The 284,907-nt window shown below is 49.7% G+C and overlaps 7 protein-coding genes and 1 non-coding gene across 13 annotated transcripts; 3 read left to right on the top strand and 5 right to left on the bottom strand.

The window, feature by feature from the left end:
- Positions 1-10,733: 10,733 nt before the first annotated feature.
- PLPPR3 (phospholipid phosphatase related 3) lies at positions 10,734-20,559 on the top strand. 3 transcript variants are annotated; one of them, XM_074939340.1, is made up of 8 exons: positions 10,734-10,859; positions 13,835-13,954; positions 14,609-14,794; positions 15,366-15,495; positions 16,066-16,261; positions 16,481-16,538; positions 17,126-17,299; positions 17,499-20,559. In XM_074939340.1, exons 2-8 carry the CDS (start codon positions 13,880-13,882, stop codon positions 18,798-18,800), a joined length of 2,121 nt encoding a protein of 706 aa, XP_074795441.1. In that variant the 5' UTR covers positions 10,734-10,859; positions 13,835-13,879; the 3' UTR covers positions 18,801-20,559. The 3 variants fall into 3 exon arrangements, with proteins under 3 accessions (XP_074795441.1, XP_074795440.1, XP_074795442.1); XM_074939339.1 differs by lacking the exon at positions 10,734-10,859 and adding an exon at positions 11,062-11,529; XM_074939341.1 differs by lacking the exon at positions 10,734-10,859 and adding an exon at positions 12,551-12,569.
- A 25,460-nt stretch (positions 20,560-46,019) lies between these two features.
- Positions 46,020-99,703, bottom strand: PTBP1 (polypyrimidine tract binding protein 1). 2 transcript variants are annotated; one of them, XM_074939789.1, is made up of 15 exons: positions 99,577-99,703; positions 93,957-93,987; positions 76,217-76,292; positions 75,017-75,189; positions 73,263-73,409; positions 63,440-63,610; positions 61,399-61,509; positions 60,818-60,992; positions 59,653-59,727; positions 57,793-57,941; positions 54,973-55,006; positions 54,376-54,468; positions 53,701-53,917; positions 49,911-49,988; positions 46,020-49,448 (listed from the first exon to the last, which is right to left on the bottom strand). In XM_074939789.1, the coding sequence occupies exons 1-15, from the start codon at positions 99,582-99,584 to the stop codon at positions 49,316-49,318; spliced, it is 1,671 nt and encodes a 556-aa protein (XP_074795890.1). In that variant the 5' UTR covers positions 99,585-99,703; the 3' UTR covers positions 46,020-49,315. The 2 variants fall into 2 exon arrangements, with proteins under 2 accessions (XP_074795890.1, XP_074795891.1); XM_074939790.1 differs by lacking the exon at positions 76,217-76,292 and having other exon boundaries at positions 99,577-99,665.
- LOC141978029 (U6 spliceosomal RNA) lies at positions 86,038-86,144 on the bottom strand. The gene has a single exon (XR_012636324.1). It is a non-coding gene; the product is annotated as a U6 spliceosomal RNA (small nuclear RNA).
- A 21,845-nt stretch (positions 99,704-121,548) lies between the features above and the next one.
- Positions 121,549-130,884, top strand: LOC141977981 (uncharacterized protein KIAA1958-like). The gene is made up of 3 exons (XM_074939816.1): positions 121,549-121,776; positions 124,483-125,707; positions 129,859-130,884. Exons 1-3 carry the CDS (start codon positions 121,549-121,551, stop codon positions 130,704-130,706), a joined length of 2,301 nt encoding a protein of 766 aa, XP_074795917.1. The 3' UTR covers positions 130,707-130,884.
- A 6,400-nt stretch (positions 130,885-137,284) lies between these two features.
- Positions 137,285-168,341, bottom strand: MISP (mitotic spindle positioning). Of its 2 annotated transcripts, XM_074939617.1 has the most exons (6): positions 167,820-168,341; positions 155,878-156,107; positions 142,998-145,242; positions 141,408-141,625; positions 140,386-140,424; positions 137,285-137,948 (listed from the first exon to the last, which is right to left on the bottom strand). In XM_074939617.1, exons 2-6 carry the CDS (start codon positions 155,935-155,937, stop codon positions 137,859-137,861), a joined length of 2,652 nt encoding a protein of 883 aa, XP_074795718.1. In that variant the 5' UTR covers positions 155,938-156,107; positions 167,820-168,341; the 3' UTR covers positions 137,285-137,858. The 2 variants fall into 2 exon arrangements, with proteins under 2 accessions (XP_074795718.1, XP_074795719.1); XM_074939618.1 differs by lacking the exon at positions 155,878-156,107.
- A 995-nt stretch (positions 168,342-169,336) lies between these two features.
- On the bottom strand, positions 169,337-231,771 carry PALM (paralemmin). 2 transcript variants are annotated; one of them, XM_074939619.1, is made up of 9 exons: positions 231,472-231,771; positions 200,900-200,948; positions 195,007-195,087; positions 192,287-192,417; positions 181,143-181,260; positions 179,573-179,594; positions 178,661-178,723; positions 173,383-173,514; positions 169,337-170,095 (listed from the first exon to the last, which is right to left on the bottom strand). In XM_074939619.1, the coding sequence occupies exons 1-9, from the start codon at positions 231,474-231,476 to the stop codon at positions 169,476-169,478; spliced, it is 1,221 nt and encodes a 406-aa protein (XP_074795720.1). In that variant the 5' UTR covers positions 231,477-231,771; the 3' UTR covers positions 169,337-169,475. The 2 variants fall into 2 exon arrangements, with proteins under 2 accessions (XP_074795720.1, XP_074795721.1); XM_074939620.1 differs by lacking the exon at positions 173,383-173,514 and having other exon boundaries at positions 231,472-231,770.
- Positions 231,772-240,057: 8,286 nt separating this feature from the next.
- PRSS57 (serine protease 57) lies at positions 240,058-244,050 on the top strand. The gene is made up of 5 exons (XM_074939609.1): positions 240,058-240,113; positions 240,960-241,113; positions 241,490-241,634; positions 242,963-243,223; positions 243,898-244,050. Exons 1-5 carry the CDS (start codon positions 240,071-240,073, stop codon positions 244,048-244,050), a joined length of 756 nt encoding a protein of 251 aa, XP_074795710.1. The 5' UTR covers positions 240,058-240,070.
- A 16,375-nt stretch (positions 244,051-260,425) lies between these two features.
- On the bottom strand, positions 260,426-284,682 carry FSTL3 (follistatin like 3). The gene is made up of 5 exons (XM_074939342.1): positions 284,405-284,682; positions 275,107-275,292; positions 268,633-268,848; positions 263,736-263,963; positions 260,426-262,819 (listed from the first exon to the last, which is right to left on the bottom strand). Exons 1-5 carry the CDS (start codon positions 284,478-284,480, stop codon positions 262,767-262,769), a joined length of 759 nt encoding a protein of 252 aa, XP_074795443.1. The 5' UTR covers positions 284,481-284,682; the 3' UTR covers positions 260,426-262,766.
- Positions 284,683-284,907: the final 225 nt, after the last annotated feature.

Here is a 284,907-nt window from a genome sequence, read left to right as displayed (position 1 = left end):
AAGTGGAACCACAAGGACCCAAGTCAGCCAAGAAGAGCGAAGTGGCTTAGAGCTGGTCAGTCCACCCCAGTGAGTAGGGGGCTCGTCTGGGACTGGAGAGACCCAGGGGCAAGTCCCGTCTCTGTCCTCAGACTTCCTAGGTGACCTTGGGCAAGTCACTTAGTCTTTCTGTGCCACAGTTCCCCAAATATAAACCATGGGAGGCTAGCCCTGCTCTACCACACACGGATGTTGTGAGGGCCGGAGAAATACTCCAGAGCCCAAGGTCTCATCCACGGCCCCCATGTGCCACAATAGCTGGTTTTCTGCATATAAAAGCCAGGGCCGGTGTTAGGGGGTAGCAAGCAGGGCCACTACCTGGTGCCCCATGCCAAACCTGCTCGCGGCCCCCCAGGAGGCCCTGCCCGCACCCCTGCGAACCACTGCTCTAGAGAGAGGGGAAAGGGGAAAGGGAGGGAGCCTAGTGGTTTTATATCATGCCCATGACCGTAGTATCGGAGCGCCTTCCAGTGGTGCAGTAAGCACTGTGTCGAACGCCTGTCACCTGGTGTGTGTTCTCTCCTCCTCTCTCCAGGCCGGTTGCTGTGCGGTGCCAAGGACCGTGATGATTTTGGGGGGGCCTACGTTTATCACGGCGGCAGGGATCCGTGGTACATGGCAAGCCCATGAGATCCACCTGAAGCATGGAAGAGAGCATGCGGAGGGGCAGAGAGCGTGGTAAAGAAATGAGCTGGGTTAGGGGAATCTTATTCTCCTGCCATTCTCATCTGTACCACTAGGTGGGGCTAACACCTCGGTTCCCGTGCCAGGCTTGATTCATAGCATATCAGGGTTGGAAGGGACCTCAGGAGGTCATCTAGTCCAACCCCCTGCTCAAAGCAGGGCCAATCCCCAATTTTTGCCCCACATCCCTAAATGGCCCCCTCAAGTCTTGAACTCACAACCCTGGGTTTAGCAGGCCAATGCTCAAACCACTCAGCTATCCTTCCCTCCAAAACTAGGTTCGACTAATGCTTCAGAAGGGGCGCAGAGTCACTCCCCAAAGGGGGGACACATTCCGCGCATCCCTGCTGTGTTTTCATCCCCTTTATCCTGGGGGGAGGGATGGCTGGCAACTTGGCCACAGTTCTGAAATTCCGGGGCTTGCGCCAGAATCCTGTCAAAGAGGCCAACAGCCCCACATTTTAGACTTTGCCTGGATGAGCTTGGAGAGAGAGAGAGAAACCACCAGCCCGGTGGTTTCAGTGACAAGAAAATTAATTCAAACACAATCCAGTAGAAACAATTGTTTGTAAACGAACAGAAAGAGCTTGCAACCCAAATATTGGAGCTGGGTCGGCTTCCGTCTCAGCCTGGCCTCACCTGAGAGCAGACCAGTGAAACCTGCTTCACACTTGGATGTAAGACGCTCTCGTTACTATATTACATTTCTAGAGTACCTTTCATGTAAGGATTTCAAAGTACTCTGCAGAGGAGGGTGAGTGTTATTATTACCTTCTTTATAGGGAGGGAAACTGAGGCAGGGAGAGGTGAATGAAGTACCTTGCCCAACATCACACAGCAACTGAAAGGCAGAGACAGGAAGAGAAGAGAACCCAGGCATCCTGACTTGCAGTCCAACACCTTATCTTCCTGTCCATCTGCCTTCTATGAAGAGTTTGGCAGATGTTTGTAAGCGGTCCACCTCCTTGGTATCTACATACAGTACCAGACGTGGTTCTGATCTCGGATCAATTTTAGACAACCTTCCCCAGCCTGTTTAAATAAGACATCAGAGCCTTTATAGTGAGGTCAGGAGCTCCTAAACAGCCAATTTAAGCCAAGGACAGTCATTGTTCCTCTTATGAGACTGTTTAAAGCCCTGGAGACAAACATGTGGCCAAACCTGAGCTTGCGGCTCTCACTAGCACTTCACCCAGTGAGAGCCCTTTGTAGATTTCATGGGGGTAATTTAGTGCACGTTTTTGACATAGGGATTCATTAGGAAATGTATCACATTTCCTCTCCTTCCACAGCTGCCACCCGCATTGGCCTTCTCGTTCAAATAAAGTGCACGTGGGAAGGTGAGGGGGACGTATGGTAAGTTTCACTCCCAGAGACTGAGGATGAAAGAGAGCTACGGGACTTTAATAAAAGCCTCCCACCGGCTCTGATGTGTATCTGTGTGAGAGAGAGATTCCCAGAACTGGGCTGTTCAAAGAGGAAGGATGGAATTGTTCTATTGTTCCCCAAGGGTGAATATAAAGGGAACCTGGCCCTTTGCTCATTGATGGTTGTGTAATACAGGAGGAAATCTGCTGAAGTCAGTTTCAGTGCAAGTTTAGGATCACGCCTGCTCTGTGCACTGAAGTTCCTATAAAGGTTATGAGCCAGATCCTGATAGTATAAAGTAGCTGTGAAGCTATGGGATCTGGCCTCCTGAGGATTCCCCCTCGCCATGATGGTCCTTCTGGGGTGCAGAGCCCCCATACATTATTCTCCCTTGCAGCTCCTCCTTCCCACCCCCCCAGCATAGGGGGAGTTCCCAGGAGACAGGGGGCATGGCTGGGGCAATCCCTATGCTGCCAAAACAGCCCCTTGAGATTATGAGTGTAAATTGGAGCAGCTCTGAACTTGCTTTAATATATGCTGGCAATTAGACAGGCCCCAAATCAGGGAGCCCAAAGCTGGCTTAAAGCCGCCTTTACCCATCCGGCTTTGGGTTGTGTACAGCTCAGCCTGGCCAAAAGACTGGGGGTGGGAGAGAGACTGTGGCTCAGATTAGCTTTGAGGATCTAGGCCTGTCTGTTTGCTATCCCGCGATAAAGCTGAGGGTGGAGTGCTGGGTTTGTTCCTTACATAAGCCGAGGTGACAGCAGTGTTCTTTAGAAACCTTCCCTATATACAGAAAGCCTCTCTGGTTTGCCTGGTTTACTTGGGTGAGTATTGTGCTAATTTGCCTAGGGTGGAGGCTGTGATGCCAATGCTGGATCAAGGGAAAGAGCTTAATAATAATAATAATAAAAAGAAAAGGAGTACTTGTGGCACCTTAGAGACTAACCAATTTATTTGAGCATAAGCTTTCGTGAGCTACAGTTCACTTCATCGGATGCATACTGTGGAAAATACAGAAGATCTTTTTATACACACAAACCATGAAAAAATGGGTGTTTACCACTACAAAAGGTTTTCTCTCCCCCCACCCCACTCTCCTGCTGGTAATAGCTTATCTAAAGTGATCACTCTCCTTACAATGTGTATGATAATCAAGTTGGGCCATTTCCAGCACAAATTCAGGTTTTCTCCCCACCCACCCCCCCCCACAAACCCACTCTCCTGTTGGTAATAGCTTATCCAAAGTGATCACTCTCCTTACAATGTGTATGATAATCAAGGTGGGCCATTTCCAGCACAAATCCAGGGTTTAACAAGAACGTCTGAGGAATGGGGGGTGGGGGGCAGTGTAGGTAGGAAAAAACAAGGGGAAATAGGTTACCTTGCATAATGACTTAGCCACTGCCAGTCTCTATTCAAGCCTAAGTTAATTGTATCCAATTTGCAAATGAATTCCAATTCAACAGTCTCTCACTGGAGTCTGGTTTTGAAGTTTTTCTGTTGTAATATCGCAACTTTCATGTCTGTAATCGCGACCAGAGAGATTGAAGTGTTCTCCGACTGGTTTATGAATGTTATAATTCTTGACATCACCCTCCCCCCCCCCGTTCCTCAGATGTTCTTGTTAAACCCTGGATTTGTGCTGGAAATGGCCCACCTTGATTATCATACACATTGTAAGGAGAGTGATCACTTTAGATAAGCTATTACCAGCAGGAGAGTGGGGTGGGGGGAGAGAAAACCTTTTGTAGTGGTAAACACCCATTTTTTCATGGTTTGTCTGTATAAGAACATCTTCTGTATTTTTCACAGTGTGCATCCGATGAAATGAGCTGTAGCTCATGAAAGCTTATGCTCAAATAAATTGGTTAGTATCTAAGGTGCCACAAGTACTCCTTTTCTTTTTGCGAATACAGACTAACACGGCTGTTACTCTGAAACCTATAATAATAATAGTAATTAATCCTAGCTCTTCTCATCTGTAGATCTCAAAGCACTTTACAAAGAAGGCCAGTATCATTATCCCCATTTTACAGATGGGGAAACTGAGGCACAGAGCAGGGCAGTCATTTGCCCAAGGCCAGCGAGTGGCAGAGCCAGGAACAGAACCAGGTCCCCTGAGTCCCAGTCCAGCCTGTTTGTTTAACTTGGCTCCCAAGTGACTAAGTCTGAAACATTTTGATGAGAAGCGTGATCTTTCCTACCAAACTAGCTCACACATTGTTTAGCAGCAAATGTAGTTCTGTGTCTGTACAGCACCTAGCACAATGGGGCCATGGTCCACAACTGGGGCTCACAGGTTCTTTGGGAAGCCAAAGAATAACAATAATATATCCCAAGGCAGAAGAGTCAGGACTCCTCTCCCCTCCCGCTTCCTCCCCATGTAACAAACTAAATTCTAGTTTTACAACACATGAAATCCAGACGGTGCCAGGTCAGGCTCCAACCCACTGCAAGCCTGTAGCTTGGCCCAGCCCACCAATGTTCCGATTACAGAGCACGTCACATCCCACTCTGTCAGTTACAGAAACAACAGGCTTAGCTTTGGCAAAGGTTCTTATTGCATCACTCAAGTCAGCTGCTCACGCTTAAAAGTTGCTCAACAATCAGAGAGGGGGCAAAGGGATAGAAGGGGGGTGCTCCGCATGGGGAGTTACTGAGACATGGTGAGGAGCAGGGAGCTGTCTTCAGGCGGAAAAGGGATTGAGGGGTGGAGGCCAGCAGCTTGCGGGTCCCTTGCCAGCCGCCAGGGGTAGCTGTTCCAGGATCTGGCCTGACCACCCCGGTTCCTACCTGCTGCCCAGCCTAATCCTGGGTGTCGCAGCGGTCAATCCCGCCCCTCTACGTCCCACTTTCATCTCCACCCCTCCCCCAGTGCGTGCGCCCAGTTTACAGGGCACATTGGTTCCCAGCAGTGGAACAAGACACAGAGGCAGAACCATAGATCTACTCCTACAGTATTTCCATGGCCGGGCACTTGGCTCCCCCCCCTTCCCCCCCCCCCCATATTTCCATTGCCCCTATTAACCATTATTCTGTCCGGAGAAGCTCTCCTGGTGGCATCTTCACTAAACATGACAGCTGTCCAAGGGTGGCTGGATACATAGGATGCTTCTCTAGTCTGGCTTGATTTGGTGTGTCCCCCCCCCATCCCATGCTTGGGTCTCAGATACTGGCTGCATGTCTTTCCCCCTCTAGATTCAGTTCTTGGACTCCACAGGAACTGTTAGAAATCCTCGGATGCCATAAATAACTCCCCTATGGTACAAAGATTCCTGTCTCTGAGCTAGGGTTAATTCTGCTGCTCACTAAAGTACTGAGTTGTCAGTCCTCAACTCATGCTGAACAAAATCTGAGAAGAACCGTTAGCTGCTAGCATTGGCTTTCTCCCTGAATATTCTTTGATATTTATAGTCTGGTTGCTAGATTTCCACCCGTTGTTGTCATGTTCACACTTCTATCTCCTGCTCCCTTCTTGCACTGTGCACCGCTCAGACACGCCTGAGACTGTGTGTGTGTGTGTGAAAGGAGAGAGAGTGTGTGTACATGACAGAGAAGTGTGACGCAAAATACCAGCATGTGGGCCAAATTCAGCCTGAGAATAACTCTAGTGACGTTCTGGAGTTACACCCAGGATTGTTATGCCCTGTGTGCATATAGAAGCATTCAGGTTGCGTACAAGCCATGTGGGCGTTTGTGCAGAGCATACGGATGTGCGTGCTTAGTGCATGATGCATTTATGTGCAGGAAGGACATGGTTACAGGATGGGGAGGCAAAGAAACTGTACCCCCAGAGTGCAGGCAGTGGGGGGCCTTCATGGGCAGCTTAGGGGAACACCCAAAGCTGATGACTGTGAGGATCGAGTGCCGTTCTCCACTGGAGGGACTGCACATGACAGGGCCTGGATCTCCTTTCATTCTCAGCAGTGTAAAGCAGGAGTGAGTCCCTTTAACCTGATGGAGTTTGGCCAGCATAAAGGAGAAGCAGGCCCAGGACTGGGGACACCAGGACTGAAAAACTGGGAGCCCAAATTCTCTTCTCTCCCTTAGTCACTCAGGGCCCAGAATATCCAGGGGACCTGCAGCTGCATCCCCAGCCATGAGGCTATCAGGGGGAGATGTCTGCAGTAGTGGAGGGGAGAACCGGCACAAGTGGAGAAATGGTTGGGGTCACCTGTTACTTCCCACGGAGCTCACCCCAGTGGAGTGGGACTGGAGCATCCTCTGAGGTTCCTGGTTCTTTTTGTGGCACTCTTAGCACAATTGGTTCCCTCCCAGCCCTAATCCCCAAGTACCCATCAGTGGTGATGGGGCAAAGGGGTCGTCAGCGTGTTTCTGGGGTGGTACTGTTGGGATTCTCACTGCTTTGCCCCATCATAGGGGATGAACCATATCTCCCAGGGAATCACCACCCGGAAGGCAAGGCATCTCCTGCCAGCTGCACCCTTGCTTGGGAGAGCAGGGGCAAGGCAGCAAGGAGGAGTGCTGATCGGGGCATGGGCGTCAGGCGCAGGCAGGGCCACATCTGGGAGGGATAGCTCAGTGGTTTGAGCATTGGCCTGCTAAACCCAGGGTTGTGAGTTCAATCCTTGAGGGGGCCATTTAGGGATCTGGGGCAAAAATTGGGGATTGGTCCTGCTTTGAGCAGGGGGTTGGACTAGATGACCTCCTGAGGTCCCTTCCAACCTTGATATTCTATGATTCTATGATCTGCTGCAATTGTTAGCAGGAGCAATGGAGCAGAGCGGCCTCCAACGAGGGTGGGAGACCATCAGCAGAGCAGAGTGGCTGGGCTAACAGACTCCTTTCTCCTCCCATAGTATGAAACTGAGTGTGTGTGTGTGTGTGTGTGTCGGGGGTGGGGGGAGGATGCAGTGTGTCTGTCACTGATCCAGTCAGATCCTACAGAGCGGAGAGGCCAAAAGCAGCTGGAAACACAGCAAGCTGGCCCAGCTGAACTTCATCTTCCATGATGCACTGCAGTCATGGACTCCCATGATGCACTGCTTCCAAGAGAGGAGACCATGGTGCATCATGGGAGATGAAGCCTGGATGAGGAGCCTGGCCTATAGAGGAGACTGGGAGCATGAGGCACTGCGGGGGCATTGCAGAAACAAAATACTTAAGAGGTTTTTTATTTTTTGCCAAAACCACCAAATTTGTCGTAGAAAAACACCCCAATTTCCAACCAGCTCTACAGGGAACCTTCCACCACCATGCAATGGCAGGAGAGGGCACTGGTTGTCTAGTGTGGTGGGGACTTTTCTCCATTCTTTCTAAGCAGCATTGTGGGAGCACCAGTGACTAGCACAGAGAGCACATTAGCGTAGGAAGGTGTTGAAGAACAGGGCAATGCCCCCTTCACTCCATGCTGGGGCACTGGCAGATGGGACTCACTCAGATTTTGGAGCAAGATGTCCTCACAGCAAGTACTGACATGCTGGTGTGTAAAGAAGCAATTTTTAAAAAAAATCTATAATGTAGAACTCCAGGGCAGTGAGCTTTTATCATCCACTTGCAGCTCAAACGGCGACATACCCAAACCATAGCCACCTCCGTCTCCATCTGTTCCTGGCGGTATGTGGGGGGCTGATCCAAGGACATCTTATAAAGAAGGAGTTGATGTGCAGCTGGAGGGTTGAAAAGGCTCAGAGACATTCCACAGAGCTAGAGGCAGGGAATCCACCACCTCAAGCCTGATCCCTTTTGAATCCAGAATGCCTTTTGCCAGAAGCTGGGAATGGACGACAGGGGATGGATCACTGGATGATTCCCTGTTCTGTTCATTCCCACCTGGCATTGGCCACTGTCAGAAGACAGGACACTGGGCTAGATGGACCTTTGGTCTGACCCAGTATGGCCATTTTTATGAATCCTGCCCCTGGGGTGGAGACAAAGCTGGAAGGAGGGCTGTACGTTTCTGGTTCTGCAATGGCTTGTGAGAACGGCTGATTTCTGTCAAAAATGCTAATGAGGTTTCAGTGAATTGGGTTCTAACAGGAATCTAATGGGATTTCAGTGATTTGGGATTTTTTAAAAAAAAATGGGGCCGGAAATGGAATGAAGATGGCTGATGGGGTCTTGGTGCCACTGAATCCTAACCCTGAGGTGGCTCGGGTTGGAGTCTAGGTTCCAAAACCCACCCCTAGGCCTAAACTGAGCTGCATTCAAACAGCATCCATCCACGGGCTGGCAGAGCGGTGTAGAGTGAATCTTAGGCTGACTTGGCAGGATCCTTTTGTTCAGACCCTTTTCCCGGGTTCCAGCTGAGACATGTTTTGTCTGGATACATGCCTACGGGCCCCAGTGCAACTGCTGGCAGATAAGGAAGGGAATCCAGGAGGCTAGGAGCAGCCTGAGCACAGTGAGAAGAAAAGGAGTACTTGTGGCACCTTAGAGACTAACCAATTTATTTGAGCATAAGCTTTCGTGAACTACAGCTCACTTCGTCGGATGCATCCGACGAAGTGAGCTGTAGCTCACGAAAGCTTATGCTCAAATAAATTGGTTAGTCTCTAAGGTGCCACAAGTCCTCCTGTTCTTTTTGCGAATACAGACTAACACGGCTGCTACTCTGAGCACAGTGAGAGTAATTGCTCCAGGGGGAGCAGGGGAGATTTGCAGCTTGGTTACGTGACAGGCAAAGAGCCTGCAGTGATGGAAGGAGGGAGGAGGGAAGATTAGGAACTGAGCCCATCAGATCAGCAAGGAAAGCAAGAGGGGTGCAGTGTTCAAATCACACACAGCTTCTGATGGTGAAAGGCCAGGGCCCGGGGGAGGCAGCTGCTAGCAAGGGCAAACCGGCCTTCCTCGGAGATCAATGCCGGGCTGCTCCCTCTGATTACCGCATGGAGGGGCAGCTAAAGTGAGCCAGTTGGCTCCAGGTAGAGGTGTGGCAGGTCAACCCTAGGACCGGAGTGGGTTACCCTTGGTGCAGCCTTCCCACCTGGGGCTGCCCTTGAGGCAGGGTCTCAGAGCTGAAATCTCCCCATTCCATGCTGGGATGGGAACTTTATGAACCTCAGAGTTATGGGGTTTCCACTTCTCGGTCCCCAGTACTTAGAGAGGGGATTGGGATTCATGATACCTTGGTTCTATTCCCAGCTGTGGGAGGAGCCTTTGATCTACTGGTTGGGCTGGGGAGCTGGGCAACAGGACTCCTGGATTCTATTCCATCACTGACTCACTGTGTGGCCTTGTGTGTGGATCACTTCATTGCTCTGTGCCTCAGTTTCCCCATCTATAAAATAGGGATGATAATACCAACCCACCACACAGGTGGCTTGCAAGGCCAAAAAAGCCAATATTTATAAAGCTCTTTGAGATCCTTGGAAGAAAACAGTCTTCACTCTTAGGTTGGTTGTAACAAATCAGAGACCATGTATTTTCAGCAATTTAAAGAGGGGAACTACACACCGGGGCAGGGAATCTCCCTCACTCCAGGTAGGGCTCCATAGATAAACAATTGAGGCAAGCCTTTATACCTTTTTGCTACGGGCAATAATGATCACAGCTGCAGTTTGTTTATACATATTCCTACCTGCTATCTTATTTTTCTCAACAAATTCTGCAACAGTCTACATTCCAATTTTATCAAAGCAAGGTCAAAAAACAGCATCTCAGACAATTTTCCGAACCGCCTAGCACAAGCCCCGCTTCTACAAATCTCGCGCTATTAACAGTAAGGTTAGCCTGTCTTCTGCAGGGCTCTTGCCTAGCACAAAATGATTACTACACTTCCACAGGGAGAAGCCTTTGATCTACTGGTTGGGGTAGGAAGCTGGGCAATAGGACTCCTGGATTCTATTTCATCACTGGCTCACTGTGTGGCCTTGTGTGTGGATCACTTCATGCTCTGTGCCTCAGTTTCTTCATCTATAAAATAGGGATGATAATACCAACCCACCACACGGGTGGCTTGCAAGGCCAAAAAACCCAATATTTATAAAGCTCTTTGAGATCCCTGGATGAGAGATGCTCTAGAAGGGCAGGAGAGTGGGGTGGGGGGAGGTATTTTTTCATGCTTTGTGTGTATAAAAAGATCTTCTACACTTTCCCCAGTATGCATCCGATGAAGTGAGCTGTAGCTCACGAAAGCTCATGCTCAAATAAATTGGTTAGTCTCTAAGGTGCCACAAGTACTCCTTTTCTTTTTGCGAATACAGACTAACACGGCTGTTACTCTGAAAAAAGAGGGAGAAATCCTGCCTTCAGTCTCGGGAAGGCAGAGCTGGGTTCAGCACCAGCCCACAGATCCCCGTGGGCAGACGATGATCCTTAGTAGAGTTCCCATAACCGAGTTCTTCCACAGCTCAAGGGAGGGTCCGAATATGGGGCCTGAGATTTTAGAGAGAACAGGGTCAGAACCAGGCCTTCAACCCCAGCGCCCCTGAACTTGGTGACGTTCTGGATCTGGATCCAGATCCTAACTCCAGTCCCTTCCTAGATGCCCGTCCCCCGGGCTGCGGAGGCCCCGCTGAGCTATAGTAAGGAAGAGGGGCTGGGATGGAGGTGTGCCTGCCCCATAGTCTCTCTGCCAGGCTGAACAGGCCCTAGGGAAGCTGCAGTTTTGCCCCGCCCAGCGAGGGAGCTAGGATGCGAGCATCCCCAGACACAGACTCAGGCAGCCTCCGTGTTGCTAGGTAACCGGGCCAGAGGATTTTGCGATGCCAGTCACGCTGCTGAAGTTCCCACCCCTCCCTCAGGGCTGCGGCGCTTCCTGCAAAGGGGTCTCCTCGTTCAGCGCTCTCCTCCGGGATGGTCAGGCAGGTACCAGGGCCAGCCGCCAAGAGGGAGTCCCAGTTTGGGGCCTGCCAGCTCAGAGCCCAGAGTGGTGTGAGGAGGGGCTCAGACCCAGACCTGGCATCTTCCTTGCTGGGTGCTGCTGATCTGTGGGGAGGGTCCCCGAGGGGGGAGGGGGCAGCTGTGGGTGGATTGGGGCAAGAACAGGCTTTGGCTCACCGTTGCGCTGCTCCCACCAGGTGCCCTGCTTGTGCCCCCGCTACCTCCGGGGGTCATGTGCCGTGAGCGGCTTCCTGAGCCACCCTGCAGTCATCTGCACCAGCAGGTGCTTTGAAGATGGCACCTTGGCAGCCAGTGCCAAGGATTCCGGGGCCCCTGTCTGGGAACGACCGGTACCCAGTAAACATGGCACTGCCAGGCCTTGTTGGCGGGGACAGCGGGGGGGCTGAAATGCCGCAGGTAGAGAAGCTGGGCGTGGGATGGGCTGATGGATGAGTGGACATGGAGCCGGCTGAGAACGGACAAGCTCACTCCAGGCGCAGACTCGTTGGTGGGGGTCTGAGCTGGGATTTGACATGGAAACGGCAATCTGGCTGGTGTCTGTGGTCACGAAGAGACCGTGTGGGCCCGCGGTTCTTGTTTCCACGTGAGAGCTGGGGACGGTGGCCTCTGAAACCTTCGGATCCAGCCCAGGTGGGGACAGTGACTGTATAGGAATGGTGCAGCCTGCCTTTAAATAGCTTGTGAACCCTCAAGTGGTGCCCACCATGTTCGGTATCTGAGTGTGCGTGCCACCAGGCCAGGCATGCTTGTGTCCAGTGAACGTGGCGACCTGGGCAAAGCTCTGCCCGTCTGGTTTCTCCATACTATCCTTGTTGTGTAAAGACACAACCGTGGCCCAGGGCTGATCCCAGCTGAGGGCCACCCAGGGGTTCTTATGTGAAGTGAGTTTGGCGGGGGGTCTCCACACGTGCCCAGCTGGCTCTGGGCACTGACACGCTCCGCGGGCAGAGGGACAAAGATCCAGTGCCCAGGAGTGGGTCCTGGCAGCTGGGGAACGTGTGCCGGGAAGCCAGCTCCGCTGGTTGCTTCCCGGGCCAGCTGTGGGTGTGACTGTCCCTCTGTCTCCGCAGGGCTGGGATTTCCAACCCCGGGTGGGGGCAGGCAGGGGAGGCCGATGCGTGCCAGGCAGCCAGCAAAGCCTGCCGCAAGCCCCCCGCATGGCTTCCCCCCACCACGCCCGGCCAGGAGAGGGCTGCCCCCCTGAGTCCCCCTATCTCCAGCTGCGAGAGGCGGGGGGGGGAGGGGCACAAGCAGGTGCTGGGGGGGGGACTGAGCCTCCCTGCGCTTCCTCTCCCTTTAAGGGGGGGCAGGTACCAGGACCCCCCCCAAAGCTGTATCCGAGGGGGCGCTGATTGCAACCCCCCCTCCCCAGCTCCTATTCCTGGGCGCCCCCCCCCAGTTCCTTTGTTTCGCTGCCCCGGGCTCGCCATGGAAACCGGGACAGGAGCCGAGCCGCGCGCACACGCTCCCCCCGCCCCAATTCAGCCCGACCCCCCCCCCCCGCCCGCAGCCCCAGGCTTTGTGCGCGCTCGCAGCCGCAGCAGGATCGGCAGCCGCCCTGCCCGGGCGCCCGAGCGGCTCCAGCGCCCGCGGGGGATCGCGGCGGCCGCCGGAGGGGCGCGCTGGGGGAGAAGCAGCCCCGAGCCCCGCGGCCCCCTTTGTCCGGCGAGGTGAGTGGCCGGGGCGGGGCGGGCGCCGGGCTCTTCCCCGCCCCAGCGGCCGGACAAAGGGCTGGAGCCCGGCGTCGGAGGTGGGGGGGGGCTCCGAGTGGCACAGACCCCCCCCCATCCCCAGGCCAGCGGGTCCCACGGCTCAGACCGCTGGGCGCCCGGGTGGGGCTGGCTTGGCCCCCTCCCCAACCCCCCCAGAGCCGGGGGGGGCGCCCCCCTGCCCAGCCCCACGGGTGGGCTCCGGCGGTCCCGGCACCGGGTCCGCTTCCCTCGGGCAGGACTTGGGGAAAGTTTCCGGGGGCGTGGATCGCTGGGGGGGGGGCAGCTTGGCAGGGTCAAACCCCCCCCCCCCGCCGCCGCTGGCTCCGATGCGAAGGTGCAGCCCGATTCCCTGAGCCTGTCACCCGCATGGGGCGGGGGGGGAAGGGACACGCCCCCCCGCACTCCCCACGGAGCCTGGCCCCTGTCGCGATCCCCCGCCGCGGCAGCTGGGCGTTTTGTCCTTTGGTATCCGAGGCTGGAGCTGGCACGACGGGGGGGGCCCGCTAGGGGGCGCCCCTCCCGCGTATAGCCCGCGGGCTGCAATACAAGCGGGGACCCTTCCACGGGCTGCAGCTAGGAGCCTCAGCCCTGCCCCGGCGGGGCTCTGGCAGGGTTGGGAAGCAAAGGGAGGGGACTCAGACCCCACCTGTAACCACCCCCCTTGGCCCCACCTGCTGGCATTTTTAATACAATAGCCTAGCCAAGCTGCAACCTGCTGCAGCCTCAGTGTCTTGCAGGGATCCGGAGAACGGGCAAAGCCGGACACCCTGCAAACAGGTCCCGCAAGCTGCGACCCCAGCCAGGCCCTGGGCTCCCCCCCAGCTTCCCAGGATGATGGATTCAAGGCACCCCTTGTTTTGCCCTTCTCTCTCGTAATCGCCCCTCCCTGCCCGCGTGCCGCCCTGCTTTTTACCCCTCCCACCCCCACCCTCCTTTTCCAGCCTCCCCAGAGCAATGCAGGTGAGGTGGCTGGATCCTTCCATGCAGCCAGCACTCATGCACCATTCCCTACAGTGCCTACAGTGCCTCCTGCTGGGAGAGGCTGGGACTGGAGTTCCTGGGAGTCCCCCCCCCGACCTGCAGTCAGCGCTCCTGCCCTCCTCGCTCCAGTGCTGGGTTGGTCCTGGAGTAACTATGATCTTCCCCCACGGACAGCACTCCTGCCCCCCCACTTCCCCTTGAGTGCCACTAAACTAACGCTTGCCGTGTGTCTCGTTGCCTAGGCTGACCCAGGCGAGTCCCCATCGCTTGCCCCCTGAGCTGACACCATGATCTCCCCAAAAGAGAAGTCCAAGGCCCCCAAGGATAGCATGACGCTCCTTCCATGCTTCTACTTTGTGGAGGTGAGCAGAGGCTTTTCAAGGGGGCCCAGAGCACAGCAGGGTGGGGGCGGGTGCTGCCTTTCGAGCCCCATCCCTGCAGCGAGGCGGAAGCCAAGTGTGTCGGGGGAATGTGAGATGCTTTCTCAGGAGCCAGCTGAGCCCTGCAGGGGCTGAGGCCGGGGGAACAAATGGAAGATGATTCCATTTCTGGGGCTGATTCTCAGTTACTCCTTTCCTGTCCCTGGGGCCCGGATGGAGGAGTGTTAAGGTGGCTTTAATCTGCCTTTGTCCTTCCTTTACTTTGAGGCTGTGGATGGGTCTGCTCAACCCCTGGTGTGGATGGGCAGAGACGCTAGGCCTCAGGGGAGGAATTAACGAGGCAGAGTGTCTGCTTAACATTTCTATTGCAGCAGCCACTAGAGACTGGAGCCTGGTTGTGACAGGTGCTGTACAGACACATAGGAAAGAGACTGTCCAGTGGTTAGAGCAGATGTGACTGGGAGTCAGGACTCCTGGGTTCTATTCCCAGCTAGAGGAGGGGAGTGTGGTCTTGGAAGTGACTGGGAGCCTTGAGGCCGGTGAAGGCAGGTCTGTAGGGTGGCAGGGGGATGAAACTGAGCCCACTGGACCATGCTCCTGACCCACCTCTTTGCTTCCTTCCTGCTCCTCGCCCAGCTCCCGATCGTGGCTTCGTCCATCGTGACGCTGTATTTCCTGGAGTTGACCGACCTCTTCAAGCCAGCCAAGGTGGGGTTCCAGTGCTATGACCGGGCCCTGTCCATGCCGTATGTGGAGACCAACGAGGAGATGATCCCCCTGCTGATGCTTCTCAGCCTGGCCTTCGCTGCTCCTGCTGCCTCGGTACGTAGCTGGGGCCAAGCCTGGGGGGGCTTCTCTTTCCGCCTGGGCCAGGAGGGCTGAAAACAAGGGGGCGAGAGAAGGGAGAGACCTGGAGGGACCTTCTGGAGAGGGGGGTGGGCAGATTCCACCTGGCCTTGAATTCACCTCACTTCTTCAGAGACCGCAGGGGCCCGTACAGCTCCAGGCACAGGCTACGGCAGCCCAAACTTGTGCCCCTTCTTCATAGGCCCCTCCGACCCGATGGCCCCAGCCCCAGCACCTGGGGCTCTTGCAGAAACAATGCAAAGCTGGGCCAGGTTTCGGGGCCCCTGCGCACCAGCCACCTGGTATGATAAGGCAATGGTAGAGTGTGCTGGAGGGGGATGTGTGTTGTGTTGGGAACGGAGTAGCTGGGAGCTCCCTCCACAGCCAGCACTCCTGCCCCGCTCCCTACCGCGTCCCCTGCTGGGAGAGGGTAGGACCTGCCCCTGTGCCAAAACCTCTACATTTATACCCCTTGCTCTGACTTGCCAACACACCCTCCTGCCTGCAAGCCTGTGTGTCCCACACTGAGTTCTGCTCTTCCCCCCAGATCATGGTCGGGGAAGGCATCATCTACTGCCTGCAGTCCAAGCTGAAGGGGCGCAGCGGGTCGGAGGGGAGCATCAACGCCGGCGGTTGCAACTTCAACTCCTTCCTGCGCAGGACTGTAAGGTTTGTGGGTAGGTTTTGCCGCAGTCCTGGCCTGGAGCCTTTCAGTTCTTCGTACCTGGGGGGATCCTCCTTCTGAAGCTGCCCGGGGCCTGGATGAAGAGGGGGCGGCCATGGAGGAGCCTGCATGGGAAGCATGTGCAGCTCGGAGCACGACATCCAGCAGCACGGAGATCAGTGTGGGCTCCAAAGCCCACGTTCATCCTCTGCATTAGTGTCTCTCTGGTTGCCCCTGCCACGTGGATGCCCTTGGCCTCTCTCCCCATCATGGGCCCGTTCTACTGCCCTCGTGCTGTAGGCTTTGTGGCCACCACCCCAGAGGTGGCTGCATTTCACTGGGATTTGAGTCTGCGCCGCGCTTGGGGAGGGAAAGTGCTGTGGAAATGGAAAATGTTTATTGCCCTGTGGCGCTTCCACACCTGGCCTTGGCCCAAACCTGGGAGGGGCGAGGCAGGTGGGAGGGGGATTGGGAAGATGGACAGAGGGGCTGGGGGGAGAGGCAGGTGGGAGGGGGCAGAGGAACATCGGTGACTTCCCGGTGGCTGAGGCTCTAATCCGTGACCCGCTCATGGTTTCCCCAGGGGTCCACGTGTTCGGACTCTGTGCCACCGCCCTGGTGACTGACGTGATCCAGCTGGCCACCGGCTACCACGCCCCCTTTTTCCTGACGGTCTGCAAGCCCAACTACACGCTGCTGGGGATCTCCTGTGACTCCAACCCTTACATCACCCAGGACATCTGCTCGGGCCAGGACCAGAATGCGATTCTCTCTGCCAGGTACGTTCCGTGCAGTCCAGAGCCAAAGGACTCGGCTTGAGGGACCCTGCCCCCGATGGCCACAAAGGAAGGGAGTACAAGGCTGTCTCTTCTCACCCACACCCCGCCGGGCCCCGCTGCATGTATCATGCTGGGATCTGGCCACCCACCGTGCCGCAGCCAGGTCCCTGCCAGCACTAGCCCAGGCTGCTCGAGCTGTCCTTTGCTTCCCTTTTCCAGGAAGACTTTCCCGTCCCAGCATGCCACGCTGTCAGCTTTCGCCGCTGTCTACGTGTCGGTGAGTTCACCCACCTCTCTCCTTATCTCCCTGACTTGCAACCACAGGCTGATGCAAGCAAGTATGTGAAGCCCACAGACACGCGCCTGCCTCCATGCTTACAGTTCGGTCCCTCACCATGCCCCTGTACAGCTCCTTCCCCAGGCAAGCCCCCTCACTGTACACCCCCCCCTGAACACACACGTCCTGCTCCACACACATGCAAGCAGCTTTTGGTGCACCCCCCATGGATACATGCACACAGTGCCCTGCCTTATGCAAATGCAAACACACCTACGGTGCCCCCCGACACAATCAAATGCCCCCTCAACACGCACCCATGTGTGCAAACACACAGAGTGCTTTGCTCTCTCTCTTTCTCACACACACACGCAAAACAGCATACAGCTAACATAACCCTCACCCTCCTGGGACTAGCCGAGGTGCCCCCGTGAACCAGAAAGGCCTGGGCAGTCCATGCAGGGAGGGGGGTCACCCACCAACACAGGAGGTCGCATCCTTGGCTGCCCAGCCAGCCCCGTGCATTTGCTGGGCCAGCGCTCAACCCGTGGCTCTGACAGGCCCCCGCTCTCCTCTCCTCTGGCCAGATGTATTTCAACTCCATCATCTCGGACAGCACCAAGCTCCTGAAGCCCATCCTGGTCTTCGCCTTTGCCATCGCTGCCGGCGTCTGCGGTTTGACCCAGATCACCCAGTACCGCAGCCACCCTATCGACGTCTACGTGGGCTTCCTCATCGGCTCGGGGATCGCCGCCTACCTGGTGAGTTCACGCCCTCAGGGAGCTGAGCTTAGAGCCCCTGCTGAGAGGAAGGGCCTTTGCGTCTCCCTCCAGGGGTTGGTGTCAGTCACTGGCATTAGGAGTGATGGAAGTGCCCTAAAAGTGGGGAGCCCGCGGGCGCCCGAACTGTGATTGGATGGCTGCCGTGTGGTCTGACCCCTGAGCTTTCTCTCCCCCTCAGGCGTACCACGCAGTGGGCAACTTCCAAGCGCCAACCGAGAGGGCCCCGGCCAACCCCCCCACCAAGGACGCCTTGCGGGCCCTGACCCAGCGCGGCCATGACTCGGTGTACCACCAGAATAAGTCGGTCAGCACTGACGAGCTCAACCCCCAGACCCGGCTGGACGGGGTGAACCGCCAGGTCCAGCGGGAGAAGAACTCCCTGGGCAGCCTGAAACGGGCCAGCGTGGACGTGGACCTGCTGGCCCCCCGCAGCCCCATGGGCAAGGAGAACATGGTCACCTTCAGCAACACCCTGCCGCGGGTCAACACCCCCTCCATGGACGACCCCGCCCGGCGCCACATGACCATCCACGTGCCAGTAGACGCCTGCCGCTCCAAGCAGCTCATCACCGAGTGGAAGCAGAAATCCCTGGAGGGCCGGAGTATGACGCTGGCCGAGGAGGCCAGCAGGCACGCGAGGGCTGGCTCAGACTCGGTCGGCGCGGATGAAGAGGAGCACGTCCCCTCCTCACTCTACCCGACAGTGCAGGCCCGCACGGCCGAGCGGGCCGCCATGGGGCCCCGGGTTCTCATCCAGCCCCGGCCAGGGGCGTCCCAGCTGGTTCACATCCCCGAGGAGAGCCAAGGCACCGCCAACATCTCACCCACCAGCAGCTCGGCCGTGCGGGCCAAGTGGATGATGATGGCAGAGAAGGGGGCGGGCCAGCGGGTGGCCAACCCGCCTCGGCTCATGCAGGTCATTGCCATGTCCAAGCAGCAGGGCCTGGTGTCGGTCACGCCCAAGCACTCGGAGACCTCCTCGTCCTCCACCAGCTCCGACTCTTCCCAGTACCGCTCGCCGTCAGAGCGGGACAGCTCCAGCATCGTCACCATCGACGCCCACGCCCCGCACCACCCTGTGGTGCACCTCTCCTCCGGCAACGGGCCCTGGGAGTGGAAGGTGGCCCCGAAAGGCTCGGATGGGCAAGAAGCCTACGAGCTGAACGAGATGGGCAAGGATTACCGGGGCTTCCGGCCCACCAGGAGCGCCGGCGTCTCCCCGGGCTCCTCCGTCAGCGACATCGAGCAAGACGAGCCGCGCTACGGCAGCGTGGCCACCATCAACGTGGTGACGGGAGGGGGTGGGGCGGCAGAGCGGGGGGAGGGCATGCCGGAGAACGTGCTAGGCCCCACCAGCCGAGAGTCCACCCTGCGGAGGAAGCCCGCCAGCCTCACGGTCAGCGAGAAGGACGGCCACACAGACAACGAGGCAGAAAACTACTACAAGAAAATCCAAGCCAACCGGAGATTTAAGGAGTAATTCCCTCCCCGGCTTCCACCCCACCTGCCCCAACCCAGGGCAGCTGTCCAGAGCGGGGTACCTGCCTCCGTGGGCGTCTCCACTGTTGAACTACCCAATCAGCGCACTCCATGTGCTGCGGCTTTGGGACAAGGCCGGGACCGGGGGGGTGTGAGCATCCCGTCTTCGGGGGGCCTCCAGGGATTTCTATACAGTACCCTCAAAGCGGAGCAGCACATGGAGAAGATGTTGCGAGCGCCGGATGGGAGGGGTGGACTAGAAGATGCAGGGACTGCAGAATTCTTCTCCAAGGCGTTAAAACAACAAGCCCTCCGTGGGACTCCAAATGTCCAACCAGGGGAAGAATTTTCTGTGTTTATTTATTTGTTAACCAGGTGCTGACGGGCCCCGGGAGGGTTTTAGTTTATTCGGATGTTGCGATGGTGGGGTGGGAGCAAATGAATGACCTTGACATTCAGGACCCAGGAGTCCTGGCTACCAATTGAGGGAACTGTCTCCAGCCTTGCATGTGGATTTGTTTGCCTTGCTCGTTGGGAGCTGGTAGCCAACGGATCCAGTCGCCAGCGGCTACCTGGATGGCGTCCTGTGTCACGTCCTCCTCCCTCTGTTTTATTTGCAGGGGGGCATGTCCGGCCACCGACTGAACTCCTGGCCGCTGTCGGACTCTGTAAATAGCTCCCTGGCTGCGTACGCAGTGAGGAAGGGGTATTAGCCAGGGCTTAGAGGCTTTTCACTGGCTGCCCGGAGATTTTTCAGGGGCCTTTTGTTCAGGTGTCAGTGCCGGCCAGTCCACTCCTTGCCCTCTGTGCTGAGCCACACAGAGATGCCGAGGGACAATTGACCCTCACCCCTTGTACTCCCTATGGCGGTCAGAGGAGGCTGACAGACTAAGCTTTCCAGGGGGGCACTTGGCTTAGCCGCCTATTAGCCAAGGACACCTGGATAAATAACCCTCCGTGCTTTGCTGCGGCTACCAGGCTGCTCAGTCCTGCTGCCGCTTTACCACCCCCTCCTGGCATAAGTGTGGTACAGGGCATAGGCGTCCCAGGCCGGATCCTGACTTTGGAAGAGCAGCCCTGTTCAATTAACAGATGGCATCCGGGCTGGGGATGGGGGCAACCTGATTGCGCTGACTGAATTGTCTCTCTTCTCGCCGTCCCTTGGGCGAGACAGCGACCAGAGCTGCCAACGCGGGGGGTGGAGGGGAAGCTTGCACACCAGCTTTGTGATTTGAGCTGGTGGGATTTTATTTATTTATTTTTTAAATAGCGCGGGAAAGTTTGATGGCATCTTCGTGATGCTTTTGTCGTCGTCATTCGCCCCCTCCCATGAAAAACGGCTCCCGTTTCCCCTGGTTCCCCACCGAACCCAATCCACAGCCAAGCTGGCCACCCCTTAGTCGCCATGTGGGCCTGATCCCAAGCCTAGTGACATCTTCCAGCCATTGACTTCAGTGGGCTTTTCAGCAGGGCCCCTGTGTGGCCCAGGCAGGAGACGGCGATGGGACAGGGGAAGGCAGAGGGACAGGAAATGGGTGTTGTGTCCCCCCTGGCTCTAGCCAGCAGCTCTGTGAGACCCCGTGGCCTTTGCGTGGCCTCCAGGCATCTGTCTCTGTAGCCACAACGGCTAACTGGTCAGGAGCGGTGGGAGAGCTGTGAGCTGGAAGGCCGGTGGGTGAATGGGAGGCATGCGTACAGGGGTGGAGGGTGAGTGTTTGCATAAGGGGATAAATACACTCTAGAGAGATGGGGGGGGTCCTAGCTGGGATCTGTGCCACTGGGGAGGAGGTTGCGGGGAGCTAACACTGGGGGGTCGGGGGAGGGGAATTACACAGTGGAATAACAGGCCTAGATCCCTTACATTGCCAAATGCTACCGGTGCTATCAGCCAAGCTCATCAAGACAGGGCATGTGTAGATCCCTTCAGCCCAGGCACTCCTTCGTCCCTCGCCAATCCGCTTGGAGCGGGTGCAATTAGAAGGGTTCCTCTGATCCTGCAGCGCTCTTCCATTTCTCATGGGCAGCCACGTTTCTGGCTCACCGGGGAACTTCTCAGGAGAGCGGTGAGGATGGAGCCCTGCTTGGTCCCCCGGCAGCGGGCGAGACAGGGCGCGTCCCCCCCCTTTGAGGGAGCTTCGTGGCTGCTGGAGCTTGGGGCAGGGAGTTACTGGCGTCATGGTAGGAAACTGACCCAGAGATGCAACCTCTGCCATTCCTTACCCGGCTCTGCAGGGGTGGGAGCACCGGGGCTCCAGGAGGGCTGGATCAGGTTGGAGGGGGAGGGAACACCCCGCCACTAAAGCAATCCCCAAACTGTAAATGCATCTGTCAGGCGATGTCTGAACCTGCTGTGTTTGTAAGGAAATAAATGGATGAACCTGTGTCTCTCTCCACATCAGCCTGGCTGGGGCAGGAGGGCAGAGTCTGTTGTCCGGCAGATCAGTGACTGGAAACCTTGTTAAAATTCCCTTGCCCCAGTGTGGGAATTTCCTGCCTGCGATGGAGTCGTCTCCTGCCCCACATCGCTCTGCCTGCTGCTCCTTGCCCTTGTGCAAAGTCGCGACTTGCCCCTGGTTCGCATGAAAATGTTTCTCAACAGGGACATTTTTGCACCGGGAATCGGAACCGACTGTGCCCTGCGACCTGTGCTCAGAAGAGAGGCAGCCCCTGCATGAGTCCCCCCATCTCACCTGGCCTCACCTCACGGTCTAGGCCGCCACGCTGGGCTGGGCTGGCCATATACTCAATGGGCATCATTCTGGGCACTGCTGGGGCATCTCCCATGGTGCAAAGCAACTATAAAGCTGGGCAAACTGGCCCGCAGGAAATTCCACTAGCACGGAGAGAATCTGTGAGTGGCACAAGGAGGAAAAGAGCCCTGAGTCCCCAGCTCTACTTTAACCACAAGCCACTCCTCCCGCAGAGCTGCAAATAGGCCCCAAGCGTCTTGATGCCCACTCCCCTTTTCTTTAACCCCATTAGCCCCCACCCATTTTCTTCCTAGTCCCCCCCCATCCTTGAGAAAGCATCCACTGCCCCTATCTGGCAGGAACGCCCCTTTCTGACTGTGGCTGGGGCTGCCCCATGAGCGTTACTGGCTTGCCAGCAGCTCGGCGGTAGGCTGGGGGCTGGGTGCCTATGCAGGATTCCCAGCGCATGGGCTGCCAGGCCTACAGTTCTCCCAGCGCCATCAGGCTCTTCAGTCCAACCTGCCGTTGCCTTGAATCCTGTTAAAAATCAATTCTGGCCAATGCTTGAGCCAGCTGCTGGGCACAGCGCCGGGTAGGACCCCCCTCTGCCCCCAATTGCCTGATCACGCTGATGTCTCTAGCAGCCCCCGCCCCTCGCCGAGCCCTGGGCCCCCATCCCCTTTTCCTCTCCCCGGCTCCATTTCGTCCTGACCAACGCTGGTGGCATCCGCCCTGCAGCTCATTGCACGTTGCACTCGGTGGTCGCTCACCCCGCTGCTGTGGGTCGGGGCGGCTGGAGCCTGAGTTACGCTCCCTCAGAGCCACCCAGCCTTTCGTAGCTGCTGCTAAATGCTCCCCTTTCCCAGCGTGGGCATCTTCGCTCAGGAGCCCCACGAAGAACTAATTCCACCCCCGCAGAAGGGGAGATGGGCTCCGTTAGCAGGCAGGCGGCCAGCAGCTGTGGCTGGGCCAGACTTCAGCGCCTCCCTCTCCCACCGCACACGCCTTCACTCGCTCTGCCTTTAGGAGGCCTGCCCTGTTCCCTCCCACCCCCCTGTAATTATCAGTTGCTCTTTTAGCTTTTTTGGTCCTAATTTTAACTCCTAGCACATCTGCCACCAAACCCCCCCGGTGTCACACATGTAATTTACACGTCAGCGCTGTTATGGGTCCTGTTAGCAGCTTTCAGCAGAGGCGTGTGCAAGTGCTTGTCAAAGCCGGAGCAGTCTTAGCATCTGGAGAAACTGAGGCACAGAGACGTGACGTGACTCCCCCAAAGGCCAAATAAAGAATAGAAACCACGGTGGCTTGACTGCCGGGTCTGTTCCCCCTCCCCAACCAGTAGGCACCACTCCCCTCCCAGAGCTGGGACTCGAACCCAGGAATCCTGGCTTTGTCACCTGCTCTAACCACTAGCCCCAACCCTCCCAGAGTCAGGGGTAGACCCCTGATGCCCCTTCCTGCTCTAACCCACTAGAAACCTGCACCTCTCCTGAGCCTCAGGGATCTAAGAACCCAGGAGTCCTGCCTGCCAGGCCCCTGCTCTGACTCCTAGCGAGAGAGAGCGCGAGAGACCAATGCCTGACTCATAACACTGACACTACGAATCGATGAAGCGGGCTGCCTTGTGTGAGCTAATGCTGTTCTCCTGGGCCTCCTAGGGTCCCACCCACACACACAGCAGGGGAGGGGGCGGGCGAGCTGGTCTTATGAACCAGCTAAACCGCCCTAACCCCAGAGCCAGCTGCTCAGCTGTTTATGGGCCAGGGCCGCGTGGGTGGAGCTGTGGGGTGGATGGCAGTGAGTGCGTGTGTCTTTGCAAGGCCAGCCAGGTGCTGCATGCCCCCAGCAGGGCCTGAGGCGCATGCAGGGTTGAAGTAAAAGTGCGGGGTGGGGGAGAATGGTGCAGGGATTTATGGGGCGGGGGGGGGAGAGGAAGCCCTTACATCCCACCCCCAGCACTTACAAGAGCAAGCGGATCAATGTGTATGTTTAATGCAAACAGCTGTGGCGGGGGGGATTTACTGAGCCCAGAGCTGGGGCCAAGGGCGGGTGCCAACAGCAGTCACCTTCCTGACCTCGCTGCGTGGCCCGGCCTGGCTCTCCCGCCCACTCAGGCGGCCGGACGGAGGCATGCGGCTTTGCCGGCATGCAGCCGGCAACGTGCAGAACCGTGTAGCGACATTCCCGCGCTCTGGAAAAGCCCCCAGCATCCTCGCCCGCCCACGCGCCTGGCTCGCTGGCTGGGAGCTGCAGGGGGGGCGTGGAGTTCCTGAGTGCAGAGAGCAAGGGGGCCAATGGGCGGGGGGAGCCACCCCACCCTGAGTTTCATACAGGGGGTGCAAGCGCCCAGGTGGAGCTGTTAACTAGAGCCCTGCATTAGTGTGACATGTAAGTTCTGCAGAGAAGTGGTGCCCCTGGGGCAGGGGGTCAATATTTTGTTTACAAACAGAGGCAGGATGATGACGCTAAGGACAGGCTGGTGATTAGATTCAGGATCTGGAAGTTTAGAGGAATCCCGCTGTGGAGGGGGGGGGGAGGGAGGAGGGGCTGTTTTAGAGCGAACACGGGGGCGGGCCTCAGAAAATATACAGCCAAGCACTGAGCCTAGGTTGCCCCTCGGTGAGGTCGAGCAGCAGTTTTATCCCCGTTGTACAGATGGGGCACTGAGGCACACACAGACTAAAGGCCAGATTTTCAAAGGTATTTAGCCACCTCGTGAGATTTTTCAAATGCACTTAGAAGGCTCGGTGCTTTGTAAACCCCATTAGATGCCTCGCTGCAGCTTTGGGTGCCTAAAAACCTTTGAAAATCAGTCCTTAAAGCACTGGCCTGGGGTCAGCGAGGAAGTCCATGAGGGGAGGAGAACCCAGGTCTTGCTCCCGACCCAGTAGACCAGCCTCTGCATGCTGCAAAAAAAAAAAAGGATTCTGATAGATGGGAGCAAAAACAAGGCAGCCAGTTCTCTGAGATGCCAGCGAACGGTCCCAGGATGGAGGCCATGGCTGACAGCATGAAAAGCAGCGCAGAGATCAGGAAGGCTGGAGAATGAGAGTCAGATGAGAAGAGACGACTTAACTCCCAAGGGGTGGCAGGTTCTGCCCCAGGCTGGGTTGTACAGCAATGGCTGCTGGGCAATTTTACATTTTAACTGAAAACTATTTTGTTCCGTCATTTTCTGTTCTGAGTTTGACAAAAGGAAGGAAGGCGAAAGTGCTGTGTGAGTATCCGGTGTGTGTACGCCCGCCATTCTTAAGGTTTCAGCTGCATTCAGGCCAATTCCAGAACAAAGAACAGAAACTGCATCCACAGGGTCCATAAAGTCGACACTTCTTGTCGTGATTTGCATTATTCACTGGGCACCGTCTGTGTGCTCAGCACTGTTCAGAATATGCCAGAAAAGCCAGTCCCTGAGCCAAGGCATATAAACTGTGTAAGTCTGGAGAAGATGGCTCATATATTTAAGTATGAAGTGTATAGTTACCGACCACACATGTCAGCACATGGTCGCTGTGCTATTTATAGCTATGAGTGGACGCACTGACGGCAATAGAAGGTTTAGTTGATTAAGGACTAGAAGATTTGACCCTCCAACTTTCTCTCTAAAGGAAGAGCTGCCCAGAGCTCCTGTGCCTATTTGTGTTCCTTTCCTGCCTTCAGTGGCCCTAAGATACCTCAGACGTCTCCATTTTTTTCTCAACTTTAAAATATAGAATTTTCTTCGTGTTTGATTTAAATATTCTCCTGTGAGAACTGCAACTCACTCGCTGTCGTGTTGGGTTTAAGAGCCTTCTGGAAAGTAACTAGCCTTTCAACAGAAGTAAAAGCCGTGTTGCCAACTCTCATCGTTTTGTCCTGAGTCTCATGATTATTGTTTCCATAAAGCCCCGGCTCCTGGGGTCAGGTGGATCTGTGATGATTTCAGCCTTCGTTCTTAAAGAAAAATGAAGTTTCTAGTCCTCGTGGCTGTGGAGAAAGCTTCAGAATGTGACCCCGGTGCACCTTAAAGGCTCAAAAAGCAGAAGGTAAATAAAAAGATCCCCAAATCCATCATTTTTAAAGCTAATCTCATGAGTTTTTGAACATTTGAGACAGGCAACACTGTGACAGTGACTTGAAAGTGTCAGTTTCACTCCTGTTGAAGGTCAGTTTCTAGTCTATTATTTGTCGTGAGGTAACACCCCTCAAGCCCCAGGCAGGTGCTGTATAAACTCACGGGGCCTTGCCCTGGTAGGATGTTTCCAAAGTTAAATGATCTATTCCAAGCTTGATGACCTGCAAAAAAGTGATAGAAAGTCATCTAGCTTTTTCTACAATTCTTTTAATTGTTGTATTCAAGAGTTAGTCACAACGAACGTACATTACAATTTTAAACCTAACCAGGGTTCCCTAAGTGACTTGACACAAGACGTGAGATCATGTTAGTATTAGAGTTGAGTGGGTCTAATAGGTATTAAATCCTCTATTTTTATATAGGAATTAGATACAGAGCTCCTGTTAGCTAATTTCTAACAGGTGGCCAGATATGGAGCTGTTGGACAGACAGACGTGCAGGGGGATAGGCAAAGACGATGCAGACGCTCCCATAGCATGTGAGCGAAAAGCAAGCCTGACGGGGCTATGCAGCCTCTCAAGCACTTAGCCCAGACCCTGGCTTTCGGGAGGTGGCGGGGGCATTGCACCGGCATACCCCCCGCATGCCACGTCAGGGGCCCCCCTACCAGCTGCTGAGAGCACATGTGCTACACGTGAACCAAGCCCTTCCCCAGGGGCGCTGCTCAAACAGGGCCACCTTACCCGTGGACTGGGCTCATTTGCAACAGCCGCCTTTGCACTCCTGTCCTGCAAGGAGCTGCCAGACAACCCCACCCAGGTAGGACGTGCGCTCTGGGCTGGGAGGGGAGGCGCTGGTGGTGGGGGGGTTCACAGAGTTCTCAGGGGCTGGGGGGGAGCTGGGTCTATTTTTATTATTATTAGCTATAGTTTTTTGGTCGCTAGAGGGGAGATTTTGCTCATTTGCTCCATCTGGCCCGTTGTTTATTTTTAACCCAGCTGACGGAGCCCTGCACCTGGCACATCACGGGGGCGGGGAGGGGAGCCTGGCGCTCAATGCATTAGCAGCAGCAGATTGAGGCTTTATCCTTAGCAGTTTTTATACAGATTCCCAAAGCACTTTAGGAACACAGGCGCTGCCAGACTGAAGTCCATCTAGCCCTGTCTACTGTCTCCAACTGTGCCCGGTGCCGGCAATCTCAGCAGACAAGTGGGTCAGTGTCATCGTTTCCGTTTTACAGATGGGGAAACTGAGGCACAGAGCAGGAACAACACAGTCAGAGGCAGAACCCAGGAGTCCTGCCTCCCAGTTCCCACTTCTAGCCCCCGACCACACTGCCTCCCTCTGCACCAAGATGGCTCCAGGGTTGCGGGTTCTCTGTTTTAGGTCCTGCTGTTCGGGGTGTGTCGGGTATTTGCAAAGGGGCACAGGAGCTGCTCGTCCAGCTGGAGAGGAATGGGGCCAGTAGTGCCTGGTTGCTACTGGACGGGGTGGTGGGGCAGGAATGGCCACGAACCTCTGAGGGGTAGCGGCTGCTGGCAGTGCAAGACGCCTCATGGCTGCAGCCCTTCCCATGCTGTTTGAAGGGCCCCAGCTATGAAATGGGGCTGACTCAAGCCCTGCGATGCCAGGTGCTCAGCGCAGAGCAAGCCAGAAGCCCCGGGCAGAGCTGGTTAGGCTGCAGGGGGACAGAGCAGACAGGAGAGTTGCTGCCTTATGCTGCTGGCAAAGTGTAACCCCCCCTTTGCTGCCCTGTAATTCACAGAGGGCTGGAGGGGTGTGGAGGACACACATACACCCCCACCCACCCACCACTCCAGGGTCTCCCGTGTTACAGTGCCTGGAAGAGGCAGGACTAGGCTGAAATGCCGATAAAAGGGGGATTTACCAGCAGGGCTGCTGGACAGCCTGATCCTGTGGTTCTCCGGGGTTCTCTAGCTCTCAGCCAGGCTGCCTTATGTCATCATGTGGGACCTTCTTAAACCGGGGCCTGGATCCAGCAGTCGTGGAGGGACCAGCTTGCGGCACCGTGGGGATTTTGGCTTGTTTCTTGCCATGTTGCCACGACAACTGCAGGGGAGCTGTGGGCTGGAGCTCGGCTCCTGGAGTATTGTGTTGCGGGGGGGGGGTGAAAAGGCAGCCTTCGCGTCCTCCCTCCGCGCAGACATTGATTGCTCGCGTGGGAGGACGTTTTGCTGAACTCAGCATCTATTGCCCAATCTCCGCCACCCCCTGCAATCTCTCCGCAGGGAGTGGCGGCACCGAGTCCCATCTGGGCAAGCAGCAAGAGTCTACCGTCAGGAGTACCACCCAAATCCCCTTAGTGCAGGCATAGCCCTCCCCAGCAGGTGGCGATGGCACAAAAGCCCTCCGATTCCTTTGCCACCATTGCTCTCAGAGTGGGCTCAGGTGTAGTGATCCCACTACTGCCACCAGTTCATGGATTCATAGATACTAAGGTCAGAAGGGACCATTATGATCATCTAGTCCGACCTCCTGCACAACCCAGGCCACGGAATCTCACCCACCCACTCCTGCGAAAAACCTCTCACCTATGTCTGAGATATCGGTGCAACTGGTGGCGGGGAGATCACCCCAATGCTGCCTTAAAGGGGCTAGCCATTCTGTCTCTCTTCACTACTTGGGTGCTGCCTAAATGACCATGGGCATGAGGCAAAAGGTGCCCCGCGTTGTTCCTCTAATGGGGTACATTGCCACTGGAACATGAGCACGTGAAGGAACCCTCCGGCATTCTGGCCAGAAGGAAGACTGCCCCATAGTGGCTATGTCATGGCCATTCCCGAAGGCCTGATCCAAAGCCCATGACCACCTTTTTCATTTGGATCAGGCAGCCCAAACCTCCGACTCAGGATCGATTCACACAGATGCTCTCCTAGTCCTGGGAAATCCAAGGGGATCGCTGTTGACAGCACTGCATTTCCTGCTGATAGTGAGTCAGCCACCCTTCCGTGCCCCGATGCCTGACCGGAGAGAGGAAGGACAAACCCAGGATCCTCTCCTCGCTGCCGGGGGTGACAGGATCGTGTTCCCAGGAACAAGATCAGCAGCAAATACTCTCCCGGCATTAGCGTATGGTGGATGAATCTGGTGCAGTGCCCTCCCTGTCTCCAGCAGGGACACCGGCTGCTGCGATCCTGCCACAGGCCAGCTGCTCGGCATGGGGAACAGCAGAGTGCAGAGCCCGGGCCCTGAGGGGAAAGATGACTGAGGAGCATTGACAGACAGACTCCCAGAGCGGAGAGGTGAGTTGGCTGCAATCACCCTCACTCTGGACCAGTTTGAGAGCTTCTGTTTGTTCATGCCAGCGTGGTCTCCTTGGTTTGATACCAGAGCATGCACCTACTCAGTCAACCTAGGACAGTTAGGAGCTGAAAATCCTTTGTGGATCTGGGCCTAAGAAGTCCTATAGGGGGAAGCAACAAGAGATTCAAACCTCTGCAGACCAGCCACTAGAGGGGGACAGAGAGCACACGTACGGTGGTGTCCTTTCGACACTGCCGATGGTTTTACGTCCTGTGAGTACGGCTGTGGCTAAAAAGGCGGATGCGTGCGAGCCGGTCCTTTCCACCTGACACGCGTCGCTCGCTCGCTCCGGAGGAAGGGATTACCGCCTGCGCCCGCTGAGCCTGCTGCGGTTTACAACTCAGCCGCTGTGCCTCAAGATCCAGACGGGGATTGATCTCGCAATGGGCAACCCCGCTTCCGGCCGCCTCCTTTCCAGTTATTCTTGCCCGCTTTCCCTTGGCCATCTCTCGCCAAATGGCGTTCCGGCGTCATCCATCCTCAGTACATGACCCGCCCCATGTAACTGTGATGGGCTAAGCCTGGCTTCAGTCCCCGTGGCGTGACTACGGTCCAGAACCTCGTTAGTGGTAACTTTTTCCTGCCATCTGATGCTGAGTATGGCACCCAGATCCCGCAAATGGAACGTAGCCAGAAGCTTAGCAGGATGCCTGTAGCAGGTCCAGGTCTCACACCCATACAACCAGTTTACAGGTTTTTAGCTTGGTTTGAAGCTTAACACCACCTCGCTGCCAGGGTCTGCCTGCTAGGTGGCCGGATGATGAAGTGGCTTCGTTGATACGACTTGTCAGCCCCTTGTCTAGGGTGAGTTCCTTTGACAATATACCACAAAGGCAGCAGAAGTCTGCACCAGCATTGCGCTGGGTGTTGCTGATTGCAACGTTCGGTTTCGTTTCGGGTGTCCTGGGAGCTGGTTGATACACGACCTCTGTCTTTCCCAGATTGTCAGCCCATACTTTTCTGCAGACCCTGCAAATCTGTCCCTAATCAATTGTATCTCGTCTAGAGTATGTGCCTGGAGCATGCAGGTATCGGCATAGGGCAGCTCATGATCACTGGCTTCAAAGACCTTCGTGGAAGAGAGCAGCCTGTGCGGTTTAAATTATTTTCCAGAGGATCAGAAACATATCCTGATACCAGCATTCGGGCCTCTTGGAGCATCATGGAGCACTGCTGCTCAGGGCTAGGTAGAAGAGATTATACGAGGGTGGACCAGTTACGCAGTCCTGCTTTAGACCGTTAGTGACAGGAAACAGGTCAGACAGGACAGGCATAGCCCAAGGTCAGACAGGAAGTCTGTGGCCGAGCAGGGAAGTGAACCTGGATCCCTGGCTAGTGTCCTATCCACTGGACCAGTCTTCCTCTCTAATGATAACAATGTTCACCTACTTCCCAAGGCCTGCTGCAATGCTTAATCCATGGATGAGGTCGCGGCTTCTATGTAGGTACTATACAAGTGCAAGTGATGATTTCTCTCTCTCTCTCTCTCTCTCTCACACACACACACAACCATTCCATATGTTCACAAAAGGCATATACATCTGAAGTCCCCTCTGTTGTCTGACAGGCCAAAATATTCTTCTCTATCTGTTTAAACTCTTGTGTAGCGCTGCTAGACACTGTTAAACAGCTGCTGTGTTTTACCCCAGAGGTGGCTGCATTTCAGCAGTGAGCCAAGACGCTCATAGCACTAGGAGTTTGTAAAGCACCTGAGGATGAAAGAAATGCTGGAAATACAAGGTCACAGAGGGCAGCAAACTCCCCCAAGGTGATCTGACGCTGCGCTGTCTGGCAGTCTGCAGCCCCAGAGGCCGTGCTCCTCAAAGGCATTTTAGTTCCTAACTTCCATTTAAATCAATGAAAGTTAGGAGCCTACGTACCTTTGTGGATCTGGGCCATAGAAACCATGGCAGTGGTTCTGAGAGAGGCGTGAAGTGTCTGCTTTCGTGGGTGTTAACTCTGAAGCTTAATGATGACACAACAGCCACCTCCTCCCCCATCCTGCAGACACGTAGACAGAAACAGCACGCTAGCAGCACACTGGTAGGCACGCAGTCCATACGGGAACAAACAGCTGCATGTGGCCTATGTTTATTTGTATTATAGCAGACCCCAGCTGAGATGAGGGCCCCGTTGTGCTAGGCACTGCACAAAGTGTAAGACGCAGCCCGTAGCCATCTAACAAGGCAACAGCAAGGAAGTATCAGCACCTCCAGTGTATGAATGAAGAACTGAGCAAGAGTCTAAGTGACTTGTCCACCCCACGCGGTGCGCAGGGCAGGGCAGGGCAGGTAATTGAGCTGCAAGCTGTTGAGTCAGACCAGTGCCTTAGCTACAAGACCAGCCTTTGGCACAGTAGAGCTGTGGCTGCATGCAGTGGTCAAGTCTGCCTTGCCAGCTGCTGCGGTTACTCTCTGCTGCTCCTTCTCCTGGGCCCGCAAGCCTCCATCCCAGCCGTTTCCATTCAGTGTCCCACAGGCTGGGCTCAGCAGAAGAATTTCCCAGAGACTAATTTGAATTCCACTCAGGCTACCTCCATTTCCCCAAAGCGCCTCTCGAGACCGGGGCAGAAAAACTGAATCAGACCCCGGCCCCGACACACTGGAGCATCTGCTCCCATTTGCCGCGGTTTGTAATTCCGCCCAGGGGGCACGGGCTGTTCTGCACAATATCCAGCGTCGTCCTTGGGGCTTTGCAAACAGGGAATGAGACAAGCCAGGAAATGAAGGGAGTGGAAAACCAGCCCATGACACTGGGGAGTAGAGCCAGGTTGCGATTTATTCTGGGTCCCTCCCAGGGTGTGAAGCCAGATCTGATCAGATCCCAATTCTGGGCCAGCATTAATGTAGCCATATGTCTAACCAGCCTAGTGCTTGGCTATCAGAGAGTGAGACAGGAGTGACAGCTGGATGGGTGTATATGGGGATGTATAGAGGGTGTGTGTGTGTGTATATATGGGGATAGAGAGACAGATAGGGGGTGTATGGTAAGAGAGCGATAACACGCAGGATAGATTTTTGTCCTCAGCCAGGGTGGCCTGGATGGATACCAAAATGAGATGACAAACCCGGAGATCAAAGGGAATTCCAATCGTTCCAGAGTTATTGGCACATGTGAATTTTTTTTAATGCCAGTCAATCCATGAGCACAGCAGCCGCCCCTCCCTGGCATAGCTGCCCAAGTCCCTCGGTGCAGGCGGGAGAGGGGGAGTGGCGATAGAAATAAAACTAGCTTCAATTCCGTCTGGGGGTGAGCTCCCCAGGGCTGCCCTTGGCCCAGTGTTCTCTCCACTTAGAACACGAGCCCTCTGGCCTCCAGTGCCTGCCCCTCATGGGCCAGGCCCCACTCTGGGACCAGGGTGTTGCACCCCTACAGTGCCAGTTTCCATCAAGTCCCCTATCCTGGATGGGCGCTGATGACCCAGTCTGATTGTGGGAGGCGAGTTTGCATTTGCGTCCCACCTAGGGTCAGCCCCCGAGCCGTGTGGTGGCTGAATGACGTGGGGTGAGCATGGGGGAAGATTATTACTGGGTATCAAGCCCCAACTATTGCTCAGCATTGTAGGAAGTGTGCAGGGCTTTAGTCTCAGTTATACTAAGCCCCTTTATGCCACTCTGGCAGTGTAAAAGGACCTTACAGGGTGGAAATGGTGCCCTGAGCATCCACACTGACTGTGGTAGAAGTGGGATAAGGCCTCTCCTCCCAGGTCCTGGATCAGTGGGGATTGGATTGGAGGCACAGATAAAGTGCCCTACACCTTGTCTATTCTCTGCTTCCCAGGGCCCATAGCATAAGTCAGAGCAGCCCTGAAGCTGCTCTAATTTACACTAGGGTCTAGGCAGGCACCTACACAGCCCCAGAACGTAGGAGCACAGAGGCAGCTCAAAGCCAGTTTCACACTCCAGCTGTTGCTGCCCCAAATGTAGGGATGATGCAACTGTGAATCGGGGCCAAAAACGCAGGCGGGCCATGAGCCAAAAATACATAAAACCTAGGAGATCGACTGGAGGCAATGGGAGACATTTCTCCTGAGAACGGACCCCAGCCTGGTAGGGACTAAACTAATATCATACTAAGCTGCTCTTGCCAATTGGCTTAGCAACAAATACCCCAAAGCTTCAGGCTTGCAAACATATGGATTAACCATCACAGCCCTGACTCTCCGCACTGGAGAAGCCGCGTAAGGACTGCGGGCGGTGCCTGATGGCGTGGGTGAGCACCAACTCGCGTGGCTTTGATCTTGCCTGCTGCATGAGCCGGCTGCATGAGCCGGCTGGCTGGTTGCTAGGTGAGTTTTTTGGCGAGGGAGTGGGGTGCATAGTTATGCAATGCTTCAGCTGGTGGCTGAATTCACTGGAGGCTGGGATAGCAGGTGCCTGTTTGGTGGACTTGTTTGATTAGGTGGCGGAGAGCAAGTTCTTGGCTTTGTCACTTAATTGCTGATGAGAAGAGGTGTAGCTAATACATCAGATATCAAGGCGGCCAGGAAGCTCTCTGGCCTATAGATATGTAGGTTGAACATTTCAAAAGCAGTCACTGAATCTGGGTGCCTAATTTGAGAGCCCCGAGGCTAGTAGATGCAAGAAGCTCACCCCCTGATTGTTAAGAGGTATTTAGGCATTGCTTCGGTCAGCATTGCAAGGCCTACGTGATTTAGACACTGACTTTCAATAGGACTCAGTGCCTAAATCACTGCAGAAAATGGGGCTTAGCTTTGCAACACTGAGCAGAGCTACGTCTCACAGCTGGGCCTCAGCTCCCACGTGGGCACCCAAAGGTGCATCTACACTGGGTGCTGCCTCAGCCCGATTTTCAGCAGTGCAAGGCCCAGGGAAGCCAGCGGGAGCTCTGGGGGAGGGGCTCCGCGCTTCTGAAATATCAGGCCCCTGGTGTCTCTGATCATACAACAGCTCAGATCACCCAACTGCCAACCCGACCCCCATTCTACCACCCCCCCAACTACTGCGGGTGCAACTCTGGACAAGAGGGGAGTAACCCCCCCGCCCCCACGTCTTCATCTTTCACCTGGTCAAAGGTCAGGACCAAGACGATGGAAAAAGAAACATTTCCTAAGCGAACTGGCCAGGCCACGCAGCCGCCCGTGAACATCCTGGAACAGGGACAGGTTCTGACTCCCGCACCGCAGCTGCCCCAGGGCAGCGTGTGAAACTGACAATAGCGGCTGGGGATGGGGAGGCCCACTGCTAAGCCTAGGGGCTGGGGGGGAGTGGGTGTGGGGTGCTTTGGGGGGGTACCACACAGGGCTGGGAGCTTCCAGCTACACAGAGCGTTAGTGGCACAATCCCCTAACCCCCCAGATCCCTCCTGACGGGGAGGGTGAGACACACACAGAGGCTACTTGTTTTGAATGGACTCCGGGTGTGTGGGGTAGGTGGAGGGGGCTGGGATGCTGCTTCCCTCCCCCTCCACAGAACAGTTCTCACCCCTCGTTAAACTGATTAATGGTTTCACACACTGCTTCATGCTTCTCTGACCTCGCAGTTTCCATAGCAACAGCCATCCCCTGCTTTAATTCCTCCCCCCTCCTCCTCAGCATGCTGCATGTATCCTCCTGGCTCCCCCCAGACCCTGGGCTGCTCAGGGCGCCGGGGTCAGTGTCATGCTCCGCATAGCCATGGGGGCCAGGTCAGAGTCGTGCCTCGGGGGCCAGGGTGACAGTAATCCCCCTTCTGCAGAGGCCTCTTAGAGAGGCGAGTCAACCCACCACGGGGGCAGGTGCCTATTCTTCACATCCCCATTTTACAGATGGGGAAACTGAGACCCAGGGAGGGGACGGGCAGAGCAAGGAGTCAAAGGGAGGAATCCTGACACCCAGCTCCTTGCTCTAGCTACAAATGCCACACTGCCACCAGCCCTGGAAATAGACCCAGAAGTCCAGATATCCAGTCCCCTGCTCTGACCCCACTCCGCTCCCGGAGCTGGGAAGAGAACCAGGAGTCCCCTCCCTCCTGCTTTAACCATTAGACCCCACTCCCATCCCAGAGCTGGGAATAGAACCTGGAGTCCTGAGGCCCAGCCCCTGCTCCAGCCACCAAATCACAACCACGTAGCACTCCGAGCACACAACCCAAGCTGGGGAATCGTACACGACATTCTCATTACCCTTTGTCCTTGGGGGACACGTAACTTCTGCCTTCCGTCCCACCTAGAGCCGACTCCTTCCCCTGGCTGAGGGGAAGGGGCAGGTCATGCAATAAACCACCCGCTCTGCCCCTGGCCCGAGCTCCCTGCTGTTGCTGCTCCAGCCAGAGCTGTGGACCAGAGACCCCCCCCACCCCAGGAATTATTTTAAGGACATGCTTTGGCCTGCGGTCTACACGAGATCTCGGTGGGCAGTTCTGGCCTGGGGATGTAGGACACTCAGGGCACTACACTGCAAGCAAATGTGTGATTGTAACCTGCCTAGGGTAGCTCTAATGTAGTGCAGGTAATAGGCACAGCATACGTGTTGCAGCATCAGCTTCAGCACACGCTAGCAACCAGACTACAGACCCAGGTCCCCGGGTGAGCTGGTCCTCTGGTTTCTAGCGCATGCTGAAGGCCCTGCCACCTCACCGACACTGCTATTGTTACCGGGCGAGCTAAAACGAGAGAGAGCCAGCGATGTTACCGTCACACCTTCGCTTGCACTGCAGACATACCCACCGGGCACCAGCTCCCCGGTTAGTCAGGGTGAAACGGAGCATCAGCTGCGAGAGACACACGGTCCCTTGCAAGGAGCTCCACCCTGCGAGGGGAGTGGATCCATCTCCATTTAGTCAAAGTAGAGTTCACCTGTGAACGTGGACGCTTCCCCCTCTCTTTAGCCCCCTTTGGCTGAGGCAGGGAAGGTAATGAAGACAACCTCCTCGGGGCATTGATCAACCCGGACGTTCTTATTAATCCCGAGCGGAGGAGCGCTGCTCCGGCGGCCAGGGGGTTTGGAGCGGAGAGGGCTGGAAAGAGCCGAGTGGAGGAGCTGGCACAAGGGACTTGCTCTGTGCTCAGTAAATGGTTTCGACTGAAATGCCAAGAGCCCTTTAAGAGCATCACAGAGCGAGAACGGATTGAAGGAGACCACAATGAGGGGGTAAAAGGATGGAAGGGGCCAGATTCCTTTGGGCCTGGGCCCTGAGCCACATCCAATGTTCCTGCTTATGTGGGTAGGGAAGTCTGAGCTGGGAGCATTTCGTATCCACTTTGCCCAGGTGTAATCGCTAAAAGCAAAGCCGCAGGGAAGACAGGCCCTCAGACTTCCCCATGTGTGACAGGAATCACACCTGAGCTTTGGCACCTGTATAATCCACCGGCTTACGATCCCATCAGCACCGTAGACTGGATCGGGGCAAACATTTTAGAACAGCTGTTGCTGGCTGGACTGGGATGAGAGAGACCTCCGGGCTCTATTCCTAGCTACGGCCTGGGCCAAGTCCCTGTGTCTGCCCGTTGTGCTTGTGTCCCCTCCCACCGTTTAGCTGTCTTGCCCCCACAGATTCTACAGTCAACCCAACAAGGACCATCTCACTCTGTAGATACACACTGGGGCCCTCTTCTTGCCTTGTCTAAGTCTTATTTAGTTGGGGATTGGTCCTGCTTTGAACAGGGGTTGGGACTAGATGACCTCCTGAGGTCCCTTCCAACCCTGATATTCTATGATCGTACAAATAAATGATCAAAAAGTGCCCATAAACCCACCTGTAACCACGTGCCACTGCCGATGAAATGACCTTTTCCCCCCAGCTCCATTTGCTGGCTAGGACACATCTGCAGTAAGACCGCAAACTCCTCACAGGAGGTCTCTCTTTGGGAAGCAACCAGTATATTTTAACCCCCCCGCCAGTAGGATTCACATCAAGAAACAAATTGGTTTGTTCTTGTAGACACAAAATTTTTGTGAACACTGCAGACACATCACACCTGCCCTGTGGCTTCCTAAAGCACTTCAAAGGCTGTTGCAGCCTAACTGGGTTGTTCCATGTTGCACTAGTTTATTCTTACGGTTAGTGGCTACAGCCCCCGGAGCCAGACCCCTTTGTGACAGGCCCTGCCGGTGCAAGCAGAATAGAGCCCCTGCCACCAGAGAGCTCAATCTAGACTCCGGCTGTACTTCAACACAGCAGGTGGAGAGTCAGCCCAGGCTGGGGTGGAGAACAGGGAACAGTAAAACAAAGGTCCCAGTTCTCCTTTAACCTGACCCTCATGCACCCACTTACAGCAGGGCAAAGTGGGTAGAAAATGCAATCAGCCCAGGATGATAGCAGCATTTATACCCACTTTTCCTTGGTGAGAAACGATTACAAGGTGTAGGACAATGGAAAATCCAGCTCTGTGTCAACAAACCATGTTATGACCAAAATGAAGCCCTTGGCAGCATAGAGCGTGGATTATCCAGGCTACCTTCCAGGTAGGGGGTGGATCAACTAGCAACAGGGGATGGATCACTTGCTGATTCCCTGTTCTGTTCATTCCCTCTGGGGCACCTGGCACTGGCCACTGTGCTAGACGGACCTTTGATCTGACCCAGTCTGGCCACTCTTATGTAGGTAGTGGCTGGTCTATACCAGAAAAGTAACATGGTTGCAAACTCCCAATGCAGATGAGCTTCAATTGGTTTAAACCTCACTTCTGTTGATTTAGTTTAAAGCAAGAAGATACATCTACTGAGGTCAGCAAAATTAACGAAGTATAAACTAGTTGAAGTCTGCTTGTGTTAGGGGGTTGTTTTTCAGCCTGTTTTTAAAAGAAAAAGGGCCCTGTCTGTACTGGAAAGGAAAACAGGTCTCCCCTGGGCTTCTATTGGTAATATGGTAGCGTCCAGCAGAAATCAGGCCACTGCTGTGCTAGGAGTTGTACATATCCAAAGGGTATGTCTACACTGCAATCAGAGGTGTGACTGAAGCACCATACATATATACACACCCAAAATCGCTTTGATCTAGCTAGTGCGAACAATAGCAGCAAAGTTCCAACTGTAAACCCTGTCCATGACCCTGGAGCAGCTAGCCTGTGCCATGGCTTTGGTCCTATTGTTAGTTGTTTGAAGTCGCTAGATCAAAGCTGGCTTGCCTTTGTCCATAAGTGCTGCATTCACCCCTCTGATTGCACGGCTGACACACCCATAGTGACAGTCACAGCCGTGAAACGCTCACAATCGAAGACAGATCAAGGATGGGTGGGGAAAGAGGCACAGAGCAAGGTGATTTCCCCAAGGTGACACAGCAGGTCAGTGACAGAGCCAGGAGCAGAACTGAGGTCCCTGCTCCCAGTGCAGTACTCCAAATCCAGCTGGGTGCATTCTGCCATATACACAGTGGCTGCAGTTGCTCTGCTGTTGGGTCTGTTCAGAAGTTCACCAGGGAGGTTCCTGTCACCTGAATCCTACTGTCAGACCCTACTGTTACCAGCTGCGATTTTCAAAGGAGCCCAAGGGATGAGGCCCATCCCCTCGCATGTCTCTCTCTCCAGTGCTTAAACTCAAAATCCAGACAGCCCATAGCTACATTACAGCATTCCGCGGGAAGGGGTGAAAAGAGATAATCTGGATCTCCCACAGCTTTCTCCAACCCCCTTCCTGTCCCTCTGCCTTTAAGATTCTACAGTAGAACGGCCCTATTAATTCCTTTCTCAAATCATGGTGACTGTTCCTGGAGAACTTGAGGCACCTTAGAGACTAAAATTTATTTGAGCATAAGCTTTCATGAGCTACAGCTCATTTCATCGGATGCATTCAGCCACTGAATGCATCCGATGAAGTGAGCTGTAGCTCACGAAAGCTTATGCTCAAATAAATTTGTTAGTCTCTAAGGTGCCACAAGTCCTCCTGTTCTTCATTCCTCGAGAGAACTTTTAAAGGGTTTTGTTTTCCCGCACAGAGTCAAGGCTATTGCACATACAGTCCAGTAATTCTCAAGCATCATTGGTCCACACCTTCTTTAAAAATTGACGTTTGAAGTTCCATTTGCAAATTTCTTTTAGTACCCAATTATTTTGAGCCTTAATAGGCTTACCTTAAGCATTTCCAGATAATTGTAAAATAGATGCTGTCAAGGTTCCTTCCCCACTCTGAACTCTAGGGTGGAGATGTGGGGACCTGCAGGAAAAGTCCCCTAAGCTTATTTTTACCAGCTTAGGTTAAAACTTCCCCAAGGTACAAATTATTTTACCTTTTGCCCCCGGACTTTATTGCTGCCACCACCAAGCATCTAACAAATATATAACAGGGAAAGAGCCCGCTTGGAAATGTCTTCCCCCCCCCCCAAAAATCCTCCCAAACCCTACACCCCCTTTCCTGGGGAAGGCTTGATAAAAATCCTCACCAATTTGCATAGGTGAACGCAGACCCAAACCCTTGGATCTTAAGAACAATGAAAAAGCAATCAGGTTCTTAAACGAAGAATTTTAATAGAAGAAAAAGAATCATCTCTGTAAAATCAGGATGGTAAATACCTTACAGGGTATTCAGATTCAAAACAGAGAATCCCTCCAGGAAAAACCTTAAGTTACAAAAAGACACAAAAACAGGAATATACATTCCATTCAGCACAACTTATTTTATCAGCCATTTAAACAAAACAATCTAACGCATACTTAACTAGGTTGCTTATTAACCCTTTACAGGAGTTCCGACCTGCATTCCTGCTCTGGTCCCGGCAAAGGCATCACACAGACAGAGAGACCCTTTGTTTCTCCCCCCCTCCAGCTTTAAAAGTACCTTGTCTCCTCATTGGTCATTTCGGTCAGGTGCCAGCGAGGTTATCCTAGCTTCTTAACCCTTTACAGGTGAAAGGGTTTTTCCTCTGGCCAGGAGGGATTTAAAGGTGTTTACCCTTCCCTTTATATTTATGACAGTTGCTCAAAATCAAACATTTTAGGCTTCCTTAAGCATCTCCGGTTTCTTGTAAAAGGAACAATGAAACAGCCATTGCTACTACTTAGGTCTTTTGTTGTACACAATTGTTTCTTGTAATTTGAGTGTGCCATAAATGACGTCAGTATATTTCAGTGGGTGCGGCTGAACTACGTCAATGGCTTGACTTTTTACCTTCTTCAATTTAAATTCAGCATTGCTGCTAATTGTATCTCGCTTACTGCTGAACATGAGCCAGGATCTTGGCTAGAAGGGTGGAGACTTTACCTGGGCAGCCGGCAGCTTCAGATCCATGAGCCCTCTTGCTCCTTCGGTAGCTCTGGACCCTTGGATACTGGCCCTCCAGTGCTGGGCAAGCCACATTGGGGCTGACCCAGCTGGAAAGGGGTTTAAATTCCAGCAAGTGAGATTTCCTTAGTTTGTAGGCAGGCTTTTATCCAGCATTGCCAACTGGCCACTCCAGCATTGCCAACTGTCATGAATCTTGTGAATTTTGGTGTGTTTCTTAAAGGCCCAGCTCCTGGAATCAAGACATTTGCAGGAGGATCTCAGCTTTCATTAAGGAAGTGTGTTTCTAGCCCTCAGGGTTACAGAAAAAGCTTGAAAACGTGAATTAGGGCACATGAAAGACTCAGAAACCAAAGAAAAAAACCAATTTTAACAATCTCATGATTAATAACCAATAATGATAATTAATCATGATTTTTGGGGGCCTGATTCCTGATTTTTGAACACTCCAGGTTGGCAATACAGCAAACCTACTCCCCAACAGAGACAGGAGGGAGTTCCCTATGTCGCTCCTGGCTCCCAATCTTGCAAAGGCCAGGATTCAGCCTCTGCAGGAAAGGGAGCGGAGGGGGAGCTCCTGCTCTGCAGCAACTTCCTACATGGGTGTAAGTGTGCGCTTCATTTCAGGGCTCCCTGCAGCTGCAGGTTTTACAGCCACTCTGAACTAGCCCTGAACACACATGCCTTGGTGCTCAGGTGACGTGATACGGAACTTAGAAGCCAGCCTCAGTACTTCGAGTCACAAGGTGGCAGCAGCTCACCTTGAATGGGGTGACAGGTTTGGGGCTGGGAAAGTGCACTGAGGAGCACACTTCTGTACAATGGGCAGCAGCCCCTGCTCTGTAAGGGAAACAGCCCTCCAGTTCAACTCCCGGTATAGAATTCAATGAGACTGTTGGAAGGGTCATGGAGGAAAGTATCATTTTTGAACTAATCTGGCAAATGCATTGGAATATAATCATTTTTAAAAAGTTTTGACCTCACTATCAGAAGATTTTTATAGCCTGCACAGTAATAAGCCTGTACTGAAAGGTTAACACTAGAAATCTATCCTATGCTATCAATTAGCATCCTTAGTTCTTTAAAACCAGCAGGAAAGGAGAGACTACAGGGCCAAAAGACAACCCAATCAAAGACTGAACCAAGAGATAAGGGGCTTGTGGCAGGAAAGGCAGAGGTGGAACAGTAACAGATAATCCAGCGCCACTTCTACGCATTTAGAAATGGGGGGGGGGGTTGTAAATCATTGACACCACCTTGTGGATCTCTTAGAAGGATGAAATGCTGTAAGATAGTCTAACCTCAGCACAGCATGCTGCTCAGGCCTTTCCAAGTCCACCCGGGGCACTATGGCGGAAAGGAAAGGTTACACTTCCCCTCAAGCGCTTAGGTTTCTTCTTGCTGGTGCTGCGAAGAGTTTTGTGAACAGCAGAGAGCCTGCTGAGAAACGTGCTCATTCCTGGGTCAAGGGGCTTGTAAGCCATACAGCAGCGCTTTAGGCACATCTGCATTTAACCGCTTCCGAAGACAGAGCTCAGTGCCTCACGGAAGTTATTGATGCAGACAGGTTTATCCTTTTGTCGATATCACAGTCTGCAATAGACGCTGGTGGGAAGAAATCTTGCTGTGAGAGGCTGCAGTAGCAGCCGCCGAGGTGCCTCCATAGCCGTCACACTCCACATCGGTGTGTTAAGACAACGATACATACCACTTTTCCATCTTCAGAGAGTTTCACAAGCAAGGCCTTGGCGACAACCTGACTGTGGGGCATTTTGTCTTTGCAAACATGGGTTCGACTGCACTGGCATTAGCAACACTGGAAGTGCTAATGTAGAATAGGTGCCAATGTTTCAAACATTGGATCAGATAAACCTGCTCGAAGGAGGCTGAGGACACCATTTACAGCCCTGTTGATTGGCTGAAGTTTGCAGTTTCCTTACTGTAGGCTAGACATACATAGACGCTTTGGGAAGCTGAGTTTCTCACACTAGTGCTGGATTGTGAAGTTTATTCAGACTGCAGGGAGAGAGATGCTCACCAGAAGGAGGTCAGAGCAGATTGCACCTCTTGGATTGTGCAATTGGTTAGATCAAAGCTTTAACAAACCACACGTGTATGACAACTCTTACACACTTTCCCTCATCTCTCACAGCCTTAGTCACACCTGGTCTTATACTTCACCTGGGCAGCATATTTGTGTTGGAGTCTCAACTGGCAGGTGCAGGGGTCTTAGCGCTCTTTGACTCTGAGCAATCTAAAAGTCGCAAGAGACTAGTGGAACTTATTGCACATTGGTACAGAGGGAGTGACGGTCCAATTACGAGCATGTGAATAGGAAAAAGAGCTAATTCTAGGGCTTAGACACAAACCTGGAATAGAAACTTCCATCATATATACACATGGGTTTATGCCCAGACCAGAATGCACATCTGTTCTCAAGCAAATGCATTGTCCCCTTGGCCTCTCCTACCCTCCACCAGATCAGCATGCCTCAGCAAGCTAGTTTGAAGATAACACCCCTCCAGCTGGTGCCAGGTAACAGCTACAAGCTAGATAAACATCAGCCAAGGGCCCTTTAAAGAATCCTCCTCACCCAGCTCTCTGCATTGTGAAGCTGTGCATGCCCTGGGCCCCAGCCAAGGAGTTTCCATGGCAATGAGCCAGGCTGCTTAGCTGCATGTGCAGGGAGAGACAGGAAGTGTGTGTGTGTGGGGATGGGATGGGATGGCTGAGGGGAGCTCAGGAGCCATGCGTTCGGACAGCCGCAGCCGTCTCCATGGAGATATGGTCCCAACTGTATGCTCCTGCCTGTCCCTTCAATCGATATTTGCTTTGCCCAGAGTGGCAGATCTGGGAAGGCATAATTACTGCACCAGACAGCTGATAATTAGCAATTCATTACTGAGAGGGACAGGAATGCAGGACAAGCCCCGATTCCTCCCCTCCTAGGCAATCTGTCTGCTCTAGGAAGCTCGGTATTTCCCTTTCAGGCACCTTTTCCAAAGGGGGGAGATCCCCGAACACCACAGACCTCAGACCAACAAGCCATAGCAGAATGTGGCTGGTAGGATTACAGCACAGCAGAAGGGCCCTCCAGGAATACAGACCAACTTCTCTAACTGGAAGGAAGAACTAAATGGAAAAGGAAACAACTTTTCAAGACACAGCAGGACCCCGTGGGGCTTATATGTGCCTGCTGCGCCAGAGGTTGGTCCTGGCAGAAGTCAGAGTCTGAGACCTCCTGGATTACGACTGGGGAGACTGGCTGGATCCCCTGATGCTCGCTCAGCACATGGGGCTCTCCAGACCTCATACTCCCCTGCGCGTACTTCAGGAGGTGAGGGCCACTTTGCCGCCCGCTGCTCGGGTTTACCTCGACCAGGTCCTAAGAGGGCATGCCCCGCCCACCCCCCACCCAAGGCCCTCCAGACCTTTTCATCGGGCCCCTGCCCTGTGGAGCTGACCGACCCCCCTGCCCCTTCACTGTGAGCCAGCTACACGAGCTGCAGCCAGTCCATTTCTGGACCATGCCAAGAAAGCATCTATACACGCTCGTGCGCCACACCCTTCACATCCTCACCCTCGCGTCCTGCCCCAACACAAAGTGGCGGGACCTCCTGCCACCTCTAGAGGGTGAGGAGCCCTGGTGGGCCGGCCTATATTCCACCCTGGTCTTGAGGCTCACCGGGGATATCAATTGATGGCTCTTTCATGGAGCCATGAGCACGGGCGTGTACTTGGCACGGTTCACCCTAATCCCGGACACCTGCCCCTTTTGCGGCATGAGAGAAACCCTGGTGCACATATACCTGGAGTGCCCCAGGCTGCAGCCCCTATTCCGGATCCTCACAAATATTTTGTTAAGATTTTGGTTGCACTTTTCCCCTCACCTCCTTATCTATGCACTCTCTATCCATGGCCCCACTAAGTCACAGGACCTCCTGGTCAACCTCCTCCTGGCCCTGGCTAAAGTGGCCATCTATAAAACCAGGGTGAGGAGGTTGGCCAATGGAGTCTCCTGTGACTGTGGGGCCTATTTCTGATCCTCCATCCGTTCACGCCTCCGGGCAGAGTTCCTCTGGGCAGCGTCCACTGACGCCTTCGAGGAGCAGTGGGCGCTGTCCGGGGTTCTCTGCTTGGTGTCCCCGTCCGGTTCCCTTCGTTTGACCCTTTGACTGCACTCCTGTCCCTGTTCATTAGTTGTCCCCTGTAATTATTTGGTTTTCCAGGCCCTGTGTAGCCCCCTCTTAGGCTGGAGGTGTGTGGGAGGGATCCTTTAGCAGTGGGCAGGCTTTGCCCACCCACTTCCAGGATCCCAATAAGGCAGCACAAGTGTTGTCCAAGGGCCAAACCTATGTCTTTGTACCACAAACGCAATTTATTCAGCATGGGTGAGGATCATATGGGAATTACCTGGGCACAGTTCCTGTGCTCCATTTGCTATTCAGGAGCACTTTCCTCTTCTACAGGGAAGGTCAGGTCATAACAGACTTCCTGACAGTAATTAATGGCAAGGACAGAGGATCTACTCTGCCTAGAGTCAGACAAAACTATCCTTTTTGGTTAACTAAATCTTTTGACATTTGGCACTGGGCTACAGCCCTGGTAACCCCCTCATCAAAAACAACTTCTCTTGCACACTACTTCCATGAATAATGATTAGCTCACCGGCTCTGGTGGGTGATGCTGCTTATGGCTTGCATTACATTTCCAATGCAGCATGAGCACAGGTGGGGGAAAAGAGGCTACTGCAAATCTCATGACACCTTAGGGGGGAAAAATAATCTTTTCCTTCTATTAGAAAAATGAAAAATTTGAAAAATATCAGCTTGGCAACGCTGGAGGCTGGTCTTACTGATCTGTCTACAGAACAGACACAGGCAGAGTGATGCAAATGTGCATTAACCCACCACTAAAAAAAGGTTAAAAAACTGCAGAGACCCAAATATGTATTTTGAACCTAGTTCAATGAGCTTTTCTACCACCATGCTTCCTGCCCCTGGGGAACGACTAGTCAAACGCAACTGTGTTTTCAATCATCACTTACTAGGGTCCAGTGCACAACAATGCAACCCATTGGCCTGCACCAACCCTGCCTTCCTGTTATGGACAAACTACTGCAGTGACAAGTCTCTGGCCATTTACAGCACAACCTATGAATAAAAATGACAGTGCATGTTTTTCTCAAGCATTTCTCAGTCACTGTACGAGAGTCCAGGGATGAAAGTTTATTGTCAAAGAACTTAGGCGAGATGTATTAATGGAGCAGCCATCCTTCACACTTTCATAGAAATGAGAATACCCATTTTGCCCATGATATATCAACACAGCTTTGTTGAGTACAGTCTAGTTTTAAGTGTTTAGATTACCACAGCTTCCCTTGGGAAATTCACTAACAGATATTTTTAATGAGATGAAAAAAACATTTCTCTTTTGTTGGGTTTACACTTTACATCCTTAAGCCTCCAGATGAACTGGTTAATGTTTACCTTTAGTAAGCTGGAACTGTTAATTCACTGAGTTGGTCAAGAAACAAATTCTTATCTGTCATTATCATAATCACCAACTCAGAGACCCAGAATTGTGTGTCTGTCTGTGCAGGTGCACACTGAAATCACATGCAACGATCAAGAGCATCTCATATACTACCTCTGAAATGTGCTATAATGGTGCGACTGGAACAGGATTCTCGCTTGGTTAGAAACAAGAACATAAGCAGTGAATCACTCACTGCTTTAATATCAAGCTAACCAAAAAGTTTACAGACATCTCTAGAGCAGAATACTGCAAAGGCTATTATGTTTAACTTGAAGGTTAGGTTATTCCATGGATATTAGCTAGAGTATATGGAAAGTTTAGGAACATGAAGTAAAAAGTGTTGGAATGTGACAAAGGCAGAGCATCAGTTAAGGACCCTGTAACCTCATACCTCTGAACTTCACCCATTCAAACATGGAAGGACTGGAGTGTGAAGAGTTTGGAGTGGATTACTTAAATGTGCTATATTTTCCCTTTCTGGCTCTTAATCTGGCTCTCATCACCCTTGACTCAGCGTAGCCAAAGATGCGAATGTAAACACTCCACCAGCCCAGAGGTATGCGAAAGTCAAAGTTATATAAAATGAGGCAGCTGAAATTACATTAGAAGGAAAAATCAGAAGCAAAAACAAAAAAAGCACAATAAAAAGATAGGAAAATCAGAAGCAAAGAATACAGAAGAAATTTATTGAAAGCACAAGTACAGACTGGCCAATAACTGCTTTCTACAATCTGAACAGTAAATAATAGATCTACAGAAAGGTACAAAGTTTGTTATAAAATAGTTTTAATTTCAATTCTTTTTGCATTACAAACATTCTTTGAAAGAGGCAATGGAATTTTGATGTTGTGTGTGGTCACCCTCCCACAATACTGAACCTGTAATAGCTGTTATCAAAATATACAATACATCTGTTCACCATAAAAAACTGGGTTTTGCTGCCCCCTCATGTCTTACAACAGGTATAAAAAAATTATAAATATTTACACCCTTTTGTTACTCATTCTTTACATGCAAACATAGGGATGCAAAGGATAAACCCACAGTTGTCTGGGTTCTGGGGTCACCTCAATTCATTTGCTTGCATCTTACAAAATATATAGTCTGTTTGCTGACCGATCCATGTGAGCAGCCAGCAAACAGGTTTAATTCCAATAACCCTCTCCCCAGTTTCTTGGGTGAGGTTGATTGAATGCATTTAAAAATTAAACTGCAGCTGTTCCACTTGGGTTGCGCATGGATCTCTTCATGGCAGAATGCTGCTTGTGGCATGTTCAAGGGTGCACATTCAACAGCCAGTGTCCCCTAGCTACAAGGGAAATTGTTTTACTGTTTTTGATTTGAGGGAAGGGAGATTAAGCAAATTAACTCTGGTTGATAGCAATTACGAGAATGACAGTTAATTTGCTCTATTGAGTGCAAGATGCTGGCCAAGGAAATCTGGAGCTTTTCAGATAAGGAGATCATAAGACTTTTCTGTAACAAGCTTATAAGGATCTATGGTAATTGGAGCCTGCATCTACTTGTTAGCTGAGCCCTTTTTTCAAGCTCAAAACTGTGGGCAACACTATTGTTTCATTTAAGATGGCTTCTAACTCCTTTCAGCCACAAGCAAGGAGAAGATGAAGATAAGGCAGCCCAGTACTACCAAGCTCATGCCAGCAACCCAAGCTGAACTCTCACTCAGACATCACACACTTCTCCAGCATAGTTCACAACCACAAGAGCTCAGAGAGGAACTAAGAAAGGTTAAGACTCTGCCAACCCCTCAGTGACAGGCAAGTCAGGAGCTTCCATGCTAGGCAAGGAAAACAACTTGCAACACAAAGAGAGACAATTAAAAAACAAACTTTGGTCCACTATTTGCAGAAAAACCCTGAAAAAGTATAAGATTATTGTTATTTTTGCATCCAAACAGGTTGCATGTTAAAGGGAAATGTAAGGCAACATTGGATTATACAAAATAGAAGGCAGAACGGCACGGGAAAGAGTTGTAAGCCAGAGGAATGGTGTTTCAGTTTAACAGTGGTTTTATCATTGGGAAAAAACCAACTTGCCGCATTCTTCTACTTTTAACAAATTTCCTTCCTATAACTTAAAAAGATCTGGGCTTATAGGTTTAAAAAAAAAAAGTAAAAACTTTAGCCTGGTCCATTTACTCAATCAAAATCAGAAGTCACTGGTGCTCACTACTTTGAACACCTTTTGCTTTTTAAAAAAGCTCTGCTTAGCTTAACATGTTTTATCGGTTTCATTACATTACTCATCCTCAGTCATGACCTCAGCCTGAAACTAAATTCCTGCCCTACAGTTTCAATTACAAAAAAAGAATAAAATAAGTACAGTATACAAGGGTAATACCAACAAAAGGAGTAAATTTAGATTACGTTTATATCATCTTATTGATCTATAAAAAAGTTAAACTATTTCTTTTGCATATAAAGAGATTAGAATATTTGGTCAACTGGAAATATTGCTAGGCACAGATGACAGCAACTGCATCAAAAAGTATAATACAAGGATTAAAACAAAAGCTCAAACGCTGAAGACATGCTACAAGAATGATGGCGGAGCTACACTGGTCTTAATTGCCAAATTAGGGGCATGAAGGTGACTCAGATGAACACCTTTCTAACCATGGGATATCCAATAATTCTTCAAATCCTAGTCAAGTGTTTAGATATATGTACAATTCAGACAAGCTCTACTCATTTGTTTTCTTCACAAGTGTCCAACAGTGGTTAATTTTATAGCTTGATCAAGGCTCTTGTGAAGAGGGAGCCTGTCAGCTTGCTACCAACACTGGAATATAATGAGACCATAGGAATGTTTCCCCACGCAGACCTTTCTGCTTAGTTTGAATGAAATAATCCAAGCATTTTAATTAACTCCCACCTAGAAGAGTATACAGACGGAGATAAAACCACATGCGGACTAGAAAAGTAGCAAGAAGATACATGATACTATGCAGATTATTAGACAGTTCATGGACAGTGGGACAATCAATTGCCTAAGGAATTAAAGCCAAATATTTTCTTTATCCACTCTGCCAGCTTTACTTGTCCTTCATTACGAGTTGATCCAACAACCAGAACTCACTTGTTCTCCTCAACTCCCCCAATCTAATCCTTACAGTTCAGATGATGTTCTTTCCCAAATAAACAGAATTTAAGGCACAGGATAGCAGATGCGCAGCTTAGAAAACATTACCCTAAACCCCTTTGCACTGGGTGGGTTAGGATCTCCTGCACACCATGTACTTTGCAAGATCCTGAGTCAAAGGCGCTAATGTGAATTCACACAGTGGTTTCTGGGTCTTCCAAGGCTTGCATGGGTAAAGAAAATAAAAAAGGCATCAGTGTGAAACCTGATAAGCTTGTTAGGATCCATTTGTTTTTGTTTTTAATGGGGGGTAGGGGGAGAGACAGAGGGAGGAAGAGGAAAATTCCCAGAGCAGTTTCCAAAGTGTAAACTTTAACTTGTGATTTTTTTTGTTTGAACAGCCATCAAGATTGTTATCCCATCACCGCAAGGTTAGCAATATGAATTAGATTTAATTTTTTTAAAAACCGGTAAACTGATTTCTCTTTAAAAAAATAAAATCTCTGGTCTTTAAGGTCACTTCAGCTGCATTTTTAAAGTGGCTTTTTTTTCTGGAATGATGGAAGTTGTCTCCTAGCATTCAGCCCTTTAAGGTCAGGACTGAACCCATGAGGTTTTAGTCAGGTCCATTCTGTCTCATGCCTTCCAAAGCTTTAAATGGTAGACTTTGAGAAGGACACACGCAGGTGGTGATTCTCACCAAGGTCATGATTATGGAGCTCGATGAGTGACTGAATGGCTTCTTCCACAGAGCCCATCTGGATTAGAGCCATTTTACGGTCCTTCCTGCCAAGAAAAGTCAGTTAGTTATAGGACACGTTTGGTACTGTCTGTGTAGCCTCGCTCTTGCTGACTCAATAGAAGTTTTCTTGTCTGATGCTGAAGGCCAAACAGACATCTCAGCGGGCAAAACTGCTCATTAAAAGATTTATTCCTTTCCTCCCACAGGACTGAGTAGTCTCTACAATGAAAACATGCATCCAAGCCACCAACGCAGTCATCTTAGACTAAATTTCATCTCCAGAACTCTATGTGCACTTATTATCCTTGCTCCCATTCCCTAACCCAGATATATCAAGGAATGACCATTCCATACAACCAATAATTCAGCCAAGCTAAATTTCTGCTCTGAGACCGTCACTACCCAGCGCCTTTAGCGCCTTCAAATTTGTGGAGAACTCACTGGTAGATTTCGTTTAGCTTTACCAGTTTTCCCCCAAGAGGACAGTTTTAAAATCTTAGACTTACTGGAAGAATTTGAATCCCTTCACCATCCCACCATTGCTTGAGAACAGCATCTTAAGGTCTTCTTCAGTTATCGAAGGTCTAAAAAAAGTCAAGAAATTAGTCAGTTTTCTAGTCAGCTGGCATGAACTAGGAATTTATGCCTTAACTATACATTTTACGAGTTCCTTTTCTAAACTCTTTTCTACTGTCGTCCTTGCACTGGCATCCAAGATGTCAGACTGTAGAATGATGGATAAGCATTTCTTCTTGCTACACATGGAAGATCGCAATTCCCTTACTCCTCAGTGAGTGAGTTATTACTTTGTACTATGAGAAGCATTCTGGTAACATTACTGGAATTTAGATTGGGGATAGGTTTCAGAGAGGTAGCCGTGTTAGTCTATCAGCAAAAAGAATGAGTACTTGTGGCACCTTAGAGACTAACAAATGTATTTGAGCATAAGCTTTTGTGGGCTAAAAACCACTTCATTGGATGCATGCAGTGGAAAATACAGTAGGAAGTGTGACGGGGCAAGGCCAGATGACTATAGAAAAGTAGTGGGAGATAGATATATTAGCTCCAGGCTCCACAAATCCCTGGTACCAGGATAAGTGAAATGGCAGCTGCTCCAGGTCAATTAAGACACCTGGGGCCAATTAAGAACTTTCCAGAAGGCAGGGAGAATGCTAGGTTGATTGGGACACCTGAAGCCAATCAGGGGCTGGCTGAAACTAGTTAAAAGCCTCCCAGTTAGTCAGGTGGGTGTGCATGTCAGGAGCTGTGGGAGGAAGTTGTGCTGTTGGAGAGACTGAGCAGTACACACCATATCAGGCACAAGGAAGGAGGCCCTGAGGTAAGGGTGAAGTGGAGCTTGAGGAAGTGAGGGCTGCTGTGGGGGAAGTAGCCCAGGGAATTGTACATGTCATGTTTCTAAAAGGTCAGCTACCATAGCTGATACTATTAGGGTCCCTGGGCTGGAGCCCAGAGTAGAGGGTGGGCCCGGGCTCCCCCGCCCCCCCTCTGATTAATCACTGAGACTGGGAGACAACAGAAACTGCAAGGAAGGATAACTTCTCCTCACCTCCCTCGCTGGCTTATGATGAAAATGGCTCAGCAGACTGTGACCCTTGTCTCTACAGAGAAGGGTTACGTGGAGGGTCACAGTGAGCCTCTGAGGCTAGTGAAATCCGCCAGGAAACGCGGGACCCACGGAGGCAAGGACAGAGCTTTGTCACAGAAGATACACACACACCCCCCATGAAAACAATGGATGTTGGCATACCCACTATAAGGAGAGTGATCAGTTAAGGTGGGCTATTAGCAGGAGAAAAAAAAGCCTTTTGTAGTGATAATCAGGATGGCCCATTTCCAACAGTTGACAAGAAGGTGTGAGTAACTGCTGGAAATGGGCCATCCTGATCACCACTACAAAAGGGTTTTTTCTCCTCCTGCTAATAGCTCACCTTAACTGATCACTGTATTTTCCACTGCATGCATCCAATGAAGTGGGTTTTAGCCCACGAAAGCTTATGCTCAAATAAATTTGTTAGTTTTTAAGGTGCCACAAGTCCTCCTCGTTCTTTTAGTTGGGGATATAATCAGTCCAGACTCTTCAAAAACCTTAGTAACATGGGTTCGGAGAAAAGTAAGTGACTACCAAGAGGTTATAAAGCAGAGCTAGCAACAAGCTGCACCCTGATAACTCCACTCAGTGCTTTTAGCTGTAGGAGGCAGGGAACATGGCATTTGCTACTTGGGCACCTAAATAATCTCATTTATGGGGAGTGCCACCTGAGAAGGCCCCACAGATCCAAAGACATGAACTAATTTGAGCCCTCCTGAACTACTTTCAACTGTACATCTAGGGAGGAAGTCACCCTCTTTAAGAGGTCCTGATGAGCCCCGTAACAGTGGGGGAGGGAAAAGGGGGGGAAGAGAGAAAACACAACCTGCTATTGCCTCCTCAGACGGATGAGGCAGAACCCAAGAATGGCTGAGGTGGACCTCCAAAGAAGGATTCACTAAAGCAGACTGCTCATGTTTGGTACCGAGCTTGGGAGTGACTTCCTGCAGCTCTTGCTGCAGAGCTTAGTGATATCTACTGGAGGATGTGCAGAGGATCTGGAGGCACGAGGAAACTCCCATGGGTTCCAATATGGCCACTAATATGGTGTCAGAGCCCAATTTCTTCCCAACCATGGCTCCCTACAAGCAGACTAATAGAGAGGTTCTGCTGGATACCAGGGGTGAAAACCCTTGGGAGAGTGATGGCTTATGCAATGCAGCTGTGACACAAGATTCATCTTCCAACTTGAACTATGAACTGGAGTCATCTGAGCAAGGAGTTGTGCTGGCAGTCCGGAGAGGATGGCATTAAGGAAATCATAGGTGGCTTGCCATTCAACAGCACCGTACAAGAGGTATCAGAGTGGCCAGAGGTGCTCCTGGTACTTGGCACTGAACCCAAGGGGCTAGCAGATCTACGAGTGTCTGCTGGCACCATGCAAGAGGATTCTTGAACCGCTGGCAAAGCCAGCGCCAAGAGACTTAGACTGGGTGCCATAGTATGTGTCTCAGACATTGATGGCACTGGCAGATTCTCTTGCTGCTGCAGCAGCAAAGAGACAGACTATAGCACCACTCAACTGGAAGGTGCTCCCTTAGAGATTGGTCTCCATGGCATCAGTACCTGTGCTGGAGTTGAAGACCCTGCCGGAGGTGCACTGATATGCACCAGCGTCTCAGCACCAAGCACACACTACCCTCCTTTCCAGCTTGTTCACTGGACTCTGGTGCTGGGGACCTTGATTTCCTGGATGCCAAATACCAGGGTGCAATCTTCCAGTCCTCATTTTTCAGTACTGGAGAAGGAGACTGGCACTGAGACTCTGCCATGACTGGAGGAGTACTCCTAACTGAAACAGAGGCATTCCATGCCCACCCCAAAGGGAAAGGAAGTATAAGATGCAGATGTGGCACCTGCCCTGGTGTGTGCTTCTCCTAGACACTTCAGGCATCAGCCTCTTGCATCTTTCAAGATCTGAAGCCTGGGGACCAAAGCATACCAGGGCACGTGTGTTGGTACCTTGAACGGGCAAGAACCACGAGTGTACACTAAGTACACTAGTACAAAAAGGAAACCTACTAGTGTAGAACTACAATATGACTAAACACTATCAACTATTAATGAGTATCAATAATATACAATAGAAATGTTAAAAAAAGAGGGAAACAGAAGCAAGGTAGAATGCTCCAACAACTGTCACATGTGGTAAGAAGGAACTGAGAGGGGGTCGGGGGCAGTTCTGTCTTATATCACCAAGCAGCAATGCGAGGCAGAAGCGGGCGCATGTGGCACTCCAAGGGTACTACTAGGGGAAAAAAATCTGACTCAAGTTCACTGGACGCATGCACACCCGAAGGAGAATGGACATGTGCAAATCACTCGAAGAAGTGCCACCAATATCAAATTATTTTCTAAGTGAACAACCATAGAAGCACAAACCTACTCAAGGACTGATGACTAATGGGACCAACTTAGACAGCTGGTGTCTTCAGGTTTCTGGAAGAAATGGACCTTAGAACTAGAAATGCTGTGGGGAAATCTAGATGAGTTGACATAATGCAAGTTAGCTCTTGCATGTGCACTGACAGCCCCCAGTTTAAGATGAATGCGGCCAAACTCAGCTATACCTAGAGAATGAAGATCTTAAATTAATGCTCCACAGAACCTGGTACCCAATATCCTCTTCACTTGCAAAGTGTGTCCCTTTTTCAGAGCATATGTACATTCCTTACATGGGTACTTACGGGATATTGGAGAGGTGAAGGGTAGCAGAAGGCGGGAAGATATTCTGGAAGTTTTTGGAGCCTGGTTTCTTGAAACGATGTAGAGGAGAGTTTCCATAGTCTTTAGTCAATCCTTGGTCTTCCTGTCCCTCACGGGGAAGCTGTACTGTCTGATGCTTGGACAGGGTGATACGGATGGGTTTCCCATGAAGCTTCTGACCATTTAAGTGACTCATTGCTACAACAATTAAAATATAGCGTAAGGGAACAGAAGTTGAAAGACTAGTTCAGGCGGATGTTTAACCCAAACCTAAAATTCCAATCAAATCCACTTCCCTATACAGACTGTCCAAACACCAAGACACCTATCAGTATTACTGTTTATCCTGCTCTTTTTTATATTCTTTGCCCTCTCTCATTTTACAATTAGCATACTGTCCAGCATAAGAATATCTACTTGAATGTAACAAACCCCAGCCTACTACAGAGGAAAGCAATTCAGCGAATGGACACTTATTCTGCACCTTTTGAAGAGTAACATTAGTACTGACTATCACTCTTCCACAGAGGAGGAATTTATTGCTAACTTGACTGCCATAACAATATGATCCATAGTTGGATGTTAAACCTTTAAACAAGCAGCAGTGCTATGAAAGACTGCTATGCTACAACAGTGATGCAACAGAGCATGCTTACCAAGCTGGGCCTGGTTTCCATCAGCCATTTGAACTAAGGCATTCTCCTTCTTATTAAATAAGATCTTCACCCTTTGCACATCACCATAGACGCCTTCAGAAAGTGAGGAGACAAGGAAAAAAGTCTTTAGGCAGGAAAAGAAAAGTCTCATCTAACTTTATAACAAATCAATTCAACACCAAAATCATCCACAACCAGACTGATCTCATTCCAACCAAGTTTACTTATTCTGCTCTACTTAGGGGGAGAAACTTATATGCAGCAGAATAATAATGGAACAATACATTAAAGAAAACAGATACTGGGTTTCAGCAAAAAGAAAAAATCTAACTGCCAAAGGATTGAACTGGACAATATAGCATGCTACCACAAATTTTAAACTCCTATAAAAAAGACATGCAAAGCAATAAACCATGCATAACTGAACATAAAAAATAAAGGCAAACTAAACTAAACAGCAAACTATGTAACAATGTAAAAAAATGAAATTATGCATTCAAAAATGGCAAACTGCAAACTGTACATTTTTGAAGTATCAAAAAAGTAATCTCAAATAAATGAAAAACAAAGTAATAAAAAGTGTGAATAATAACATACCGAAAAGAATAAAGAGGCATTGGGGTGTAACTCTCTTTAGAGAACAGCAGAGCAAGGCAGCGGAGGGACAGGGAAGAGGTAAGGAATCGAAGGGGAGAGCGAGGTTGCACAAATCGTCCACAACGAGGAAGGGCAGAGTCCCCGCAGGAAATGGCGAAATTGGTTGATGGATGATGAAGTTTTCAAGATGGTTAATATTGAAGGGCAGGTTGGTTTCCGAAGAGCAGGGTTTTTTGGAGGGGGGATTTTTTTTTATTTTATTTTTTGTTTCAAGCAACAACAGGAAGCAGAAGTACCGTGCAGTCAGTTGGCAAAGAAATTCCGGATCAGGGGAAGAAAAAAAAATTCAGGGATGGGGAGAAAAGAAAAAGTAGCAAAAAACACAGGTCAGTAAATACATAAGGAATATGTAGTGTTCCATCAGTCAGATTTACAGATTTCTACATACAATACTTGTTTTACAAGAATAGTTAATAGGTTTTACCTAGTGGAACACAATGATAAAGAAAAGCATTTTTACTTAAGATATACATAGAAGGTAAGAGACAATATCACTGCGGAGTGACTTCTAGAGCGATAACATTAATATCCCAACTGTCCTTCTCAAAGCAATGGTTCAAGACTTTTTTGGCCTCTAGAAGAGGCTGAAACCTGTACTAATGGTCAAACTAAAAACAGTGTGACGACACTCTGAAGTATCTGCTTAAACACAGGAATGTTTAGTGGAGATGATGTGTTGCACACTTCACTGCAACTAAACTAAAGGAGTGCAGTCTCGACATGAATCACTGCTTTCAAAGCCAAAGATTAACTAGAATAACTTCTGAACCACTGCTAACTATATATCAGAATGAATTGCTAAAGGAGAAGTGTCTGCTGTAAGGGGACACTACCACAGGCACCGGAGGGGAACTGAGATTTCCACATACTCAACACATTAATGAAGCAAGTATCTTACTGCAGAGGTCAGTGTGCCAATACTAATCAGCGAGGGTAGTAAGCAGGAAGAGCCTGTCCTCCCAAGGCACAATGATAATTCAACATGCAGGCAAACACCAGCACACACAGTCTACAATAAACACTGAAAAACAATGCAAATGGAAGAAATCTGGACCTCTCCCTACCAATCCCACATTAGCTCTTAGGATTTAGAAAGAAATTTCACATATTACTAGAGGGAGAGAGTCACTCCAGGGAAATACAGTCTCTTAACTGTCTAGTTGTTGCATAGGTAAGTTTCTAAAATACTGATTATACAAGCAGTGAAAAAAGTTTAAGTCTGTTAGTTCACTATAGGTATCAAAGTCTCTCTAACCCAAAGACAAGCTGGATGGATAGTGAAGGGGTCATCAAAAAATGCAAGGCATGATGTAATTGCTTAATTCCTACATTCAGGCAAAAACATTTGTTCACGCTGTTCAGAAATGGTTCTTTAGAAGCCTAGTCAGCTCACAAAAAAAAAATCAGAATTCCAAATTTTAAATGCCTACACAGAAAAATGGATTATGCTGTGCCTGTCATTGACACCTGGGCATAGCACATAACATCTGGAATCAAAGTGCACCTAATTTCACAATATTGATCTGAAAATGATAATGCCAGACCTTTGCCAGTTAAGGGGTTCTCCATTTGTTTTGTTTAGGAAGTCACTGTTAACTCCTGAAGCATCACAAGAATTTCCACTCTAGGGACAAGTTCTAGCCTGTAACCAGAGCATCCTGACTGTGCCACTGGCATTATCTCATGCCCTGAAGAAAACAGTAATGATAGTCAGGTGAATAGAATAGTCTGAAATTTGATAGATTAACAAATTTAATGAATTAAATATTTTGATTCCTTATCTCATCCAGGCTTCCCTTTTGAAGCAAAAGAGGTTTTACGGTTACTTTGACACGTCTGATAAAAGTTTTATAATTACACGTAGTAGGAATTAAGTTTTATGGGCAGTCTTACCAGATACAGTAAAGCATTATTTTTCAGGCAGTAGAGACTTATCTTCTAATGCACACAAACTGAAACACAGCCTACACTTTCAATCCAACAAGCAGCCAAAAGTTGACTTAATAGAAATACATTTAATTCTTAGCAAATGATCTTTTATATTTCATCCTTTTTTTATTAGGAAGGATTATTCCAATTTTACTTGCCTTCATTTAAAAAAAACCAAAATATTTTCAACTCTGAGAAAAGTTAAATGGAATTGAAAATGTAAATTTGAGAGTTAAAAGCATAAAGAAAGAAAAACTTCAAGGAATCTTGGAAAGGAAAAAAATACATGTGCGAGCACATGGCAGAGGAAACACTGCACAGGTACAATGAAGCCAAGCTGGCGGGGGTCAAGACATTAAACAAAGAGTAGAGGGCAGAATGAACTCTCTGTAGTTCTGAATTAATGTATAAAATTAGAACATGCCAAGGAAGGAAGGGAGGAACTTTGCTATTCTGTGACCCAAATTACATGAGATCCATGGGAGTGAGTGGGAGATTGTAAAATAAATAAATAAAAACACAAGGGAGGGACACACTGTAGCTTTATGGGACAAGAGCAGACAAGCAACACCCTTGGCTATCAACCAAGGAAGAGCAAAGATTTCAATTTAAAAGATAGACCTTCCCATTTCCCTTTAGTGGCTAGAGTATTGATCTGCTTTGAGATTTAGGACTGGCACAGCACATTTCATCTGCTTTTCTAGTTTTGCCGTTTCCGTTAGGACACAGTAAGATTTCACTTTCAGTAAGTTCCACCACAATCTTAGTGTTCAGAAAGTGAAAGCAGAGGTAACTGGAAGGAGAAAAAAGTGAAATTACAACTCCACTAACCTCAGGGTTCAGATTGCTAACCAGCAGAACGGAGTTCCCTGCCCCAGTGAGGCCGGGAATGCCCATCCGTCCTGCTGCAGCCGCTGCAGCTGCTGCTGATGGGATAGCCAAAGGAGCAAGTGCTCCGTGAACATTTGGAACTGACAAGCCTGGAAATTAAAGAATATTAGCCAGTAAAGAAATTAACAGCATGTACTCTAATGTGTCTGCTGCACTAGAATGGAGTGCTTCAAACCCCACCAATCACAGTCCAAAAGCATTTACTCTAATAATGACAAGTGCCTCCAATTCTGGTACTACTAAGAAGGAAATAGTCATCGGTTCCTCTAAGAGTGTATTTCGCTCTCTTGTGGTGCCGGCTGCATGACAGATGTCTCTGGATGTGATCTGGCTGGTTTTAACGTTTCACATGTTCCACAGGCTGCAAAACTGTATGAGCACAAAGCCTCAATTCTGTGGGTTCAGGAAGGGTGCTACAAGCAGTGCATTTGTAATGCTATTCCAAACAATGCATGCTACAAGTGCTTCATTCTGTTACCATGCATGTAATGAAAACAATTATACACTCCTACCAGTTATTCACTACTAAATCTGAGAAAGGGTTAGTAGTATGTACAGGCATTTCTATGGGGCTCATTGTAGGTACGCGATGCTCACAATATCAAACATCCATCACAAAGTCTCTAAAGGTATATCTATGCTGAAAAAACCTGTGTAGGAGCAAGTCTCAGTGTCTGGGTCAACTGACTTGGGCTTGTGCTAAAAGACTAAAAATAGCAGAGATGTTCTCCCTCAGGCTGGAGCCTGAGCTCTGAGAGACACCCCCCTCACCAGATTTTGGAGCCAAGGACAGCTGACCCAGGCTCTGAGACTCTGTCGAGGTGGTTTTTTTTTTTTTTTTTTTGCAGCATAGACACCTTTCAATTTAGAGCTTTCAATCTTTAAGTACTGACAGAGCAACTGGTTAATTTCTTTCATAAATGATTCACAACATTTAAGGGGCATATGTACAACCTCCTTAGAGGGATGTGACATTAAAGAGGAATTGATGGTCAGACAGACCACCTGGCTCATGCTTAATTATCCCATAGACATCTTAAATTCTACTTAGCTAAGCAGTTTCTACAGTTTATTGGTAACTTATTCCAAAGTTTACTATAGTAAAAAGGAGCCAACCTAGTACTTAGCCTACTATTTGAAGTGAATACAAGTATTTACTACCCAAGGGTTTGAGAATGACATTTATTAAAATTGGCACTTCAGTCATATATGCATCATTTTGATATCTGCAGTGAGCCCTGAAGTTCATAGGGCTGTCTATTTACCACACTTAAGTTTAAATATTAACCTTATTCAATTAAGTAGTATTAAAACAGAATGGAAAGTGGTTTCCAGTTTCAGAAGAAGCTTCCATAAGTGCCATAAAGTTAAAATTCCAGTGCCACTAACATACCAAATGTTCTATGCTTGGTCGAGAGTTCAGAAACAGATGCAATTCTTTATTTTCAAAATACTACTCAACTATTATTTGTGTCTTGCCTTCTTTCCCCTCCCACTATGTTGATTACTTCATTTACTACAGTCACACTTGCCCGTGAAGATGGCTTCAAGGACTTCAGTATCTTCCATTTCCCCATTTTGTCTACTTATTACAAAACCATCTCATTCTATACCCTGTAGTCAGCACACAGACTTAACAGTTCAGAGGGAATAAATATTTTTTTAACCTAATGATTTTAAGACAACTTGGGCTAAAGTGGCTGTTCAGTGACGGAACGTTTAAAAAGGCACTGCTCTAGTAATGGCCAGGAACTGGAAGGCAACCTAAGGAATTCAGGTTTAATGTTTGAAATACAGTACCTGCTTGAGGAATTGCAAAGGCAGGAGGGAAGCCAGCTCCTGCATATGGAGAGGCAGAAATTATTCCTGGAGCTCCTGTGAAAGAAAAAGTAAGACAGTATGTCTATGAACCTAATTCCAATAGACAAGACAACCCCACTTCAGACAGCCAGTTTGTTTCGTCACGTCTTGAAATGCATGTAACTGAGGACAGAAGGGATATAGACTAAGCTCCTAGACACATCACAACATTAGAACAGTCTCAAACCCAACAAAGCTACTAAAAGTTTCTTTTGAAAGTGTTACCGCTGAATGCCAAGAACCAGTTTCCTATTCCAAGTTTAGCTTTGAAGACACTTTCCTGCTTTGAAGCAGCAATTAAAAACTGTTTTCTCTATCTACTTTGCACTTTTGAAAAGCCTGTTACTTTTTCCTAGGTCATGTCAGTTTCAGTATAACGCCATTCTCAAAGAGCCAGGGGTAGAACTAGTAACTCCAGCCACTCCATATCATTGGCAGAACAGCAGGTGGCACTAACAGCACAGCAAATAGACAAGCATCTGCACGTGTTCTTGGTAAAGGGAAGCGAGATGGCTTATCAAAGATGCACGTTAATTTTTTTTTTGGTACAACCATATTAGTGTTCCATGTTATTAGCTTAAGCCTTATATGCCACCAAAGAGACTAAATGGAGATTAAACTGACTGATCCAATACAGCATAATCTGTTGGTTAAGCAGTAAATCCAACTTTGGACACAAGAGGTCTTGGTTACCGCGCAAATCAAACCGGCAGAAGAGAGACTCAAATACTATCTATGGGGGTAACTTCTGAATGGAGGTAAGGAGCTGTTGCTAAAAATGCATTAATGGGTTAATGCCAACATTCCACTTTGCAAAATGCGATTTCAGAGCTAACAGTTAATTTCACGAGAGGGGGTCATTATGAAATGAAAAGGAGGAACCAGATGTACTCCACTTAAAACTGATACGTAGTATTGTTCAGGGAACAACAAAACATCTCATTCTGTACAGAAAGTGGTCTGAATCAACAGTGCAATGAGCAACTATGGTCTGTGAGGTGTCACTCAGATTTCTTCACTACTCGACTCAAGTTCTGAATGTTGAAGCCCACAATACACAGACTTTTAGGAAGACGTCAATATATTCTTAGAGGGGCTTTCTTACCAAAAGCAGCTGCCATGGTTTGATCGAGAGAGGGCTGGCTATCCCCAGAAGGTAAATCTGGCCGTGTGTAATCTCTGCTCTTATCGTTGTTGTATTTAACATTGAGGCTTGTGAGTTTGGAGAAGTCGATGCGCAATGTGCAACAGGCATTGTAGATATTCTGCCCATCTAAAGACTGCAGAAAAACAAACCAGAGCTCTTTTACCTTGTCAAAGGTACCTTTATGCTAAAGAACAAATCTGACTAACCTGGAAAGTTATTCTGACATCTTAAAGCTGTGAGAATAAGTGCAAATAGCTTGCTTAGATAACATGCTATAAAATTATTTAATATCCTGACAGACTGCATTGAAAGTGAAATTTTAACACTTATTGGTGAAATTCTCTCCCAATTACACACAGAAACCTCAGTGAAACAGTCGCACATGTGTAACTAAAGGGCAGGATTTGACCCTGTACTATTATAAACATTTCCAGCGTGACAGAAGCAAGAAACCCAGCTGTTCCTAGATCTGTTGAAACCCTTTCTTTACAAGTCATCCCTTAACAAGTTCAGGTGTGTGGATCTGCCAGTGTACTCACCAGTTTGGCATGCTGAGCACTCATAGGGTCAGCATATTGTAACAGGGCCTGGAACTGGTTGTTCTTGGTGAATGTAATTATTTTCAGCACTGTGCCAAACTTGGAAAAAATCTGCAAGATAAAGTTTGCATACCATGTCATCTCATGTTTCTAAGTTTTTTTTCTCTTTGTATCTCCACTTTTCACAGTAAGAAACTGCAAATAAAGCCACTTTCATCTTATTTTTATACAATGGAATTATAAGGACTAAATTTCAATCGTTTTCCTTTTCTAACTTTAAACCTAACCGAGTTTATAAACAGTATTAGAGGCACTCATTTTTTATAGTGCTCACACAATATCTAAAATTAAAGATCAGAATGGAAAAGTAACATAGGAAATAGGGTGTTATAACATTTCTCAACTATGTTCTGATTGTGTTTAATGAATGGCTTGTGGATCTCTGTAAAGGCTTACTGAATTTGAATTTCCAAAGCTGTATTATGCATGATTTTAGCTTTCCCGTGTAAAAAACTTTAATACGACAATGCTGAAACCCTGCTAAGAGAAATACTTTAGTAGTTTCCCTGAAGAGTTACTTACTTCCACTGGAGTTAAAGATGTTTAAGCAAAGGCACTTCCCTGTTTTGTCAGATTAAAAAACTGGTAACTTTTTAATTTGTATCTTTGTCTTGCAGTCAAGGTGACTAATACCATGTATGACAAACAGTTTAATATGGATTCTTCACAAAGAGACCTGAATGTTTCCTCCAATGAATAGAAACATCAATGGCAGTTTTAATAATGAGGAGTTCTTGTGGCACCTTAGAGACTAAAATTTATTTGTGCATAAGCTTTCATGGGTGCCACTGCACACATTCTTACCAGCATGAGAAAAATATAATGCATGCATAACTAGCTACCTGTTAAAAGATACAATTAGGTCCTTTCCCTTTCTGTCTGAAACATGACCCGCTACTATTCTGAAGCGTGCACATCTGATGGCGCTTCTCAAAATTACTTTAAACTCAACTTCTAGCTGGATAACTTGTACTGTTAAAGCATGTGTTGAAGCATTTGCACTTAGTGCATTTTGAAATGAGGGTTTGAAAGAAGAGGATGCTTCACATACAAAAATCAAACTTTGCATTTTAAACTGAAAAGACACTGAACATAACAAAATTATTGTCCCTGGTGCCCTTTGCAACTAAAGAAATTAGCCTGGTTTAGTTGCACAAGAGTAAAAATTAAAGTTTCTATTTTAAATGTATGCTTTTGTTGCACTTGTGCTAAACTAGTTTTTTTGTAATGGTTGACAGCATCTATAAGAATTTAAATGTGGCACATTTTACTAGCATTATATATAATACCCATCAACTAAAGTTTCCTGGTTTAAGCCATGACACTATTTCATTGACACAAACTCCCTAACTTCACCAGTAGTCTCACTGAGACAGTTTTGCCCAGTGTAGTCTGTCTTACTGCTGCCTACACTTCAAAGTTTTCCTAGACAGAATTTTCGACCTATTCTGTAGTCACGTTTTGCTTCACTGCCACACATCTTGAACGCCTATCACCGCAATAGGCTTCACAGAACTAGATTTCAGGTGGGGAGTGAACACTAACAAACGAATGCAATGCAGTCCAATATTGTGAATGTGACTTGGCAATTAAAAATGAGGAAATACTACAGGAAGTGTTATTAACTGAAATGCCTCTATATTTAATATCTATCAAATACTTCTTCATTGCCAGCTGTTTTTAAAGCTGAATAGTCAATGTGAAAATTTTGATGTGCCAGCCAATAGTTTATACGGATTCTCTGAGATGCTTCTGTGTTTTACATTGCTAAAACACATTTATGTATCACTGTAAAGCACCATGTACATTTACAGTCCTAAACATTCCTGGATGCAAGGACTTAACCTAAGACAAAGGAGAAAAACATTGAAGGGATGATCACATGAAGGTGGTTTTGGATAAAGCAACACTGCTCCATGCAAACTGCTGTTGCCATTTCTTCCATATTGATCTGCACGAGGCAATTTGAGCATGATCTCACCTGATGCAGGACATCCAGAGTGACAGGATAGAAGAGATTTTCCACAATGATCCTCAAGACAGGGCTCTGACCAGTCATTGCCATTCCTGCATCCACTGCAGCAGCAGAGGCTGACAGTGCCAGGTTTCCAGACTGAACAGAGTTCACTGCTTGCAGAGCTGCCTGGGCCCGCTGTGGAAACAAACATCCTCTCAGGTTAATAATACTGCAGGTAGAAGTACTCAAGGTTAATTTTTTTTGTTGTTGCAAGTTTCCCACTTGGAAACTACCACAGAACACAACACTGATCACCACCATTGGAGATTAGGAGTCTGTATAAGGAAATTTACAACTAAGAGCCTGTTCACGTAACAGTACATTTCAAAGTTTCTGGCAGTGGTTGCACACTTCAGAGCCAACAAGAGCATTGCAACATGAAAATGCGAACTGGAAGTTCACATGCATTAATTGCTTACAGGAAAAGACAGCTAGAGTTCATACGTGCTATGATCCAGTTACTAGTGATTGCTTCCCCTCCACCCACCCTCCCAAAAGCCTAAATTGAGTGATCTTGTTCAACATTTGTTGATGCAAGGTCTGTGTTATTCCATAATAAAAAACTTCAGGCAGAGCACGCCCACACCCTAGATGGAGTCTGGATTACTAGTCTCATTACTTGGATCCATGCCAAACAGGCAGCACTAGTAACATTACACATTTCATTTTATAACTGTTATTAGGGTCATGCTAGAAACATATGGAACAGGAGTGAGGAAAACAAACGGCATGGAGACAGAACTATCCTAAAAGTAACACCACGACATACTGGGGCTTCACCCTTCTAAATGTGCAAATACTCCCTCATCCCCAGGACTGAGAATTAAACTAGAATTAAGGCTCTTTAGTTATGGTGCTTGCAAGTGTCTTCTGCTGTAAAGTAATGCTGCAACTGGCAAGTCAGAGCTGAACTTCTGACAAGCCACAGAAACTGACAAAACAATGATTAATGAGCAACTTTTTAAAAAAACTATTTAGGAATTTTAAACAAGTTTACAAATCCTTGATGTTTTAAGGACAGTGAAGTTAAAACAAACTTGAAAAAAATATTTTCATAAAATGGAGACAGTCTCCCTTTGTGAGGTTCCTGTTCTGAGCCTGTTCTAAGAACACACTGGAAATTGGAAAATGCACCAACATTACTATTTATCAGATACCTGGGCTCTCAGAATCATATCTATGTTCACTTTACTTAAGAACATAAGAACGGCCATATTGAGTCAGACCAATGGTGCATCTAGCCCAATATCCTGGCTTCTGACAGTAGTCCATGCCAGATGCTTCAGAGGGAATGACCAGAACAGGGCAATTTCAAATGATCCATTCCCTGTCATCCAGTCCCAGCTTCTGGCAGTCAGAGATTTAGGGACACCTAGAAATTGGATTACATCTCTGACCATTTTGGCTAATAACCATTGATGGATTTATCCTCCAGGAATTTATCTAATTCTTTTTTTAATTAAGTGATCACTTTGGCCTTCACAACATCCCCTGGCAACGAGATTCACATTGTGCAAAGGAGTATTTCCTTATGTTTGTTTTAAACCTGCAGTCTATTACTGTCATTGGGTGACCTCTGGTTCTTGCATTACATGAAGGGGTAAATAGCACTTCCTTATTCACTTTCTCCACCCCAGTCACGATTTTACAGACCTCTCTCATATCCCCACCAATAATGTCTTTTCCATGCTGAACAGTCCTACTCTCTTAATCTCTCCTCAAATGGAAGCTGTTCCTCACCCTAAATCATTTTTGTTGCGCTTCTCTGCATTTTCCAGTTCTAATATCTTTTTTTTTTTTGAGATGGGCGACTAGAACTGCATGCAGTATTCAGGGTGCGGACATACCGTGGATTTATAGAGTGATATTATGATGCTTATTGCCTTATCTATCCCTTTCCTAACCGCTCTTAACATTGTTCGTTATTTTGACTGCAGCTGCAGCCTGAGCAGATAGGTTGAGAACTATCCACAACGACTCCAGGATCCTTCTTGAGTGATAACAGGTAACAGACTCCATCCTTTAGTATGTATAATTGGGATTATGTTTTCCAGTGTGCATTACTCTGCATTTATCAATGTGGAATTTCATCTGCCATTCTGTTACCAGGCATCCAGTTTTGTGAGATCCCTTTGTAACTCTTCATAATCAGCTTTGGATTTAACTATCTTGAGACATTTTGTATCTGTAAGCTTTGCCACCTCAGTTTACCCCTTTTTCCAGATCATGTTGAACAGCCCTGGTCCCAGTACAAATTCTTGAAGAACCCTACTATTTACCTCTCTCCATTGTGAAAACAGATCACTTATTCTTCCTCTTTGTTTCCTGTCTTTTAACCAGCTACTGATCCATGAGAGGACCTTCCCTCTTACCCCATGACTGCTTACTCTGTTTAAAAACCTTTGGTGAGGAATTTGACAAATCCAAGTACACTATGTCCACAGGATCACTCTTCTCCACATGCCTGACAATAGCCTCAAAGAACTAATAGTTTGGTGAGGCATGATTATCCTTTAAAGAAAGCAGTATTGACTCTTCCAACATACTGTGTTCATCTATGTATGATAATTCTTTACTTCAGTTTCAACCAATTTCCTGGTACTGAAAATAGGCTTACCGGCCTGTAATTGCCATGACTGCCTCTGAAGCCTTCTAAAAAAAAAATTCCATGTTACATCAGCTATCCTCTAGTCATCTGGTACAGAGGCTGATTTAAGCAACATTACATACCAGAGTTGTTAGTTCTGCTATTTCATATCTGAGTTCCTTCAGAACTCTTGGGTGAATACCATCTGGTCCTGGTGACTTTACTGTTTAATTTGCCAATTTTTTCCAAAACCTCCGACACCTGTCTAGGACACTTCCTCAGACCGGTCTCCTAAAAATTATGGCTGGGTGTGGAATCTCCCTCCCTCACATTCTCTGCAGTGAAGTTCAATGCAAATAATTCATTTGGCTTCTCCTCAAGAGCCTTGTCTTCCTCGAGTGCTCCTTTAGACCTCACTCACTCAGTGGCCCCACTGATTGTTTGGCAGGCTTCCTGCTTCTGATGTTCTTAAAAAAATTTCCTGTTAGCTTGTGTGTCTTTTGCTAAATGCTCTTCAAATTCTTTTTTGGCCGACCTAATTATAGGTTTACACTTGATTTGCCGGAGTTTATGTTCCTTTCTAACTTCCAGTTTTTTAAAGGAAGACTGTCTCTCTAACCTCCTCTTTTACTCTGTTGCTTAGCCATGGTGGCATTTGTTTGGTCCTCTTGCTTTTTTTTTTACTGGGGGGGGAGGGAATACATTTAGTTTAAGCTTCTATTATGGTGCTTAAAAAGTTTCCATGCAGCTTGCAGGCACTTCATTTGTGACTGTTCCTTTTAACTTCCATTTAACTAACTTTTCCTCATTTTTGTGTAGTTCCCCTTTTTTGAAGTTAAAAGCTTCTTTGATGTTTTCCACTCTACCAGGAAGTTTAAATTTAATTACATTATGGTTGGAATTACTGAGCAGTTCAGCTATATTCATATCTTGGGCCAGATCCTGTGTGCCACTTAGGACTAAACCAAGAATTACCTCCCCGCTTGTGGGTTCCAGGATTAGCTGCTCCAAGAAGTAGACGTTAATGTGGTCTAGAAATTGCGTGTCTGCATCCCATCCTGATGTGACATGTACCCAGTCAATATGGGGATAGCTGAACCCCCCTATTATTGTTTTTTCTCTTTTTGTAGCCTCTCTAACACCCCTGAGCATTTCACAATCACTATCACCATCCTGGTCAGGTGGTTGGTCCTCTACTCCTATTGCTATACTCTTAAATTAAATCAAGCACAGAACTTCTATCCAGAGAGTCTATGGTACAATTTGATTCATTTAAGATTTTTACTATATTTCCACTCCCCCACCAGCATGACCTACTCTGTCATTCCTATATATTTTTTACCCTGATATTACCAGGTCATGTTGATTACCATTGTTCTGAGTTTTTGTGATGTCTATTATATCAATATCCTCATTTAATATCAGGTACTCAAGTTCACCCATCTTAGTATTTAGACTTCTGTTTGTATACAAGCACTTAAATTTGTCAATATTTAGGTATCCGTCGTTATGTGATATAACTGAATAGGACTCATTTGACTGTTTCTCTTCAGTTCCTACCTGTACTCTATCAACTTCTATCATCTTCTCTTTACTAGGATACAGACTGTTCCCTTTAATAAATCCTCACCTAAGGGATGACTGCCTGAACTGTGTGCACCTCCACACCTGTGTTTCCCTGAGCCCTTAGTTTAAAGTCTCCTCTATGATTGGTGGCACATAAAATTAGAACAATCTGGTTCTGTTTTGGTTTAGCCTTGCTGTAAAGGCACCTCCTTTCCCCAAAGTTCCCCAGTTGCTAATAAACCTAAATCTCTCCTTTTAGCATCATCTCATCTATGCATTGAGGCCCTGAAGTTCTGCTTGTCTAACTGGCCCGGAATGTGGAATGGGAAGCATTTCAGAAAATGCTACCATGTTCTTCACCCCCTATCATTTCAACTGATAATTTTAGCAGTTCATCTCCCAGAGAATGCAGAAATGAACAACAAACAGCATTAGCTATCTGAGAGCTGCACCCCCAAGCTTTCTAGATTGCAAAAGTTGTTAATTTCTAGCTCTATCGGTTTAAGTTAGCCACTTAAAATTATCAGAAAGTGGAGAAAAAAGCAAGAGGGCAATCAAAAACATGTGATTCTAAGGTCCAATTTCTTGCAAAATCTACCAGGACTAGAAGTGATTATGTAAGACTACTGGAGACCTGTCCTGTTTATTCAAGTTATCATGCCTTGGAGGCTGCCATGTCAGCCTCAGTCTAGGGTCTTGTCCACAGTAGGATATAAAGGTGGGATAGCATGTTAATAGAGAAGGACTGGCAGTGCTTTAGCATTAATCCAGGACTAAATTTATCCAGCCTGAGCCTCAGACCAGCATAATTTTCAAACCCTATCCCATATAATAGTGCTTAAATAATACACAGTATAAAATTCATAAATTTAGCCCTTGCAGATCCTTGAGCCACAGCATTAGCGGCGCATCAGGACCAACAATGAAACCAAATGGATAGTTAAGAATGGCCATAGTGGGTCACACTAATGGTCCATCTAGCTTTCTACCCTGTCTCTGACAGTGGCCAATGCCTGATGATTTAAAACAGTGGTCTCCCACCTTTTTTAGGCCCAAGATCACTTTGAATTTAAGGGCAACCCAGCGTCTACCCTGCCCCTTCCCCAAAACCCCACTCACTCCATCCTCCCTCTCTCCATCGGTCGCTCTCCCCCACCCTCACTCACTTTCACTGGGCTGGGGCCGGGGTGTTGGTGGACGTTCTGGGCAGAGCCTGGGGCAAGGTGTTGGGGTGCACTATGGGGCTCTGGGCTGGGGCGCTGGCTCCAGGCAGGGGTGTGGCCCCCCGCCGGGTGGTGCTTACCGTGGGCAGGCTAATGCAGGCTTCTTGCCTGCCCCATGCTGCTCCGAGAAGGGGCCAATGTGCCCTTGTGGCCTGGGGGAAGGGGAGGACAGCATGTGGCTCTGCACAGTGGTCCTCTCTGCAGGCACTGCCCCTGCAGCTCTCATTGGCCACATATATAATACGCCCTGAATTCCTTTTTGCTACCCTCTGGGTAGAAATAACAGTGCCTTTTGATCTGTCTGCAAAAGAAACAAAGCCTATGGGATTTACTAAATGGTTTAGTCCTATATATATATATATATATATATATATATATATATACACACACACACACACACACACACACACACACACACAGAGAGAGAGAGAGAAAGATAATGGCCTTCTGATAGCTAGAGTATGGAGCACTGTCTTCATGTTGGATTTGTGAAGTTTTTGGAAAGAAAACTGGCAGGTAAATGATCTGATTCAAATGAAACTCAAGACACTTTAGGAAGGTCCCCAGGATGCAGGTAAGGACACTAGCCACGTAGAAAATTGTGAAAGGAGGGTCTGCCATGAAGGCCCCAATCTTTCTGAATCTACGGGGTGAAGGTAATAGCCACTAGGAAAGCTAGTTTAAGAAAAGGAACCTCTGCCCCTACACTGCGAAGAACCATCCACCAGTCTAGGGAACGCTTCACCAGCCGGGAAACTGACACCTGTTTCTCTAGGCTGTGTTTGTTTGGCGAATAAATTGATCCAAGCCACCCCTGGAAACAGCAAAAGGCGTAACCTCACCTGTTCTGTCTCAGTGGTATAAACTACCACGTGACTGAAGTCTGGGGACTCCCTTGAATAATTCTGACAAGGTCGGATAATGTCACAAGCCTGTCCATGGGAAGGAAGGCCCGGTCTGCTAAAGAATCCACGAATATCCCTATAAATTGTATGTTCTGAAGGGGTGTCAGTGTGGATTTTTCCACATTCAACTGCAGACCCAAGTCTAAGAACAAGAAAAGTGTTTTTGCTATGGCAGATGACACCTCTTGGTATGACCAACCCCTTGCACAGCCAGTCATCAAGGCACAAATACTATGACCACCTGATGATGCAGGTAGGCAGCCACCATGAAGAGAACCTTTCGAAACACCAATGGAGCTAAGGAGAGATTGAGCAGGAGCACCGATACCGAATATGAACCTGGCCTACGACAAGGTGAAGGAACCTTCTGTGAGACAGGTATATCACAATATGGAATTATGCATCTTGAAGATCAATGGCTGAAAATCAAACCTCTGAATTTAAAGAAGGAATTATAGCTCCCCGAGTCACCATCTTGAACTTTTTAGGTTTCACAAATTTGTTTGAGCCTTAGATTTAAGATGGGTCTCCACCCTCTGTTTTTCTTTGGTTCAAGGAAATACCATCAATAGAAGCCTTTCCCCCTGTGCTGAGCAGGGCCCTGACTATCGCTCCTAAACAAAGGAGAGAGTTTATTTCCTGTCCTAATAGGGATTTGTGAGAGGGGTCCATGAAGGACAGGAAAGGGGAATGAGGCGGCGGGCGGGAGGTAAAATGTGTGGTGCTGCCAGATATTACGTCCATCATCCATTTGTCCGAGGTGATTCCCATTTCCAACAAGCCTAGGAGTGTGAGTGTCTCCAAAGGGGGAAATGGGGAAAACACTGAAGTTGACAAGTGAATGGAAGTCTGAGGTTTGAACCCTCAGCCACCCGGTCAAAATGGATGCTTTGATGAAAAAGACTGCTGCACAAATGCATCAGATAGGTTCCAGAGAAAAAGATCTAACCTGTGTCTTTCAAGAGGTTCCCTCAGCCTCTGAAATGGAAAGAATTGCATCACAAGAACTTTGAGCCATTTGTGATCTAAACTTCCTTTTGTTTGTAGCAGTGTAGATACCTAACAAGTGTAATGTGGCCCTGGAATCCGTAAGGGTATGCAAAAACTCATCAGTATTTTCCGCAAACAGCTGCAGTCCATCAAATGGAAAGTCCACCACCATATTCTAGACTTCTCTGGGGAAGCTGTAAGCATGAAGCCTTGAGCATCACCACTGCCACAGAGCTGAAGTGGGCTACAGTATCTGCAGCACCCAGAGCTGCTTGAAGAGACATCCTGGCCAGTAATTGTCTGTCAGCAACAGTAGCCTGCAATTATTCCCTTTGGTTTGAAGGAAGGTGTTCAATAAACTATACATGTATTTGTATTTTGCCATCAGTACCCAGTAATTTGCAATATGGATCTGTAGGGTTGCTGATGAATAGGATTCTCTACCCAGCAGGGCCAGGCACTTCTGGTCTCCATCATATGGGGAGGACTTACAACAATGTTGCTTGCCCCGTTCATTAACTATATCAACCACCAAGTGTTAGGTGGAGGGTGGGAGAATAAGACCTCCAAGTCCTCTGACATGTGGGCATTACTGTAGCAGGGGTTTGCCAAATGGTTTTAGAAGGTTCCAGGAGAGCCTTGTTGAGGGGAAGGGCAACTCTGGATTGCGCTGCAAAGCACAGAATATCCAGCAGCTTGTGTTTGGATTCTCTGACCTCCTCAACGAGGTATCTAAGGATTCTGTCACCCACCTAACAAGATCCTGGAACTGCCAAAAGCTATCCAGCATAGATGGAGGAGGCATTACAGATTCATCTGGTGAAGATGGTACAAAACTATAAAGTGGCAGCTTAAGGATTGGCTTCATCTGCCCTAGTTTCTTGGGATTCATATGTTTCTTCCTCTTGCTGGAGAGAAGCTTGAGTCTCCCTTTCATTCCGATGGAGAGGGCTGGGGGCCTGGAAACTGTGATAAAGTGCCCAAGGATTCCATCACCACCACTGAGAGGAAGAATAGAGGAAGAGGTGGCACCCAGGTTTGCTCCCACCAGGAGTTGTGAGGTCCTTGAGTTCCGCTCCTACCCCTCTGAGAAAGGAGGTCCATATACGGGTACCACAAGGCAACCCTGTACAGCAATCGATGCTGAAGGGAAATAATCATCCTCTTCTTTTATTGTTAGATATTCAACTGAAAAGGGGGTGAAAGTACTGGAAATGTCTGGAGCTCTGAAGACTGAGTGACTCACAGTACCAAAAGGCACTCTAACCACCAGCAATGAGGACTCTGGTTCAGCAGTCCCTGATAAGTCCTTTGTGTATCTAAAAATCTTGCAGTTCTGAATGTTGCTACAGCATAAATAGATCAGTATGCTTGCCCATGCTAGTCAGTACCGATTGTTTAGAATGCTGATGTGGCTGGAGGCTTACAAGGTACTGAAGAACTCCATAGGGGAATGGGGAAAGGAGTTAAGTCCACCAGTTCTGTTCCTCTGTGTTTGGTCTGTGCATCTCCAGTAGATAGTACTGGGGCCTTCAGAGAACCATGACTGGACTTAAACTGGATTTCCTGCTTACCAGCACTGGAAGTTATTTTTGCCTCCACGGTACTGAGCCTCAAAGACATTGTCTCTGAGATCATCGACCTGGTGAGGGAATGAGATCTCTGAGGAGGGTTCTTTGGGAGGGAATTAGCGCTCCTCCTCTTAGGATGTTTAGAAGAGGACTCTGCGGATCTCCCCTTTCTGGAAGAGTGCTGTGCCGAAGGTGAAGGGGCGCCAGAGGCCCCCAGGGAGTGATGTACATGGGAGTTTTCTCCTGACCTGGCTCCAAATCAGGGTGAAGGGAACACTCCACTATCAGTAGTCACAGCCTCCTTTCCAAGTTCTTCCAAACCCTACATTAGAGGGCCAACCAGAAGTGACACTTCTGAGGAACACGCGACTCTCCCAGGCAGCAAATGCACTTTGATCTCCAGCACTGATCGGAACAGCTTCCCTCTACATGAGGTGTAACATTTAAATCCCAGTAAACCGGTCATGCCCCACACAGGTAGGATTTCCCAAGAGGAAAAGAAAAAAACTCCTCCCCTCCCAGCAAGAAACTACAAGTTATGATTACAAATTAAGAACTAACTAGGCTAGCTAAGCTGGGATAAACAAGCACTGCAAAAGCAAAGGCAAACATGCCAAGCTCCACCTCAGGTGAAGATGGCTGAAAAGGAATTGAGGGCAGTTCACTCGCACAGCCTGACATACCCTCAGTGCAAGACATGAGGATATTAACAGCACATGTGCAGGCTGGACAAACAATACTAATGAAAGTCTCCAATCAAAAGCACATGGGGCGCATGTGCACATGAGGCGGAGCACCCATAGGGACACTACTCAAAGATCAAGGCAATTTTGAATGATTTCTCTTGTCATCCAGACCCAGCTTCTGGCAATTGGAGGTTTAAGGGTACTCAGTGAAGTGCTAGGCAATTGTTATTGAAGGACAATGTAAAGAATTACTACTCACTGCTTGGTTTGGAGAGTTGTCTGTTTTGAGTTCCTTGTGGTTGGAGAACTGAATGTAGATGGGCTGGCTTCGAAGGACTGGAGTGACTGTGGTGTAGTAACTTACCATGGTGTTTGCTGCTTCCTCAGTGTTCATTTCTATGAAAGCCTGCATAAGATCACAAACGCGACATGTTCCGGTTATTACCAGAGCCGCTTACATTAAGGTGGCAATTTGAATGTTGGATGGTACCACGATGTGAACGATGGAAGGTCTTCTGTACAGGATATTAAGTGAGATTCAGCAAGATGTACAGCAGTAGTGTGTTCTGAGTCTCTGTTTACATGCAAAAAGAAAAGGAGTACTTGTGGCACCTTAGAGACCAACCAATTTATTTGAGCATAAGCTTTCGTGAGCTACAGCTCGCTTCGTTGGATGCATCCGACGAAGTGAGCTGTAGCTCACTGAATGCATCCGACGAAGTGAGCTGTAGCTCTCTAAAGCTTATGCTCAAATAAATTGGTTAGTCTCTAAGGTGCCACAAATCCTCTTTTTCTTTTTGCGAATACAGACTAACACGGCTGCTACTCTGAAACATGTTTACATGCACGCTTTCAAGGCCACTTGCTTGTACAACAGAATTGCAAGACGTTTTCATGTAAGTCTTGTTTTTAGAAGAGACTAACCATATTGAAAACAAGTGAGAGTTTTCACCGTGCAGTTATAAATACCAGGTTTATTTGCTTGGGTCTCATTTTTAGGACTTCAGATCGCAATTTTTGGCAACAGATCAGTTATAAAAACAGTTTGCAAAAGAATTTCAATAATCAGACTGAAGAGACCATCAATTCTGACAGTGCCAAAGTGACAGTGACACTAGCACAGACTGAAGTGTTATCCCAGATTTCAGCCTACTTTCACCTTTTGCAGATATAAATCAGGCCTTAATCTTGAATATTTTAAATTTACTAGCTAAAATCTCCCAGTTTTTTACAATAGCATTTTAAAAAACTGCAAACAATAATTGAGTGCATGAAACTACATGAACTATGTATTAACACATGTAACGTAGAACCTCACTAATTCTCTGCTAATCTTCAAATCTGCTTATTCTTATGATCTCATACTACTTCTAACAAAGATGCAAATGTGCTGCAGTGAGTCATTACTTTTAGGATACACTGCATAAATACAATTTATGTACTATGAAATATCAAATCAAAAGAGCTACTACACACTTTCATACTTGCAAAAAATCAGAGAATAAAGTATTTTATGTGATGCAGTAACTGTAAAACTGTTTGCTTCTTTGCTTTCCAATTTATAATCCACAATGGATTTCCTGGTCACCATGAATTCATGCTAACCTACTATATTGTCCAACTGGGTTTTGGCTTTGACTACTTGTTAAATTTTTAGGCATCCCTTAACTTCAAAAGTTAGAAGACCAAAGAGGCTACTAGGCCACCATGACTAAGAGCTGGCTCATCAGTCTTGTGTAAACTACTCTCCTGCTTTGTAGTTTACAATCAATTATAACAAAAAAGTGACTGCATGCAAGCAGTGTTTGAAGCCCCTGAAGTCAGAAAAGAGGGCGTTTTTGAATAGCTCTTACATTTTCTGTTGTTCAAGATGATTTTATCTGGAAGTTATTAACTACTATATGGCAGTTGTGAAAGTTATGTGAGCAACGTACATCTTATTTGCTGATGCCATGACAATGGTTTCAATCAAATCTCCCATAAAATCCCCACTTTCAATTGTTGGGACAGTACCTGATTTTTCCCTTTCAGCATTAGAAGGTTGGTGACTTTGCCAAAAGGTAATCCCAAAGAAATGACTTCTGCCTCCGTGACGTCACTGGGGAGTTTGCGGACGTGGATTACTCGCGAAGGGACCCCTGCACTTCTACTGTCACCTTTGAATTTTTTGCTGTCGTTTCCATTAGCTGAAAAGAATGAACAAGCATTGTTGGTTGTTACAGTTCCAATTGATCTGAGACAGGGCATCAGGTTACCACTTTGTCTTGCACTTTGCCTCCCACATTCAGTTTCCAACTCCCCAAATTATAGAGAAATTCCATGCTCTAAGGCAACCCAAATAAGACACATGGTTCTACTCATTTTTTCTAAGTGAGCCAAGTGACATAGTAGCAATGGAATCACAAGTTAACTCTCAAGTGGCCATTTTACCATTTATGTTTACTGTATGTCACAGCCCATATTTCTACTCAGGTTTGAGACATTTTTAGTCTGCTTTTTCCTTTTCACTTTGACTAGTATTATTGGTGGTGAAGTTGCTTTTTGAGGGGGCTCACACCTTAAATAGGCAATATCAAACAGAAAACATGGCAACTCTAGACTTCATCTTAGCTCAGCTGGATTCTGCATCATCCGATTGCTAGCCATACATTGTTGGTAGTATACTAACATACACTAGATGATATAGCTTGGCAGAAAGGCCAGAAGTTAAGGAGAACATAAGATAACTGGAGGATTGTGTTAGCTCAAAGCTGCAGAATTTGAGGCAAATAAAGCAAACCATGAAATGCAGCATTCTGCACTCAATTACTAATGAGTTTATCTAGAGCAGGATTATGAACTCACCTCCATACTGCGTAAGACTGTTTCAATAATACCCATCATGGTGACTACATATGTCCGAAATCAACCTAAGGATCAATTTATGCTTAACTGCAGAGGTTTACAGTATGAACTGTGGGGTCTAATCTCTTAAAGGGCCATTTTAGTAGTTGTCCTGTGATACCAATTTTGTTCAAGCTCCTAGGCCTTTTTAGGATGTAGGACAGCAGCTAGTCAGATATTTTGTATGGTCTTACACAAACCCTGACCAGAACAAGCAGTGAGAATGAAAGCAGAGATTTTAAACCAAGAGCAAGTGGAATAAAGTAGCCCTGCTAATTGTACCTTCAACACTCATCATGGGTTGCTATACTTTTTTGCTAGCAATTTTACCTGCAGAAGCAGAGTTGCTGCTCATGATAAAGGGTCCGTTAGTAACACAAGTAGAGAAAAGCTCGTCAGATCCCCGCTGGAAGAGAAAAAGATGGAAAAGGGTAAGTTGACAGCATTTTTCTAAATTCTGCTCAGGTACTTTGAGAACAGGAGGACAATTCAGAAATTAAGATGGTAGAGAAACTGAGCAGAAGTGTGTAAGGAAAAATACTTTGACAGTAGATCTACTTGGCCTTTCATTCACCTGTATGTAATTTTAAATCAGGCAAATGTGTAGAGCTACATAAATTTGGTGGGGGGGAGGAGAGTAAAGTGCGAAGATCATCAGGAACAAAAACCTCTGGACTGCATACCTTCCTGAACTATTAGGATAACAGGCACTGAAAATCTAGTGGCAGAATTACCTATACCAGACAAGATTTTCATCCACTCTTTAGTTTAAAAAAACAAAACAAAAAAACAATATTCCAGTCACACTGGCAGCAACATTAAACTAACCCACCCTTCCAAATATTTGCCTTAGGTTATAAAGAACAAGTCAAAAAGCTCTAAATGCTACTGCTAGTTAAACCCTTGCTTATAAGGTCTAAAACCACGCCATCTAAAAACATAGTGTGTGACTTAATGTCATACAATAATGTGAGGTGCTGCTAAACAAGACATATGATGCATGTTTTTCAGTGGCAAGGAGAAGACGCAGGTTACAAAGACAGATCAGGAACTGAAAATGCAATGCTACAAGTCTTTCCCCAGATAGGTTTATAATAGGACAATATCAAATAATTGACAAAAACTAAGGGATGTTCCACATATCTGAGTCCAAGTATTGTGGCCATTTGTCTGCCATCTTACAAATTAAAGGACTTAAAAGTATCTTAGGAGCTAGAGTCTAGAGAGTAACAAAGAGCACCCTAATTTCCATATAAAATAAGTGCCCTGGAGAACTAGACTCGAAACACTTGGATAATGTATAAGTTTATTCTAATAAAAATGCTGAACAGACTAAACTATTCTGAAATACAGACATTTATTACCAAAGCACTGAGCCAGACTGTGATACTATCACTTTGCACAGTACCTTATGCCACGAGTAGTCCCACTGAAATCAGCAGGGCTACTTGTTGAGCAAGTAACTATCCAATGAACACAAAGGTAGCACAACCTGCAGCCTCTGAGTAACTCATTGTAAAGTTACATTTCTATATGGGACAACATATAAATTTCTATAGCAGATTTTTAAAATCAGTTTGGATACAAACTATTGTTGCTTTCATTAACAGAAATTGTGTTTCTACCAGTGAGACTACATAGACAAACTTCTGATTGCTACTGTAAACTTAATAGAGACAGTTAAAAATGCCACACTTTTCACGTATCACAACTATGACCATTCTGACCCTTGACTCTAATGCAATTATAATACTGAACAGTCTGGTACTTCATCTCCCAATACCCTGCAATCCACAGTCAAAAGAACATCGCAAGAGAAACCAGACAGATCTGTGAAACAGTTGGCAGTGACTGATGTAAGTATTCAACTGATTCAACCACCTAGTTTAGTTCTCTTGATCAAGGCCAATCTTACTTAAACGGCATTAGCGGCTCACATTTTTTACTAAGAAAAAAGCAAAACTGCATATAACCTCAAACTCATTAACTATCAGCATGGCTTATATTCATATTGGTGTATGAAGTTTTAGAACAAGCTAATCATCTCCCTAATTTTAATTTAAGTTAGTGCTACACAGCAAAACAGTCTCAACGCTGAAGTCTAAAATAATTATGGAGAAGATTTGAAAACTCAGAATAAGTAAGTTGGGTATTATCAAAAAAGGGCATTTTTTAAAGCTGTAGGTCAATTATAGTTTTATCTTGATCCGCACATGAAGTTACTGCACAACAAAGACTTCCCCTGGTAACTGAGAACTTGGTTTATCTACTTCTATAGCCTCTGACAATCAAATGGGAAGTTGTTCGGTTTTCCAACATCTTGATGAAACCATACTCCTTTATCATCACACTCCAATTACTGGAAACACTATCTCTTACCATGGCAGCTATCTAGTGACAACTGAAGCAGTAACAGTATCTGTGTAAAGACAAAAGCACTCTGCTCACTGCATCTATGAGCAGGTTAAAAAAAAGTAGGTCATACAAGCAGCTCAAAATGAACTGGAGTTATATTCTAAACATATTTTATCTATTTGCATCTTGAATATCCTGTTGGGCGACTTGCTAACTACTTTCCAAAGCCAAATGCAACACTGGTGCACACCACAAGATAACTTGGGAACCTGATCTAGTTTGTGGTCTGTGGGTCACTGGTCATCTGCAAAGCATTTGCTGGGGTCTGCAGAGAGTGGACTGGGCACACAACGTTGTCTCTCCTTGTTTCCAACCAATAAACTGTATTAAGAGAACGTCACTATTAAGATGCAGTCCATCTTGCGAAAGTTTGTGAACCCCTGCACTACAGCAATTGGAACTGAAGTATTACACCATTTTAAATTTAGAGGTTTCTTTTTTAAAAAAATGAAAATAAGCTTTTGTAAAACTTAAGACAAAGTTGTTCCATGAAATTCCTCTGCTGTACCTAAACCCTGCAACATTGCTAGTGTATGAGAAACTAGGAGTCAAATTGCAACTGGTTATTAAGAAGTGCACCTAATTAGTCTCTTTTCATTGTTCAAACAGTGAAATACAAGCTAAAGCAGCATAATCTTGGTTCACATTTCACTGTTTAAGTGTCCATCTACTATGGCATTCATAAGATTTATTTATTTAAAAAGAAAGAAGAATTTTGGTTGGGATTTTCAAAATCTAAGGGAGGTTGACTGCCTCACTCCATGAGATGCTCTTGCAAATCCCAGCTTTTAACCCAAGTATCTTTAAAAAAATCACCATGATTGCTAAATTTTCTATTTAAACACCAGGCAAGGTTTTATGGAATCAGAAGTCTCCAGTATCAATCTGATGGCATGCGGAGACTGGTTCTGCTCACACAGTAAGTCCTCATGATATATCTATAGAAACACTAGAAGAATAAGCCACTTATTTGCCCTCTGTGGGAGGTAAGGTTAGGAAACTATCAACTGGAAAAACAAACATTCGTTCTATGTCAGAAAGAATTTGGCTCCTCCAAATCTGCCAGACTGAATGATGCTTTTGTAGTACTTTGAAGAGTTACACCATTTTCTTCTTACACTTAATATGTCAAGTGTATATAAGCAAGAAATGCTTACTGCTGCTAGTTTTCTACACTTCAGGGTTTCTTTAATCAACGTGTAACTTCACAAATCCACACCCCTCTTATCTTCAAGACATTCTAAATGCCTGTTGTGACAAGAGCCAGAAGGTAGAGGGGGGAGACTGTTTTACACGGAAAGAAGCAGTCTATTTGTAAGCTTCCCAGCTGGAAATGTGAGCTAATGAAGAGGGAGAATTGAAGAGACTGGAAAACCACAATTACACTGTCTTGCCTACATGGGGAATTTACAGAATTACTGTACAAGTATAACTGTGTATACACTCGTTCAGAATAATAGTGGCCTTTTTCAATTTAGCGTAAGCTATACCAGCATAAACTTCACGTTGTACTAGTAATTTTATTCCACAAAAAGCAACTTCAGGTTTGCTGCTCTTTATAGTCTCCTGCCATCAAAAGACACAAGGAAAGGTTCACCCATTTCTTAAGTTTTGGGACCAAGGAATGCAGTTTATATTTAAAGAGCAAGTATTAAGAATCACTCAATGCTGGATGTCTGAAGACTCAGAAGTCTACATGTGTTTTAAAAAACTAAAGCTTAGTAAACTGATTCCCCTTTTACTTCCTGTTAGGGGTGTCAAGAGATTTAAAAAATTGCAATTAATTGTGCAATTAATTTTTTCACACTGTTAAACAATAGAATACCATTTAAATATTTTTGGATCTTTTCTACATTTTCAAATATATTGATTTCAATGACACAGAATACCAAGTGTACAGTGCTCACTTTATATTTATTACAAATATTTGCACTGTAAAAAACAAGAAATTTTTTTCAATTCACCTCATACAAGTATTGCAGTGCAATCTCTATCATGGAAGGTGAACTTACAAATGTACAATTATGTACAAAAAAAACTGCAATCAAAAATAAAACCATGTAAAACTTTAGAGCCTAAAAGGCCAATCAGTCCTACTTGTTCAGTCAATCGCCTAGACAAACAAGTTTGTTTACACTTGCAGAAGGTAATGCTGACTGCTTGTTTACATCACCTGAAAGTGAGAAAAGGTGTTTGCATGTCACTGTTGTAGCCGCATCGTAAGATATTAAGATGTGCTAAAGATTTAGATGTCCCTTCACGCTCCAGCCACCATTCCAGAGGACATGCATCCATGCTGATGACTGGTTCTGCTCGATAACAATCCAAAGCAGTGTGAACCAACTCATGTTCATTTTCGTCATCTGAGTCAGATGCCACCAGCAGAAGGCTGATTTTCTTTTTTGGTGGTTTGGGTTCTCTAGTTTCCACATCAAAGTGTTACTCTTTTAAGACTTCTGAAAGCATGTGTGACACCTCACCCCTCTCAGATTTCAGAAGGCACTCAAGATTCTTAAATCTTGGGTTGAGTGCTGTAGCTATCTCTAGAAATCTCACAATTGGTACCTTGTGTGTTTTGTCAAATCTGCAGTGAAAGTGTTCTTAAAACGAACAACATGCTGGGTCATCCGAGACTGCTATAACATTAAATATATGGCAGAATACAGGTAACACACAGAACAGGAGACCTACAATTCTCCCCCAAGAAGTCCAGTCACAAATTTAAACAACATGTTTTTTTAAAGGAGCATCATCAGCATGGAAGCATGTCCTCTGGAACGATGGCCGAAGCATGAAGAGGCCTATGAATCTTTAGCGCATCTGGCAGGTAAATATCTTGCCATGCCAGCTACAACAGTGTCATAGGAAAGCCTGTTCTCACTTTCAGGTGACACTGTAATTAAGAAGTGGGCAGCATTATCTCCTGTAAATGTAAACAAACTTGTATCTCTTAGCGACTGGCTGAACAAGAAGTAGGACTGAGTGGACTTGCAGTTTTACATTTTGCTTTTTATTGCAGTTATGTAGCAAAAATAAACTTGTAAGTTACACTTTCATGATAAAGAGATTGCACTACAGTACTTGTAGGTGAACTGAAAAATACAAATATTTGCAGTGTAAACATGAATAAAAATATAAAGTGAGGATAGTACAGAAAAACATCCAAAAATATTTAATAAATTTCAATTGGTATTCTATTGTTTAACAGTGCGATTAATCATGATTAACTTTTTTCAGTTAACTGCGTAAGTTAACTGTGATTAAGCAACAACCCTACTTCTTGTAGATCTTATACCATAGTGCATTCTTCCCCTTCTAATTGCTGCATCATCACTTTTTACAAGAATATTGCAATTTTGTTCCCAGACTACTGTCCCAAAGGCCCAGGATTATACTCTATCTCTGCACAAATAGCTCTTCAGATACTGAAGTTAACATTTATGATGACAGGTAACACCACATTATTCATCTTCCAGTGCAATTTCTGAAAGCCATCTCCCTTACACACCTGCTATTTCAGAAAAGAGGAACCAAACTGCCAATATGAGGAATGGTGTTAATGTTCGTGTAAGAACCCTAAAAATACAAATTAATATTATAGGTACTGAAATATTACTTTTCTTTTTGTTTGCAGAAAGCAAAGCATAGCAAGTGCATTTAAATATGACGACAAGTCTTGTCCAGGGTAGCTATATACCTTGTCTTTGTAGTCCAAAAAATAAAAAATCACTGATTATAATGCTACATCATAAAATATTAACAGGTTCAATACTGACTGTGGGTGTTTCTATGGCAGCAGCCTGCTTTTTGTCTACCACACACAGCACTACCGGTTTGTTGCTCTAGCAGCATAAATCTAATAAAATGCACCTATACACCATGTAGTCTAGCTGTACAATATTAACTTCAAATAATTCCTCCCTCAAAATATTCCGAAAGGAAGGTTTATACTCCCAGAAGTGGAAGTTGCTGTGAGATTATATAAACATTCACACACGTTTTCTAAATTAAATTATAGTTTTGAATTCTCAAATGCCAGCTCCCATTTCCCCTTCTCGTAAAATAAAGACAGCCTTGTCTTCACTAAGAAAAAAGTGTGTGTTAACTCAAGGTAAAAGACAGGGCAGTTGGCATTTTTCACATAAGTTAGTGGGTCAAGTTAAACACCATCGTGGAAACCCAATCTAATTCAACCTGCTAACTCATGTGAAAATTACAGACTGCCTTGTCTTCATTAGAATTTTACTTCCAATTAGCTAGCTTGAGTTTCTGAGCAAAGAGAGTGCTTGCATGAATACAAACATCTTAGGGTAGGGCCTTGTCAGTGTCTCAAAGCACACCTATGGAACTCCATAAATTTTCAGTTGATCTGTATAATCCTTCATCTACTTAAAAACTAGTCACCCATAAAAAATAAATTAGTTGCATTCTGTCTGAGCAAATGGCTAGAAAGCAATCCAAGCTAGATAGACTGTTTAGTCATGAATAATTTAAAGACTAAACCTAGTGATGTTACATGGTGGCAGCTAATTGAAAACCTGAATTCCAATGTGCTCTGCATCAAAGCTACTAATGAGAGAAAACTAATAAAGCTTTAGCAAGCATTTAGACAGGACATGAAATTGTGGGACTCCTCCACATTTTCAAGTTATTACACAGAATTAAACCCATACTTCCAGAATACTGCATTACACGGCCTGTCAGTGGGGGCAGAGGGAACATTTAAGCTATGATAAGAATTCGAAAAAAGACTACTCTGCTGGTTTACTGGCAGTATAAAATACAGATATACAAACTCAATTTAACTCTGGGTCAAACAGTGGTAAATACTGTAAAGCAGCCGTACACCCAGCCCTTGGATATGAAGTGCCTCACACTGCTCCATCAACTCCATGTGAAGATGGAAGGAACAGCATCTGTTAACCTGCCTCTCTTTAGGATCCCAGGGGGAAAATGTTCAAAGGCACAAAAAAGCAGGTAAGTGCTTAATTCCTACTGACTTTCAATGGGAGTTGGGCACCTAACACCCCCCCCCACACACACACACAGACGAAACTGTCAGCTGGTAAAGTCAACATGTTTGACCCGATAACATTTAACAATCAGACAAGAAAATCCCTGATTAAGGCTTTTGTCCTTTACCACTGTGACCAACCACAACTTGGATATTTTCAGACTCCATTTCCCTTCCATAAATGTCTGAAGTCAAAGTTGTACACAATATGAAGAATGGTTTCAGAGTAACAGCCGTGTTAGTCTGTATTCGCAAAAAGAAAAGGAGTACTTGTGGCACCTTAGAGACTAACCAATTTGAGCATGAGCTTTCGTGAGCTACAGCTCACTTCATCCGAAAAGCTCATGCTCAAATAAATTGGTTAGTCTCTAAGGTGCCACAAGTACTCCTTTTCTTTTTGCGAATATGAAGAATGTGTCCTTTTATACAAGTATGCCGCTCTCAACCCCTATGTTGTTTATGCCAATGAGACAGTACTGACACCAATTTAAAAGGGCACAGTAAGATGGTTTGCTACTGCACCACAATGCTTTACCTTCCTATGAAAGTTACCCCAAAACTCCTGAATTGATAGAGACATCAAGGCCAGGTCTACACTATAAATTTATATCAGCATAACTACATCGCTCAGCGGTGTGAAAACTCCTCACCCCGAGTGAACAGTTATACTGACCAACTCCCTTCTCCCCCCCACCCCCAAAGGATAGACAGCACTATTCTCCCATTGACATAGCTACCACTTCACACAGAGGTGGATTAACGACACCAACGGGAAACACTATCCCATTGGCATAGTAGCATCTTTGCACAGCTGCACCAGCTTTTTAAGTGCAGACCTGCTGCAAGGCTTGCACTGAAACTGCCATCCAACTGTGGTACTGAGATCCAGAATTACTGTTGTGAGAATGAGGGAGACAGACTAAGTCAATGCCTCTCCAACAGCTTCCTCATATGTCACATATACACTAAAATGAATCACTTAGATCTTAAGCTTTCTGGGGCCATCCTTTTGTTCTCTCTCTACAGCACTTAGCACAATGGAGTTCTGGTCCACGACTAGGGCTCCTGTACACTAAGGTAGTACAAACAAAAATAGTTAAAAAAATCAGATGCCCACTGCCCAATGTAAAAAGTTTGAGCTGATAGCGCAGGCTGAAACAATGTTACAAAAACCACAACAGAGACCATGCTCCACCATCTTCCACATTCTGTAACACACTGGATATCTATGCTAGCTAAACAGCTTTCAACACTAATTGACGGGGTCCCTGGGGAGACTGTAGCGGACAGCCATTGTCAACAGGTCATTTTCCTTGCACAGATAGGAATTGTGTCTATAGGCCCTGTGAAATTAACTGATTTATCTGGTTTTTGAAGGGTTAAGTTAGACTTTCAAGATAAGAGGGATCCATGTCAGTAAAATGAGACACTAAATTTAAATTGTAATAGCTCCCATAGCTTCAGGTGATCTAGTACATAGCACACAAAACAGTGAGCTCTTCAAAACTGTTTATCACTGTGGGAACTTTCGAAGCAATCTACCAAGAACAAAAGTTGAAACACTTGCTGGATATACATGCTGTTTAATGGGTATTTTTAGAAGCTTCTTTATGAGGTAGGAAGGACAATTCAAGGGTTGTCTCAGCTAGCTAAACATTTTTCTTCCAACAGGGATGATTCACCCCCTCCTCTTTCCCCCTAAAAAAACACACCCCACCCTCAAAAAGATCACTGCTAGAGTTTTCTCATTAGACAATTCAAGCGAATGTGCATCCGAGACTTGATTTCACATATCAGATATATTAGAATGGAAGTTGACAGGACAAATGAATTCTTAATGCCACGAACATGAATTATGATGCTGTTATATGCCAATTCTCTTTTTGTGGAGTTAGATTCAAGAGTGAGTTCACCCAGAAAAAGGAAGTGTCTGAATTATTAGGGTAAATCTCATGTCTATTTTCCTCATTTCATACAGGAGATTGCCTCTGGTAAGGGACTGGCTCCTATTCCCATAGTCTTTCCCTCCTACCTCCCACTAATCTACAGGCAGGTTGATCAATGTCCCAGGAAATTAGAACAGTCTGGGTCACATTGAAGCAGCAATGTTAACTGATTTATGTGAAAATGCACCAGAAGAACAACTGGAATATAGAATTACATCCTCCCTGAGCTCAAAATTGAAAGAGAAGCAGACCTTAACATTAAGAACATCAGAATGGCCACACTGGGTCAGACTAACAGTCCACCCAGCCCAGTATCCAATCTTCCAACAGTGGCCAGATGCTTCAGAGAGAATGGGCAAAACAGGGCCACTACTGAGTGATCAACCCTGTTGGACAGTCCCAGCTTCTGACAAAGTGGTGCAAGATGATCTTGCGCCAAGCCTAAAGATTGGAATCTCAGCGTTGGATGAGTTCACCTATCAGTGTGGCATCAGATTTTACAAATGAACTGTGATGATAGTACAGGTTGAACACCTCTAATCCAGCACACCCTGATCCAGCATAGGTGCTGACTCTGTGGATGCTCTCCCCTCATAGACTCAGACTATCAGAGTTGGAAGGGACCTCAGGAGATCATCTTGTCCAACCCCCTGCTCAAAGCAGGAACAATCCCCAGTTTTTTTTGCCCCAGATCCCTAAACGGCCCCCTCAAGGACTGAACTCACAACCCTGGGTTTAGCAGCCCAATGCTCAAACCACTGAGCTATCCCTCCCCCCAAAATATGGAACGCTTCACGAATTTGCATGTCATCCTTGCGCAGGGGCCATGCTAATCTTCTCTGTATCATTCCAATTTTAGTGTATGTGCTGCCGAAGCAAGCACTACAAGAGTATCTTGGGCATCAGCAGCCTCGCTGCTTACCAACTCCTCCTCCTCCCTCCCAGTGCTTCCGGAGCACCGCAAACACAGCATTCAAGCTCCAAGAGGGAGGAGGAGGAACTGGAGCCAGCAGTTGGGACCCTGGGCGAGGGGCCGGCAGCCAGGATTCCGTTGACAGCGGGGCCCCTGGATAGTGCGCCATGCTGGGCACAAAGCCTGGGGCAGCTGCAGCACCCCCTGCATCCCTACTCCCCACGCCTATGGAGACCTGCTGGCACTCTGCATTGACCTCCTGTGGTTTGGCACAATCTCTGGTTCGGCACTGGTCAGGTCCTGGGGGTGCAGGACTAGAAAGGTTCAACCTGTACATCAAAGTTGTCTATTTAAAACTTTAGACCAGTAGTTTAAAAACTGGTTTGCTGCCATGATTGCAAAGCATGTGTCAGTCTTCAAACAGTCAAAAATCTAAACTTCAGCTCAGATGTTTCTGGAGGCTTTTCTGACCAACTGAACTCAAAACAAGCGCTTGGCACTCTCTGTAGCTGCTCCGGTGATCTTCAAATTCATCCATAACCACGTGTGTATCATAACTCAAAGCAAGCCTAAACCAACGGTGGTTGTAATGCCTCTTCACTGTTGGCTGCTCTCATGACAGATGTTATTGGCATACAAGTGGTACCACATGGACCTTATTCTTTTAGGCAAAAAAGATTTTTAAAAAAATGCTCACTAGTCCTATTTGAAACACTACTTAATACTACCCTAAGGCATATGTAGATTAGGATAAAAGGTTGGGGTTTTTTTTTTAAAAATTGTAGCTAAAACATTAACACATTTTTAAGACTTGTACCTTTGTCTAGAGAAACCCTTACTGTAGATACAGTTTAACATTAAAAATGGAGTCTAACTCTAGGCTACCTCTAGGGTCCTCTCTGATCAGGCTAGCCCAATTTTGAAGAGATTAAACCACCTATATTAGGTTTTAAGATATATAAATTTTATAAATTATTTAGCTAGTAATTTTAAATACACCCTTTTCATAGTTTAGGCACTGCTATGGTGGTTAGAGCATCAAATTTCTCTAGTGAAGGTCTTAAGAGTTCCTTGAGTTTCTACTTTAGTCACTTAAAAAATTACTTCAGATGACATCTTGCAATTGCTCAAACAAGCTGACCTGAGGTCCTGAATGCAAAACAGTATATAGTTAACAAGTAAACCAAAGCTTTAAAGGGTTTCTGCTTAAAATCTGTTACAAGATTAAGTACACACAGCAACTTGTACAGCTATTAGGGTTTTTTTGTTGGTAGTATCAAAGTATACCTTTTGTCATGCTCTTTACAGTGGTACCACGGCTACTTGCTGCTTCTGCCCCCTTTTAAAATTTAAGCCCCTATTCTATTCCTGTCTCAGTGCAGAAAGTCTTTAGCTTATCACTGAGCTAACAGGAAGTCCCTGCTCCTCAACCCTCTCATCTAGTCTGCCTCTCCCTAACCTTCATTCTCACAAAAAATAGTCTTGACACCTACTATGGAGACACCCTGTAAAACAAACCTGCCCTTTGAGCAAATAAAAGGTGTGGCCATTTTAACTGGCCCAAAATTCCTGTGCTAAAAGTAGCTATGTAAGGTAGTAATTTCTTGCTCTATAGGGTAGTACACACCCCAGCTAATAGCCTTCAGCTATTATATCATGTTCCAGACCACCTACCTAATTTAACCACTTAGTCTTTAAACATCTTGTTGGTCACAATTTGAGAGTGCTTAAAACCAAAAGGTTATGTTTTATATAGCATTAATAGTAAACGCTTAGTACAATTAGTGCTTTTCTACGTGCCAGAAAATAATTGTTAACTGAATGATTCACCTTGCTTAGCAAAAATAAGGAATCACTTGGGAGAGCTTTAACATCTTGTGACTACATGAATTACTCTATAAAATGTCACCGTGTACATACAGTTTAAGGAATGCCTACACAGTTTAGATCAAAGACTAACTTAAAAAGTGCAATTACAAAATAGTGAGAAGGTGTGTCAAAAACATGCTTTGGTAAATACTAGGCAACCGTTAGGTCAGAATTTCTATAAACAAAACATTGTTATGTTAGAGATGAAGATCAATTTCAAATCAGATTGTGATTATGAAGCTGGAAAAGAAGCTGATCACTTTGGGTATCTGTTAACTTAAAATTAGATAAAGCCCCTTTATCCTGGTCTAAGTACACTGATCACAGAACTAGGAGCCAGGAAAACTCATTACTTCTCATTCTACCACAGACACTGACTCCTTTTGTAGCCTTTGGTGAGTCACTGACTATCTCCTCTTCTGTTTCCCTACCTATTAGTGAAAATGATAAATCACAGGAGTGAGGAGAATTACTCAATGTCTGTGAAATACTGTCTCAAGTATTTCTAACTATAATCGCTAGTCTACAAAATAAAATTCAAGTTTCAGATCTGGAGAGATGTTTTCATTTCACCATTTCATCACACGGGGTTTTCTTAAGAATCCCCTTATGGAAAAATAAAGTTAAAGTAGGAACCAGAGCAGGAGCTTACGCAAGCTATGGATCAAGTCATTCTAATTAATTTCTACATAAGAATGAATGAGTAATTGAGTGTAAACTAAGGTTTAGATGGGATTCAAGGCACTTCACAATGATTCACTGGCAGATGAATATGTGCTACCTGGAATCTCTTGCTTACAACCCATAATGCAGGTTGAAGGAATATGTGCAATTGATTGTTGCAAATAAAGCAACAATGTTTGAGTTCCTATACTCTATTAGAGGGAGTTTTCCATTTGCTCATAAAGATGAATAATCTATCCATAAATTGAAGTAGCTGTACATAAAAATTGTATCAGATGACATTCGATTCCTTATGTTCCTTCCACAAAACATGTTACCATTCCTGTTACATACAGCTATTTCCCCTCAATTTCTGATCACCATGCCATTGGGATACTGCCTTTCCTGTGTCCATATTAAACACATGTGGCTTACATGTGTGATCACGCCTGTAACAGCAAGTCCACAAGAGCCAGCTTGTTGCAGCCTTTGAACTAGAGCCATAAGAGGGGACTGGAATTTCCTCACAACATTCTTGGCCTACTGCCTGAAGCCGTAATTACTTGTTCCCATGGCAAAGAGCCTGGCTTGACCACAAAACCACTTCTATGCAGTCAGCCTGTATCATACTCTAACAAAAGTTGTTCTAAAATATTTTAAGAGTTAACTTTGCAGATGCCACTTTTCTGTTTTCAAACTGTATATTTATTTCTAAGGCCACGTGTCTACACTAGGGAACTTACAGTGACAGCTGTACACTGCACCACTAAGATCGCTCGTGTAGCCAGCCACTCTATGCCAACAGGACCCGGAGACATAATAAAACCACCTCAACGACTGGCAGCAGGTATGTCAGCAGGAGCAGCTCTCCTGCTGACATAGCACTATGCACATAAGCACTTATGCCAGCGAAACTTACGCTGCTGAGAGAGGTGTTTTCTCACACCCCTGAGTGACAAATGGTAGTGAGGACATGGCCTCAGGGTCTGGTACTATGGAGTTTTGTGTTTAGGCCTATCCACTATGGAGCTTTACATTTAGGATTATCCAATAGGTAGATATTTTTAAAGCAATTCATTGTTATGAAATACAATACCATTTGTTCTCTTCCCAAAGAATGGTGCATTGGCACAAAATATTAAATCGCCATCATTAATTATTTGTATTACTGTAAGGTCTAGAAATGCCAATTGAGATCGAAGTCCCACTGCATACACTTAATAAAACAATCTAAATAGACAGAACAGAGAGGCTATATTACCCCCATTTCACAGATGGAGAACGGAAGCATGAAGAGATTAAGTGATTCACCCAACATCAAACAGGGAGCCTTTGACATGGCCAGAAAAATAATCCAGCTTGCAGTCCAAATCTAATGTCTCAACCACAATGCCATCCCCTTCCTTTCTTTCCAGATAGCGAGTCAGTTAGGTGAAAGAGGAAGTCTTAAGTAGATCACATGTTTATGGCTGCAGCACTATTTCCAGCAGGGTCTCCAATAATTGCAGGGCTTTGTGAGCAACAGAACAGTAATAAATTTCCTAAACTAGCTGTATCTGCATATTAAGATGTGAAGAAACCCAGAGTTAGGACACGTGATATGTATATTTTAAACCTCTGGACTGGCTAACTTGGACTATGATCCAGAAAATACTCAAGATTATCCAGCACTGCACTAAATCACAATAAAATTAGATTATAGGACTATTATTCTCAAGACTGAAATACTGCTTAGTGTTCTCAACAGCAAAATTACTGAAGGACAATATTTCAAAGACTTCAGAATAATGAAAAAAGAGCCCACACAAGTACCTAAAACAGATTAATTAAGGGTGAAGATGCTTATTCAATTACTGATTTCAGAGTAGCAGCCGTGTTAGTCTGTATTCGCAAAAAGAAAAGGAGTACTAGTGGCACCTTTGTCTCTAAGGTGCCACTAGTACTCCTTTTATTCAATTACTGTGTGCCTGCTGGGCTGGATGAAGTACAGCACACCAGTCTAATCAAAGCACCTGATTTAAAGAACATTAAGTGTGAACACTACAGAAGAGCTGCGTGTAAACTTCTAAAACTTTAGGACTGACAACCTAAAAGGAGTCCTTGTGGCACCTTAGAGTCTAAAATTTATTTGGGCATAAGCTTTCACGCCCAAATAAATTTGTTAGTTTCTAAGGTGTCACAAGGACTCTTTTTTGCTGCTACAGACTAACACAGCTACCACTGAAACCTAAAAGGAGACATCAGGAAAATAACTTGTAACATTTAATTCCCCTATTGTTTTTCCCTCCTTCCACATTAGTCTGCTGGGTTTGTCTTCACTTTTTTCCAGTATATTGACTAACAGTATAGTTCAAGAGATGTTTACCATTCTCTCTCTACAGTGCTGCTTAACAAAAGGACCAAGACTGTCTGGGGAAAAAAAGTCACTACAAATCTATGATCGTTCAAGCTTATAATGAACTGAAAGGAATACGGTTTCTGCCATCTCTGCTCATGCACATCCTTAACGTAATTTGGGCTGATGGGGAGGGAAATCATTTAATACTTCTGATTTAAAAGAAACATATGTATCTAACTCTAATACCCATGCCTATTTAAGAGCACAGCCAGCAAACAATCTCTCAGAACAGTTTTCAGGAATGGATGCTAGTGGTGTAGCTTCTTTCATTCCCAAGTGAATCTTATTCCTATTTTAATCTTTTACAGATTCAATAGTGGTAAATGTCTCAACTGCTGTTCAATTTTATAATTATCCAGTAACTTACAGTAATAAAGAACATCTGTTTGTGAAAGGAGGAAAAAAATGATGTTAATAAAGTGATTGCTAACAATGGATGCCCTAAGAATCACACTTAACAGCTGCAGCAAAGAACAGAGCTTAAACGTTCAAAAAGTATTTCGACAGAAATCCTGCTGAAATGCTTCCAGACTGTATAGAAAGTTTCCTCTGCACAATATTCAGTAACCCAATTACTCAAAAAAACTCACAGGAAGCTAGAATGAAGTGAGGACACTAGTAAGAGCAATTGCAAATGCTGTTGTCAGTTCTTTTAAAGGTAAGTGTGAACTTATTTTCAACTTAAACTATTCTCATACAAGGTTATATGGTTTTTGAGATCTAATGAAATGACTCATTCCTTTGGACATGCTAGTGTGGAATTAGAAGATTACCTATAATAAAGCTGGGGCAAGAGTGGCATTAGCCACAGAAGAAAAGCATTCCATTGCTCTAAAAATAAGACTTTAGAAATTAAATTTAACAGTAAATAACCAAGCACTTATTCTAAAGTCAAAGGCATATTTTGGTGTAATACTACTGAATGTATTGCATTATTTGCTGCGGAAGGTACCCTTCAGACACAACTTTAGGCATGACACTAAACTTATCCACATAGAGGGGAATTTCCAAAGATTTATGAGCAGACAACTTCTTACCCTAGTTCATGTGATTCAATCCTCTCCTCTGCTCCTGTCATCTTCTAAAACCTGAACTGGCTTTCTAAAAGTGGGGTGCCTGACTGACAAGAGGTATTATTTCTGGTGTATACATTTTCCTCTTGTTCTCATCCATCTCTCATGCCCCCTGGCACTTGCAGCATAAAAGCGACAGTAGTTCTGTCTTGTGCTAGAAGTGGAAGTGCTGACGTGTGACTTCTTCCAATCCCCATTTAGATGACAAACCATACCCTCCCCCCTCCTTAAGGAATTAAAATCATGCAACAGATAAGAACTGCATGCCCAAAATGTAACAACACATCCTGAAGTTCTTGCCATCACTGGAGCTTGAAGATCAAAAATTAACATTTCACAACCCTTCTGGGCAAAGGCTTTCCCTTGCATAACTAGAGAGCTTCCTTTGGCTGGAGCATCTTAAATACATTTTAGCACTACAGTAGAATTACGGTGACATCACTAAAAGTTCTACTACATGGAAAGATCCTCCAGGGGTAAGGTAATTGACTGATTCCAGGAAGTCTAACCTATAAGATTCTATTCATCTAATTATAAACCTATCTTGTTAATGTCAAAACTCAGTTTTTTCCTCCCTTGCCCATAAAGCAGCATGGCAACCTATTCAAAATGTGAACGCCTCTCTGTAGCAGATAGACTGAAAGCCAGGATAAATTTGGTCACAGCAGAAACCAGACACTGCCATTTTCATACTTTTTAATAATAAAGTTTTAAATACTGTAGCACAAGTAGTAACCTCTCCCGTATAGATGTTAAACCGATCTCTTCTCCACCTGTCTGCTGCTCAGTGGAATCACACAGAACTTTAACAGACTTGCCCACAGGTATGGCATTACTAGTGTTTAGTTCTGTTCTTTGAATATGAAAGACACTACGCTTTAATAGCTTCCCTGTAGTGCTTTTAGATTTTATGTAGCAAAAATGGCCCTGTGCTTAAGGCAATATATAAAATAGAAAATGAAGTAACATAAGCTACCTGTCTCACCATGAATCTTTAGCTCAGTTTAAATTCTTAGTCCTGTCCCAAATTGAATCATTTCACCGACAGTTCAACTTTTCACATTTGCCACATCTGATGAATCCTTCCAATTTAACTCTTTAAACAATTAAGATTCTGGCAATGAACTAAGATGAGGAGTTCTAGTTTATCCTGAACATTCCAGTTTAGCAGTTCTCAGGAACAAAGTTTCCTCCTTGAGCAGCAGCCTATCACCATACTCCATTGATAAGGAGGCTCCTCCTGTCAGCACTTTGAGTCTCAGGGTTAGGGCTGCACTTTCAAAACCAGACACTAGCAGGGTAAAGGTCATTTACTGTACTCCCAAGAGATAAGAATCAATGGGTAAAATGCTTTTTATTTTAGCAGTAAAAAGATTATTGCAACATCCAACTGAACAGGAGAGCCACAAAAACACGAAGTAAGTTGAGCGTTCTCAATCCAATGAACTGCCAGTTTCTCTTTCAAGATGTATTACCCATTATATGGATACAACACAAGTTTGTCTGAACACCAACATTTGTGTTTTCTGTTTTTAAACATCTCATCTGATAATTACAAGTGTCTTTCTGCCCTCCAACAGCAGAGTAAAAACAAGGCCTTGATTTGAGTAGTAAATACATATGAAAATTAAATAAGCCTTTGGTTAAAAACAATTGAGATGTAGTATAAGAAACAGACCCTTTAAAATTGAAGAGTTAACTTAGATAAGTTTACAACTAACACTAAACTAGGTCAAATACTGAGCAAGTGCAAAAAGAGAAAAAGCAAGAAGTGCCTACCTTTGTACCAACTGTTATATCTTGGACAATGCTGTGGAAAAAAGAAAGAAAAGGATTAAGTTACATAGGTTTGCCACAAATATCCAGCAGTAAGAAAAAAGCTAGTCAAAATGCACCCATCTTCACAAGTGAGCCAAAGACAGTTCATACAAGAAAAAAAAATTGAAGTTGCGGTGAAGACCCAACACCCCGAAGTGTTTATTTCTAACAGTGGAACTTTCACCTTTTTGCCAGTGAACCACAGAAAGGAGTATGCAGGTACCAAAGCCAGTATTCTTCACAGGAACGTAAGAAACAGCATACGACCAAGAGCCAAGTCACAGCAAGAGTGAAGTGTCAAAATTAATCTCCTACAGTCACTAGTATTAACCTATATAGTCCATACAATCCATATCTAGAGCATTCTTAAAACAAAACTTTATACTTAGACTATCAAGCTGGCACGAATATTCAGCAGAATAATTCAAGGGAGCTGACCCGACCCTCAGGGGGCTACCTCTACAAGGATGGGTTAGTAATGCTTCCGGAATTCGCCCAAGAATGGTGCAATACCAATGATGTAAGCAACAGTGGAACTGCTTGCACAGACTAGACAGGCTTTTATACCACTGCCTCATCTAAACCTGAATAAAACAGCCTGTGCATGGTTTACAGTAGCACTTCCACCATAGTGCAGCTCCACTGGTGACTGCAATTATTAGTCTAATAGCAGGACGACAGTTAAAAGTGCTTAGTGAAAACAAAACCTTGGTGACCCCCACATACACCCAAAACAGGATACATTTCCTACAATAACTTCCACCCAGCAAACAAAAACCAACAAAGGTGATTTCCCAGGGTTATATGGATATCAAGAATATTGAGTGTGATAACTGAGGCTATGTCTACACTGCCCACATTACGGCATGCCAGCACGACTAAAGTTTTAGCACTGAAAGTGGCAGTGTAGACAGCTTAAATTTTGTAAGGAACATTAAACTTCATGCATCAGGGCATAAGTTCTTTCAGTATGTTTGAGGTTCTCTAGCACAGGGCTTTTCAAACTTCATTGCACCGCGACCCCCTTCTGACAACAAAAATTATTACACGACCCCCGGAAGGGGGACCAAAGCCCAAGCCCTGCACTGCAGGGCCTGTAACCTGAGCCCCGCCATACAGGGCTGAAACCCTGGGGCTTGGGCCCCAGCAAATCTAACACCAGCCTTGGAGACCCCATTAAAATGGGGTAGTGACGCACTTTGGGATCCCGACACAGTTTGAGAACCGCTGCTGTAGAGTAACTAAGGTACTGAGCTGTAGGAAGTCCAAAATATGGTAAAGTAGTGATGTAAAGGTGGGTGGCACACGTCCACTGACTCTGTAGCCCCATGGTTCCCAAACTAGGGCTGTCGCTTGTTCAGTGAAAGCCCCTGGTGGGCTGGGCTGGTTTGTTTAGCTGCTGTGTCTGCAGGTTCAGCCGACAGCAGCTCCCAGTGGTCGCGGTTTGCCATTCTCGGCCACTGGGAGCTGCAGAAAGCAGCCTGGGCTGAGGGACGTACTGGCCAACGCTTCCTGCGGCCCCCATTGGCCTGGAGCAGTAAACCGCGGCCATTGGGAGCTGCCATCCGCCGAACCTGCAGACACAGCAGGTAAACAAACCAGCCTGGCCCTCTAGGGGCTTTCCCTAAACAAGCGGCACCCCTAGTTTGGGAACCACTGCTGCAGCCCTTCAGGGTACACACCATGCCATGAACCTTGAATTCTTTGTCAGCCTTCCCCAGTACAGGGTACATTGTACAAATACTTGGAATGATAGAGGATCCTGCAGACACAAGCCAATAGGTCTGCAATAACCTACTACTGAATCACAGAAAACAGCTAAAAGTTGGGTTCTACTAAGTCCTGCACAGCAATATGAAAAAACTAACCATAATTGCATTAAGAAACATTTTACCACTCAAAGGGATTTAATTCTACCACAACCTACATTTGCTACATTTTCCCTTGCATGTTAGTAATTTTTCAGGTAACTGACACTGTTCACACTTATTACAAAATCATTCAGGTTCCACCAATTTAAACAATCCCCTGTACTAGCATAAGCCAGCTCAACTTCTCATACTTCTTCCTCAGAACCAGCCTGCCATGTCACCATAACCCAACAATTTAAAGCTGGAGTCACAATCTACTCCAATGGCTGATGCCAGGAAACTACACTATGGTTTCTCTAGCTCAGACTGCTATTAAAAAAAAAGCTCTGTATGAGACTGCAGGATTTTACAATCCCACTGGTGTTCAGAGTCACCACTGAAGACAGATAGGTTTTATTTTATCTTGAGGGGGAGAGCTTTAAAGTGGAGTAATTAAACCCATCTGTACATCAGTGGAAAATCCAACTGAATGCTGTGCACGTAACCACTCCGAAATTATTTAACATACTGGTATTTCTTCAGTTTAAAAAAATACCATTTCTGCCATTCATTCAGAGTGCTTCTTGCACACCTGAATCAAAGAAAAACCGCCCAGAGAGGCAGAAAAATAGTGAGGAGCATCTAAAGTTTCCAAACCTCTCAAAGTTATCCTTGAGCAATTTCTTTTGCTTCCTGTTCCTCTTGAGGGCCTCACACACAGGAAATGTTTTACATAAAGTAGCCTTTACAGGGAATGGTATTTAAAATTATCCAGCAAGAACAGCTTTTTTATTTGCCAAAAACTGTTCCGTTCTGGAACATTTTTGTAAATCTGATAACTAAGGTCACATGATACACACAACATAACAGCTTTTAGACAATTTTTTTTTAAAAAAGAAGAAGTCAATTTTCAGTTTGAATATATGCTTAAACAGCCATTTCTGAAGCAAGTTTCACTGATCCTGGCAACCAAGCCTAAGTTACCAAGTTTTCTCCTAGTTTTTAACAGTACAGGCCACCAATTCCAGCAAAATTTAATTTCACATAGAAAGATTAACATTTCCTTTGGAATGATGGACAGAAAACTGAAAGTAGTGATCTGGGATGACATTCTTTTGGGCCATTTTCTAATATGCAATCTTTGCCATATCAATCTCCCTTGCATGTTTAACAAGACAATTTATACCAAAAACAATTTAAGAAAAAGAATGCAACTAAGCAGGATTGTAAGCATGAGAAATACTGATGAAAGGTCATGGACAGTTAGCTATGCAGAAGTGGAACAATTTCCAGAAGAAACAAACTCCCCACATCTCATCACGAACCCAGCAAACAGCAGCTAGGCTCTGAAAGGAAAGTGAACCATGTCCTGGGATCTTTAACCAACATGGAATAATTAAAATTTTAGGCTTCAGCTCATACTGCCACTTCCACTACAGGATGAAAAGCTACAACTGTCTACATAAATATTTTAGTTTAGATAACCAAGCTAGTTTTGCTACAACGTACCCTGATTAGTAGAAAGAATACTCACAAAAACAATAGCATTTTTTCAAATTAGTTACAGCTGTAAATTATTAAAGGTATAGAAAAAGTTTTATCCCAACTCAACATGTTGAGCAGTTATCTGTTAAAAGTGTAACAAGCTGAACTGAAGTTCCTGAGCAAACGAACGTAGTCTTCATATAAGGAACCAGACTGTGATGCCTTTCATATACATTGCTGTGAATGAAACTTTTTACGAAACCAGTCATTAATTTAGGCTCTCTAATTTAAGGTTTTGGGATACATAAATACTGTCTCTTTGGAAGTGCCAAATATTTTGGGTTGACTGACAGCATTCTTCTCTTTAAAAGTCAGCACACTGCTGTAGTTACTCTTCCAGACAAGGTAAATAAGGCCTCATTTCTGTTAAGTCATGTCTTCAATAAGCACCACATTTTGAAGTGCCTCTAAAATAGATGGGGTGGTCACTAGAGAGAAGCAACATTACTTGGCATTCAAAAGTTGAATCCAGCAAAACTACAGGAGCCACATCATTAGCAAGGCAAGTTTTATCTGGGAAAAGGTTGATAGTTAAACAACAGAAGGGCAAGGAAACACTACCACAAGGCTTGTTGTGTTGTTACAGCTTAACCTGACAGGTTTCAGAGTAGCAGCCGTGTTAGTCTGTATTCGCAAAAAGAAAAGGAGGACTTGTGGCACCTTAGCGACTAACCAATTTATTTGAGCATGAGCTTTCGTGAGCTACAGCTCACTTCATCGGATGCATTCAGTGGAAAATACAGTGAGGAGATTTATATACACACAGAACATGAAAAAATGAGTGTTTATCATGCACACTGTAAGGAGAGTGATCACTTAAGATGAGCTATTACGGGGGGGGGGGGAGAACCTTTTGTAGTGATGATCAAGGTGGGCCATTTCCAGCAGTTAACAAGAACGTCTGAGGAAGGGGGGGGAGGGGAGAGGGATAAACAAGGGAAAATAGTTTTACTTTGTGTAATGACTCAACCACTCCCAGTCTCTATTCAAGCCTAAGTTAATTGTATCCAATTTGCAAATTAATTCCAATTCAGCAGTCTCTCGTTGGAGTCTGTTTTTGAAGTTTTTCTGTTGAAGAATAGCCACTTTTAGGTCAGAAATCGAGTGACCAGAGAGACTGAAGTGTTCTCCGACTGGTTTATGAATGTTAAAATTCTTGACTGAGATGCCCAGGTAGCAGGGCAAGGGGAACCATACTTCCACTAAATTCCCTAACTATGCCCGAAGGCATTCAAGCTCCTCAAAGCCTAGCGTGAGCGTGTATACGCCAAATTACACTTCAAAACGCGTTTGTGAAAGGCCAGGACAATGGCAGCGCAACCCATGACTGAGGCAGCTCTGGGTGCGCCCAAAGCCACAATCTTGCCGCCTGCGAGAGTCCCCGCCCGGCACAATCTTGAGCGATTGCTACTCCTAAGGTGAGTGGGTGCATGTTGCAGCGCTTCCCAGGCACCTCCCCAAGCAGACGCTACGGCCCACACCCAGGCAATTTACAGGAAACATGGCAACCCTCCTCCCACTCCGCGACCGCACGGGGGAGTCTGGATTCTTTTGGGGAAGGGGGGAGAGAAGAGCCTTCCCGAGGGGCACGGAAAGGGGGTTCCACAAGGGGTGAGCGCGCGTGCCCGCCCCCAGGTGCGCGGACCAGGGCAGGGCCCAGCCACGCGCAGACGGGGAAGCCAGTATCATGTGCCTGTGTCTTCGGACGCACTGGGAGTTGGAGGGGAGGGGGGGAGTTAACGCCCGGGCAGCTGAGCACGAGGCGGCTGGAGACACCCGGGGGGGGGGGGGGAAGAGAGCAGGGAAGTTCCGAGCGCGCGCGGCTCCGAACGCCGGAGCGGCCGCACGAGGCCCCGCGCGCTCCCCCCGGCCTCGCCTCACTTTCGGAGCGGAGGCAGCGGGGGGGGACCGCCCCACCCCCTTACTGCGGCCCCACACGGCGACACAGGGGCCCGGGGCGGAAGTAGGAGGCGGCGGCGGCGACGGAGGGGATCCAGCCGGGCACTCCCCCCGGGCCACAACGGACCCCTCTCAGGTAACCCTCCCCCCACACGCTCGCCGCCGCCCCCGCAGGTAACGCCCGAGCCCCCTTAGGAGGTCCTGAGTTCTCTCACGGCCCAGTGAGGGCTCAAACAACTCCCCTCCTGTCTCCGCCCGTAGCAGGGCCCGGCCCAGCGGGGACTCACCCGTCCATTGCACAGAGAGGAGACCCGCAGGGAACGGAGTGGAGGCGCCGGAATAGCAGGAACGAACCCAACGGCTCCGTGTTATAGACTCACAAAATGGCGGCGCCGTCCGGCCCGCCTCACCCGCGCCAACACCCCATTGGCTGCCGCCGTTGTCGGCCTGACGACACAGGCGGGGATCACTCGCCTCAGGGGGCGGGGCCGGGGGCGGCTGCTGCGAAGTCTATTGGCTGCAAGGGAGGCAGGGGGCGGGATGAAGAGTGGGTGCGCGGCGAGATTGGATGAACGGCCGGCATTGTGAAGGGAAGCCATTTTGAGAGCGGGTAGGAAGCCCAATGGCCCCACTGAGTAGCCATCTTTAATAGGGTCAAAGAACGGAATAATCACGCTGGGCAGCCATCTTGAGTATGGGCAAGATCTCCAACGCGCCTGTTGGGTTGTCATATTAAATATGGGTACGCATGCAGTGGGTGGCCATCTTAAATATGGGGAAACAGTCCAAAGACCGCGCTAAGCAGCCATAGTGAATGTGGGCAAGGAAGCCCCAAAAGGCCTCACTCCCTGGACAGGCAGCCTGAGTGTGGACAGGAAGCTAGAAGGAACATGTGCTTGTTATAAAAGTACGTTGTAACTACTTAAATATTTAGCACATTTTGTCATTTGGGGATTTTTTTTAAAATGCAGTTCATTAACATTTACGAATACATCAAATTGTTTTACTTTTTAAAAATGATATAATAAAATCAACCTTATTTTAACTGGAGTTGGTGGTTTGGGGAGAAAATTATTCTGTGTGTCTGTGAGAGCACAATAATATTTAATGAAAGAGATAAAGAACTCTATCTGCTCTGTCCAGACATTAGGATTCTCTTCATAAGAGTCAGGATCGCACCAGCTTTCTTGACCAAAATCTCCCCTATTGTTACCCCCACCCACCCATCCATCCATCATGGGTTGCATGGATTAGTTCAGTGGTTCTCAGACTGTGGGTCAGGACCCCAAAGTGGGTCACAACCCTCTTTTAGTGGGGTCACCCGGGCTGGTGTTAGACTTGCTGGGAGCTGGGGCTAAAGCTGAATCCCAAACCTCACCGTGCAGGGCTGAAGGCCAAGGGCTTCAGTCCTGGGTGGTGGGGCTCAGATTACAGGTCCCACATCTGGGGCTGAAGCCATTGGGCTTCGCCTTTGGTGCCCCCGCTTCGATCGGTAGGGATCAGGCTCTGGCTTAGGCCCCCCTGCCCGGGGCAGCGGGGCTCGGATGGGCTAAGGCTCGGTTCCCCTCCTGGGGTCGTTTAGTAATTTATTTTTTTGTCAGAAGGGGGTTGCGGTGCAATGAAGTTTGTGAACCCCTGAATTAGTTGATGCTTTCCGCTCCAGAGGTAGCTGTCTTTCAGTCATGCTGTGTGTATTTAGGCCCCACTCCTTCAGAGAGATTCATGCAGATAGCTGCTTGTTCCCAAATGGAGTCCCACTGTAAGATTTCTAGGACAGGCATTGTATTTTTACTTTGTCCCTATGCAGCTCAAAGGGGACTCTAATCAGGTCCTCTAGTGCTTACTGTAATTCAAATAATAATAACTCCTCTTCCCCCTTACTAACCTGTTTATGGTGCACCATAGTTATTTGGTTTTCCTTTCTCTAGCTTGTTTTGCTGTACAGCAGTACGCTTCCTTAGACACAATGATAATTTTCTGCTTAAAATGGATAAGGTCTGTTCATCTGGAATTCTAGCAGCAATTCACTTTCATTGTTCTTATTTGTAATAATCCCATCTCTTAACCACTGCCACATCCTTCAATAAAGGCTGAGAGCTCACTGAAAACCCCTTTTGCAGCACTGAATGAAATGCTCCATCCACCCTGGGATCAGAGCTGCACTGGTTACAACTGTGTTTGAAAGGTTGTTGTAACTTACATGTTTCTGATCGCCATGTAGACAGGATCTTTAGTATGACATGTTTCCTTCTCTTCCTGGGCCCACCATAGAAATTTTTCTTTAAAACGTCCCACCTTTGCACTTCCACCAGCGTAGCTTCATTGGTGGTAGCAAAATGGAAGCACCTCGGTAAAAGAGTGCAGGTGACACAGTGGTAGAAACACCTAAACCCTGTCTACAGTAGCCATCCCATCATTGTTACCACTGGTGGATCTGTAATGACAGAAGATATATAGATATAGATATATAAAAATAATAGACTAGCATAGATTTGGAGGCAAATCCTTCAGGCTGCTGATTCCATGTAGCTTCAGGCAACTTGATCAGTTATACCATAAGTGCATTTCTTAGGCTAAGGCTTTACTGCTGCCAGATTGAAAGAAAGGTAAAAAAAAGTTGTGAAAGTGTTGGAACATACCATCACTTTTCCTCACACATGGATCACCGTGTTGATTGCTGCTCTTGAGGTGGGGAAAAGGTAAGTTCTTACCTTTTCATACTTATTTGTATTAAATAGTGCCTAATGGCCTCAACCAAAATCAAATCCTGTTATGCTAGGTGCTAAAAATAAGAAGCACAGACTGTGCTCCAGAGAGTTTACAATCTAACATGACAAAGGCCTGATCTACATCTAAAATGTAGGTCAATCTAGGTTACTTCACTCAGAGCTGTGAAAAATTTCACGCCCTATGCAATGTAGTTAGGTCAACCTGACCCCCACTGTCGATACAGCTACGTTGATGGAAGAATTCTTCCAACTTCCACCTCTCTAGGGTGGTGGATTTATTACAGTGACAGAAAAACCCCTTCTATCTCTGTAGTGTCTAGACTCCAACTCTGCGGCTGTGCCACTGTAGTGCTTTTAGCATAGACATATCCAAGGGATGGGGGGAAAGAAAGGATTATCATCCCCATTTCACAATATGGAAAGATGTGGAAGCAACAAATTAGCAAGTGAAATTTAATTAGCACTAAATCCACTGATTAATTATAAAAAATAAACCCAATCTACTGACAACTATTAAAATTACAAATCAATTTATACCATATGCAGATATCCCACTTATTTTGAACAAAAATAGGCACTCAACATCAAGGAACTATTGCTTGTGCAAGCCATCTTTCGTATGGTCGTGATGTGGTTTATAAAAGACAGAAAGAATGAATGAAATGTAACTGAAACTTATTATTTAATGTCATGCACACCTCTTCAGATTTCCCGTAAATATATCAGATAAACAGATTTTCAGATTGAGCAATATTTTACCAGATTTCTTCCTACAGCGCTTGATTGTGGACAACATAAAAGGACGTCTGATTTTGAAGTGTCCTAGGTTACTCAGCTACTCATTTGTTCAGTCCTGTGTGCACTGGTAAGGGTGTTGCTCAGGTAATAAAGTTACTCAGTTAATTTTTAAAAATTCTTTTTTTATCATGTCTTTTCCTTTTGACAGAGAAAATTAGTGCATTTAGTAAATATACCATCTGGCAATATACAATTTTTCTTTGGAGCGAACATGATGCATTTAAAAAAAAAATCCATTCCCTTGGAAACAATGGAAAAAGGACTTGCCTCACCTTCCTTCCACCAAAAACAAAAAACAGCCACCCAACTGAAAATGGGCTAAATTCCAGCATGATTCAGCCTCTTTTGTACAAGCTAGCAGGGAGCCCTGCCTGATTTACAGAGCCTCTCCCTGACCCCCAGCCCTGCAGCTGAAGGTTCTTTGGGAGACACACCCAGGTTTTTTTCCCCTTTTAAAACCTTTACTGTATGTGTTATCTTCTGTTGAGTTTAACACATTCTGCACAGGTTTCAGAGTAGCAGCAGTGTTAGTCTGTATCCGCAAAAAGAAAAGGAGGACTTGTGGCACCTTAGAGACTAACGAACTTATTTGAGCATAAGCTTTTGTGAGCTACAGCTCACTTCATCAGAGAAACTTTCCCTGCCTCTCTCTCTGTGTATTTTTTAAAATGGTTTTCAAGCTGAAAATGCTTTGTGCAGGTAATTTTTCCATGCAGTTCTTTTCTGTGAAAACCAGCAGCCCTCATGACCTTGCTTTCCTGACAGCCTCTTCTGCTTTTCAAGATAAATGAAAACAAACAATTTTTCTCTCTCCAAGAAGGTCGTCTGTGTTCAAATATACTGTACACAATGATAATAATGTGCTAAATAATTTTTTATTGAAAAAAACAGTCACTTTCTATTTTTCCTTGTTTATAATAGTTTCTTGGGTCCTGATCCTGCAAACATGTATTTGTATAACTTTACTGCTGTGACTAGTCTCATTGAAATCAATGGAACTAGTCACAGTAGTCAATGGGGGTGGGAGAGTGTGCACCAGTGTGGATGCGTGTTTGCAAGTGTTTGAAGGAATGAGGCCTTCGACCTTTTTTAAAATCATCCCCAAGGCACTTCTGTCCTTTTGCCAAATGGCAAAACATGGTCCCCTTCTTTTTTAAAAGTGATCTGCAATTAACATGGCTGTTTTGTTTTAAACAAAATTTGCAACTTTTGCAGCAACTTAAGATGCCAGAACATTCTCTTGTGCATTGTTCATGATATCACAGCGCAGCTCTGGAAATCCTTAGGCTAGATAGACCTAGTGGAGCGAGCACTCCCTGTTGTATAAGTATCTTTGTATTGCTGTCAGTCCTGCTAAAATTCCCCTTGTGTTTGATTTTTTTTTTTTAACATATTTCTCAGATACGGATTCAGAAGCAACCTAGGTAGTTAGAAACTGGAGGATTTTCCCCATTGGTTCAAACAGTTTGGGGATACAGAAGCATTAAAAATGAAAATAAATTCAATTAGTGGGCTTGCATTCTGTAACTGTATCTTACAAGTAGCAACAGTGTATTACTAAATAAATTGGGTTTGGAATTGAGACCTTTAAATTGATATTAAGTTTCAATGAGGAGTGAATTTTTTATAACCAGGTTAAGAACTCCCTAAAATAGACTTTTATAATGGAATTGCTTTGTTGGCACAGCCAAATGCTGGTACTTCCTGCTACTTGTCTTTCAGGGATCAGTTAATAATAGCATTGCTAAAGCCCAACTTAACTTGCAATATTGTGGAAATTGTGGATTCCGCAATATTAGGCTTCCACCGCAATTTTGACAGCAGGAGCCCCTGCCAGCTGACAGTGGGAGCCCTGGCCACCTGGAGTCTGAAAGCGGGAGCCCCTGTTGTCAACCCCAAGCCTCCACTCTCAGGCCTAGGCCCCCACTCTCAGCCCCAGGTGGCTGACAGCAGAAGTCCCCACTCAGCCCTGGCCACCCAATCTGAGCCCTGGGCAGCCAACAGCAGGATCCCTGGCTCTCAGCCCCAAGCGGCCGACAGTAGAAAATCATAGAAAAGTAATAATAGACTTTATTACCCCAAATAATAAGGTCCATTATTACTTTTCTCCAATTTTCCAAGGTTTGTCCACAACTCAGCTGTAATTTTTTGACAATCATCTCACAATTCAAGTAGGACCTTAAGTATTGTACTACCCAAGCACTATTCATGAAATGTCTGTCAGTGTTTCCATTATAAATTTTGGTTTTTGGATTTTAATGTGATAACTGTGTCAAATCAAACCTAGATATAATTTATATGCATAAAACTGAACGAATGAAAATTCCATGTTTAACTACAGAATTTAGTGATTATTTCTCTTTCCCTCTTTTTAATCTATTAGAAACTGAGAGAGTGCTATCTGTCTAAGCCAGTAGTTTTTAACCACCTCTAAGGGGGCTATGAAAGGCTGTCATTACCACAGAACAGTGGTTTGCAACCTGTGGTATTCGCAGACTTTGTCTATGATTTCCAAAGGGGTCCGGACGTACATTGATACAAAATATTTTAGGGGTCTGCAAATGAAAAAAGGTTGAAAACCACTGGTCTATGCTATTCCAGTCTTTATCAGTTCATGTTGTTTCAGCTCTTTCCTGTCTTCATTGCTCCTCTTGGATGCATTTGGGTGACTCATTTCCTTTGCAGAATGAACCAGCCATTTCCTGGTTATTGAATTCAGGAACTTCTACCACTCAGCTCTAAGTTTCTGAGTGGGTTGATCTAATGTTTGGTCAGACCCCCTCCAAGTTAGGTTGGAACTGTGAATGTTGATTTCAATGTTATGAAAGGGTAATATTGCCAGACTGTCACAATGTTGCTTTGGGATCATTAGTATGCCCTCTTCAGTCTGGGTTTCAGTATCCTTTTTTGTGTGTTGAAATTAAAATAATTCCATAGATCCAAATTTAATGGTACTATTCTTTAGTGCACTAGAACCAAAACCTTTTCTTAATTTCGTCCAATAATTTTCAATGCATGCAAATAGGACATTTAAAAAGATATGATGTGCCAAATTCATCCACAGGATAATGGCATTGAAGAAAATGAAATTACAGGAGGTATCTGGCCCAATGACTTTTTGATTATTTTAATAAATGGCAGCAAGGTTATGTGCACAGGAATTAATTTTGTTATTGACTAGTCCAGATCATAGAGATATTGGTTTTCATATTAGATATGGACCAGTATATCTCTTCTGTTTGACATTGTTCTTTTTTTTTAATTTTGTTTTCATAATTTTAACTCATCTCCATCCCCACACCCTTAATTTCCTGCAAAACTATTTCCCAGTTTTTCATCTTAGTGGAACCCTGTAACTGTGTTGTGGAAAGCTACCTTGGGCAAAAAAAATGTCTTATTCTAGAGGCTGGCCTTGCGATGGTGACCCAATTTACAGTAGTGTTCTACCCAGCCTGCAGCATCTCAACTCTTTAAAAAAATGCCTTGTTGCTACAAAGCAATTTGCTCCTATGTATCCTTCTCCCATGATTTTGTTTGAATAGTCCTGTTTACTTGCCTGTCATACATCTGTTATGTGCTGAAGGAAATTAAACAATAGGATTGTTGGGTTAGGGATACGGCCCCTTTTGAGTTTGCATATAGCACATGCTGTGTGGATTATCACTGAATAATTCATACCCTTAATGATTGATTCTTGCACAAGAGCTGGATACCTCCTCTGTGACTTTCCATTAACTGTAATAGAATATATTGTACAAGTACCCACAGCAGCCCTTGTCTTCTATTCATTAGCACTCAAAATGTGGTATATATCAAACATACTTCAGCTACTTAGAGCAGGTGTGTGTGCGCAAAACCGCTCCTTTACTATTTAGTAATATTTGTACTCGGCCATGAATGGGAGCGCATTCTGCTCCAGTGCCAGAGCTAACCAAAGTCAGGCCAAATAGAAGGAACTATAATATTTTTATATTATATACACTATATTCTAATTCCCGGTCTTTCTTCAGTAAGGAAGGTGGGTGGGTATTTCATCACGCCCTTCTCAATGGTATAACTATGAAAGGTGCGCCAGCAAGGTTAGTAGAAAATCATGAACATAAAAAAAACCTTTGGCTTCTGTGATTTTTAAATTGTGGAAATGCCTTTCAGCAGAATTAAATATTTTGTCTAAAAAAAAAAAAATTTTTAGTTTCTGCCTTTTTCCATTCCAGAGTAACAGGTCCTAACTTGGCCAATATAAACACAGCAATGTGTTGCTTCCCAGCCTTGCAGGAAATTCTCTGATCAAATAGCAACAGCATGAACTCATCCATTCCTTGCCTTGTTCAATGCAATTGGACTACTCTTAGTAGTAGTTACTATCCCAGTAGAAAGTGTTTGCAGGATTGGGCCCTAACTCCCTAGGAATCCACTATCCCTTGCACATGATTTAGACAACGCATCTGAAGTCCATTTGTCCACGAAGCATGAGATATGCAGTTGTGCTGAAGCTAGGTTTCCCATCCCACAACCAGTACAACCACCGTTAGGTTGATCTGCATTAAGTTTCTTAATTGTTTACCCTTTAGTCCCCTGAAAAAGCATGACTTTTGTTCTTGGAATAGACCCCACAGCATAATTAAAAATGTCAAAAATGCTTGAGAAACTGTTCTAAGTTGCTAAAAATGAATGTGAATGTCTTCCCTGCAATCCCTGTGTCTTTCCCTTACCCTGGCCTCAGCTTTACAAAGTGGTTTGTTTCCAACCCCGCAGCATAGTTTGCATTCCACAGTCAAGAATGAACATTTATTTATACAAACATCCATCCTTGCAAGCACATCTCAGTGTACTATCCTAAGGCAGAGCAATAAACATTTTTCTTTATGTTCTCCTTTGCATAGCTGCATTGCTAGACATTTTATCAGGAGGCAATTCTTCAATTAAAGATTAGCACAGTTCAGTCACTTCCACATGGCTGCAAATCTGTTAAAAATGAAAGAGCATTCTGGTCTATTTCCCTACACCCATTATAGTTTTAGTACCCTCTAATGATGGTGCCAGTTTTTTGTTTGTTTTTTTTAAATAAAGGAAAGTCTTGGTGCAGGTTAGGATCCCAGTGTCTCTGTGTATCTTGCAGAAACTCAAGCCCCAGAACCCTAGGCTTGTTTGTTCTCAGTCATTCTGAGAACCCAGTTTTCCCCAAACCTCTTAGCAGGCCATGGAGGTGTATTAATTATTTCAACACTTGAATGCACAAGCTGACAGTGTGAAAGTGATCAGAGTGGTAGATGAAACAGCATCTGGCCATCACTGAGAAGGATAACACAACTCAGAGTTAAAGCTCATACATTGTTTCTTTGGGTTCTCCATCTCTCACCTGTCAGATGGCAGTATCATTCACCGAAATGCTAGCTCATCACCTGTGTGCTTGTGACAGCAGGTCAGCACCCCTTGCATCTGCTGTTTAACTGGGGATTACACAGATGCTAGATGACTACAACAGGCAAATTTCAAGATCTGAATGCAGCAAATGTAAATGAAACTGGGGCCCTGTACAGAGAATTTCTTTATTTTGTGCCTTTATAGACAAACATATCTGCAAGCTACTCACTATCTTGTGTAAAGATGTCAAAACTTGCCCTAACCATGAGCCAAATTCTGCTCTTAGTTGAACTAATTAAGAGAAGAACTTGGTTCCATCTCTTTTAAATTTAAATCCTCCAACGAATTTGATCAATCATGGCTTGATTGGGAACTTTCTTATCAGCATTTCTGAAGCAGCCTTTGAAAACAGTATGTATTTTGGATTTTTTAAAATGATGTCTCAAGTATGTAGGCGGAATATTGTTAAAACGCAAGAGGTAAGTGAAATTTATTTTTAAAAATACACGCTTTCAGAAGGAGAGTACTGGCACCTTTCTTAATATGTTTCACAACCAGAGACTGATGAACTGTTCTAATGAATGAACTCTGAGGATAAGTTTTCTCTGACTGTATTCACTGAATCATTATTGGTCTTTTTATGGATGTGATTTATTAGATTTTTAATAACTACACTGTTGCAAGGCTTGCAAATGCACATTCCATTGCTGTGGTATTAGGGCTAAATCCTGCCCTTCCTTACCCTAATTACATTTTTATCATAACTCACCCATAACACGCAAGGCTGCGTACTGTGGTCTGCAGGGGTGTGGTATGCAGGAAAAGGGGTAGGCTAGGTTCTGACTAAGTAGATCATATGCTGCCATCAGCAACAACATGTGTTCGGAGACATCCTGCCCTGGTGGGGCAGAACAACTTCATGCTGAACGTGTAGCTGGCAATTCACCACTACCCCCCCTCCACCAGATTCATTCTGGGTAGGATTTAGTTCTAAGCTTGCAAGTTATAATGCACGTCCTGGAGCACACACTACATAGTTGCACAGCTGTGTGAAGAGTTCTCATATGGCTATTTAATATTTGCCATGAAATTATATCAACAAAGTTATGATCAGACACTTTAGTTCCATCAAAGGAGGTCTCCCATTTATCTAAGGTACTTATATGCTCTCTCATCACCATAGTATCTAAGCACCTCATAAGTTACTGAATTATGTAATGCAACACACTGAATCATCTTTATGTTGTGTGCAGAAACTACTCTCCATCAAAATGAAGTCGGATCGCCTTTCTCTTAGGGATAAATACTGACAGCATCTTTTGCGAGAGTAAATGGCAGGGGAGCTCTGTACCCCCCCACACTGGGGCTCTGTACTGCCCTGAGTAATCCTGAGGATGGCTAGGCAGGCATAGAAAGGGCATGGAGTAGACCCATAAATTCCTGGATGGGGTGGGGAGCTCATGCCAGTGATCTCCCATGCCCACCTGATGACTGGGATCCTGGTGCCCTCTCTCTTCCTTGTACAAGTCCTATGGAGGCTGCTCTAAGCCTGAGGCTGTAGTAACCCCTGTGGAGCTGCCATGGGAGATAAAAGGAGAAATTAAGTGGTCCCCACAGGGAGGTGTGGGTGGGGTGGTCTATGCCAGCCCCCTTCATTCTATTGTCCAGGCTACAGAGAGGTCTTTGCCCTGTTTGGAAGCAGTCAGCTGGCACTGTTGTGAGAGTTGTATAGCTCCTTTAAGCTTCCCTGCAGAGTCAGGGATGCTCAGTGCATGTGCTAATGAAACACAAAGTATTATTGTAATCATCTCTGTATTGACGTAGTAACATATCTACTCAAGTATGTCCAAAAGAGTAATAGAGTTCAGACACCAAACCCTTGTGTATACCATGCCTGCCATGAGTCCTGCATTGTCACACAGGCTAATCAAGACATCATTTTCCCAGATCTTAAGCTCTATTAAACATCAAGCTCCAAGTGATTTCCTACTTGGATCAAAGATGTGTTTGTTCCAGTGCCACTTAAGTTTAAAAGGCAAGAATACCAGGAATGAATTAAACCTCCCCAGTGGCAGCTGCTGAGGTTCAATTGGTTTGTCAGTGCCATAATTATGCAGCTGGAGTCTTCTGTTTGCCGGCCCATATGTTCCTGAAGGATGTAATGTCATGGAAAAACACAGTGGTGCTTCGTTCCCAAAGCTACGCGATGTTTCTGTTGTACCGTGAGGATTTGCTTATGTTTCAGCTGAAAAATGTTGAGAACTAATGTTCCAGTCTTGGTCTGATAATTAAACTATCATTACTCTTACTTGAACTATCTACATGGAAGTGCATTAAGAGAAATGGCTTGTGTCATAAATAAATTAAACAATGGGTCTAATGCAAGAGAGGCTGACCATATATTCACATTAAATTATTTTCACATTTCCAGCTCGTCTCTGAAAGTGAATGCTGCTGCTTGCCTCATGCCAGGAATCATTGCTGTTATTTAGTTTATGTTGAATTTTCAACTCATCCGAAGTTAGTGTAGTGCATATTTCCAATTCTGCTGCCTATTAAAAGCATTTAGAGCATTAAAAGAATATTGAGGACAAAAGGACTGATCCTGCAAGATGCTAAAGTCAGTGGGAACTGGGGGCACTCAGACTTCAAACAGCCAAAGGAATGACAAACAACATAATATCCTTTCAAATGTTTAAGATGCTTAGATACTATGGCAATGAGTATAATGCAAACATAAAGACAGATAGCACCATGCAGGAGGTACTTAATAGCTTACAGAATTGGGCCTGAGATGTCAGTCATAAGGGCTTAATCCATGTTCGCAAAACTAGGTAATTACATCACTAAATCTGGGTACGTGTATGCACAATTGTCATTTGTAAGATCAGCTTCCTAGTTTGCATACACCATTACATGCTTGTGCATGTTCTGCAGGCACAGCATAGATCAGTGAGATTAAACTTTGAAACCATAACTAACAATTTAAACCAAAAAACCAAAATGGTATCTTTAATACAGTGTATATCTGTCTTTGACTTCATATTACCCATATATTGCAGGTTTCTCAGAAAACGGTGCCCTTGCCAATGCTACAATATTGCTACAATATTTCTCCAGGAGGATGATTTAATTTTAGTTTATTTTAAATGTAGTTTAATTGAATTTCCTTTCTTTAATGACTTTAAAATCAGACCATAAGAGTTATATTTAAATAGTGCTACATTTTATAATACCACTACATTTACTTCTGTACTTGTAAGCTGGTCAGATACTTCAGCAACAATAAAAAGTCAGTCAGCAAGATTCTCTCTAGGCTTCATACGTGAGGACTTAAGTTCACAAGTGGTCATAAAAGAAACAAAAAGGTTTAGAAGAGCATCCCTCTGATTACAATCCAGCCCCTCTAACAAATAAGGCCTGTGTTTCTAAAAGCAAATAGCCTTTTCAGCAGAGTGCCCGGGTGATTTTTGAAATTGGTTTTTAGTTGTGCCATTGTTATCAGTGAGCCTGTTGGCTGAAGCAGTCCAAGTGGAGGGTTGGGTGGGTTTGTGGGCAGAAGAATGAATGGCCAAACTGTATTTTCAGAAGGGCCTGGGACACTGAAGGGCTGGTGCAGGGGCTCAAAGGCAGTCACGTCAGAGACACAACTAAGGCCTTGTCTACATTGGAAGATTGTACCTGTTTAGCTTAAATCAGAGTTTCAAAAAGTGATTTAATTAAAGTGGTGCAAATCCCTGTATGGACATTAATTTAAGTGTTTTCAAGTTTATTTAAACCTGCTCCCAATCATCTTAAGCTAAACTGAAAAAAACCAAAACCCTCCCAAAACATTAAAACCAAAATAAGAGTGCCCACACAGGAGTTTGCACTGATTTAACTCCATTAGTTTAAATTCATCTCATGATTAAACTAGTGCAACTCTCTTCTGCAGACAAGCTCTAAATCAGGAAATGCAGGTTAAGGTTCTTGAGCAATAGTCGCTCATTGGCTACTCTGCAGTCTGTGCAAAGCTGAAAACAGACATTACAGTGAGAGGACCCTCTCCTTCGCCACGCCATCCACACAAGAGGGACAGACGTGAATGGACAAAGACAGACAGACTGGATTTACTGAGGAAGTTGTAGATTAGCTCAGGGAACGAGAGGCAGAGCTGAGATTCAGATAGAGCTAGAAGAGGCAAGGGGTAGGCGGGACAGTGTCTAACCACACTGGGGCTGAGTATCATGAGACATCTCAGGGAAAGTAGATGGCAAGCAAAGGATCAGAGGTAGACGAGTTTGTACCCTCCTAAGAGGGTCTTTCAGTTTCATAGGAGATTCTTCACCCTCACTGAGGCATGGGTCATACAGATGCATAGGCTCACACGTGAAGCCATCCACCAGCACATCTGTGGTGAGCTGAAGGGGGAAGATAGAAAGGCAGATCTTCAGGAGCCTTGCTCACCACTGAAGATCTAGGCCTAATTGGCATATGTAAGGTGATTAGTTACATAAGTGAATATGCACCTTTGGTTTGAATAGAAATGCCGCCAAGCATGGAATTTCTCAGGGTACTTTTGAAAACCGCATCCAGCATTATGTACTCAGGCAATTTTGACACTAAAAAGTCTAACTAAAATTTTAATAACTAAAAATTCCTGTTAGGGCAACTCCCCTCACACTTTTGAGAATGTTGGCCAGAGTTTGGAGAAGCTGCCTTCTTTTCTGCTTCCCATTTCACTCCTGCATCATGCCAGCAGCACATGGGAAAGCTGCTGTGTCATTTTTAAATGACAGTGACCAACCCCCCCCCCCCTTCTTCCCTATTTATTTCAAGGCTTTCCTATCACTCCATGTGTTATGAGGCCATTGTACTGTTGTCCAAAGACTATGGTTGCCCTGTGAGAGGGTTGCTGAAGCATCTTGGTGATCTTGGAGCAATGCCCCTCTGCCATGTACATTGGCCAAACTGGACAGTCTCTACGCAAAAGAATAAATGGACACAAATCTGACATCAGGAATCATAACAGTCAAAAACCAGTAGGAGGACAAAAAGAAAAGGAGTACTTGTGGCACCTTAGAGACTAACAAATTTATTTGAGCATAAGCTTTCGTGAGCTACAGCTCACTTCATCGGATGCATTCAGTAGAACACTTCAACCTCTCTAGTCACTCAGAACCAATTTAAAGGTGGCAATTTTGCAACAGAAAAGCTTCAAAAACAGACTCCAACCAGAAACTGCTGAACTGGAATTAATTTTCAAACTAGATACCATTAACTTGGGCTTGAATAGAGACTGGGAGTGGCTGGGTCATTACACAAATTGAATCTAATTTCCCCATGTTAAGTATCCTCACACCTTCTTGTCAACTGTCTGAAATGGGCCATCTTGATTATCACTACAAAAGTGTTGTTTTTCCCCCCTCCTGCTGATAATAGCTCATCTTAATTAATTAGCCTCTTAGAGTTGGTATAGCAACTTCCACCTTTTCATGTTCTCTGTATGTGTATATATCTTCTTACTATATGTTCAATTCTGTGCATCTGATGAAGTGGGCTGTAGCCCATGAAAGCTTACACTCAAATACATTTGATAATCTAAGGTTCCACAAGTACTCCTGTTCTTTTTGCGGATACAGACTAACACGGCTGCTACTCTGAAAGATGTGTTTTGTATTTTACAATTTAGGTGGCAAAGTCTCACTGAAAAAACAGAGGTTTGTTACAAGGCACATCTTCCCCACTAAATAACTAACAGAACACTCTTTATTCAAAGCATCTTAAAATGGTAGGGTATCACCCACAAATTACATATAGGGAAAGTGAAGCACAGAGTGGGGTGGAGAAAAGTAAATTTGCCCAATTGCTCCCACTCTAGTCCCCTAACCACTGGAATGTGTTCTCTCCAATATAAAGCACTGTTTAATTTTTTTAATAGATTAATAGGGAAGTGGCCTGTGTTACTTCACTATTTTTAGATGAATTTTTGAAAAAAAAAATTTGCTTAGCAATACCTGGAATTCTATATAGATTAGAGAGAGAAAGAGAGAATTATATATACACACACATACTATCCCAATTCAGAAGGGATTTTTTTAAGGGACAAAATCTGCAGCCTTAGACTGAGGAAGTTTTATGCCAAGTTTCAGCCAGATTCAAAAGAACTAAGATACAAACCCATCACATACAAGGATTATAAATGGAGATGTTTCTGTATTCAGCTAAAATAACACTATTAGTCAACCTAGAATTGCACTGTAGTTTTAGCATTAAGATTGCAAGAAGCTTGCAATCTTAATGCTAAAAGTCAGCATTGCTGAGCAGCCAGGAAAGCTAAGTCTAGGACTTTATATTAATATAATGCTATTTTTGGTGTGTTTGGTACTTCATGTGTGTAGTTGGGTGGTTTTTTGCAGCTATGGAGAACAGTATTTTAGGAGGGTATTTTCACCCTTGCAAAGTTTACGTTTAGCGGAAGAGTGGACCACGGATTAGTAGTAAGATTTTCTCTGAATCAGAATCAGGACATTGCTTTCCTTGTTAGGCCTACGCCAAAGGGAGATGTGTAAACACTCTTTTAAGTCAGCCTACCCTGCACAAAGGGAATGCTTTCTGTCTGGATTGAGTGAGAGACTAAAATAGGACTGAAATCAATTGGCTCTTCCTAGCCAGGTTTCACTATTATTATTAACAATGTAGCAGCCTCTGGTGGAGATCTGTTAATTTACAGGTTTCTTCAGCTGTAAATTTCAGCAAGACTTTGCCACCTAAATTGTTAAATACAAAACACACCTTTAAGTTAAATTTAAGTCAGAAAACAATTACTACTGCAGGATTGCCAACCCCAGTATTCAAGAATAATGAGTCAAGCCCCCAAAATGCATCTTTTTTTTTAAATCGTGATTTTGGGGTTTGTTTGTTTTTTGCCTTTTGAGCTCAAGCGTTTTTCTGCAACCATAAGGACTGAAATTTATTTAAATAAATTAAAGCTGAGGACACGACTCCAGAAGCTGGTGCTTTAAGGAAGATCAAAAATATCATGAGATTTTTGAAAATTTTGAGAGTTGACAATACTGCTTTAATATCTTTGAGAAATGCACTTTGACATCCTGCATCCCTCTTCCAGTTCTTCAGTAATGGAAGATGGATTATTGCAAGTACATAAAACGTTGTTAAAAGGCTGTTACAAGGAGGAGGGAGAAAAACTGTTCTTCTTAGCCTCTGAGGATAGGACAAGAAGCAGTGGGCTTATATTGCAGCCAGGGTGGTTTAGGTTGGACATTAGGAAAAGCTTCCTAACTGTCAGAGTGGTTAAGCACTGGAATAAATTGCCTAGGGCGGTTGTGGAATCTTCACCATTTGGAATTTTTAAGAGCAGGTTGGACAAACACCTGTCAGGGATGGTCTAGACCAGTGGTTCTCAAAGCCGGTCCGCAGCTTGTTCAGGGAAAGCCCCTGGCGGGCCAGACCGGTTGTTTACTGGGAAGGGCGGCCAGCACGTCCCTTGACCTGCGCCGCTTCACGCAGCCCCCATTGGCCTGGAGCGGCGAACCGCAGCCAGTGGGAGCCAAGATCGGCTGAACCTGCGGACGCGGCAGGTAAACAAACTGGTCCGGCCCACCAGGGGCTTTCCCTGAACAAGCGGCGGACCGGCTTTGAGAACCACTGGTCTAGACAATACTTAGTCCTGCCTTGAGTGCAGGGGACTGGACTATATGACCTCTCAAGGTCCCTTCCAGTTCTATGATTCTATTTGCATATATGGGTCTGAAGAACGAAGTAAGGCCCTGATCCTGCAATGAGCTCTGCGGGGGCACACTCATGTACAGTACAGGATTGGGGCCTAACACTCCAAGAGTGATGCCCAGAGAAAATCTTATGCAAAAAAGCCCCAGTTCGGCAAATTTACATAACACAAGTTGTTCCCTTGTACAACTACTCATATCCATGGAGTTACTCACATGTGTAAGTGTTTGCAGGATCAGGACTTGAAGTTATTTTCTACATTTGAGAGTTTTTAGTAAAAGTCTTTGACGAGCTGCTCCATAATTTGTTTCCCATTAACTTCTGTTTCCCTCATGCTCTCCTCAGTGTGATAAAATATGAGACTCTGTTTATATAATTGGATATTTTGTAATTAATTTTCCCCTCCCATACATCTGTTTTTAGTGTCTGATTACATTTTGTTGGATCCAGGCACTACTCTGCCAGCTCTGTCATACTTAAAAAATAAAATAAAGTAATAATAAAAAATAATAATTGCCTCAGGGAGCTTAGTCACGGTGCAAGAATAGTGGCTCTTTGTAACAGACACCTGAGAGAGGGGATGTAATTGAGAGCAACTGTGAGGAAGATGATCTTGCATCTGAAGGAAGTAAAAACAAAATAGTGCCCGATTCTGTGAAGATGTGATACATGAAGTCACATAATGAGGTTTCTGTGGAGTAGCACTTACCAGCAGAGTGAAAAGGAGTACTTGTGGCACTTTTGAGACTAACCAATTTATTTGAGCATAAGCTTTCGTGAGCTACAGCTCACTTCATCGGATGCATACTGTGGAAAGTGTAGAAGATCTTTTTATATACACACAAAGCATGAAAAAATACCTCCTCCCACCCCACTCTCCTGCTAATAATAGCTTATCTAAAGTAATCACTCTCCTTACAATGTGTATGATAATCAAGGTGGGCCATTTCCAGCACAAATCCAGGGTTTAACAGGAACGTCTGGGGGGGGGGGGGATAGGAAAAAACAAGGGGAAATAGGTTACCTTGCAAAATGACTTAGCCACTCCCAGTCTCTATTCAAGCCTAAGTTAATTGTATCCAATTTGCAAATGAATTCCAATTCAACAGTTTCTCGCTGGAGTCTGGATTTGAAGTTTTTTTGGTTTAATATTGCGACCTTTAGGTCTGAGATCGAGTGACCAGAGAGATTGAAGTGTTCTCCGACTGGTTTATGAATGTTATAATTCTTGACATCTGATTTGTGTCCATTTATTCTTTTATGTAGAGACTGTCCAGTTTGACCAATGTACATGGCAGAGGGGCATTGCTGGCACATGATGGCATATATCACATTGGTGGATGTGCAGGTGAACGAGCCTCTGATAGTGTGGCTGATGTTATTAGGCCCTGTGATGTTATTAGGCCCCTGAATAGATATGTGGGCACAGTTGGCAACGGGCTTTGTTGCAAGGATAGGTTCCTGGGTTAGTGGTTCTGTTGTGTGGTATGTGGTTGCTGGTGAGTATTTGCTTCAGGTTGGGGGGCTGTCTGTAGGCAAGGACTGGCCTGTCTCCCAAGATTTGTGAGAGTGTATACACATTGTAAGGAGAGTGATCACTTTAGATAAGCTATTACTAGCAGGAGAGTGGGGTGGGAGGAGGTATTTTTTCATGCTTTGTGTGTATATAAAAAGATCTTCTACACTTTCCACAGTATGCATCCGATGAAGTGAGCTGTAGCTCACGAAAGCTTATGCTCAAATAAATTGGTTAGTCTCTAAGGTGCCACAAGTACTCCTTTTCTTTTTGCGACTACAAACTAACACGGCTGTTACTCTGAAACCTACCAGCAGAGTGTCTCCCACAGCTGGCACATGCAGTGAGAACCTGCTGTCCCTCATAGGACTAAGTGGACAGTGCTCTAAATCCTATTTTTTCTTACTCTGATTGTTCCAGTTTCCTGTTTTGTCCTGTCAGGAGGTGGAACTGCTCCCAGTCTGTGTATTTGCTTACCTTATTCCTACCTCTTGAACTAAACCTGTGAAATAGACAATAAAAGACCAAAGAGAAACAGAACCAAGACTATTAGGAAAGGAGGGAAAAAAGGAACTAACACCAAAACAAATGTCAACTAAGGCAGTTTCTAAGATCCGTACAAATGCAAGAAGCATAACCAAATAAAGAAAGTACAGGTCTCTGTTATAGGAGATTTCAAGGATGTATTATGAACCATTATGACTTTGCCATCTAATTATGAAAGTGGAATAAATCACATAGTTTCACATTTTCAAAAGTGATTGGTGATTTTGGGTGCCTCAGTTTTTGAGGTACCTTGCAGGAGACAGATTTTCAGAAAGCACTGAGCACCCACCCTATGAAATTCAGGCCCCTTTGAAATGTGTTGAGTTGGTCACACATGCACGCGCACACAAAATCACTAGCCATTTTTGAAAATTTAGACCAAGAAATGTTTAAGGGTGAGATTTTCAAAACTGGTACCCGAACCCTATTGAAATTCAACAGAGGCTGGGTGCCTAACTCATTTAGAATCATAGAATATTAGGGTTGGAAGAGACCTCAGGAGGTCATCCAGTCCAATCACCTGCTCAAAGCAGGACCAACACCAACTAAATCATCCCATCCAAGGCTTTGTCAAATCGGGGCTTAAAAACCTCTAAGGATGGAGATTCCACCACCTCCCTAGGTAACCCATTCCAGTGCTTCACCACCCTCCTAGTGAAAGAGTGTTTCCTAATATCCAACCTAGACATCCCCCACTGCAACTTGAGACCATTGCTCCTTGTTCTGTCATCTGCCACCACTGAGAACAGCTTAGCTCCATCCTCTTTGGAACCCCCCTTCAGGTAGTTGAAGACTGCTATCAAATCCCCCCTCACTCTTCTCTTCTGCAGACTAAATCACCCCAGTTTCCTCAGCCTCTCCTTGTAAGTCATGTGCCCCAGCCCCCTAATCATTTTTGTTGCCCTCCGCTGGACTCTCTCCAATTTGTCCACATCCCTTCTGTCGTGGGGGGACCAAAACTGGATGCAATACTCCAGGTGTGGCCTCACCAGTGCCGAATAGAGGGGAATATTCACTTCCCTCGATCACCTGGCAATGCTCCTACTAATGCAGCCCAATATGCTGTTGGCCTTCTTGGCAACAAGGGCACACTGCTGACTCATATCCAGCTTCTCATCCACTGTAATCCCCAGGTCCTTTTCTGCAGAACTGCTTTTAGGCCGCTTTGAAAATGCCAAGCCTAAATTATCTTACGTAAGAACAGTCATACTGGGTCAGACCAAAGCCAGGTGCTTCAGACGGAATCATCAAGTGATCCATCCCATGTCATCCACTCCCAGCTGCTGGTAAACAGAGGCTAGGGACATTCAGCCGTATTTAATACCGAGTGGAAAAAGTTATCAGATAAGAAACTGACATCTTGACTGTTCAATTATTCAGAGCAGGACTGTAAGAAAGCAGACTCTTATAGCCGTAAGAAGGTTCATTCTTTATGTAAATTCATTTCTTGGTGAGGGTGGGGTTTATTTAATTGTAGTTTTAACCCTTGCTCATTTCATCTGAAGAGAGCATTTACCTTAAAACTTTGGAATATCCTGTTCAGACTCAAGTCCATCATCAGATGGAAGTGCTTGCTGGAATATCATTAAAGTGCCCCAGTATTCACACTGACAGAGATACTGAAGCAGGAACTGCTATTTATAAAGATTAAAAAAAAAAAAAAAAAAAAAAAGGCATTGGGCCAGATCTGAGGTGCATTGGGGTGACTCTATTGGCTTTGATGAAGCTATGCTGATTTATACCAGGTGAGGATCTGACTCATTTAGTAAATATTTCACTGTAAAGGCAGAGCTCTCTTCTCAGTTACACTGGTGTAAATCCAGAGTAACCCCATTGACTTCTATGGAGTTACTTCAGATTGACACCAACATCAGAGCAGAACTGGACTCTGAAGGTACTATAGCTGGTCACTGGAGTTTCATTAGGAGCGAAGTATCAAAATAAAAGGACTTTTTAGGAGAGATCAGGAAAGGGAAGACATGCTTACAGATAGAGGGAGATCAAAAGGGCCAATTTCAAGAAGGACATGATAGCAATCAAGAAGTTCAGCTGCCAAGTTATAATTCCATGCTTTATGACCAGGCAAAGCTTCTGTTTCTATTACCCTTGCTCCACAGCAATTGTAAATGCCAAAGTATTGACGTGGAAGTTCCTTTTGCTCTGTCCAGATAGTGCAGCCCTTTAGGGGGGAAACTATTCACTAAAGTCAGTGTCATAACTCCCACTGACATCCATGGGAGCAGGAACAGACCCATAGGCAAGAATGGGACAAGGATCATGGTTGGCTCAGTGTAATGCCTGCCATAAATTAAGACAGGCCCTGGGTTCAAAGTACATTGGCTGAAGTGGTATAAGACTCAGTTTAAACATGGTTTCAGCTAAAATGTTTTTAGGCAGTACTTTTCAAAGGAGCCAATGAATTTTCGTGGGGATGGGCACCTAAACTCCCTCAAGCGCCTTTGAAAATCTTAGCCTTACATGTGGTTCAAATGCCCAGCATAGTTAGAAACAGCATTCCAGGCTAAAGCTATCCCGATCATCATTGGAAAGCCATAAACAGGAAAAGCTGGAGAGACACACTAGTGAGATACATTTGTGCAAAAGAGCTTTACAAGGGACCCAGTGGGGCAATGATATAGCATTGCTAACATACGGGACTTTTCACGCCTAAGCAGGAAGAGTTCTCCTGATTATTACCTATTCCCTGTTAGGTGGTAAAATAAATTTGGCAAGAGAGAGAATTTGATCCGGCACTGTCTCTTTAAATGGGACACCCTGTTACGTGACCCAGTGCTGGGGAGGTGCAGACAGGCACCAGTGGCACTTTTGTTTCCCTTCCTGTTAGAACTGTTGTTACCTTGCTGAGCTGCTGCAAATTCATTCAGTGTTCCTCTCAGGTATCTGTCATTTGGTTATTAACCCTAGTCCCCATCATCTGGAACAAGATCTCATTATTTTTGATTAATTGTTTTAGGCCATTTTTAAAGCCAGCTTCCCCCTTGTGATGATGCGCTTTCGGCACAGTATATTTAAAATTTCTCTCACTGTTTTTGATCTCTCCCTCATTTAGGCCCTGAATTCAGCAAAGCACATGCTTAATTTTTGAGTCACTGGGACTTAAGCACATGCTTAACTTTAATGTGCACTTCAGTGCCTTGCTAGTTCAGAGCCTTAGACTGCGAGAGCATCAAAACCGAGTTATCTGGAAGTTGTACATTGGTAAAGTGTGTCTCTATTACTCACTCTTTTGAGGTGCTTGGCCCCATAGGATTTGGGCAGCAATTTAAAAAAAAAAAAATTGGTTAGGAGTTTGGTAGATCTCAGTCCAGTTCCCAGCGGGCAGGTGCCCATATATCACAGAATGCTCATCCTCACCAGCACTAAAGCCCCTTGCTGGGCAGTCCCAAGGGACAGGCCAACGACTGAATAAGATGGAGCTACCCCCTCATCTTCCATGGGCTCCCTTCAGGTCATGCTTGAGGCACATTTGCAGGGTATTGTGGGGAAGCCTGCACTGCTGTCACTCGTGCTGGACCTGTTCCCACTCTCAGGAACGCGCCAAATCTCAGGCCGACAGCATGACATCCATCCCATGTGGCGGCTCCAGTGGCTCCTCCCCAGAGCTTGGTGCCAGGCTCGGCGTGCTCCCCCGCAGTTCCTCCTCCTGCCAGCCAGGGGCTGCTGTGACAGAGGAATCGCAAGCATCTGAGCTGGCCTCCTCGCCCCTGCTTCCCCGGGCTGGGGCCAGCCAAGCCAGCGTGGAGGTGCAGGAGGCTGGCAGGGCAGCGTGTGCCCCTGTGAGGGAGGTGAGGGGCAGAGGGGAGGAGGCCGGGGCCAGGCAGCGGGGAGGGAGCAGGGTGACAAGGGGGAGCAGGATCTGCCCCCGCATCCAGGGTCACTCTCCCAGTAACCCTCTCGCCTCCCCCAGATGCCCCAGACTCCCTCCAGTTGTCCCTCTGTCCCCAGCTCCTCTGTCTGTCTCTGCCAACCCCACCCCACAGAGGCCCTGGCTCTCCCAGCCCCCTCCCACTACCTGCTTTTTGTGGGTACAGGATGTCACAACTACAGGGCTAGCTGCACCTCTGAACCCTCTCTGAGGGCACACCCACAGCTGTCGGGCCTCACGCCTTTCGCTTGCGCGCGGTGGAATCATGCAATTCTGCCACTCTCAGAGCAGGCCCTGGGCTACTATACTCTGCACCTCAACCATGCTTACCCAGCAAGTCCGACTGGGTTCGGTACCCCTTCAGGAGTCTGTGAGCACTGGGGAATACAGTGACCCCGCCGCATTCTTACCCCAAAGTGTATTGTTTAATCTTCACAGGAGGAACCAAGCGTCAGAGAAAGAGGCTTTGTAAAATAGTCTATACACACACCTGACTTACCATCTCCATCCTCCAAGGTGAACGTAGGACAGCTTACCCTCTTCAGCCCCCCAGCGGGTGTGTGTCTGTGCTGGTGTGTTTCCCTGGACAGCCCCCAAAACCTTTATCCAGCCAACACTCCTTGGTGTCAGTTTTCCAGCTCTGTTTGCCCTGCTGCCCAAAATCAGGCCAGTGAGTTCAGCAAGGAACCAGAGGTAGAACATCAAAGCAAATGGCTTGTTTCCCCCCCAGGCGTTGGTAGATGGGTGGCTGTCTGAAGCCATTGTAGAGACAAGGTGGGTAAGGTAATATTGTTTATTGAACCAACTTCTGTTGGTGAGAGAGACAAGTGTACACAGAGCTCTTCTTCAGGTCTGGGAGGGCCATTGTAGGCAAGACAGAGTACATGAAGACAGGCTCTTCCTGAATAAACCCTCGTGACCAGGGGTTCTCGAACTTCATTGCACCGCAACCCCCTTCTGACAACAAAAATTACTATATGACTCCAGGAGGAGGGAGTGATGCCTGAGCTCGCCCGAGCCTCACAGCCCTGGGCAGGAGGGAGGGGCCGAAGCCCAATGACTTCAGCCCCAAGTGGGGGGCCTATAGCCTGAGCCCCGCTGCCCAGGGCTGAAACCCTTGGGCTTCCGCCCTCAGTGGTAGGGCTTGGGTTTCAGCTTTGGCTCTGAGCAGTGAGGCCAGGACTTTGGCTTTAGCCCCAGGCCCAGGCAAGTCTAACACCTGCCCTGGCGACCCCTTTATAACGGGGTCGCGACCCACTTTGGGGTCCTGACCCAGAGAGTTTGAGAACCACTGCTCTTGACTCTACAACCACATACAGACTAACAGTAACTTTGACTGATTCTCTTCTCCATCCCACCACACAGGTGTTAATTAATTAAGGCTAGGATTTTCAAAAGAGCCTATGTATAGACAGAAGAATCTTTTAAAATTTGTACCTAAGTCTATTGAGATAAATAGGAATTACACAGAAAATTGCTCACTTGTGTAGCTAGCAACTTTAAATGTTAATTATTTAACTTCTAATAAATTTGCTTTTCACTGTTTATATTTCTTTTTCTGCTTTTTCCTCAGCTTGAAGAATTAAACAAGACCCATCACAGTGCTATTATGTTCAGGTTTCCAGTAGTACAGAGGAACATTTAAATTTTAAAAATTCTGTTTTCATAATTAATATTTTGTTTCCCTTTAAACTGGCATGAAAAACTCCTCCTGTGTGTAGTCCCATTAAGCTCAATGGTACTGCTCACATAAGTGAAGTATTTGCAGCCTGGGACCATTTAGTTTGTGCTCAGTGAATATTGAAAAGTTTAGTGGAATGGAACTTGCCTCCAAAAATAAAAAAGTAAAAATCTATATGATACTTATTTTAGGTTCTGTGAAAGAAAGGAGTACTTAAATAAAAGGAGACAGTTATCCTTTGAACCCCCATTGAAAGCATATTCCAAATAAAAACAGCAGCATGGTGAGTACACTTTAAATTACATCATAGATAACTGGACATTCAACTGTGTTTGCTTAAATATATATTTATGTGAATGCAAAATGAACTCAAAACTACTCACAAGGATAAACAGCAGGGAATTTTTACGTAAGAAAATGGGCAAAGGATTTTTGTTTATTAGATACATATTATATAAAACAATTATGAAGTTATGGTACAGGGCCACTGAACACCTTGGTGCATGGGGGATGATTTATAAATTAAGTTATTTTTTAGTTTTGAATGGGTATAATTATTTTCAGAATGGCAAATTGGCTGAATGCTATCCTGAATGGTTTCACCCAATACATGCATGTTCGGAAACAGAGTCTTCCATTCATAAGATAGCAAGCTTACAGCTGAAGGTCAGATCATAGGATACACGTGCAAGCTGTATGTTGTGTCTATTGTGAAATTCATCAAATAAGTTAATAAATACATCCACAAATTCCCTTCCATCTCTTATAGCTGAGCAAAGAAACTGTTTAAACAAATCATTTGAAAAGTTTCACAAGTTTTATCAAGCTAATTATTCTAATATTTAAAAATTTAAATAGATGGGATTGAGAACAGCTCCCACTAACTGTTGCTAAAATCATCCTGTTTTTCTTACGTGTCTTAAGATAATTCTAACCCTTTTGCAGAACGAGAACATTTGTGATGACGACATGTACAACAATGTCAGCTCAGTTGCCATGGATCTGTCTAATTTAGTGACTTGGGCACATACTCATGGAACTATATGCAGTCAAATCCCAAGCTTGGAAATTATACAGAATATGGGACATCCCACCAGGGACAATTCTGTTTTGTGGATATGTGAATCTGGACATGCATATCACTGGCCCTGTGGGGCATTATACTTCAGAAGCCAGGAGGAAAGGGAGGAAGCTGCAGAACGGAAAAAGAGGTCCAGAAGCTATGACTCCTGGTCAGTGGAACATAATTTAAGTGAAAAGAGATACAGGGTAGCCTCACCTTTTGAAAAAAAGAAAGCTGACTCAGTTAACATGGGATCATGTAGCAGATCCCCCGAAATAATGCAAAAGAAAGAGGACACATTTTGTGTAATGTCTGATATAACAATGACAAAAGAAAAGCAGAGTGGAGTAGTTCCTCAGAAAGACAGCTACTCCATGAGGTCATGCTTTGCTGCAGAGCTGAGTCTTCCATCAACTGACTATCATGTCAAAACTGACCATGGTAATGAAGAGCCAGAAAGCAGGGAGGACCTGCAAGACGTCTCTGATGAAGAAGAATTTGAAACAGATACAGGAGACCAAATATGCAGAAGTAATTGTGATTCTGAAAGAGTATTCCAGAATAAAGAAGGATCTGCTGAGGAAGAACTGCAAATGCACGGAGATATTAAGGTCATTAGCAAACGAGCAGCCAACCAGACATCAGTTTCTGTCTTTAAAGAAAAGGCTGCAGTAATTCCCTGTTTACAGGAGACTTTAGAAGACAGCCATCATAGGAGCCTGGAAAGCAACTGCTTGAAGTTAACAGCTCTTCATCCTACAAAGTCCAAAAGCAAAACCTCTAAAGCAGGGAATTCCTGTGAATCAACAGCATCCAAAGAACAGTTAAAGCCCTTTCCTGCCTCCAACAGGGAAACAAAGGCCCAGTTGGAGCCATCCTCATTCCTGGCTTTCTATGACACTGCATTCGCTGGAGCTGTCCATCAGCAGCTCCAGCTGTGCCCATCTGTGTGTGCCACATCAGGAATGGGACTAGCTGGGAACCGTGCTGAAATACCTACTGAGGAGAGCAAACAGCCAGGACCACCGAATGCTGCAATTTCTTTAGCCCTGCCTACTCTGGAGAATGAAAACTCTGAGGACAATCTGCCTGTGTCTTCAAACAAAAGTAAGGATTTCTGGAGTTTTATTCCTGGGTGGTTTTTTTTTTTTAGTATGTGTCTCTTTTAGCCAGAATATTACAATTTGGGTGGCTCCATTTAGCCACCTAAATCCATATCTGAGCACCTAAATAAAAGCACCAGATTGCCAGAGATCCTGAACACCGTAATCTCCCACTGACATAATAGGAGCCTTAAGCAATCAGCGCTTCCAAAGATCAAGTCACTTATTTAGGTGCCCTATAATATACATTTGGGTGGCTAAAGCCAACTACCTAAATTGGAACATTTTAGACTTTGATTTTACCACAATAGCACCACACACTGTACCTCTTAATATGTGGTCCCTGCAATAAACTGTAACCAGGGTTATGAACTCAGGTCTCCCCAGGAAAGAGAAAGAGGAACTGATCTTTAAAACAATTTAGTGCAGTAACTGCAGGGGAATTCTGGTTCCATTGAAGTAAGTAGCAAAATTCCCATTGACTTCAATGAGCCCAGAATTTCACCCCTTTTCTTAAAAGCACTAAAGATATTAAAGCAATTTGTTAAAAAGTTTATGTCTTGTGTATCCTGTTATGATTTGGGATCTTAAAAATTTTTGGTAACTAAAAATAGGCAGACTTTTTTATTTGTAAAATAAATTCACTTCTTGCCATTCATGCCATGTGTCAGCACAGAGCACATTTTTACATGAGAATGTCATAAGATTCCTCATTAGAATATGCTCTTTGATGAATAACTAAAATGTGGCATGTGATTATAGTAGCTTTTAAAACAGTTCCTGCCTTGTGCACTGTACATCATCCATTTTCTTCTTGTATGTACTAAAGGTTAAACTATCCTTCTTGCCAAATATTGGGAACCATTAGTGACTGGATCTGCTTCATTTTAGAAGTGAGCTGGAGCACAATTATGATTTTAGCATAGGTGTGGCTAATGGATTTTTAGTGCCAGTTACCTACATACTGATTTAATTTAGTGATTAAAACCATCAAGTAAGCAGCAAAGGGCCAAGTTTTTAAAGAGGATTCAGTAGAGCAAATACATTTGCATCTGATTTTCCTTTGCTTGCAAGCGGTGCTTCATATAAATATCAGGCAGCTGGATGTCTACCTGATCTGTATGCAAAAGATTTTTATGCATGCAAAAATGCAGGTGCAAATATAGAGCCATCTTTTGAAAGTTCAGGCAAACAGTCCCAAAATTTGGGATTGTAGGTTTGATTAATTTTCCACAATTGTTTGGTGCGATGACTCCTTCTATCTGACTGATGGCTCTCCAGAGACATGTGAAAATTCAGGGTGGTGCTTACTAAATGTATATCTATATTTTGTGGCAGATCCAGGGCCCCTTAGGATTTCATGGTTGCCAGTAAACTGCACATTGTGACTGTTGAGATATCACAGTGACAGCAAGCCATGATAGAACATGGATAGTTCTTGAGTTACAGATCCCCAGCCACCTGAGCTAAAAGAAATATAGTCTTTAGCTCTGCCATTGTTAGGGCTTATGACATGACTGAATGATTCTCAGTTCATCAGTAGAGGGTAGATGTCCATACTGCTAAATTAGCTAGTACATCAAAGACAGAAAAAACCTGCTGTTAGATTCTGTGATGCAGAAGATTGGATACAATTCTTCCTTGACTGAACAGAGTACTGGAATAGTGTTTTAAGGCTTGTCTACTCCTGAGAGTGAATTTGGATTAAGGTCGGGTGTTTGTTCAGACAAGCCTTTACACAACTAAAAATCTGCAGCATGACTACACTTGGTGAATACATTGTTAGAGTACTTTTGAAATTGACTTGATAGTGTATCTCATCAAGAGCCACTGTGAATTCACCTGGGGACATTTATGCAAGAATTGTTTTTGCTGAACAATGAGTCATAAGCCATTTTATCTTAATCTCAGCCTTCGCTTGCAGTCTCAGTGTTTTTTTGATTTACAAACCATTTCTTTTTTTAAGTAGACCACGCAATATTTTCATAAAAAAGGAGCAGCCACATTTAGGTTTGTAGATCCATACTCTCTGTGCAGAAACAATAGTAATTAAACCCAAAATCATGTACCAAATGACTCAGTGCCAACAAGAGACATTCACAGCCATCAGCTCCAGAACCCCGCTCAGCACCCACATCTTCACACCTGGAAAAAACCCACAGGAGAGCACATGGACCTTTGCAGCATACCCTGAAGGCAATCAAACATAGCCTGTGGGAAGTGAAGTCATAGGAGGAGAGAGAAAGGTGGGTGGGAGCACAAACCATTTAAGGGCTGCCCAGGTTTGAAAACCCACCTTAAACTTCACCTGGAAACCACTGTGGCCAGTGTAGTCAATGGGGCTGAGGTGTAGTGTGCTACTTATGAGAAATCCCACTCAGTAGGTGGGCATATACATTCTGCACTAGCTGCTGTTCCCAAATGGTCTTAAACAAGGGGTCATCCTCAGAGCACATTACAGTAATCCAGCTTGAAGGTAGCAAAGGTGAGGATGACTGTGGTGAGGTCCACATCTGAAAGAAAAGACCTCCTTGCCAAGTGCTACCTAAGGATCCAGCAGCAGCGGAATTCCAATAAGGCCCCTAGGATGTATGCCTGTGTAACTGATGGCAGGCATTCTCTCTCCCTACTCTTCAAGCCATTTACATCCCACCTTGAGGGGTTAGGCCAGTGGTTCTCAAACTTTTGTACTGGTGACCCCTTTCACATAGCAAGACTGAGTGTGACCCCCCCCTTAAATATATAAAAAAAGTGTTTTTAATTTATAACACCATTATAAATGCTGGAAGCAAAGCGGGGTTTGGGGTTGAGGGTGACAGCTCGTAACCCCCCCATGTAATAACCTCACGACCCCCTGTTCGAGAACCCCTGGGTTAGGCAATGGGACCTTGGGATGGCCCTCTGCATAGGGGTGAATTTCACCATAAGTGATTCTCTTCCTAGGCTGCATGGAACTGTATAGATGTGACAACTCTATAACAATCTGAGAAATAAACCCCGCTGGAATCCTGGCACTCCTTTTTAAGAGATATTTTTACTTGTTCCATTTTAAACAGAGTGGGCTTTTCCTGATTCTCAGCCCCTAGAACAAACTTTCAGCTGACATTTGTGTTCCATGACTAGAGTGCTCCTTTTTAATAAAGAAGCGTCAGTGCTGGAGACCACTTTGAAGTATATTCTGTTTAATGGCTTGTGCGGCACATCAAACATGTAAAATAAATGCAGCTTAATATTGGGCCACATCCTGAGATCTGCACACAGGCCAGCTCCTGTTGATTTCCCTGGGACTGCCTGAGCATAACAGAACAAAATTTGACTCACCACTGTGCCTTATTTAACTATAAAATATACGCATGACCATAGTTGCAATCTGAGGAATTTTTATATGCACGATCCCTTTTTGGATTGCTCAAGTTTCAGAGTCCACATTTCAGGTCCAATCATGCAATCCTTAGTGACGTGACTAGTTCCATAGGGAAGAGCTGCAGATTGTGGCCTTAGATCTAAATTTTTAGATCATACAGGGTGAAATTCACCCCCTTCCCAACACACAAGTTAAAGTCCCACCTTAAGCCCTATTTTGAGGTCTTAAGTGTGGCATATAACTTAAGATGTCTCTCTGTATAGGGATGAATTTCATAATTTCAGTGAGTAGTATAAAATTTCATTAACGCCTAAGCCTGCTCCCCTTGAATCATAGAATCATAGAATATTAGGGTTGGAAGGGACCTCAGGAGGTCATCTAGTCCAACCGCCTGCTCAAAGCAGGACCAATCCCCAATCAAATCATCCCAGCCAGGGCTTTGAATTATGAGCTTTTAAATATTTGATATGTTATCACCTAAGAATGCCAGTTAAGATCAGGACCCCACTGTGCTAGGCACTGCACAGAAAAATAACAAAGATGACAGTTCCCTGCACCAGAGAACTTATAGCGTAGGCATCAGACAGGATGCAACAGGTGGAAAAACAGTGGGATGGGTGGGAGAATGCGATCACAAAAGCAAAACAAAAAACAAAGGGAGCAGGATTATAGTAGTCCCAGAATGTTTGAATGCTTTAAAAAGGAAGGTGAACATGGTTCTGCATCACCTTACATGCCTTTGATAGCCTCTGTAGTTCTTTCTATCCACAGAGTTGTCTCTTATCTTTTAGAGACATTGAAGAAGTCGGAGAGTAAGAGAATTCGTAATATTGGTGATATAAAAATGTTCAGAGACTGGTTGGCTTCACATTATCCTTCTGAAACTCGTGAGATCTTCACACTGCCACCTGCAGACCTTGATAATTACCTAGCCTCCTTCTATACTAGAGTGAGGAAGCAGAATGGCACAGAGTTTTCCGCCAACTCTTTATTCTTCTTTCAGAGCAGTATAGACAGATACCTCAAGGAACACAAGTACGAGTATAGTGTGATTAAAGGGTCTGAGTTCACAGCATCTCAGGAAGCTTTAAAAATAAAATGCCAGCATCTAGCACGGAAGGAGAGGGAGAGAGATTGGAATATTTTGGAAAACCTGACAGATAAAGATGTAGAGGATCTTCGTAAAAAGGGCATACTGAGTCGAATGCATCCCGAAGGATTTCTGCACCTAATGCTTGTAAACATCATCCGAGGCTTTGGGACAAACACACACAGTCAGACTCCAAATCTGTGGTGGGGGCAGATTGTGTTAAAAGAGAATGAGGAGGGATTAGAGTACTTGGAGTGGAAAGATGATCTGAACACACAGGCAAGCACAGAAGAGTCAGTTCTATGTATTTATGCCAAACCTGATAATCCAGGCAACTGTCCAGTCAGGGACTATAAGGAGTATGCTAAGAGAAGGCCATTGGATATGCATCATGACCGCGATCCATTTTACTTATCTCCTAAACCTTTGTGCTGCATATGGGACCAAATATGGTACTGTAGAAAATCACTGACAAAAACCAAAATGGAGAAAATGATGAAAGTCATTGTCCAGCAAGTTAAAGGATCTGAAAAAAGGTCCATGAAATAAAAGTTACCAGTTTCATTTCTGCTGTGCCTATTTTGGTATAAGTATGATTTAAATCAGTTTTGGAGTTGTTTAAAATGACAGCAGTTAGTATAGGTAGCGAGGGAACCCCTCTTTCTCAGCAGATTGCCTGAAGTACTTAAAGTTTTGTTGTTAAATTGACTACCACCTTCATTTTCAACATGGAAGACAATAAAAAGACCAAGGATAGAATTCATTCTTACATTCTATTTACTGAATTAAATCTAAATCCTGGATTTAAAACATTGTTGATGTTCTATTGAATTAGCTCAGTAATGTTAATGTTGAAAGGACCTGTGTTTGAATACCCTGGCTGAGAATTACAGGTACGTTCAGTGGGGGTGGGGAGGGGAGAAATCGATCTGGTTGTAAACCAAGCTTGTGGTCTAATGTGTAATTTATCTGTATCTTTTCATTGTAAAGAGAGAAACAGGTGGAGCTGGCTTTGGGAATAAAGAAGAATGATGAAAGATCACCAGTAGTTGCCAGCTACTAATCCATAGCTAATCAGAATGTTTTATACATAAGTGTTTAGATCAATTCTTATTTTTCTAAATGAGGAAGAAATTCTTACATTTGAGACATTCTGAATGTGTTTTAGTAAGTTACCAACTCCCCAAATGCAGTTAATAGCATTGAAAAGTTTTATAGCAGCTATTTTCCTCTGTGCGATAACCATAGTCTGTAGACGATTAGAGTCAGTAGTCAAATTCTGTAATTCAGTTCAACAGTTGTTTAACAAATGTATTTTCTTAATGTCCAGTCGTAATTGTTGACATTTCATAATAAACAAAATTTTACTTCATTACTGTCAGTCTGTTCCAAGAAGGTGAAACCAGTAACCCAGAACTGGTATCATTTCATTTCTATTGTTCAAATCGCTATGATATACTATGATTATACTATTATCAATATATAATAGTATAATCAGATATTGACTTTTCTTCAAGTGACTAACAATTATTTGTACGCTGGAGCTGATGCTGCTAACGAATCTAGCCACATGAAGTTCATCTGACTGCAGTGGGATTCCACACAGGCATGAGGATCTGTGTGGGTGAATCCCATTGTAGGACCCAGTCCTGTACATAGCAGTTTTTAATCCATAGATCTCAAAGTTGTTTACAAAGCGGAGTAAGAATTTTTCTTCCCTTTCTACAGGGGTTGAAAGAGAGGACTAAACTAACTTGCGCAAAGGTACATAACTAACCAGTGGCAGAGTTTGGGGGTATATCCCATATTTCCTGACTTTCCTACGCTATAGAGCTTAGCCTGCAGTATTGATGGGAGAGTCATTGTGGCAGAATCTCCACCCCTTTAGTTTTGAAAAAAAGAGTGTGGAGCATTTTTAGTATCATTGACATAAGTGTTTATATATAGATTCTGTAGAAGTGACAGCATAACCAGGGACCTTTGCCAAACTCCTCTGCAATCACAATGTGAAAGCCAAACTCCCCCATTTTTCAGGGGAATTTGGCTTTATTAATAAAGTAAAGCCAACAACAAGATAAAGAGCATCTCAAAACTTTTCCCCAGGCTCCATAGCCACGCCCTAGAGAGTGGAGCCACTCCTACCTCCATTATATCTAGGTGGGGCAATGAGTCATGAGAACACACTTAACCCTTTCTCAGCCAAATCAGTACTTAACAGTGTAGGCTGTTACAAGTCAAAACACTGCCAGCCTGTACAGGTAACTTAGAGTAAGGCTCTAGAAAGTGAAGATCATTCATTTTTTTTGGAGGACAATCACAAACTTCTGCTCCAAGAGCAAGATGCACTTTGACCTTTCCTTCTCCGGTATAAACACAGAGCAGGAAGTTCATATACAAAACCTCAAAACACCGCACACACAAACCTCCCCTTGGGGACGGGATGAGAGAAAGAACAAACCATATATGGCAGATGTCCGTCATGTCACTTAATGCATGGCTGGACGGCACTCAGATACAGCAGTGATGGGGGCGGTATAGGAACCTCTATGGGAATTTCATAATGTATACTTTATCTGCAAGAAAATTTGTGCAGGAAACAGCCTAAAGAGAGCCCTAGAAGTAGCAAAAAGGAGCTAGGGTTGTGAAACAGGCACTGGTTCATTTAACAAACCTTATTTCTTCTAATTCCATATGCTAGCCGTTGTATATAGATTGTCACAGATCACATCTATTCCTACCTCATGATGCTCTTAAACTAAAGATCAAGTTGAGTGCACTTCACATAGAAAGTTAGGGTTGGAAGGGACCTCAGGAGGTCATCTAATCCAACCCCCTGCTTGAAGCAGGACCAAGCCCCAATTTTTGCCCTAGATCCCTAAATGACCCCCCTCAAGGATTGAAGTCATAACCCTGGGTTTAGCAGGCCAATGCTCAAACCACTGAGCTATCCCTTCCCCCATGCCATAGTAGTATTCTGTATGGATTTGCTGAAGTAGATAGCGTGAGTTTAATTGCTACTTGTTGTAGAAGAGAAAATAAGCATATCCAGTTAAGCCACTTAGCACCTCTGCAGTCTCAGTGCTGTCAGTGAATTTACTGATTGGTACTGAGTAAGCAAGGAAGTCTGGTGGCACCTTAAAGACTAGCTGATTTATTTGGGCATAAGCTTTCGTGGGTAAAAAACCCACTCCTTCAGATGCATGGAGTCATCTGAAGTGGGTTTTTTACCCACAAAAGCTTATACCCAAATAAATCTGTTAGTCTTTAAGGTGCCACCAGACTCCTCTTTGTTTTTGTGGATACAGACTAACACGGCTACCCCTCTGATAATGAATTCCAAGTCACTCTTCTAGCTGTTTTGGCTCTGCAGGCTAAAGGGAGTAAGAAGTTAAGCAAAAGGAATGCATTTGTCTATGTAAATACATCCAATTCTGAATACACAGAGGGACCAAAATAACATCATTCCCATGTAGATTGTTGCACAGATGTTCTCAATTACTCTATCCAGAGTAAATCAAGTCAGGTACTGTATCTCATACCTAAGAAACCATTATGCTGTTCAAACCATCTCTTACCTCCAGACTTTCCACCACACTACTCTTTAGGGCATGATATTCTACCCTTAGTCCATTGACATCAAGGGGATTTCTGTGCATACAAGATAGAATGTTTACAAATGGTTACCTGCATTGGAAAGTAACATCAGTTGTCCCCATATTGGTTTCCTAAAGCTTTTGAGGGGAGGGGGGAAATATCAGACACCAGGCAGTCAAGAGAGGTAGCCTCTGAGCTATACACAATATGTGGGAAGAGCTGTCCTTATTGCAAGAATCAGAATACTTGGATAACAGGTGATTTGGGTATCCTTGTGATCCACTAACAGGATTGCTAGAGGAATTCCAGGAGGAAATTTAATTTATTACAGGGGATTTTTTTTCCTGTTTCATTGGCGGATGAAAGTTCATCTTTTTGAGGGGAACAACGAGGATGCAGGTTTAGAGGGACTCACAGGGGGTTATGAGGCCCAGAATTAAATTTACCTTCCTTATTTTCATTTAAAAAGTCTGTGTAATTGCTTCTAGTTCATGTGTGTTTAAAGAAACAAAACACAAGTCACTGAAATGCTCTCATCTAAATGACAAGAGGCAATACTGCTTGTGTGCCAAGTTGTACCCAGTTGCCAATTAAAGTGGCTGAATTACAAATGTCTCAAAAAATATTTTTAGGGCACTGACTCCCTAAATACGAATAGTAGGCCGTCCTACTAATAGTGCCAAAGAAAACCTTTGTTGTGTTGCCACTTTCTAGTATTTCCACCTCTGATCTGCAAATGAGCCAGTCATCCACATACTGGAAGGCTGTGATCTAGTCATTTCTCTCTCAGGATTCACTGTGATCCCACATGAACTGATAGGCTTACAGACAAACAAGCTGCACCTGTTAGCTGCCCACCTACTAAACAGAGAAGATTAGAGATTTGTAGTGATACACCGTTCTGAGTAATTGTCAGTACTTCCGGTCTGTATAATCACATATCGAAAAAGGAAACAAGTGCTATAATATTGGACTGTAAAGGAAATTGGGAATGTTTACAGTAAATTAGCTTTTATACGGTGCTTTGTCATACAGAGATCTCAAAGCACAGTCAGTGTCATTCTCCCCATTTTACAAATGTGGAAACTGAGGCACAGAGAGGGGAAGTGACTCGCCCAAGGTGACAGGATGTCAGTAGTAGACCTAGAACGAGAACCCAAGTCTTGTGATTCCCCAGCTAGTTCCCTAGCCACTGGACTATGCTCCTTCCCAATCACATGGCTCAAGAATGTGATGGAGAAAAGATCTGTGTCACAGAGCCTCCTGCACACATGGCAGAACAGGACTCACACGGTGCTTTCCTAGCTGCTGCGTGGAGAACAGTAGGTGGTGGCGCAAGATATAAACAAGGCTCGACACCCCCTGCTGGTCACGTATTCCTGGCTCAGAGGAGAGGCGAGCCCTGCTGAGTTTAACATTGGCAGAATGGAGACAGCAATTTCACTCTTTGCAGCAGAACACCCAGAAGTTCAGGCAAAACTCAGCTTCCCTTCCTCTTTTTGTGTGTGCAGCTTTTAATAAAACAATGCCTCCGTGGCACCACTTTTAAGTCTTGCAAAAAGAAAAGGAGTACTTGTGGCACCTTAGAGACTAACTAATTTATTTGAGCATAAGCTTTCGTGAGCTACAGCTCACTTCATCGGATGTAGCTCACGATAGCTTATGCTCAAATAAATTGGTTAGTCTCTAAGGTGCCACAAGTACTCCTTTTCTTTTTGCGAATGCAGGCTAACACGGCTGTTGCTCTGAAACCTGTCATTTTAAGACTTGAGAAGCAGAAGAGGAAGTGAAAGAAGGGAATGTTTGCCCTCAGTGGTTACACAAAATAACCCAGCTATATGAGTCTGTTCTTCCCTGTCACATTTCTGCTTGACTTTAGAGCTGAGATTGATAGCGCTGGCTTAGACCAGGGCTCGTCCAAGCAGATGGTGTGCTGGCGTCCCCCCCCATTCGTTTCTAATGTTGACCTCCAAGGAGCTCCATCCAGAGCCTGGGCTTTTCTTAAATAGAGACAGCGTCGTGCTGCATGGTGGGTTTGAGAGAATGGAGCAACATTGATTTGAATGAGAACTTCACGCTCATTTCACTTGTGATGTATGGTAAGATGAGCCTAAGTCCCATGTTCAAAAGCTGCATAGGCTCTTAGAGGGTATTAGGCAGCGACATCCCATTGACTTCAGTGGGAGTTGGTGCCACAAATACCTTTGAGGATCTGGGCCCTAGGAGCCCAAATCTCATTGAAAACCAATGGGATTTAGGCTCCTAAATCACACAGGTGCTTTTGAAACTGTTACCGCTAGTCAGAATTTGGATGTAGATCTCTAGCGGTGACAAGCCGGTGCTTCAGTAGGAGGTCTCTTGAATTCTCCTGCCTGTTCCATCCTCTCCTTTCCCTGGTGAGACAATTTGGCGGAAGCTCCACAGGCCCCATTTTCCATTACTCTCAGCCTTGCGTAGTCATTTACATCAGCTCCAAGTGCGAGATTGAGTCTGTCACTGGGCCCTCTCCACCGAGGTGAACTTCAACCTAAGGAAGGGTACTTTTGACTATTGCCCTTCAGTTCCCTATTGTGGCTGCTTCAAGAAATGTATCCTCCTTCCTGAAAATCCTGCTTTTGCTGCTGCTCTGGAGCCCCCTAGTGGAATGTGCATAACACGGACTGGACCACCAGACTCGGATCCTTCTTCTGGAAGATGGACGTGCCGGGCGGTTATGTTAGTATTAGGGCTGTCGATTAATCACGGTTTACTCATGCAATGAACGCAAAAAAATTAATCACAATTCATCGCACTGTTAAACAATAGAATACTACTTGAAATGTATTAAATATTTATGGACGTTTTTCTGCATTTCCAAATATATCGATTTCTAATACTACACAGAATACAAAGTGCATAATATTATTTTTGAGTAGAAATATTTGCACTGTAAAAATGATCAACAAAAGAAACAGTATTTTTCAATTCACCTCAGACAAGTACTGTAGTGCAATCTCTTTAACATAGTCAAAAATAAATAGAAAGTGAGCACTTACACTTTGTATTCTGTGTTGTAATTGAAATCAATACATTTGAAAATGTAGAAAACACCCACAAATATTATTGTTTAGTCGTGCGATTAATTGCGCAATTAATTTTTTTAATCGCTTGACAGCCCTAGTTAGTACCCTGAAATTTGCTTATATTTTCCCGCTCCTGTGAGCGGGGTAGCACCTCCGCTTTTTGAATGCCTGGGGCCAGACATAAAAAGACCTCCTGGGAATTCCTACTTTCCCCTTCCTCCAGGAAAGCTTGTCTCTGCAGTTCAAGGGTTCTTTCCCCTACTTTTCCCTCCCCTCCCCCCATTCTCCCTAAACACGCACACTTTCAAATCCCCAACACAACCTCACCTGAACATCTCTACTGACAAGACAGGCTGGAACGAATGAGGGAGCAGGTATGACTCTTTAATAAATTATTAGCAAAATAAACAACAGCATTAATATATATATTTTATATACCACTGCATCTCTGCAGATCATATCGACTTCTTCTGCATCCGATGAAGTGAGCTGTAGCTCACGAAAGCTTATGCTCAAATAAATTGGTTAGTCTCTAAGGTGCCACAAGTCCTCCTTTTTGCGAATACAGACTAACATGGCTGCTACTCTGAAACCTGACTTCTTCTCTGTTTCCCATTTCGATGCTTGTGAAGATCCAAAGACATCTGTATATCAAGGGAAGTTCTAATGGTGTGGCAGGTAAGCACCTAAGACAGCTTCAGAAATAACTCCTTTTGCCAGCTACAGGGACACAGCTCGGAGTTAAATTACAGTCCATGTTTCATTTTATCTAGCCATCTGCTTGCAGAGAAGATTAAAATAAAGTGATCCATTTTTCCACCTTAAAAATATTCCTTTGGCGGGTGGGGGTACAAGCACAAGCTAAAATTTTTAAACAGTCGCCTTTTGAGATTTAAACATATACAATTTGCAAAAGTCCGTGATTCTTACAGTCATCACGTGGAGAAACAATTGGATGATTTGTACTTAGCGTAGATTGAATCCAAAGCGGAGTAAATGTAAATACAAAGCAAAGTCTGCTCTTTCCTTGGCTGCTAGAGCTTTGTCAGGCATTATCTTTGTTGAAGAACTGTCCTGATTCCCAGCGTTCGGCCATGGCATTCTTGTGGCGAGTCACTCGGGTGCTTTCTAAAATCTAAAATTAAACACAAAATTATAGACAGATTCCTATGCACTGGCTTTTTATTTTTACAAGATTGTGTTTGTTCCTTGACCTTGCCTTCCTCCCGCTGTCCCCACGCTCCCCCTAAATCTTAGGCGTAAAATTTTCAGCAGCAGCCACTGATCTGAATTGTCTTAAGTTCTGAGTGCCCAATTTGACACGTTTCTGTCTTGATTTCAGAAAAATTGACCACCCGCAGCTCATGGAAAATTTGAGTTGTGGTGACTCAAGTTGGGCACCTTAGAATTAAGTTGGAGGCCACTTCTTAAAAATCAGGCCCTTACAGAGGGAGGTGGTGATAAGGTACCAGGCCTGCTCCCATTGAAATCGGTGGGAGTTTTTCTTTTGAACCAGGCACATCTGCCAGACTGACCCGCTAGTTACACATTTCTACATGCACAGGGTTAATCCCAATAATTTTCCACCCTGCTATTAACTGTCACTGCACAGGACAGATGGACTGACAGCAAGCAAGTGAAATCAGAATCACTGTGACCGTATCTATAAACCTCTGGACACAGGAAGTTCCACTGATCAGAGACAGATGTTGCAGGGAAAGTGCCTTAAACAAGCACTGAGTAGGGCCAGGCTGCTGATACACCTGTTCAGCCAAATCCTGCCCCCCTGTGCAGAACGAGAAAGCAGGATCTATCTATTATACTTACATGGCTCCCATTACTGTAATGTCTAAGCTTTTCACACTCTTTAACGTATTTATCATCCCAACACCCCCTATGAGACAGGGCAGTGCTATTATCCCTATTTTACAGATGTGGAACTGAGGCAAAGAAAGACTAAGTGACTTGCCCACAGTCATGCAGGAAGGCTGTGGCAGAGAAGGAAATTGAACCTGAGTCTCACTTAATTATTTCCCTGCCATTGTGAGGGCCTCAGGCTCCTCCTTCTCTGCCTGTGGCACATAACATCTAATCTCCTGTAAGCTCTAATAGTTTGTTCTCATTTCGATTGTTGGGTTAGTGAGTGAGTGCTGGGTGGTGTTGCCCTGTGATATACAGGAGTTCAGACCAGTTGATTTAGTGGTCCCCTCTGGCTTTAAACTCCATGACTCCCAGGTTGCAGGCTACTAACCACTAGACTGTCCTTCCTCTTCTTTTCCAGGAGCGTTCACTCTTGGAGGTGTCTCTGGCAGCCCACTCCTCTCTCCCATGAGGCTCTGCTCTCATGCTTGGAGACATCTTTGTTGCCTAAGTGCTGTGTTTAGTCAGCCCAATTCAGCTGTTTGACACTGAAGATGCTCTTTATTAATACATGAAGTTTGGAGAAGAATTTTCTATCCCCAGCAGAGACCAGCTCTCTGCAACGTTCCAGCGTATGCCAGGCCTAAGCCATTGTGTGGACGGGCACTGAACACTACAGGCCTGGTTCACTGCTGCCCATCACCTTATGCCATCTGTGCCAGATGGGTGTAATCTGCTACCATTCCGGCTGAGTAGCCTTTTACATCCCTTTGGCACTAGGGTGACCAGACAGCAAGTGTGAAAAATCGGGACAGTGGGTGGGGGGCAATAGGTGCTTGTATAAGACAAAGCCCCAAATATCAGGACTGCCCCTATAAAATCGGGACATCTGGTCACCCCTATTTGGCACAGATGTCAACGACAACACAAGGTGCAGAGTAGCAGAGAGTCAAGGCCCTGTCCGTTTCAGGTATATTTTAGTAACGTTTCTTTTCCATCGGATGACTTGAAACTTTAGGAATTTAACATGGTGCATTTGGGATGTGTGCCCAAGAGGATGAATAAATGAAGGCTCCCCACAGCCTGAGCTCACAAAACTAAACATAGAGTTGGCTTGAGACTCAAATCAGGACTTCCCAAAGTTGTTCCGAGACCCAGGCTCAGCCAAGAAGTGTCTCAGCCTCCGGGAGCTGGATTCCCCTCTGATCTTCCCCAGTGCTGGAGGGTGTTTGGATCAGGCCCATTCCTAATGAACTCACTACTAGTATTAACCCCCTGGAGTGTCCCTTCACCCCGCTGAGGCTGGCTCCTAGCACAGTCTGACCTTGGAGTGAGAGACTGTTTAGAAAAAAAACTTCTATTCCTCTCACAATGGAATAACTTCCTCCATGCAAAGCCAGACAAAGCAGTTTCACTGTGCAAGGATAGGCTTGTTATCCCTCTCCCTGCCAACCACCACGCCCTGTGCATTCCACAGCCACGCATACAGGTGCCCTCCCAGTTCTCTTTCATGAAGTGCCTGTTGGAATGGGACTTGACATTCGGAGCCCTGCTCAGTGATTGAAATCTTCCTGGCTAGAAGAGGCCATGGAAATGGGTGCCAGAGAAATGCAGACGTGGTCTGAACCCTGTGGGTATTTGCAGGGAGGGAGGTGGGTCAGAGAAGACAGAGGAAGTCCAGAGGCAGCGCTGAAGAGTCTGATGTACTTTACCTCTGTGTTGACGTCATCGCTTGCTTCAATGCTTGCATACTGCAAGAGGGGGAAATAAAAGGTCAGATGAAAGGAACCTGGCAGAGAAACAGGGTGGGCGATCAAGAGAAACCAGGCACGAGGGGCAAACCCCCTACAGAGGTGGATTGTGCTGGCTCTGCATAAAGTGTGTGTGGAGGGGAAGGTTCAAGGAGGTGAGGCACGATGGGGCTGTGGAGCACAGACCCCACACACTGCCAGCCGTCCCAGAGTGGGTGGGGAGGAAGAGGGCACAGGCATAGCTCCCGCTGCAGAGCTCGCTGGGTGCGGAGGGGAACCCACACCTCCGCAGTGGCGAAGGGTATGTCAACGCTGCCGTCGGAGGCGTGAGGGCAGCATGCGTGGCCGTGGCCAAGCTAGCACTGATCTACCTAGCTCCCAGAACAATAGCAGTGACGTGGCAGCACGGGTCCAAGCCCACCCGGCCCCTTGGGGACGCATTCAAGCGGCTAGCCCGTGCTGCCACAGCTTCACGGCTATTGCTAGCGAAATCCAGGCGTGCGTGGGGAGAGCGACATGTGCAGTCGCCCTCTGATTGCGGCACAGGCAGCCCCTCAGTCAGTGCAGCTGCTGCACCATCCGGCCAGCCTCCCTCCCTGCAGGACCTGGGCACCCGCTGATGAATGTATCCTCCCCACAGGCCCAGGAAATAGGCAGGTTTCACAGGCGGGGAGCTGAGCTGAGTCACACCCGGGGAATCTGCGGCAGAGCCCGGAATAGACCCCAGGTTGCCTAAGCCCTGGCCTGGTGCCTTAACCTACAGCTTTGCCAACCATCCAAGTGGCAGGGCTTCCAAATGACACAGGGCAGCATGGGAGGCTCAGCCTCTCCTCTCACAGCCAGCACCACCCGCAACTTCGACAACATTTCATTGCCTTTTATACCTGAGCAACTGCACGGCCATGCTTCCCACACCCCAGCCTGCTGCTAGAAAGTGACTGCGATCCAAGCCGGCCCCGAGGCTGCCAGACTGGAGCACTCACCTTCCTGTCTTCCTTCAGCTTCCGCTTCTTCTTCTCATCCCACGGGGGCCCCGTGGGACCGTCAGGGGCTGTTTCAGAGGCGTGTCTGCCTGTGTAGCCCTGATAGGGACTGGGCACATTAGGTGGAGGGGCTGACCCCAGCGTCCCTGACTGGTGCGAGGCAGGAGCAAAGACGGGTGATTCGGTCACCCAGTAGCTGTCAGCGGTGCCCGAGGTGGCTTAAAGAGAAAGATACACGTGCAAAGGGAGCCGGTACCAGGGATGTGTTTTCACAGGTCATTGGGCCCATAGGATATAAAAACAGGTGCAAGGTCTCAGGAGTTTTGCTTTGGCCTGGGCCCAGAGTTCCGACCCGCAGCTGAGCACCCCCAGAATCCAGAGGTGTCTTGGGTCTGCTGTCCCTGTTCTGACCCATCCCTAATTCTATTAAGACCATCCTCTATGCTTTCTCCACCCCAACACTGCCTCCGCCCAGGCAATCTGGACTGGATCCAAAGCCCAGGGAAATCGACGGAAAGACTCCCAGGGATGTCAGTGGGCTCTGGATCGAGCCGCTCTGTGCTACAGTAATGGAATCCCTGCCTAAGGAGGATTAAGTGTAGTAGAGACACCAGGCATTGTTTGCTAACAGATTCAGGCATCCTACTGGAGAGCTGAGCAAGTCCTTGCAGGGAGGAGTTTCTTTGCCCCCGCACCCGCACCCAGTCCTGCCTTCAGGGATGTTTGCCCCAGAGGTGTGGAGGGGATGTGGCATTTTTAACCTTTACTCTGTTTGTTTGGTTGCAGCTGGGCAGCTTGCAAGACGAGACTGGATTCCAAGGGGTGTGGGAAGCTGACACGGGAGAGGAATGAGCAAACAGGGGAAGGTGCCCTGGCGTGGCATCGGCCTGAGTCAGACCGGGAGGCGCTCCTTTGGGAGATGCTTGTTCACTGGAGATGGGGCTTGAGCCATGAACTCTGGATCTGGATTTGAATTCAAACGTGGGAAGCGGCAGGGTGGGGTAGGGGAGCACGGATTTGGGGGCCCAGCGCTTAACCCCCTTGTGAGCCCTTCTCTTAGGCTGCAGGCTCCTTGGATATCCATTGAAGGAAAAACTCCTCTCTGCTCAGAGGGCCAGCACCAACTTTGTGCACCATCTAAAGCCTAAAGGCCTAGTTCTCAATTACTCCATTCCTGGGCTTAGGACAAGCATGGGGGGAAGGTGAGGTAGGCTGGTTGTGCTCCCCCAATTCTGGGCCTGTGCAGGGACCTGCCCAATGGTTCCCATGGTCCCCTAGGGACCTTTGGAAGCACAGAATAGCTCTTGGCCATGGCTCCAACCCACCTGCTATACTGGGAACTGGGCCAGCTGGGGAGGCTGCCTGAGTGTGTTCAGGGGAGAGGGGGGCAAACATTGTCCTGGGGCTGTTTCCACTCACTCTAAGGTCCCCCTTTATGCAGCCAGGGCAGATAAAAGGGGCCCTGCTGTCACCAAGAATCCCAGGGCATAAGGACATTGGTGATGCATAGGACTCATGCTGGCCCTCTGCAGGGGGCTGAATGTCCCCCCAAGGGAGTGAAGCCCCATAGTTCTGTCTCTCTCTCCTCACCTGAACTCTGAGATGGAAGCTGAGACCGGAAGCCCTTCTCCCGGGCAGAGCTGTCATCGCTGGCTGGAGAGGAGCTGTCAGTCAGCAGCCTATGCCTCCACTGCTCCTGCAGCTCCTGTTCCCTCTGCAGAGCCCTCCGGATCTCCTCCTCGATCAGCCAAGACGTCTGGGGCTTGCCCTTCTTTAGGGTGTACTGGTCCTCCTGGGTGCCCACTGGCTCCAGCATCTTTTCCTTTCCGAGCAGGCCCTGCGTCCCCTGGTCACTCACAAAGGAGATCTTGGGTTTCCAGAACGGAGTGGCAAAGTATTCCTTGTGCACCCTGACCCTCTCCTCCGGACTTGCTGTGGAATCTGTCCTTTCTGTAGGGCTGGGGCGCCTTGCCCCAAAGGAATCCTCATCCACCGATTTGCTGCAGCTGCCGGAGGGCTGATTGCATGACAGCAGCCCATCCACTGCGCTTCTCTTACTAGTGTTTAGCGTGGAATGTGGCTGATAAGCCTGGAAGCTTATTGGATTCACGTTGTGGTTAGGGCCTCTCTTTCCATCTGTGGTGCTCTCCGTGGGACCGAAGCTGCCATCCACGGCTTGCTGTAGTGGAAATTTGCTGTTCAGGGTCCCCCTTAGATCCTCTGATTTCTTTGCAAACGCTGGTTTGTGTGGGGCCGGGAAGGCATCCTCCTGCTCAAATACTTTCTTGCGTTCACCCAGTTCCTGCTGCGTCCCCTTGTCGTACATCCCCAGTAGCCTGCCTTCCTTCTTCAAATCTTCTTCCCGCTTGGTTTCCTGCTCGATCTCCCTCTGGACATAAAAGGAAACACGGCCTTTGTCTTTCGCTTTCCTGGAGGAAGATAAAGAGAGAGAAGTGGAGAGGAGGGGCTTGGTCTGGATTTCCACCAGCTCATTGCTGCTCCTCAGTCTCTGAATCCCTCTCTCTTTCCATAGGCTTTCCTCCCTCTCCATTGCCAAGCGGATTTCCCGTTCAATGGGCGTCTCATCCCTGGCCTTCAGGTCTTTGGCAGGATCCTGGTTGCCGGCCTTCAAATCCAGCTGAGTGTCGAAGATCTCATTGGACATGCTTCCATCGCTAATGTAACCCACGCTGGACTCATTGGACATTTCACCCAAGCCGGAGTCCAGGTCATCTCTGAAAGATGCTTTGGTCAAGCTGGCCGTTCTCCCATTGGGATCTTCCCTTTCTATACCAGTCTTTTTGGGAGCATACAGCTCCTCCGCCATGGGTGTCTCGTATGCCACATCATACCCGTTGATCTCTCTCTGGCTGGGTGCGTCAGCATCGTCATAGCCCATAAACATCTTCAACACACCCTCAGCGCAGTGCCACTCTCCCTCAGAGGTGTTCTGAGCTGGTTCTGGCTTTGGAGACATAACTTTCTGCCTCGGGCTGAAGACCGTGCTTGGGTTAGTCTTTTCCAGCATGAGGAACTGTTGCCGGGCAGCAGCAAAGTTGATCTGCTCCCTGTCTATGTTTTCAGGGTCAACGGGTGTCCTCACTTGCTCTGGGGAACGGCTATAAAAGCAAAGGGCAAAGCTGGTGGCATAGCCTCCTCCCTGCTTCGCCTCACCTCTACCGGCTGAGCCCGTGCTTAGAGAATCCAGCTCCTCTATGGAGTTCCACTTCTCAGCCATGGTGGAGCTTCTCCTCACCACCTGGCTTTGGATTACCTCTTTCCTCTCCTCTTCAAGCTCTTTTGCTTTCTCGGGCGAGATGTCCAAACGGGTGAGGGGGTAATTCAGCTCTTCCTCATCATCCGAGTACAGCTTGGATGGCTTCCTCTCCTCTTTATAAGCCCTGACATCATACAACATCCCTGACGTCATGACCTCTAGCTTGGACTCTCTGTCTGGAGGTGGAGTCCAGAGATCCCTTCCAGCATCCAGGGAGTTTGTTGCAAATTCAGATCTGTCTTCTGGCAGATAACTGGGTCTCCAGTCGTGGCCATTTTCAGCCTTCCAGTTGCCCTGGCTGTAGGGAGCAAACACATCATCGCTGCTCTCGGCTCTCAGTTCTGCAGACAAGCTGCCTTGGTGAGTGTTGTATTCAGGAGTCTTGTGAGGGAGATGGAAGATCAGGTTTCTGGTGACTCTGTCCATTTCCTGGGGCGATTCCTCAGGCAGCTCTTCAGAAGCGTCTTCCTGGCCTCTGAGCTGCTGTTCAGCTGTGGGGTTAATCGCAGGTTCCTCGTACACCTGAAGGCCTTCTGCATGAAAGATGTTTTGCTGTCCCTAAAGGGGGAGAGAAGTCACATGTTAGAGAGAAACACAAGAAGCAGAAGTCACAAATGAGTCTGAGAATGCTGCTCATTCTCCTGACCTTAGTGTTTCATTCTGACCCTCTGCCAATCAGTAGCTGATGTCCAGGGCCCTGCAGGTCAGCTTCTTAGTGAAGGAAAAATCAGCGATGCAGAATATGGATATATTCTAAGTGTAACTTGTTTTATTTACACATATATACCAGTTCTGGAGCAGAGGTGGTCAAAGAGCATGCAGGGCAATCCTCCAGGAATCTCAGCCCAACACTAATGTCTGCTTCCCCGGGAGAAACTCTGCATCAAGAATTGCCTCAAATCAGAGTCCATGGCAGGCAGCAAATTCTCGTGCTGCTCTCACGGCCCCTTCTCGCCTGAAGCGGCCCCTACACAAAAACCTTGCATAAGCCACAACTAACAACAACACTGCATGTCTTCTTAAGAATCAAAACTTGTTCGCATGCTCAGAACTTGGAACAGCGCCACCTGGTGACAGCTGCCATAACCCACATAATGCTGTGGAAGCTGTGGGTGGCACCACACCTGGGTACTGTACACATTTTGGGGCAGCATATGATGAAAACATATTGAGGAAGTGGCTGCTGTGTATGTAACATCACTGTCTTCTACTGGAGAGAATCAGGACTGCTCAACTGTGTGTCATAGGCCTTATATTGCTGGCACAAGGGATTCTCCTTTAGCTCAGTGCTACACACCTGTGTGCCTGGAGCAGGAGGATCTGAGTGCTACTGCTATAAGTGGTATACGGCTTGTGAGAGACCCAGGCCAGTCGGGTTCAGCAGAGGAGCAGAAGGCAGATATACTAGCCACTGGAGAAGCAGTTTTCTGTTCCCTGACTGACCAGAGCAGGGGCTGCTCCAGGCTAATGAGAACACCTGACTCCAATTAACCTGCAGAGTCAGGTGAGGCCATTCATCTAATGTGACCACCTGACTCTAATGAAGGCCCCTCTGATAATATAAAAGGGCTCGCTCCAGTCAGGCAGAGAGGAGCGGAAGTGTGGCTGAAGGGCTGCTTAATGAAGACACCCTCAAGTCATTAGTAAGGGTGAAGAAGGGAGAAGCAGGAGAACTGCAGGGAAATGTAGCAGCTCTGGCAGTAAAAGGTTGGCTGCCAACAGCTGCTACCATTAGGGTCCCTGGGCCGGGACCCGGAGTAGAGGGCGGGCCTGGGTTCCCCCCAACCCACCACTACAGAAACACCTCCTGGGAGGGGAAAACAGGCCCCTGTCAGGACAGGAGGCTAAACTGTTTTGGCATGAGGCCGTAGGAGCAACAGAGACTGTGGGAGTTCTCTCACCAACCTCCATCGCTGGCTTATGATGAAAAGGGCTCAGTAGACTGTATCCCTGGCCTTAGAGAGAGAAGGGCTACGTGGAGGGTTGCAGTGAGCCTCTGAAGCTAGCAAAACTGCCTGGAAGCGTGGGACCCATGCGGACAAGGTCGGAGCTCTGCCACAGGCTATAAGGCTGCGGTGCTAAGCACAATGATTATGTTAGCCCATGGGTGCATTATGGAACAGGATGTTCAGAAATGAAGGGAGTGGGATCATATTTAGAGAAGGCCTAGGCAGGGAAAGACAGCCAAGCTCAGACAGAAAAGGGGAATGAAACTGTAGCTGGAAAAAGAATGTCATTTAGCAGTCACATTTTATAGCCCTTGCAGATTTCCCCCTCTCGAGCCGGGGAAAGATAAGCACCAGCAACTAGGACATATATTTGAAATGATCGAAAGGGTGTGGATCATAAACGTAGTTCCATGGCTCATAAAATGCAGCAAACTTTAACCCAAGTATCGTGCAAAACCGAAATAAATTCCAGCCCTTGACCTTGGCTTTTATGCCTTCTCATGCCAATTGTTCATTATGAAACCTGCTGAGGGTGGTGACAGCAGCAGGAGGATCTATGCTAATCCTCCGGTGACTATAAACCAGTTACCTCCTGTGTTTTTTCAGGAGCTATATTGCATCCTGGGTCGATCAGTGGAGCACACAATTCTCAGGGATGGGGTGCTCCATAGAGATCTACGCAGTGGATTCATTTATGTGTTGGGGCGTGGCTGGGATGCCGATGTACCTATGTAATAATCCTTGCCACACACGTCAGTAGGAATTGAACCTTTCAACACCAAAACCAGAGTTCTCCGTTTGAACTAAAGGGGACGCACCATCCAGGGGTCGTAAGTAGCCACGTGTTATAGTAGCTGGGGACACTAGAAGGAGACTTGATTACACATAACAAGTAAGAGCCTGATCCAAAGCCCACTGAAGTTGATAGAAAAAGCTTCAGGAGGTTTTGCATCAGGCTCAAAGTAAGTATATTGCACCTTGAACATAAGAGCGGCCAGACTGGGTCAGACCAAAGGTCCATTTAGCCCAGTATCCTGTCTTCCGACAGCAGCCAATGCCAGGTGCCCCGGAGAGAATGAACAGAACAGGGAATCATCAAGTGATCCATCCCCTGTTGCTCATTCCCAGCTTCTGGCACACAGAGACTAGGGACACCATCCCTGCCCATCCTGGCTAATAGCCACTGATGGACCTATCCTCCATGAACTTATCTAGTTCTTCTTTGAACCCCGTTATAGTCTTGGCCTTCACAACATCTCTTCACAACCTTAACTATAGGTTCACAGGCTCTTGACGCCATCAGGCTTTTGACGCCCTTACGATCATCTAGTCTGACCAGCTGTATAACTCAAGACAGAGAAACTCACCCACGATTCCTGGATCAAGCCCATAGCTTCTGTTTGAGGAGATCATTTACAAAGATACCCAGTCTCGCTGTAAAGACGTCAAGTGCTTAAGGATCCCCCAGCACCCTAGATCAGTTGTTTCAATGATTAATGCCCCTCACTTTTAAATATTTGCACTTATTTCTAGCCTGCAGCTTCAGCTGCCAACCACTGGATCTTGTAATGCCTTGTACAGCTCAATGAAAGGGCCACTCTGATGCAGCTGCATCTCTTCCAGCTGTGATGTTGCAGCGGTCAGTAACCTGGTGTCACCTGCTAAGGCTAGACATTGCATGGGGTTTAAACGCATCCGGCACGAAGAAGCGACAAGCCCCATGTTTGAGTTATGTGAGGGACAGCTCTGCCAGCCACTAGAGAACTTTGCACAGCTGTTCCTCCTTTGCAAATTCAGTTAATTCAGCCTCCCAGCTGGAGATTAGGTAAATATTATGACACCCCATTTTATAGTGGGGGAAACTGATTGACAGATTAGCGCAAGAGACTAGGGTGTAGAATGGAACTCGTCTCCCAGAGCTGAGAGTAGAGGCCAGGAGTCCCGAGTCCCGCTCCTAATCACGACCCACCATTCCCTTCCCTGAATGAGAACCCAGGAGTCCTGACTCCCCATCCCCTACTCTAACTGCAACACCCCCTCTCTGGTAATGGTATCTGCAGCCCTTCCTACTGCGTGACTGGTGCAGAACATCTGCTCCAAGCAAAAGAGTCCCCTGGAGCTATTTCAGACTCGTTCGGAAGCCAGTTCTGCAGACCTTCTGGGCAGTCACTGCCCCCAGCTGAAAGGGCCAAATTCACACCTGGAGCCAGCAGGTGCAAAGCCACTGGCACTGAAGCCATCTCTGCTCATAGCAGGTCTGAGTGGCTCCCATAGGCTTTTCACTGCACGGACACTGACCTGCTTAGAGAGAGTCACTGGGTCAGCAGGTGTAAGGCGATTGACTCCAGGGATGGATTGGGCCCGTTGCACACTGGCAACCGAAATCCAATGCAGCTGCAGTTCCCAAGGGTTTATACTCAGCTGAATTCTTATGACTCTCTCATTTCATACTGGTGGGTAATTATCCTTCCTTTATAGCTCCTGACTACACAGAGACTGGAAATTTATCACCCTCCTGCAGCTTATCTCCTGTCCAGGAGTCGAAAGTCCCTACTGGGAGTGGCTGTTGTGGAATGTGGGTGGGTGTCAGCAAGCGGTGAGCATTGCACACGTCAATGTGCCCCAATGTGCCCTCCACGTTACTCCAACGGCTCTGCCATGGAGTGAGCCGCCAGCTGGAGCAGGCTCCTGGCACTGGATTGGAGTGGAAACGTTTTCCAAAGCCCAGAGCCTCAATAGGAAGTGCGTGGGAGTCAGGCACTTCAACCCTTTTGAGGATCTGCACTTCTGGGGGTAAAGTTCTGTTGAAAGTCAACGGGACTTAGACTCCAAAGTGGGCCTTTGAAAACGTTCCCCTATGTCTGTGATGCTGCCCCCTGCACTGTTGCAATGTAGTGTCGGATGGGAAAGGACCCTAGGGACTAGCGATTTGGGTTGACTCCATTTTTGGGGTGCTCAGCATGAGACACATTAAAGGAGCCCGATTGCCAGACAGCGCTCAGCAGATCAGGCCCCTGTAAGGTGTCAGAAGCTGGGCACTCGGAGACCAGAGTCACTTTTGGAAGTCTTGGCCCGGGGGCAGCGTGGCCAAGTGGGTGAGACATGGGAGGGGCAGGCAGGAAATACGTTCTGCCCAGTTCTACCACAGACCTGCTGGCAGCGCACAAGTGACGTCCCAGCTCAGTGCCTCAGTCTCCCCATCTGTAAATTGGGGATAATGGTACTTCCCCACCTCTCCAAAGTGCTGTGAAGTCTACAAAGGGAAGCCTCAACAAAGAGCATGAGAGTTTTATGCTGCTTCTGGCTCCCTGCTTCTGGCTTTTGTGCAGTGGGGCGGGCAGGCAGGAAATATGTCCCTGGATGATCCCCCGCCCAGGATTCACGCACAACTCCCCGTACGTCACACGTGCACGGGATCCACACACGCAGCACTCTGTGCTTTGAGAGGGGACAATGTCACAATCATACTCCTGATCTGTGCCCTCTACGACCCCTGAATGAATGGTCAGGTTCCTAAACTTCCTGCCCCACTCCCAGGGAGCCTGGGGAGCGGAGCATGAGAAGAAGCCCTAACTCTTGGATGGCCATGATCCAGTACCTACATCCGAGTAAGGCCCACACCCACTTCCATTGTCTTTGGAAGCGACAGGTTCTTTGTTAGTCAATTTCATGCCAGATTTCTCAATTACAGAGGGAGGAAGGTTGTGAGGGGAGCTGATCAAGCAGAGGATCGGGGGGAGGGGGCTGAGGGAGGGATATGGGTTAGTGCTGACAGTAAGGGACAGTGGCACCAGGACTCCTGGGTTCTATTCTCGGCTCTTCCTATGAGAAAAGGGCCATGGGGAAGGGGACAGACAGCGAATGGGGCGTGTGTAAATGTGAAGGGGAGTTTGGTGATGCTGAGTGGCTCAGCGGATGGTGGGATTCCCCAAGGAAGGTCCCCCACCCTGGGGATTCCCATAGTGGTCACTGGGTCGCATTGTGGCTCCAAACAAAGCTGGAAGCCAATACTGTGGCTCTATGGGGAGCAGTAAAGCAGGTGGCCGGGGAAGGGAAGGTTTGGGGCAAGCCTCTGCCAGTTGTGGGGTTCACTGCCCTGGAGTTTGGGGGTGAGAATGAGCAGAGCACTGGCGGCCTAGGAGTGGAGGAGGGAGGGGATGAGAGACCAGGGACAGCCCCCACACTCAGCCCACAGCAACCCGCACTCTCTGTAATAATTTCCTCAGCAGTGTATTGTTGCCAGCAACATGGACAATAAAAACAAGACCTGAATTACTGCTTCCCAAGCCCGGGAGAGAAGCCAAGGAAGCAATGGGGCACCACACCAACCCTCCCCAGACCCTGCTCCCTGCTCCTTACTTCCCCCTGCCCTCCAGTTCGTGGCCGGTAGCACGACTGCAGGGAGAGGCCAGAAGTAGCCCCATCAACTCGTTACTGTGAGAGGGACGAGCAGGGAGCGACCCGGCAGGGCGCTGGCATTTCTGTAGCATTCATGGACTGCTCAGGGTCTGCACCGCGAATCTTGAAAAGGGCACCCAAGTCCCTGGGGCCATTGCCCAGAGCAAGCGCCGCACACGCTAGTACCCAGCAGCCCCTGGGGCCTTTGCCTAGACCCAACATCGCCTCCTCTATTCCCCAGAAGCCCCTGGGGCTTTCCCCAGACCAAGCACCACATCCTCTATTACCCAGCAGCCCCCGGGCCCTGCCCAGACTTGACACCACATACTCTACTCAAACACAGCGGGCTTGGTTCTTGCTCCTTTTATGTTTGAATCCTGACCACAACATACACACCGAGCACCCACAGGCAGCCGTACGCAGACACGCACTCCCACAGGTGCGCACACACACACACAAACACACACGCAGACCCATTCACACACACGTGAGCACGTTCACACTCGCGGGACTGGCGTACAGACGACGCATCCAGTGCAGGGTAAGCGTTTGAGAGTCCTGGCTACACGCGCTATAGAAGAGCTAGGCTTATTATTACTAGCAGTAGAAAGTTATACAGGAGCGGCAAAGGCTAACGAGGCCCCACCCCGATGCTGCCCTCCCACCCCACCCAGAGCACAATGCACGTACTGTCAAAGGGACCCTCCAGCGTGGGCGTTCCGGTCCCCCATGGCCATGGAGACCTCTTAGGGGGCATTCGGCTGGGCTGGTGTTGGTGAGCGAGCGGGTTTTTGAACTACGCAAGTGACGGGCTGGGGGCAGGGAGGGGTGACGCTGCCGGAGCAGCCAGGAGACCACGGGCTGCATTGCCCTGATAAGCTCCTGGCCCCAGGTCAGTGGAGGAATTCCAAGAATTCGCCTGGGCTCGCTGTTGGAGGCCAACGGTTGTTGAACCCGAGTGTAGTGCCCTGCTCCCTCCCCCAGCGTGCACCTCATGATGACCTGCCCTTTGCAGCACCCTGGAACTATCCAGCACCACCCGCAGGCCTCAGCGGAAGGGAGCCCGGGCAACAGACCTGGCCCTTCCCTGGCAGGCCTAGCACTGGCTGCATCGAGAGGTGGCTTTTATCCTTTGTCCTGCAGCCTGGAATGCACTGAGACATCTGTTGAGACACTACTCACTGCCCTGGCAGAGACATGGGCTCCATGATTTAATACATTTTACGCCATCCCTTACCATCCGTCACCTTCTCTGTCAGCATCAAACTAGACTCTCTTAGATCCCGACACGAGGGAAGCCCTAGATCTGAACCATCCTGAAATTTGAGGGAAATCTTGTGGCTAAAATACTTTTCCTACCTCTGTCACAGGTTTGCCTTGTGACTTTGGGCTTGTCACCTCCCCTCTCTGGGCCTCAGTTTCCCCATCTGTATAAAAGGGATGATCCATCGCACGAGTAGGGTTATGAGGGTGAGTTCATCAGTGCAGAGCAGCGCATTGCCCAAACCAAGCGCCACATTCTCTACTACCCAGCAGCCCCTGGGGCCTCTGCCCAGCCAAGTGCTACATCTCTCTATGTAAAGTGCTTGCCCATGTAAAATGCTTGGAACTTCTCCGACACACGGCACCGAAGGGCGATGGTTGTCTGGATCCAAAGCTGGATCTGAAATTTGCCACCTGCACCTTTGTAACTGTCACCCACGTAATATAAATTGCCCAAGGGCTGGGGAAGATCATACAAGCTCATTGCAACATCAGCTGGTGCGTGGGAGACACTGGATTAGTGACTGTCAAGTAGAGATGCTAGAACAAAGCCCCGATATCTGAGTGTGGTAGTCAGAGCTCTTTGCCTGTGGCTTATTGCTGAGGAGGAAGCAAATTCCTGGAAAGGGCAGGAAAATGCCCCAGAGCCCTTGTAGGGTACCAGGCAGGCCTCGCTCAGCAAACACTTCAGGAGGAGGAGGTGGGTTCAGGCACACGCACGGTCCTGTTTACATTATGGGCGCCTCTCCCCAGCCAGGATTCCTCCTGTCCCAGCTGTGTATGATGTCTGATAACCCGAGTGTTTGCTCTTGCATAGCTGGGATGGGAGCTCTCGCCAACCTCTTGGTACCCTAGCCCCTGAACACTCAGCTCTGCAGCTGCAAAGCCTCCTGGGAGAGGGCTTATCCCTCGGGAGTCTCTCATTGGCTGCCCTGGTGCTTCCAGCCCATGCCATCCTGGGGATCTTGGGAACCAAGCTCTGGCCTCTCTTGCCTCCCCGAAGGATGTTGCGCTAACTCGGAAGCCTCCCCCGGGGACTGGCGCCGTCACATCACCCTACTCTGCCAAGGACCATGGCGGGAGGTGCTTCTGGGCTGCTCTTACTAAACCTCAGCAACAAATCACATCTCCTGGAGGCAAGACCAACAAGGGGAAAGGGGACGTTGGACTAAAGGGAGAGGCCTGCCCTTTCCATGGGCATGCTGAGGCAATCAATGCCTCTCTGCTCATCCTCTGCAGAGGACCCCTGTGCATCCTCCATCTAACAAGCCAGCAGCGGGGGCAGGAGAGGGGGTGTTCTCTGGCATCCTTTGAGTTCACCGGTTGGGGGTAAGCCGGACGACGCTCACAGCACCACCTTCTGGAAGTGCCGCCCAGTGTGAGCAACTGGGAAACGGCAGCACCCCACGCCACCTGCCAATGGACAGTGGCACCGGACAATAGCGCCCCCAGATACATAGCGCTGCCTCCAGATAGTGCCATCCGGGGCCCCCTCCCGACAATGGCACGCTGCTTCGACCCCCTTTAAGGCCAGTCCCACCACTGTGCTTCTCCCAGGCCAAAGGGGCCTCCAGAGAAGCCCCACGTTCCAATCCCTTGAGGGCCAAGGGGTGTCCGGGTGGCGTGCTGTTTCTTGGCAGCTGACCCATGGTGGTTCCGTGGGCTCTTCCGCTGTTTTATAATTATTAATTATTATTACTTAGTATTTGTATTACGCCGGCACCTGGGAGCCCCAGTCAGAGCCCAGGTACCAGGCGCTGCACAAACACGGAACAAAAATCCCGTCCCTGTTTTGATTTCCTGCCCCATTTGGAAGCTGAACAAGAGAGGGGAAAACCCGCTCTTTATGGGGGCATGGCAGAGGAAAGGGAAAACAGCAAGTTCAGACCAGTGCCTGACACACCTGACCCTCTGCCGGGCCCTGGCCTCTCCCCCAGCCAGGCCAGGGAGCCTCTGCTGAGCATCAATGTGGCCTCTCAGCAGAGGGACAGGGCCAAAGCGCTTCTGAGTGTGTGTAAATGAGAGCGACTGAGAGCGAGAGAGCGACACAGCAATGCCCCCCTCCCAGCCAACCCCCCCATCACTCGGACTTCCGACAACACGCCCAGAGCGCCCGGCCCCGATGCCGGCGTCAGATTTAGGCATCGCTCCCAGGCTAGGATCCCTGCTCACAGCAGAATCCAGCCTCTCCTTTTCATTTGAAAGCGTTTTGCCTGGGAGAAGCAAATGCTGAAACCCTAGATCAGGGTTTGTTTACTAAGCTGTAGTTGAAAATCCAGGTGTTCTAGGCAAGCTCACGCCCTCTGATTGACCAGCTCTGCTGTGAGCCCAGTGACAAAACGCTCCCCTCCCCGGCCTTTCAGTTGCTCTCCTGGTGCCTCACCCAGCTCGGGCAGGGGTTTTTTTTTTGTGAATGTCACTCTTGTTTTTCACTGCCCAGCTGTGCAGAGGCAGATGTGTTCTGGGCAGGGAGCACGGGGTTTAGTTCCCCATGGATCTGAAACTAAGTCCACTGTCTGTTAACGTGGGTAAGAAAGATTCCCCACGCGGAGAACGAGGGTGTGTCTAGTTCAAAATCTGGGGCTGGGATTTCTGGTACCCCTTGGCAGGTGTCACGGATGCTCGAGCTCTGGGTCTCAGAGCCCTGGGGCGTGTCACAGAACACGGACATTTCAGGCAGCTTTAAGTGGCGTGCAGCTACTTAATGCAGCAGGTGAGAGCAAACAGAGGACACCTCCCAGCTGCTGAGGGTTTCACAGAAGGTACCGGGTGTGTGGCTGAATATAGCAGGTCCCTGAGCGGACCAGCTGCGTCTGGGTAGAACACACCTGCAGCAGGTAAGTCCAGGAAGGACGCTCCCATTTCGCTGCAGTGCTCCAGGTAGGCGATTTAGGCTCTCACTTCCCCCTGATGTGAATGGGATGTTGATGTTTGCATAGTCCTGATCCCAGGAGGGCTCCCTGCACGGAGCTCTCCTCTTACACCGGTGAGCGCCAGGCAGCTGTTAAAAAGCCAGCAGCTTCCAGGGGAGCGGTGAACTTATCAGTCTGTCTGGTGACAGCCAGGGTCACTTGGAGGTAACAACAGCTGATGTGGAATGTAGCCAAGCACTGAAATCCTGATTTCCAGTCCCCTGCTTAGCCTGCTAGAGAACACTCGCCAAGAATAGAACCCAGGAGTCCTAGCTCCCAGACTCATCTACTCTAACCACTGGACCATACCCCAAACCAAACCCAGGAATAGAACCCAGGAGTCCTGACTCCCAGTCTGAACCCCATAGGGCACACTCCTTCCCCGAGCTGGGACTAGAAAACACAGGCATCCTGGCTTCCATTTCCCCGCTTTTCTAATCATTAAACTACACTGTACTTAAGGCATGAACAGAATCCAGGAGTCCGGATCCCCAGCCTAACGCTAGGGCACTCTCCAGCCCAGGGATGGAAAGGCTGTAGGACCCAGGAGTCCTGGCTCACGATTCCATCTCCCCCCTGCTCTAATCACTAGGTCACGCAGCCTCCTCTTAGTGCCGGGGTGAAGATTCACATGAAGAAACAGCCTAAGAATGTGTCACCATTGCTCTTACCTGTGCCCTGGGCTCCAGGGAGGCACAGAGGACCTGCCACGGCGGGGTGTATTTGAACATCTTCTCTCGGCCCCTGGAATCACAGCTTGTGCCAGGAAGGCTGCCCCGCAGCACACAATGCTGGGTCCTAGGCGAAAGAGCCGCAATCCAGGGCAGACCCGCGTCTGTCAGTCTGTCTGTGATGAGGCTCCTAGCCTCTGCAGGTTACCGCAATCCATCAGTGCGTAGGACTGATTGGAGCAGAAAGAGAAAGGGGATTTAGTCTATTTACACCTGGCATGGGAGCGACCAGTTATTCTGGAGCCAATCCCAGCTGGCGAGCACTCCTCCTTCCACTTCCTCTCTGGGCGCTGCAGGGAACTGGCTGCACCCTCTTAAGCAAGAGCCACATGACACGCAGCAGGAATGGGGAAGGCAGCCCAGCCAAGGACCCTGCAGGTGTGGGTCACGGGGGGTGGGGAGGAGAGGAAAAGCCAGGTGAACCTCATCACTGCTCCCTTCCCTTGTGCTTCTGAGCTCCTAGCCAACCCTCGGAGCCCCTGCTGTCCTGGTTGGGGGTCCCCACCACTTTGCTTTAGGTTGTGTGTGTGTCTCTCTCTCTCTCTCTCTCACACACACACACACACCACACACTCCCTTGGGCTCACACAACTCCCTGGGAAACCTGGACCCCAGACTGTCATCTCCAAAGGCAGCAGGCGGGCAGCACTAAAGCCCCAGCACCCCACCTGTCCCCTGAAGGAGCCCGGGATGATCAGAAAGGACCGAGTGTCCCTGGGAGAGGTGAACTGGCTGTAGGGGGCGGGTGGGAAAGGGGCGGGCGGGACAGGGAAACAGAGGGAAAAGCTGGGCCTGCCTCATCTGCATGCCCCGGGGTCAGGGGACAACGGGCTCCAGGCATCAGCCCTGAAGGAGGCGTCACTTACACCTGTTTCTTGTGCATGGTTCTGGGACCGGCCATGTTCAATGTGAGCCCCCAGGCCCCTGGAGGGATGGGCGGGCAGCTGGGCTCCCGTGCGGCTGTGTATAACAGGGGGCTGCTGTGATCCTATGAGCCAGACACATACATGTGCTTGGCGTGTGTCTGTGAACATGTATGATGCCTGAGTGTGCGAGAGACAGGCTGAGGTTGTCTGATTACACAGCTTTCCCTGCCTCCTGCACGTGTCTGCGTCGTGTGTGTCCCTACGACACACAGAGCTGGATCTGGCCCCTGGTTCAGGGATAGAGATTGAGAAGAAAGCCCGAGAATTCCTGGGCCACTGGGATCCAATGATCTGAAACACCTGGTGGCCTGTCTGACATTCCTACTGATCAGATCTAATTTACCTTAATGTTGCTTCCTCAACAGCAGAGAGGTCCAGTGGCATCCAGAAATGAACCCTTTGGAAAATCACTTTCATTCATTCAGCCCTGGAAGTCAGCTCCTTTCCCCGCGTCTGCAAGGAATGGGGGCTCCCCTGGTGGCTCAATGTCCCTTTCCTTGTTTCCCAGCCTGGCCCTGGCCCCGTCCCGTCCTGTCCTGCCCCAGCCACGCCCTACAGCGCAGAATGTGGCGCTTGATCATGTCTTGTTTGCCAGGGCCAGGGAGAAATTGTTTCCTGGTGTTGGGAGAACGAAACAATCTTGGACGGTTGCCCTGAGTGATGGATTTGCTCCCGCCACCTCAGGCACATGGAGGAGTCTCTTCTTTCTTCCTTTGTCTGACATGCACAAGAAAAAAACCGGGGCAAGCCCTGGAACACACAGGCGCCCACGCATTGCTCCTGCATCCCGGTTGTGGCTGAAGTTAGCTTAGCTGAGGGGATATCCCCTCCGACTACTCCGGAAGGCTGATGGCCTTTCTCCTTAGGCTCATGCTCGTCTGCTTTGTGACAGCTGCTCCCCACCCCACTAACACCCGAGACTCCTCTGCCCCATGGCCACACTTGTAAGAAGAGATGGTGCCGAAGCGCAAGGATGAAATGAAGGGAGATGCCACTGATGGATTGCAGATGGCGCCTGGGAGTAAAGCAGTAGCCAGCATCTCCGGTGGCATTGCACTTTGGGTTTGGTCAATCAGCTGAGCTTGGCATGGAAACCAGTGGGTAGACAGGATGGGAAAGCTCTGAATGGGAGCAGAGTCGCTCTGTCGGGGAGCAAAGGATCATGAGACCCTTAAAGGCTTGGTTACAACCCGCGGCCTTCTCTAGATGGCCCAGCAGGCAGACGGCGCTTGGCTCGTGCAGCAGCAAGAAACAACCGGACGCGCTGTCACGCTTTGCCGTCATGTGATTTCGCCTGGCTGGAAACAATCGGACGAACGGTGAAAGAAGAGGGTGGGAGCAGCTGGGACTTTCTCATCCTCAAGCCAGTGGACGTCTGTTGACACCATAAAGCAACAGCAGAGCCAAGAGCGTCTGGCTCCGAAGTCCAGGGCTGGAATGGCAAGGGGGCCTGCTGGTCAGGACCGAGGTGCGTGGGCAGAGCAGGACATGAGGAGCCCAGGACAATGTTGGGGTGGGGGTGGGAAGGGGCGTGAAGTTCAGGAGGATTGAGGGAGCTCTAGGGAGCGTCTGACCCTAGCTGAGAGGGGCCTTTACTCCTGGGGTCAGGGGCCGGACAGCAGGCCGAGCCGGCTCAGTACAAGGTACGTGCTGGACCCTTGGCTGTTTGCAGCCTTGCTGGTGCGGAGCGAAACCCAGAGATTGCACCCCGACCTTTGCTCTGGGTCTGTCGAGTTACGGGGAATGCAAAGGTCTCTGGAAAGGGGTTGCAAAGCGAACCTGAAAGTGCTGGTGAGCAGCAGCTGCGCCTCTGGGGCCCGGGGGGGGGTCACTGGTAGGCCAGCCATCCAGGGCGAGAAGGGAATAGAACTGAATGGAGCGTGGCAAAGGCCGGGTCTAGAATCCAGCCAATCGCTCTCCCAGGCTGTTCACGCGGGACTCCTATCACGGCTGCAGCCCGGCACCTAGAAACGGACTGGGGTTTATTTGAGCTGTTTTTTCCCCTGATGATAAACCCAGACTCAGTAACAATGAGGAGGCCTCGTCTGTCATCCCTGTCACAGCGTGGTCGCCGGAGGGGCTTTTCCGGCCTCACCACCCACACCTCTGCTCTCCTTCCCCTCCACCGTGTTTTATTGTATTCTTCTAGCAGGTCCCAGCCTGTAGTGGGGTTACATCATGTGACAGGGCCCAGCCAGCTTCCCCACGTGCTTCGAGCCCAGGGCACAGTCCAAACTGCATCTGCTCTTACCTGCTTCATCCCATCAGTTTGTATTCAGCCGTAACCCTGCTTGGTTCATTGACACCCTCGGGCAGCTGCCTGGCCTCCCGTTAGAGCCTAATGAATAGACACTGGTGGGTGTGGGTGCTGAATAAGCTCCTGGTTCAGTACACCTTCCCCTGGCCTCAACGTGCTGCAGAGGGGCAGTTGCATTAGCCCATCCTGTAACTGGGGAAACCGAGGCACAGAGCGGGGCAGCGCATGTCCAAGGTCACCTGGCGGAAGTGCAGTGGATTGGCAGCGCTGTACCCCACCCCATAGGCTGCTGGAGCTTGTGCAGTGCTCTGGAGACTGCTCTGGGATCGCCGATATCACGGCTGGCCCGTGCCACCAGCCACGTTGCTTTCCGGCTAGCCAGAGGCCCTCTTAGGCTCCAACAGGGGCAGGGGCCAGCTCTGGCCTTTGAACCCCCCTGATGTTTTCAGAATTGGGCTTGGCTTCTGAAGACAAGGGGCCATTTGCAAAAGGTGAAACTGGATTTGGGGTTCAATCTCCCCTCCCAAACCTGGGTTTGGATTTGGGCCATTGGGAAAGTCAGCGTTGGGGTGTTGCACACCCCCAGAGTTTGGGGTGAGGGGCTGGTCCGGGTTTGGCTCCAGGCTCCTCCCTGCTTAGCGAGGGTGACCACAGCTAAAAGCTGGGCTCCCCAGAACGCCCCTCTTCCCAGCCAGGCTAGGGCAGCCCCCTTCCCAGCAGCGCCCCTAGGAGCCCGGCATCCTCATTCAGTCCTGGCAGCGTCTCCTGCTGGCAGGGATCAGCCTGTGCGAAGAGGCAGCCGAGCTCCCCGGGCTGCCCATCCCGACAGTGCAGCTCAATCCTGTGGGGGTGCTGAGCACCCTGTCGGTGCCCAGCCCCCTGCGGGATCAGGCTCCATGGACAGCTGCCTTCTGCAGTCCCTGGTGCATCTGGGGAACTCCAGCTCTTGCCGGACGATGCAGGAGCCCGGCGGAACTAGCCAAGGACGGAGACGTCTCCCGTGCTGGGACAGAGGGGCTCTGGCAACGCCCTGCAATGAAGACAGGATCCAGGTCTCCTGGGCCAGGAGGTGGCAGAAGCCAAATGGAAGAGCTACTCACATACTTCTGCCCGCCCCCTCCCGCCATCCCCACCCCTGCGACCCAGGAGCAGCCCAGCCCAGCCGGATGGACACACCGGATCTTAAACATTTCAGAGAAGCGATAGCTCCCCTGCCCCGCCCTGCTGCACCGGGTAGTCACTCACCTGCTGTGGGTGCATCTCTGGAGATTCCCATGGGGGGGCAGGGGGTGGGTGCCTCCAGGATCACAGCCCTGCGGCCCTCAGTCCACAGCTGCAGGACTCGGCAGGCCTGAGGTTCTGGAGCATCTGTCGGCTAAAGCCAGGCTTTACCGGGATTTGCAGGCAACAATGGCTGAGGGCTGGGCAGAGACCCAGGAGCTGACAGTGGAAATGCCAGCCCGGGTGCTGTAGGGAAGGGCAGACAATGGGGCAGAGGGGTGCTGACAGTGAGACCACGGGAATGTTGCTGACCAAAGGAAGGGCTTTAGCACTGACAACAACCCCCCGCCTCCCCCCCGGCTGGAACAAACAAAATCATCAGGATAAAAAGGGATGCAGGAAAGTTCTGCATCAGGGCAGGAAGAGCCAGAGCCCGGCACATCCTCCTTCACCCCGACCCCCGCAAGGGCAGGGAAGAGCAGGAGACGCTGGACAGGATGCCCCAGCCTAGATCACCCAAGGGAAATGATAATAATGTGTGTCATGAAGTGGCTAGTGCGTAGGTGGCACCATTGCCCTCTACTGGACAGAATCAGGGCTGCTTAACTCTTGGTGTGTGTCACACACCCTATACTGCTAGCAGCAATTAGGGATTCTCCTTGAGCTCAAACCGGTGGAGGCCTGGTGCCTTCATAAGAGAAGGAGTCACATTCAAGCCCCACTGTGACACACAGCGTAGTGAGAGCCTGGGAGCCCATGGACTTGTCACCATCTTTCTAGCGCCCTCCAGCCATGGAGCTCAAGTCATGGTCACGCTATAGAATATACCAGTGAAGCCTCACAGACCCTATCATGGCCATCCTCAGGAAGCAACAGATGGGGTTAAGTTCACCAACCTCTGACATGCAGCCACCTCTGGGGTGGAGTGCAGCGGCTGTTGAACAGCTCAGCACAGGTGAGGGAGCAGCGAGCGATGTGGTGGGGAAACGCTTCCCTTCCTCTACCCAAAGCCTCAGCCGAGACAAACCCCACCAGGGTCCAAGCCAGCAAGCCCCACCCTGCCAAGAAAGCTCCCCACAGAACATGCTAAGGGCTTGCGGGATCTTGCAGCTGCTTATCCTCCTTTGTCCTGAGCTCCCAGTTTATTCTGCTCCCCATTTCACAAGAGCGCGGACTGTCCCCCTCCCTTCATTTTTAACCAGAGCCGGTGCACAAGCGGCTGGAAATACCAGCATCGCTCCAGCAGAACTGCCCTCAGCGCTAATGGGGCTGTGGGGCGGCTGTCACTGCCAGCAGCCACATCCTCCAGTGATAATGGCTTCCTGGCTGGTCAGTGCAGTTCCCCTTCTCCTGTGCCTAGATCGTTATCTGCACAGACAGGAGATTAAGGTCTGTATTATCCTTCCCCTCCTGATGCCCACTTCCTTGGCTCTCCCTTGTTGGAGGCTTTGGCACAATCACAGGGCTCACTCAGGCTGGGGATCCCCAGGCTGGGCTAGCTCAGGCCTCTCATGAAAGTGCCAGGGAAGGCCCAGTGCTCCATGCGAGACCAGACACGGTCCTTAGCAGGAGACCATCATGCGGAGACCCTCCAGGAGTCAGAGGAGGGGAACCAACAGGCCATTTCCACCTCAATGATCTGAGGAGGGGACGTTAGCTTGGGAAAGGGTCTGATCCATGGCATGAACCTCCCAACCCCGCGGGATTTGAACCCAGGTGCTTCAGCATGCCCCTCTGCCAGCTGAGCTACAAGAGTTACCCCCTTGGCTGGTAGCAGTAGTAGGTCATTATCCTCTTTGTGGCTTAGGGTGGGGTGAGGTGTGTAATGGCCTGCACCAAAATCCTGATCCGAAGGAGGGGAATGGTTTGAAATCCCCCCCCATACACACCCCTTTATCTAATCTATCTCCATACACATCCCTCTATCTATCCATCCATCCACCCATCCCCATACGCACCCCTCTGTCAATCCACCCATCCATCCCCATACACGCCCCATCTATCCATCCATCCATCTCCATACACACCTAACTATCCATCCCCATATGCACCCCTCTATCAATCCATCCCCATACATTACCCATCTATCTATCCATCCCCATACACACCTGTTCGGAGTGTTAGTATTCAGGCCTCTATATTTGCCGGAGAGAGAATTTTGGGTCTTGTTTGCCTTTTGATATTTTTATAGTCTTACTAATGTGTGTGAACCAGGACACTGGGCAGATGTGTTACATCTACCCACAAGCAGATGAGGGGAACAGAGATAAGAGACAGAGCTAAAGTGTTCCTCGGCAGAGTGGGAGGGTAATATATGAGCATACTCTTGAAGGACAGTCCTGCCTCAGACTCCTCTCCCGAGATAAGGTCAAGCAGCCAGTCGGGCGGGGCGGGTGGAAGGTATAAGAAACGCTAATGGGCCAAAGAAAGGCCTGTCCCTGACCGAAGCACAACCTCACTCTTTACCCCTCCCGTGGGATCCAAAAGAGGTGGCACGAAGCCCCCAGACTCACGACACTCCAAAATGGCACAGGACCGTAAATGGTAAGGGGTGGGACCGAGGGCGGGCACTACAGGTGTAGTTATGCCTGCTAAGGAGGGGGGACCCTGGGGAAAAGGCTCTGGGTTGTCGTCAGAGCTATGCGTATGCTTGCTTGAAACTAACCCCAATGAACATCACATTGCCTGCACTTGGACTTCTGGCCTTCTGCTTCCTGTCTGCGTGACAAGAACCAGGGAAAGGGAAAAGCCCCCAATCACACCCATCTATCAATCCATCCATCCCCATACATGCCCCTCGATCTAGAATACTTATATGGCCCCCCTTTACCGCAGCATCTGTGCCCCTCTCAGCCTTTGATGCAAATCCCGAGATCGAGCCATCGGACGTGTCCATGCACGGACCAGGGTGTCGAAGAATCCAGATGCTGCGCAGAGGAGCCGGGGTGACACCCCATCTCCCCGTGTGGGCCTGTGGGGCTGGCCCCAAAGCAGAGGGCAGAGGCATCCACCTGATTAGTCACACAGTTTATTGGCTTAGTTCGGGTGTATTACAAACAATGGGGGCTGTAACGTCAAATGGCTCGTCACAATTAAAAAGCACAGGAGCGCGGGAAGTGCACTTCAGCCGAGTCACGCAGCGGGGGGGGGCAGGGAGGAATGACGGGGTGGTGGGGGTGGACTCACAGAGGGACCGCCCTGTACATACACTGGCTGGGAAGGGGCCAGGCAGATGGGGGGGAAGGGGCTATAGGAGGGGGCCACACACCAGTCTCCCGTTCAGAATGTGCTGGGCTCCTGCTTTCTCCCCCTCAAGCCACCCCCACCCTGATCCGGTTGAGGAATCAAGGGCCCGATCCTGAGTCCATTAACAGCAGCAGCGGAAAGCTCATCAGGAGCAGACTCAGGCCCTATGTGGCTAGGCTGGTGCCTGGTTTAAGCCTGACTTGGGTCCAGAGCTAAACTGGAACCTGGGGGAGGTCTGCCCCGTAGCGTAACTCCCCATATGACCCATGCGTGGACTGGGGGACGGGGCTGCCCCCAGAACAGCAAAAGCTCCCGGGGCTGGACTAAGGCCGGATCCGTGGAACCCTAGGAGCCAGATCCCCGCCCAGCAGGTGACATGAAGCTGGCTGATTCTCAGCAGCCACCGGCCGTGGAGGAGAGGACACAGTCTGGCCCCACCCCAGGTTGGCACGGGACCAAGGAAGGGGCTACGGGAGGACAGTGGCCACCTGGCAAGGGCAGCCAACATCACTCTTTGTACAGCCGGGTCACTCTCCCACCACCCCACCACACCCCTCTTCACCCCCTTGAGAACCTCACAGCCAGCGAGCCACTTGTGGCCTCCCACTACGGCCCTCCCACCCGCGCCCTGTTTCATAGCCATGATTACAGATAAAGCCCCAGGGTCCTTAACGTTATTCTTTGGCAAAGTTCTCAGCCATGTGGGCAAAGACCATCGGTTAAATGAAATAATTGAGGGGTGTGGAATCAGCTCCGGGCGAAGCTTTGCCAGCGTCCATCCTGGATTGCGCCAAACCCAATGCTGGGCAGTCGGGTGCTTCTTCCAGGGCCACAAGGGGAAGCTAGTCTACACCCCAATCCCAGGGGAGAAGCATGTGTGATGCTGCTGTGTTCGAAGGCCAAGGGTCGGAGGCTGAGCACTGAGAGGAAAGCGTCGGCCTCTGTCGGCCCCTGGGGAAATGATTGTCACAGCCTGAAGAGAACTGGCCAGCCTAGTGGAAAAAATACAAGTGACTAACCAGGATCTGCTTCTCTGGGCCCGGCCCTCCACCCGCTACGAGAACCTTTGAACGGGAACTTGAGGAGACTGGAAACGGAACTGGGTGCAAACAGGCGAGGGATCCCTGGTCCAGCAAAGAACACGCTCAGAGTTACACGCGGGCTTTCGTGCTTTGCTGGATCGGCGCTAGACGTGACAATAACAATTTGATTGTAAAATGTATTCCCTGTTGATCAAGGCTTCAGGGCGTGAGGTCTCTCTCTGCGTGCAGGCGTGTGGGCACATAGAAACCAAGAGGTTAAAAAGTATTTGGGTGCCAACTTCACTCCTGCCTCCCATTGGGCCCCTCTCAAAGTCAGTGGAGTGAGGGGGAAGAATGGGTCTGGCCCTGGGTGCGTTATTTCCATGGGCACGCAGGCGGCCCAGGTGTTGTAGTCCAGAAGCTTTGCCACGATCCCGATTCCTCTCAGGGTGACTGACCAAACAAGGACTAACGCCAGGGATGAGAACCACCGGCACGGAGTGGAAGGGTGTGAAAACCGCAGCTGGGTGTGGCAGGGAGTAGCCACCGGGGCAACACCGAGCACAGGAACCTTTCAAGCTGCACAGCAGGGGAAATGCTCTAACAGCGAATGCTACACAAATTGCAAGGGGAGGGAGAAGGAGGGAGACCATTATGTGCAGTCAGGGGCCTGATCTTTGGTTAATCCTTGAGACATCACATTAGGGTGAAATTTACCCCTCTGCAGAGAAACAGCAAGTAGCCTTGGCATCAGCTGAGTCCAGTTAAGCCCACAGGGCACATGCTGTTAATCTTGCCCAATGGTAATTTTCACATAACAGAGAAGCAAGGAGGACGTCCCCCTTCAGGACCAGCATGCCTGGGTAGAAGCGGCAGTTGTCAGTGGGCAACACCTGTGTGAGCTCAACCTCTAAGGATGACGTGAGAGAACAGGGTGAAAACCAAAGTTGCATGGCGCCACCTCCCCACACTTATCACCTACCCGTTAACTGGCCAACCTGGAACCCGCGTTCCTACATCCTGGCGGAAAGATGGCGGTGATGGCCCCAATGCACCACACAGCTGGCATCAACTGGCATAACGCCATTGGGCTTCCCATTTACACCAGGTGAGGATCTGGCCCCATAGCCTCTAGTGCCGGGCAAACATTTTCAACAAATAAAACGCATTCATCCACTCCTGGGGCCAGGCCCTCCGAAAGCATAAATCCACTGGAGTCAATGGATCTGACCCAGTGACTCCAATGGAACCAAGTCGAGTCACCCCAGCTGGAGATCTGGCGCCCAGATTGACCTTGAGGGCATTAGGCGTGATTACCGCCAACATGCCCAAAAGCTTTCATGTTCCTTTGTCTGCAGGAACGTTCCTGGGAAGCTCACGGCTCGCTCACGCGCGTGCAAACATGTGCTCCGTGCAGGAAGCGTTCCTGGGGCACCTCCTCAAATCTCTTCCCTCGTCCCCACTCAGAACAAATTTCAACACTCCAGCTGGAAAGCCGAGGCGATACCAACGACTCAGGTCCGCAACCTGATGCCCCGCTTAATGCCAAGCTCCCGGAGCGAGTGGTCTGCCAACATCTCGCTGGCGGAAGCTCGTTTTCACTGAGCGTTCGTCGACCTGTTTCCAGTAACGAGCAAATTTGCAATCAGCATCAAAGTCTGTCTGCGGAGTGGGAAAAAGGTCTAAAGTCGTATCGATAAATGATTCACTGCAGATGAATGACCCAGCTCCAATGCATCCCTGACTCTGCCGTCCCGATCCAAACACGAAGTGAGCGCTAGCTTCTCCTTGCGCAATGAGCGCTACACAAGCTCCAGTCTCTAGAGCGACCACCAACCCGACAGCATGTCCTGTGTCAGCCCCTGTCACAGCAAAGGAGACCCGAGACCCGCATGCAGTAGCCCTAGGACACGATCCATGTGGTCTCACCACTACCTCCGAGCCTGCATTCAACTGGCACCACTGGGTCGTGGCCCATTGCTTGATTTGTTCTGCTGGACGGGGTTTATCCTGAACTCCCATTGCCTCCCCTATGGAACCCACTCTGCAGGAAAGGGCCGCCCACCTGGATGCGGGCCCAAAGGCAGCCAGCCAACAAGCTGCCTTTGGGGGACCTGCAGCATCCTTGCCAATCTGGCTGTGGCAGAGCAGAACTGCCTCCCGGGTCATGCTCTGCGGCAGAACCCGGGGTAGATCCTCAGCTGGTGTCAGTGAGCTGGCATCGCTCCACTGAAGTTGACGGCGCTCCGGCAATTTACACCAGCTGGGGTCTGGCCTGCAATTCATCGGGCGTGATCAGGGGAGCGAGTGCCTGATCTTGCCACGCCCACAGCTCTGCGCTGCAGGGAGAGTGGGTGCAAGGAAAACGATTAGGGATCAGGGAGGCATCTGTTCTGAAGAGCTCCCGCGAGGTGTTCCCGAGAACAGACGTCAGCCTGGAGAAGAACCGGAAGCTCCCTGGAGGTGGCTGGGGCCCAGCAGCCAGCTACAAACTCGAACCAGGAGCAGCAAAAGAACTAAAGTTTCCCCTGCTCTGAGCCGCGCAAAGCATCGCCACTCACTTAGCTGCTTAAAAAACCAGGTACCCTCCTTCACCATAACAGCGTTAAAGAATAAACATATTCTGAGGGGGGGAACCTCTGTGAGTGACCCCCAGAGGAGTCCCCAAGCTCTGGAGCAGACCCACAGCAGTCAGCGGGTAGCCGAGAGTAGAATCCGGCCCCATCTCTTTACGTGGGAGTGGGGGTGGTTCTGCTTTCAGGTGCAGCTGGTACAACCCCATTAGTGTCAGCAGGCCTGCACAGGTATCAAGGAGGGCAGGATTGGGGCCTGGTTTAGGGGCGTCTCCAAGCAATTGTGGCAGCTGCCCAACTATGCACCCCTTCAAAGCCATTTGCTGGGCTCCTTGGCCACAAAGCGAAAACCCTTTTGCTTTGCCAGGGCCGAATATGCTGAACGAGCAACTGGCTCGAGGGGACCCATCAATGCCACTAGGTGATGCCAAAGGCAAATCATAATCCCCCCACCCAACCAGCAATAAGGCACCTGGCTCACTGGCTCGAGTGAGGACAAGCCAAGGGACTGGGAGGGCTCAGACTTTGTCCACACGAGCGTGTTGCGTGGGAGGGCTGCCCTGGACTGAGAAGGCGACAGCATTGATGCCAGGGGGCTGCCGGTGCTGAGTGGGTGGAGGTGCTGACAGGGCCCTACCTGTAGCTAACCAGGGCTCCAAAGGTTAATGACCACAAGCATGTTCAGAACAACCCTCCAGAACTCCCGACGAGCCGTCCCTTCTCCCGCTGGCCATGACTTGGGCCAACCTCCTCCAATTTCACCCACTGTCCAGAACTGGGAGCATCTCTGGTCATCAGCTCAGTGGCCGATGTCCTTACTGGCGTGGCATCTACAAGGGAAAAGTTAATGCCAGGGGAGACGCAGTCAACGTCCTTCCAACCACCTCGCCCCCTCACGGCCTTGTCATTCCAGCAGAGAAAAGCCAGCTAAGAAATGAAGGAGCCGCTCTTCTGTAGAAACCAGCAGAGGACATGACATCACAGGGGTGTGGGAGCTGATAGGCCCCGGTTCCGGCATTCAAACCAGCGGGGTCAATAAAGTACCTTAAGGCTTGTGGTCACCACTGTGAGTGACGGACTGAGAAGTTCCTTCAGAGAAGGAGTGACTCCGGAATGACTGATTCTGCTGCCTGGAAATCCAGCAGGGACCTGTTTATTTTTCACACTGCTACATTTTTCTGGAGCTGCACGTTGCACCTGGAACGTCAACTTTAGGTGTTGAAACAACAGGTCCATCTCACAGACCACCCCCACGGACCTTGGCCAAGCTGTGTTGGAACATCACACGCGCCTTGCAGAGGTCTCATCTCCAGGGAGTGTCCTTTTCCTTTTGCCGTGGAAACAGTTCATCTTGCAGCTGGTTTGAAGGCTCAGGTCAGTGCTTAAAAACTCTAAGCAGCAAGATCAGGCCAAATTTAAGTTCGGCCCAGCAGCTCACGTGCCGGCCGAAACCTCTGCTTCAAACTTCTTGTGGAGCTGTGGTTTGGGGCGCTGGGTCTGTGACGCGTCGGGTTTCCCGAGACCCGTCGTCGAAATGAACCCGGGGTGCGGGGGATAGTCAAGCTGCCACTGGACAGGAGCTTCTGTCTTGCTGGAGCAGGTGGCCTGGGTGTTTCTAAACCGTGGCCCGTTGACGCCAGGGCGTGTGGAGAAAGAGCTGGGACGTGAGTGGTCTCCCTCCTTCCCCTTCCATAAGGCCGGAAAGAAAGTCCTAACAGCAGTCAGTTTTTGAAGAACCATCTAAGGAGGCTTCTTAGTCCGATGACCCTCTGCTGAGCCCCTCCCCCCACATCAGTGAGATCAGCTCCAGCATCATTCGGATAACAGCGGAGGGTGTCATTTAACGAGGGGAAAAGCCATCAGTAAAATAAAAAAAACGGGAGCCCTACAGGCGGGAGAGTTCCATGATGGCCATCCCTGGTGGGCTGAGGATCTCTGAGAGACCCCACCATGGCACGGGGGAGCAGGGGGGAGAGACAAAGGCAAGGGGGAAAAAATAAGCGTGTGTAATACATATAATATTCAGTGCCAGTGGCACATTGCATGGAAGCGGACGTCAGACGAGCGATGCCGCGGCCGGGAGATGGTGCTGCCTATTATACACTTTACAAACACTGCATTTGATTCCCCAGTCTCTTAAGAAAAAGAAGTTGTGTCTGGTAAGTAAATAAAATACGGTGTCACTTGGAGTTTGTGGAACCTAGGGAACTAAGAGGGACGGGGTAACAGAAGGTGGGGGGCAGTCCTTTTTGGCTGTACAATGAGGGGAGGTCAGAAGGAGCTGGCGGACGTTTCACATCACCGTGCAGCATTTGCAACGGTGTTTCTTCATGTCTAGGTCCTGATCGGCTCCCTTGGGATCTGTATCGTTGGCCCCTGGCTTCTCCCCGACCTGGCTGTCTTCCTTCTGCGGCAGGGCGGCCACGGGCTCCACGGTGCTGCCGTTGGGTGGGGCGTGGTCCTTGCCCGTGCAGTCTGCCGCTCCGGCTGCTGCTGGCTTGGTGTCGGCATCGTCAATCACCACCAGCTCAGCCTTGATGGTGCCCCCCAGACCCAGGACTTTTTTGGTCTCGTTCTCGTCCTCCACGTTCTGGTAGCCCATGAAGATCATGGTGACTGGCTGCTCTTTGCTAGGCTCTGCCCCTTCGCCGGAGGCCAAGATTCTCGGGCTGTCCACTGGCTTGGCTTGCACCCCAGTGATCTCCTTCCGGGGCGTGGTCTTCTGGCTGGGCAGGTTGCTCTCGGGACCCCCCTTCTTGGCCTCTTCACGCTCCTTGGTCTTGGAGTCCCTCTGGGAGACCTCGCCCAGGTTCGCCTCATCTGCCTTGTGGATCAGCTCGTCCACCTCAGAGGAGCTGAGAGGGTGGACCCCGTTCTCGATGGCTCCATCCTCCATGTGGACCGCGTGCACCACTGTGGGAGAGACAGAGAAGACAGTGAGGGCTCAGAGGAAGGCCAAGGGGGCATGTGCCAGGCTGGTCTAGAGATGAGAGGTGGTGCCTGCATCTGGGATAGGGTGAGACTAAGGCTTGGAACCAAGCCAGGTCTGGGGGTTTAGGATTCAGACAGCAGGAATCTACGGAGCTAATCTCACATTATCGCTCCCATCTGGAGCTGGATATATCTTGGTTTACGATCTGACCCACACCCAGAACTCCCCTTCTGGGTCAGGCAGCTTTTGAGCTCTTCAAAGCGGCAGACACGCCCCAGACTCCGCTGTTTGCTGGACCCTCGACCCAATCACCAGAAACAGCGGTTGTCATCCAGCAACACTCCCCGATCAGCACTTGCTACTGTCCAGGGAATTATTCCTTGGGCGATCCACAGCAAACCCCCATCTACAGCCAGGCGAAGAGAACCAATCGCTTCTAAAGCAGTGCTTGGGATGGATCACACTGGGTACCCACAAAGGAAAAAACCTTTTAAATAGGAAACCAGTCCTAGAATTGGTCAGCTAGGATACATCCACAGGCATAATCTAGATCATCCTCAGTACAGGGATGACGACCTGGGACATCTGTAAGAAAGAATCCCCACCCCTGAGATTAGCATACGCAGCCGCTAGGTGGCTCTCATGCTCCAGGCGAAGGCATTTGGGTTTGATTTCCCCAGGATGGTGATGACATGTTATCCCTAGGGAAGGTGGCTCTGCTCTTCATTACGTGGTTAGTTCGGTGCATCTTTTTCTACGTAGCCAACTGCTGTCCTGAATAATGGGAGGCAGCGGAATAGTGCAACCCCCACACAGAGCATGGGATAGGCCAGGAGAGAAACCCAAAGCACCTGACCAGAGCAAACTTGGCAGCCTACATACCAGGGGAGCCCCAAGCTCAGAGCTCCTGTTGGCACCCCGTGGACACGCTGTTACAAACCTATCTAAGCACAACACACATCCAAGCCCAATGTGTGGAGTAGCTGTGGGCCGGCGTCGGTTACCCATGGACCGGGGAAGGTCGCAGCCCACCCTCGATAAGAGCCAGTCACGGGGACTGATGGTCACTGAAAACGGGGTTGTGTTTGCCCCTTGTTTGCAAAGCGATCCCCCCAACATCTGCAGAACCCTACATGGGGTGAAGCAACCTTTAAAGGTGCCTTCGCTCGTTGCAGCCCCAACACCTCCCTGCACCCGCCGGGCGGCAACCAAGGCCACAGCTGCACTTGACCGAAAGAGTCTGAACTCATTTGGATCCCTCCCATCACACCTCAGCTGCCATGTCCAGCAACCCATGCAGCTTCTGCCACGCTGGGGCAGGTGTCCCAGCAGCTGGTGCGGATTGTTGCTTTGGGAAGAGGTGAGGGGAAGGTTGCAGCAAATCACTACGGAGTTCAGATAGTTAGCACCCCACCCCCCCTCGCTATCCGCTCCCCACAGCCGTCGCTCACGGTCCCGGGAAGCGGCTGTCAGCTGATGCGGTGGCCCAACACAAAAGCCAAAAGATAGCTGCAGTCATCAAGGCTCTTAACGACAGCGCAAGGTAACACAGACCCCAAAGCGTTTTAGGAAGTCAGGTCTTATTATCCACCCGTTTCACACACTAGGGAAACCGAGGCACTGGGCAGGGAAAGCAACTTGCTCAAGGTCACACAAATTAAGTAGCAGAGCCAGGGACTGAACCGGACCCGGAGTCCAGCATCCAAGTCATGGCACCACACAGCCTCGACCTAAACAACGTTACCTCCCACACACATCTATGCATCAACTCTAGACTAGGTCATGCACCCTGTGCATCTTTCCTCCATTTCCTGGGGCCATCCTGGGACATGAAAGAGCTTATCGAACATCCTCCAACAAGAGAGAGAATCAGAGCAATGAAGGGCTGGAAGGGACCTCGAGAGGTCATCAAGTCAGGCCCTCTGCGCCGAGGCAGGACCAAGTAAAGCTGTACAGGGGTTCCTCCAACCTGTTCTTAAAAACCTCCAATAACGGTGATTTGAGTCTCCCTTGGAAGCCTGGTCCAGAGCTTAACTCCCCTTAGAGTTCAAAAGCTTTTCCTAATACCGAACCTAAATCTCCCTTGCTGACGATTAAGCCCATTGCTTCTTGTCCTATCTTCAGAGGACATGGAAAAGAACTGATCACCACCCTCTGTATACCAGCCCTTTACATATTTGAAGACCGTTATCAGATCCTCTCTCTGTCGTCTTTTCTCAAGACTAAATGTGCCCAGTTTCATGAACCTTTCCCCATAGGGCAGGTTTTCTGAACCTTTCATCATTTTTGTTGCTCTCCTCTGGACTCTCTCCAATTTGCCCACAGCTTTCCTAAAATGGGGTGCCCAGAATTGGACACAGAATTCTAAATGAAGCCTCACCAGCGCCAAGGGGAGCAGGACCATCACCTCCCGTGTCCTACATCCGACACGCCGGTTAACACACCCCAGAACGATAACCGCCTTTTTCACAGCAGCATCACACTGTTGACTCATATTCAGCGTGTGATCCACTAGGCCCCCTAGATCCCTTTCAGCAATACTGTCACCTTCCCCATTGGGTAGGTGTGCATTTGATTTTTCCTTCCAAAGTGAAGCACTTTGCACTTGTCTTTGCTGAATTTCATCCTGTTGAATTCAGAGCAACTCTCCTATTTCTCAAGGTCATTTCGAATGCTAATCCTGGCCTCCAAAGTGCTTGCAACCCCTCCCAGCTTGGTGTCATCTGCATATTTCAGCAGCAGGCCCTCCGCTCCCTTACCCGAGGCATGAATGAAAATATTGCCTAGTGCCAGACCCAGAGCTGGCCCCTGCAGGATGCCACTAGAGACTCCCTCCCAGTTGGACAGCAAACCATTGAGCACGCCTCTCTGAGCACAGGCTTTCAAGCACTTGTGCACCCACCTTGGTGTGGCATGATTTGTTCTTGACAAATCCACGCTGGCTGTTCCTTAGAACACTACTGTTCTCCAGGTTCTCCTGGTTCGGTGACAGCAACATCGCGCTGGGTATTGAGCGGGGACTCAGGGTGTGGTCGCTGTTAGCTGCTAACCCTGAGTAGTTGGTGCCAATGATCCACCCCAGCCTAGGGCAGGGGCCCGTCTGCCAGTCCCCAGGAAAGCCGGAGAGTGGTAGACAGCAGTGACCGGTCACTGGCCCTGCCACCGACAGTGATGCTCCTCTGGCAGTGCCTACAGTCACCTTCTCCCTTCACCTCCCTCTTGGCCTCCAGGATGCCTGGGGAGGGAGGGATGCTCTTTGGGCCCGTACCTTTCATCTCATCCTCGTACACCTTGACCCCCTGCAGGCAATGATTCTTGGGGAGCAGGGTGGTGCTGGATAGGACTTTGGTCTCGCCAGTTACTCTGTCCTTCTCCACTGTGATCTCCACTGAGTACATGGCTGGGATACAAACAGGACAGTGAGAGTTAAACCAGCCCCCGGCTCCCACCCCGCTACGAGGCTCCAGCGCTCAGAAGCAGGCAGCTAGCACGTGGGGAAGGGGGCGCAAGATGGAGAGGTGCGGGTGCCAGTGGGAGAGCTCGGAGCTGTTAGGTGGGGAGAGGCGGCAGTGTGCGCTCCAGCAAGAAGTGCATGGCAGGCAGTCCCTACGTCCCAAGCACTGCCTTCCCAGCAGGATGTACGTTACTTTCCAGCATCCTTAGCGCCCGGCCCATCCCAGTGCTGCCGTGAGCTCCCTTACCTCTGGGGCTGTTCGGGCTCCCCTCTTGGTAGCTGATGTGATGTTGTGGGCAGAGAACTGCTTCCATTGTCACCTATCTGTCCAGAGAGCTGAGGGATGGGTCTAGCTTGCCCCTCTCCACTGAGCAGTTGGTCAGCAGGATCAGGCCCCGCTGAGGACTCTGAGCAGGGATCTGACCCTCACTCCGGTTTTGCACATTTAGTAAAAAACCCCAATTTTCAAATTCAATTGTAGTAAGAACGGCAGGAAAGCATCTGCTCTCGGATTCTCTCAGCTGGATGCAGGAGGCAGAAGAAATCTAGGATTTGTTTTCGTCAGTCCACTGAGCTAATATGAATCAAAGACACATCGGGCTCGGCTTCTCCAGTGAACGGCTAGCCCCACGAGCCCACCTGCCCTCTGTCCTGTGCTCTGTGGCATTGCTCCCCTCTGTGCAAAGTGGGTGCAAAACACTCCCCCAGCTGGAATTCCCCACTCCCGCGGCTGGGGGCGTGTCCCCCCTGCTTTGCGCAGGGGCCCGTGACAACGCAAGGCGCAGGGTGGTGGAGAATCAGGCCCGGGGACAGATTCTCAGCTGGCGTCAAATGGCGTAGCTCTGCTGGCATCTGTGCAGCGCTTCCTGGCTTTGGGCTCGTCTGATCTCCTCTGGCGCTTCGACTGCTGGGTCCCCGTCGCTGGGAACACCTCGGACCCTGCTCTAGTACATTACACCTGGACCCGGAGGCCTGCTATGTCCCCTTGGCTTGGTAGCTCCTCGATGGAGCCGTGGACTCGAACGTAGCTGAGGCTTAATCCGTACTCATCTGGCTAAACAAATCATTTGCCACAGGAATGTAGCTTCCCTGCAGTCTCGCAGCCTCACCACTGTCATGCAACATTGCTAAGCCCCACTGCACTTCACCTGCAAACACCAGAGCTCCAGCAGAATGTCTGCATGTACCTACGGAGATCTGTACTGCCAAGCACTCCTAGCTGAGCTGGGCTGGCTTGCAAGCGGCCTTTAGCTTAGCCAGCCGGCTTTATCTAAGCAGCCAGGCTGCAGTGCTGAGTTGGGGGGTTAGACGAGCCATGCTAGGAGGCAACGTGTCCTTCCCTCTGAGCCAGCAAGCCACAAGGAGCGGGAGGCAAAGAAAGAAAGAAATCAACCCAAGGGAAAGTAAGGTGGTTTCTATCAACAGGCAACCCAAACGAGTGCAGCTGCAGCATGATTTCAAAAAATAAGAGGGTAAAAGGGTAAGGCCAGAAACAGCATCTAAGATTATATAAATAACGTTTCCGCCTAGGGCTTGGAAACCAATTGAGCTGTATGGATCGCACTTGACATTAACTGGGTTTACATGTATGTAACAAGCGTGTAGTTAATGAGTATCTCCACTTCGGAAGGCCGAGGTTCTGCGGCTGTAGCGTGGATCGTTCTTGGCATTAGCTCGACCTTACTGTGTTGTAGGACTCAAGGCGTAGCTCATTCACGCAACCGTTCGCCGCGCAGCTCTGGCAAAGCAGGGCTGGGCTTGGCCCGGTAGTTACACGTGGTCGGTGCCCACTCAGTGTGAAATGGCCCCACTGGATGCAGTTGAGAAATAGCCATGCCGTCTTTGTCTGGTCAGTGTCGGGAATCGAAATTCACAGCAATGCTTTTGGAGCTGCGGCACAGCGTGAGCCTTGGAGTGGCCTGGCCTTTGCCCATCGCATGGGCAGGTGCCTGTCCACCTGCCTCTTGGAGATACAAACTCGCTGAAGTTCTGAGTGCCACCTTCCTGGCGCCCTGGGGGAGTAACTGCCATATGGTAGAGACATACAACTGAAAGCTTGAGCCAATCCTGCAGGGAAGGAACTGTGGGTAGGACTTCTCATAGTTATTAGAGATGGGCTCAAAGTCTGGATTCACAGTTAGGACTGGGCAAATAATTGATTTTTCGGTTTGGTGGCTGAACTGAGTAATCTCCCCAAATAATTGTTCCTAGATTGCAAGGCCAGCAGGGAGCATTGTGATTATGTAGTCTGACCAGGCCCAAGACCTGCCCCCAAACAATTCCTAGAGTGGAGCTTTCCGAAAAACCAGCCAAGCTTGATTTAACAATTGCTTTGGATTAAACCAAAGTGAAAAAAGTTCAGTTTTTCTTGATGCAACAGAAAAACAAAAAACCCATTTCATTTCAGATGGAACAAACCAGTTTGGATCGACCCCAAACAAAGTTTTTTTGTTTTGCTTTTGGGGTTTTTGGAAATGTTTGTAAATTTTCTTAAAAATACATTTAAGTAAATTCTGAAAGGAAACATCTCTCTGAAACAAAAACCGGAAGCATTTTGACATTTCCAATTTTGGGGGGGGGGAGGAGAGGAGCAAAATTATTCACATGAAAAATGTCACCCAGCTCTATCCAGCACCAGCGTTCCCAAAGGCTGAAGGGTTTCCAATTTGAGCCAGTCGCTAATTACTGGTAAAGAGAACCCGGTGAGCAGCATCATTTGCTGCGTCTCTAGTACACGCATGCACTGCAAGGCAACAGGAGGGCTGGGAAAGCCCCTTTCCTCTCTCATAGGGTGGCTGACGGTTTTTGCCCCTCCATTTTTTTTCATTGAAAAATGGCATTTTTTTTTAAACTGAAATTTTTGCAAAAAAAAAAAAAAAAATCAAAACTCTCTGTCTTGCACAAAATTCTGCGGGGGTGTTTTTAATGGATATTTTTAAGCCTGATCATGATTGATGTTTTTCATTTACCCAAAACCTGGTTTTCAGTTAAAAAAGAAAAGCCACCAAGGTCAAGTTTTTTTGATAAACAACATATTCGGGTGACCGTTTTGAATTTTGGTGAAAAAGCACCAAAAATTTTGGTGGCAAATGGATCCCTTTCAAGCCCTGCAAAATGGAAACAGCCCCAACACTTTGAATTTTCTGTGTGTCGAACTGTGTCTTCATTTCCTGAGTCAACCATTTCCCAAGGGGACATCACAGATCCACCTCCACTAGAGAACAGAACGAGACTACCGGCTCAGATCCGCATAGGTCTCGTGACACCAAACTCCCATTGATTTCAATGGAAGTTCGGCACCTCCGCACCTTTGAGGGCCTGGGCCACAGAACCTGCTCACGCTGTTCCGTTGGGCTTGGTTTGGTTCAGTCAGACCCACCTGCGGAGCTCACCTTTGCTACGTGACAATACAGCACAGCTTGGAAAAGTGCGGGGTCTGCTTTAGGAGAGTGGGACAGGGTGAGCTGGCCCTTTAAAAGGTCGGGGCTCAGCCTGGCCTCTGCCAGGTGTAACCACCATCCCCAGGTGACAGGAACGGGGGGCAGGGGATCAGGTGATGGGAGCAGGGGACTTAGATCTTCCAGCAGACCTAGTTCTAAGTGGCAGCCTGAGTGTAGCAGGGGGGAGTCCTAGGATAGGCCCAAAGGAACTGGAGGGCTGGATGAGCTACCGGGGAGAGGGCCTGGGGATGGAGCCGGCTGGGACAAGGGCAGGTGACAGCTCTCCAGAGCTCCCAGGCAGGAGGCCTCAAAGAGATCCCTGCAGGGAGCAGGAGCCTGCTGGATAAGGGGCCCCAGCGAGGCAAAGCCCTCATAAAGGTCTGTGGGCCTGGAGGGAGGGGAAACTGAGGCAGAGCCTGCTATGGGTTTTGAGCAGCAGAGTCCTTAGAGACTGAAATGCCCTAATAGGGCCACAGTCCTGCCAGGTGCTGAGCAGGGGCATCATGTGCTATTGGGCAAGGGGGGGGCAATTTGCAAGACCTTGGTTTGCCCCCCCCCAACTTTTCATAGGTCTATAGGCTCCATTCTGTCTTCCACTCCCCCTCCCAGAATGACAATCACAGATAATGGCCTATATGCCGATACAGTTTTGCCCCTTGACTCCCCTGAATTTTTCTGAAATGACACCCCTGGGGCGGAGTCCCCTCAGCCTCTGTTGACCTCAAAGGGAGCCAGCACATCATGGGCCGGGGCCCATGATCACCTAGTCTATAGCCATGCAAAGGCAGAGGCCAAAGGTGCAATGCACAGGGTGTGTGTATGTGTCCCCACAGATTGGTCCCTGCAGGATTGGATACAAGAGGCTGGATTGGCAGCTACACTAGATCTCGTATAAAACTCAAGAAGCCACAACAAGAGGGACTGAATCAAATAAAGATTCAGCCAGCCAACTGGCTTTGATTGGCGAGGTTATGCGTGGAAGGTAACTCTCCCCGGCAACTCAAGTGCCACACCAGATACAGAGCCAGGAAACGGGCTAAGAGGGAAACTCCTCCAGCACATCCTTAACGCACGGGGCTGTGCACTCAGCACTGCATCGGGCGACCCCGTGTCTCATGTTAGACGTGTGTAACTCTCGTTTCCCTGGGGCACAGCCCTTTGGTTGCGCCAGACGCTGGGTACCCAGCTCGGGAAGATCCAAGTGCTGACTTCCTGGTACAAGGCGGATTTCAGCCTGCCCCTAATAGGATGTGTCTGGTATCAGGGGGCTTCGCATGCCGTTCCCCCGGGGAACGGTTCCACGTGCAGAGCGTACGACTTGTATTGAAGGACCACCACATTAATGGATATCTGCGATTCTAACCCCGGGTGATGGATACCAATAACCTCAACCCACCTGGGCTGAAAACTCCAACCCCACCCTGCACATTCCTAACCCGAACCCTATTCCTGACCCCCGTGCCGTGCACCCCTGTCCCCAACTCACGCTGATAGACACCTGCAGCCCTGGTCTGAGAACTACAGCTTTGCTGCGATTTTCTCTTCCAAGACAACACAACCCTGGTGAAGCCCCACGGCATCCTGCCCCCACCCAGCGCTAAGTACCAGCAGGACTCGAGCATCCTCCCTGGGACAAGAGGCGACGTACATACCTGCCTTCATCATGTCAGTGGCCTCCACCAACTTCAAGGGGCTGTTGGAGATCTTCTGCTCCGCTTTGGGGAAGAAGAGGAAAAGCAATTGACTTCCCAAGCTGGAAATTTCTCTATCCAGGTGACCTGCCATAGCAGGGGACACGCCCTGTTCCCACCATGCCCTGCTCCCAGCCATGCCCCATGACGTCCACCACAACAGGGGAGGTGCCAGGACTGTTCCATGGGTGCTCAGAGCGACCGCTGCATGCCCCGGGCTTGCAACAGTAACGATCATCCAGCTCGCCTCTTCGACCCCGCGCCCCGGGGAGCTGGGGGGAGGCCCTTCCCACCACCTGGGAGGCTGCTGCCCCCTGCAAATGGGCTTTCGTGCCTAAGGTTAGCTCCTAGTTCACCCTGCAGAAAGTGGGCGCAGTCGGAGAAGGCTGATAGCTGTTGCCCCTGGGTTTAATGGAGAGAGGAGAAGGGGGTTATGAAAGGGGATGCTGGAGGAAAGGAAGGGGTTGGTAAGGTGGGTGACTCCAGCAACCCACCCTGAGCTGTGGCTGGCGGCATTTCCAGGGCCGGGATGGCACTGGGTGGCACCCAAGCAAAGGGGAATCTACTGACTGAAGGAGCCATTCCTGCTCCTGGGGATCCACTCCCTGCAGAGCGAGGCGACTGGGAGCTCAGCACCGACTGGCATCCAGCAGCCAAGCCTGTCCGAGTGCTGCCCAGCCGTGCAGCGTGACCACGGACTGCGAGGCCAGGGCACGGCCCAGCAGAAGGCATCTCGTTCTGCTTCTCCTGCCTAGGAAGCCCACCACTCCGAGCAGGAGCGCTGGGGAGCTCGCTCTTAAATGAGGGGAGCATGGGTTGTGCCCACGAAGGAAGGAAAATTAGATCCCATGGATGAGACAGGAGAGAACCCACCTTTAGCTATGCCCAGCGGAGTCTGCAAGACAGAACACAGAGAGGTTACAGGTAGCACTGCTAACTCGGAGCCCTCCTACAGCACCCGAGGCCTCCACACAGCCAAGCATGCATTAGCTAATCCAACCAGGAGAACAGCAAATGGCTCCCCTGCTCGCTGCTGCAGGCTTGCCTGCCAGCGCGGAGCATCGGGGACGTCTCATTCTAACCATGTGGCTTGAGACTCGTTAGCTCAAATCACAGTACGTGGGGTCTGTGCAAGCAGAGACAATGGAGCGCCCAGAATCGGCGCACTTCGAATGGGGAATACGGTGCGGAACTGGCCAGCGTGTACGTGCACGGATGGGATCAGGGCCGTTCAGCTGCTGTGTCATAGACCCTTTAGGGTTAACAGCAGCGAGTCCCCTTTAGATTGAGTCCTTGTCCTTCACCTAGGGGTCAAGCTTCCCAGCCAGGCGGTGAATGGGTTTGCAGAACTCAGTCATGCGGATTCCAGCTTCTTTCCAGCATTCTCGGTCTTCATCAGCACAATTATTTCCACCCAGTGACAAACACCAGCCAATCACCGGCCTTTTAATTCCCCGCGAAGCCCGACATCCCCATAAACCGGGCTGGGCGTGCGGAGGGCCCTGAGTGTCCACTCTGATCCAGCAGGGGGCGTGGCTGAGCACAGCTGCTGACGACAGCTGCCCCCCCCCCCGGCAAACAACCGTCTGCTCCCCCGCCCGGCTGGGCCATGCGGCTGATTAACCGCGCAAACGGGCAGCTCGCCAGCCTGCCTTGGCCTTGCTGAGCTCTGTGATGGCAAGGCGGGGGCGCACCGGGCAGGGCTGAGGGGCTGGCCCGAGCGCAGTGGCTGAGGCGTGAGGATTTTCTCGGGGGGCGGATGTGGGCTGGGGGCAAAGCTCTGCCCTGGGGACGACAGGGGCTTGATTTTCAGGGGAAGAGGCGCTGGTTGTCGCCGGTTTCGATCGCACCTGTTAATAAAGCCACGCAGCACGGTATACTCGATGCCCGAGTCACCCCTGCCTCGCTTCTGTGTCACGGCTTGCACCAGTGCGCGTGCAAAATACTCCTGAGCGGAACCGCCCCCGAGCCCTGCGCCGAGTGGATACCCAACGCTGCCCCTCCGATCTGGCGGCATTTTACCCGCCGGCAGCCGGGAAACTGGGGCCTCGTGTGCGGGGTGCAGACATTTCTGACAGCAGCTCGGGCAGCCGCCGTTACACGCACGATTCCAGGCCCGTTTCCCCGAAGGCCTGGACTCGAGGCCATTTGGTGCATTACAGCAACGGAAGCCCTGCCCTGGGCAAGGGTGGCTGAGGGTAAACGGAGGCAGCTGGTTCTGTCCCTGCTGCCCCTTCACAGCTGTCTCAAGGGAATAGCCAGAGATGCTTTCGCAGGGCATCCCTTTAACCCCTCCCGAGCCCCTCCATGACAACCTGTGCACGGAGATACCGTTGCGATTCTGGGCTCCACGGTATTCTAGGGGGTTAATGGCATTGACTTCTTTAAAGGAAGGTTTTGAGGCCAGCCAGGGCTAAGCTTCCCCTTCTCCCCCTCTCCTGACCTTCTGTGCGTTTGCTGCTTTCTCCTCCTTTGCTGTCACGGCTGCCTCCTTCCCCAGCTTCTCCTTGGTGGAAGGCGCCGAGTCCTCGTTCTCCAGAATCTCCAGCTCCTTCTCTAACCTGGAAGACAGAGTGAGGGTGCTGAGCAGCGTGGAATGGGAGGGGGCAGCAGGTGCTTTCCCTCCACCGCCCCCAGTGTCAGCCCAACTAGTCACAAAGGAGCCAAGTACAAGAGAGACCCCCGGGGAACCTGAGAGCAAAATGCTTGGTTATGTTATCCAGGCCAAGATCAGCCCCCCCACCCCCACAGGTCCCGCCCCACCAGCTTGTCCTGGGAGCAAAGGGAGGTGGAAGGACAGAACCAAAGAGTTCACAATTAAACCTCCCGACTCCCAGCCCCCTCTGCTCCACCCACTAGATCCCACCCGCACCCAGCACTGGGGATAGGAGCCAGGAGTTCTGGCTCCCAGCCCCCTCGGCTCTACCCACTACACCCCACCAGCACCCAGCCCTGGGGATAGAAGCCAGGAGTTCTGGCTCCCAGCCCCCTCTGCTCTACCTACTAGATCCCATTGCCTTCTCAGAGCTCCCAACATACACTTCGATCTTGACCTACGGCACCCTTGCTCTTCCCTCAAGTGCCCACAATGCCCTGTCACTGTACCCCCCTCCCACTGAGGCCTGATTCTGATCTCATACATGGCCTGAGCCAAAGCTTATTGAAGCCACGGGGAACCCTTTCGTTGGCTTTCAGTGGGGCCCTTACTCTGTTGCAAACCAGCTGTAATTCATGGAAGCCAAAGGACGGATGCTGGTGGAAATGCAAGGAGAATCAGGCTCAGGATACGAAGCAGAGGGCACCAATCTTGCCCATCTGACGACTGTACGACGCAGCCGGAGCTCAGCCAACCCCAAACCTGCCTCCACCCATGGATTTAAACTGACCCACCCGGGTTTTGTTGTCGCTAATTTCCTTGGCTTCGCGCAAGGGCCTGTTTTCACCATTGCATTAAGCACGCCTTGCTAAACCCCGGTGCATGGAACAGGGCCAATCGGTATGACGCAACCCCCCGGCAAAACAGGAAGGCCTAAAGGCTGCAGGTGGGATCTAGAGCTGGCGAGTTCCTCCAATGGGCAAATTATTATTTATAACTCCCTAATATTCAAATGGGGCTGTGGGTGTGGGAGAGAGAGGGGTGGAAAAGACCCCACCGCCTGCTTTTAACTGGTAGAACCCAGATATGGCTGAAGGAGCTAGAGAGACAGATGGGAGTGTACGGTGACTGACAAACAGACAGACGGGATTGTACGGAGACCATCGGATAGATGTTTCATGGGCCAGATACTCAACTGGTATAACCCAAATACTCACTTGGTATAACTAGCTCCACTGAAGTCAATGGACCCATGCCGATTTACACCACCTGAGGATATGGCTCTCCACGGTGTCATTTTGCAAAGCAAATTCTCCAAGGGAGAGACTCCCATCCAACTCCATAAATCCTCGAAGGGGGGCATCATCTCGTGCCCCCTCCACTCCAGCCCCAATGTCCCATCTCTCCTACAACTACCTCCACGACTTCTTCCCCATCACTCCCATGGCACGGAGCACCCTCCTAGCTCTGGACCACCAAGCCACCCCTCTCCTTCCTCTTTCAGATTCTTCCCCAGGATCTGTTCCTGCCACATTGCCCGCAGGAAGTGAATCAATAAAGTGAATCAATAAAGGAGTGAGCACAAGGCCTAGGTGCCATTTAAGTTCTATTTTGAGGGCTTCTGTGGTGCCTACCCCTTTTCGCCGGCCCTCCTAGTTCACCCGTGCCCCTTGAAGCCGATGGGATCTAAGCACGTGCTGAAGGCCTGGCTGAATCAGGGCCCTTATGTGACAACCAATGAGAATTGCTTTACCCCCATGTTCATTTTATGGTGCAGCAGTGGCCATCCTGGCCACCGTCAGGGTCTGAACTGGGGGTCTCCGGAGCTCAACGCACGAATTCTGCCGCTTGAGCTAAAAAGCTCGGTTCTAAGAGCCGTGACAGACCCATATCCTCTGTGGGTCAGGCGCAGGGAGGGACAGTGACACACACCAGCCAGTGGGTAACAACAGCAATTTAAGTATCCAGTGGTGAGGATCGGAGGGCCTGACTTTCAGAGGAGCCGAATCCGCCCTCATTTCCATTGACTTCAGCAGCAGCTGCTGGCGCTCACCAGTCCTGAACTGCAAGAGACAGTGGCATGGCTGTTGATTGCATTTGTTTCCCTTCAGGATTTCACCAGGTCCACGAGCTTTTCACTCCCTCCACCGAATGTTTATAACAGCTAGGGGAGGACAACGGCCACCGACAAATCAGAGCTACCCGTGCAAAGCCTTGAACTAATGAGCCAACAATGCACGACCCTTTCCAAGGCAGGACGTTGGCTGTGGATGGAAGAAGGCAAAAGGAGCTGCAGATTTCCTGTCCACATGCCACACGCTCTCTACCAATACCCAGGGCTCTGAGAGTGGACTCTCTAGTCCATTGGGCTGGCAGCACCCAAGATTGTTTTTTAAGTGGCTAGTGATTTGGGGTGTTTCCATTTCTGGAGACCCAACCGAAGCACCTTCAATGGCCGGGATTTTCAGAGCGGCTCAGGGGCTTGGCCCTTTCTGAAGATCAGGCTAGAGACTTGTCTCATGCCCTGGGGTGGAGCATGTTGGAGCAGAGATGCGTACATTTGGGAGTGGATTGTGTACAATGCTGAACTTAAGCTACGATCTGCCAAAGGGATCCCAGGCAGGCGGACCCTTCTGTCTGCTGACCCACTGTGGATGGATCTGTCCACACGGATGCCTTTGCAGCATCGGGGCCGTGGATGGATCTGTCCACACGGATGCCTTTGCAGCATCGGGGCCCTCGGTCACCGCATCCTGTGGGCCACTTATTTCAAGGCTTTGCACCTCACCATACTTACCATTCACACAGCGCTGCCACCGGGACAACAGCATCTCCTGCTGCTTATAAAAAAAAAGGACAAAAATACCATCCCGGTTTGGAAAAGGGCCACCCTAGTCTGGGCTACTCCGCGACATCTGGCTGCGGGAGCTCGGTGGGATCGAGAGCGTGCAGGAGGAGGGAAGCTATGGAGCTGGTAGGAGAAAGGGGAAGGGGCAGGATGGGCCGAGGGTAACGTGTCAGAACCAGGACAATCCCTGTTGCAATTTTTTTGTGCGAGGTGACTGTTTGCTGGGGCTTACAGCATAGGAGTGAGGGTCAGACTCCTGGGTTCTAGCCCCAGCTTGGGAAGTGGAGTGCGGTCTAGTGGTCAGAGTAGAGGAACAGGAGTCAAGACACCTGGGTTCTAGTCTTAACTCTGGGAGGGGGAGTGTAGTCAAGTGAGTCGAGCAGGCAACTGGGAGTCAGGATACACAGCGTGGATTCCTGGCTCCATACGTGGCCTTGGACAAGTCACGTCACTGCTCTGTGCCTCAGTTTACCTACCAGTAAATAGAGATACCTACCGCACAGGGGAGCTGTGCGCTAATCCATTAGCTGCAAATCCCTTGGTCACCCTCTGACCATAGGTGTTTCAGGAAAGACGAAATGCTAGCATCACTGAGAGTTTCATTTTTCAACGGAAAATGCCAAAGCAGTGGAATTACACTGGGTAGCGTTAACCAGTGCTCGCACTTGGTCTCTCCCTAAGCACCTGCGGTCAGAGGATTCCCGAGTGTTTGCCGCAGTTTTGCCTTTTTATCACCAAACAACTTAGCGGCAAACCCCATTTTCCCCTCCCTTCTCTACAGATGGTTGAATCATAATCAGGAAAATAAGGCAGCCGTTTACAGAGCTGGCCCGACGACAAAAAACCATTTATTGCGGGAAGATCATTCATCTACCTTAAAAGGCTGAAATTTGGCAGCTACAGAATCTGATCAATTCTGGTGACAGTACGAGGGCTGCACAGAGTAGAAGAAAATGTAGCTTCGGACAAAAAACATTCACTGGAACTTTAAAGTGCGTAAAATCATTGGGGCAGGGACTGTGTTTGTACAGCGCCTAGCACCCTGGGTCCATGATGGCAGCTCCTAGGTATTCCTGCAATAGAAATAAATACCTAGCTCTTATAGAGCGCTTTTTCAGGAGATCTCCAAGCATCTGACCATCTTTAATATATTCCTCCTCACAGCACCCCTGTCAGGCAGGGCAGGGCTTTAATCCCCACTGGACAGATGGGGAATAAGGCACACAGAGGCTAAGTGTCTTGCCCTAAGTCACAGAGGAAGTTGAACCAGGTCTCAAGTTCTAGGCTAATGACCTGACCACTGGACCATCGATTGAGTTGAGGATTTTATAACTCCCGAGCTTGGCTCGCCTCTCTGTTACACCACTTCTGCCAGGATAACTCAACAGATCACAGATAACTGTTCTTGTTATCTGTATAAAACAGCACATGGAGGCCACAGCCAGACCAGGACACCATCGTGCCAGGCGCTGTACAAACAAGGCGGCATACACTCATAGATCATAAGGCTAGAAGGGACCTCTCCGGTCATCCAGCCTGAACCCCTGCACAGCACTGGCCAGAGAACGTCCCTGGGCTGATTCCTGTTTGAACTCAAAGTTAAACCTGGCAGAATTAACTTGAGTGTTGCCCCAGTTCGATCCTGTCCACACGCAAAGCCCCTTAACTTGAGGTTGGGGGTGCGTCTAGCTCAAGTTGGCTGGCCCGCCAGGGGATCTAGGCGACAGCTGGTGTAAGCATAACTCATCCGCCGCTAACACGACCACTCTGTGTAGCTAGTGTAATTTTGCAGTGTGGACGCTCTCACTTGAGCGAGGCTATAGCTCAAGTTAACTCTGCAGTGATGGGCCCACACCTCCTAAGAGAAAATCCCTGCACTGAGAGCTTACAGTCTGCACAGGCAAAGGGTGGGAGAAAGGGAGTTTATTAGCCACATTTTACAGAGGGAGAAACCAACACAGCCAACCCCAAATGTTCAGAACTCCTGAGTTAAGTCCCCAAAACTCAGGAGACCGGCTTAAAAGTGAGGAGGTTTTTAAAAACGCCCCAGGATTCTTTTGTTTGCCTTATTCGCTTTTGAACCTTGCCGGGGTCACAAGGGCTAGAAGGGTAGGGGTTTGTCTACACAGCCATCGGTGGTGTGGCTGCAGTGTGGGCCAGCATGCCCCTGTGACTAGCTGTGAAGATGGGGCCGCGTGGGCTGTACAAGCCCATCCAGAACTCTGGATACATACTCACGTCCCTCCCCTCTCGCAGGGTCCCAGCGCTCAGACTCCAGCCCACATCCAAACATCTACACCTTAATTTTACAGCCCTGCAGCTCAAGCCCCGTGAGCTTGAGTCAGCGGACGTGGGCCAGCCATGGGTATTTCATTGCAGTGTAGACGCACCTGTAAGCCCAGGGTTCAAACTCAGGCTCATGCCAACCCCTCTTCTATCGATACACAAATCGTGCTAACCCAGGGCTCAAATCCAGGCTCCCATGGGGTGGAGGGTCTGAGTGCCTCAGTCAAGCCAGAACCCAGAGTTCAAGGCCTATTGCCTTGCAGTGTAGATGCAGCCCCACTGGACTGGTACTCTGGGAATCTGCCAGAAGTATCCAACAATCCCCTGGGTCGACATTCTCAGCCTTCTGGACAGTCAAATTTGGTGGATAATAATGTTTTCCAACACTGCACCATGAACAAAGTGCGAGAATGGCCACATTTTGGGAGGGCACTAGGAAGTCTGGGATATGGGTGGTTGGATTTGGCCCTGCATAAGGCAGCGTAGAGGCTGGATCCCGGGGTTTAATAATTCCTAACCTGGGATTACAAATGAGTGTAAACACTAAGCCCTCGGTTCACAAAGCCAGGATCTGCTCATTCAAGTTCTACTAACCCTGGGCTTACATTACAATGTAGACATACCCTAAGGGACTTGGCCAGGGTCGCACACTGAGTTGGTGGCAGAATTGAGAATTAACCCAGATCTCCTGCGTCCCTGTCCAGTGCTTTCCCTCTCCTTACTCACAGATGAAAATATACCCGGTGTAAATGTGATGAAACGGAACCGCTCCGGGACTCCCCTACCTTTGCAAAGCACTGAGCCAGACATGAAAATGTTTAAAACAAGTATCAGTTTTGCAAACAGCTTCTTGGGGAGGCTTAGAACATCCCAGCCTGCAGCAACTGTCTCCTGATCACAAAAGCATCGCGTGGTGAAAACTAGGAAATGAAACCAACGAGACTAGTTTTGCTACCTGAGTGAATGCAAAAGAACAAAAACAAAAAAAAAATCCTCCATAAACAAACAGTATCAGCAGTGAGAATGAAATCAGATTTTTAAAACTGCAGAATTGCTAGGCTCAAGCATTCAAGGATCAGGAGTCCAGCCCCATAAAAATCACAATATTGGCTTAAAATCATGAGATAATAATATAGCTTGGGTATTTGCTTTCTGGTTTTGGAGCCTTTAAGTCACACACAGGTCATTAATGGCTATTAGCCAGGATGGGTAAGGAATGGTGTCCCTAGCCTCTGTTTGTCAGAGGGTGGAGATGGATGGCAGGAGAGAGATCACTTGATCATTTCCTGTTAGGTTCACTCCCTCTGGGGCACCTGGCATTGGCCACTGTCAGCAGACAGGATACTGGGCTGGATGGAGCTTTAGTCTCACCCAGTATGGCCATTCTTATGTTCATGCTTTCAAACTTTTCTCTGCAACCGTGAAGGGCAGAAACTTTTTAAAAATAAAAGCCAAGATTTTTCTACATTCACATGACTCCAGGAGCTGGCAATTTAAGAAAAGCTCCAAACATCATGAGACTCGCAATAAAATTAAATTAAAATTAGATCGCAAGAGTTGGCAAAGTGGACGTGGGGCAAATGTAATCCTTGTTACAACTGAGCAGCCTCACTGAAACCAACGTGGTGCAAGGTTTCGATCCCAAAACAATCAAAGTGAATACAAAGACTCTCATCGACATCCACAGGCTTTGGATCAGACTAAAATCACGCTCCTTGGGTTTCCGGGGTTATTAGTCAGCTGAAATATTTGTTATGTTATTAGGTGAATGAAATATTTCAATTTTTGCTGAGCTTTTTGCCCCCAAAAGCTTCACAATTTCTCATAAAAACCTGTCCTCATTTCCCAACTGGTTGTGGTTATTAGCCATTCAGCAGGGAATTTTTAACCAAAGAGGCCTCGTTCTGACCTCACTTCTGCTGGTATGGAACCAGGGTGTCAGTGAACTTCCTCCAGATTTGTACTTATAGCTGAGATCACCATCCGGACTGGACATTCACAATTTTTATTTTGACAGTGTCCCCTTCAGCAGATTTTTATTTTGGTCTCCTGTTTGTAAAGCGTCCTTCCCCGCTCTAGTCTCTGAAAAATCCATTGTGCCATTAAACAGGCACAATGGCCTCTTTGGATCTGACCTATATCTGCACTGATTCTCTGTAATTAATGGCCAGCATGACAGAGAGGGAGTAATTTACTGCATTCTGGCTGCTGGGATACCTCTCCTAGCAAGGCTTCTTTGCTGCTGGCTTTTTCTTTCTGCTCTTTGGCAGCTGAATGAACAAGAAGGAGGTTACTGGGAGAGGGTAAAAGTTTCTCGTTTTTCCTTCTAACTCATCGGAGTCTCCTAAGATATATGACTGCAAAGCCAGCACTCCAGATCTGGTTGCTGCCGTGGTTCAATATCCACTGGAAGGCTAAATAGCAGTCCGACTCCTTCCCGACTAGCCAGCCAATGCCACCTACCAAATAACAATAAATATCTGATACCACGTGCGCACTGCTATGTACAGGAGACAAATGCCAGATCACAGCTGTCTGAAAACAGCCATGTGAGGGAATCCATACCTTCCTCCCCAGAAATCAGTGCTATCCAGGCCATTAGCCAATCACATCGCATACATGCTTAAGTGTACTCTGATTGGCGACAGAGTTCTAACGAGTCTGAAAGTGACCGCCCCCATCCCCGAGACCTCTTAAAGGGTCATCTAGTCTGACCCCCCTGCCAAAATGCGGGATTTGTTGTGTCTGACCCATCCAAGGCAGATGGCTGTCCAGCCTCCTTTAGAAAGCCCTCAGTGGAGGAGCTTTCACAGCCTCCCGAGGCGTCAGTTCCATCGTCCTACTGTTCTTACAGCCAGGAATGAGATTTAATCTAAATCTGCTGTGCTGTCCTGAGATTTAATCTAAATCTGCTGTGCTGTCGTTTGAACCCCTGGCCTCTTGCCCTGCCCTCTCTGGCAAGAGAGAACAACTTTTCTCCATCTTTTTTATGGCAGCCTTTCAACTATTTGAAGACCGCGCTCATGTCCCCGCTTAATCTCCTAATTGCGAAGGGGAAACGGTTGCACTTTTTGAAATAGGTGAGACTTCCCACTCCTTCTAACGAGGACCTTGAGCATGTATGTAACAATGCGCAGACTGGGTTCACTTCTGCTCTCGGTCACATCCCATTGAAACTGCAGGGTGGATTGGTGCTCGCCATGAAATGCGGAGTCCAATTTGTCTGCGGATGGTGGTGCAGCCATGCAAAAAGCAGCTGTGACTGGCCTCCTTGGGGGCATCCCCTTTGTCATCCATGGAGGGGAAGGGAAAGGCAGAGCCCAGGTGGTGAGGGGGCAGGCGTTCGGCTCTGATCAATTTCAGGAACACAGATCAGCTGAGACGGTATAAACCCACTTTGCCCCTGAGACTGAGAAAGCAAAATGGGTCTAGATGGATGTGAGACACAGACTCATAGGAGCTACGAGCTAGAGATGGGAAAGGCCCAGCTAATGTACCCCTCCCTCCCGCAGCCAACATTAGGATCATCCCTCCACTGTATATCGTCACGGAGCTTTGTCCATGGCACCAAGTGCTCCTTGCCCCTCAGCCCTGAGTTTGTGTGTCTAGCTGGGAAGCTTTCGGCAGCCTCCAGCACCATGAAAAGCACAAATGCCATTAGGGAGAGAGCTGGGGGAGCGAATCCATCTGTGTCGAGGCATACCGCCCCGGGGGCAGCATTACAGTGTCACAGGTTCCTGACGAATTCAATTTCCCTCCTTTCCCCCTCCCAATCTCGATTGGATTTTCACTTTAAATAATGTCGTCTCCTAATTGCTGCTGATGGCTGCTCGAGGGTTCTGGGCGCGTGGCTGTCGGCCTCTCCCCACAAGGACAAAGCAAGTGCGTTCTGAAATCCCCTCTGTATGAGGAGAAAATTACAGGGGGAAAACCAAACTGCTTGGCCTTTGAACCGGGAGGGAATTTAGCACTTAAGAAACGGAGGGGACAAACTAACAGTACTGGCTGGAGATGGCCAGTGTTAGCAAGGCCGGATGACATACAACCGTCTCCACTGAAGCTCAGTCCTGACCCATCGCCCCCGGCTCTTCCAACCCCAGACGCTCTACATCCAGCTCTGCCGATGCCCCTCCATGATCCCAACCCGTCACCGGCTGCTATTCCAAACCCCGGCTCATTTTGGTGCGGGGAGGGAGTCATACATCCACAATGCCTCAGGGGAGGGGAAGTTTGGATGAGTTTCCCACATAGCCGAATGGGAGCCCAAACTGCAACTCCTCCGAGGCAGCATTTTGAAATTTCCTGCAGAAACTTTTTGGGAAAATCCCATTTACTTGAACTCCCTGATTTCCAGCCAAAAATAGATTAGATGGAAAATTTCCTACCGGCCCTAGCTGCCAGCACACCATAGTCAAAAGGTCAAGGCTGCTGGATGGGTTGCGGGAGGCTTTAAAGTGACAGAGGAGGAGGACGGCTCTGGAAAAAAACCTCAGGACTTCGAAAGGGATGCAGAGCAAACAGAGTCCCCGGTGCCCCGCTCTGCAGCCCAGCCCAGCCCAGCCCAGCCCAGGCTCTGCCCCGGATGCACAGACAGTGACTTCGCTCCACACGGCTTGGGGAGAGGACGGGAAAAATGCCTCTGTCAGCAGCTCCTGGACGGAGGGAGCTTGGAATGCTGAGCTGTGTGTGTCGGACGCTCTCCCGTGTGGGAACGGGGAGCTCAAGCCCGTTGTATTTCCTGGCAACACCCAGCCTGAAGAAGTTGAGCTGCCCCTCCTACATAATCCTTCACTCCCCTCCACCCTATTCCCCGCCAAAGCCCCCCACCGCTGTGCACAGCTCTCCCCCTGACACCCGGCCTAAGTTACAGCAGAGCGGGAGACACTCCAGGACTGGAGAAGCCAAAATAGCATGAGGTGTCTTCAGGGCTTCAACATGAACTCGCTGCCAGCAGGAGTACGAATCTGGCGGTCCTCGCTCAGGCAACATGCCCAGTGATTGCCACAGGGGCTTTGCTTGACAAAGATCTGAGTCAAGAGCTCAGGATTTAGCCCCACTTATAAGAATAGCTTATATTTACCACCTCTTATGAGAGAATCTCAAAGCCCTACGTACAAACCTCACGGTGACGTAGGGATGGACCAGTTCTCCATTTCACAGACGGAGAATCAGGGAGATTAGATGACTTGCCCGAGGTCACACAAATAAAATCAGTGGCAGGGCCAGGAATAGAGTCCATGGGGTCCTGGTGCCTCACCCCCACTTTAACCGCTAGATCACACTGCCTCCCCAAATCAGGCCTAGCACTCCAGCATCCTGACTCAAAGGCACCTGCTCAAACCACGCTACCTCAGACCCCAGATGAACGCTCCAGAATCGTGTGTTCTGTGCGGTCTGAGGCCTGTGCCATGAACCTGGGGTTCACCATGGGTCCCTTTCCAGGTGGCTGTTTCTCCGAGCAGGAGCCAGCTAGTCCACGTGCAAAGGGAACTGGGTCTCCTGTGCGTGATAGTACCATCAGCCCTGAAGAGCATGACTTCTTCCAGCTGATCTGCATGGCACTCACAAGTGGGGCTACAAATGTCCGTGACATCCCAGAGACAGGCCAGGGAAGGGGCACGTAGGGAGACCAGGGTGGGGTGAAGGGTGTAGGGAAGTGAGTTGTTAGTGCAAAGCCAACGAGCACCTTCATTTGCCTCCAACCTCTTGGTGTAGCTGTTGGCATCCTGCTACTTTCTTCTCGGGACCAGCTCCCACCTACCCTGTGCGCTCTTTTCTGCACCCACCAGTGGCCTCCCGCTCCCCTCACCTCCGGGGCGGGTGCCGTCCCTCCCTCCATATACTCCTTCACCATTACCTCTGGATGGTTTCTTCCAGCTCCTTGGTCTTCACTTCGTCTTCCTGCATCTGCTTCTTCATGGCCTCGTCTTCCTCGGAGGCGGACGACGGGGCTCCTTCCAGCAGCCACCTCTCCCTCAGAGCCTTGGACTAGGTAGGGTTGGGAAGGGAATACAGAGAGACCGGTTACTTTCCTCCCACCTCATCCTCTGCACTAGGGACACTGGTGTGAGCACCTGGGGTACAATCCTGTGCCACCAACATATCAGGGAGGAGGCTGAGCATTGGGGTCTCCCCTAATGGGCCTCCTGGAGCGGTACCATGAAACCTCCTACCGGAGGAGCCGCTGGGTGCGGGTGGTGTTCCCAGGAACACACATTAGCAAGGGGATGATGGCCCTGCAGAACATTAGCAAGGACATCACTCTGCATCATGGGGCTGAATCTATCTATCTATACTGCTGTCCATCATCATCGCATCTGAGCGTGAATCCTCAGGTGTCTTCATCAAGCTTAAGGCCAGAAGGGACCATTAGAACAGCTAGTCTGACCTCCTGTATCCCGCAGGCCAGAAAATTTCACCCAGTCACTCCTGTATCGAGCCCAATCATGTTGGCTAAAGCCACTTCCAAGAAGGCATCTAATCTTGATCTGAAGACATCCAGAGATGGCGAATTCACCACTTCCCTCTCACTTGGGTCAAACTCCCAGCGGATGCTTCATTCAGGGTCTGGCTCCATTAACTCCTTCCCTCCCACCTAGGAAAACCAAACCACCCACTCGAGCTGGCTAACACTTTTTCATCCAAAAGCACTTTGCCAGGGATGAAGGAGTTGCTCCTTTAGCTCAAGCAGTAGCAGCACAGGCTTTGGGTCCTCGTGGTTGCAGGTTCAAGTCCCACCCGTGACCATGCTGTCTCTGTACACAGCCATGGCCTGCTACGCTGGTGTGATTTCAAACCTTGTGCAGTCTGGGGCTCCTCAGAAAAGCGATTAGCCCTCCCAGCCCATGTCAGAGGTCCTCAGGCACAGCCTAGCAGTCCCGGGGAGGGGCGAGAGACGTTCTTTGTGCTGGGGAAATGCTGCTTTCCCCTCTCCAGAGACACACTCAGAGCCAGGCCCTGGCCTAGCCATGCTGTTCAGATCAGGCCTTCGGGGAAACCCAGAGCCCAGTGGGTTTGTCTCTAGGTGATCACAGCTGTTTCTAGCAAGTGGGATGTCTCGTGCCATGGCACATTTCTGAGGGCGAGTGAGTCATTAGGGTCAGCCCCCAGACTTTGCCACCTGGCTCAAGTGAGCAGGGGATGGCTGCTCTCCAAGCTGCTCGTTCCGCTACGGAAACTTTTCAGAGGAAGCCCTTCAAAGCGGCATGTCCGCATCCCGGATCTTTCCCTGCTACCCCCGATCTGTAAAGCTCCAGCAGCGAAGCTTCTCATGGCCTCTTCCCAGACGTGGCAATATTAATTGCTCACCCTCCAGTCCGGCGAGTCTCAAACTTTAGCAACCCGAGGACCCCCATTTTCATTTAAAAATTTTTGGGGACCCCCCAAACCACCCCACTCAGCCCTTGCCCCGCCCCCTCCCCTGAGGCCACGCCCCCTCACTCACTTTCACCAGGCTGGGGCAGGGGGTGGGGGGCAGGAGGGGGTGCAGGCTCTAGGCTGGGAGTTTGGGTGGGGGAGAGGGTGTGGGAAGGAGTTTGGGTGCTGGAGGAGGCTCAGGGCTAGAACAGGAGGGTGAGGAGCAGGAGGGGGTGAGGGCTCTGGGAGGGAGTTTGGGTGCAGGCTCTGGGCTGTGGCAGGGGGTTGGGGTATGGGAGGGGTGGGGGGGGGCAGCATTTACCTTGGGCGGCTCCCGAAAGCGACCGGTACATCCCTCTGGCAGCGGCTCCTAGACGGGGGCCCAGGCGGTCTCCACGTGCTGCCCCTGCCTGCAGGCACCACCCCCGCAGCTCCCATTGGCTACAGTTCCCAGCCAATAGGAGCTGCGGAGTTGGTGCTTGGGCTGAGGGCAGCGCACGGAGACCCCTGCTCCCGCCCTGGGCCACAGGGACGTGCTGGCCGCTTCCAGGAGTGGCGCGGACCCAGAGTTCCCCGTTCCTCCCCCGGAATGGGAGAGGAGTTGATCAGTGGGACCCGCGGACCCCCTGGAATACCCTCAGGGAGCCCAGTTTGAGAAACGCTGCTCGAGTCCATCATACCTGCCCCTGGAATGTGACCATGAAATGAAACACTGAACTGAATACCTGGGTGCAGAGGGGAAGGTGGAGAAAGGATAAAGCACATTTGAAGGGTCGCACAGTTTGGGGGGAATGGTTCCCCCACCCCACTAACCATGTGAAAAGTGTCCATCACTGTGCTTTACCGAGTACCTCACAGTCTTTATTCACCCCGCAACAGCCTGGGAGGTAGGGCAGTAGCATCACCCCACTTCACAGATAGCACCAGAGGCCTAGAGAAGCTCCAGGCCAGATTTGTAAACATATTTCGGTGCCTAACCCCTGAAATGAGGAGTTAGGCACCCAAATACCTGGACCAATCTGGTGCTAAGTGATTTGCCCAAGGCTGGACAGGGAGTCTGTGACGGAGCTGGGAACTGACCCCGCGTCTCGTAAGCCCCAGGCGAACCCCTGAACCCTCTTTCTCAGCGACACTGGGCTGAGGTTCTGGGCACGCTTTGGGGTTGGCTCGGGTCCCACTCAGGTTCAGCCCTGCGGCATGGGCCCAGAGCCGCGTCGCTACCTTTAGGTGCTGTAACTGGCGCCTGTCGTCCTCGAGCTGCCGCCTTTTATTTTCGATCTCGATCTGACGTTTCCTCTTCTCCTGAGAGTCGAAGGAGAAGAAGGAGAAGGGGGAAAGAAAAGGATGAATTCATGATTAATCATGTTTGTTAGGACAGCCGTGCCAGGATTTAGCTTTAAGAAGGTGGGGCGTCCCATTGACTTCAGGGGGGCTGGCTCACCCATTTAAAGCCAGGCGTGCGCTTAAACACGGGCCCTCGGGCAGGTCTCCAGCCATTTCCCCTGTGGGTCAGTGATTCAGTCAGCCCCTCCCGGAACCTGCAAAGCCGCCGAGCTCCCGGACTAATGGGGAGTCGCCGGCGGGACTGATTTCCCTTACCCAGTGGGCAGGTGTCGGGCCAGGTCCTTAGCAGGTGTAGATCGGTACGGCCCCATCTACGCCAATGGGAGCGAGGCTGATCTACACCCGCCGGGGATCTGGCCTGACGTTTTCAGAGTCAATTTTAACTAGATTGACCTTTCTCACTGACTCAGGAAATTGCTCCCTCCCGCCTCCAAGTTAGTCAGCTCAACAGCTGAGATTTCTCCAGTCTCAGCCCTTGCTGCGGCTCCATCACTGTGGTATGCAGGAGGCGTGGATGGGGCAGGCCAGGGAGGATTCCCCCCCCCCGCCAACATTCTTCTCCTTTAGGGTTTGTTCCTTCCCCTCCCGCCCCCCGCCCCACTTCTTCCTCATTTTTATCTTACCCAGAAATTGTAGCTACACAATACACGACAAATACACACATACACTACACACCTATAAAAACAACGCTTCACAACTACCCGGGCCTGGACAGCTACGCAAATGCTCCCCACGCTCGCCACCGCCACAATGCACGACTGCTACACTAACCGGCAATGCTTGACCACTGCCCCATCCACAACCGGTGCTCAGCGGCGACCTGCACAACGCACAGCTACGCAAAGAACGCACGACCCCTAAACAAACCACGCACCACAGCTACAGTTCCAATAAACCGCTGCACCACCAACGCCCGGCAGCTACCCAGCCAATGCCCCACAGCCCGTGGCGCAGAGAACGCATCCTAAATCCCATCGTTGATGCCTGGAGAAAGGGGAATTGCTGCCTGGCTCGACGGCCTGGATTTCCAAGCAGCTGCCTGGGATTGCCCCACTGCCTGGGATTGCCCCACTGTCTGGGATTGCCCCACTGCCTGGGACTGGCGGTTGTGCCTAGATCGATTCTCTGCACTTAGCCTCTGAGCGACAGCGACGGACCTGGAGACCCTGGACAGAGGGGAGAGAGCTGGGCAGAAGCCAGGTTCATTCTAACAGCTGATATCAAGGCAGCTATTGTGTCTTACTCCATGCACTGAGACCAAACATGCCGCTTTCCCTGGCTCGAGGTTTTCCCTTTCAGATTAAGGAGGACGACAACAAAAGAACAAATATCGAGGCCCAAGCCCTCCAGCGGTGATTGGAATTCCCCATTCCCCTTCAGCTCACCCCGCACCTGCCGTGTGTTCGGTCTCGCTCCCGCTGCGACAGGCCCAGCTGGGACACCGCTAGGCCCTGCTGATCCACAGTTAGCGGCCAGCTGCTAGCAGCTCGTATAAGGTAGAACAGCCCTGAGACTGCCCTCAGCAGCTCTGAAAATCAGTTCTCGGCTGTCCCAGTTTGGGCCCTAGCGGGGAAAAAAAGGGATGGTCTAGAGAGAGACTCAGGAAAGCTGGGCTCTGCCACAGACTTCCCCTGCCCTTAGACAAGTCACTTCACTGCTTTGTGCCTCAGTTCGCCCATCTGTAAAATGGGGAGAATAATCCTTTGTCTATTCAGATTGTGAGCTCTTTGGGGAGGGGACTGTCTCACACTATGTGCATGTACAGCACCTGGCACAACAGGGCCTTGGTCTCAACGAGGCTCTCTATAAATTGCTGTCATAGTATTAGCTTTACAGCCACTTGGAGTCCCCGCTGGAAGGGCCAAGAGGGGTGGGCGAACATGCTGCAGCCCCGGGTTTCATCGGACATCTGCAATGTATTTGCGTTATGTATCGGGTTTTCAGGAAATATATTTGCCCTTCACTTACCCCCGTGTTCTCCCAGGAGAATTTTAATTTAATTACACTGGCTGAAGCACGTGTATTTCAGACTAAATGGGAGTCTGTGCTACTCAGACAATAATGTCTCTTGTTTGCAGTTGATGCCTGCCCTGATTTGAAGGGAACAACATTCACACACATGCCCAGAATTCTTGTTTTCCCAGAGCCAAAGCGAACTTGGACCTCAAGTATTATTACGATGAACTATTTCTACTGCAATAAAGCCAAGAAGCCCAGCGGAGATCAGGGCCCCATTGTGCCTGGCGCTGCACAGAGCCACGCTGAGAGACAGTCCCTGTCCCAAAGAGCTTATACATGAAACAGAGACAGACAAAGGGTGGGAGGGGAAACCGAGGCACAGGCAGGGGGCATGACTCACCCAGCAGGTGAGTGGCAGAATGGACAATAGAGCCCAGGGCTCCTGACTCCCAATCTGGTGCCCTATCCACTAGATAACACTGCATTTCTATCATGCCTTCTTCATACCCCTTACTACCACAAATGAATCAAGCCTCCTAAACTGTGCAGTGAGACAGGGAAATCTCATTATCCCCCTTTTACAGCTAAGGGGAACTGAGGCCCAGACGGGGGAAGGGACTTGGCCAAGCATACCCAATGGATCCCAGAAGTCCTGACTCATAATTCCCTGCTCTAACCACTAGATCTTACTCTCTCCACAGCTGGAAAAAGAACCCAGTCACCTCGACTCCCAGTTCTGGGTCATTAAGAACATAAGAGCGGCCATACTGGGTCAGACCAAAGGGCCATCTAGCCCAGTATCCTGTCTTCCAACAGTGGCCAACGATAGGTGCCCCAGAGGGAATGAACAGAACAGGGAATCATCAAGTGATTCATCCCCTGTCACCCATTCCCAGCTTCTGGCACACAGAGGCTAGGGACACCATCCCTGCCCATCCTGGCTCATAGCCATTGATGGACCTATCCTCCATGAACTTATCTAGTTCTTTTGAACCTTGTTATAGTCTTGGCCTTCACAACATCCTCTGGCAAGGAGTTCCACAGGTTGACTGTGCAGTGTGTGAAGAAATACTTCTTTTTGTTTGTTTTAAACCTGCTGCCTGTTAATTTCATTTGGTGACCCCTAGTTCTTGTGTTATGAGAAGGAGTAAATAACACTTCCTTGTTTACTTTCTCCACACCAGTCATGATTTTATAGACCTCTCTCATATCCCTCCTTAGTCGTCTCTTTTCCAATAGTCCCAGTCTTATTAATCTCTCCTCATACAGAAGCCAGTCTATACCCCTAATCATTTTTGTTGCCCTTTTCTGTTCCTTTCCCAATTCCAATGTATCTTTTTTGAGATGGGGTGACCACATCTGCACGCAGTATTCAAGATGTAGGCATACCATGGATTTACATAGAGGCAATATGATATTTTCTGTCTTATTATCTATCCCTTTCTTAATGATTCCCAAGTCTTTAACCCCAAGAGTGCTCTTCCTGCTAGAGGGTTGCTCTAACCCATCAACACTGGGACACAGAGGGCTAGACCAGTCAGAATGACCTCCCACAAGGGTGATTACTCCCAGTCCACAGATGGGGAGCTGAAGTAACTTGCTCGAGGTCACGCAGCAGATCAGTGGGAGGGCCTGGAATAGAAACCCGATCTCCTGGGTGCTAATCTAGTGCCTCTGTCCACTAGTCCTCACTGCCTCATAGGCTGGGCCTTGCTTTTTCCAAAAGCCCCCACCTGGAAACAAGACGAGAACTGGATTTCCCCAGCCCTCGGAGAAGATCCGAGCCACCTCCAGTCCCTGCACCATTGTTGGGATTGGTCCTAATTAATTTCATCCGAGTCAGTTCAGCCACATCCCGATCCTGGGAAGCATCACACGTTTTCTTCCCCGGCCCAGAACAATTTGCCCTTTGTGTGGCAGCGACCGGCTCGATTGCAAGCGGGGCCTGGAAAGCTGGCAGGCAAGGCGGCCACACAAAGGTGCGGGCTGGGAGCCAACATGCGGCCGCGGCGAGAGGACCCCGGCTTGGCTCCGTCTCAAAGGAGGACCAGGCAGAGACTGCAACGTCCAGCAGTTACACGCCTCCGGGCTGGTTCTCCACATCTGCATCCTCATCCACCCGGAGCTGGGGAGCTCCCCTTACAAGCCACCTTATGTCTGTGGGCCTGATCCTTTGGGAGTGGAGGGCGCTTGGCGTCTTGCAGGGGGCGCTCAGCTCCTTGCTGGATGACACTTCCTGTTCTCTTGACAATAATACCCCTTTCTGCTCCCTTACACAGCCTGTTTCTCCCCGGGCTTTAGAAGTCAGGCCCCCACCAGTAAACCATGGCCCTGACCGGATGCCTCTGCACACTTGCGAAAGCCCCATAGAAACGGACTCCACCATCCGCCAGATCTCCAGGCAGCTGGGAAGGAGTCAGCTAGCCAGCAAGCCCCATCCGCTCTCACTGGCCAACAGGCAGGGGAATCTCGCCTCACCCATAGCCCGGCTGGCACCAGATGCGAGCACCCTGGAAATCAGCTGCTTGGATTCAGACCCACAGGAGGAGCCCGGTTACGGCTTACTCAGCCGGCGTTTTTCTGGGTCCTAGACGGTGAGCGAGTCAGCCCCTGCCAAAACCTCCATCCGCTGAGCGGGCACGGGGATCTTGTTTGCAAGCAAGAAATCGCCCTCCTGTGGGGCCTGATCCAAAGGGCCCCAGACCCCAGAAGTCAGGAGCCTCAATACCTTTGAGGATCTGGCCCTGGGTGTCTTTCCATTGCGCTGGCTGGGGAACTAGTAATACCAACGAATAATCAGACATTCTTTTGCCTTTCACCCCAGCCTCTCGGAGGCCGTTCGTTAATTCAGCCATTAAGCCCCACCGCTGCCCAGACAAGTAGCTATCGCTTGGGGATACCAAGGCCTGGCGATTTCCCCAAGCTCATGCGGGAAGCGGTGGCAGAACCTGGAAAAGAGCCCAGGAATCCTGACTCCCATTCCTCTGCTCCAAAAACCAGCCCAGCATTGTTCCAGAGCAGGTAACTGTGACACCAGATCCTGGCGGTTTGTATTATTTTTCTTTGCGTTAGTTATCCACAATTTCCCTGTAGTCTCAAGGATACCTTTTTTGGAAGGGTCGGGGGGGGGGGGAACGGATTGTCAGGATTAATCTTCTGAGTCTCTTTGTGTTCTTTCTGCCCATGGTTCCCTGGGGTCTACACCTCCCCTTCCCTCCAGGGCGCTGGTCTCTGGGATGGCCGTGCTTGACTATCAAACAGCAATGCCAGTGTGAAGAAATGGGGAAATAACTAGACCCATGAGGAGGGGCAGCAATCAGAAAGACTGGGAGCCTGCTGCTCCTGCATGTAAGGCAGAGACAGTGGGGAGGAAGAGGGGGATTAAGTTGACCTTTGCACTCCCCGTATTCTGAGCCAGTTCAGGGTCCTTTCTGGCCTCCTAGGAGAGCAGCCTCGGGGTTACTCTAATGTACGCTCCGCTTCCCATGGCCTCCGATAGTGTACTTAGATCAGAACTAACGGACCATTGCCCTGGGGTCACAGAGAGAGCTACTCACCCTGAAGAAAGGGATCCCACTGGCATTATAAGGCTGCTGCACGAATACGTTCTATTTATCCCTCATTCCAGCCAAGTGTGACGCCCTGCATCCCAGATCTGGGCCTTGGCATATTGACATTACCACCCCCTGGTCTGGAGGGGGGCCAGCCATGTTGCCACGAAATGCTACTTGCAGCCAGACCTGCTGCTCGAGGCCCAGTGTATTTGTTGTACTATATCGAAGACGGAAGGAGATGGGACGGGACCACTTACCGCTATGGCCTGCAGCCTCTCCTGCTGAATGGCGCCAGCCTCCGTGATCCTGCAACGAGAGCAAACGAACGCAGGGAGTGTCAGAGCACAGGAGAAGAGACGAGCTGGGGAAGGGGAGACTCTCGCATGCTGTGGGTGCGTGTCTGTGAATAGAATCATTGTGGCCCGCAGCAAACCGGACACAGCACCCAGACAATGGCTGAACTTTCCCCTTCCTTTGCAGCCCTCCCTTTGTCCCTTTGTGTATCCTGTCTGTGCACTTGTTGCTAAAACAGAGCGCTCCTTGGCCCGGCAGCCTGTGAATGGGGGTCTCCCAGCATCTCCACCGGATCCCACGCGGCCTTTTGGATTTCACGGTCACTGCGGGCTCAGTGTCCCTGAGCCGGACTTGAACCAGACAAATGGAGTTTTGTGGACAAGCTAACTCCCTGCCTGCTCCAGAGTACGGCAGACAGCCTCGCTCCAGCTGTGAGAGGAGCTGTCCGAAGGCGAGGAATCCTCCCAACTGCCAAGGTGCTGCTTCAGCACCAGTGAAAGTCAGAGGAGCTGGGGTAGGGAGGTGGGAGGGTTTGGGCGTGAAATCAATGGGGAGGGAGAAGATCCAGTTAGGAAAATAGAAACCTGCCGCACTCCCCAAATCACTGCATCCTAATTAGAAGGCAGCATACTCTAGAGGTCTGGAACGTCAGTCCTAGTCCTTGCTCAGCCGTGTGACCATGGGCATGTCACTTAGCCTGCAGCTGTGTCTACACTAGCGCCCTTACAGTGGCGCACCTGTACCCATGCAGCTACGCGGCTGTAAGATCTCTCGTGCTCTATGCGGATGGGAGAGAGCTCTCCCGTTGGCATAATTAATCCACCTCCAACAAGGGGCAATAGCTATATTGGTGGGACATAGCGCTGTCCACACCAGGGCTTATGTCGGTGTGAGTGACGTTGCTCAGGGGGGAGGTTTATTCACACCCCTGAGTGACATAAGCTGTACCGATCTAAGCGGTAGCGTAGACATGGCCTCGGCGCGGGATGAAGACATGATTTTTCAATTTGGTGGCCGAATGGAAAAATTTGAGAACAATTTTTTTTTGGGGGGGGGGGGGGGAAGGGTCAAACAAAACATTTCATTTGACTCCAAACAAAACATTTCATTTGACTCCAAACGATTGGGGTTTTTTTGCTTTTTCATTTAGCGCTTGGGTGTTTTAGCCTTCTTTTGAAAGGAATGAACTAACTAACCTTCTAAACAAAAACCTCGGCATGAAACGAAAAGTGCAAACAGTTTGACTTTCAAAAGAAATAAAAATAAAAAAATTTTCTCAGTTAAAACTATTTGCCAGATTTGACCCGAATTTGCAGAAGGTTCCAGCGTACTCAAAATGCATTTTTTGGCAAATCAGTTATTCATCTGAAAACTTCACTCAGCTTGCCTTAGCTTCTCTGTGTCTCGGTTTTCCCACCCACATTTGTCTGTTGGCCGAAGATCACACCTCTGCACCTCCACACACACACACACACACACACACAGAGAGCTGTGTTGGCAAACATTTGTCGTGTAGATCTGGGCTTATTCTTGTAGAACAGTGGCTTCTTTTTCCAGTTTAGCTTAAACCCCTTCCCAAGCAACATAATCTCACCTGAAAAAAGGTCATGTTTACCCTGGGGCAGGAGTCTACCTGGAGGATTATACTGGTACAACTAGATGGATTTATTCACACCTTAGGTTAGACCCCCCAAAAAAATTTCCCTTTGTTGCCCAGGACTAAGCTATATGGGTGTAAGCACCTTTGGACTAGTGTAACTGACCACTCGAGGGGTTTGCACCAATTTAACTATACCAGGTTCAAACTGATCTAGTTAAAAAGGGTACAGATGAGCCTTGATCCCGGCAAATAATTTGGCAACTAGCTGTTGCCTCGTGTGTATGGAGCCCATTAACTGTTATTGCAGGGCCTGTTCCCATGGCTCTTGCTGTCATATTAGGGCCAAACTGTGTAGCTCAAGTTAAAGGAGGGGAAGGAGGCCTAATGCTTAGGGCAGCAGCAGGGAACTTGGGAATCGAACCCCTGGCTGTCTGTTCTGCCATGGGCTTCCTGCATTCCTTAGTCTCTCTTGGCCCCTGTTCCCTGGTGCTGCAATGGGGACCGAGCACTGTCCCCTTCGGGGGTTTGTGAGGATACATTGAGTAGGATTGTGAGGCATTCAGACACAATGGTAATATGGGCAGGGGGTGGGCTGCAGAAGGGCCTGTTGTGGGGACAGTTTCCATTCACTCCCCGAAGCTAGAAGTGCCAACATAACACTTGCAAAGCGGCCCCTGGGAGCTTCCCAGCACTCTGGAGGTCGGTGGCAGCTCAAACAGCCTCTGGGCAGACGTGATCCAGAAGAACCTAAACTTCAGACCTACAGAGCTTCCCCCGGGGTGGGGGTGGGGGGGGTGTTAGTCTGGAATCAAGAAGAGACCCTCGGGTGTATAAAGACACCAGTCCCAGAGCTCGGACCGTCACTGCCCCTGGACAATTCATTCCTCCTGCTGCCCTCTCTGCTGAGTGTGGCCCTGAGCCACCGTGCTGAGGGAAGGATCCGAGCGTTTCTCTCGCCGAGTGCTGGGAGCAGGCCTCTCGCTGTCTCCGAACAAGGACAACCAAGGGCAGGCAGAGAGGACACCAGGCAGGTGGCTGCGGCTTGCGTTTGCCGCAGCTCCAGAATAAGCGATGCTGTGGGCTGAGAGACCCCCGTGGCTGGCCTTGGGGTTCTGCCGGGGGCTCTGTCTCAAGACAGAGACAGGCCCAGCACACACAGCCCGGTGTTTCGGGTCAGAACCAAATCCAAACACTCCCTACAGAAAGGTTGCTTTTGTGGCTAAGGCCCTGGAGTGGGAGGCAGGAGATCTTGGTTTCATTCCCTGCCCTGACATGGGAACCCCAATGGGGCTCAGCTCCAGGATGGGGAAAGCCCTCTTGTCTATTCAGCTTGCAAGCTGTGGGGTGCGGGGGAGCATGCAGTGGCCCTATCTTGCTGTGCGTCTGGGCCCCATTGTGCTAGCTGCTGCACGGATCTCAGCTGGGATCTCAAACCCCCACTGTCATACACACAGCAACGGGATCTGGCATGGTGGAACGCGCCCCTTTGTGGTTCGAGGATGCCCATCCGAGGAGCGAGCCCAACCCTGCTCAGCCGTGCGCTGGGACAGTGTCACAGCCTGGGAGCAGAGCAGCTGCAGGCTCCGTGGGGGGCAGGGCAGCCTTTCTAGTGAGGACTCAGAAATCGGTGTCAAACAGCTTGAAATTGCTGCTCTGACCCACCTAAAGCTCCCCGTCGCCTCGCTGTGACTGTGATTTGCGTAAGGCTCGGGGCCCTGCTCATAAGCACTCCAGTAACACACCACTTAGCCAGCCTCCCTGGGCTCACTCTGCTGCCAAAGTCAGACACGCAGCCAGGGGCGTTGCACCTGCAGGAAGCCAGCTGGCTCCCACCCCTCCATAAACATGCCCCAGCCCAAACAGTTCAACAGCAATGAAAGGTGTGTCCCTGTTCCATCTATACATAGCCCCGGCAAACGCGGCCAGGTCCAGGAGAAGGTGACGACACACAGACCCCAGGACTTTCTGTTGCAGCTTCTCCCGTTGGTTGGTCATTGACAGGAACATACAATTGCCCCAGCTGTGCAGGTTCATTGCTCCCGTAAAAGCTGGGACAGCAGCTGGCAGGCTTTTCTGGTTGGAATTTTTATTTTTTTTGGCCCCCCCCAAAAATGCAGATTTAGGTCAAGAAACTTTGAGTTTGCTGAATTGTGGTGGTTGCAGGAGGGAAGGGAAACCCTAAAAAGAAATAGACTTTAAAAAATGAAAATGTTTGGGGGCGGTTTGTTTTTGTTTTGTTTTTTAACTCAAAGTGACTTGGTCGAGAAATTCACTTCAATTTAAAAGAAAGAAAAAGAAAAAGAAAAAGCTCAGACCAGAAAGGTTTTGCTTCCCCTCCGGTTTTTAACTTCTCTGTTTGCCAAAAAAAAACAAACTTTTCATCGGAGGTTGACCCAAAGTGACTGTTTTTATGTTTTTGGTCCGGCCAGTGACCCCAAAAACGAGTTCTTTGCACAGCTCCTTTGGGGAGCAGATGTTTGCTTGGCCATGGCAAAAAGTGCAGAGAAGAGACAGGGCTCAGCTCTAGGGAATATAAAGGGGATTCTTTAGTGAGGCTGCCGGACACGGACAGACCCTGGGGGTTTTCTCAGGTTATGGCTACACTTCATCTGGCCGTGAGATCTCCCAGGCCAGCTCCCTCGCGCACTGAAAATAGCGGCGTGGAGGTTGCCGTTCAGGGGCTCGAGCCTAACGTCAAAGCAACGTTTACACCGATTTTTTTTTTAGCCCGCTCCCACAAGCCCCCGGACTTGGGCTGGGAGGTTCACTCGCAGCGACAGTGTAGACACACCCTCCGGCCCTCGAGTTCCAGCCCGTACTGCCTCTTGTCACCACACGGGGTCACACTCGGTCCTGGACTTAGCCGTCATGGGTGGGGCTGCAGATTGCACTTTGGGGCTGGGGGAGGCGTGTGGGCGGGTGCCCCATGCCGGCGGCAGCCACCAGAGGCTCTGTGCCCGAAGCAGGGGAGCCAGGACTGCGGCTGCTGCTGCATCTTTAACAGTGGTGGAGCCGGCTGAGGTGGCCGAGGCCCCGATGGTTTATGCCTCCCTGTGGGAGGGAGGGGGAGAGAGTCTGACTTTCAGACATGCCTGGAAAGCTCAGCGAGGTTTCCAAAGCGCCTCTGAATCAGGAAACACCCCCCCTGGCCTGGGGGGTTTTCGCCAAAGGCCCAGGGCCATTCGCATTACCGGCGCGGGAGGCAGACTTGTGGCAAAGCGGCGTGGTTACGGACAGTGCCCCCGGCTCTTTAGTGCCACACAGAGTACATAGGGCTGGGAACTTTCATAGAGTTGGGGTGGGGGAAGGAAGTTCCCCAAATCCCAGAATTTAACACCCTTCCACGTTATATGACTGTGCCCCGCTCACACTGAGCTCAGGACCGCACTGCGCCGAGTAAGAGAGAGTCTCTCCCCAACAAGCTCACTCTTGAAACAGAAAAGGCAGGTGAAGGAAGGATTTTTTGTACAGACAGGGAAAACCAGAGCGATGAAGTGACTTGCTCAGGGTCAAACAGGGAGTCGGTGGCGGAGCGGAGAATTGCACCCACATCTTCCAAGGGCTCCAGCTGCCCTCCTGCCTCCCTTGCACTGCTGCAGCTGTGGGGTCCTGTCAGCCCAGGGCCTGGCAGGAGGGATGTTCTGGCCCAGAACCAGACTTGTGGCTGTGGGGAACATTGGCACCCACCCCGCTGGGGGGCGATAAAGGAAGCGGCAGGGAAAGGGACCCCTGGTTCTTGTGCAGCGTGCCCTCCCCACCCCCAAAGCTAGCTCACAGGACCTGGTTTGAAATCACGGCCTTGCATATTTATCAGCTGGTGGATGCCCCAGGGCCCAGCTAGTTCCGGATCAGGGAGAGGGAGAGAGACCACGTGTGTGTGTCGGTGGGTGGGTGGGTGGGGGCGGGGAGCTTCTGTAGTCTTAATTTATGCCACTGGTGAAGGGCAAATACATTAACGTGCGTCCCAGGAGCTCCTGCCTGGACGTGAGCCCTGGTGCCAGGCCAGCTGAAGGACAGGGGATCATGTGACATCCACCCACTGTTCACCTTCCAGAGTGACTCAGGAGCAGCTGCCTGGCTCCCACCCCGCTAGGGCTGGGAGAGACTGGCCGGCTTTTAAGGTTTAATCAAAATGGGCCATGCACAGTTATTCCCCATGGACCACAGGGGAAGGAGAAATGCACCCAGCAAGGCTCGCTGGAAGAACAGGCTGCTGCTGTAGACAGCACCAGCCTGCAAGAGGCGCTAGTGTTGCGCCCGGCACCCCAGAGGGGAGAAGGAGACCGGTGGCCTGTAAGGTCTAGGGGCTAAGGCTTACTGCAGCCGGGCTTCAAAAATCCGTCGGGAGAAGAGGGGGATTTCCTGGCTGCTCGGACAACACCCATCCCTCCTGCCCACCATCGCCGCCACACACCTGCCTGTTAGGTTACCAGGCCTCTTTCCCTCGTAACCAGCCTCCTCACCTCTGATCTAGGGCTCCAGGCGGCTTACTCCATCCCCTACAGAGGGGACCCCGCCAGCTAAGAGGTGAAGGGAGCCTCTGCAGCCATTGTCTATGCTGCACCTGTTCTTACCGAAAACCTCTACTCCCAGATTAGGTGTTCCAGGTGGAGAGGAAGGATGGTGCCGTGGTTACAGCTCTGTGGTGGGAGCCTGGAGATGGGGGTTCCTTTCCCAGCCCTGCTCTCGCCACCTTTGGAGAAGGTTGCTCTGTGCCTCGGTTTCCCTTCTGTAAATTGGGGGGTAATAATCCTTCCGTTGTGGTGAGCTCTTTGGGGCTGCCTGTGCAGCGCCTGGCAGGATGGAACCACCAGGTGCTGCTGTATTGCTAATAAGTAATAAAACTACCCGGCAGTGGAGCGTAGTTATGTGTTTAATAGGCCTAGGGGCTGAACTGGTCCCAGGGGAGAGGGTGGGGAATGCAATGAGCATTTATTCTCCTATCCCCATTATGAGATACAGAAGGAAAACCCATTACAGGGAAGTGAACTACGGAAAACAGTGACCCACACCCTACCTCACCCTAATATGGTTTCAGGGGAAGAGAATCGTGCAGCCAGCCGGCTCCCTCTTGCAGAGTTCAGCTTACAAAGCCAGCAGCCCAGTTCCTAGAAGGGGCTACTGATCCCGGGTGTCTAGTCTGTGATGCCTTGGGCTGCCGCCCCAGCTCCGCTACACATAACAGCAAGCACGGCTGGAAGATACTTCAATCAAACGCAAGTCATTGGGCTCAGTACAGGAGTAACTGGATGAAATTCTTTGGCCTGCTCCTCAAAGTGCAAAGCGTCACAGAGTCCCATCACAATGAACGGGAGCCACTGGCCGCCAATCTTCCTCCACATTTTCCAGTCTTCTCACAGCCCTGAGAAGGGCACCATCCCACATCCCAGCCACATCCCCGCACCACGCTCGCCGCACGCGCCCCCTAACCCCGGCACCACTCCCTGCCAAAAAACTTGCTTTGGCAATTTTCCTCCGCTCGTCTCACTCACACGTCCCACAAACTCAAGTTTGCTTCATCTGATCTTCTGGACACTGTCAGGGATCAGACCAGATGATCATAACAGTCCCTTCTGGCCTTAAATTTGATGAATCTATTCATCAAGTCAGCGTGATTAAGTTACGTCCTGGTTCAAAGCTGTAATGTAGACAGGACGGAACCATCATCCCAGAATAGAGTTAAAACCAGAGGCGGGTGAAAACTGTCCCTTGATACTTGTTTAGGCAACTCAATGAACATTTTCATTGCCTACGACATTTGCCTGGTTTTTAGTGAAAGCCTGGAAACAAAAAATGATTGCACTTTCCCAGCACTGAAGATGCAAAATTGTTTGGCTTTGGGAAACATTTGTCAGAAAAATTGAACATTTCTTCGTTGAAAAGACTAAGCAGGAAAGACCTGTGCCAAGATTGCAAATCGATTTTTTCCTGCTTCTTTTGAAATTTTTCATGAAAAAATAGTTATTTTCCAACCAGCTCCAGTGAAAACCCTGGACGGTCCAAGGCCTTAGCACAGTTACCGCCCATCTACATACCCTTTTACCACGTGCAACCTGATCCCCTGATTCAGCTGTAGTTTTATACAGGGCCCTAGGCCACTTTTTGCTGTGCTTTGGGATTGCGGGGAATGGGATCAAATCCCCTGTGTCATTAGTTTGCATGGCTGTGCAAACTGCAAGCCAGGAGTGCTGAAAGCCATTGAACTAAACTGTAAACCCTGTCTATGATGGAAACCACTTCAAGCCAGGGGGTGCAGCAGCACCCCTAGTTCCAGCACCTCTGCTGCAAGCCCTCTGCTTGTGTGTTAAATCCCTTTCCCCTTGTCTATTTAAACTGTCAGGTCTTTGGGACATGGACTGCTACCATGCCATGTTTGTACAGCACCTTGCACAACAGGACCCTGATCTTGGTTGAGCTCTACGTGCTACCATAATCATTCAGATTAATAAGAGGGGCCCATATTACAGGTGCGGTCTGAAAGGATTCCAGTTCCTGATGTCATTACAAACTAACTTGATGCCTTCAGCACACGGAGATCATATTAGCTGCACAATCACTTCTCCACCCTTGTCAGTTACAAATCTAGCCATCTCCCAGCCTGTATTTCCAGCAGTGGCTCCCCACAGAACGCCCAGCCCAGTTGCTAACCCCCTTATCTGGTCCTTAGAGGGGAAAAATATATAATGACCCTCTCCCCCCAGTAGCGTGCTTTTGGCAACGGCGTGATCTGGTTCCAGGACTGAGAAACCCCCTCTGGACGGATCACGGCCTCCGCTGGCACTGGGAATGGCCAGGCCTGCGTGGCCCTTAACGTCCCCCCCGACGTCAGCGATTCACAGAGCTGAGGCAGCGCAGAGTGGATAAAGCAGCCAGGTCTCAGGAGCGTAAAGATTTCCCTGCTCTTTCTCTAATGCAAGTAAAATGTCTCTCTTTCTTCCACTACATTGGCATCAAACATTAAACAGCCTGCAATGCAATGACTTGGCTACATCTGCGACCCCACTACCATGCCTAGTGTGTTTGCTGGCTGATGCCCTCCAACGTCTGCAAGGCAGCACCTGCCCGTGAGGGTCTTTCTACAGCTAATCGTGCCACCGGTTTCTGGATCCCAGCTCAGCCGCGCTTGCACAGGGAGACGCTGACTCCTTGCTATTCATATTTACAAGGCACGTCTTGGCATCAAATGCGATACAGTCGCTGTGTCTCTGCCAAGGTCTTCCTGGGGCCGGACTCGCAGCCGGATAGTCAAGGGAGAAGTCTCTGAAGACTCACATGTGTGTGTTGATAGTGAGTGTGTGATTGTGGTCTGACCCATTATACAGACAGGCCCAAGCTGCTGGATCATAACTTCCCCACGGCGGGCAAAGGAAGAGGGTCAGTCTGGGCCAGAATTAGGCTACTGGGGGATAGAGACAGGCAGGCTGATGAATTTCAGAAGCCCTAACTTACATCCACCTGTTTGCAAGCCAGGATGCAGAGCTGAGCTAGGGTTAACTGGCTGCTGGCTGGAACGGCCAGAGCAGTTGCCACAAGGCAGAAATTTGGCTCAGTCTAATCTCCGCAGCGTGACTGCTGCAGGGCAGCGATGCAGATGGCGAAAGATGTGCCGGGGGAGCCCACAGTTAGAAGACTGGAGGGGGAGGCCTGTGTAACCCACGCACCTCTTGGGTGTGGTGTTCTGTCCCATGTAGCCGCCCCGAGACCACTTACAGAGAGAGATGAAGGAGTCTGCTCTACATCCTTAGATAAGAGGCAGCTGGCTTCTAGCTCCTGCAGCAGGGGGTCATGCACTAAGCTCCCCGGTTCGATCCCGAGGACTGGGGTCTGTCGGCGTTACACCTGCAACACCTTGCCCCCCCTTGGGGAGGCAGCAGTTTGCTGAACGGTGACGCATACAAGAGAAGGATCCCCCCCTACTTCTGTAGATGATCCACACCCCCGGGAGAGTCCCCGTCCAGAAGAGCTTGCGATCACTGTTACAAGGCCAGGGGCCGGAGGAATGACACAGAGAAGGGTCAAGTGAGGCAAGTGGGGTGGATCCATTAATTAAGCCCTTCGCAGACGAAAAGCCCCGTCCCAGTGCTATGGATTTAGCTGGGACTATTGTTCAGCAAATGCCGGGAAGCTCCATCCCGTTTCTGGGAAACCTAGACGTTGCCCTTACTTTGGGGGCAGGGACTGAAAATATCTGCTTCCTCTCCACTCAGCTAAGGGCCCGATCCTGGACGGCTCAGACCACTCTCAGCTCCTGCTGGGGAGCACCTCAAAGGAGGGGCTCCTGGGAGCCCAATCCTGTGCTGAATACCCTCAGCTCCTACTGGGCATCACCCAGAGATGATGGAACTGGGGGAAATGGGGGTAGCGCCTCTACACCCCCCCTTAAACTCACACATGCCGAGGTGGGTTGGAGGGGAAAGTGGGACCCAGCGGGGCTGGGGTTGGCGCATCCAGGATTGAGCAGAGAGCGGGATCCAGAGAGGCTGGAATGGGCCTGGAAGCAGGTAGGAACACCTGGGACCCTCCTGCCCAGCCTGTAGCTGGCTGCTTGTCCCATCCCAGCATCTCAGTTCCTCCCCTCCCCTCTTTCTTCCCCCCCATTCGCAAGGAGCGTTCACCCCCCAGCCTCATCCCAAGAGAGCTCAGGATCTTGCTGGACAACTCGCTCTCTTTCATATTTGCCACACGCCCAACACTGTAGCCTCCAGCCCCAGCCCCAGCCCCAGCCCCAGCCCATCACCGTAGCCTCCAGCCCCAGCTCATACAACTTGGCTCTGATCCCATCACCTTGAGAGGGGAATTTCCAGGGATCCACTGTCACTGGTTCTTCCCCTGCTGCCGCTCTCCCCTGCCCCACTTCCTTTCCGTTCTTTCAGCTGGCTAGCTCGAGAATTCAGGTTATGCTCTCAGCTGATGGGTTTTGCAAGAGGGGTGGGGGTTGGGAATGGGAAGAAGTCTCATTAAAGAATGTGTGTGCGTGTGTTTGTTTTGCAAACACATTTTTACACACATGCATACACACACATCCCCATGGGAGGAAAAGAATGACAAATGTGCTGTAGGAGGGAAGGGCGTGAGGGAGAGAGAGAGAGGATATATTGGGAATGGAGGGATGTGCCTGCACATATGTTTGTCTGTGTGTGTGTGTTGGGGGGGGGGGCGTGTATTGGGGATGCGTGTGCAGTGGGGGAGATTTGCAGTGAAGTCACCAGACTCAGCAAACAGGGAAAAAGGAGTTGTTAAAAAAAACAAAACAAAAAAAACAAAAAAAAAAACCCCTCATTAATCTCTCCCTGCTTAGGGATGCTTAAAGGAGCTTGAAATCAACGCAAAACACAACAAAAATCATAGAAGGTTTAATTTTTGTATTGTTTAATTGTGTGAGACTTGAAGGAATGCTGTGATTGCGTTGGGGAAGTGTACACACACACACACACACACACACACACACCCCCTCTCTAGCCAGCCTATCCTGTTCGGCATGCTTGGCAACCCGCCTTCTGTTCCAAGGCTGCTACATGAGTAACTTCAAAATTTCAATCATTTTAAATACAAACAAAACAAAACAAAAAAAACCCCACACATCCCCGGCTCCGAGGCCCGGACAGAACCCTTCCCTTTCCCCATTGTTTCTTGCTGAACTCTGACTAGTTGAGATCATGGGAGGGGAGCGGTGTCCAAGTATCGGGGCTTACCGAGCCAAGGCCAGCGTTTGTGTAGAGGAGCAGAAGCTACAGAACATAAATAACAGGGGTGGAGAACAGCTGATCTCTACCCCCACCCCCCTGGGGGACTTTCTGGGTTGCATCCCCCTCCCCCGTCTTCTACACAACTTGCGGTACAGCTTACGGTGTCTGAGCATACATAAATCCTGATGCAAGCTTACAAACGCTTCCTTTGGATAGGAGCTGTTGTCTGGCACAAAGCAGGGAGAAAGGTCAGCGCAGCAATCTTAGCCAGTAATTGTAACAGCCTAGGAGAGAAAATTTCCTGCAATCCAAGGCAAAGAAATCCCACTATTCCCCCCCCCCCGCCCCCAAACTAGAGTAAATGTTGGGTTCTTTGTATTTGCCTTCTGGTGTCTGAGCCGGGTGCGTCTACACTGCACACTAGGCCCGGCCGACCACCCATGTTTGAACCCAACCCCCCTTCTCCCCACACACAAGTCAGTCTGACACAGGGTCAGCCACCACTCAGGAGCTGGGTCCTAGCAACCGGTTCCGGAGGTGGGTCAGAGCCCACGTCCCACTGCAACTTGGCTCCATGCCCTGTCAGTTTGCAGTGTGGACGCATCAGAAGGTCGGCGTAGCGCAGCGTGGACGTGGTAAGCACAGCCGTGAGACCCAGCTCCAGCAATTGTAAATCCAGGTTTACAATGCAGTGCTGAGGCTCGAGCATAGGCATGGAAATACCAAGTCAGCCAGCCCAGGCCCCACAGACCCAGGCTGAAGTGTGCGCAGTGTAGACACTTATTGGTGCACAGGTTTCTCCACCACCACTAGGGAGAGAAACTCAGCTTTTGTTTCAAACGAAAGAAAAGTGAACTTTTCCCCCCATCACAACAAGACTCCAGGAGCTGGGGCTTTCAGAAAAAACACCCAATATTGCAAGACTCGAGAATTGGCACCTCTGAAACCCAGAATCAGGGGCTGGTACAGCTCACGGGTTTTACTATATTACCTTTATACTGGGCTTTCCATCCTGGGATCGGCACACATTTTACAGAGGTGGAGCAGTACGGTTATACTTCACTGCACGGGCCCCTGCCAGCAGCCTGCTAGGCTACACTGCTTCACCCACGTGCACCTTCCAGCTCTGCTCCCTGGCTCCCCATCACAATCCACTTAGCCAGCACTTTTCCCCCTCTTCAAACAGATCTCTGCCATGGCATCAGCAAAGAAAACCTTGTAGCTACTAGCAGCTGGGTAGGTGACGAGCCGAAACTGATGCCCAGCAGTGTAAAATCGGACTCGGCAGATTGTAGCTGATGCAGGACAAGATGCGATGAGTCAGTTCAACGTAGCACTGGCTGGGTTTACCATGCGGTTACAGATTTATTCACAGATCATACGAGGCGGGTCCATTTACGGCATTGCTGATTATTATGGTGTGTATTGCGGTCGCACCTAGGAGCCCAAGTCGTGGCCCAGGACCCCACTGCTAGGCGCTGTACAGACAAAACAAAAACGTTACTTCCCAAAAGAGGGTACAAGCTAAGGCAAGAGAATGTATGAAAAAAAACAAACACAACAACAACAAAAAAATCACACAAGCAGGAAAAAACCATGAAAACAAACATTTTTCAGGATCTTTTTTCTGCAAAAAGGAGCCAGCCACCAATTATTTTTGGCTCTTTTGCAGGTCACCTTTAAGCCCAGACCCATACGGCAGTCTGGGGGACAGATGTGATCCTGCCAAGTCTCTCCAATTGAGAGGGAGTCTCCCTAACTCAGGATTCGAGTTAAGGCCACTTGTAAAGTATCCACCCGCCCTGTAGGAAAGATGTGGCTGCCCGGGATTCAAATGGGATGCTAGGAAATCTCCCTCCACACTTTATTTGGATGCCTCCCTCTCGCACTAGAGTCTGAGTGACAGCACCGCCTGTCTGTCAGGAGAACAGGTCTTAGGAGGGCAAGCCTCAGGGTCACAGCAGGAGTCAGGCCTAGTGGTCAGAGCCCAAATGCCAGATCCCAGGATAAAAGGAGAGTCAGAGCCAGGGATCAGAGCCCACCTTTAGAACTAACATCAGAGTCCAAAAGCCAGAGCCCAGGATCGAGGCAGAGTCAGAACCAGGGCCAAAGGTCAAAACTGGATTACCTGGAGTCAGGGAAGGCAGGAGCAGGAGCAGGAGCAGGAGCAGGAGCAGGGTCTAAGCTGGATCAAGACTAGGAGCAGGGCTTGGAGTAAGGGGAGTACAGGGCTGGCAAAGAACCCACAGGCACATGCATTAAGCCTCCCCTGATCCTCTGCAGCTGCTGGGCTTAAGAGGCAGCTGCAGATCGCCTTAGTCCGGTGGTTCTGCTGTGGCCCAGCTGCGCTCATTGGATGCCTGACAGCTGGGCAGGGACAGCTGCAGGCCCTCATGGCTTGTCTCCTTGCGCTGCCCTGTCTGTATCCACCTGTAATCTCTTGCCTTAGATTGTCAGCTCTTTGGGGCAGGGATCATCTTTCTGTTCTGGGTTTGCTAGACAAGGTTTCTGTGCAGGGCCAGGCCCAGGTAGAAAAGAAGATGCTTTTGCTTAGAAAGAACATTTACAAAGTGGCGAATATAGGAAAGTGACAAGTAAAACTGAAATGCTGGGTGGAAAAGGATAACTTTCCTGCAGCCCCCTTCTCCGAACCAGCACTCGGTCAGAGCTGCAGGGTTTGCGGCCAAACTTCCCCAGAGCTCCAGGGCATTTGGGTCCAGAATTTTGCTTCAAACCCTTTACAGCAAGGGAGGCACATGCCAAGTCCAGATCACTGCAGGGCATTTGGGCCATGCCCACAGTCCACCCCATACATGGAGGTCTGAGAGCAAGGCCACTGCAGAGCTCCTACATCAGCCCGATACCAGCTGGGGAGACCCCCTGCATGGGGAGGCAGGGAGGGGATTCCCAGGGGGCCATTTCCACCCACTTTCAGGGTTTTTTATGGGGTATGAGCAGCATAAAAGCTCCTTGAGAATCACACCTGTTAAGCATGAAGAACTTGCTATGAACATTGTCAAACCTTGGGCAATTCTGCAAGCGCCCACCCCACATCTCTGGGGGGCAGGGGGGTGGGGATGGAGGGCAGAGTTCATTGCTGCTTTCTGGGTGAGATGTATAGCCAAGGGCCGACCTGCTTCTCGACATTAAAGAGCCCACAGCACTTTCAGAAGTCTTGGGCAATTGGGTAATTTCTTTCCACCTACCCGCCCCCTAACCAAACCGCTCCCCAGGATACAGTATTCTTGTGCCTTTCCTGCCCTGAATTTGGCAGTGGCACCATTACACACCCGCCGTGCTCCACCCCAGGGGCAGCAACATTTTAGTGGTATGTGAAATGGGGCGACTGTGAAATGATGGGCATCTTTCAAGAAGAAAGGTGCTCTCTACATCAGCGGTTCTCAACCAGGTACACGTACCCCTGGGGGTTCGCAGAGATCTTCCGGGGGGGGGGACATCAACTCATCTGGACAGTTGTCTCGTTTTACAACAGGCTACATAAAAAGCACTAGCGAAATCAGGACAAACTACAATTTCATCCAGCCAATGGCTTGGTTATACTGCTCGATGTACTGTACACGGAAATGTAAGTGCCGTATGGATATTCCAGCTGATTTATTTTATAACTATATGGTAGAAATGAGAGAGTCAGCAGGTTTTCTGTAACCGTGTGCGGTGCCACTTTTATGCCTGGTTTTGTAAGCAAGTAGTTTTTAAGTGAGGTGAAACTTGGGGTACACAAGACAGTCCAGACTCCTGAAAGAATACAGTTGTCCGGGAAGGTTGAGAGCCCCTGGTCTAGATACGATTCCAGTAATGTCACTCTGTGTGCCCGCCGAAGCCTAGAATGCCTGTTGAGTCAGTGTGAGGTGATGAAAACCAGCCCGGCTGAGGGCTTTTGGGTTAGAATCCCACTGGGTCCAGTCATCACTGGGATTTGCCATCTGTTCCCATCCAATAATTAAGTTTTCAGCCATTTCAGCTTTTTTACACCCAAGACTTTAACAATCAGACCCAGGGAATATAAAATGGAACAAGCTACTATGTGTGTGCACTTGCTACAAAAACTCCACAGCGCCCCCCCCCCCCCCCGCCACAATAACTGGTTTCTGCATATAAAAGCCAGGGCCGGCGTTAGGGGGCAGCAAGCAGGGCAACTGCCCAGCACCCCACGTCACACGGCCCCCCACAAAGCTAAGTTGCTCAGGCTTCAGCCCCAGGTGGCAGGGCTCAGGGCCCTGGGCTTCAGCCCCATGCAGTGGGGCTTCAGCTTTCTGCCCTTGTCCCAGCATATCTAATGCCGGCCACACTTGGCGGCCCCCCTGAGACCTGCTCACGGTCCCCCAAGGGGCCCCGGACTCCTGGTTGAGAATCACTGCGTTAGTAGGTGTAATCAGAACTGCTTAGCTGTGTGTCATAGGTCCTGTACTGCTAACACCTCAGGGAGATTCCCCCTTCGTTCAGCCAAGTAGGAGTCTGCAACATGGGAGCAGGCAGATCTGGGTTCTCTCCCCCATGCAGGATAGTGACTGTTGCGAAGCCCTAGGGTCCAAGAACCTCTTCGTGCTGTTTTGTGTTGGAACTTTGTTAATTAAAGTTAATGAGAACCTGGGAACTTTTCTACTGCTCAGGAAAGGTGCTAATGAAACCCCTGGGTGAATGTGTATTTCAGGGGGCCTCTGTGCCAGCACTAGTTAGCATTTTAGCTCAAGCTGTAACCACTCATGCTTTTAGCTCTGAAGGTTCCCAGTTCAGTCCCCCATTGGTCTGTCAAGATGGCAGCTGTCAACCCCCAACTTAACAGTTGCTGGGTTTTTAATTTGGATCGAAATGTATTCAGTCAAAATAGAATCCACCGCTATTAGAAACCTTGCCAAGATATTCCCTTCCCTTCCCTTCCGCTCACTGGAGCGGCTGGATTGGATCTGTGGCTGGCAGAGATGAACGGAGGGTTGGCACCTCTACGTCTGCTGGCATCTGAAGCCTGCACTTAGGATCCTTTCAATTCTCATCATGCAGCAAGCGTGGCCGGGTGTCGTGGGAGGCTGGGAAGCAAGTACCACGGAGCGTGAAGCAAAACAGGGAGAAGGATCCCAGACACACACATTCACACCCATGGACCAAAGCTGCCATGTTTGGCAGTAAAGCCAGCCAACATCCTTCCGAACAAAACCACCCCACAGAGGGGACAACCCCTCTGTCTCCATATCAGCTGTTTCGTAGGCTGGGCTCCCAGCCCTAGGCAAATCCATCAACGTCCTCCCTATGGACGTTGCCGGCCCCATGTGGACATGGCCTGGAGGAGGAGGACCAGAAGCTGAAGGGCTGGGAGTGTCTGGTGAAGGAGAAGCAATTAGCCAAGCAGGGAGGCTTCGCTCTGTTCTCCAGCCAGCTGCTGGCTGGTTAAGTTAATTAAGGTTTTATTATAAGAGAGGCAGGTTACTGGAAGTGCTTTGTCAGGGCAGGGGTGGTACCTGGCCTCCGCTTCCCATCAATCTCCCTGCAGCCTGGCAGGAAACCCACCCAGCCTGCTGAGATGGGGAGAAACAGAGTCACCCAGTGACCCGTTCTTGGCTGCCAGCTCCCTAGCCCGTCCCCAGCAGGGTGGGGTGGCGATGGGGACGACATGTCTGTAGCTAAGGGCATCCCCCATGGACACGCTATTTGATGCGATTCCTGGGGCAATTTTCTATCTTGGGGCAGAAGCAGCAGGAGGAGGGGGGATGTGGCAGGATGCTGGAAGAGAGGAGAGGGCAGGTGGGGAAGCGGTGGATGGGGGAAGAGTCTGGAAAGGAGTTGAGGGAGAGGGGGTGCTGGAGAAGGAGAAGGGAAGGGTGTGGGGAGTCTAGGAAGGAGAGAGGCATCTGAGCAGGAAGGGGAGCTAGCTGGGGAAGAGGAGGACAACAGAAGGCGCCGTCTGGAGCTGGCTCAGGTGCATGGGGGAGCATGGGTCTGTCTCGGCAGCCGGTCCCTGTGCTGCCCCCCCACTCCCCTGCCATCGCTCCCCTGCAGGGAGAGCCCCATTCCTGATGTTTTATCGATGGCAAATCGGAGCTGGGGGAAGAGAGGAGGGAAACGACTGCGCAAATCACTAATCACCTTTGGGCTCCAGGACCGGGCTCTCTCCCCACACATCTCAGCCCCTCTGATAGGCCTGGAATCTGGGCCAGGGCTGGTATTGGTCCCCCAGCCCCACTGGAGCAGATTGTGGGGGGGGCCTCCGTGGTTCTGGTTCTCCCCATTAGGAAGCCACTTACTGGTGATTTATAGCTTACACCACTGGGAGACGGGTGCCCTGGCAACATTGTCATGGTAACGGAGCTTAACCAGGCACCAAGGGACCCGGCTGATGCGCAGAAGGGGAGGCAGGTGGATCTGCGGCTGAGTGATGGATCTGCTACGGAAACAAATATACCCAGAGGTGCCCAGGGCACGGCTCCACCCAGCCGCCTGCCCGGGAACTGCCGGGCTGTGCTACAGGGGACAGGGCGTGTGTACACCCTACGTCCCCCCCAGCTCCTACACTCACACCCCACAGTGTCACCCACCCCTCTGCCTCCCCACCGAGCCTGGTACACACACGGGCTCACCCGCTGGAGACCCCACACACCCAGTTTCATCCACACCTGTCCATGCAGCCTCAGCCCCACAATCTCACACGGTGTCCCCCCCCCCAAGTTTCACCTGCCTCTCCAGCCCACATCATCCCATCCCCCTTCTTTCACACCCCCGCAGTCAGTCTCCTGCTGCATGTGCAGACACAAACACACAGGCCACAGGCTTTCCTTTCTCACACAAACACAAACACACACACACACACACAGAGTGCACTGGCCCGGCGTTCTCACCCATGCTGACCATGCCTTTTTTCCACGCTCAGAAGGAAAATCGATGACCTTTTGTCTCGTTCCCCGTGACATGGAACAATAATGTTTATTTGCCTTCCTCTGGTTTTTCCCTTTATAGCGTCCAAATGTGCAAAGAGCTGTTTCAAGTTTCTCGCCCGGCTCCCTTTCCCCGCATTCCAGCCCTGCCCCAACCAATTGCTGTCTGTACCCAGAGGCAGGCAGGAAGGAGCTGGTGGCCAGTTGTGGTCCCACAAAGGGAAACTTTGCCAAAAGCCCCCATTCTTGCGAACACCGGTTTGGCTCCATGGGTATTTGCAAGGTTGCAAGCCCTAGTGTAGGTGGACCCGGGCAGCAGCTGATGGTTTAAGTGCAATAGACCAGATCCTCAGCTAGGGTAAATCAGTATAGCAAAATGGAAGGGGATACAGCTACCCCGACGTTCACCAGCTGACAATCTGGCCCCTTGCCCTCTAACTGCCGAGAGCTAAACCTGCTTTTGCTGCTGGGGTGGAGCAAACCACAGTTGCCTTTCAACACCATAACGGGTCTGTCTGCAGAGCAGTCTATAAAATCCACCTTGACGAGCTGGTGATTAGCACTGCTTCGATTCAGTGCCTTTGATCCACAGCTGAGCGGGGGGATGAGGGGTGGGGGGGAGGGGGGGAGAGGGGGCCAGGAGGCCGTGTGGAGAGGCGAGTAATTGACAATAATCAACAACAAAAGCAAACAAATCAACAATCAGCAGGGCCAGGCGAGAGGAGAGGTCCCAGTTCGTGGGAAGGTGCAGTAGCGCAGAGAGGGGTCAAGAGAGGACCGGTTCCTCCCAAACCCCAACTCCCAAGAGTGCAGATAACATGGGGCCTGGAGTCAAGGTTTTCCACAGCTTCCTTTGCTCCACTGGGGGCTGCCTGCAGCAGTGATGGGGGCCATGGAACAGACAGGTCTCCAGGGTGGCAGGGGGGTTAAAATGCTGAAGAAATGAAGGGGGGAGCCGGACTAGTTCCCAGGAGCATGCTGGGGCCCCGGAAGAATGGATCGCAGGGGGAACAGTGGACAGCATCGCTCCCTCTGCTCCAGCGGACAGACGGGACTCAGGTGGCATGGATCTGTCTCGGGGGGGGGGGCGGGGGGGGATGGAATCGGATCCTCAGCACTGTCCCCACCCTGGCACCCCGGAGAAGCTCCTTTTGTGGGCCTCAGAAGGGTTCCCGACCATGCACCTCTCTCTGGGGCACCATTGGCCGTGGATGGACTCCATGCAGAAGTCCCATTGTGAGTTAATGTGGCTTGAAGCTGCATTGACCCCACTGGGTCCCCGCCGGCCGGGAGCCCTGGAAGAGCTCAGCAGGGGCAGGGGCAGCTGGTTGGGATGAAGACTCCGGGACAGCCAGTGGATGAAAAAGCCACTGGGACACAGAGGCGACACATCCCAGAGACGCTGCCCCCGCAGTGGGCCCTGACCAATGCCCTGCCCCTCCCTGAGGCTGACAACAGCTCAGATCCTCAGCGCGATGTCACGGCAGGCGCCGTATCGTGGTGATGAGCTGAAGCCCCAGCTCCGACACCTCCCTGCCCCAATACTTGGTGCCCCGTCTCTCATTTATAGGCCCCATTTGTCATCCACCAACAGTCCTGCATAGAGGAACTGGTCACCCCAGTCTCTGGCGCTGTAACACTGGGCTAAGCAAGCCCGGGGCACTGGGAGAGTTAGCGCTGCCCAGTTTGTCACAGTCAAAATAAAGGATTGTCCCACCCCAATGTGCAGGCCCCATGCAGAGATTCTCAAATTTCTCCCGTCCCCGTGGCCCTGTCACGTGTGCCCAGCATCGCACCGTATCCAGCACCCACCCTATCCCCGTGGCCCTGTCATGTGTGCCCAGCATCGCACCGTAACCCGCACCCACCCCGTGCCCGTGGCCCTGTCACGTGTGCCCAGCATTGCACCGTAACCCGTGCCCACCCCGTGCCCGTGGCACTGTCATGTGGCCTGTGCCCAGCATTGCACCATATCCCGCACCCACCCCATGCCCGTGGCCCTGTCACGTGTGCCCAGCATCACACCGTATCCCACGCCCACCCCGTCCCCGTGGCCCTGTCACGTGTGCCCAGCATGGCACCGTATCCCACGCCTACCCCCTCCCCATGGCCCTGTCATGTGTACCCAGCATCACACCGTATCCAGCGCCCACCCCGTCCCGTGGCCCTGTCATGTGTGCCCAGCATCGCACCGTATCCCGTGCCCACCCCGTGCCCGTGGCCCTGTCATGTGGCCTGTGCCAAGCATTGCACCATATCCCGCACCCACCCCCTGCCCGTGGCCCTGTCACGTGAGCCCAGCATCGCACCGTATCCCGCACCCACCCCGTCCCCATGGCCCTGTCACGTGTACCCATCATCACACCGTATCCAGCGCCCACCCCGTCCCCTTGGCCCTGTCACGTGTGCCCAGCATCGCACCATATCCCACGCCCACCCCGTGCCCGTGGCCCTTCATGTGGCCTGTGCCCAGGATCATGCCACAGCCAGTGATCACTCCTGTCCCGTCACATTCGGAAATCCAGCATCGTTTTATGGCATGCAGCGAAATGACTCCCCAAGGGTCAAACACACTTGAGGATAAGAGACGGGCCAGTCTGGCGTTTGGCCAACCCATTGGGGCTGGAGCAAGAGGATGGGCCAGTTCTTTGGGGCACTAGCCTACACCATGGGAGACACTTACCCGCTCTCTGTCTGACCTTGGGTAAGTCCCTTAGCCTCTCTGGGCCCACACCCCCCATCTGTACACTGGGGACAATTGGACCACTTTGCCCGACGGGGGCGCTATGAACATCAATCTGGTAACAACTGCAAGGGGCTCACATACCACGGTGATGGGGACCATATAAGTAGCTAAACGGGACAGCAGGGGGCTTATGCATGCAGAATCCAGCACTGCTACCGACGGGGCCCAGAACGGCTCCTCTTGCTGGAGCCTGGACAAATTCCCGTAGCGGAAACATCTAATCAATAACCCCGCCATGAGACCCTGCGTTGGCAATAGGGGGACTCCTCTGATCTGTTTGCTGCTTTCCCTCCTCTGTTCCCTGCCTCCGCTGCTCACACACCTCCGGGCCAGACATTCACGAGTTGGGGGCTAGCCCAGTGCTGAGCTCTTTGGAAAATCCAGGATCAGATTTTCAGTGGAGCCTCAGGGAACGAGGCACCCAAATCTCAGTGCAGTTCACCCAGGGTGGCGGGAGGGGAGTGCCTAACTCCCTTGGGTCCTTTGAAAATCCCAAAGCTGGGCCTAACTGGGAGCTGAGCTCGTCCGAAAGTCTGGCAAGCTGAGCACCCAGGAAATGTGGCCCTTAGTGCTCACAGCATCAGCTCTGCAGCGAGACTCCGGGGGTTCAAAGCCCAGCAGGGTCAACTCAGCCCCTCCTCAGCTGGGTCCTGACAGTGAGAAACCACCACTCGGTCCACTCTGCATAGACACTATTGAGCCTGGTATCAAAGCCATTTGAGCGCCGTGTGAAATGGGGTGCATTCTGTGCTGTCTGCCCTCTGCCCCAGAAGTGGCTGCATCCCAGTGGCAATTATTTATATAGACACCTGGGGATGAAGGATGCTACTGAAATGCAGCTTACCTCCCTCCTTCCTCTCCCATCGGCTGCTCCCGCTATTCACTGGTCCGCTGCTTTCCCTTCCCTTTACCACAACCTAGAAGGGCTCAGCATCCCTGATCCCCAAGCACCTGCCTTTCGGGGGGGGGGGAAGGAGGGAGAGGAAACGGCCCCAGGATCCTGAAAGTGCAGGATGCATTAGAGCAGAGCAGAGTTGCCTGATGGATTCTCCAGCTCAGAAGTGGGCTGGGCGTGCCAGGAGAAAATGGAGTCTTTGAATATTTGATGCCAGACGCTCTGGGAGCCAGTTTGATTGGGAAATTACAGCTATTTCCAAATGGTTTCAAGGGCCTTGAGACACAGTGGTTTCCAGCTCCTCTCTGGTAAGAGAAGCCCCGCTCAGGCGAGGCCCTGCCTAGAAACACCCACGGTGTTTATGGATGAGACGAACTGCAGCTGCAAGCTCTTAACCCTGTCACCACCTCATTCAAGAACTCCAGACATGGAGATTAAGGAGGGCCCAATGTAGGGTGCTCACCTTGGAGACAGGAGACCTGAGTTCAGATCCCTGCTCTGGCCCAGCTCGTGTGACCTCAGACAAGTCACTTAGCTGCTCCATGCCTCAGTTTCCCATCTGCACAATGGGGATAATTTCTCTGCCCCACCTCCCAGGAGAAGAGCTTTGGTGCTGTGGTAATGGGAGTGAGATGTGTACCTTGGGGTAGCACAGAGTGTCAGTGCATGCATGTATACACCCCTGAGCCAGCTTTAATCTCGCTAACTTGGGTCCTGGAGCAGTGAAGCCGAGGCAGTATGGGCTAGCCAGGGAAGTAATCAGGAAGGGATCTGGGTGGGCTCGCACAGTCTGTGCTGCCGTGGGTATGTCTACACACTGTGCAATCCCACCCTGGCATGGCAGCGGGGATGGATCCTTGGAGCGAGGTAGCCCTGCCTGAGTTTAAGACCAAGATGGGTGCTGATTTTTGGCAGAGCGTCTTGTTGTTGGGGAGCCCAACCAGAGACACCTGGGTGTGATTAGACGTGACGAGCTCCTCGTGACTTCCACTGGAATTTCAGCTCTTCTGAACATGGGGATGGCCAGACGGGATCAGAATCACGGCCCGTCTAGTCCCTACAGGGGCCAGTGCCCACTGCTACAGAGGAAGGAGCAAGAAACTTCCTGATCCCTAGTATTTAGAGATTGGCTTATGCCCTGAAGCATGAGGTTTCATACGTCTTCCAATTTTTACGCTAGCTCTAACTAGGATAAACTCTGAAAATGAACCCCTCCCCCACAACCGGAGGCCACGGTGGGCTGTTTGCCTGCAGTTCCTTTCCCTAGTATTGCTTCACTTCTTGGTCTGGGGTGGTTGCTCCAGCTCAGACAAAACCCCGGGTTCCAGAAAGCTCAGATCCCTGCACCCACGGCAGCTCTTGCTTCTGGCTGGCCCTGCAGCCAACAGAGATGGAGCCAGATCAAAACCGCCCAGCTCGGGACTCCCTGACGAAGTTTAGATCCGGTGAGCTCGACCACACAGATCCATCCCCCAGACGGCTACTCCCCGCCAGGCCCAGAAGGGGCAGTGCCAGCCTTTTCCCAAGAGGGCCTGCGCTCCTTCGAGCTCTTTGAGGTTTGGGCTGCTCCGCTTCAGAAAAACATCCCGTCTCCCGGGTGAGGATATGAACTCTGAACCTTCCGTGAGCCGTCTGATGCCTTGAGCCACCACCACGCACTTCCCAGGGCAAGGGAGAAACGTCCATCTGGAGGGACGGGGACTTGTCCGTGGCGGGGGGTTTACAGCTTCCCCTGGAAGCAGCTTGGGTCCAAACTCCTACCCAGTTATCCAAAGCTAGCACCTGGAGAGGCCGTGTGGGCTAAGGGCCAGAGCAGTGGGCTGGGAATCTGGAGAACCAGGTTCTATTCCTAAATGTGCCCCTGCTGCTACGTGACCTGGGGTGAGGCACCCTAGCTCCTCTGCCTGCCTTTCTCCTCCCACCCTTTGTGGGTGAAGTCTAGGTGTTACTGTAATACAAACACAGCAACCCCCAGTGCTGAGCCTTTAGCTTGATCAAGATTTCCGGTTAGGAGATGGGATCAACCCTCCCCACCCCCACCCCCCGAGAACCCAAATCCTCAGACTCTGGGACCCGCCGTCGGATCAGTCCCTCTCCACATCAGATGGACAGTGTCAGTTTCACTCAGCTTCTTAAAACCTGGGTTAATGAATTAAATAAATAACCCGCCAAATGTGACATTCAAATAAAAACAGGCTGGAAATGAGTGAAATGCAAAATACGCCACCGGCTCTGTTCAGAGGCAGGCAGGGGCTGTGCCAGGAGGTGCTGATCTGCCCGATGGGCCCCCTCCCTCTGGGGCTCTGAACACAATTCATGGCTGGCCCATCTCCTGCTGCTCTGCTCGGGCTCTGGATCCCCATCCAGCTCTCACAGTTCCTCCTCCATCCACCACTTGTGTGCCGGGGGGGAAGCCATCCATCCAGTTGTCACATCCGTCCTCGGCATAACTCCTACACCTGTCTGTCTGTGTCTCAGCAGGACTGGGTCATGAAATGGGGACCCCGCTAGAGGTCACAACCTCTCCAGAGGTTCATTGCTCCCCTGACTTCAGTAAAGGCTTGTCCATGTGGATCCAATGGACGATCCTGGTGCAGGAGACTCTAGACTCCATTGAAAAACCACAACCTCCCCGCATAGTTTCCGAGCCTTCGACATCAAAAATCGCACCCCGCTCCCCCATATTAAAAAATGACTCTCTGTTCTTGAGTCACCAGTGGAGAAGGCGCTGGGAATATGATTCTAACGAGACGCATCGGTGCAGATGAGGTCAGAAAGGCGGAGCAGGGGACAAATCAGAGCAGTTAGAGGGGGAAAAATAAAATCTCCATTTACTTAAAAGCACAAATGGTGCCATAAGGAGGAAAGAAAATACAGCATTGAGAAGCGCTCTCCAGGCCTTTGAGTGAGTGATCGAAAATTTTAACCAACCCCTCCCTGTGGTTCAAATAAACTAGGACCCAAATCCCAAACAACTGCCATGGCTTTACAAAACCGGCATGAAACCTTCCTTCTAAAAGTCCCCAGAATAACCCCAGGCCCCAGCTACAAATCCAGATTCAGGAAAAAGCCCTTAAGGACGTGCTTAATTTTAGGCTTCTGCTGGAAAGCTAACAAAACCGGGCGTGTTTAGTCTTGAGACAAGAAGGCTGAGCGGGGACCTGAGAATAGTCCTCCAGTCTGTCAGGGGCTGTTCTAAAGAGGGCAGGGGTCAATTGCTCTCCATGTCCACTGAAGGTAGGATGGAGAAGTAATGGGCTTAGTCTGCAGCCGGGGAGATTTAGGATTGATAGGAGGAAAGCCTTTCTAACTCTGAGGATAGCTAAGCTCTGGACCAGGCTTCCAAGGGAGGCTGAAATCCCCGTCACTGGAGGCTTTTAAGAACAGGTTGGAGGAACCCTGGCCAGGGATGGTCTAGCTTTACCTGCTCTCGACTCAGCGCAGGGGACTGGCCTTTGTGACCTCTTGATGATCCACATGGGAAAGTCCCTTCCAGCCCAACATTTGAGGATTCTAAATGTCACTGACTTCAATGCTTAAGTGCTTCCTTGCGTTGGGGCTCCAAGATCAAGTGCTCCATGGTTCAAGAAACAAGACTGGGCCTGATTGTGAGGAACAGTGGGGAGGCTGGGTCTGTGCAGCCTTGTGGCAAAGCCAGATGGAACATGGAGGCATCAAGGGAACCTGCCTGCAAGTTTTGGGGTTTACTCAAACTCAGAATGAACCTCAGGCTGAAGCAGGGCTCAAACCTCATGTGGCTCTGAGCCAAAAAAAGGCTTTGCCCAAAACCTCGCCCCAAACCACTGTGCTTTGTGGAACTTTGCTTTTCAGTGAATCCACCTGTAAAGTGGCACAATAGTAAGAAATGGGCGTCTCCATGCCCTTTCGAGTGTGTGCCCGGCGGGGAAGGGGGAACTGCGTCACCTCAAATTTAGGTTTGGTTTTGCTTTTTAAAAAGACCAGAAAACATTCCCATGAAACTAAAAATAAATAAATCCAGAGACCATAAGTGACAAACAACCCCCCCAGATACATCCCCCTGTACGCTCTGTAGCTCACACATTGTACTGCTGTACTAGGGTAGGACAGCCAGAGAGCGAAACTGACTAGGAATTTAAATGACCCCAACCAGGCTATTTTCATTGCAGTGGGTCAGTTCGGGAGCGCTGACTCCATTTCTCCGCAAGTCCCGGCTCCCTTTGGAGTCATTGGCAGTTTTGCAAAGTTGAGAACTTCCAGATTTGGCCTAAAGTTTGTGCAGGTTTTTAGAAGGCGCATCAGGTACCCGATGGGCCAGGGCAGTCCTTTGCCCCCCACAATATGAAAAGCAAAATAGATCCCATTAGAGACCAAGTGATGGGGAAGACATGGCATCTGATGTGAATTCTGCTGGCACTCGGCACGGGGCAAGAGAGGAAGCAGGAGCATCCTAACATAGGTCTCATTGCTGTGCTGATTGTGCTCCTCTTAGCTTCAATGGGTGCTTTGCCCCTGACTTCCAGTAGGCTCAAGCCTGCTAGCATCTATTGTCACAGGAGGGCGCTGGGGATAACGGCAGAAGCAGAGAGAGCAGCCGAATGCCTGTATAACATACTTGCAAAGTATGCATCCCCTACACAGAGGATAAGAGCCTGCTATTGCTACCAGCCAAGAGAGAGGTTAACGTTTAGCTCATGTGGTAGAGGTCTGTGCTCTGGGTTCTAGGTTCAAGCCCTGCTGATAACCGGGTGGTGGGAGTTACCACTGCTCTTTCCTGCTCCCAGGAAGGCCAGACTAAGCTCCAGACAGCCACTTGTAACTTTCCCTCTCAGATACTAGAAGCTGGTACATTTATAATCTACCTGCAGAGGCAGCCATCCCCAGGTGGAAACATCTATCAACGCACTTGCATGACCCCTGTCATCAGAGTATCTGAGCCCCTCACAGTCCACAGTATATTTATGCTCACAGCACCACTGGGGGTTGAGCGAAGCTACTGCCCCAATTGTACAGCTGGGGAACTGAGTCACAGAGAGGCTAAGAGACTTGCCCACGGTCACCCAATATGCCTGTGGCAGAGCTGGGGAATGAGCTCGGCTCTCCCATATCCCCAGATTGGGAACTAATCACTCCACCATCCTTCCTGCCTCATGAAAAGCAGGGCAATTTCTCCCTTCCTGCCGCAGGCCCGATTCCCCTCTCACACACAGCAATGCAAACCAGGAGCAACTCCCCTGTCAATGACACAGTTACAGTGGTGTGAGGTCAGGCCCGGTCTCTCTGAGTGTAGGCATGTATCAACACCTGTGTGTGCAGATAATGCCTGGAGGAGCGTCCTCCGTACACCCAGGCGTATCATCCACAAGTTGACTCTCAAGACCCAACTAAGTCAGCCTGGTTGGCTTTAATAATAATTTAATCTGAATAATGCAAAGTACTCCACGTAGGAAGGAAAGTACTCCAAAGGACTCCACTTAGGAAGGAACAATCAGTTGCACACATACAAAATGGGAAATGACTGACTAGGAAGGAGTACCGCGGAAAGGGATCTGGGGGTCATAGTGGATCACAAGCTAAATATGAGTCAACAGGGTAACGCGGTTGCAAAAAAGCAAACATCATTCTGGGCTGTATTAGCAGGAGTGTTGTAAGCAAGACACGAGAAGTAATTCTTCCACTCTACTCCGCGCTGATTAGGCCTCAACTGGAGTATCGTGTCCAGTTCAGAGCGCCATGTTTCAGGAAAGATGTGGACAAATTGGAAAAAGTCCAGAGAAGAGCCACACAAATGATTAAAGGTCTAGAAAACATGACCTATGAGGGAAGATTGAAAAAACTGGGTTTGTTTAGTCTGGAGAAGAGAAGACTGAGAGGGGACATGAGAACAGTTTTCAAGTACATAAAAGGTTGTTACAAGGAGGAGGGAGAAAAATGGTTCTTCTTATCCTCTGAGGCTAGGACAAGAAGCAATGGGCTTCATTTGCAGCAAGGGCGGTTTAGGTTGGACATTAGGAAAAACTTCCTGTCAGAGTGCTTAAGCACTGGAATAAATTGCCTACGGAGGCTGTGGAATCTCCATCTTTGGAGATTTTTAAGAGCAGGTTGGACAAACACCTGTCAGGGATGGTCTAGATAATACTTAGTCCTGCCTTGAGTGCAGGGGACCGGACTAGATGACCTCTCGAGGTCCCTTCCAGTTCTATGATTCTAATCCCTGTCATCCTTCTCTAGCATCACAGGATCTCACAGCCCTTTACAAATATTACTGACTTAATCTACATAGCTGTGCCACAAGGCTGGACTGTATTAGCCTCATTTTACAGGTGGGGAAACTGAGGCAGAAACTTAGCCCCAGAAGCCCTGGTTGGTTCCCAGTCTCCTGTTCTAACCACTGGACCCTACAGCCCTTCCCAAGCTGTAAATAGAACCCAGTAGTCCTAATTTCAGGCCCCTTGCTCTAATCACTAGACCCCACTCCCCGACCCAAGCTGGGAATCGAACCCAGGAATCCTGGTTCCGAGCCTGCTATCCAGCCCACTAGACAATGCTCCCTCCTACCATGGGTGCTGTCTGCAGTGGTGGGGTTTTGCAGCCTACATGCTAGTTTTTCTTGCTGAAAGAGAAACCACTTTAGACACGCCAAGGAGTTTTCCCAAAGCATCAAGCTTGGATTTGCCGAGGCCTCCTGTGGCCAGATATCCAGCCCACAGCAACCCTCGAAAACAGGGGCTTCTAGCCCATTGGCTACTCAGCGGGCTGACGCTCCTCCGCCAGCTGGAACAGGGGGCTCTCACGTTAACAGGCATTAAAGCCAACTGGAGCTGCAGGTGCTTATGGCCTGGCGCCAAGATCTTGGGCCGTGGAAATGCTCCCAGGACATTCTCAGCCCGGGCATGGCTGGGATCTGAGGAATCCATGGGTATCAGAGTTTACAGTCTGTCCACACACTCCCCCCAGCCCAGTCTGGCTTCCAGCCATTTCCTGCAGCAACTCCTGCTCCGGGAGGCTGGGACTAAAATCACCATCAACTCCTGCCATCCAGTGCTCGGACCCCACTCCCAGCAGTGAACCTCCGCGGCCCTGCAGATGTTGCCAACTCCCCATAGCTAGTGCTCCTGCCCCACTGCATGAGGTGCCTCCTGCTAGAAGGTGTCAAGACTGGGGTAGCTTGGAGCGCCTCCGGCAGCTAATTAACCTGTCCTGCTCCTGACAGTGCCTCCTACTAGCAGAGGCTGAGAGTGGAGAATCTGGGAGCTCCTGCCCCATGCCACACAGCGCCTCCTGTTGGGAGAGGCTGGGAATGGAGTAGCTGGGGGCTCCCCATGCAGCCAGCTCTCCTGCCTCCACCCCCTGCAGAGGATCTGTGTTCAGGCCTCAGAGATGCATCTCAAATGCCTCCCCAGGATCCAGCTTTCCCCCCCGCCACCAGCCACTGACCAGATGAGCCGCCTCCCGGCGGGAGCCACCCGAACGGCAAGCAGACGGCTGGGACCTGTTGAGCACCTGGCATCTGGCTCCCAGATGGTCAGTCACCAGTGCTGAGGCAGGGGCCGCCCCGGAGGAGCCAGGAACCCAGCAGAATTCCACCGGTGAGCTGGGCACTGCTCGCCAAGGGCTGCCAGCACCTGACGGTGAACCGCGGCAGAAGGGGGCAGACCGGGCACTGATCCTCCATTGCCACAGGAAACCCTGTTGCTCGTCCTGCCCAGGGATGAGACCTGAGCAGCTGAGGCAGGGGAGGGGGGGTGCTAGTTAGAACAGACACACCAGCACCAGCCACTCCGGCTGGTTACCCGGAGCGCACCGAGCCGCGGCAAGCCCGCTGCGTCCCCCCCCAGGTGATTACGCCTGGAGCCAGCGGTTCCGAGGGGACGATGCTGCTGGAGTCCTGCGGGGGAAACACAATTCCCAGGCCCATTCGGGGCCGCCAAGCCATGTCCCTCCATTGCCTGATCTCGCTGCTTCTCCCCCCTCCCTCCACCTGTTGTCTTTCTAAACACGAAGCTCTTTGCAGCAGGCACCCACATCTCCTATGGGATTGCCCAGCCCCCGACTCAGCACGGCCCTGATCCTGAGCCTGGTTCTCCGGGCCCTGCGTCCATACGCAAACAATAAGGTCAGCATCACTACACCACAGAGGCCCTGTCTATGGAGAGGCACAGCACACTTGGATTTCTGAGTCACTGCAAAAATATCCAGGCAAGGGCGGGGGGGGGCATCTGCACCCTCACATGCACCAACCCCCACCCACCCGTGATCAAGCCGACCAGTGGCAACATGTCAGACAGGCCCTCCCGCTCCTTCTCCCCAACCCGCAAATGCCCAGGGCCGTGGTTAGAGAGGAAGACCCCGCCACGCTCCCCACCTCCCCCAGCACGCAGCCCCCTGGCTCCCCGACCTCGTGGAGCCCAAGCTGTCACCTTGGCCGGCAGGACCAGCAGGGGCAAGGGGGAGGTTGTATCCAGGTGGAGGGAGAAGCCAGCCCCGATAGGCCAGCTCCTGAGAAGAGGCCGGGGCATCATCAGCAGGAGATGAGCCCTGAATCCAACCTCAGCAGGCTTTGACGGATGGATGCGGGGGGACAGGATGGTTGGCTTAGTGGGGAGGGGAGATGCTATATAAGGCTATATAAGCAGAAGGCTATATAAGTACCTAGACAGACAGACAGATGGCTGGATGCACCCGGTCTCCCCATAGCCTCCAACACATGCCCGGGGCCGGAGCAGGGGGAAAAGCGGTACTTACTCCATTTTCCCAGCCTCTGCAATCCCCCGGCTGCCTCACCCTCTGGCTCGCAGCCCTGCGTGGATCCAGGCGAAGCTCTGGAGGGAAAGGCAAACGCCAGCCCTGGGCGAGTCCCCTCCTTGCTGTCTCTCCGCTCACAGGCAGCAGGCTGTGGGAGAGGTGGCGAGCGGCTGGTGGCCGTTCAGCATCCCCAGCTGTGTTATTGTCCTGAGTGCGGCTGGCTGGCGGTGGATGGCTGAGCTGGGGATGTGAAGGGATTTTTTTTTTCCCTCCCCTTCCCCTTCTCCAGCATCCTAACAGCACCTTCTGCTGGGCGTCGCCTGTCACTGCCGCTGCTCGGAGAGTCTCCAGGAACATAAGGCTCAGTGGAGACCTTGAGCAGCGCCTGGACATGTTCAATAAGGAGGCTGCATCCCTTCCAAGTGCCTCACAGCTTGTGAGCACCAACCCAGACCTGGCTCCCCTGCATCCTGCAACCTGCCGGGGCAGGGATGGACTCACTGAGCTAGTAGGACTTATTTCCCGCCCCGCCTCCCCCCCGATCCCATTTCCTTAACATCCGTGTGTCTCCAAATTCCTAAGCAAGCTTCACTTGACAGCCTGCAGGTCCAGCCTTGACTCAGCATGGTGCAAAAACAGCCTGCTCGGTCTTACCCGCTGCAGGGAGAGGGGACGGAAGGAGGGACTGGGGCATTTCGATTTCTTTACAATGACCGCAGCTGCCGTTCTGAGCTCACCTGGGAAATGTGGTGGTGTTGTTCTGAAATGAAAGTACAGGGCTCCTTGCATCCCCAGCATGCTTTACCAGTCTTATCCGGACAGTGCTAGAAATGCAGCCAGCTCTGGGGTGGAGAAACAGGAGCTGAGAAGGAACCCAGCGTGCTGCATCATATCCATACAAAGTCAGAAATGCAGCCAGCTCTGGGGTGGCAGTGAGGTAGCCAAAACCATGCACAACAGAGGGGGCGGGTGAGGGGAAATTTTGGTTAAGCAAATAGGGCAAGTCTCCCGCAAGTCACCATCAGAACGTTATATTCTTCACTGCTGAGCTCTGGCCTGGGGCTCAGAAGAGCTGGGCTGCATTTCTGACCTTGCTAGTTTCCCTGCATGGCCTTGAGGAAGGCTCTTCCCTTTTCTGGGCCTCAGCTTCTCTGTGTGGAACCCAGGGATAATAATCAGGGCCTAGCACAACGTGGCTCTGATCTCAGTTTGGGTCTCTAGGCGCAGCTATTATACCAATAATCATCCAAAAAACCATTCCACAGGAGGGAGGAGTTGACCCTTTTGGGATGTGAACCATGGGCAACTGAAAAAAAATGCTTAGACCATAAAGCCACCTGCAATGAGTAAGGGAAGCAGTGTGGCCTAGTGGACAGAACACTGGGCTGGGACTCAAGAAATGGATGGTTTATTCCCTGCTCTGCTACTGAAGACCTCAAGGGCTGAAATGTAGAGCAGGCTTTGGAATTTCTTCAACTATACAAAAAGGACCTGAAATTTGCATCCCACACGAGGGGCAAAAATGGTAGGGAAATTCTCCAGACCCAGCTGGATGAAGAACCGCCGTAAAAAGGTTATTAGGAGTAAGCAGAGAGCCTGTAGGGAATGGAAGAAAAGATTGATCAGCAAAGAAAGTGACATTTTGGAGTTAGAAAATGTAGGGATGACGTGTGAATTGCTAGAAGCCAAGCTGAATTAGCGCTTGCCAATGAAATGAAAATAAGAAGAGGTTTTTTAGTTATAGAAATATAAAGAGAATAAGGAAGGCTGAGGTTGGGCCCTACACAGTGTGGATGGGAAGGAGATTAAAGATAATCTAGGTATGGCCTCAACACTAAAATGAATACTTTGCCTTGGTTTTCAAAAAGGATGATAACATGGAACACAGGCATGAAGGCAGGACAGTTTATGGAAATGAGTGTACAAAAATTGAAATGACCTCCTGAGGTGAAAGAAAAACTTAAAGCACTTAATGAACTCCAATCAGGGCAGGGCAGATCATTTCCTTCCCAGAATACTGACAGAACTGGTGCACGAGATTGCTTGTCCAGTAGGAAGGATTCTTAATAAATCTACCTATTTGCAGGTAATACCACATGACTGGAGAATCGCTAATGTCAGACCTATATTAAAGAAAGGGGGAAAAAGATAAATCAGGCAATTACAAACCTGTTAGTCTGACCTCAGTAGTGTCCAAGGCTTTGGGACAAAGTTTTAAAGGAAAAAATGATTAAAGAGATGGAGGTAAACAGGAAAGGGGATGGAATACAACCTGCGTTTATGAAAGGTAGATCATGCCAGCCTAACCTGATTCCCTTCTTTGGGAAAAAAGCTGATTTTTTAGATAAGGGAAAGGCAGCAGATCTAATATACTTGGCCTTTAGTAAAGCATTTGACTTGATACCAAATGGGAAATTTTTCAAAGTGGAGAAGAGGAGGATTAATATCAGAATTGTAAACTTCATAAGAAACTGGCAAAAGGGGAGAAGGTAACAAGTTGCTCTGAAAGATGAATTGTCAGACTAGAGGAGCTCCTCCAGGATCGGTCTGGGGACCAATTCTATTCAATATTTTTATTATTTACATCGGCATAAAAAGTAGGAGTGTGCTACTGACATGTATTGCCAATACAGAGCTGGGAGGCATCGTCAATACAGGGGAGGATCGGAATATTATACAGGAAGATCTGGATGACCCTGAAGACTGGAGAGACAATGGTATGAAATTCAACAGTACCAAGTGCAAGGTCTAATAGACTTAGGGTCTAATAAGAAGAATTTCTGCTACAAACTGGGGCTCATCGGTTGGAAGCAACAGAAGAGAGAGAGACCTGGGTGGGTGAGTTGATCACAGGACAACTATGAGCTAGCAAATGAGACGTGGCTGTGAAAAAGGCAGATGCGATCCTAGGATGTATCAGGCAAGGCATTTCCAGTAGAGATGGAGAAGTATTAATGCCATTGTACAAGGCCCAGGTAAGACCTTGTTTGAAATACTGTGCACAGTTCTCGTCATCCATGTTCAAGAAAGATGAATTCAAACTGAAACAGATGTGGAGACAAGCTACTAGCATGATCAGGGACAGAGCGGGAGGGGGTCCTATCTTACGAGAGGAGCCAGAAAGAGCTTGGCATGTTTAGCATAGCAAATTGAAGGCTGAAAGGGGATGTGATCACTCTATAAATACATCAAGGAGGTATATACCAGGGCCAGTGAAGAGCTATTGCAGCCACAGGACAATGGTGGCACAAGAACAAATGGGTATAAATGGGCCACGAACAAATTCAGGTTTTCCAACCATCGGAGAAGGGAGTTTCTGGAACAACCTCCCAATGGGAGTTGTGGGGGCAAACAACGTAATCAGTTCTGAGAGAGAGCTGGATACATTGGTGAGTGTGACTGTATGATGGATTTGCTTGAGATGGTGGGGGGTAGGGCTCAGCAACCCTGGGGGGTCCCCTTCTGGTTTATGACTTGAGTTCCTAAAGCTCATGCTTCAGGGCTTTAGTTGGCCACTTGCAGGGGGTCAGGAAGGGAATTCTATCCCCATGTATGGGGGGTGGGGGTTGGTCTCCTTCCTCTGAAGCATCAGGGGTGGCCACGGCTGGAGGTGGGACACTAGATGGGGAGGGCCAGGGCTCTGAGGTGGAACCAAGCATTCTCTCTCCCCTGTGTGATGCTGGCTGGGTCTTGCTCACATGCTCAGGATCTAACTGATCACCATATGTGGGGTCAGGAAAGAATTTTCACCCAGGCCAGATTGGCAGCGACCTGGGGTTTTTTTTCCCACCTTCCTCCGTGGAGCAGAGTGGCAGGTCACTTGCTGGGATTACCTGGGTACATCTCCCTTAACCAATTCCCTGCCATTGCAGGGACCTCGGGCATTGGTGCCTGTCGCTCTTCCTGGGGCACGGAATAGTCTAGTCTCTGGTGGGCCGTAATACTTTGGTCTAACTCCTGTTGTTGGGTTTAGTGTGTGGGCAGGTAGCTGGGTGGATGCTGGTGGCCTGTGATAACACAGGAGATTCTGCTAGATGATCTGGTGCGCCCTTCTGGCCTTAAATTCTAGGACAAGCTGGGTGAGGGGCACTTCAGAACGGCTTCCTGCTTTCTTACAACCCTGGCTCTCTCTTGGGTTGGGTTTTTTTTTGGCCTGCCTGCCAGTGCATCTCGTTCAAATAAACTGGCCAGTTCGAAAGGCCGTTCCTTGTTTCCACTTTTGGACACCATTTGGAGGAGGGCAAGAGGGATAAGAGGGGAGATTAATGTTCGGGGCCCATAAAGAAAGTTTTTGCTGTTTTTTATTTTAAAAAGCCAGGAAAGAAAATAGCTCCCTGAGCTCCCTTGTCCTTCCTCAGAGGGTTCCTCCTCTGGGCTGGGCCGGCTGGCTCTCCAAGAGGGTCTGCATCCTCCATGCAGCCCTCCTCAGCGAGTTTTGTCACTGGCAGCTGCCGGGGGTCCCCAGCAAGTGCAACCACGAGCTCCGCACAGAGGCAGCAAGGCTGGAGGGTGAGGTCTCAGGTTTTTTGGGGCCCTCCCTTGCTTTCTGGGAGGACTGCCCGAGTTCCTTCCCTTGCACCAGGCATTGCTGCTCATTCCAGTTGTGCCCCGGCTGCTGCATGCCCTCTGCAGCGTCTGGCTTTATGTCTTTCATCCTGTGTTTATTACACCGCTGTTTGCACTGCCCCTTGCCCCCACAGGCCGAGGAGGGCCAGGATTTCTTTCCTGGGCCAGGCAGCTGTAGCTTTACGCCGACCCATGGGCTAGCAGGGAGAAAGGCCTTTCAAAAACACGCAGGCAATTTAACTTCTGCTCCCTGGGACCTGAGCAGTCGTTGTCAGAGGGATGGAGCATTGTGGCTCTGCTCCTGGAGGGTTGTTTTTGCCACGACAGGTAACGCTGCATCCACCAGGGCTTTCTACCGGCGGGACTGCACCGAGAGAGGTGAGTTCGGCCACAAACAGAGAGTTGGGACCCCAAACTGGCCACGGCTGGCGGGCGCGCCCAAAGAGGTGCTGAAATAAGGCAAGTTTCACCCGGAAAACGTTGGTGTTTTAATAGTAATCAGCAGAGAGCACATGAAGTCTGATCAAAACTGCAGCAAGTTCTCCGAATGGTCGATGGGACCCTGCTAGGCCTGCTTCTGCTCCAGCTGTCTGGAGTCCCTGGCTCCCTCCTCTCCGTTTTCCTCCCCCCAAAGCCACGTGGTGGAGAAGGGAGGCACGACCTGGATCCTACTGCCCCTACAACAGGGGTGGGTGGCTAATGCTCTGGGTGGTCCCAGCTGGGCCCCATTTGACCTCCCCAGGGTAGCTGTCCCTGCTTTGGCTGCTTCTCTTCCTCCCGGAGGGACGATGGCCACAAAGAGACAATGGCCCAGGGTAAGTCAGGTGCCGATGGCTCTCAGGTGATTACTAGCCAGCACTGGGGCTCAGCCGACAACCTGGCGCTAGACAGACTCTTCCAAGTTTTTCTGCTGGACCCTCCCCTGTGCTGACTGAGTGTTTACCCCTCTATCCTTCGCCTGCCAAGTGCCCTGGGGCAAGGCAAGGCCTTTATTTCCTCTCCCACTCCTGTCAATTTAGACTGCAAGCCCTCTGGGGCAGGCACTGTACTTGCTAGGGTTATATAGAGCACCACGCACAGTGGGGCCCTAACCTCAGCAGGGGCATCCAGTTGCTCCCGTGACATAAGCATTATAAGGCTCCTGGATGTCCGCCCTCTCCCCCATTGAAGACTGCACCTACAACAGTGCCCAGCTACAAATCACAGCCCCACCTTGGCTTGCAATGCTAAGGTCCGTCCCCACCTCCACCACTGTGAGAGCTCTCCCGTCCCCCAGTAGCCACCCATCTCCCCAGGGCGGCTTGAGGGCGCTTTAGTTTCCTCCCCCAGAGGACAGCCCTTCGCAGGTGCCGGTGGCTCCTCGGGAACTGAAACCACTTAAGGTTTGAGGAATGGAGGGTGCGTTTGTATGTGGCACCCCTGGCCTCTACTGGAGGGAATCAGAACTGCTCAGCGGCCTGCAAAAACCGGCAGACCTGAGTTCTGTCCCCGCCGCACCAGGGTGGCCCCGCAGACTGCAATCCGACTTGGCTGTGGGTGCGTTTATAGCACCTAAACAAACCGCTTTGGCTGAGCGTGTACTAAACAGTGGTGTCTCTGCCAGCGGGAAGCTGAGCCAAGATGCTCTACTGAGCGCTTGGATCTAGTTTATGACCTTGCTGGCTGGATACTGTGTGAACCCAGGGGAAGTGGCGGCCGCGGGAGAAGAGAGAAATTTTGGGTGCCAGGAAAGTCTGGGCTTTTTTTTCCCTCCTCAACACAACGGTTTCCTTTAAGAAACTGTCTCAGGAAGCAAAGATGGTGAATCTAAAACCACTACTAGGGTTGGGAAATCCATATGGTGAAAGATTCAAGCCTTAAGTCCAGAGCAGGAGCCTGAATTACTCCACTTTTACAGGCCTAAGAACACTGGATGAATTTGAATCCAATTAGCAGAGATAGGATCAGCGCTCCAAATCACAAACCCCTTCCTAAACACTGGCAGGAAAATCCTTTGCACACTTCTCCTGTCTCTATAGTGGGCTGACCCAAACACCTGGATCTGCATGTGAGTTTAGAATCAGGATCCAAATCTCACAGCTGACCCTTATCGCTAGAATGGGCTGGACCAAACCCTTACATCAATGGGTGGGGTTGGAATCTGGAGCCAAATTTCACAGCTGGCCCTTATCTCTCTAATGAGTTGAACCAAGCTGTCAGATCTGCAGGTGCATTTGAACAGGGAATCTAAATTCACACCAGTCCCTGATCTCTCTCATGGAAATAAAATTCTGGGTCTGATCTTCTTGGGGAGGATTTGAAATTTGGATCTCAGGTTTGTCCTGTGGGCCAAACATAAAATTCTTCCACTGTAAGAGCCAGGAGAGCATCTGTGTAAAACCGGCCTCTTTGTACCCCTCCCACCTGCTCTCTGAGGTCCCCGATTCCCAGGTGCACACTTTGTCATGTGTGCAAATACAGGGCTCCTCCCCTGAGCTTGCAGCCTGTGTGCAGCTCTGGCAGAGCGAGCCGGACTCTGTCCTGCATCACGCTTGTGGCCAAGTTCTGACTGCAGAAGCTTTGGTGCTGTGGAGGTAAAGCTGGCAGGATGACTGTCCACTTCCAGCTGACACGTGCAGAAGTCACCCACTGACTAGATCTCTTGGAAGCTCCATGGGTGCGGCTGGCTGGGGTCCATGGCAATCTTGTCTCCCTAGTTTTGATCCCTGTGGTCTTATTCCCCATTTTTATCCCAGCCCCTACATTTTGTTTGGAGTGGGTTGTTTTTTTTTTAAAGTAAAACTGAGCCAAACCCACCAAGTCTCCCCTGGGTTTGGGGGGGAAACGCACAGTATTGTTGAGCTGTGGTACTGCAGTGCTATGGAGAGTCTTAAGAGGTCTATTCTAGCTGTCCTAGCATCTCAGAGGGGCATAAGTACCAGGGCCTAGATCCTGAGAAGTATTTAGGCACCTAACTCCCAATGCGAGTTAGGTGCCTAAATACCTTTGAGGCACTGGGCCTATGATCTTAATTTTACAGATGGGGAAACTGAGGCATAGAGAAGGGAAATGACTTGGCAAAGCTCACACAGCAGGTAAGTAGCTGAGGTCAGACAAGAACTCAGGCATCTTGTGCCCCAGACTAGGACCCTAACTACTAGGCAATGTGGCCTCCCATAGTCACATGCTTTTTAATCATTATTTATTTGTATTACAGCAGCCGCCAGAGAGCTCAGGGCCTTGTTGCGCTAGGCGCTGTACAGACATGCAGGAAGAGACAGTCCCTCCTTCCAAGTGCTTAGAGAGGTTGTTTTCCACCCAACCCCATACGCTGGGCCAGGCTCACTTGACACACAACCAGGGTTGTCTTGAAACTCAACCCGGCCTCTCTCCATCTCAGGGGCTGTCCACTAGAAAATGGGCCTAAAGCAGCCCTCCCCACCTGGGCTCAGGGTTCAATTCTTGGCAGTCCCCGGCTCTCCTTGGGACAGTCCCACTCGGGGTCTCAGTCCCCATGTGTAAAATGCGGATAAGAATCCTATGTCTGTCCTGTCTGTTTCGATTGCGAGCACTTTGGGGTGGGGACTGTTCCTTGCTGTGCATGTGGGCAGGACCCGGTGCAATAGGACCTTGACTTTTCCGCCATTCCAAGGGCAGACGGGATCCTTGTGATCAGCTAGCTCCTAAATAACACATCTGCAGGACCGCTTTGCTGGGGCCTCTGCGCTGCCTGATAACACATCCACGCCCTGCAAAGGCACAGAGCCCATGCCCTCTTTGTGTGTCTAAATTGCCCCCCTGAAGTTGCATGAACCCTGAGGTTTCTCCCTTTTGGCTGTTACCGCAGGGGCTGGGGAGAAGGGATTGCACAAGCCCGCAAACTGAAGAGGAACCAAGTCCAGCAGGGCAGGCCGAGAGCCTAGCAGCAACCTAGCTATGTGGGATAGTGGCACCGCAAGACCCTCCCACGCCCTCCGGGCTTACTTAACCCCCAGAGCCTCAGCCATCAGCACTCACCATCCTCCCCCAGCGTGAAGGAGCAAAGAGAGCCATCATGGGGAGCACCAGCCTGCTGCTCCTTGTGCTCATCCCGGCAGGTAAAGGAAAACAGACTATGATGCCCCTGCAGGGGAGTAGGGGCTCAGTGGGGGGGAACCCATGAGGCGAGGGTGTCTGAGCACAGACGCTCCTGGGCTGAGCAAGTAGATGCTGAGAAGCGGCAGGGCATAGGGTCTTGAGACAGCTGCAGTGGGTGGCTATGTACAGAAAGAGGAAGTATGGCCTAGTGGTTAGTAAGTATGGCCAAGCTGGGGCTTGGCAGAACTGGGTTCAATTCCCAGCACTGTCCCAGATGTGCTGGGTGACCTTGGGCAAGTTGCTTCTGTTCTATGCCTCAGTTTCCCCTGTGTAAAGGGAGGGATGAGAGCCCTGCCGCCCAAGGGGGTGTGAAGAGAAATGCTTCAAATGTCAAGCAGCGTTCTGACAATGGCCATTGACTTCAGTGGGGCCAGGATTTCCCCCCATGCTCCTGAGCGTAAGTACCTCAAGAGAGGTCTGATCTACTGCCCTCCGTCTGGGAGCCAGGCAGGGCTGAGCTTTAATCCCAGCATTTTCCCCATGACCTTGGGTGTACTTAGGGCCTGTGCCTCAGGCTGGGGGAGAGATGTCACCTCCCAGCCCGTGGGCACAGCCCCTGTGGAAGTGAATGGAGCTGTGTCCAGTCGGATTTGACCCCGAGGGGGCGACTTGTCTGAGTCAGGGTTGCATAATCCAGCCCCTGGTGCATCTCCCCAATGCTCTGACACAGCCATTCCCAGAGCCCCGTGGTTCCCTGCCCCTTTGGGAATCCTTGCTTTGCCCCCCCATCCCCCAAGATCATCCATTTTCGACGGTGGATTCTTCCTCCCGCCCCCCCACCCAAACAGCTGTTTGGTTTGGGACAGGTGCCCTGGGGAGCTGGATTATCGGGGGGAATGAAGTCAAGCCCCATTCCCGGCCCTACATTGCTTCCATCCAGCTGGATGGCCAGCACGTCTGCGGGGGATTCCTGGTCTGGCACAAGTGGGTGATGACGGCGGCTCACTGTGTGATTCCCAGGTAAGTCACGGCGCTTTGGGGGACCCCATTTGGCTATGATGGCTGCATTCCCCTAGGATGTGAAATAACCCTGCTCCCCTGACATTCACTGCAAGGGGTGGAGGAGATCCTGCCCCACTGCTCAGCTCAGGGACCTTCCCAGGAGCCCTCAGCCCAGCCCAACAAAGCCTAAGCACCTAGTTGAAATCTCTACCCTTGCTGGGGACACAGGTTCAAATCCCAGCAGGGGCAGCTCAGCCCCTGCCCCTTTCAGGTGGGCATGCCCCCCATTTTGTGCTCCCATCCCCTTATTTTCTCTGGCCTGCTCCTGGCTACAGCCCTGTGCCAGGCAGGCCAGCCCCGGGCTGATTTCAATCCCTCTCGCTGTGCGTTTCAGACACTCCCCCTCCTTGCGCGTCGTGCTGGGGGCTCACTCCCTGAAACACCAGGAGGCCTCTCAGCAGATCTTCAGCATCCGGGAGTCCATCATGCACCCGCACTTCAACGCCCGGACGGTCCACAATGACATCCGCATGCTGGAAGTGAGTTGCTCTGGTCACAACAGGAGTTTCCTTAGATCCCTGGTGGAAACAGAGAAGCTCACAACCTTGATGGAAACCTTCAGCGGCTCCAAAATTCTCGGAGTTTAGAGAGAATTTTCTTTTTGGGGGAGGGAGGCGGGGAATCAAACTCCCATCTTCTGCTCCTTACCCTTCCATCCTCCACCCCCACTGGGAAATCAGGCTCAAATTTCCCCCGGGTCTGATGACCATACTAAAGCCAGCAGAGGTCACAACAGGGCTGAGTTGGACCCACTGCAGCAAACGCCAACCAGAGGGCTAAATGACTAATCTGTTGATGTCACGTTCACATTAAGAGTGCAGCCCACAGAGCTGGGAGGCAGGTATTTGTGTGGGGCGCAGATCAAAGCCGCTCAAAGCTGGTGGGTTCAAAGGAACGTGAGTGGTTTGCATTGGCCTTAGGTGAGACTGTGGAGGAGGAGGTGAAATACAGGGACAAAAATGAAGTCGGTTTCACTGTCGTGTTGCAATCCTGGCTGTCCCCAGCCAGGGCCTGGGGCTCCCTGGGACGCAGCAAGGGGCATTACTGATGGCAGCCGCGGGACAGCCCGACATAGTTCGGTGGCAGCAGGACAGAAGCAGCCCCAGTACCAGCCCCTGTCTCCTGTCTGAAGGTGGCACAGGACTTGGGATGTGGGTCAGAACAGGAAACGCAGCCCTGGGCGGAATGGAAAAATCTCTCCCCGCCACCTTTGCAGTGGAATGAGGGAGTCTCCGGAGAGGAATAACTAAATCAGCCACTAGGTGGCCTTACAGCTCTGAAAAAAAATAAATTCAGCCCTCTGCAAGTCTGGGGGCTTTAGTGGAGTTGCACCCACTTTCCAGCCAGGCTGGATCTGGCTCCTGGAGTGTGGAGGAAGGCAGGGAGCAGAGGCTCTGAAGGATGGATGGCTGCGCCATCGCTGGCTTGACCCGAACCCTGCAGCGATCACATTCGATGGGTTCTCTTTGCGTGACTTTGCGACTCAGCAACTTTAGTAAATGGGAGCCGCTGGGTTGCTGCTTTCAACAGCGTGTGATGCTGAGACAGGCTCCTGTGCATTCGAAGAGGCAAAACCAGAGCTGGGTGTGTGTGTGGGTGTGTGTGTGGATAAACCAAGAAATGGGACTGTATTTGTATCACAGCCCCCCAGCAGTGATTGAACCCAGGGCCGTGCCTGTCCTGCCAGCTCCACTGGCTAGGTGGGGCAGCTATAGGCTCGTGAACCTCTTTACATGATTCAGCCACGAGCACGAGACAGACGCCCCCCGAGTATTAACATGGGTCACGTTTGCTCTCGTCTCCCCAGCTGAACAAGTCGGCCATCTTTACCCAGTTTGTGAAGCGGATCAGGCTCCCCCGACCCAACATCGACCTCTCTCCCGGGGTCGTCTGCAGAGTGCTGGGCTGGGGCGACACCTCCAATTTTGGCACCGTCCCCACCGAGCTCAGGGAGACCAAGACGACCATCGTGGACAGGAAGATCTGCAAAGCGCTGTGGGTGGGTCACGTCAACGACGACATGCTGTGTGCGGCCAGCCTCAACAGCACCCTCCAGGGGGTCTGCTCGGTAAGCGCCTTCTCCTCCTCCAGGCGCCCCTGCGGAGCCCACGCTGCCAAACCCAGCTTTGGAGGGAAGCCTGAAGCTGCTTCCGGTGCCAGTCCATAGCTGGTGCTGCGATCTTCCCCACCGTAGTGCCTTGTCCATGCCAGCCATGACACCTGCAGGATCAGAACCATGCCCGCTCCGATTCCAGCACTGAAGTTTTCCACCTGGTTCGGTCAGTTCCAGCCAGAACTCCGAGTTTCCTTCCAGTGCCCAGTCACCCAAGTGGTTTTTAGACTTCAGTGTTGTGGGATAGTGCCCTGTAGGACCCCAGCAGCGTGGCCTTTCACATCCAGCACAACACCCATCCATGCCTGGTAAGGCTACTGCCACAGAAACTTTCCCCACACTGGTGGCTTGCTATCCGGAGTGCAGGCAGCAGCGCTGTGCCTCTCGAGGCCAGGCCAGGAGTCAGGGGAATAGGGAGCCAGGGAGAACCCCAGGGTCTGTCTGCGTCCAGCAGCCTCCTTCAGTAAAAATTCCCTTTATATTCACTGCAGTCCAGACCTGACCCTTCTCTTCTGCCTAGGGTGATACAGGGCCAGCTCCAGGCTTAGTTTTGATTTCCTAAGACTTTCCTCTTCCTCCAGACTTAGCTAGTCTCGTCCTTTACTAACAGGTTTCCTCTTGCATTGTAGGGTGATTCTGGGGGCCCCCTCGTCTGTGGGGGCAGGGTATATGGCATAGTCTCCTTCTCCGGGCAGAGGTGTGGGAATCGCAGGTACCCAGACATCTACACTCGGATTTCCAAGTACATCTCCTGGGTCCAGGATGTGCTGAAGCGCTTTTAATACTGGAGACGAGAGCTGTGGGGGCTCCTTGTGTGACAGACATTCTGAAGAGGGGGGCAGTTGGGACTGAGAAAAAGAGGGAGGGATCTTTCTCTATTGGGCAGTTAACACGCATTTCACTATAAAGTCTATGGGGTCTGGTGTTCAGGATGGGGGGAATGTGCATCAGGACTCCTGCGTTCTGTTCCCAGCTATGTGAGGGGCACGTGGTCTAGTGGCAACTAGCAGTCAGGGCTTCTGTGTTTTAGTCCCACTTGCCCACTGACAGCTCTTGGGGTGAGTCCCTTCCTCACACTGTGCCTCAGTTTCCCCATCTGTAACATGGGGAGAAAGGTACCTACCTCACAAGGCTGTTGGGCGCCTCATGAGTTAGTATCTGTGAAGTGCTTGGAGATGCTCGGGTGGAAGGGGTAGACAGGTGATGCCCATGATCTTGCCTGAGATATTTCAGGACAAGCCTAGCTCTCTGGGCCCACAGTTCCCTGTCCTACGTAGCCTCACGAAATGGGTGTACAGAAGGATACATGCCTTCCCCAGACTGCCTGGAGGATCATCACCTAATCCACGTATGCGGCTTGATGTAATACAACAGCTCAGCTGCACCAGGATTGAACCTGCGACCTTTGAATCTAAGCACACAGGCCTCTATGGACTGAGCTAGAAAAGCCACCTCTGTGTCCACTTCACAAACCTCTATGTAGCCCAGCCACCCCATTGTTGGCCAGAGTTACACCTAAACCCTTTGCACTGTGCTGTCCCAGACAGCCACCCCAAGGCAGCGTGGGCCCCACTCTCACGCTGATCAGTATCAAAGCCTCTGGGCCCGCAACGCTGGAGCGTTCCACTTACACACCTCCGCCCAGCTGGCACCTGAAAACCTGGCAGAGGCTGATCCATCCCGTTACCTCCATTGACACCTGCCCTGTGGTCTAGTATCCCTCCAGCCATCACCCTGCAGGGACAGAAACGCTTCGCTGGGAGAAGCTGGAATGGCCGTCACTGCTCGCGCCTCAAAAAAGGGCTCCTCCCCGAGCTCGGGCCCCGTTTGTTTGCCTCCCTCTGCTGCCTTTGGAGATTTCCAGCCTCAGGAGGCAGCGGGGTGGAGCTACAAACAAGGAGCCTGCCCAGGCCTCTCCCCAGCCCTGTGTGCAAGAGGCAGCCACATGCTTGGTCCTTGCAGCCCTGGCATGCATGGGGTGAGCCCTCTGCACTGGTAGGAATTGAGGGGAAGGGGTTCATTGCACCAGGATAGCTGGGACTCCCAGTCTGGGCCTGTAGCTGGGGCAAGCCTTGGAGCAGATCCTCAGGAGCAGTGGCTCTCCAACTGCACTCCGTGTTAGGGGGTGGGTGCACCTGAGCCGGGCAGGGGGTCAGTGGATCAAGGGGGCAGGTCTCACCTCTGGAGCCAGAGTAAGAGCCCATTGGTATGCCCGTAGCGCAAGAAGGGACCTGCTGCTCTCTGGTCTGCCAGCAGGGGGCGTATTTGCTGCATTACTTACAGCCCGATCCAAAGCCCACAGAACTCAGCGGAAAGAGCCCCAGCGCACATCAACCCTGCAAAGAAAGGGGCCGGGATGGAGACAGCCTCGCGGCATCAATGACGAGCACAGGCATAGCCTGTGAATGCGACAACGTAACATTTGTCTGGCTGCAGCTAGGGGGCGCTATGCTGCTAGAGACATTATTTCAGAGGCGTCCCTTTGTAACCCTTAAATAACCTCTGGCAACAGTCAGGGTGTCAGGTTAACCGCTAGCCCATACCCCCCTTCCACAGCTAGGTATAGAGCCAGCAATCCTGCCCCCCACCTCCCCAAATCCTGCTGCAACCAGTAGATCACACTGCCTCCCCCAGAACTAGCAACAGCTGGAGACTATACACCTGTAGCTATTTATCCCTCAGAGGACCCAAACATGAGAGGATACTTGGCCCGGGGAGGATAAGTTGGTGTGTCAAATTCTTGCCTTCTGTCCCGCCCCTCTCAACTTCTCTCTGCAGTTTCTGTTGCTTTCTCCTTCACTTCTTGACTTAAACTGTTGGGTAGTGTTCCAGCAAGACGGTTAAACAGCTGCCACCTTCCACCCCAGAGGTGGGTGCATCCCAGTGGCGGACAAAATGATCAGTATTTCTTACCTCTCCCAGGGTGGGGGTGTGCAAGTTAATGGGCTCATGGCTGTAAAATGCTTGGAAATAAAGAGCACTGAGGGGATACAGCCTGTCTGCAACGATTGACAGGCCTGCAGTCCTTGGGGAGGGTGGTTGTGGCTTGCAGGTGTGGCTGGTGTCCCATTAGGCCTAGACTTAGTCCCCCTGCCGTGCAAGGTATCGTACTCCACATATTATTTACAGGCATTTCTATGGGCACCTTGTGGATACTAACAAAATTAGGCCTCCCAGAAGGATTATTTACTCCTGGGGGAGTTCTGTGCCACTGTGCATGCACAGAATTTATGTCCCCCGCAGATTTATTTGCTTCCCTGTAGAACAATGACTTTCTGATGAGGAAGCAAAGGGAAGCCACAAGAACGGTCATGCGACCCTCCCCAGCAGTATGTGTTGGGTGACCAGGGCAAGTGGCAGAGAGGTAAATCACTGTGGGGCAGGAGGCGGAACTGGGGGAGACCCGGCTGGTGGCTCCTACCCTGTGCCAGGCTCAGCTGCTAGTCCAGGCTGGGCTGGGGAGGACAGGACTTCCTCTTCCCTTGCAAGGCAACCAGGGCCAGGTCAGACCTACCCCCAGATTTCTCCCCCAGCTGCAGGAAGCTCTGCAAACTTGCCCCCCCCCCCACAAACATACTTCCTGCACCCATCGTTCCTCAGCTGCAGGGGGAAGGATCCCTGTACAGGGAGCTGCTCCCCGATCTGCCCAAACCCCGTGCAACCAGATCCCCTCATATCCGGACCCTCCTGCCAAGCCTCACGCCAGCACACTCAGAAACCTCCTTATGAGCCCCACTCACCCTGCACTTGGATCACCCCAACAAGCCACACCCAGATCCCCACCCCACCAAGCCCCAACCTGTTGCACCTGGGTCCCCACCCCACTGAGCCCGCCACACCCAGACCCCCTGCTGAGCCCCAACCACCTTCACCTGGACCCCCCTGCACAGTCCCATTACCACTGCACCCACAACAAGCCCCTGTGCATCCAGATTCCCCACACACACCGGGATCCCCCATTGAACCGCCTGCACCCAGACTGCCCACACAGAACCCTCTCAACCCAAATCTGGATCCCCCCACACTAAGCCCCTCCACACTTGGATCCTGCCTTGCTGAGCCTGCCTGGCACGGAGGGGCAGGGCCCTGGGGTGTTTCTGGGGCAGGCCCGGGCATTGCGCTGTGTCAGGGTTGGGTGCAGCCTCACCGCTGAGTCTGTGTCTGAGGGGGAGCGGAGGGGAGGGGAGCTGCACAGTGACCTCCCACCTCTGTGCAGCCAGTGGCCTGTGCTCCCCAGTGCCATGCTGGAGCCTCCACATTTATTTGACAAATAAAATTTGCCAAATTTTAAAATATTGTGCACAGAATTTTAATTTTTTTGGTGCAGAATATTTAAATTTTTGGCACAGAATGCCCTCAGGAGTAATTATCCTCTCCATTTTACAGATGGGGAAACTGAGGCACAGCTTGGGGCAGAGACTTGCTTAAGATCACTAAGTGAGTAAGGTGCAGAGCTGGGAACAGAACCCAGGAGTCCTGACTCCAAGACTCTGCTCTTGCCACTGGGCAGAGTGGGCCTGATTCTGTGACACCACTTTTTCCCGTTGCATGTACAGGTCATTACGACCATAGACCAGGCACGGTACAAACACTGGGGCTACTCCTGATTTACACCGAGGTGAGCGAGATGAGAATCAGACACAACGCCTCTTCCAGAAGCCTTTCATCCCTGCCTCGGCGTATCCAGCGGCCCCTGCCTCCGCTATTCCCCCCCAGACAGAGAGAAGGGAAGTGGGCTGGTGCCTTCAGCCCCCCAGGAGGAGTTGTACCTTGGTGGCCGGCGGTGTCGTGTGCTGGGGCAGGCTTTGGCATCACCCATCGCACAAGCTGCACCGCTGGGGGCTTGTTTCCACCTCCCCCTCCATTTCTCAATCCCCCCTGCAATGACGCAACTGGCGACAGTGGTCAAACGAGCCGAGACTCCTTCTGGGACCTGGCTGGCCACCAGCACAGGCCACACACAATGCGGGTGGAAAGGGAGCCGCTGCTGGGGGCTGATGTTGCTTTCCTGTTGGACGTGTGGTTGGGCTGATGAGCCTGGGGATGTTACCTGCCCAGTGGGGGGGCTACCCAGTGACCTCTGGTTCTTGAGTCACACAGAACAAAGCCCTTGGGGCTCATTCCTGAGCCCCAGCCAGCTGGGTCAGTGCCCCCTACCCCAATCCCCAGCCAGACCCTGTAGCTGACAATTTCCCTAGGGGTGGAATTAGATATCTATTAGCTTGGCCCCAGAACAGCTGTGGGGGGGGCGGGGAGGGGGGAAAGCAGCCAGCTTATAAAGCTAATGCAGGGAAACTGGAGCTGAACGCCTTGCTCCGCCTTCAAGCAGCCAACCAGTCACCTGCGCTGGGAGTGCTACTTTCAGGAGACCACACAAGAGGAGGTGAGGGGTGCATGGGCATCAATGGCTATTAGCCAGGATGGGCAGGGATGGTGTCTCTAGACTCTGTTTGCCAGAAGCTGGGAATGGGCGACAGAGGATGGATCACTGGATGATTCCCTGTTCTGTTCGTTCCCTCTGGGGCACCTGACATTGGGCACTGTCGGAAGACAGAATACTGGTCTAGATGGACCTTTGGTCTGACCCAGTTTGGCCGTTCTTATGTTCTTAACCAGTTGGGATGCATCATCCCCAAGCAGGCTTGGCTTGCAATAGGCCCCAGGCATGTTAAAAAAACCCAGAGAGCATCCCATGGACACAGAGACCCGCACCCTTTACCCCCTGCTGTCTTACTCTGTTCCTGGGGAGGGGATGAAGTAGGTAAGGTAAAGGTAGCTTTAAGTCATCTTTATGCTCCCCATCGTCTGAGGCTCCCTGCCCAGTGCTTGGTATAAGTTAGAGCAGCCTCAGGAATAGAACCAGGACTCCTAGCTCCCAGTCCGCTGCAGTAGCTACTAAACAGCACTCCTCCCAAGAGCTGGGGAAAGACACCTTTGCTGCAGTCCTTTGCTGCAAGGACTAGTCAACACTGCCTCTCCCAAGCCACCCCACACTGACACACTGCCTACTATGATCTGCATCGGGAGGCCCATCCTGTTAAAGTCACAGCTTCTAATCCTGGCTACCTCTGGGCCTTGCGCTGAGGCTGGGACTGCCAGCCCCACAGCTCCTTTCATAGGTGCAGACTGAATGCAGAATGCTGATTCAATGACCACGTGGCCAGGTGCCCCCTGGTCAATGACAGACCATGCCCAACGTTGCATACAGCTCAGACACTCCTCAATAGCCCATGAGCTATAGGATGGGGATAGCATGGGGTTAGCCAACACTATCATGATCTAGAGAGGCCTGCGAAGAGGCAGAAGGCGGCACAGACTGGAGATAATGATGTCTTCGCCTTTTGAAGTCTGGAGGGAAACTGTGATTCTTCAGGACAGAGACTGATCGGGGAGACGGTGTCTAGTTTGGGAGGCCTCCCATCGTTGCAGTGGCCCACGCCCACCTGTCTTGTCTCACTGCCTGGAGCTCAGCTGGAGTTTGCCTTTCACTTGCCTGCAAAGCCATCGTACCTCCTTGTGGAACAAGTGACCCTATTCCAGATACACTGAGAGTTCTCTGCTCCCGCCCTCCCGGCCACACCGAACCAGGAAGCAGGGTCTGAGCGGGAGGCAGCTGCACCCACCTCTCGAGGCGCGAGCTGTAGACCCCCCCAGGCTGGCGGTTCCGTGGCGGGGACCAACGGCGGCCCCACGCTCCAAAGAGCGGCCTGGCCCAGCCGAGTGACCCGTGTGCAGGAATCCCAGCTGAGTCATCCACTCCCGGCCAGGACTGGAGCCAGCCGGCTTCCACGGGGGCCCTAAACCTTGCAGCTCATAAACAGCACTTCTCCGGCCACGTGTGTGGCAGCTGCTGTGCCGTGCTGGGTCCAGTGCGGCATAGGGCTGGGAAGCCCCAGTTAATTGCATCAAGCGACACCTATGGGAATCAGGCCCCACAGCTCTCAAGCTGGACACTCACAATCAGGGGCCACTTCTGAAAATCTTCGCCCCAGCGAATGCCCCATACAAGCCTATCAACCCTGCAGATGGTCTTGTGTGGTTAAGGCACTGGGATGGGAGGCAGGAGAACTGAGTTCGCTGCCCCGCCACCAACACAGTGAGTAACCTCAGGTAAGTCACTTCATCTCTCTGGGCTTCAGTGCCCTGGGGATAAATTGGGGAGTATAATTCCTCCTTTGTCTATCGACACTCAGCTCCTCGGGGCAGGGCCTATCTCTTACACCGTATCACACCTATGGGGCCTTGGTTGGGGCCTCTAAGTATTACGGTGATACATACAACAAAAATGTCTCTGGCTCATGAGCTGGGGGAGAATGGATGACTTGGAAGGGGTTTAATGGGCCCAGCCCACGCTGTCAATGACAAAGGTGTTGCATCCTGGTGGCTGTTTGCCATTCTAGGTGGCATGAGTTTGGCAGGTCTCAGTCAAGTTTCCAATAGTGCCCCCATCACAGCTGCATGAGGGAACAATTAGCACTTGCAACAGAGAGAGGCCCAAGACTGAATGGGCGCTGGAAAGCAATCCCTCCTCCCCCAGGCCAGGGGCCAGCAGAGGCCCTTTACAGGAGAGGTGTTGCCCTGGCACGGTCTGTGCTGCGGATTAGCAGAGGTCTCCAGCCTCCCAAGGCTGTCAAAACCCAGCAGTAAATTCACACCCAGCAGGCTGACCGGAAAAGGAATGGGAGTCTGGAGCGGGCCTCGAGGAAAAGAACAAAGGCCTCTCTTGTGAAACCACAGCCCCTCTGCCCCTGGCTCCTGCACCCACCCCCCACCAGCAGACAGAGGAGAGAGCCAGCGATCCCTGGGCTGGCAGCGAGGCGAGCGCTGCAGTGACATACTGTATTTACGCAGGTGGACGTGGGGTGAGCTCTCGGCCCTGCCCCTGAGCCAGCCAATGTCTCATCATCGCTCTCTGCGCAGGCCTGGCTTTCCAGGGGCAGAGAGGGAGGATGCTACGCAGAAAAGACACAAGGGCAGGCTAGCCAAAGCACCTAAGGGACTGAGGAGCATGAATGCTATCACTGGCACGTAGGCGCCTAAGTCACTTTTGAAAATCTCCACTGCCAGCACACGTAGCTCTTTCAGCTGTAGATCTCAGAGCACTTTCCAGGGTCATGATCCTCCCTCTAGAGAGGGGGAAGTGACTTCCCCAAGGTCACGCAGCAGATCGATGGCAGAGTCAAGAATAGATCTTCTAGTACAGAGCCCTAGCCATTAGATAACACTGCCTCCCAAAAAAACCACGGGGCAACCTTTGGTTCTACAGCCCAGCTGCAAACTCCTGAGTCCCCTTCAGTCTGTTCTTCCCCCACCTATCGTTTGTGTAGAGCAGGATGCCTCACCCCTGGAGCCAAAGGCTGGAGCATTTCTCCTCCTCCCCCTCTGCCACAGGGCGTTGGTAAACGCTTCCCAACCTTACCGTGGGGCTGCACTAGACAGCCATTAATGAAAGTCCTGGAGGATTCAGGTTTAGACCCAGATTCCAATCCTCCATGCTTGGAAGGGGTGGGGCATGGGGTTGTATGGAGTGTGCATCTAGCGTCTAGGTCCAGGGTTCTAGTCCAGGCCCATCCCAAGAAACCAATGGGAGTTAGGAACCTAACATGCAGAGGCATTTTGAAAATCCTCCTAGGCACCTACCTGTATCATTAGGCACCTAAATACCTTTGGAAATCTAGCCCTTCATCACTCTGTCTCAGGTGCCCGTCTGTAGATATTCTGCTCCCATCTTGAGTCTGTCTTGTGTACTTAGACTGTCAGCTCTCTGGGGCAGGGACTGTCTCTCACTACGTGTACATACAGCACCTAGCCCAACAGGGCACTGACCCTGGCATGGGCATCTAGCACTACTGGAATACAAACACATCATAAGAGTGCTTCTGATGACAACACACTGGGCTGCAAAGGATTGAGACACTGATCCCTGAGCAGCGAGGGCATTTCTGCCTGGGAAGAGCTCCCTGTAAAAAAAGCAATAAAGGCCCAGATCCCCACAGGTATGGGAGTCCAAAGGCCCTATGTTCTCCTCCCTCAGAATCCCCTCTGCCTTGATGCCTACAGAACACAAGGCGATGGGCGTGTTTAGTCCACTGCTTATTCTACTAACCATGATCAGTATGCTTTTGCCTTGCCATGGGCGTCCATTTGTTCCACATGGTCTCTTGTCGCACGTTAGCTTTGCTAAATCTTTGGGGCAGGGACTGTCCTGTTTTTCAAACTGCATTTCCACCATATTAATCAATTACAAATGAATTAATTACGCTGCCAGCAGCCAGCCAGGGGAGAAGCTTATATTTTTCACCAGGATTTCATTCTCAGTATTGTTACTAAAGGAACAAGGGAAAGCTCCAGATCCCTGGGCAAAGGTGCTGCCAGACAGGATGGATTAATCAAAGGAGGAAAGAGCTAGGCACACACAATACACACTGTAAGGTAAAGTTAGATGCAGCCCGGCCCTGACATGCACCTCCCTGGTGAGCTGAAAGCATTTGGATTTAATCAGAGAGAGAACAGAAATAACAACAGCAAAACAAGCCACAGGCCCCAGACGCAAGTTCCAAGAGATTCTACTTCTCTAAGGAGCCAGCTGCCTTTTGGGAACATCTTGTGATTTATACTTGGATTGTAAGCTCTTTGGAGTAGGGACTGTTTTTGTTCTGTTTGTACAGCGCCTACTGAAATACGAATAATGGTTATATTATGGTAGCATTCTAGATCAGGGACCCTGATGCGAAGAAGAGCTGGGCAGGGAATGTATTTCCTGTCCGGCAAAATTTGTCAAGATTTCAAAAAACTTTCTTGTCCCGAAGTGGAAATCTCAAAAATTTGGCAAACTGAAAATCAGGAAAAAAGTCACTCTGGGTCCATTGAAATGTTTCAGTTGATCATTTCAAAATGCTTATTTCAGTTTCAACATTTTTTATTTTAAAAAGCCTTTGACTATACATTCACTTACGTTTTAAAAGAAAAAGTTGTTTTGAACTAAGAAAAGGAGTACTTGTGGCACCTTAGAGACTAACCATTTTATTTGGTTAGTCTCTAAGGTGCCACAAGTCCTCCTTTTCTTTTTGCGAATACAGACTAACACGGCTGCTACTCTGAAACTTGTTTTGAACTGAAATTGGATCTTTTCATTTCAAAACCGTCCAAAATGGGACACTGACAATTTCTAAACCTTTTTTTTTATTTCCAAATTTTTTCAGAATGGGAAATGTGTCGAAATCAACCCTTTCCCCTGAAATATTTCCCAACCAGCTCGATCGCTAAGCCTTCGTACAGTTCCCTGTCCCTGCCAGATAAGGAAACCAAGACACAGAGAGACTGAGTGAGCTACAGTCAGAGAGTTTAAGGCCAGAAGAGACTACCCAAGCATCAGAGTAACAGCCGTGTTAGTCTGTATTCGCAAAAAGAAAAGGAGGACTTGTGGCACCTTAGCGACTAACCAATTTATTTGAGCATGAGCTTTCGCATCTGATCTCCTGTGTATCACAGGCCACCCACACCCACACACTAACCCAACGACTAAAATTAGACTAAACTCTTACAGCCCACAAGAGACTAGACGAGACTTGCACAGTTCACACGGCAAGTCAATGGAAGAGCCAGGAACAGAGTTTTTGTTGTTGGGACACCGGACTAGGCCATTCTTCCTTCGCACACACCCTTCCCTCCTCCGCCCCCCGCTGATCGACCCTTTTGGGAACCCACAGGACTAACCAGAGGTGTAGTCCCACTCCCACTGAAGTCAGGGGAGCAGCAGTGTCAGGACATCTTCAGAATGAGAGAGGAGCTCTAGTGCAGAGAGGGCTTCAATTTCCCAGTCTCCATTAGGCCATGCTGAGACGCTGACCCCAGCTCCGAGGTTGAAGCCCTCAGAATATCCGGAGAGGTTGTTTCACGTAGAAACAGTTGGTCAGGTTTGAATTCAGCTGGTCTCGCTCCACGGTCCCTTTTAACCATCTAAGGAGGACAGTCTGAGAACCATGTGGGTGGTATCCAAACCCCCAACCAGCTTGGTGCCGCGTTCAAGACAGGAGTCTTTGAATGCAGCCATAGGCGCTGGGGGCAATAAAAGTTTATGAGGCTTAGCTTGGGAAGGATAGGAAGGGAATCGCTATCATCCTGAGGGAGTTACGGGCCCCTGGCAAAGCGTGGGCTCCTCTCTCAATGAGCTCAGGGCCTTGGATGTGTGTTTCGCATGGATGTTAATGGGACGTGTTACTTGAAAGCCAGCAGATAATTAAAAACACATTGCCTGGGGCTTTATGCCGATTCAATAATTCAGCAGCCGTTTAACTTTAACACGTTTTTAAGACATCAGTATCTAGTTGCCCTGCAGTCTGGGCCATGCAAATACCTGCATGAAATGCAGCACTAGGCAGTTTTTAGTGGCGTCATTTAAAGTCATCAGGTAACGAGAGGGGACCAGACTTACAGGTATGTTCCAGCTGCTTTGCACAGCTCTGGCAATGCAATCAACCCTACAGAACTGGCCAGTGAAACTGGGTTCATGCTGGGAGTGAACTGGTGAATCTGGCCGTGGATTTGAAACGGCAGGTTGCCTTTGGAAGCTGCAAGGCTAGTGATGAAACCAGGAGACCCAGGTTAGTACATTTAAAAGATATCTCAGGGTTATAGCAAGGGACCATGGGTTATTGGACTCCTGGCTCTGCTATGACTCTGTGATCTGAGGCAGGGCATTTAGGTCCCAATCCCTCACGGTGCTGAATGCCCTCATGTCCCATTGATTTCACTGAGGGCAGTGGGTACCGCTCAGCACCTCATGGGATCAGGCCTTTCACTTCACCATGCCTCAGTTTCCCCATCTGTACATTAGGTATATTGACACATAGTGGACAAAGCACTGGACTGAGACTTTGGAGCCTTGGATTCTATTCCAGGCTCTGCCACTGGCCTTCTGGGTGACCATGGGGGAGCCACGCCCCCTTTCTGCACCTCAGTTTCCCCATCTGTAAAATGGGGATAAGGATCCTGACCTCCTTTGTAAAGCGCTTGGACATCTCTGGATGATAACAGCTAGAGGTTGTTGTTATCACTACTACTTCCCACAGGGTGTAGGGAGGGGTATGGGATGTGATGACCATGGATCCTACCACAACAGTGAGATATATGACCCATCTCTCTGCGACAGCCTTCAGACAAAGCGGGAAAGTTGTGTCCGCACTCAGGTACCTCACTGAGAGGACCCTCATAAATACTTAGCCAGACAGAGGCGGGGTACCAGGGCTACTACTGCAGCAGCCTTTGGGCTATACAGCTGGGTATGGACTCACCAGGTCGACATATTCCTGGAGCCATCAGCCCCCTCCTCATCCCCCACCCTCTTCATGCTGACACAGAGCGTGGCTGCAGATTGTGGATACCCTCTACTTGGCCTCCCGACCTTCCCAAACCGTAGCAGTTCAGTGGCATCTCATGTCTATGCTCGGTGGGGAGCACAATCTGACCCAGCGTCAATAAACAAAGGCGGAACGTGGGACCTGGACAGGTTTGAGTTAGGAACGGAGAAATCTGAAATTCACCTCTGTTTAGAGAGCCCAGCAGAAGGCACGATCCCCCGTTAAGTCCCACACAGAATACTGCCAGCCTCAAGAGATCAAAAAATAAATGAGTTGGATGCCAACAAATCAGGAAATTGGCCCCCCAAAACATATGTCTATTTACAAAGAGATTATGTGGGGGGTTTTCAGTCTGCCCAACAATTGGTGAACTGCCCCTGCCCAGACTGAGACAGAAAGTGTGTTAATGCTGCCCATGCTCCCAGACATATTGGGCAGGAGGATTTTGGCCCCTGCTGCAGGAGTTTTCACCCCCCGGCAATTAATTCTGTCCCCCAACGATCAAATCAACCCTGTGCCCCTCGTCTCCAAATCAGTTCTGCCCCCCGGACGCCCATCAGTTCTGCCCTCACCTTCCACCAGTCCTGCCCCCACCTCACCCAGCCCCCACCAGTTCTGCCCCCCAGCTCCTCCACCCCCACCTCACCCCACTACTGCCCCACCCCCACCCAGCCTCCACCAGTTCTGCCGCAGCAGCTCCCCAGCCCCCATTTCAGCACCTCACCTCCATGCCCCCTGCGGTTCTTCACCCCTCCCAAGCCAGGGGGGCAGCTCCAGAGACAGGGACAGGGAGAGGAGCCCACGCGGTGCTCACAGGAGGGGAGGGGGCAGGACAGGGAGATAGAGCTCTGATTGGTTGCTCTGCCCCTGGAGGAGGCGGGCAGAGAGGCAGACAGCCAATAAGAAGGGGGCTTTTCCCCCTTCCTTCCCCCCCCCACCCGCTCAGTGGGGCTCAAATTTGCATGAGGCTGGGAGTGACACCAGCTCCGCTGAAATCCTGCCAGTGGCAAACCATGGTGGGAGTTGGGTGCTACTAAGGTCCCACATCCACCCATAGGGCTAAAGTAGGACTTAAGTGGTGCTGATGGCTGGTGCCTAGGCCACGTGCTAGGTCCGTGAGGCCCAGGGGGCGGGGCCTGTGCTAGTTCTGTGAGGCCCAGGGGGCGGGGCCTGTGCTAGATCCATGAGGCCCAGGGGGCGGGGCCTGTGCTAGGTCTGTGAGGCCCAGGGGGCGGGGCCTGTGCTAGGTCCGTGAGGCCCAGGGGGCGGGGCGCATGCTAGGTCCTTGTGGCCCAGGGGGCGGGGCCTGTGCTAGGTCTGCTCTGTGCCTAGGTCTTGTGCTAGGTCTCTGCACTGTGGTCAGTTATGACCCCTTGAGAGCAAACTCCTTGAGTAGACTCGTGTGTTCCCCCCATCCCAAACACACACACAGCGACTGTGGTGAAGATCCCCAGCCATCGCCACAGCCGGTCTTAGACTGTGGCTCCTGCGATTTCGCAAAGGATGAGGTTGTGTGGGGGTGTCGGAGGAGTCACACATCGGGTCTCAATTGCCGGAGTTGTGTTGTGAAATACCAAACCTTTATGGCACATGCTGATATTAGGAACATATTTGAGGGAGTTTTTTTCTTTCTTTCTTCTGCATAGAGAGGAGACTTGGCCAGGCTGGAAAAAACCCAACACAAAGTCGAAACAGATGCTTGCCGTGGGCTTGGCTCGTTCCAGTCACAACCGTGCACAGTGCATTCTTCACCTGCTAGCCCCGAGGGGCCCCTCCAAGCCCACCGGGGCCAGCTGGGGCGCATGATGATATGTCTGCAGCAGGGGCAGTGTTGATGTTAGCCCTATTCATAAGAGAAATCTGGGCGGCCAGATTCCAAGTCGGGATGTGTGTTCACTTAAGGAAGAAAGCTCCTTTAAAGGAACAAGGGGCACTGTTCTACCCTGGAAGACCAATGTCCCAGGCACTCCGCTGATCAAGCTAATCTGTCTGTAAATCCTTTACTCACCGTGGTAAATATATGCTCATGTGGGAAGCCGTGTGGCTTAGTGGATAGGGAGCTGGCATTGGCATCCGCTCACCCACAGCCCTGCTGTATGAGGTTAGGCAAGTTGCTCTTTGGGGCCTGAACGATGTCTCGTTCAGGGATCTCAGTCAGTGCTATTCTATTCCAAACAATAGTAAGAAAAAGCACCAGTCAGAGAGGTCATTGCTTGCCCATGTGAAGAAGAGGTTTACCAGTCTGTCCTGCCTTTGCCTTGTGACCGTGTGGGCCAGGCTTTCAAACACCGGCTCCTCTTTACAAACAGAGTTTTCTGGTGCAGTTTTGCACCCCCAGTTATTTGCAAGGGCATGTTTGGCGGAAGCAGCTGGTTGCACCTGCATGCGTTTTGGGGGTGCAAAACCAGAGGCTTGGTTAATGCTGGAATTAAATCTGGCTCTATCTATGTAGCTGATCGTCTTGGCTACTATAAATGCTTTGTGCCAAGCAAGCTTAGAGACAGGGCTCCCATGCACCTGCCCAGAGCTGTGGGCCTGGCCTGACTGCCATGGGTCTGCTCGCACATATGTACAAACAGGCACATGCTAACACAGGCGCACACCCATGCACTTAATAGAGACTCATGTGTGGCCCCAAAGACCCACAAATGCATAATCACAGACACTTTGTACACACACACTCTCTCATGGACACACATACACTTGCAGAGACTTGTGTACACTCACACACAGGGACATGCACTCACACACACTCAAACACACCCTCTGGCTCAGCCTGCACCAGCCAGACTGATGCCTGTGCAAAGCCTCTAGGAATTTGCTTTTCTGTCCTGCTCTTTTAGCCAGTGCTCTGTGCTGTTGTTTTAAGCTAATCTGTGCTCCAATCTCAGCTATGGGAGCAGAAGTTTCTCAGTAAAAAGTAGAAACTGAGAAACAACTTCATGCAGCTCAGTTATTCTTTCTTCAAAGTATCCTCACTTGCAAGTGACCCCGGGATCTGGCCCCATACCCTTCTCTCAATCTCATTGAATTCAGCAAGGGGCATGAGAGAAAACCAGAGACAGGATCTAATGTGTCCATGGACGAAGTAAACGTGCCGCCCCCAGCTCCACAGACCAGCTCAAAGATCATGAATGCGGTGATATTCCCCAGCCATTTTGGGGGGGAACTAAAGTGACTCTGCTGCAAAGTTGGACCAATATGGCTTGAATGTATACAATTGCATTAAGGGTATTTGAGCTGCACAGTGGGAAGTTGCGTGCTGTTCAAGGGGCCACTGGAGTGTGCTATCACGCTGGAGATCTCAAAGAGCTGTACAAAGTTGGGCAAGTCTCATTATCCCTGTCTTACGGGGAAGGAAACCAAGAAGAAGTGACTTGCCCAAGGTCACACACCAGGTCACTGGCGGAGCCAGGAACAGAACCAAGGCCTGGCACCCAGGCCAGTGCCCAATCTACAAGTCCGTACTGCCTCGACAATGGGATGTACCAATAGCCACCTTCAAATATGACCCGGGGCAGTAGGTGGAGAAAGGACTGATGGGCTCACCCGGTCTGATCAAAGGCATTTTGCATGATTAACCCCTGTGTAATTTCCCTGAATGGGTTACGCTACCTGCCCTTGAGTATCTGCAGTGATCTCACCTGAAGATCACTTCCTTAAGGACTCCTCCAAAATGCCCTGATTCACTACCAACTTTAACAAGCTGTCTGCTAACAAAGACAAGTGGACTGGATTGACCGTGGATTGGGAATGGAGTCTGAAAGATTTCCTCTCCAGAGTCTGATCCAAAGCCTATTGAGATTAACAGGGAGGAAGGATGGTCCAGTGGTTAGGGTGCTAGCCTGGGACTATACAGCCATGGATCCAATTCCCCGTTCTGCTACAGACACCCTGCCTGCCCTTGGGCTAGTCACCCAGTTGTTCCATGCCTCAGTTTCCGATCTGTAAAATGGGGCTAACAGCACTGCCCCACCTCCCAGCAGTGTTGTGAGGCTAAATACATTAAAGACTGATACTATGGTAATGAGGGCCATAGAAAGGCTTCCCCTGATTTCAGTGGTCTCCGTTACAGTGGAGAAGCTCCATTTAGTGTTACGTGCTGGTGTAAATTGGCCCGTAGGGCCAGATACAGCTCTGGTCAGTGATGCCCAGATGGCTTTACCACATGATGGCTGTTTGGCAGCCTATGTGAAATGAGTTTGGCAGGTCTCAATCAACCCCCCATCTGGGACAAGAGACCATAAAAACACCACCTCCATTGCTACTAACTGCTCCCCGTTGCTGTCAATCTCAGTGGAGAGGCCAAGGTCAGGGCTGAGATACAATGCTGGGGAAGTTGGTGCAGTTCCTACCCAGGACGCACCTGATGACAGAAGACTCTTGTCTCCAGGGCTGTCATTCAGACTGGAAAAAAAGATCCACTGGAATTGTTGAGCATTCGCCATCTTTCAATCAAATTAAATGTCTCTTTCCTAAAGACATACTCTAGCTTGACCACAAATTACTGTGTCTTGCTGCAGGAATCCCTGGTTGCAATTCTCTGCCCTGTGGTATGCAAGAAGTCAGACTAGTTCATCAGACTGGCCCCTTCTGGCTTTCAGCTCTATGAATCTGGGCATGGCCTCCACTTTAGAAATTACTAAAAGAAAACAACGACGTGGAACTAGTTTTATTCCTTTTAATTATAACCCAAAATGTAACATAGCAGTAAAATGCCCCCAAACAATATGGAATAGGAAACTTACATGTTACATGGCATACATAAAGGATTGGGACACAACCATACAAAAATAGAAGAGAGGGGATTTTTTAATATATATAATAATAAAAAGGCAATAGTTTCTGAGCCACGTGGTTGTTGGAGACGATACGCTATTTACACAGGTCACAACACACACGATGTCGCAGGGGATGTGAAAAATAAATACCGGGGATGCGATCAGAGGAAGCTGAGCTGAGGCTCCAGAGGGGGACGGGGCAGCTGCCCTGCCCCCTTTTTGAATGTGTCCATGAGGTTCTTGTGATGTGTTTGATAAGGGACAGCTATAATGTAACAAGGTTCAAGAAACCAACCTGCTGGAGAGGGGGCAGCTTGGGTGGGTCACAAAGGAGCCAGGCACCGCCTCCAGGACACCACAGGCCAATGCAATGTAATAGCAACTAGAGACTCCTGCTGCCATCAGGACTCCTGTGGGCAGGGCTCTGTTAATACACAGAGAGAGAGAGCGGCAGGAGTTTGGAGGAGATGCTAACTAGACTAGACAGACAACAGAAGAACTCCCACTCCCATTTTTACAGGTGGGGAACTGAGGCACAGGGTCCCCAAAGTCACATACAGAAGCGGTAGCAGAGAATTAAGCTGAGAATTAAACGCAGATCTCCTGAGCCTCAGGGCTTGACCACGCAGCCAACCTTCGTCTCACAATGCTTCCCTGTTTGCCAAGCACTCATCACCTCTCTTCCCGACTGCCCTCCCCGCTGTCTAGTGAGTGACTCTCTTTGGGATTCCTCCCCTGTTTGGGTCCCAGACTGGTGACCAGTGTCAGCAGCCGGGGTAAGGGGGCCAGTCTGGAAACAGAGTTTGCAGTCAACCTGCAGCATGTTCCGTAGCTAGCAGTGGCCTTTCAGCGTGGGCCTGATGGCGACCCGGGGTTTAACTATCGAGGGACTGATTTGAAAACCCCAGAATGATATTTAAAACCCAAAAGGCACTGGGCCGGGTTCTCCTCTAACTTACACTGGTGTCAATCAAAGTAACTCCCTTAAAGCTGGGGCAAAGCTGATGTTAGGAGAGGTCAGAGTTGGGAACTAAGCTGCTTGCCAGTCTCTTTAACTCACATCCCCTTGGGGCACTAGTCTCAGATATCTTGTCCTTTGCACAGCCTCCGAACGAGTGCAAAGTGCTACCATGCATACTTGCTTTGCACCAGCATCAATGGCTCCGCAAAGGTGCAGGCCAATGAAAAATGAAGCCCAGAGTCATTACCGAGATGGGCCTGAACTAAGACCCCAGAGACCAACACCACTGAATTCTGGGTAAATTTGGCTTTGAATCCAAACTTGGTATCTGGAGCCCTTTGCAGTTGCAATGATCTGGGCTGGTGTAACCCACTCATGTGGCACATTGTCCCTGTCTAGCGGTGAGCAGTCTGCAGCTAGAAGTCAATGAGCCTGCCACAGCACTGGCTAACAGAGCTGATGCTTTTAGCTCCAGAGGTCTCAGGTTCTATCCCTGCTGCCAATGACCCACTCAGGGGCATGGCATTATAATGGCAAAGGTTTGCCCAGCCTTGTCCATTGTGTAAAACCCGCCCTCAAGGGTAGTGTGCGAGGTTGTGTTACCTTTGCATCCTCACTGACGTTGCTTATTACACGGGAACCTGGACTGGACAAGATTAGGAAAACAAAAGATGCAACAACCACAGCTTTGAACTGAGTTTCCTGCCGTCGGGAGCTGTCCATCCCCACAGCTGAACCCCGAGGACAGAAAGTCCCTCAAGGGAAGGCTCAACCTCAGATTCCCGCTGGACAGGTCCAGGAACTTCTGCAAATGGAGGCACCAAGAATTAAAACAAAAAAATAAATACGCCCGGGAGTGCTATCTTGGGGCTAGTATACAGTGTGGGCCCAATTCTCAGGGACACTAAGGCCCTCTGGCAGCATAAAGGGGCGTTAAGAAAGGTGGAAATGGCCCCCAGAGAATCATCCTACACATGGGGGCCTCCCCAGCCAGTGTAGAGCTGGTGTAAAAACTGTACAATGGTCCTGCTCCCAGCCCACAGAACAGAGGGCAGACTGAAGACATGGTTGGAGTGCCCTGTGCTACAGCTATTCACTGCTTCCCATGGGGCGCGGAGCATAAGTTAGAGCATCCCAGAGGCTGCTCTAACTTACACAGGCTCTGATCCACCCTGGACAATGAGGAGCAGAAAGGTGGTTTAAAGCCACCCTAATCTCCCTCCCGTGCCCCAGATGCAGGAACGGAGTAATGAGAATCGGGCCCTATGCGTCTGCATAACATAAACAGATATAAATAAGGATCTTTTATCTTAATAAATATCAGGTATATGGTTTGTACAATATACACATAATGCCCCTGTCTCCTGGGTTCGGTCTCTTGGCAGAGAAGGAATGGTTCACACATAGTTTTCTTCGGCATCGCCCACATCGAGGGGGAACTTGGCCAGAGCTGTAAATGGAGCCATAGAAGAAAATGAGCTGCAGGGAAATATTAAACACCACAGTCTGGAGGGCTCAGGGGACTTGGCCTGGGCCATGGAGACTTTCACCTCTAGGTCGCTGGTGTAACGCGGCCCATCACAAGAGCGGCCAAAAGCCATCCCTGTTCCAAGAGCGAGTTCTCAGACCAGTCCCCAGCGGGCCGGTCTCTGGATCAAGGGAAGCCGAGAATCTGGGATCTATTCCCAGCTCTCCTCCAGGCTCAGTAGGTGACCTTGAGCAAGTTGTTTACAGTGCGACTACATCATCTAAAGTAGCCTGGATAATTTGGGGTGCCTGAATCTGGGGGCTCCACTTCCAGTCCACCACAGGTCAGACTCCCAAGCACTCACCATCCACAAAATGGGCCAGATTTTCAGAAGAGCTCGCCTCCCCTTTCAGACACCAAAACAAGGAACGGATTTTCCCTAATGCCCAGCACCCAACGCCCGGAGCCCGTCTGAGAATCCAGCCCCTTTTTCCCCCAAGGCCTAATTGGGAGCTGAGCTCCCTTGAAAATAGTAGGGCCTGAATTTCCAGAAGAGCTGAGCTCAGGCTGCCCCCATTGACCTCAGCCAGAGTAGTGAGTGCCCAGTAACATTGAAAATCAGGTCCCATCTCTTTAAGCTGAACAGTAACAGTCAGAAGCAGAAATTGGACTCTTGCAAATGGAGGCACTAAAATTAGAGGGCACGGGACTGACAGGAAAGAGCCATCAGGCTAGGGAAGTCGCTATCCACTCTCAAGAGCCCCCTACAAGTGTTTCCTGCAAGGTCTGGTTTTATGCAAGGTCTGATTGTGTGGAAGGACCTACCAGCCAACTCTGAATCATGCCCCCATCCACTGGACCCACGTGAATGTTCTCCAGGTCAAGAAGTGAAACATACCTAAGCAGCTTCCGTAGTGACGGACTCCGATAGATTTGCCCAAGAAGCAGGTTGCCCGCCGTAGATGGCAGGCAGACGGGTAGGTGATGTTGTTGTTGCCGCAGAGAGTGTGGTCCAGGGTGGAGGGATCAGGGCAGGGGGCCGTCCTGCACATCACACAGTGAGCGCTGCCCGTCTGGTCCACAACGCAGGTGTGAGTCCCGGGGCACACCACGCTGGAGCAGGACTCTAAGGGAAGCAGTCGCAAGCCAGAGAGTGAGCTCAGCCACTTGGTCGGAGCACGGGTGTGCGTGGTTCAAGATCCGTCAACAGGAAGTTCTAGAGCTGCTTTTCTACAGGGGGAGCATTCAAAGGATCTTTGTGGACCAAATACTGCTCTCAGTTTCACCAGATTAACTCCAGAATAACCCCACACTGGTCTCAGTGAGGTTTCCCCAGCTCTACACTGAGGTAACTGGGAGCAGGATTTAGCAACAAGTTTCCCTGGGAAAATGTGCTTCCCCGGGAAAATGTGCTTCCCCTCTTTTATTCAGCACAAATCCAGATATCTGGCTACTGTCAAACACTTGCTTCTCTTCGCCAGCAGAAGGAAGAAGTCTATGTGGTTTTAGATGGTGCTGTGCATCTGATGGCTACTTGTTTGCACCTCTGTAGATCTGGGTACAGGAGCAAATCGGATCATACGTGCAATGAATCTCATGGTCTCATCTGCCCCCCGCATGACACTTGCACACTTGAGCAAACCTCAGCTGATGTAAACCGGGGACCCTTCGTTTGGTCCCTCACCACTGCCCGACTGATGGTCTGTGCTCAGAAGAGGGCAGAGGGATATGCAGGCCAGAATTTAGGTGCAACAGCAGAGCAGAGCAACACTGGGGCCCAGGTTTAGACCAGCAAAGGTGCTGGAAGTCAGAATAGAGGTGCATTGGCAGCGCTGTCTGCACGATACCTAATGCCGGGGTCCCTTGACCTGGGTACTACAATTCACTCCAAATTAAAATAAGAAGCGAATAATGGCTTTACCATCCCTAGGCACTGCCCAGCCAAAGCCAAACGGAACCGGCAAATTGCTAGGTTCTCAACGCCCTGAGCAGTCACAAGAGTGCTAACCCGCATGCCAAGCTAGCCAGAACACATGGAGCAACAGCTGATTTCTGCTCTGACAACCCGCCTGCGTCCCATCTCTGCTGTGTACACACATACGCTCACACACGCCAGCAGACAGGGGCATTCCATGGCAAGCGTGCGTCATCACTTACTGTATATTATAAACACTCTTTCACAGGGGTTTAAAACTTCAGCTCTTTTTGAAGCTGGATCAGGCAGTGACTCGGCATCCCAGCTCCCAACTCCCCAGATTTGGCTTTTAAGATGATTTCGACAGGAAGGAATTTCAGAGAGGGGACTGGCAAAAATAATAAAGCTGCCAGACCTTGGCAGGTTTGGGATGTTTTTCTGGTCTGCTTTTTTTAAAAACAATAGCTCGATGCGTCTAAGTGACATGTTATGGGCTGCTGTTCTTTAGTCGGTGATGTATGTAAACCCCCCATTAAATCCAGAGCTGTTTACGCAGCAGAAGATGCTATTCCAGTGTAGAATATACAGCGCCTTCAATACTGTGCATCGTATTTCAGAGAGTACATAGGGCTTTATGCAGGCTTAAAAATCCCATTACTCAATGAGACTTTGGGGCTGGGCCCGTCACCCTGTCCCTTGTGCAGTCATTTCCGAAAGAGGATCCCTTATGAAGGAAAAGGGCAGCATTTTATACCTACTTCATGCGGGTGTGATTGCAAAAAGTGCAGGGGAACGGAGAATCGAGCCTTTAGAGTCATACAGTTCCTATTCCAATGGGCCATTTGGAGCAAATGTGAGGATATACGTTACTGTGCACGGTTAAACATCTGCCACTTATCAACCAGAGGTGGCTGCATTTCAGCGAGGGATAAAGTAACCCCCACAGCAGTAGATCAGGTTGCAAATTCCTTTGGGATGGTTCAGGGTATCTAAATGGAAGGTGTTATTTTTATTCTTTATCACCATAACGCCTCAGCTTCCGTTGAACCTAGTCAGCTTAGTACCTTGGGGGCCACACCCACAGCTGGTGTAAATGGTCATTGTTCTGTTTATGACAGTTTGCAGCAGCTGAGAATCTGCCCTCTGGTACATGAGGAGGGTGTTTCTACGCTGCACACTAAGCCCAGGCTCTGACCCAGGTTTGAACCCAAGCCCCACTTCTGTCCACACACAAATCAATCTGACTCGGGTCAGCAAGTACTCAGGGCCTGGATCCTCGGACTCTGGTGGGCTCCGACCCAGCTTCCTAAGTCCCACTGTGACTCAGGTGCAATCCCTGCCATTTTGCAATGTGGACACAGCACAAGTTGCGCAGTGCAGTATGGTCGCATTAGCACGGCTGTGAGCCTCTGGTCCAGCAAATGTAAACCCAGGTTTACAATGCAGTGGAACGCTCAGACGCAGACTTAGAAACACCAAGTCCACAAATCCGGGTCCCCCAGATCCAGGTTTACAATGCAGTGGAGACAGAGTCTCCCTACAACTCTTAGATGCAGCAGGGTGAGATAAACACAGGGGGCCTAAATCCTCATCTCACTTACACCAATGTACATCAGAGGAAAACCCATGGAAGCCAGTGGAATTATACCAGTGTAAACGAGATCAGAATCAGGGACTGAGTTTCAACAGGTTCTTCATCAAAAGCTCAAAGATTTGATGCTGCCACCTGTACCCATGCTGAGTGGTACCTTGCTAGGCAAGGAACCCCCCTGGGGACTTGCTAGGCAATGAGAGTGGCAGAATCGGGCTATTCAGTATTAGAAGATTCTGGTTCTTACTCATAATTTGCTACATTTATCCCAGCTGCTGGACACATGCAGACCCCCTGGTTCTCTCTGGCTCAGGTCCCAGGCAGCGCTGCACGTTATGATCATGGGGCTTCCCTAAATCCTGGCACCCATGCAGCTCTGCCCAGGCAAGCAACCAAAGCAGGATCACTACTGCAGACCTGGTGCTGGGGGTTTTACAGTGAGGTGTCTCATCCTGCTCAGGGCTGGCACCGCTGGTTCTGCACTGGGGCTAGACCAATAGTGGGAGAACGGCTGAAAGGCTCTAGCCTCAGGGGGACATGGGAGACAGTGTTGCCAAGGGAATACAGCACTGGACTGGGATTCAGGATTTCTTGGTTCTATTCTGCCAATGACCTGCTGGGTGACCTTGGGCAAGTCACTTCACTGCCCTGTGCCTCAGTTGCCCATGGGTTATCATGCCACTGGCCTCCTTTGTAAAGAGCCTTAAGCTCTACTGGAGAAAAGTGCTAGATAGGAGCTTGCTATTGTTATTTAGGAGGATGAAATAATGCAACATCTGCTCTCCGCATGGCATTTCCACCACCTGGGGACAGAAACAGCCAGGAGAAAGGCCGATCTCTCATGCGGGCACCCTGTGATGTTAAAATAACCCATGAAAAGACATACAGTAAAACTGGAGCTAGACCTGAACCAGATAATAGATCAGCCCCGCCTTGGCCCTTAGTAGGGTGACCAGATGTCCCAGTTTTATAGGGACAGTCCCGATATTTGGGGCTTTGTCTTATATAGGCACCTATTACCCCCCAACCCCCGTCCCGATTTTTCACTCTTGCTGCCTGGTCACCCTAGCCCTTAGAGAAGCCCAGATTTGAACTCCACCTCTCTGGCCCAGCTCTGCCCCTAGACCCCCAGAGCACCCCTAGAGTGATTGGCTGGATAGGTCAGAGGCCCTGCAGGAGACAGGAGCCTGTGCTCCCACCGCAGCCCTTGGCGTTGGAAGCTGAGCTATGGAAAGTGAACGCTGGCCGGGGCGCAGGGATGATCCCCTCCCCGTTCCAAACGGAGCAGCAGGGATCTGCTGAGTGGAGCCTGCTCAGCCTTGGAACCTGCTGCCGCTTCTCAGCCTGGGCATGGCCGAAGGGATTCACATGTCTCCAGATCGGAAAGGGTTTGGGGATCCTCAGGGATGGATTAACCTCTCTCTTGATGGCCCCGGAGCATAGTCAGGAGAGGCCTCAACTTAACAGCCCAGCTGGAAGACCATGCCTCAAACAGGGCAACCCCTCTTAGGGCCTTGGCTTGGAGCATGAGTCATGGCAGGGGGATTTCTCGGACCCTAAAGCTTCTGGCTCAAAGGCAAGAAGGCTTGGGGGAGGGCCTGTAGGTCAAACCCAGCTCCGGCCTGCCAGCCCATGTGCCACCACACGCTGCAGTCCAGAGCTTTCCTCCCAGCTCCACTCTTGCCTTGCCGATTCTGACCAGGCGTAAATGCATGCGGCTCCATTGGGGTTCATGGGTTTCCCCCCACTAACAGTCGACTCTAAATAGGACCCTGCTCTTCCACAGTGAATTCCCATTTCCCTGCAGGCAGCACAGCGGGGCCGTCAGGGGAGCGGCCCTAGGCTCCTCGCCCAGTATAGAAATCTCCCGTGCCAGAGGGATACGCCAGGTACCTCAGTAGGGAAATCGCTGCAAAGTCACCTCCAAGGGGCAGGAGTCTAAAACTCTGCCTCAAAGATGCCAGACCTGGGGAGTGGGGGGATGCCTGTACTAAGCCTTGAATGTGCTAGGGCTGCAAGTGCCAGCTACTGGGGACGCTGCCCTCGGTAAGGATCAGCTGCTTTGGTGGAAAGGGTGAACCATGAGGACATCCAGCTTGACGGCATCGGAGAAATAAGGACAATCTGAAATTACTGAGCACCATTTCCTCCAGTTACCAAGGGAACTCGAAACACACTCGCTTTGGGGATTTTTAGGACAGGTCCACTCAGGCTGTTATTAGGCCCAGCCCGTCGCATGCAGGGAGAGGGCCAGGAAGTGGAAAGAGCAAGGGGGAGCCCCCGACGTACTTTTGCATTTGCCCTGGTACATCACTTCCAGGTCGGGGTGGTCTCTGCACTTAGCTGTCAGCAGCTCGCACTCGTCACGGTAAGTGTAGCCATCCGAGCCGCACACTTGCAGCTTCCTGGGCAGGCTGGAGCAATCTGGGGCGCAGGCGCAGTGGGGACGGCCGTGTTTCATCTTGCAGACTTTGCCAGGGCCACACTCCACCCCCTCACAGGTCTCTGGGGGTAAAGGAAAGAGGAGTTAGCACCAGGGAGCCTCCACTCGTTTTGCACCAGGGGCGCATCCTTTCCCTCTGCAGAGAGATCAAAGGCTGCCAGGGGACACAGAGACACAGGAGCAGGCCAAGAACCACTTGTGGTTCAAATCTTGCTCACCAGCCCCGCTGGTGTGAGGCACAGATGAATTAACCCCCTAACGCCCACAGGGACTGAAATCCTTTCTTTATCACAGGACAGGAGGAAGCAGCCCAAGCTTCCCCACAGCACCTCCTCTTATGAGAGTGCTCTATCAAGGAGAGGTGGCTGCGCATATCTTAATAGCGGGTCCAGTGATGTTGCCAGTAGGGGGCGCTCAAGACAATGCTATATTGGTCCTGGGTTCAATCAGACCAGTGACGCCTCTTGTTGAGCCCTGTCAAAGGCTTCTTGAATGCTGCTCTTTATATGCCAGCTGCTCTTAACAGCCCCCAGCTTGGCCACAGACTCGGGGGGAGAGAGGATACAGCCCCATGGCCTGTTCAGTCCTTGGACTCTGCTGGGGCCACCATTGAGAGTGCTCACCGCCGTGCTGGCTTTTGGGACGTGCGTGCCCATCTCCTAGGAAGCACCCCCGCCCCCCAGACCTGCCCAACTCATTACACAAACAGATGGTAACAGCTACCAGTTCTCGCTGGGGTTAGCCCTGGGGGATTGGATGTGGAGAGCTCCCCGGGCTTTGTCTAGACAAGGGGTTGTTCCGTCCAGCTTGAATGCAACTTGCCCTCCAGCCGGATGCAGAACTTCCTTGATTGATCGTTCAGTTTCAGATCATGCCCGGTAGCCCAGGCTTTACCCTGCATTACCTCAATCCTGCTAGTACCTGTGTAACTAAAGGGTAATGAGACAAAGTCCTGAGCCACCCAGCCCCATAACGGTCTGGTTCCCGGCCATTGGAAGCTGCAGAGCTGGCACTTGGGGCGGGGGCAGCGTGCAGAGCCCCCTGGCTGCCTCTATGCCTAGGAGCCGGAAGGGGGACATGCCGCTGCTTCCGGGAGCCGCGCAGAGCCATGGCAGGCAGGGCACCTGCCTTAGCCCCACCGATCAGACTTTTAATGGCCCGGTCAACAGTGCTGACCGGAGCTGCCAGGGTCCCTTTTCAACCAGGCGTTCTGGTCAAAACCCGGACACCTGGCAACCCTAATAACGGAGCAGATCTGCAGCTGGAAAAGTCGCTCCATTCATCAGCGAAGTCATACCGGTTTACAGCAGTTGAGGGGCTGGCCCCTATGTTCAGCTGCCAGTTGATTTTTTTTTTAAGAGACATTTCTTTCTCTCGTGCAACAGAGAACCCTGCTCTGTTGTGCACTACACCCTCCAGAATACCCAGCCGGTGCAAGCGTCTGTGTGATCAACAAGTTCTCTTTCCCAAACAATACCCAGCCCTGTTTCACTCCAGGCCTCCGTGACTTGAAAACGAGAATGGGCAACAGCGAGGGGGGAAATCTGTCTGGGACGCCTCTTTCCCCACAGGCAGGGGAGGAAGAAACAGATGGCTGCATTGTCGCACTGGGTCGCCTCCTAGCAAAAACAGTCTGCGCGGGTTCAGCGGGGCCGTTGAACTCATGTGCGTGTGTGGCAAGCTGTGGAATTTCCCCCAAACACGGGAGACATTTGGGAAGTGTGCAGCGCTAGCCGGGGGGGGGGGGGGGGCAGTGACATTAGCTACTTGTAGAAGCCAGTTATCATGTCTCCAGAGGTTGGAGGTGTGCGGCGTGGGGTGGGAGAAGAATCAGGTTGCCCCAGTGGGAGCGTTTACACCATGTTTCCACAAGTGTGACTCAGACCCATTGCCCCTGCTTTGCAGGACTGCTCCCTTCCCCATTATCTTCTCTAGCCTGCCAGCTGCAGGGTCACTTTTACTGCCCCGTTTGGATCAGGGGAACACAGACACCCACCAGGGTATTATTGGAAATGTGTCTCTTTGGACCTAGAAGAAAAGGAGTATTTGTGGCACCTTAGAGACTAACATTTATTTGAGCATAAGCTTTCGTGAGCTACAGCTCACTTCACCTTAGAGAGACTAACACATTTATTTGAGCATAAGCTTTCGTGAGCTCACGAAAGCTTATGCTCAAATAAATTTGTTAGTCTCTAAGGTGCCACAAATACTCCTTTTCTTTTTGCAAATACAGACTAACATGGCTGCTACTCTGAAACCTGTCATTATGCAAGTCTTTGGACCTAGAGAATCCTTCCCCTGTGGAGTCATTCCTTCACTGAGGTGGGGGCGTAGGGAAGGTTACCACAGGAGACGGTGGGAAGGAGGACGTGACCCCATCCAATAAGGGGAACGGATTGACCATGGGACATGGTGTGGTGCAGTTTCCCTGGAAGATCACATAGGGAGGAAGGTGGAATTCCCCCAGGAGTTTGCCCCTATTTTGCAGAGGGGAAATCCCCTGGCAGGGGACCAGCTGCTTTTCCTGTTCGCACCCAGAGCTCCATATCTAAGTAGCCATTGCCTGGAACAGGGCCAGTCTTGTGAGTCAGAGTCCCTAGATCTGCCGGGGCTGAGTAAATGAACTATGTGGGGCTAGCTCCTGCGGGAAAGCAGCTCTTTCACATGCACGAGCCTCGGCTGAACTCGCCTGGCGTAGTCCATGATCCAAACAGGCCACGCCCTTCAGCGAGCTGGGCTGGGCGATTCCAGCACACACAGGGCTCTCTCTGCACCGGGAGTTGCAGTGGAGAGGGCTGTTAGACAGATAAAGCACGAGCCTGGGGAGTTTTGCCACTGCTCCATTCCCAGCAGCCCCGACCCTTCGCCCGGGTTAGCTCTGCAGTGCCCCCAACTGAGGCTCAGTTAAATGGACTCAGAATGCCCCAGGAGGAACATAACCTGCCTCTGGCATGGAACCCTGGCACCCTCCTCCATTCGGGAGCCCTGGGGGTGCTTTCTGTCACCCTCCAGCTGACCTGGCTGCAGAGCAGGGGGAGACACTGTGCTAGGGGCTGAGACACAGAGGCAGGAGCTGGATCACAGATACATGTCGTCCCTCCTGCCCTTTTCCAAGGACTCCTGCTCATCGGCTAGCTCTGGGGGAGGTTCCTTTCCGGCACACTGGGGAATGGGCAGGATCAGATTGGACTTTATGCAGGTTTCTGCTGTGTGGGGAGTTTGTTCCTCCTCTTGCCCTGGGATCCTCTCATCTTTGGGGTCGTGAAGCTCTGATAAATCCTGTGCAGCGGACTGGTGATTGGCTATAGCAGCAGAGCTAAACGTCTAAGCAGAAGCCAAGTAGATCAAGGAGCTTGGTTACCTCCTCCTGGAGCATGCTTATGGGATGAGTGGCTAAGGCCTCAGGCCATGACGCAGGAGAGCTGGGTTTAATTTCTGGCTTGGCCACTGATTCATCACGTGACCTTTAGCAAGTTGCTTAGGATTTTCAGAAGGGCTCAGAAGCAGCCAGGCTGTCGAAAGCCCCTGGCACTCACATCTCTCTGTGCCTCAGTTCCTCCACTGCAAAATGGGGAGAATAATCTTTCCCTTGCCTGCCTTGTGCATGTCAATTGTAAGCTCTCTGGGGGAAGGGCTGGCTCTTGCTCTGCAGCATGCCTTGCACAATGGGGTCCCAATCTCAGCCTCGCAGTGCAGGCTGAGGTGCAGTGAACAGTAATCATTGACCTGGAGACTGATTCTGCAAGGTGAAGATTTCCATCAACACCCATTAAATCAGGGCCCCTACTTCCGTTCTCTCCCAGCGCTACCTGCCACTCAGTGGCGAGCCGAGCAACGTGAGACATCAGAAGCAGACCTGATCCCAAGAATCTTAAATTGGGGGAAAGTTTCAAGTCTGAATCCTGCAGCCTGGGCTTGGTCTCTATACAGAATCAAGGACTGGGAGGGCAGTTTCAGTTTTACCTCTAGCCTCTCTCACTACCTGTCATGTTGTTCCCCTTCTGGGGACCTCTCCAAGGTTGAATTAAGGGCAGGGAGGCAGCAGTATCTGTGATCAGGCAAGAGAGGGGTGCATATGGGCGGGGGAAGGCTGTTCCATTAAAGGCCTTTGTAAAACAAATGACTCAATGAACCATGTGACCTTTCCAACCCACTCCCTTACTACTGCGGTCAGCAGGTCTTCTGGCCTGTCCTCACATGGCCATGCAAGTGTGACGCGAGGATCCGTGCCTCTGGCTCGCTCCAAAACATCTGGATGGCTTGGAACGCACAAACTGGAGTGTTTCCATTTTTGGAACTAGCCCATTCTATAAAGACATTTGGAGATGTTGAAAGGGGAGAGCCTTAAATAAATAAATAAAAATCCCCCCTCGGGGTAATCTGCAGCGGGCAGCTGGAAAGGGAGGATCTGGCAAGAGGAAACTGTTATTTCACCGGGAACGAGCCGCCGCAAGCTGACTGAGCGCACTCGGATCTCTGCTCCTCCCTGCCCCAGCAGTGGTGTCCAGGGCTGGAACTGCGTTCCAACGGGACTGGAGGGAAAACTCCCCTGGAGCAGGCACAGTGTGGGGCGGCAGTTGATTGTCCTACGCTGCCCCCTTGCAAGCCCTATGCAGGGGGCGGGGCCAGTATTGGGAGGAGGAGTCTCCACAGTGCACATCATGGACACGCAAGGCTCCTCTGGAATGCAGGGCAACCCATAGGCAGCTGTAACAACGCACGCCTGGCGTTATTCTGATTGATGTCAGGGGCCGTTCCAGTCCTCGGTGCCACCCAGAATCCTGAGGGCATGATGCCAACTTTGCCCCCTTGGGCTCTTGCCTCTAGTTGGGGATCTTGGTGCTCGAGGGAAAATGGCTTGTGAAACAGACTTTCTACAGGTGCCCTGCTACCCCGACCAGCGCTTCTGCTCCTGTTGCTCAAGGATTTGGCTGGGAATGGCAGGGCAGGGAATAAACGCCCATACCTCCTGTTCCTGATATAACTTATAATCATGGGCCACGACAGTGGGAACCTCCAGGTCGCTCCTCCCCCACATGCAGGAGGAGGGAGAAACAAGGTCACACACTTCGGTCCTAACCCCGCCCTGTTCCATGGAGGATCAGTTTACACCCCCTTTGCACTGGTGTAAACAACTGCACGCCACACACAGCAGTGACTTGGCTCAGAACCAACTCTGCTGGTTCCATGTTGGACCCCAACCCAAAAAGGGGCCTGTTTGTCTAGGTCCGCTGTGGCCCGTCTCCTGAGCTACCAGGCCAAGATGGTGGAAATGCTGCAAGAACAGACAATGGCTGGAGATTTCTGCTTTGTAGGACTAAAGTCCGCCCCCCCACCCGCCCAGGCGATGCCGGAGTTGATGCCATTTTAAATGTGAACCCAAACCTCTGCTCCTAGTGGCTATTTGTGATCTAGTACCTATGACAACACCCTGAGACTCAGGACATGTGTGCTCTTGTCCTAGCTCTGCCTCGGACCTGCCGTGTGACTTTGGTCAAATCACTTCCCCTGTTTCACTTCGCATCCTTGACCTGCTCTCTCTATTTAAGCGACTATCTTTGGGTCAGGGACAGTCTCACTCTGGGTATTGCTGCAACTAAAGCGCCAAAGCAGAGACACGTCCCATGTTGACGGAAGTTTTCTCTATCCAGGTAATTAATCCATCTCTCCAAGAGGCAGTAGCTAGGTTGATGGAAGAATTCATCCGTCGACCTAGCCATGTCTACACTAGGGGTTAGCTCGCCCTAACTACACAGCACAAGGCGTGATGGTTTTCACTGCCCTGAGCCATGTAGCTGGGTTGATCTAATTTTTAAGTGTAGACCAGGCCTTTGTGGGTATCTCCGCACTGCAAAAAAAAAAAAAACCCCACGGCAGCAAGTCTCCGAGCCCAGGTCAGTTGACTCGGGCTCACGCTATAGGGCTAAAAATAGCAGCGTAGATGTTCCTGCTTAGGCTGGAGCCTGGGGTCTGGGATACAGCGTGGGGAGAGGGTCTCAGGGCCCGGGTGGGAACGTTTACACGGCTATTTTTAGCCCTGTAGCACAAGCCCGAGTCAGTTAACCCGGGCTCGGAGACTTGCAGCCGCAGGGTGGTTTTTTGCAGTGTAGACGTAGTGTGTCTGTACAGCACCCAGCACAGTGGGGCCCTGATCTCAGCTGAGGCCTCTAGATGGTCCCATAACACTAAGCAGTATTTATCATAAAACACAATAGGCTCAGGCCTCCAGCCCCTGGGCAGGCCAGGCTTCCTCGGACACTTTGCCTACATAAGGACAGCACGGTGGCTACATTATTTCAGCCGTCAGCAAGCACATTTACCTTTGCAAGGATGGCAGGTCACCAGCCCCAGGAACCCCAAGAGGCTGATCTTATTGCCTGGCTGGGTGTAGTTGGACCAAGCTACGTCAACGTTGCTGTTACCGCAGCATTCCTCCCAGGTCACGCCGGTCTTTAGGATCATGGTGCATTTCGCTTCCTTCCCCTGCTGCAGCCAGCAGATCCCACCTGCCAGGAGAAAGCAGACCATGAGAACCACACTTGGGAGACTGCGTCCTTAAGATGAAGCTACTGCGTTTACTGGGTACAGCTACCCCCTGGACAGAGAGCCAGCCCGAAGCCTCCTCACCACTAGAACGGTGCATGATGTGTGAGAATTAGTTCCCCACCTATTGGTGCTTCTAGATGCTTGCACTTCACAAGCTGGCTGTCGCCCCTCTTCAGAGACACAGAGCTCAACCTTGGGGTGGGGTAGGAGGGAGGAAATAAAATATTTACCACTGGATTTGCAAAATGTGTGTCAGCCTGCTATGGCATGTGCATTCCATGCAGCTGCATTTCCACGTGCCGTTGCCCAATATGCATGCAAACGCAGGGCGCTGCACAGGTGCACACAGATATTTGTGCAGGTGCACACATTGTGCCTGGCTTGGGAAATTGGGGTGGGGGGGTGCTGAGTAGCACGGTCTGCAAAGTGTCGGTTTGCAAATGGCAAACTGTCTGCAAATTGCTGTGTTTGAGGCAGGCTGGCTCTCTCCCCTCACCCCCTTCTCGTGCCTTCGCTGAGCCAGACCTGATTGACTCTCACCCATCTCTGGCATTAGGCTCTGGAAAACAGACACGGGGTCGTTGTTAAAGAGAACAGCACCAAGAACCTGAACTGGCAGTCCCCAAACCCCTTCATTTTCATCTGTAGGGCTGGATTAGGGGGACCAGCAGGCAAGTGTGAAAAATCAGGACAGGGGCAGAGGGTAATAGGTGCCTATATAAGAAAGCCCCCAAAATCGGGACTGTCCCTGTAAAAATTGGGACAGCTGGTCACCCTAGGCTGGATACTCCTGAATCTAGTTCTACAGATGGGCCCAAGCTATAGTCCTGGGCTCCCGACAGCAAAGACCCCAAAACTGAAAGAGGTTTTTAGTTCTGTCAACTCCAAGCATTCAAAAATCATGAGTTGGGACCCAAAAATCCATCAGATTCGTGGCTTAAAAGCCATGAGACTTTTCAAAAGTACCAACTTCGGGACGCTTTTCATTTGCCTTCCAGTATCGTAGCCTCTAGCGAGTCACATTTTCAAGCTTTTCTCTGCAACCACAAGGGCTAGAATCTTTTTTTTTTTTTTTTAAATGAAAGTTGAGATTTTCTCTTATTCACATGAATCCAGGATCTGGGGCTTTAAGAAAGGCACTGAACAGCATGAGGCTTGCAGTTCAATCGCAGTTCTCTCCTAACAGTGGATTTGCAAAAATAGGTTTAAATCTGGGTTTAGATTTCAAAGCGTTCAGGGACATTTGGCTCTGGAGATTCTGAGCCCTCCCTTGTTACTTCCCCAGAGCATTCAAGCAAGATTACCAGGTGTAGTGGTGGACCAGACGTGTGGGACCATGAGTGGTATGGCACTTAGGATCAATCCTTCTAGTATGCAGCCATGTCTTGACCATTGGACACTGGAGACAGCCCCTTGGGACACAGCCAACCCACTGGCATCTGATCTCACTGAGTCAAAAGCCTGTTTGTTTCTTAATCTCATGAGCAAATCATTTCTTTTTTCCCCCTCTCTCTTTTGTGAGTGATTCCTTTGCCATTTCCTTCCTTGTAAGCCAGCCGCTTCTGACGCTGGTTGGTTTGTTTTCTCATTAGCTCGACTTGGGGTTTGTTAAGTGGCTAAAGATGTGGGGGCCAGTTTCCACCCTCAGATATGCCGGGGTAAATCTGGAGTGACTCTACGGTAATCAGTGGAGTTACTTGGGGAGTCACCCCAGTGCACGCTGAGGTCAGAGTCTGGTCTGAGATTGCCCAGCCGCAATTAACCTGACTTTGGTTGGGTTGCAGCAGCTCTTTGCCCTGGGCAATTGGAAGCTCCCAGGGAAGATTTCCCACTGCTGCCCAGCCTTCTCTGTTCTATAGAGGAGAAGATAATAACAGGCTCTGTGTCTGGGCCCTCTCTGATTAAAAGCACAGGACACCAGGCCACTAACTGAGGAACAGAAGGTTCCTAGTCTCCCCTTCTCGCCCCCGGTCACTAATCTAGATGGGTGGGGTGTCTGAGCAGAAACAATGGGAAGAGGGAGCCCGCTGTCTCATTCAGGAGGGTTTCTCCCACCCTGGCCTCATGCAGGGTTAATCCTGAACAAACCCACCGAGTTCTGATCATTCTGTGTGACTAACTGCTGGGCCCCACTCCCTTTCTCCCAACCTCACAATGCTGCAGCCAAGGGTAACCCCACAGAGATGACCCCCGGGCATCCTAACATTTGGAGTATACCCCCTCTGTCCTCACCTCCCCACCCCCATTGGTCATAGACAGGGGCTGTCACAGCTCTTGCCAGCAGTGTTTCTTTGCATACAAACCAGGACTTTGGAGTCTGCTCTTAATCTCACCCATGTTAAATGCATCACAAAGGGTGTAAACCAGAGCAGGATTCAACCCCGAACACTGACATGGCTCTTTGTAAATAGCATCGCATACATATTAGTGAGTTAATCCTCACAGCGCCCCCTGGGGGATGAGTGAGGATCACGCCCCTGATGGGGAAATTGAGGCATGGAGTGATTTAATGGGTTGTCTATATGGGTATAATGCCCCCGTGGACATTCTTATTCCAGCATGAGTGGCTTTTTTCAGTTTAGCACAATAAACTAACCCCGCAAAAAAGGTACTTAATATCTTTGTCTCCACATGCAGCTATTCCAGAATAACGATTCCTGAGTAACTCCATATGTTGACACTCTTGTTCGGAGTGCCTTGTTCTGGTTTAACTTAATCTATTTGTGAATTAAGCTAAACAGGAACATTTTATTCTAGAATAGAGCATCCACACATGGAGTTATTCAGAAATGGCTATTCCACTTTAACTTCACATCCCACCTTTATCCAAAATAACTTCCAAATCTAGATGAATCCTAGTGGTCATGCAAGGAACTGTAACCACCATATAACTGGTTTCAATTCACACCTTAGCTTATACCGGTATATCTTTCCCATGTAGACAACCCCTACTACGAAGCTTGCCCAAGGTCAATAACAATGCCATACCACAGCAGGAAATAGAACCCAGGAGTCCTGACTCCTGGCCCTCTGCTCTAACCTCCAGACCACACTTCCTCCTAGAGGCAGGACTAGAAGGCTGAATCCCAATGTTTGATCTAACCACTAGACAACACTGCCTCCTTCAGAACTGTACATTGGGATGACATGGTTGTCAATGAGCCTGGAATTTGGCCCTGAATTGCTTATTCATCTGTTAAATAATATTAATTGGGCTAGACTCTGCTCTGTTACCCGGTACAAATCCCAGCGACATCCATTCTGGAGTCATACCAGTGTGAAAGTGGGGTAAGTCACATCAGTATCTGATGGTTTGTCTACACTTAGAGCGCTGCCGGGGCTGTAGCGCTTAGTGCGGATGCTACCTACAAGAGCTTGTCCCGTTGGCGTAGGAACTCCACCTCCCCGAGAGGCAGTAGCTGTCGACTGGAGAAGCCCTCCCGTCAACACAGTGCTGTCTACGCAAGGGGTTAGGTCAGTCAGCTACATCGCTTTTCCACACCCCTGAGCGAGGTAGTTATCCCGACGTCGGCTGGTGGTGTAGACCAAGCCTCACTCGTGTACTCTGCATGTCACAGCGTTAGCCAGAGCCAGATCTTTGTCCCATCTTGGTAAAAAATGGGGTTTTTTTTTTTTTTTTTTTTAAAAGCAAATAAACATCCTCTGCAGCATTTGCAACCCAAACATTGCAACATTCTGCTGGTGCAACTGACCGGAAACTGTGAAACTGACCAGCCTGTTGTCTTTGTCCAAGCTGAGAGCAATGTAAAACGTAAACAAAGCGCAACAAGTGCAAGCTAGATCCTGCCATTACTCCCGAGTGTAGGAATTACTACCCTAAGTAGTCCCACTGATCCTGAGGACAGAGACCTTGTTCTGAAGTGTTTGCAGGATCAAATCCTCTCAAATAGATTGTTAAAATTCTTTTAGTTTTAAGTACCTGCGGCATTATAGGGAGAGGAATGTGTTTGCTTTTAAAGTATGCCAACCGGTGTAAATCCACATCACTGCACTGAATTCAATGGCGTTACCATGATGTACACCAGCTGAGGATCTGGCCCATGTTTTTTAGTTTAGCACATGATAAGGGGCTCGAAGCAAACTCCAAGTTCACCCCTGCTCCCCCTCCCCCCCCCCAAAAAAAGTTGGAAAGTGTTTGGATCCACGATTTTTCACCCATCTCTAAGTCCAGATGGGAATTCTGGGCCTGATCCCAAGAAGCGCTGAGTTCCCATCGAAGTAAATGGGAGTGGCAGGTACTGAGGCCCAGATCCCCAAAGGTATTTAGGTGCCTAACTCCCATGGGAGTCAGCCACCTAAATACCTTTGAGGATCTGGGCCTCTGACCTTGTCTGCCACCTCTTCTTTCAGTCCTGTTTGTCACCGCCACAGCCCCGTGTGATTCCTTATTGCTTGCTGCAGAAACTGCATTGCCTTCTCCCGAACGTAACTCACCAAGTGGAAATCTCCATAACTGGCTGGGTACTAAGCTCTGATGCAAAGTGTGGGGAGCCTTGGTCCCCCTCACGGCTCTGCCAAACCTCCTCATTCCCGACTCGCAGCCTGCCCAGCTGTTCCAGTCCTAGACAACCCACACACAGCTCTGTCAGTCCTCCCCAATCCTGGCCCCAGCAGACCCAACTCCATCAATTCCAATCCCGGCATTCCACACAGCTCTGCTGCAACTCAGCCAGCCGTTCCAGTGCTGGTCTCCCCACACAGCTCTCGGTCATTCCTCCTCAGTTGTAACCTGCAGCTGCCCCACTCCTGCTGTTCCAGTCCTGGGCTCCCCACCCACAGCTCAGCTGATGCACCTCGATCTTGACCCATTAATTTCTCTATAGCATTTCCACTAGTCATAGGTATTTAAAGTGCCCCCAGCATCTTAGAAATAAATTAGGTTAGAGCCAGGAAATTAATTAAAATTACCCGAAGACCTCCCGATCTCATGACATCTCAGTCCCACAAATGTCCGTTCCCACCACACACCCCCAAAAGCTAGTGAAAAATGTAAGCACAAGTATTAGAAGAGGGCCAAACCCCTCCCCAGGAGCCTCCTTAGTGAAGCAAGGTCATCCTTCCAGTAGGATTTAAATTCAGCTCAGGCTGAGAGATGACACACAGATATCATCTAAAGTGCTCAGCTACCATGGAGGGGAGAATTTCTAAATTTGGATATAATCCGAACAAGGTTTTCTGGAATCTGGCTATTTTAGAATAGTTTAGTTGACAAAATAATTTGCAAGCGAAGAGGGGGTCAGTTATCCTGAGCCTTTTGAGAAAAAACAAGTGTTTTAAGATTATCACTAACATTTACCCTGTGTCATTACTTTTTAAAAACAAAAACAAAAACCACACACATCCATTAATCCCATTGCTACTACATAGAACAACCTCTTGCATTTCTAACAGTGCCTAGGTACTATGCTGTTGGCCCTCTTTAGTGTCCTTCAATATCTAGTACAAACTAACACAGCTGCTACTCTGAAATCTTCAATATCTAGTGCTTTTCAACCTGAAGAAACCCCAAAGCACTGTGTAAACTTAATGGTCGGGAGAATTTATACGCAAGTAACACTTAAGCTACTGCGGAAATACAGCTAGGGAGGAGCACAGATGCAGTTTAGCAATGCCCAACAACGCTACACAGCAGTTCAGGGAAGAAAGAGCAAATTAGAGTCCCATATCCAATTGCATGCTGCAGAGGAGAATTGGAGGGAGACAGAACGCAACTCTCTGAACTGCAATTTGGCCTGGACCTCAGGGCAAACACCTGTATACTTGTCCTGGGCTCTTTAACGAGGAGGAGTGTTCACAGCTTGGTTTTACAATCCCTGGGGAGGAGTTAATTCCCCAGGTTCCTACTCAGGCAAAGTTCCTGTTGACTCCTAGGGTGAAAAGCTGGAAATAGGAGTTGTGCCACTGATTTCAATGGAACCAGGATTTCACCCCTTGATTGGTGCCTCAGCAAGGACTGAATCCATCTATGGTATTTCTCTAGCCCCACTGCTGGAGTACCTGAGCTCCTTACAAGCTTTAATGCATTTGGGCTCACAGCACCGCTGTGAGGTGGGGAAAGTGCTGTTAAAGGGAGAACTCAGGCACAGAGGCTCAGATATGGAGGAACCCAAGTCTCCGAAGTCCCAGGATAGTGCATAGCCACCGGATCATCCTTCCTCTATGAGAATAAGAGCTCATTAAGGTCGCCAGGGTTTTGACCCAGGGACTGCACGTGTGGCACTGTTAGTGCACCTAATCCCCATGATTTAACTGGATCTTGGCTGATATTTATAACAATTCTTTTGCTTTCAGCAAGGGTCCGAATTGCCTGTGCTCCTATTGCCAGTCAGCAACAGTATCTCATACTGTAGAAATTGTATTCATATTAGACCAGGTTCAGAGGTCCACTGAGTATCAGTGGAAACATTACAGTGCAGGCAATGTCACAGATTTGTTTTGTGGCAAAGGCATGAGGCTGGGATCTAGGTCCAATTCCCAGATCTGCCCTGTGGCCCTTGGGTAAATCACATTAAAGTCGGTGTCTGTAAATCAGGCATCCTACCTCCAAAGGATGCTGCAAGCATAAAATCTATTAGTATTTGCAGCATGCTAAGATGATCCCGTAGCTAAGGTGATGGGGACCATACTTCAGAAATATTTCCAATCTACCTCGCTGTATCACTCAAGGAAGAAGCAAAAATCCACTGCCTGGCAGAATTCGAGGCTGAGCAAAACTGCAGTGGGAACTTGGATGCTTTAAAATGTTCTCATAAGATAGGGATTTGTTGGCTGGCTAGAGTCTCCGAGGCAGGTTCCCCGGTAGACACCCATTACCAAAATTCCATAGGCAAACCCCATGCTTAGTGTTATTTTACCATAATGTTCTTAACAGAAAGGGGCTCAAGCAGCAACCTCTGCACCTGGCTTTGGAACGCTCCAGTTCGGAGTCAGATGGATTTGGGGTTTGGGGATGGCCCCTTTATAAAGCCGAGGGGCCTGATTCTCCATTACCTTCCATCTTCAGTAGCAATTTGCAATGGTGCAAAGTGAATGTAAAATGCTACCGGAACAGAATGATAGAACAGATGGTACACCCTTGGCCCAGGGGTAAATGACTGCATGAAGCAATGGAAATTCAGGCCCACGGGACGCTGCTAAATTCAAGTTGGTTCCCAGGTTTGGATTCTGAATGCCCAGTGTTTCAGGAGTGTTTCAAGCTGGCATTTGGAAACCATTTCTAGTTTTTAAACAGATAAAACTCAGCATTATGGCTGCCCTAGGAAGCACATGCATTCTCTTGCTTTTGAGATCCTTAGGCATGGTCCTAATGGGAAGAGAACACCTGTGGACTTCAGTGGGAGTTATGGGTACACAGCACCTCTTAGGAACTGACCCCAATGGGTGACTTTTATACTAACGCCAACTTGATGAAACAGAGCAGCCGCAGTATACTGAGATAGCAGGGGACTTGGCTAACATTTGCCCGTGATCTCTTTGCTTTTACTATAGTTACTGGGTTCTCCCATGGAACAAAGGGCTTCCTTCCACAATGAAATCACAGCTCTGATGACACTGCAGTCTAGATCAGTGTGATCATGATCGTGGGACTTCATCCTTATGTCTTCACACAGGACCGAACGGGGCAGGGAGAGAAGCTATGGGGGAGGGCTGAGGAGGCCAAAACCACACAGGATTGGGCCCTTAGCAAGCCTGGTGAGAGAGAACACAAGCATGGAAGAAATGCCCCTGTGAAACACACCAATAGCTACAAAAACAATGAGGAGTCCAGTGGCACCTCAAAGACTAACAGATTTATTTGGGCATAAACTTTTCTGGGTAAAAAACGCACTTCTTCAGATGCATTGTTTTGTGATCTTTTACTCATGAAAGCTTATGCTCAAATAAACCTGTTAGTCTTTAAGGTGCCACCGGACTCCTCATTGTTTTTGTGGATACAGACTAACACAGCGCCCCTCTGATACTTGATGCCAATAGCTAGTCTCCAGTAGCGGCCAGGGGTGAACGAGCATAATGCTAGATTTATAGTGGTTCTCAACTTTTCCTGTACTGGGACCCCCCCCCCCATGTTGGCCTGGGATCTCTCTCCCGTTTAGCTGGGAAACCCCTACCCATTTAGCAATCTGAGAAGGGGGAAAGTGCTCACAAATCCTCCCCCCCTCCCCACACACCCTTTTGTGACGACTCCTAGGGGATTGCTCCCCTGAGGTTGACACCTGCTGAATTACAACACAGGGAGGCAATTTCTTCCTAAGCCCAGCTGGGGAAAGGTAAGAAACATGTGGCAGGTAAATAGATGGGTGTTTGTCTGGCATCTCCCACAGTCTGCCCCAAAGCAGTTGTCTGGACTATACATGATTTGCAACAGCAAATGTCCCAGATCCAAAGTTGCAACCAACCCATCCCATAGACCATTGGTTTTAAAAGTTACTAAACTCCGAGTGCAAACGAGCTGAAGAAGCACTTAAGAGCCTCCCTGGAGCTCCAGCTGGGGACTAGCCCAGCTCTCCAGAGCAGGGACTGCAAGTCTCTGAGCCAGAGCTCTGGGCAGACCGTCTGGAGGACAGGTAGCTTCTGCGGCCCGTCAGGGGCACCCCACTCCGCGGCAGCTCCCACATGAATGGCCGCGTTATGGCCCGACGAGGCGTGCGCTTCTAGGAAGTTCATCCAAAACAAAACACAAACCAACGGGGCACCTTGCGTGGGTGCTGAGCGGGGGAGGTGGCAAGCGGGGATCCTGATCCGGATTCGTTCGGGACAAGGTCCGATCTGAGATCAGAACCGGCTTTGAACTACTTGAGACCTCAGCTCTGCAGAATAGCAAGGTTCAACTTCAAAATGGGAAACGGTTTTATTTTGGAGGGGGGATTCCTCCCCCAACTTCTGCCCAGCGAGGTTTGCAACGCTCACCTGCAAACACGCGTCCGCAGCTGCCTGCCCTTCCCTAACTCCGGGCAGTTTGTTTCCGGGAAGCATCGGGTGGTGTGGTTTTTGGCCGGGGTTGTTGCGTTATGGTTAAGAGCTGCCCCGGAGCAGCCTGTGAGAATCACTTACCCTGAACGGAGTCCTCTTCCCCTCCAGTGGTGGGACACCAAGTCACAGCCAACAGCAGCACCAGCCAGGGCTTCATGTCGAGCCGAGACGAGCGATCAAAAACCAGCCAGGCAGCCCCAAAACTTGAAAAGTTTGCTAGTCAATTTCACACGCCCGCCCAGTCCTCTCCTTTCCCCCCCCCAGGGGCGTGCGGCTCCCGCAGATCTCCGAGGGCGAGACACGGGGCGAGGCTGGGCTGGCCCTCCTGTATCTTCGCCTAGTCCTGGGCTGACCTGTTGCCTTTCGAGTTACAAATCTCAGTTTCACACTGGCTATATAAAGATTTTTTTTCGTGCAGGGTTGAATCATGCTGTTGGGGTGGGCGGTGCCCGCGCAGCAGCCAGTGAAGTGCCGGGAAGAGCAGAGTGTGTGTGCGGGGGGGGGACACGCATGTATGTTTGCAGGCTTGATTGTCTGAGGTTACAAATCACCCCACTCCCCCCCGCCCCCACTTTCATCAATAA

Source organism: Natator depressus, chromosome 25, assembly GCF_965152275.1.
Source record: "Natator depressus isolate rNatDep1 chromosome 25, rNatDep2.hap1, whole genome shotgun sequence".
Taxonomy (NCBI): Eukaryota; Metazoa; Chordata; order Testudines; family Cheloniidae; genus Natator; species Natator depressus.
The sequence above is the reverse complement of the archived record's forward strand: the minus strand, read 5'-3'. Positions and strand labels throughout refer to the sequence as shown.

Excerpts from the sequence above, each read along its gene's own strand:
- PLPPR3 (XM_074939340.1), top strand. The coding sequence starts at position 13,880 with ATGATCTCCCCAAAAGAGAAGTCCAAGGCCCCCAAGGATAGCATGACG. Across the intron at positions 16,539-17,125 it reads TCGCCGCTGTCTACGTGTCG|ATGTATTTCAACTCCATCAT; the intron begins GTGAGTTCACCC and ends TCCTCTGGCCAG. Across the intron at positions 17,300-17,498 it reads CGGGGATCGCCGCCTACCTG|GCGTACCACGCAGTGGGCAA; the intron begins GTGAGTTCACGC and ends TCTCCCCCTCAG.
- PTBP1 (XM_074939789.1), bottom strand. Across the intron at positions 59,728-60,817 it reads AACCATGGCAGCTGCTTTTG|GAGCTCCAGGAATAATTTCT; the intron begins GTAAGAAAGCCC and ends TTTCTTTCACAG. Across the intron at positions 49,449-49,910 it reads AAGGGATTCAAATTCTTCCA|GAAGGACCGTAAAATGGCTC; the intron begins GTAAGTCTAAGA and ends TTTTCTTGGCAG.
- LOC141977981 (XM_074939816.1), top strand. The coding sequence starts at position 121,549 with ATGACATCCATCCCATGTGGCGGCTCCAGTGGCTCCTCCCCAGAGCTT. Across the intron at positions 121,777-124,482 it reads CGTGTGCCCCTGTGAGGGAG|AACGAGAACATTTGTGATGA; the intron begins GTGAGGGGCAGA and ends ACCCTTTTGCAG. Across the intron at positions 125,708-129,858 it reads GCCTGTGTCTTCAAACAAAA|AGACATTGAAGAAGTCGGAG; the intron begins GTAAGGATTTCT and ends CTTATCTTTTAG.
- MISP (XM_074939617.1), bottom strand. The coding sequence starts at position 155,937 with ATGTTCAAATACACCCCGCCGTGGCAGGTCCTCTGTGCCTCCCTGGAG. Across the intron at positions 140,425-141,407 it reads AGCTGAAGGAAGACAGGAAG|TATGCAAGCATTGAAGCAAG; the intron begins GTGAGTGCTCCA and ends CCCCTCTTGCAG. Across the intron at positions 137,949-140,385 it reads GCGATGACGTCAACACAGAG|ATTTTAGAAAGCACCCGAGT; the intron begins GTAAAGTACATC and ends GTTTAATTTTAG.
- PALM (XM_074939619.1), bottom strand. Across the intron at positions 178,724-179,572 it reads TCCGCTGGGCATAGCTAAAG|CGGAGCAGAAGATCTCCAAC; the intron begins GTGGGTTCTCTC and ends TCTTCCCCAAAG. Across the intron at positions 173,515-178,660 it reads CACTGACATGATGAAGGCAG|CCATGTACTCAGTGGAGATC; the intron begins GTATGTACGTCG and ends TTTGTATCCCAG.
- PRSS57 (XM_074939609.1), top strand. The coding sequence starts at position 240,071 with ATGGGGAGCACCAGCCTGCTGCTCCTTGTGCTCATCCCGGCAG. Across the intron at positions 241,114-241,489 it reads GCTCACTGTGTGATTCCCAG|ACACTCCCCCTCCTTGCGCG; the intron begins GTAAGTCACGGC and ends TGTGCGTTTCAG. Across the intron at positions 243,224-243,897 it reads CCCTCCAGGGGGTCTGCTCG|GGTGATTCTGGGGGCCCCCT; the intron begins GTAAGCGCCTTC and ends CTTGCATTGTAG.
- FSTL3 (XM_074939342.1), bottom strand. The coding sequence starts at position 284,480 with ATGAAGCCCTGGCTGGTGCTGCTGTTGGCTGTGACTTGGTGTCCCACC. Across the intron at positions 268,849-275,106 it reads GACCTGCCATCCTTGCAAAG|AGACCTGTGAGGGGGTGGAG; the intron begins GTAAATGTGCTT and ends CTTTACCCCCAG. Across the intron at positions 263,964-268,632 it reads GTACCAGGGCAAATGCAAAA|AGTCCTGCTCCAGCGTGGTG; the intron begins GTACGTCGGGGG and ends TGCTTCCCTTAG.